The 285,769-nt window shown below is 45.0% G+C and overlaps 8 protein-coding genes across 15 annotated transcripts; all 8 read left to right on the top strand.

Moving 5' to 3' along the window:
- Nucleotides 1-28,817: 28,817 nt before the first annotated feature.
- LOC144253505 (glutathione S-transferase theta-2B-like) lies at nt 28,818-32,034 on the top strand. Its single transcript, XM_077795591.1, has 5 exons — nt 28,818-28,978; nt 29,583-29,670; nt 30,940-31,090; nt 31,176-31,349; nt 31,666-32,034. The coding sequence occupies exons 1-5, from the start codon at nt 28,867-28,869 to the stop codon at nt 31,873-31,875; spliced, it is 735 nt and encodes a 244-aa protein (XP_077651717.1). The 5' UTR covers nt 28,818-28,866; the 3' UTR covers nt 31,876-32,034.
- A 7,811-nt stretch (nt 32,035-39,845) lies between these two features.
- LOC113199540 (glutathione S-transferase theta-4) lies at nt 39,846-46,307 on the top strand. The gene is made up of 5 exons (XM_026412547.2): nt 39,846-39,957; nt 41,227-41,314; nt 43,158-43,308; nt 44,396-44,572; nt 46,113-46,307. Exons 1-5 carry the CDS (start codon nt 39,846-39,848, stop codon nt 46,305-46,307), a joined length of 723 nt encoding a protein of 240 aa, XP_026268332.2.
- A 15,285-nt stretch (nt 46,308-61,592) lies between these two features.
- On the top strand, nt 61,593-76,641 carry LOC113199533 (glutathione S-transferase theta-1). 2 transcript variants are annotated; one of them, XM_026412536.2, is made up of 5 exons: nt 61,593-61,788; nt 63,654-63,741; nt 65,602-65,752; nt 76,073-76,249; nt 76,427-76,641. In XM_026412536.2, the coding sequence occupies exons 1-5, from the start codon at nt 61,677-61,679 to the stop codon at nt 76,619-76,621; spliced, it is 723 nt and encodes a 240-aa protein (XP_026268321.1). In that variant the 5' UTR covers nt 61,593-61,676; the 3' UTR covers nt 76,622-76,641. The 2 variants fall into 2 exon arrangements, with proteins under 2 accessions (XP_026268321.1, XP_026268322.1); XM_026412537.2 differs by having other exon boundaries at nt 76,073-76,262; nt 76,432-76,575.
- A 1,980-nt stretch (nt 76,642-78,621) lies between these two features.
- On the top strand, nt 78,622-84,439 carry LOC113199532 (glutathione S-transferase theta-3). Its single transcript, XM_026412534.1, has 5 exons — nt 78,622-78,821; nt 80,422-80,509; nt 82,713-82,863; nt 83,441-83,617; nt 83,922-84,439. Exons 1-5 carry the CDS (start codon nt 78,710-78,712, stop codon nt 84,114-84,116), a joined length of 723 nt encoding a protein of 240 aa, XP_026268319.1. The 5' UTR covers nt 78,622-78,709; the 3' UTR covers nt 84,117-84,439.
- Nucleotides 84,440-86,710: 2,271 nt separating this feature from the next.
- Nucleotides 86,711-88,713, top strand: LOC113199531 (D-dopachrome decarboxylase). The gene is made up of 3 exons (XM_026412533.2): nt 86,711-86,883; nt 87,223-87,398; nt 88,465-88,713. The coding sequence occupies exons 1-3, from the start codon at nt 86,776-86,778 to the stop codon at nt 88,535-88,537; spliced, it is 357 nt and encodes a 118-aa protein (XP_026268318.1). The 5' UTR covers nt 86,711-86,775; the 3' UTR covers nt 88,538-88,713.
- A 6,764-nt stretch (nt 88,714-95,477) lies between these two features.
- Nucleotides 95,478-98,316, top strand: LOC113199544 (D-dopachrome decarboxylase-like). The gene is made up of 3 exons (XM_026412553.2): nt 95,478-95,585; nt 95,916-96,091; nt 98,244-98,316. Exons 1-3 carry the CDS (start codon nt 95,478-95,480, stop codon nt 98,314-98,316), a joined length of 357 nt encoding a protein of 118 aa, XP_026268338.1.
- Nucleotides 98,317-100,745: 2,429 nt separating this feature from the next.
- Nucleotides 100,746-239,535, top strand: Cabin1 (calcineurin binding protein 1). 7 transcript variants are annotated; one of them, XM_026412506.2, is made up of 38 exons: nt 100,746-100,788; nt 100,921-101,154; nt 110,323-110,397; nt 110,871-110,963; nt 113,038-113,151; nt 116,631-116,765; nt 117,763-117,943; nt 124,039-124,168; nt 125,695-125,844; nt 126,849-127,135; nt 128,952-129,120; nt 131,659-131,795; nt 132,567-132,784; nt 134,308-134,386; nt 135,109-135,296; nt 136,095-136,247; nt 137,467-137,661; nt 142,159-142,401; nt 143,586-143,742; nt 149,215-149,330; nt 154,637-154,798; nt 155,617-155,823; nt 156,047-156,192; nt 159,447-159,708; nt 161,056-161,316; nt 164,444-164,595; nt 166,313-166,491; nt 180,435-180,617; nt 186,514-186,845; nt 195,995-196,108; nt 224,066-224,229; nt 225,191-225,287; nt 225,846-226,526; nt 228,233-228,307; nt 232,500-232,782; nt 237,096-237,260; nt 238,516-238,742; nt 238,960-239,535. In XM_026412506.2, the coding sequence occupies exons 3-38, from the start codon at nt 110,395-110,397 to the stop codon at nt 239,101-239,103; spliced, it is 6,582 nt and encodes a 2,193-aa protein (XP_026268291.2). In that variant the 5' UTR covers nt 100,746-100,788; nt 100,921-101,154; nt 110,323-110,394; the 3' UTR covers nt 239,104-239,535. The 7 variants fall into 7 exon arrangements, with proteins under 7 accessions (XP_026268291.2, XP_077652272.1, XP_026268290.2 ...); XM_077796146.1 differs by having other exon boundaries at nt 143,586-143,757; nt 166,313-166,404; XM_026412505.2 differs by having other exon boundaries at nt 143,586-143,757.
- A 3,303-nt stretch (nt 239,536-242,838) lies between these two features.
- Nucleotides 242,839-250,862, top strand: Susd2 (sushi domain containing 2). Its single transcript, XM_026412538.2, has 15 exons — nt 242,839-243,000; nt 244,594-244,801; nt 244,981-245,132; nt 245,630-245,797; nt 246,325-246,499; nt 246,597-246,798; nt 246,978-247,063; nt 247,138-247,406; nt 247,492-247,635; nt 247,859-248,017; nt 249,369-249,617; nt 249,781-250,053; nt 250,186-250,362; nt 250,448-250,547; nt 250,674-250,862. The coding sequence occupies exons 1-15, from the start codon at nt 242,925-242,927 to the stop codon at nt 250,681-250,683; spliced, it is 2,448 nt and encodes an 815-aa protein (XP_026268323.2). The 5' UTR covers nt 242,839-242,924; the 3' UTR covers nt 250,684-250,862.
- Nucleotides 250,863-285,769: the final 34,907 nt, after the last annotated feature.

Below are 285,769 nucleotides of genomic sequence, written 5' to 3'. Positions count from 1 at the left end.
GGGTCTATTGAACTTCCTCACTGGCAACATTCATTCATTTTTCTCACTACTTGCTTTACGTAGTATTAAACATATCCTGCAGGACTCCACTGAGAGAAGTCTCTAGAAGATTGTGCCTGATTCTCGCTGCACCTTATGTGCTCCTGTGCCTTTTCTCTTTGATGATTTTGCTTTCTGTCCTTTCACTATTATATTTTGTAGGGCACATCACATCAGAGAAATAGAAACCTATGATGGAGAAAGGGAAACCTAACTTGCAGACTGATGCTCACTTCCTGGTCTTGGGGCTGCACATGGCTAAGATGGCGCCTGGCGATCAGCCAGAAGGTGTTACCATGGGTTGTGATGAAAAACCCTAACATCTGGCACCCCAACAGGGACACGAAGAAGTCGGTTCACCAAAAGTGAAAATATCAGCGATACTTTTTTTCCCCCTGAAAATGGGGCAATCTCACACTAAGCATGATGCTCCAGCTCTTAAGGTGATGAGATTCATGCTCAAAAGCCGAGGTTTAGAGACCTTGGATGCCCAGGCCAAAAAGGTCTGGGAAACCTTGACACGCCCTGCGCCCTGGTTGGTGGCTGCCAATCCTTTTGATTGGGCCACCTGGGACGGCACAGAACAATTGGTGAGGAAGAGGGAGATTAACCTGGGAGAGGAGCCCCCTCTGAGGGTCTACCCAACCCTATTTGCCCTCAAAGCCTGTTTCTCCCCTGGCCCCTCAGAAGGAACATCTAGGGGCGGTAAAGACCCTTTTAAGACACCTACTCCTCCTTCAAAGGGCGACCCGGCTTGGGAAACCCTTGAGGAGGAGCGACTTGTGTCACAGCGAGTCAGTCCTCTTGCTGCTCAGGAGGAGAAAGGCTTAAATCCTCACTCTGACAATGGCCTCCTAAGACCTTTTTTGATCCTTGGCCTGGTCCTCTGAGTTCTGCAGCAAGTGTTCCTGTCCCGGAACACATGGTAGACAGTTGGGATGAGGAGCAGCCTCTGCCATATTGTCACCCCCCCCCCCCACCGTGGAAATTCTCCGTCATCTTGTGCAAACCTGGAAAAGCTGGTTAAGCCACCATCTTGTAAGACCAGCGATGACTTATCTCCATCCTGTATGGCTTTCCCGGTAAATGCTAACCTTGGGAGCAATAGACTAGCCTTACAGTATCCCTGGGAGGCCCAAGATTTCAAAGAACTCAAAAAGGCTGTCTCCGAGGATGGACCTAATTCGCCCTGGGACGAAACCATCCTCCAGGGTCTGGTCCACAAACAGTGTACCATCCAAGAATGGAAAAACTTAACCAAGGCTGTGCTTCCTGGTCCCCTGTACCTGAAATGGTGTGCCTTTTTTAATGAGAAGTGCCATGCTCAGGCTGAGAGGAATCAGGCTGTTAATCCCCTGGTTCCTGTAATTTATGGGATGCTGTCAGGGTCCAGTGATCAATTTTCCACAGGCCTTCAGCAGGCTGCTATCCCTGGCCCCTACCAGGAGCAGGTACTAGCTTTAGGGCTGGCGGCTTGGAAAAAGTTGGAAGAAGGCTCCTTAGAGCCCCCGGTAGCAGGAATTACTCAGAGAGCTACCAAGGATCTTGCCACCTTCATCCAGAGGGTGGAAAAGAGCCTCCAAAGGAAATTCCCCCCAGGGCCCCTTCAGGACCAGTTTGTCAAGATGCTGGTCTGGGAGGGGATGACCACAGGCCATAAACTAGCCTGTGCGGGGATGAAGGACAGATCTATGGAGAGGCGGATAGTGGCCATTAAAGATGTCGGTACTGGGGCTGGGGATGTGGCTCAAGCGGTAGCGCGCTCGCCTGGCATGCGTGTGGCCCGGGTTCAATCCTCAGCACCACATACCAACAAAGATGTTGTGTCTGCCGAGAACTAAAAAATAAATATTAAAAATTCTCTCTCAAAAAAAAAAAAAAAAAAAAAAAAAGATGTCGGTACTAAGGCCCATCAATCACAGTTGTTGGTCACGGCCTTGTAGGCCCAAACGGCTTCGCTTGTTGAGGCCCTTACTACCGCCCTCGCCTCTTCCAGTGGCACCGGGAAAGGGGTTTGTTATGGGTGTGGTCAACAGGGCCACTTTAAGAGAGAGTGCCCTACAGGCTGAATAAGACCCAGGCCCAGCTAAGGGGCAAACTCTGCCTAAGACGCCTTGCCCCTGGTGTAGAAAGGGATTCCATTGGCGGAGGGATTATAAATCCAAATTTGATATTGAGGGGAAGCCTTTACACTAATAACAGGGCACCCTCCAGCCCCATCACCCAAAGGAGGCACTCCGCCTAGTGGCCTGCCCCACTGGACAGTCCCAATAATCCCGGGAATTAGGCAAAAAATGGATATCTTCATAGTGAAAGAGTAAAAGAAACTGAAGTTAAAATGTAAAGGACCACGTATTGTAAAGTTTCTAAGCTGCAAAGCCTGAGTTAAAATGTAAAGGACCAGGTATTGTTAAGTTTCTAAGCTACACTCAAAGCCTGAAATTCCTGTAGCTGTTAAGACAATTCCCGGGACTGCCCATTAGATATGTGTAGGAATCCCCCCTGACCACTTAGTTGCTTAACAACTTGGATCCAGTGCAGCTCAGCACATAGGCACCTCAGGGCCTAAACCAATCAGTTTGAATGTATACCCCGCTTTAGGACTGACCTATCACCCCGTCCAACCTGTTCCCGCCAAAGAATGTACTAATCATGTTTGAGAGTCGTTGTTCGATTTTCCCACGCCTCATGATGATTTGCTCTAATGTATGCAAAGCCCCCACCCTCCCCCAAAAGAGTACTTAAGCACTGCTTAACCCCTGCTCGGGGCTCTGGGCTGCTCTCCCTTCTTGAGTGAGCATGGAGCCCCAGTGCACTGGATCTTCAATAAACCCCTTTTGCTGTTGCATGAGACGGTCTCTTGGTGGTCTCTTCCTCCGTCGTTCGCCGGTCTCTTACAATAGCAGGGAAAAAGTTCCGCTGCTTGATTGACACTGGAGCGGATTGGACAGTATTAAGGAAAGAGGAGGTTCCCCCACAATGGAAGCTGATTCCTGGACCTCAGATATTGGGGGTGGGGGGTGATACAAGGTCTGAAGAAACCAAGGGTTGGCTTACTTGGAAGGATGTAGATGGTAGTCAGGGAGAAGTACACCCCCTGGTGGCGTCTGGCCTGACAGCTAATCTGCTGGGACAGGATATTTTGGAGGAAGCTGAGGTGTTCATCACCACAGATCACAAAGGGATATATGATGATATCCTAGAGGAAGAGGAGTACCAGCAACAGTTTGGCCTATCAAGTTCCCTTAGCAAATACTGGGGGGATCCACTTTTTGAGACATCAAGACGGAACACTCCTGTACCCCGTGTGAGACCTCACCCCCAATCCTAGAGGCCACTGTTCCTACCGTCCCCACCATTCCATGGCTCCCGGGCCCTCCAGTATGGGTGGAACAGTGGCTGCTTCCCCTAGATAAACTACAAAAGTTAAAAGAGATAATATCAGAACAATTGACCCTAGGGCATACTAGGCCCTCCCTGAGCCCTTGGAATAGTCCTGTATTTGTCATACAAAAGGCCACAGGGAAATGGAGAATGTTACAGGACCTAGGAAAGATTAATGAGTGGATGATTCCCATTGGTACCCCCTTGTGAGGGCTACCCTGGATCCCCTCCATCCTTCGGGATTTGACTCTCATTGTGATTGATATCAAGGATTGCTTCTTTTCTATTCCCCTTGATCCCCAGGATGCAAAAAATTTGGCTTCTCTGCTCCCTCAGATAACTTCCAGGGGCCAGACCAAAGATATGAGTGGGTGGTATTATCCCAGGGCATGGCTAACAGTCCAGCTTTTTGTCAACATTATGTTTCACAAGTCCTGCAACCCCTTTGGAGGCGATCGGACATAATTCTATATGTTTACATGAATGATATCATTATTGGGGCAGCAGAAGCCAAAGCATTGGGCTCCACCTATAAGGAACTCCAGACTCTCTTATAGAAGGTGTAAAGGTAAAATTTCTAAGCTGATTCTAAGCCATAAAGCCTGAATTAAAGTGTAAAAGACCAGGCATTGTAAAGTTTCTAAATTACGGGGCCTGAGTTAAAAAGTAAAAGACTAGGTATGGTTAAAATTCCTCTGCTACCCCCAGAACCTGTAATCCCTGTAGCTGTTAGGACAATACTGGAACTGCCCAGTAAATATTTCCATTGATTCCCTGGTTGTTTAATAGCTAAGGGCTCTGAGTAGCTCGGCACGTAGGCATCCAGGCACCAAAACCAATCAGTTTAAATGTGTACCCCGCTTAGAAGTGACCAATCACCCCTGCCCAGCCTGTTCCCGCCAATGAATGTACTAATCGTGTCTCAGAGTTGTTGTTCAATTTTCCCGCGCCTCATGATGATTTGTTCTGATGTATGCAAAGCCCCCGCCCTCTGCAAAAAGTGTACTTAAGCTCTGCTTGACCTCTGCTCTGGGCTCTGGGCTGCTCTCCTTTCTTGAGTGGGTACGGAGCCCCAGCATGCTGGTTCAATAAAACTCCCCCCTGCTTATTGCATGAAGCTGGTCTCTTGTGGTCTCTTTCTCCGACGCTTCACCGGACCCTTACAAGGGGAGGATTACATATATCTAATGACAAGGTCCAGACCTTACACCCTTTTAAAATTCTAGGGGCCAAACTTAGGTTGGACTCTGTCTGTCCCCTTAAGCCTCAATTACTTTTCCAGTCGTCCTATACCTTGGTGAAATTACAAAGTGTTGGGCGAACTCAATTGGTTAAGGCTTTGGCTTCACCTGCCTACAGAAGTCCTGCTTCCGCTTTTTGACTCTTTAAGAGATAAAGTCTCCACAGATGTCATCACAATGACTCCATCGCATCAATTGCTATTCCAAAAGATTCAGTCAGCTTTAAATGCGGCACAATTGGCTCTCTATAGACCTCAATGCCCCCTCTGTCTTTGGATCCTCCCCAGCTCGGAGCTTTCTTCTGCCGCCTTTACCCAGTTAGGTGAGCCACTTCAATGGATATATGGGTCTGTGGGAGGGGCCCCAGGGTCTATTCCTGTAAGACGCCGCACAGCGCTATGAATGGAGGACACCACACGACACAAATCACCGGAGAGGTTCCACTTTATTACAAAAGGCTGTGGGCTTATATAGATCTAAGGAGAGGTGGCAGGGCTTAGGTAAATGACGGGTCACCCGTTTATTGGTAAGTTCTTCCAGAAGTCAGTTCCAAAGCCCAAGAAGTTAGTTCTTATTGGGACTAAGGTTTCCCGCCTGTAGGATTTGAATATTGGCGTTGGAGAGAAAGGGAGAGGCAGGAAGAGAAGCCCCTCAGGGGCCATGTTGGGGTTTTTGGGGTGTGGCTGCCATTATATGTTTTCCCAACAATTTCCAACTTGACCAGTTGGCTGACCTGATAGTTAAGGGTAGGGATATTTCCCTGAGACATTATGGGCAGGATCCTGATGTGTTAGTAATCCCCTACTGGTTGTCTGACTTTGAGTGGGTCAGAAGAAACCATAGTCAGGTATCCAATGCCTTGGAGGATTTCATAGGAAAGGTGGATTGTCATTATGGTACTTCCAGATGGGTGACATCATTTTCGAGGTTACAATGGACCCCCCCCCCATACTTTTTTCCACCAGACCCCTTATTGTAAGGACAAACGAGGCAAGGCACCAAAGACAGCAGGAAACAGTTTTATTTGGCTGCAGCCAGGTTCAGAGGGTACAGCCTTTGCTGTAATCAATCAATCCCCTGAATCCCGAGTTCAGGGAGTTTCAGAGTTTTATACCCAGCATGTAAGGGGAGGGGCTCAGAAGTTCACAGTCTGCAGAAGTTCACATAAAAGCAGCTTTTTATTTCACTGTTCTGGGCACGTTAACTCTTCAAGGACAACACCTGAGAATGGAGGAGCTTATTTTTATCCTCCCTCTGCCAGCTGTTACCATGGAGCCCATTTATAACTTATCTTAAAAATGTAGACATCTCTGTGAAGCCCCAGCTCAAGGCCAGAGGCCTTGTTTGCACATTTCTTAGAAGTACTATACTGGATACGTTTGTGAAAAACTAGTAAGGGGGTGTCCAGCACCTGGAGTGCTGGTATCTTCTTGGTCAGTGGCCAAGTAAACAGGGTGACACGAAAATAGGAAGTTTATCTACAATGGACTCTTTTGCTGACAGTCCTAAAATTAGCCATGGTGAAGAGGGCTTTTCTGTGGAAAAAGGGGGTGCCACTTCACCCTCACTAAAGCGGTAAATGTCTTTACTGATGGGGGGAAAGCGGGATCTGCCACAGTGGTGTACTTCACCTCTTCCCCTGCCAATAAAGGGGAAAGTACCCACTACTGTGAGCCAGTTATGGGATCTGCACAATTTAAGAAACTATATTCAGTTGCCCTGGCCTTAACCCATGTCCATGGACAGATAAACTTGTTTTCTGACAGCTTATATGTAGTCAACTTGTTACCAACTCTAGTGTTGTTACCGCTGTTGGCCCGTGACGAGTTCTTGCTCCCCCGATGTTGAAGAATAACACCAAAGAAGCACGCCGAGGCAAGGTCAGAGTAGAGATTAGAAATTTATTAAAGGACAGAAGAAAAGACTTCTCCCAGAGGAAGAAGGGGACCCAGAAGGTGGAATCCAGTTAGCGGGCAAATGTGTTCCCCTTTTTATAGGTTTGGTGATGAAATGTAGGTTGGAGGGCCAGAGGGGTGGGACACAGGTGGGACAAAAGGGCAGAAAGACTTTTGGGATGGGCTTATCACTTCTCTGGGATGTGACATCTCCAAATCTGTTGAGGGCTGTTCATTAACACTTCTTTGAGGTGGACTTTGGAATAGGGCCTTTTTGGGACTTCACTGACGTTCCATGAATTGTCCTCTGTGTTTTCCCTGAGTCATTCCCAGCATGGCCTCCATTTTAGATTTCACTCGATATTAGACCCGATTTACCTAACTACACTGACTACCTAACTTTAAATCTGGCTTCAGTGTCAGCATATATTAAGTTGGACAAAAACCCAATTACTCCTCTAATGATTCAAATCTGATCCTTGTTGAAAGAGCAGGCTGAGCCCATTTTTCTGCAGCATCTTAGGGGACACCAGAAGTTACTCAGAATCTTGACATGAGGGAACCAAATGGCTGATCGATTGGCTACCAATGGGACTATTATAGCTATTGCTCAGTCTCAACAGAACCTTCAAATGGCTCAAGGACTTCATGAACTTACTCACTTAAACTGGAGAGGGTTACATCAGAGATTCCCCCTGATTCACATAAAAGATTTTAAAAAGATCATAAGGACATGTAAATCATGTATGCCGTTTTTTTACAGGTCCCGCCTCTTCAATCCCCCAGGATCAACCCTAGGGGCCTCAGACCTAATGTTATCTGGCAAACTGATGTGACACACTATGCACCTTTTGGAAAATTAAAATATATATTTATATCTATAGATACCTATTCACATGCCTATTAGGCAACTACTCATTCGGGTGAAAAAGCTCGACATGCTGAAAGCCATTTCCCACAATGTTTTGCCATTTTGGGATTACCCCTACAGGTTAAGACAGAAAATGGGCCCTGCTTTGTGAACAAATCATTACAAGAATTCTTCCAAACCTAGAATATTAAACACACCACTGGAATACCATACAATCCAAAAGGTCAAGCTATAATTGAGAGGCATAATAAGACCTCAAAGGACCAATAATAAAATAAAAAGGGGGAAGCAACCCCCTGACCAATTAAGGACAGCCATGCTTACATTAAATATTTTAAATTTTTCCAAAGACCAACCTCTAACTGCTTTCCAGAGACATTGGTGTAATCAGACACCTTATTTGAAGGTAGAGGTCTGATGGAGGGACCCCCTTACTGGATCATGACACAGTCCTGATCCCCTCATTAGTGTAGGGAGGGGATTTGGGTGTGTATTCCCAATTGGGGATCCAAGTCCAACTTGGGTACCTGCTAGAGATCTAAAATACTGTTCACCAGACAAAAATGATTACCCAAGAGCACCCCCTCTTGAGGTATGATTCATTATTTTCTCATTTGTAATTCTGGAGGCTTTGCCTGGTGGAGACCGGACTCCTCATTGTCTCCATCGTGGAATTCATATTTGTTGGGGGAGACGCGCTTTGGGGAGGCACGCTTTGATGCCATACTTCATATCCTTGGCTTCCCCTGCAGGCAGTGTGTCACTAAGGCCCTTCTCAATAGTCGATGCTATGGCACCAAAGATGATTGTGGTAATAGCTTCAGGGGGGCATATGTAATCTGCAATCTTGAAGTATTTGAAGCTGGTTCAGGTCGCCTCGCTAAACCAGTGGTTCTTCCTTCTAAGCCCAAGGCTCCCTACATGCCCATGCATGACATTAGAGTCAGGCGTGGTCCACACTGCGTTATAAATCAGCATTTAAATGTACTTACAAGGGTGTAACTTACTGGATGGGCCACTCTGAGGGATCCCATTCTGGGTATCAGTGTCCTGGAAGTGGTTGTAAGCCAATTTGTTGGTCCTTAGGGGTCTCTGATGGGGGGCAGGAGCTCAAGATCTGGCCAGGCAGGCTGCAATTAACAAGGTTGTACAAAAACTTACTGAGCTCAACTTGGGCCCCCCTACCCAAGCAATGGGGCCCCTCCGTTTAGACCCTGAGACTCAAAATATTCTTCAAAGTGCATTTGATCTTTTAAATGTGACCAGCCCTAAGCTTGCTCAAGACTGCTGACTGTGCTTAAAAAATAGATCATTAAAGGCTACACCATTCCTGTTTGGTGGAATATAACTTCACCTTTTCCTAGTAGATGCCCTATACTCCCATCCCACTCAGAAGTCTTTTTGCCTTTGGTGACCATGCCTCACTAGAAATGGCACTCAAGATGTGGGGACGTTGAATCCCTTGTGGTGTGGAGGCAATAGGTTTTTTGAAGGATCAATAGGTGGTATGCTCTGTCCTCCTAATGGTACTGCCTTCTTCTGTGGGGATATGGTGTACAGTGTCTTACTGGGTAATTGGAGTGGGATCTGCATTGTAGTCCTCCTCCTTCCTGACATTGGGGTCCTCCCTAATAACCAGTCCCTGCCCATATCTGCTGTTGATTGTTTCCTTTCCAGGCCCCAAAGATCCATTCATGCTGTTCCTTTGCTGTTGGGTCTGGGAGTGGCCATGGGGAAGGGAACTGGACTTGCTGGCCTTGGTACTTCTTTATAGATGTACAATAAGCTTTCTCAGCAGATGATAGATGATGTGCACCATGTTGCCAGCACTATCTTGGACCTGCAATCTCAACTCGATTCCTTGGCTGCAGTAGTCCTCCAAAACCATCCTGGCCTGGATCTGCTTACTGCCAGAGAGAGAGGATTATGCCTGTTCCAACAGGAGGAGTGTTGCTTCTATGCCAATCCCTCTGGTATTGTTTAAGATAAGATTAAAAGGTAATAGGAGGATTTTGAAAACTGTCTGAATGAGCTGCAATCACGTTTCTATGGACTGGGCTAAATGGGTGGCTCCCTTACCTTCTCCCCTTTGTAGGCCCCTTGGTTACTATATTGCTTGTATTTACATTTGGACCTTGTGTAATCAACAGGCTCCTCCAGTTTCTCAAGGATGGAGCCAAAGATGTTCAATTGATGGTGCTCTGGCAGTGATAGGCTGTCTTACAAGATACTGACTGGGAACCCTATGAGGTTGGCCATGGCCCCTACCAGGATGTGCAGGTGTATGTCAGAGTCAAGAGGGTTTTTCTTCATAGGCCTGAGTCATCTCCCTTTCTTGAGGTTTCCCATTGGGTCTGCTGACCCTGCGGTGAACTGCCTGAAGAGCCAGAGTGGTAGTCAATAACGGGTAAGACCCCAGAGGAGAGACAACCTAAGACAGGCACACTCTCGAGTAAGGCAGACACCTGCCAATAAAACAAACAAGGGGAGATGTAGGGAACATCATATCAGAGAAATAGAAACCTATGATGGAGAAAGGGAAACCTAACTTGCAGACTGATGCTCACTTCCTGGTCTTGGGGCCACACATGGCTAAGATGGTGCCTAGCAATCAGCCAGAAGGGGATACCATGGGATGTGATGAAAAATTGGACCACCTCTAGGATAGGCTCAGAACCCTTCTGCCCTCGTGGACAGCTCGTGTCACCTATTACTACCTGTAGAATGGGTGTACACATGAACTCTCCTCACCCTGCTGACCTTTATCCTGTTTGGCTCATATGCCTTGTATTAGCTGTGTGTGCTTCCTCAATAAAGGAGTTCCATCCTTGTCTGGTCTCCCTGACACCTGATTGTCCTCCAGCAAGGGAGGGCTGGGTGTGGGCTGTCAGTCGACCCTCTCCTTTCTTGGCTTATCCTGGCTGGGGCGTGTTCTCCCTAACTCTCCTGCAGATTGGGAGGGAACGAAGACTAAAAACCCCAACATATTTCATAACATAGCTGCAAATGTGACTACTTGCTGAGTCCCATGCATCATCCGCATGAATCACTAAACCTGGAGGTTGCTCAAGGGACTTACAACACATTTGGTGTCAGAAATGAGATTTCCTTAAACATAATCCTATTTCATATAAATATAGTGAAACCACCATATTTTGCTGCATAATCACCACCACCACATATTCACAAATATTCTGGGCATATTAATCTTGCACAAAAGACAGTTTAGTAATAAATGATTTTTCAGTAATATAGGCACAATTTTAAAAATCTTCACATAATGGTTGCACCCCACTTATTTGCAAAAAAAAATTGGCATACAATATGTGATGATTATGCTGAGAAATATGGAACTTCTTGGAGAAGGAAGCATTGGGGATGATAAACTTCTGTTGTCTAAATAGCTATAGAATCATTCACGGGGTGAAGCAGCAGCTGAGTTGTGAGAGATTACCTGAGATTACCTGAGAGATCTGTTGTGAGAGATTACCTGTGGAATTTGAAATGATTGATCCATGTATGGGAGAGTGGGTTTGTTGGATGCACTGGCTGATTTTGGCCACACTGGCCAAAGAAATGGGAAAAATGTACAGCTCAGATGATGCCTTTGGTTTTTATTTTTATTTTTATTTTTTTTTAAAGAGAGAGTGAGAGAGGAGAGAGAGAGAGAGAGAATTTTTAATATTTATTTTTCAGTTCTCGGCAGATACAACATCTTTGTTTTTTTTTGTATGTGGTGCTGAGGATCGAACCTGGGCTGCACGCATGCCAGGCGAGCGCGCTACCGCTTGAGCCACATCCCCAGCCCAACGCCTTTGGTTTTTGTTCTGTCCTTGAGGGTGGGAGGAGAATGGGCCCCTAAAATTTTCAAAAGTCAGCTTTGAATGGGCCCAAAATGTTAAAAGTTTGTGTTATTTGTTCCTCCAGGTGGGAGACACAGAGAATGCTACAGTTGTTTTTCAACCTAGCTGCAGCCATTTCTGAGTAGCTTCTCCAATACTACTTCCAGGTTCCTCTTACCCTCTCAAATTCCAACTTGGACCTTCCCTAGGACTTGTGAAATTAACCCAGTAAATACTGGATTTACTGCTAGGGGTTTGACCAAATTTGCAATGAGGGGGATTAAAAAGAAGGAATTTTTAAATTAAGTATTTGCATTTTGTGGCTGTTTTATCTGGATCCATGATAGAACTGATGTGAAATGTTATATGCTTTAATTTCACAGCTAATAGACGAATTGCCTCAATCAATGACAACTGCAAAAAAAAAAAGTGTTGGTGAACCAAAGCTTGCTATCTTTTTGTGGAAAGACATGCTAAAATTTAGATTCTTTGAGTATTGAAAACAAAACAGGCCTGGAAAAAGAAAGATGATGTGAAAAACAAAGGCAATCTCTAAAGAGATACCCTTTGGGAGTATGAGAAAGGTCTTTGGTTTGCTAAAGAGCTCTTGTGCAACCAGATGTTAGGTCCTTTGAAACTGGAGATTCCCCAGCCCAGTGTGGATATTTTTGAGGGAGTCAAATTAGCCTCCAAGGTGGACAAGATAAAAAACCTTGTATGCCACTTGCCCATCATTTCTTTTTTTCTTTCTATACATGAGGATTGAACCCAGGAACACTTTAACCACTGAGTTACATCCCCCACCTGATTTCATTTTATTTGGGACAGGCTCTTGTTAAGTTGCTGAGACTAGCCTCAAACTTGTGATCCTCTTGCTGACTCAAGCTCCCAAGTCTCCAGGATTACAGGTGTTTGCCACTGCATCCTGGCTGTGATCTTATCTGGGTTTATTTTGGAACTGTTTGTTTTTTGCAGTGTGAACATTGAACCAGGGCCTTGTGTATGCTAAGCAAGCATTTAAGTGCTGAGCCACATCCCCTCAGTTCCCTGTAATATCTTAAAGAAAAACTGCTGGCCTTTTGTTAAAAAATTCTGAATTCACAATCCAATGCTGATCACCTGGACCTGAACTTTATGTTATTTTGTAGTGCAGGGAATTGAACCCCAGGTGCAATGTTAAATAAGCGCTCTGCGACTGAGCTACACTCCCAGCCCTTGACCTGAACTTTCTGTGTGTGATGAACCCCAGGGGCATTCTATCACTGAGCTGCATCCCCATCCTATTTATTTCTTTCTTTATTACTTTGTATGTTCCTGAGGGCATGAACCCAAGGCCTCAATCATGTTGGGCAAGCACTCCACCACCAAGCCACATCCCCAGACCTAATTTTTCTATTTTGAGACAGGGTCCCACTAAATTGCCTAGGCTTACTTTAAATTTCCTATCCTCCCGCCTCTGCCTCCAGGGTTGCAGGGATTATAGGCCAGTATGCCCTGTTTACTTTGACCTGAACTTTAAAATGAAACCTAGTACTGTCTGCTGATTAAAAGCTAATCAATGGATGCCAAATTACAAGCTAGTGTGAAATTGCTCCATACAACGAACAGGCCATGGTGTTGTGTGACCAGAGAGGGAATATTCCAGGAAGTATATTCCTTCTGCTCAGATTAACTCCTGTCCCCTCTCTATTATGCTATTGATTTAGGACTTTCATGATTCCTTGAGTATGTAGCAAGGGTTTTAAACCCCATCTTTCCCCTAGGGCACACACCTGAGAATGGTAGTATGATTATGAAATGCAGCTGTTCTCAGACAAAGATTGGCCTTTCCTAGTCTGCTCACTGGATAAATGATCAGGACAAAGGCAAATCCATCTGAAAGCTGTCAGAAAGGTCAGAATTTCATCCTGACCAGTTCCTAAACATGACATGCCTTTCTGGTTAAGTTGTATAAAAATATTTTTCTTTGAAAATACTTTTATCCCTCCATGTATATAAACCTTCTAGAAAAAGATATGATTGAGAAAATAGGGGATGTAAAGCCTAAATGGGGCATACCAGTTTCATGAGAGGTTACAAAATAAAACACAGGCACTGTGTGGAGTGGGAGGGGATAGAGGAGATACTACAAGAATGGAGGGAAGGAAGGCATTAATGGTTTTTGCTTTTCACAACTATGCTCAGGGGTACTTTACCACTGAGCTACATCCCCAGCCCAATTTATTTATTTATTTGATTTTGAGATACTGTTTAACCAAATTGCTTAGGGCCTTGCTAAATTGCTGAGGCTGCTTTGAACTTCCTTGCTATAGCCTCTCAAATGGCTGGGATTACAAATATGCACCAAAACACCCATCCTTTCCTCTTTTCTTGAAGAAAGACTTTCCAAGCTGCTGTGAGTGCTTTAATTTCAAACTGCTGAGCCTCTGCTAACACCTGACCTGCTGATTACGACACCAGGTTACAGTATAAGTGTGTCCCAAAAGGTGTCATGTTTTGGAGTGAAATCCCCAGTATGAAGTATTAAGAGGGTGAAAAGTTAATTCAACCATGGTGTTAGGAGGTGAAATCTTTGTGAGGGGATTAGGATTTTTATGTAAGATCATGAAGGTAAAGTTGCCATAATTGAATGTTGGCTTTATAAGAGAAACCAAACAATACATGAACACATATGCCCTACTTATCTCTTGTGATATCCCATGCTGTCTTTGGACTCTGATAGTAAGAAGGCCATCACTAGATGCAAACCCTAGACCTTGGACCAGAACCATTGAAGTGGCACCCCCTTTCTGCACTGAAAAGTCTTAACTGGACCTCTCCAGAAATCTTCACCCCGATTGATTTTAGGACTGTCAGCAAAAGAGTCCCTGAAAAAGAGTTCAATATAGATAAACTTCCTCTTTTCATGTCACCCTATTTACTTGGAAACTGGCCAAGAAGATACCAGCACTCCAGGTGTTGGATACCCCTTACTAGTTTTTCACAAACATATTCGGTATAGTACTTTGAAGAAATGTGCAAACAAGGCCTCTGGCCTTGAGTTGGGGCTTCACAGAGATATCTACAATTTTAAGATAAGTTACAAATGGGCTCCATGGTAACAGCTGGCAGGGGGAGGAAAGAAAGGGAAGAAGATGCTCTCCTCTTCTCAGGTGTTGTCCTTGAAGTGGTAACTTGCCCAAAACAGTGAAAGAAAAAGCTGCTTTTATGTGAACTTCAGCAGACTGTGAACTTCTGAGTCCCTCCCCTTACATGCTAGGTATAAACTCTGAAACTACCTGAACTTGGGGTTCAGGGGATTGATTGATTATAGCAAAAACTGTGCCCTCTGAACCTGGCTGCAGCCAAATAAAGCTGTTGCCTGCTATGTTTGGTGCCTTGCCTCGTTTGTCCCTACAACATTTTGTCAACCCAGATGGGACTGAGGAGGTAGGGAAGGCTATTCTGCCTGTCTTGTTTCCGGGGACTGGCTTCCCTGGGGCGATGGGGGATAGTGGTCCCCTTGACCTGCCCAGGCCATTCTTGGCCTGAAGGAGGATTGACTCACCCAGGGCCCTGGGGCTGCCACCCTGGAGCACAATGGAACCCACAGGCAGCAGGAACCAGAATTAGGGTTTTGGTGCACCACCCAGCTGAGCAGGCAGGACTCGGGTCCTTTTGGTTTTGCAGCCCACCTGACTTCCCCTTCGAGGCCTAAGCAGGTGGAAGAGAGGCTTGATCAACCTCTGTTGGGTCCCAAGTACCCTCCAAAGTGGTTGGAGCTGAAACGGACCTGGGGAGTCGCTGGAGTAGTCTCTGTTTGGGGTCAGCGAGCAGAGGGGAAACTGTGACTCCCTTTTTGTTTGGTTTGGAATTGTTGGAATTTGGGCAGTATAGAAATTTTTTTCTGGCCATGTCTGTGTGAAAGTGTGAGAAAGTGTGTGAATGAGCTGCACAAAGGGAAGGTCCTACCCAACCCGAGGGCCGAAGGGATTGCAGAGTCCTGATCTGCGGTTCTGTGGCACCTTATACACTCTGTGGTGGAATTTTACCAACCAACGTCTAGGTTAAAGCTCTGAGTTGGGGGTTGATGCTGACCCGAAAGGCTAAGAGGGCCCTAAGTCCCTGCGAGGAGAGCGGCCAGAGATGGACCAAGCGAGTCTTGCCCTAAGTGTGTTTTGTTCTAAGTGTGGGACACCAATACAGGGTGGGACATGGGAGGCATACTAAGGAAACTGGGCCTTCTGAAATGTGTTAGAAACCTTTAAGAATGTTTTCCTGGTAACTGTGGGGTGAAGCTCACTTCACAAAGGTGGCATACTCTGTGAATTAGAATGGCTCACTCAAGATGTGGGCTGGCCGCCAGAAGGATCTTTAGATGAGAGAGTCATTGCTGATGTCCTTTTGATTGTTGTTGGAACCCCTGAACCATTTATGATTGCTGGCAAGAGATAGTACAGAAACAGTGCCCTTGGTTGAGAGCCTATCTAGATGGACAGTCCAAGTTGATGTTAGCCAGGAGCATAGTGGTCTCTAAGACCCAGTGGAAAGCAGCTAACCAGAAAACTGATGGAGGAAAGACAGGAAGGGAAACAGTTTTCCCCATGAGCCAGAAGAGGACCCACCACCTTATGTGCCACTCTACCCAACTTTGACAAGACCACTGGGACAACAGACTGTCCCCTCAGCCCCCTTGTCCTCAAAAGCAACAAATGATGGCCCCCAATACTGGCTATTCCTTCCTCTGTGGTGTTCTCTGAGCCAATGGCTTCCTAGAACCAAAGACCCTTTCACCTCCCAAGATTAAGGTGGGATATTTGTCCCAAGACCAGAGCCACAACTCAGATGAGAACTTTCCAGATGCCCCTACAAGGGACTAAAGGACCAGCCCATAATGATCAGAGGGAAACATCTGAGGGAGACAAGGCAGTTTTGTGTGCCAGCCTTTCACCACCATTGCACTCATCATCTGGAAAAATCATACTCCCTCCTACATGGAGAAACCCTGGACCATGACTGATCTGATGCAGCCCATTATCCAGACCTAGGATGGGGCCCCAACAAAGAAGTAGAGCTAAAGATAAAGAGATATCAAGAAGTCCTCATAGGAAGTCGAAAAGGAAAGAAAAAAGAGAACAAAACACACTATCTATGCCCAAGAGTTAGAAGGAATCAGAGGAGGCCCTGAGCCCTAACCTAAGGCTGAGATAAGCCTCCTGCTGCTCCAGCATCTCCCTCTCACACCCTTGAAAGCCCTGAACATTTCTCTGGGCCCCACATCTGCCTAAGGCCCCTCTGCCCTATGATACTGGCAGCAATGATCAAAAGAGATGTGTCCAACTGACTTAGAGCTACATGTCCAGGCCACCGCTGCTGCCGCTCCTCTCCCTGCCCAGAGGTGCCCAGGGGAGGAGGGGCATCATACAAATATGGCTGCTGCAGTGCAAGTTTGTCAGTGAAGAAATACACAGGTGCAAGCAATAGGTGATTAATGCAGCCTTTGAGGTACAGGCTCAGAGAGCCATTTGCCAAAAATTACAATTCTAGAGGGCTTTACTGAGAAGTGTGCCAGTGACCTGATTAAGGTGGCCACCACAGTTTTTGTCAATCGAGATCCAGAGGCTCAAAGACAGGCAGACCAATAAAGATAAAAAAGGAGGATGGATCTCCTTACAGCTGCCCTCACCACAAATCCAGAGTTCACTCAAAGGAGGTCTCGCTAGAACAAAGCCAATGGTTCAAATATTTATAAGAAAAAAAAAAAAAAAAGCATGACCAGCCTCCAATGGCCCCAGCAGACAAGTACCCACTGCCATGCTCAAAAGCTAAGACTTGAACAGAAAAGGAGCGAATGTTTTCCCTCTAGATTTTGGCCCCAGCCCCACCTTTCAGTTGATTTCCACTTCCTCGGAAGTTGATGATTGACAAATATGGCAAGGGTCCCCTAGACACACACAACTGCATCTGATACATGGGACCCAGCACCTCAGGAGGGATCAGCTGCTGCCAGCCCCCAAATGAACCAGGAATATGTTCATGTTAACAGCCAATAGTGGGCCATAGGATGCTCACTCCAAAAGGACATGCCATCCTGGCTCCAAGCCACAGGCTGTGAGCCACCAACAGGAAGGGCCACAGAGCCCCATGTACAGAGGCATAGCGAACAAATACACAAGCGGGGCAGCTACTATATACAATTAGAGTAGGCTCCCACGTGACAAGAGGAGAAAGCCACACAAAGAGCAACACCTAAGTGGAGCACAATGTGGCTGCCACTCTGGGACCTGCACAGGACCACACAACTGCCCTCCAATGTTGGCACACGGCCCATGGCGAGATTTACATAGGTGCCTTTTACACGAGTGATGTCCCAGGTCATCAATCTCTGCTAAGATTTACATTAGATTTAAGAGTTGGAGAATCCCAGCAGCTGAGATCCTGCACTGGGAGATAACAAAAAATTCCCGTATCTTAAAGAGCCAGGCGCTCTATGTATGCCTCCCTTCCCTAAATGACAGTTCCTCCCAGGGCCTTAAGTACACCATCCTTGGGACAGCACTGGACTCTGACTTAAAAGCCCATATCTGTCCAGAAAACGGTCAAATACTTTGGTTACCATCCGACTCAGCAACAGATCAGAACAACCACTGGGCCTCAAAAGAAACAGGAGCTCTGCTCAATTCCAGTCCCTTCAACCTGCCATCAGACTAGAGAATTCTCGGGGGCTACTGGGTTCAGCCATATATGGATCCCTAACTTTTCAGTTATGACAAAACCCCTCTATGAAGCCACAAAGGAAGGAAAATGGGATCCTCTAATGTGGGGGTCAACTAAGCAAAAGGCCTTTGAGGACATTAAACGAGCCCTCCCAGTACATTTGGACTAGGGCTCCCTGACTTCACAGAAGCTTTTCTTTCTGTATGTCCATGAACAGTCTGGAGTGGTGTAGGAGTTTTGACTCAAGTCCTGGGGACATGGACATCTATTCAAATAGCTGGACTTTCTAGCCCAAGATTGGCCACCTTGTTTCTGGGCCCTTGCAGTCATAGATCTTCTGGTGTTGAAAGCTGACAAACTGGCTATGGGATAAAAATTGGTTTTCAGGGTTCCTCATTCAATTTTGACATAAGAGTACAAAGGACAATATTGGTTGACTAATGACAGTTTGGTCAATACCAGGACATGTTATGTGAAAACCCATGATTCCATGTTGAAGTCATCTGGACTCTAAACCCAGCAACCTTGCTGCCCATTGGACCTAGACAGCCTGATCACAACTGTATTGAAGTCATGGATGAAATGTTCTCCAGCAGACCACAGCTGGCAGACCAGCCCTCAGGGACCCTGATGTGGAGTACTTCACAGATGGAAGCAGTTTTATAAAAGATGGGGTATGTTTTGCTGGATATGCAGTAGTCAATCTGGACTCCACTGTCAGCAGAACCTGTGCCTCAGGGAACTTCAGCACAAAAAGTAAAATTTATTGCTTTGACATGAGCACCTCAGTTGACAGCAAGTGTCTGTGTGGATATTTACAGAGACTCAAAATGTGTGTTCACTACCCTTCATGTTCATAGGGCCTTATATAAGGAAAAGGGGCTAATTAACTCAGGAGAAAAAAATGGGGGGGCATGATGGATGGACAAGAAATTCTTAAACTTTTGGATGCACAGTGGGCTCCCAGGAAGGTTGTGATTATATATTGCCAAGGTCATTGAAAGGGAAACACTGTGGTTTCTCAGGGCAACTGGAGAGCTGACAGACAGGCCAGGTTAGCTGTCTGCAAGAAATGGGAAGAAAATCCAGTCCCAGGTTTAAATATTGCACTTCTGCCTGGCAGACTATTTAACAGAATGGGAGCCAACATACTCCCAACATAAAAGTAAATGATTTAAGACTAAAAAAAGAAATTTTTTCAGGTGGATTGTGGAGATTTTCTGATGGCTGGCATAGCCATCCCAGAGACTATAGCCCCAGCCTTTATCAGACAGTTCTGCAGGAAAACATGTTGGACATACAGCACTTGAGACAGTTCTGAGTCAACATTTCTATGTCCCTTGGCTCACAAGCAACACCTGGATGATCTGCAAACAATGTGAGGTTTGTGCTCACAACAATTCTTGTTAGGGGCCAAAGCTCCCACCAGGGATCCAAACTATAGGAGGAGCACCTTTTGAAGACTTGGAAGTAAACTTCACTGAACCACCTTGTGCATGGGGCTATAAATAACTTTGGTTTTTGTGTGTTACTACTCTGACTGGGTGGAAGCCTTTCCTACCTGCACTAAAAAGGCTAGGGAGATAACCAGGATGCTTCTCTGGGAAATGATTCTCAGATTTGGTATCCCCATAACTATTGGTTCAGACAATGGGCCAGCTTTTGGGAAGAAGTGATATGATTACTGACCAAGAGTTTAAATATCAGATGAAAGTTACATAATGCCTATAGGCTGCAGAGTTCTGGTAAAGTTAAAGGGATGAACAGGACTTTAAGGCTCAATTGAGTAAGCTGTGTCAGGAGACTAAATTACATTGTGATGAACTTCTCCCTATTACACTGCTAAAGATTAGATCCAGTCCCACTAAGAGGACTGGATTCTTTTCTTCTGAGATAATGTACATGAGGCCCCACTCTTCTTAGGGGACTACAGGAAGACTTAAGAGAGATAGGAGAATTAACCCCAGATGACAGCTTCAGGCCTTAGGAAAAACTTTACAGGTTCTCAACCAATGTGTTAGAAAAAGATTTCCAGTAAGTTTGACCACAGATGCACACTCTTTCAAGCCTGGAGATTGAGTCTGGGTCAAAAAATGGAATATTTAACTCTTAAACTTCTTTAGGAGGGCCCTTTCCATGTTATTTCATCCAGCCCAACTGCAGTCAAGTTTGCACAGATAGGTCCCTGGATTCACTACACCAGACTCATGCCTGCAGCTGCGGACTGGGAGTGCTCTCCAGATGCTGCTACACCCTTGAAGCTGACCATCCCAAAGGAAAAGGAGCACCAGAGAAGCTTGAGGATCAGAAGGGCAACAGCCTTGCTCCAGTCACTCCAGACTGGTCAAATAAAACTGTTTCCTGCTATCTTCCGTGCCTTACCTCATTTGTCCTTACAACACCATGAGCCAAATAAACTTCTTTCCTTAATAAGGTTACCCAGCCTTGGGTATTTAATTTTAGTGCAATGAAAAATGGATATGTATACCCCAACTCTTGCATTTTTCTCATGAAGAACAGCTCCAGATGTCACCCACACTCATGAGAAGGTGAACTGATGCCATGAACAATCAAAACAATTTGGAACTGATCATATCAACTAGTCCGTAAGAAATCAGGAACTAAACTGAATCATTTGGAGGGAACAGAGAACTCTCAGTCAGAAGTCCCCAGCATGGAAGGCTAAGAGCCCCACTGCTTGCCCAGTGCATTAACTTTGTACACTGTGTTTCCAGGGGGCCTCATGTACCCTTGGGGATTGTACCATGGTGTGTGGGTCCTGACTATCACGACAGCTCTGGAAGGCATTAAGTCAGCTTCACCATAGTTTTGTGCCCAAATCAATGCCTTTGGCCAGGTAAAAAGGCTTATGTGGAAAAGTAAGGAGGAAGACATTGAGCCTTGTAAAATGAATCTTATGGTTAATGGGATTTATTTTCAGAGAACTGCTAAATGTCATAAGTGAGATCAGTATTATAGGCTGGTTTTGTTGTAGGGACAGACTAGGCAAGGCACCAAATATAGCAGGAAACTGTTTTATTTGGCTGCAGCCATTAGAGGGCACAGCTTTTGCTGTAATCAATCAATCCCCTGAACCTCGAGTTCAAGTAGTTTCAGAATTTTATAACCAGCATGTAAGGGGAGAGGCTCAGATTCAGTCTGTAGAAGTTTACATAAAAGCAGCTTTTTCTCTCACTGTTTTGGGCAAGGTAACCCTTCAAGGATAACACCTGAGAAGGAGAGAGCTTCTTCTCCCCCTTTCTTTTCTCACCTTGCCAGCTGTTACCATGGAATCCAATTAATATCTTATCTTATCTTATAAATGTAGACATCTTTGTGAAGCCCAGCTCAAGGCCAGAGGCCTTGTTTGCCCATTTCTACAAACTACTATACTGGATACATTTGTGAAAAACTAGTAAGGGGGTGTCCAGCACCTGGAGTGCTGGTATCTTCCTGGCCACTGGCCAAGTAAAACAGGGCAACATGAAAAATAGGAAGTTTATCTATATTGAATTCTTTTGCAGACACTTTTTTTGACAGTCCCCAAATCAGCCATGATGGAGATTTCTGGAGAAGCCCAGGTAAGACTTTTCTGTGGAGAAAGGGGGTGCCACTACAGTCTCACCTAGCTGAATGAAGTCCTACTGATAGTAATTCCTTGGCCAAGGGCTAAGAGAGTGAATTGTACAGAAAAAGAGTTAACTTCGCAGGCCTAACTACAGTTTCTTGGAATTCCCACTTAGAAAGTTGGCTGTTGGCTAGTGATTAGGAGCTTAGATTTTCACAATTAACATATAGGAGTGTCTCATTAAGCCTAAATTATTTGTGCTATCCCCTTTAGGGATTCTAGAGTTTCAGTATGTGTCAGGCAGAGGGGTCTACATGACTGGCCCCCCTAGCCAAATCTCTGGGCAAGAAGGCTCTAAAGAAATTCCCAAGTTGGCATCATTTCGAATGTGTTATCACTACTTGTGGCTGGGGAAATTATGCATGTCCTGTGTAACTCCAATGGGAGAGGACTTTGAAAGTTTGTGCTTGGTGCTCTCTGTACTTTGCTCTAGGTGCTATTTTGCTTTTAGGCTGATTTTGCTTGTAGTTGTTTGCTATGGTAAATATACTCATAAGTATGACTATGTGAGTACAAACCACTGTGAGAACAAGTCAGCAGTGTGAAATCATTGAACCCAGAGGTGATCTTGGAGACCCTCAGGCAGAAAATGGCCTATTTCCAGACACATCCCATCTACAGCTTAGAAGCGTCCTTTGCTCATTACCACGTTGCCCTGTTAAACCAGGAACATAGAGTGAATCTTACCAGAGCAATGAGGAAAAGTGACACTGGGGTCTCATGTTAGGCAAATAATGTGTGTCACATACAAAGGACAGAGGATAAATCTGTGCCTATTCAGGAAATCAAATATAATGATAAATTAAATATTAATAAACCAAGGTCATATATCACCTTGGTAGAACACTGGGCAGCTACTTAAATTACAAATAAATAGACTATTCAGCAATATGGAAAATGGGAACACAAAATATTGATCAGAATAAGGTATGAAGAAGCTGACATCAAATCAGGCAATGTGTTTGGTTATTTTTACAGATATTTTGAAAATTATGCCTCATGACACATCTGAGAGAGTAGGAATTATCATTTCATTTGACAGCAAGAGATACCAGAATTTAGAGAAGTTAATGATATATTGAAGGTAACACAGATAATGAACAACAGAGTCAAGATTTTAAACACAGCCCAGAGGGGCTGAGTTCCTGTGGATCAAAGTCCTCAGTGAACCCCAGGATAGAGTTTACTTTCCAAATAGTGAATTTCCTAATTTTTGCAATCTGGACAGGCTGATAATTTCCCAAACTGGGCTGGGGTTGTGGCTCAGCAGTAGAGCATTTGCCTAGCATGGGGCAAATCCCTGGATTCGATCCCCAACACCACATAAAAATAAATAAAGAAAGATATTGTGTCCAACTATAACTAAAAAATAAATACTAAAAAAAAATTTCCCAAACCATCAAATACTGATTCTGATTCTTCCTCCCCTCATCCTCCTCCTTCTCCTTTTTCTTCTTCTTCTGCTTAATAGATTTTCCTTCAGTTAATCTTTTTTTTAATCTTGATTTTCCCTATAAACAAGAAGAAATGAGGCTGCATCTTCAACATTTCACTTGGAACTCTCCTCAGCCAAAAATCCAAGTTCTGCCTCCCATTCAACTAGAGGACACAATTCAACTAAGATTTTTGCTTGTATGTAGGTTCCCTTTCTAAGGAATGATTCCCTTTACTCCAGCTTCCAAAAGCATGTTCCTCATTTGTTCTGAGCCCTTATATTTTTTGTTTGTTTGTTTTGTTTTTGAAAACAAGGCCAGAGGGCTGGGGTTGTGGCTCAGTGGTAGAGCACTCGCCTAGCATGTGCAAGGCCCTGGGTTCAGTCCTCAGCACCACATAAAAAATAAATAAATTAAATAAAGGTATTGTGTCCAACTACAATTAAAAAATAAATATTAAAAAAAAAGAAAAGGAAAACAAGGCCAGGGATCCACCCAGGACCTCATGCATGCTAGGCAAACACTTTTCCTCTGAAATAAACCCCCAGCCCTCAGCTGTGTTTTTAGTGTTGATGTTTCTATCAATAGTCTGCTTATGGTGACTTATTTATGCCCTAGGCAATACAGGCTTTCTCTACTGCTTCTCACTCCTCTTGAAGCCTCCCAGGCAGAGTCTGTAACATTCATATTTCTACTAATATGTACAAGGTAATTTAGGCTTTTTCTATTAAGGGCCTCAAATCTTTTCCAGCCTTTCCCCATCACCCAATTCCATACTTACATACAAGGATTTGTTGATTTGTTTTTACAGCAGCAGCCCATTTTCTGTTGATAAAATATGTGTTACTTCTCTGTAGCTGGCACGATAAATTACCACACAGTTGGTGGCCTAAAATAACATAAGTTTATAATCCTAACAATTTTAGAGACCAGAAGTCTAATTTACTTCACTGGTGCCAGCAGGGTCACTTGCTTTCCAGAGGCAATAGGGAAGCATTGGTTTTCTGACTTTTTCCAGTTTTTTGAGTTGCATTCCTTGGTTATAGCACCTTTCTCCATTTTCAAAACCAGCAATGTAGCATCTTCAAAACTCTCTCTGCTTCCATCTTCTCCTGTCTTATGTGTCAAATTTCCCTCTGATTACTTTTTTATAAGGACACTTACAGCCTGGCATGGTGGAGCATACATAATCCCAGTGATTCCAGAGGCTAAGGCAGGAGGATAGCAAGTTTGAGGCCAGCCTCAGCAGCTAAGGAAATTTAATGAGACCCTCAAAATTAAAAATTAATAAATAAATAAGTCTGAGGATGTAGTTCAGTGGTAGAGCACCCCAGGATTCAATCCTCAATACTGGAAAGAAAAAAAAACACTTGTGATTGAATTTAGGGCTCAATTAGATAATTTAGGATTTCATCTTTATCTCAATATCCTTAACTAAATCACTTCCGTAAAGTCTCTCTAAGTGTAAAGGCAATATTCACAGGTTCCAGAGTGTTATGCTTTGGATATGAGGTATCCCCCCAAAGCTCCTATGTTAGTGTAGGAATGTTTGGAGATGAAATGATTGGATTGTGAGAACTGCAACCTAATCAGCCTACCTGGGTGTGAATGGTCTGAGCAGTAATTGTAGGCAGGTGGGGAGTGACTGGAGAAGGTGGGTCACTGAGCTGAGCAGCTACTCCCTGTTCACCAGGCCCTTCAGCCATGGTCTGCCTTGCCCCTGGCCTGAAGCAATGGAACTGGCCCAGATGGACTAAACATCTGAAACCATGAGCCCAAATAAAGTTTTCCTCCTCTAAAATTGTTACTGTCAGGTATTTTGATCATATCAACACAAAGCTGACAAACACAGGGGATTAGGACCTGGATATACAGGGAGGACATGTCCTTCCCTCTGATGTGTTTTGAATTTGTCCCACACAAAGAACGAAAAAACGTGTTTAAAAACTTAATCCATGATGGAAGAACACTGATAGGTTGGGCCTGATGGGAGGTATTTGGGTCATGAAGACACAACCCTTAAGAATGAATTAATACTAATATTAGAAGAACTTGAAGCTATGACTTCAACTTCTTGCGCTTGCACACACTCTCTTGTTCTCTCTCTCTCTCTCTCTCTCTCTCTCTCTCTCTCTCTCTCTCTCTCTCCTCTCTCTCTTTCTTTGACCTTCCACTTTTGTCATAGGATGATACAGCAAGAAGGCCCTTGACAGATGCCTATCCCTAGATCTTCTCAGTCACTGAAACTGTGAACCAATAAATTATTATAAGTTACACAGTTGGTAGCATTTTGTTATAGCTGCACAAGACAGACTAAGACATCTTGCTTACATTAATTGGGTGCTGTGCCAGCTTCTTCTAGAATCCATGTCTTTCCCTGCTTCACTCTTCAACAGTTGTTCATAGCAAAGACGTGTAATTGTCACATCACCTTCCCCTGCCACACACCACTGCCTTTGAATTTAAGGTCTAGATTTTAGCAGTCCCTCCCCTTCACCCTTCTCTTCTCTTTCTGGCTTAGCCAAGGCTTTTCCTTCGCCCCAGTCTCTCCAGAGGAGAGGGAACAGCCAGCAGTTGGCCACAAGAGACCACCTCAGGCTGCTGGCTTCAGAGATTTCTGGAGTTTGGGGCCTCAGAACCAAGTTTTAGGGGGCAAGGGCAGGTGAGTGATGCATAGATGTTGATAACCTTGCAATGAAGCCATCTGACACCTGATAAACAGGAGAAAAATGTGTATAAGAAGGAAGAGAAGGAGAAGGCAAGAGGATTTTTAGGTCAAGACTCAAGATTTGTAGTGGGGAAAGAAGGTGAAAGGTTAATAATCTTGAGAACTGTTTGCTAATCTTGTTCCCAGAATGTGCTGTCCCCAACTGCAAACTGTTTGCTAATCTTGTTCCCAGAATGTGCTGTCCTCAGCTACCAAACTGCAGAATGTAACTTCCCTCCCTGCCCTCTCCAAGGAAAGTATATAAGCTCTGCTTAACCTGTTCTCAGGGCTCTTTGCTGTATTCAAGTGATCTCTGAGCCCCAGCATGCTGGACCCCCAATAAACCCTTTGCTGTTGCATGAGACAGTCTCTTGGTGGTCTCTTCCTCTGAGGCTCGCCTGACTTATACAAAGGCAATAGAGGGGAGAGGTTGAAGGTAGAGGAATGTTAATGGTTTGAATCTGGAATGTTCCCCAAAATCTCATTTGTTCAGAATAATTGAGTCATGAGGACTCTAATTTTTTCAGTGGATTAATCAATCCATTCATGGCTAAATGGACTATTGAGAGGTAGGACCTAGTAGAAAGAAATAGCCTATTGGGGGCATGTTCTGGAAGGGTTTCTTTCTGACCCCTACTTCTCTTTCCCTCTTCCTCCTAGGTCTCACAAGCCAAGGAGATTTCCTCCACTACACACTCCCACCATGATGTTCTACTTCACCTCAGGCCCACAACAATGGAATTAACCAACCATGGACTGAAATGTCTGAAACTATGAGCCAACATAAACTTTTCCTCCTCTAAGTTGCTTTTGTTAGGTATTTTGGTCACAGCAACAAAAAGTTGACTATCCTAATGTTATAGTTGAAGCTTTGTCCCAGGGTTTCATACTGACTTCCAGGCCACTCATGTATAATCAAATCAAGCCTTTATTGAAGGACACCGGTGCCGACTGTCCAGAACATAAAGCTGTTCCCATGATCAGCCTTGAACAATTGCAAGGGCACTCCTTATAAGCCTGAAAACTGCAAAAGGGATGCTCGGGGGGTCTAGCCAATGCAAGCAAGCCAGGTTACAGAAGCAGGAGAGTGCAGTCAAGCCGCAGGAAGCCTAACTAAACACAGTTAGTCCAATCACTCCAGTTACAGAAACAGAGCCCCATGACCCTAGTTACAGAAACAATGCCCATTAGGTAGTTCCATGTTCTTAAAGGTTTCTGTACCAAATGGAAAAGAACATCTTGCCCCAGTTATGACCCTTCTACTTGGCATGGTTGTTTTACAGAATGGAGTCACAAAACAAAATGGAGTCACATTTGTTTTTACTGTTACACTAAGAAGAGACAAGCTAAGTTCCAAGTGAAGTCCTTGCCAGGGGTAGATGGCCAAGGGTAAAGCATAATTAGGCACCTGAGCCTGAAGGTGGGAGGCCCTATCACTGTGGACAGAGGCCAGAGGAATGCAGAGGCCCATCAGCTTATGAGCCAGGTCTGATTATGAGAAGTGACCATCCCAAAGAGAGCCTGCCTATGGGAATCTGCAGTGGACTATGCAGGAAACTCTCAAAATCTTCTGGGACCAAATCAGGTCCATTAGTAGATATAAACTTCTATTTGGCACATTTACTCTTCCAACTTCCCTCCACACAAGATGAATCCTTAGCCCATTAGAGCTTCTGAAGCTTCACCTGGAAGTTTTTTTGTGTTTGTCAGAATTCTTTTCTGTGGAAATTCAATGCCAACTGGTTTAGACTCAAAATAAAAGAGCCCCCCCCCCCAAAAAAAAGAAAAACATTGGATTTCCTGCAAACATTCAATCCTAGGAGAGGAGAGGTATACAGGACACCGGAAGAACTGCAGTCAGAACCTTCTCCTCACTCCCAAGTTTCTTTTTCTGTGTGTTAGCTTCTCCCTCTGGGACCAGCCTGCTCAGTGAATTCTGGAAATGTCATTGGAGGCCACCCCAGCCCACAGTTATCTCTCCAAAGGGACTGCCTTTCTCCTGAGTTCCAATTTCAAAATTCCTGGGTAAATCAGGCAATATAGTGTTCACCTGCAGTCCCAGCTATTTGGAAGGCTGAAACAGAGTCCAGTCTGACAGCATAGGGAGAACAGGATCTCAAATAGGAAAAAACAAAGAAACAAAACAAACAAACAAAAAAAAAAAAAAAACTCAACTCCCAGGGAAGTGTTCTGATCCCCGACTTGGGTCACTGACCAGAGGGGAAAAGATACTCAGAAAGAATCAGCTAAAATCAGTGCCCAGCCGGGTACTATCACTGTGGCCCCTGGGAAGATGGGAGGGTGGGGTGAGGAGAGTCAGAGGAAGGAGGAGGTTCCTGTGCAGTCATTCCAGCGTGTCCCCTGCTTCTTGGTCTTCCTGACCCCATCCTGTCCGTGCTCCAGCTTTCTGAGCACAGCTGCTCTGCTGGGGAGCCATGGAAAGTAGAAAGTTCTTCCTTAAGGCAAGGTTCCCACCAGGCTGGGACACACCTGCACAGGTGACTCCCGACTGAATAAGCTTTAGATCCCTTCCAGCGACACCTGACAGCTGGGAGTGAAAGAACGCATTTCCCCGCCCCTTGCCTCCATTCTTCCGTTAGTTGCGGAATCCAGAAACAAAATTCTGAAAGTAACCTCTAAAGTCTGAGCCCTGGAGATTTTCCAGGAGGACAGAGCCCGCCCATTTCCATTTCCAGGGTAGGGTGAGGTTAGCAACTGGGGGTGGGTCCCTGGTACTCGGGGAGGCGGGGGCGCGGGGAATAAAGCCGCTACTCTCTATCCAAAGCCTTGCTGTCCCCCAGCGCACGCCCACCACGTCACTGCACAGCATCCCCAAGGCGAAACTCCCTCCGACGTGGGCCTTCCCTTCCTCGCCCAGAGCCCAGAATGGGTCCTCTTCAGGAATCTGGTGGCGGAGCGGGGTCAAGCGGGCGGGGAAATGACAGACCTGACACAGAAAAGGGGCGGGCGTAGACACCTGCCTGGGTGGAGAGGGATGAGCCCCCACTGACAAAAGGGGCGGGGTCTGGGCCCTTATATGTCGGGGGCCACCCGGAGTCTCCCTGTCCTGCTGCTCCAGAACACTGTCTCCGCTCTCCTTCCTGTCATCGCTGTCCGCGCCAACCCCGCCATGGGCCTGGAGCTCTACCTGGACCTGCTGTCCCAGCCCTGCCGCGCTGTCTTCATCTTCGCAAATAAGAACGGCATCCCCTTCCAGCTGCGCACGGTGCAGATTTTCAAAGGTGGCCCTGGAGGGACTGTCAGCGTGTTTGCAGACCCAGTGCATCCACAGGCCCAGTGCCAGGCTCCTCCCTGAGCGCCCCCCACCCTCCCAGTCTGTACAGCAGCCACTTCTCCTGCAGTGCCGCCTTCTATTGAGTGGCCTTGGACAGGTCCCAAGCCTCTCTGAACTTTAGCTTGCCATGCTGCAAAGGAGGAGGAGGAGGATACTTTCTCCTGTGTGGAGTAGGGAGAAAAATCACAGGAGTTTTCAGATTTCCTATGTTGAAGGCACTCATTTAATCCTTGAGGCCTTGGAAGAGCTGAGCCACCCACTGTGCTGCCCCTCCTGTTTACCCATCACCTCCCCATCCCTGCTAAATAACTTTTCTGGACACACCCACAGCACCTGGCTGTCCCTGGAAGGCAGGGAAGGGAGGCCATCCTCATTCCCAGGGCACCAGGCTCAGCCTAGGAGGCCCAGAAAGGCTGGTGGGACTGATGGGCCCTGTGGCTAAAACCCAGCCCCAGTAGGACCTTGGTTGGAGAGAAAGAGGGAGGGTAAGGGGTCCAATTCCTGCCCCAGCCCCAACAGGTTTTTTTTTTTTTTTTAAACTTCTTCCTCAGGGCAGAACTGCAGCAAGGAGTTCTTGCAGATTAACAGCCTGCAGAAGGTGCCTGTGCTCAAAGATGGTGACTTCATCCTGACTGAAAGGTATCCTCCTTCCCTCTCTCCTAATTCCTGAGCCTTCCAGCCTCTCCCACCCCTCCTCTTGTGGGCTCCTGCAGACCCTGTGGGGCAGTGAGGGAAAAGGTTGGGGGAGAGCAGGATCTGTTACTAGGGACTGACCCACCCTGTCCCTGCTTCTGTCTATAGCCTCCTCTGCTGGTCCCTAGTGCTTCTCCACTCCCAGACTGAGGGGTATTGGAGAAGAGGTCAAGGAGACATTTGTCCACTGTTGGACAGAGAGTAGGTTCAACAAATGGAAGCTGGAAAGGATCTCTCCAGACTTTTCAGATATTCCCTGCCCCAGACTGCCCAAGCTGGCTCTGGAGACCAGTGCCAGGGTTTGAAGGCATAGCTCCTGGTGGGTTCTCCCATCATGCAGGAAGAGGACAAGAGGTCAGGGGACTATGAAAATAATGGCTGCTGAGCATGGTGGCACATACCTGCAATCCCAGTGACTTGGGAGGTTGAGATCATGAGTTCAAAGCAAACCTCAGCAACTTAGTGAGGCCCTAAGCAACTCAGTGAGACCCTGTCTCAAAATAAGAAATAAAAAGCGCTGGGGATGTTGTTCAGTGGTTAAACACCCCTGGGTTCAATCCCTAGTACTTCCCCCACACACACACACAAAAAAGCAATGGCTAAGGAACCTGTCCAAGGCAACCTGAGAATATGCTTTCCCTTCTGATTGCTGACCCATGCATGTGTGGATATTCAAAAGCCTCCATGGAAGCCCACTGTGTGCCTGCTCCTTGCAGGATTCTAGGGGCCAAGGGAGTCAGTTTTCTGAGCTGTGAAGCCTTGGGACAATTTCATTTAACTGTCTGGAGCATTGGTTTCCTCTTATACAACAGGGAGAACAAGAGCCTCTACCTTATAGGGCAGATGCTGAGATAAGCAGGAAGCAGCCCAGACTTGTCCCAGAGACAAGTCTTTGAAAGGACAAACAAGTCTGGCTGAGAGATGGAGGAAAGCACTAGTTGTGTAGCTCTGTGGTAAAGCATTTGCCTAGGCACAAGGCCCTGGGTTCAATCCCCAGCACTTAAAAAAAAAAAAAAAAGAGGAAGGAAGGGATTTTGAGGGCAGGGGTCAGGAAGAAAAGGAGAAATCAGAGAGGTGGGAATAGGGAAGAGTGAGGACAGAAGTATCCATCAAATGCAGAGAAGCCCCAAGGACCCACTGGGGGATGGAAGCAGCTGGGAGGTAAAGGTTCAGAGGCAGGGTCCTTACAGCCCCTCTTCCTATCCCTGTTTCCAGCTCGGCCATCCTGATTTACCTGAGCTCTAAGTACCAGGTAGCAGACCACTGGTACCCATCTGACCTGCAGACCCGTTCTCGGATCCATGAGTACCTGGGCTGGCATGCAGACAACATCCGAAGCATCTTTGGGGTGCCCCTGTGGATCCGGGTGAGGAGAGCCATCTGGGGATAGTCTCCTTCAGGGAACTGGGAGGGGGAAATGTCACGATTGAGCCCAACCTCTTCCACATCAGGTGCTTGCACCACTTATTGGGATCCAGGTGCCTGAGGAGAAGGTGAAACGCAACAGGACCTTTATGGACCATGCTCTACAGCAACTGGAGTCCAAGTTCCTGCGGGACAAGCCCTTCCTTGTGGGACAGCAGGTGTCACTGGCTGATCTCATGTTGCTGGAGGAGCTGATTCAGGTAGGAGATAGGCCAGTGGCTATGGGCAAAACTCTTTCTATTGCCACTCCCACAAGTCAGAAATAATATGGTCTGGGGAAAGCCAGGATTTGCCCAGAATCACAGAGAGGGTCTCTGGCTAAACTGGGACCAGAACTTGACCTTCTGCTTCCTGCTTGGTGGTGTTACTCTGGCTGTTGTCAGGCCCTGGGGTTCACTTCACTGACCTGGGCCTCATGTAGAGGTTGGGGAAGGGATCATGTCCCTTAAGTCTGTGCTGTGTTCCCAGCTCTGGGTCCTCAGTATCTTCACAACTTTCCCATCCTTGTCCCTGCAGCCTGTGGCTCTTGGCTATGATGTGTTTGTGGGACGGCCACAACTTGCAGCATGGCGTGGACGTATTGAAGCGTTCCTGGATACTGAGCTGTGGCAGGAGGCCCATGGCCCCATCTTCAACATTCTGGAACAGATGGCCAAAAAAACATTTCCTGTGCCCCCACCAGAGACCCAAAAATATATGCTGTTTCGTATTTCTAAGATTCCTTGAGTGAATCGTATTTCTAAGATTCCTGCTTTTATGCTCTTCATTACCTGTGTTGTGGCCTTGGTGTCCCCTGTGCTTATTCTATGACAATTTTGTGTCATTCCCAGCCTGGAGTGTTCCAATCTGACTAGAATAAAGACTCATTCTGTTTTTTGCCCCTTTTTAGCTTTTTCATTTTGTTCTAGTCCCTTGTCTCTGGCTCCAGGAGGAGCTCTGCACAGGCAGAACATCAGGTGTGTTTGACAGTAATTCTCAGGTGCAGCATATATAACCAATAAGAGACTAAATCCACAATATATAAAGAGCTCCTAAAATCAATTACATGAAGGAAAACAAACCAAAAAAATTGGCAAACACTATCTGTGTTTGAAAAATAGTAAAGATTCTGGTGGGCATGATTGTGCCTGTAATCTCAGCTACTCTGGAGACTGAGATACAACATAGCCATATTCTATCTCAAAATAAAATTTTTTAAAAGGGAGGCTGAGAATATAGCATCCTAGCATGCAGTACTGGGGATTAAACTGAGGCCCTCGGTTTAATCCTCAGTAATAAAAAAAAGACTGTGAATAAGAAACAAAGAATAATTGCTTTCATTACATTGTTCTATTATATGTATGGGATAAAATTTTGTCCCATTGACCCATATGATTAACTAAAGAAATCTCACAAATATCAAACACCATATAAAACTATTACCAAGGCAATAAAAATATTAAGTAGCCAATTAGAATTGCAGACTATTAAAGGATGAAGATGATGTTTCACAGGACATACTAGTTGTTTTTGAAGTCTAGGAAACTTGAAAGATTTCTTTTGACAAGCACTAGTCTTCCAGGACAGCTTCACAGTAACAGCAAACAGTAGGATTTATACATGGTTACACAAACCTCCATGTGTATCACACCAGTTATTTTAACAGAGAGAATTCAATATAAATAATTAGTATCCAGGGCTGGGACTTAGTAGCTCAGTGGTAAAGTGCTTGCCTTGCATGTGTGAGGCACTGGATTCGTTCCTCAGCAACATATATAAATAAGATTCTGTGTTTTCATCTACAACTAAAAAACATTTCTTAAAAAGAATTAGTGTCCAGGTATTAGTGAACCCCAAATACAGACAAACCAGATTATCACAGAGAGTATCACTGCAAGAAGCTCCGCCCTTGGTCCCCATTCCTAGGGCTAGGAACCAAGGAAGGACGTTGGAATCATGAAAACCTAGGTGCTAGAGGAGGGGCTCCTGAGAACTCAGACTTCCAAGAATGGTAGTACTTAGACCCATGGTATCATATCCTAAGGGTGCTCCAGCTTCTCAAGAGCTCTTCACAGGAAGCCATGTAGCTGATAGTGGATACATTCTGGTAGGTGATGGTAGAGGTCACTGACAACCTACAAATGGACTTCCTAACAACCTGCTTTTATGCTCTTCATTACCTGTCTTGTGACCTTGGTGTTCCCTGTGCTTATTCTATGACAATCTTGTGTCATTCCCAACCTGGAGTGCTCCAAGCAGCAACCAAACTGTGGCTGTACTGCCCTGGGGGTGGCTGGTGTGTGGCTGCCCTTTTAGACACAATTCTGGCTGCCTCTTCCTTTCAGAGATTCCTTGTACTTTTAGGGGCACATTAACTTGCTCTTCTAGGCTTTTTCCTGCATCCCCCTGGGGTTGAGGATGAGTGGTGGCAGCCTGAACCTTTTTGATCCACCCTTTGCTTTTCAGTTGTTTACAATTGGATGATTTTACTTTTAACAGACACTCCAATAAAGAATAAAAAGTAATCAAGACTCCTAATGCAACTTCCTTAACAAGACTCCCAAAGCACAAGAAATAAAATCAAGAATTAATAAATGGGATGGACTCAAACTAAAAAGCTTCTTCTCAGCAAAAGAAACAATCAATGAGGTGATTTTGGAAGCAAATTTTTGCCACACACAAAAGTCAGAAAGAGCACTAATCTCCAGAATATATAAAGAACTCAAAAAACTTAATGCCCCTAAAACAAACAAACCAATGAATAAATGGGCTAGGATCTGAACAGACACTTCTCAAAAGAAGATATATGTTCAATTAACAAATATATGAAAAAGTATTCAGCATTTCAATAGTAATTAGAGAAATGCAAATCAAAACTACTCTAAGATTTCCTTTCATAGATATTAAGAATACAGACAGCAATAAATGTTGGCAAGATGTAGTGGGGGGAAGGCACAACATTGCTGGTGGGACTGCAAATTGGTGCAACCAATCTGGAAACAGTATGGAGATTCCTTAGAATCTTGGAAAGGAACCATCATTTGACCTAGCTATCCCACTCCTCAGCCCATACCCAAAGGACTTAATATCAGCATACTATAGTAATACAGCCACATCAGTGTTCATAGCAGCTCAATTCACAATAGCTAAATTGTGGAATCAACCTAGATGCCCTGCAATAGATGAATGGATAAAGAAACTGTGGTATATATACCCAATGGAATATTACACAGCATTAAAAGAGAATAAAATTGTGGCACTTGCAAGTAAATGGATGGAGTTGGAGAATATCATGCTAAGTGAAGCATGTCATTTCCAAAAAAGCCACAGTTCGAATGTTCTCTCTGATAACTGGATGCTGATCCATAACTGGGAGCAGAGAGGCATGGGAAAAATTCATGCTTCTGCAGGAATTCTTGGAGTGGCAGTTCAGTGTCCATCCACTCCCCTGCCTGGGGTGCTTTCTGGCCTCCTGCCTGCCTCTGGCAGAGTTGATAGAATCCCTCTTTGGCTTTTTTTCAGATTCTGCAGCTGTCACCCTTCTCAGGTGCAGGTCAGGGTGATGTCCCTGCATCTTGTGCTATTGTCTCTGGAGACCTTATCACTGGTGCATCCATGTCCAACAGCCTATGACCCTTAGCTGTGATGAGAGGCATGACCGGTAGAATGACATGGGCAAGTGGAGGCTTTTTTAGGTGTAGAACAAACCCAGGAGGCCCATAACCCTATCCTGAGTCTCTGGGGCAGGCAGAGTCTCTGCAAAAGTTACATTAGGAGGGGCTGGGGATGTGACTCAAGCAGTAGCGCGCTCGCCTGGCATGCGTGCGGCCTGGGTTCGATCCTCAGCACCACATACAAAGATGTTGTGTCCGCCGAAAACTAAAAAATAAACATTAAAAAAATTCTCTCTCTCTATCTCTCCCTTTCACTCTCTCTTTAAAAAAAAAAGTTACATTAGGAGTCCTCTTGAAGGAATAACAGACACAATAAAGACTTCTCTCTTGTCATCTGTCCTTGTCCATCCCCTCCATTGATTATTTTCTCTGATTTCACTCTCCACTGAATGAATGAGTGAACAAAGGAATGGATGTTTCTCTGCTCTTTTCTTATCCCTATTTCCCCTTATTGCTTTCCTTTTTCTCTGGCTATTCTTTTCATCTCCCATTTCAGTGTGTGGCCCCAGATCCCTGATGGCAAATCTGGATGAGGAGCTGCCTGCATAGAGTAGATATGTTGGGCCCCAGGGCATCAGGCCAAGGGTTTCTGGCACTCCTGGGCATGCCCTAGAACTGGGTCCAGCTTCCCATCACAAGTCTTGCTGGGAAACAGATGATTCTGCTGGACCTACTTAGTTCCAATTCCTGCCTGTCTGGGCTCCACATCAGCCAGTTCATGAAGGATGCTGGTTCCTAGGGGGCTGCCTGGCCCTGGGAAAGGGCCCATGTTTGTTGTGCTCCCAGTGACTCCTAGAGAGCACTGATGGCCTGGCCAGGGGTGCAAGACTTGCATGTATGTCTTGGTCTCTCACTTCCAAGAGCACCAACCATAGTCCCAGAACTTCTCACAGTGACCCTATAGACACTTTAAGAATGGCCAAGGGTTGCGTGGTGTCCACCCACCAAGCTAAGCCATGTGCTGTTCCTGAAACCAGACATAGTATCAGCCCCATGCAAGCCACAAAACCTGTGAATATGTGTTGGGGGCATGCCCTCCAAAGTTCTGTCCGCTGGAAAGTTTCAGTTCCTGTGAAAAGAGTAGGGAAAGCATTGTAGTCCGCTTGTGTGGGCCAGGAAGGTGTGGCCAGAGAGTGGCTCCTGTTTCCTCAGGTTCCAAAGTGGGCCCCTACTTCCATTCCAAAGGCCAGGGAGGGGTAGTGGCTCAGTGGGCACTGGGCCACCAGCCCACTGGGTCTGGAGGAAGTAGGTTTCAGGGAGGAGCACAGAATACTGGACCAATTTTGGGAGAAGGGTACGGTCCAGAAAGTTGAGCAGCCAGGTCATGTGTGAGTCTCCCCTCCTCTCTGCCCACAAAAACAACACCTCTACCCTATATTCCTAAAGGTGAACCCCCTGGGGAAGGTGATCCCCCTCAGGGATGATGACTTTCTGCTGACTGGGAGCTAATGGTGAGCTGGTACCCACTCTTGGGTGTGTGGGAGACTCCCCACTGAAGTTAAGTTTCTGTCTCTGGAGAACATCACAGAATCCCTTACCCCTCCCACTCCTCTCTGAAGGGCGCCAAATTCAAAATTTTTCTCCACCAATCCCTTGGGACACAGTGTCCATTCCCCCATTCCTGAGTCACCCTGCCAATCCTCACCTGCCACGTCACCTATGCAACCCTTCTTTAGCCGAAGCTTGCTAGCTCACACTCTCTGCCCTCTTTCTCTTCTTTCTCTCCTCTCTCTGCTCTTTCTCTTTCTCTCTGTTCTCTTCCCTCTTCCTCTCTGCTCTCTGCTCTTTGCTCTCTGCTCTATGCCCTCCTCCTCTCCTCTCTCTGGTCTCTGCCTCTCCTTCCTTCCCCTTCGGGCAGCCCCCCAATAAAATATCTTGGTTGAATCTGTCTCGGATGAGTCACTCGCCTTTCACACTCATGAGCCAGCATCAGGCTCTGTCTCAGTTCTAGGGCTCAGGATGTTGGGAACAGGTAAAGGGTATATAGAAGAGAGCTGATCACCCCTGGCCTGCAGATCTTTCCAAATTACTGGCAGCCTGCCCAGCTCAGAGACAAGGGCTAGACCCAGGGGCCACTTAAAGGTAAGAGCCGGGAGGCTGGAGCCTGGCTAGAGCCTGAGGTGGCTAGAGCTGCAGGCTGGAGGGGGGCATAGGTCAACTAGCCAGATCTGGATAACTTGGAGCCAGTGGGCAAGTTGTGGGATGAAGGTTAGTGCTTCCCTGAATGTCCTCAGTATATCCTTTCAGAATCATAAAAGCTAGGCACTCCCCAGGTCAGATTGCACTTTGAATCCCAGCTCCCCACTTTCTGTTCTCTGTGTCCTTGGGCAGGTCAAAGAACTTTGTGCCCCAGGTTTCTCCTTTGTAACATGGGAAAAGAAATGTCACCACCTAAGAGAGAGAGAGAGAGAAGAAGAAGAAGGAGGAGGAGGAGGAGAAGAAAGAAGAAGGAGAAGAAAGAAGGAGGAGGAGGAGGAGGAAACAAACAGAAATATCTCCACCTCCCGGGTATTGCCTGAGGATGGAAAATGGATCCCAATGTTAGAAATCCAATGTTAGAAATCAAGAAAGTAGATTCTCTGAGCCCCTCCCTCAGGCCTGAGACTCTAGGAAGGGAACTTGGAGACTCTCTGGACATGGCCCACGTGGCAGAACTGCCTTCCACATACTGAATAGGAAACTTGATACCAGGTAGCAAGGCTTGGACCCAGAGGCCAGGTCTGGGCCACAACTAGGAGGGCAGGCTGGACTATGAGCCTAGAGAGGAATTAAGTTAGATAGAGAGGAATGGAGTGGTCTGGGGAAGATGCTGCCTGGAGAAGCATGGAATTGTGGGGAGGTTCTCCCCTGGAGATGGAGTTGGGGAGAAACCTGGTCAAATCACCCCGAGTACAAGCAAAAAAGCTTTCTTCACCCTGATAGGGCATTCAGAAGAGCCCTGACATCCCTGCCTCCATTCTGGCATCCTTTTATACCTGAGCCACAAATATGAGCCAGCAGCATACAGAGAGTCACTGCTCAGAACTGCAGGCCTGCACCTGTGTCAGCAGGTACCTGGTATGTCAGCATCCATACAGATGTCGGAGACCAGTGTCTACCTGTGCAAGGTGAGCCTCCTTGGCTCTATTATGCAGCTGGGGTAGGAGCCAGGACCCTAGAGCAGTAGATACCTGTTGTCATACATACTGCCTCATTTCCACTGTCCTGGGCAGATAATCACCAATCCATCAAAATACTTTCCCCACTGAGTGAATGAATGAAGCCTCAGAATCCTGAATACTCAGCTCAGGGGGCATCACTAATCAACGGTGGCAAGGAAAAAAATAGAGAGGAAATCAGAGAAGGTTGGAAGGGCTTAAGATAAGCTGTTCTCTCTCCTTCTAAACCAGTCTCTCCTGTCCCTCTTCTTGGGCAGCCTGTGGGTGCTGCACAGCTAGAGTGGCTGTTGGATAGGCTGACATCAGTCCTACAGCACCTGAATGAGATGGTCTTGATGACCAGGCAAGTCTCCTGGGTAGACTTGATGGCACGGATAGAGCTGTTGCAGGTGAGGCTTTCCTACATCCCTGCCTTCTGCGGGGACACAAGGCATGAAGCTGAGGACTCAGCCAACTGCCCTCTCTCCCCAGCCCACTTCCATTGGCTATAACTTCTTCCAAAACTGACCCAACTGGCAGTGTGGTGGGTCCTTGGGGAGGTAGATCACTCTCCGCGCTGATCTCTTTAAAGAGGCCTACAAGCTCATACTCTAGTCTTGGGACCCCCTCGAGGCCCAGCTGGACCCCCAGCAGGCCCAGAAGCTGGTGCAGCTTCTGCAGAAGCCAGCTCTGTTGATGGGTACAGCCTGATCACTCCCCTGAATTTAGCTGTTTGTAATAAACACACTCTGTACTCTCTGCCTATGCCTCACCCTGTCCCCAGGAAGTGATGCCTATCTCATTTCTGAGCTGAGGCCTAGAAAGACAGGAAATCTTTCAAAATCACACAGCACAGAGCAGCACTCAGGCCTCACCACAGGTCTCCAGTTCATTTCTTCAGTCTCCCTGGCAGTCTACTCACTGCAGTCCTAATCCAGGCCAGGAAGTTTCTGGGCTTCATTACATGGCCTGATGGGGCTGACCACACCCTCAGATCCCTGTTGGTATTGTCCCTGATGTCCCCTGGGCTCCCACAGTGTGCTATAGTCAACTTTCCATCACTATAAGGAAACTATCTGAGATAATTAATTTATAATGAGAAAAAGGTTATTTTGGGTCAGAGTTTCAGAGTTTCCAGGGCATGACTAAGTGGACCAGTCTCCAGTCTGGCGGGGGTGTTCAAGAAAATGCAAGAAATGTATAACAGAGCAAACTGCTTACTTCACAGCCAGAAAGCAAAGGAGAAAAAAAGAGGAAGAGATTGGTATCTCACAATTCCCTTCAAGGGCATGCCCCCAGCCACCTAACTTCCTTCCATTAGGTCTCACTGTCTAAGGGCTCCACCACTCCTAATAGCACCACTCTGGGGACGAAGGCTTTAGCATATGGGCCTTTGGAAGACATTCAAGATCCCAACTATAGCACCTAGCTTCTGTGTCTTATTCTCCCAATTCAGACTAAATTTCCTTGCGGATAGCCCCAGTCCCTACTTTTGACCCTGAAAGTTTAGTTCTCATTGCTTCCTCCTCAGTCTGGACCTTGCAAAGTCCTTTACAAAAAGACTACACTGAAGGCCTGGCGCTGGGAATTCTCATGCATGACCCCTTCTCAGACAGGCTATCTTTAAGGTAGAACCAAGGGGCAACAGGCATAAACCAGCACCTGCTTCCCCTCCACCAACCCTTTGCCAAGAACCTCTCCCCACTCTTAGTTCTCTTCAGAATCCCTGCTATTGTGAGAGTTCTAGGTTTCCTTGTCTTATGACAACACCAAGGGAAACAAGAAGTTCCAGAATGTGGGGTCCTGGGCTTAGGTCAGAGAGGGCACAGGGTCAGGGGCTCAGGCTGAACACAGACTCAGGACTGTGCTTGGTCTGCTGGGGCTTTGGGGCCCAGGAAGTGTCAGCATGGTCCTGGAGCTCTACATGGATCTTCTGTCAGCATCCTGCCGCGCTGTCTACATCTTTGCCAAGAAGAATGGCATAGCCTTTGACTTCCAGTTTGTAGATCTGCTGAAAGGTCAGTCCCTACAGCTACCCAGGCAGGTCTCATCCTGAGGTGCAGCTAGAACACCCAGGAGGGTGTGTTTTGAGAAGCAGAGACAGAAACAGGCCACTCTCCACAAAAGTCTGCAAGGGAATAAAAGGTGCCCAAAGTGTCAAGGTACACAGTCTGCATCTCTGTCTAACCCAGCTTAGTCAGAGTCCCCACTAATGATGGTGATATGAACAGACTCTCTGAGAGAAAAGGGGAAGGAAGGACTTCTAGAGAATCCCTGAGCTCCCAGTTTGCACCCTCACCATCTCCTTGTGGGGGTCTTGCATCTTGTTATCTGTAGTACCTGCCAATCAGTCTAGTAAAGTTCACAGAAAGGTAGTCATTCCCCACATGAGAGTGCAGCTGTTGTTCAATCCATCTCCATTTTTCCAGGTGTTCAAGCTTGTTTAGATGACTGGGGATGTAGCTCAGTGGTAGAGCTCTTGCCTAGCATGTGAAAGACCCTGGATGCCATCCCAAGTACCCGTCCCTCCAAAAAGTATATGAAGAGCAAACCTGCTCAGGGTTACACCAACCTCACAAGAATGTCATGGGAATCAAACACCAGCCCCACCCCAAGAATAGAGGAGGTTCTAAAAGCTCAGCTTATGCAGACAGAAGCCTCTAGACTGTAGAGAAGGAGACAATGTAGCTATGGAATGAATGAGGTATAATTGGAGCCCTAAGAAATGTTTCCACTTAGAAGCATCTGGTTAAGGAGTTAAGTCCTGCTTCCTGCTCCCAGTGGAGTTCTGCTTTCAGATCTGATGACCCTGATTGCCTATGAGGGATTCCTTTTTGGACACTCAGCTGTGTTCAGGCAGCTGTGGCTGCCCTGTTCCACTTAAAGAGGGGATAGAGGAAGGAGTGTCAGGAATAGCGGGCAGGTCCTTAGGGCTCCTGTTCATTCAGAAGCTGTGGCTTCAGGTAGTGGTGGAATAGGAGCTGGAGACCTTCAGTCTGGGGATCCAAAAGACTGTCTTGGTTCCAGGGCACAAGGGTCACCAAGTCTAGGGTATGGGCAGGGTAGAAGGTAGAAGTCCTGATCCTGGCTCCTATTCTGTTGCTGACTTGCCCCAGGATCATATGGGCCTTTGGAAGACATTCAAGATCCAAACTATAGCACCCAGCTTCTGTGTCTTATTCCTTAAGGCCTCAGTTTCCCCTTCTGGATGAAATAGGGAGAAATTTCTGTTTCTAGGAAGCAGAGATAGGATCCCAACAGCCTCAGACCCTCCCTGCTCCTCTCAGGTCATCACCATAGCAAGGAATACATTGAGATCAACCCCCTGAGGAAGCTGCCCAGCCTCAAAGATGGAAAATTTATCTTATCTGAAAGGTAAGTGACCTTCCAGTACTCTGGGGATGGAATCCAGGGCCTTGTAGATGTTAGGGCAAGTGCTCTACCCAGGAAATTCAGTGGGAACCGCCCCCCCTTGTAGCATTTACTTACTTTTTTTGTTTTTAATATTTTTTAGTTATAGATGGACCCAATATCTTTATTTTATTTATTTATTTTTATGTGGTGCTGAGGATGGAACCCAATGCCTCACATGTGCGAGGCCAGCAGTCTGCCACTGAACCACAACCCCACCCCTATTTACTTATTTTGTTTTTACCACGGAAAATTTCACACATGCACTAAAGGTAAACGCATACTAACTAATATGCATATATGAGTATAACAAACCAACATACCCATCTCCCAGGTCCAGCATTTATCAATTAGGGTTTATTTTGCATTATTCATACCACATCCGGTTCCTCTTCCAGACACCCATAAATATTCAGTTCACAACCATTCCACTTATAAATGTTTAGGAATATGTCTCTAAGAGATAAAGACTCTTCAAAAACGCACCACCCCAATACTAATATGGCAATAAAATTAACAATAATTCTTGGACTTCAGAAAATATCCATCTCCTAGTCAAAAGTCTCTAATTATCTCATAAATATTTTTTGGCAGTTTGTTTGAATCAGGGTCCAAAAACGTTCTGAGTATTACAGTTGTTTGGTCTCTCTCTTATGCCTCTCTACCTATAGCCCCCTGTCTTACTCCATCTTGGGTAGCTATCACTGAATAGTCCCGACTGGTAAATTTATAGCAAATAAAGGTTGAATTTATCCCATGGTTCAGGATGTCAAAAAATCTAAGAGCATGGAGCTGTCATCTGCTTTGCATTGGCTGAGGGCTCTCCCTCTGGATCATAGCATGCCACAAAGAATTACATGGTGAGACAGAGCAAGCAAGCCAGAGAGAGCTTGCTTTTATATTAAAGCCACTCCTATGGCAAACCATTAATCCAGTAACTCTTTTAACTGCAAATGGATTAATTCATTTATGGGGCCTCTTCATTCTTAATGGTCCAATCTCTTAATACCTTACAGCAGGGATTAAATCTCAACCCGAGTTTTGATACAGACATTTAAACTGTAGCATCCTCTCCATTCCCTGACCTCTCTGTCTTAGCATATTTATTATTAATTATGATGAAGAAATTGGGTCCTTTGTCCTATGGAGGCAATGCCTAGGACCCATCCATCACCAGAATGTCTCCAATATGTACTGCATTCCCAGGCCTCTGTTTCTAATTCCATCCCACAAATACCAGAAACCCTTGCTTGGGTATTACTGGATGCTGGAGCTATCATCTTGCCCTTTCTGTTATTAATTCTGACCCTTCCATCCAGCACTAGAGAAATGGATTCTCTCTCATCCCTTATAATCTTAAGAATTAAGTCCAAACTTCCCTGCATTTCCAAGGGCCTCCATACTTGGGCTCAACAGCACCTGACTGTCTCTCTTCACTCCCTGACCGCCCCTGTCCACTTTATGGTTTACTTGCCTGCCCTCCATTTCCCAAAATTTACCTCATGCCCTCTTACCCTGGTGTATTGACATACGTTGTTTCTCCTGGCTAAACTGCCCTTTCTTATGCCATCCAATGACTCCTGCTCACCCTGCAGGTCTCCTTCCCTGCCCTTGCTGATTATTAGACTGACAGCTTGGGGGAGACCTTTCCCTGGGTCCTTTGGACTCCTTCTCCTGGAAGAATGTCAGCATCTAGAGCCTGATTGTGGCTGGAGGCTCCAGCAATTGCGCCCTGGCCACGCTGGGGTGGTCAGTGTTGGAGCCTTCAGAAGATAAGAGCAGTTGTTCTGACCTGCCCTTTCTGCAGTGTGGCCATCCTTTTTTACCTGTGCCGAAGGTACAGCACACCCTCCCACTGGTACCCACCAGACCTGCACTCACGGGCCCGCGTGGATGAGTTCATGGCCTGGCAGCACACGGCCATTCAGCTGCCCATGAGCAAGATACTCTGGATCAAGGTAAATGGGGCCATGTCTGGGGATTGGGGACAAGGGGAAAAGGAGTTAGGAAGCCTAGAGTCTAGTCCCAGCCCTGCTGACCACTAATGAGCTCAAGAAAATCTTCCTCCCTCTTTGAGCTTTATTTCACCTGCTCCCCCTCCTGCGGAATGAACCATTGAGTATGACAGAGTCTTGTTAAGACAAGGAAAAAAACACCCAAGAAGGGCTGATATGACTCAAGCCAGAACAGGATTCAAAAAAATTCATTCTGAACTAGAGAATGTAAAGGGCCCATTGAGATTAGAAAACTTGAAGATGATAAATAACATGTGTGCCCTTACTTCTAATTCTAAGCCTATGTCTTAGTCCATCTTTCATTGCTATAACAGAACATCTGAAGTTGGGTAGCTTATTTTAAAAAAGAGAGAGGGAGGGAGGGAGGGAGGGAGGGAGGGAGAGAGAGAGAGAGAGAGAGAGAGAGAGAGAGAGAGAGAGAGAGAGAGGTTTATTTTGCTCACAGTTTTGGAGGCTGAAAGTCCAAACAAATGGCACCAGATCTGGCAAAAGCCTCATGGCAGATGTCTTCACAGTGGGAACGTATAAGAAGGATCACATTGTAAGACGGGAAGCCAGAAAATGGGCAGGGGGCCAGTCTTGCTCTTTGGAAAAACTTGCTCTTTTAAGAACTAACTCGGTGTCCCATGAGAATTACCTTAATTCCTTCTAAGGGCAGTGACCCCAGTGATATACTACTAATCTTCACACCTTTTAAAGGTTTTACTACCTTTCACATTGCTCTACTTGAGACCAAATTTCCAACATATGAATCCTTGGGGGGTACACTCAAACCAAATATAAACCATAGCAACCTATGCAAACATTAGTAACCAATCATAGGATTCACTCTTGATAAGGTCTCAAAATCCTTCTGATTACATGGCACCAGGCAAAATCTACCAATCAGATCTGCTAAAATAGATGAAACTACTTTACAGCCCTTGGTACTGTCCACTATGTATCTAGCAGACAAGGATATAGAGACCTGGAGGAACAGGTGGAACAGAATTGTAGCTTCCATTTCCTTCCTCTCCCCCCACCTGGTCAGTTGCTGATCCCAATGATCACAGGTGAGGAAGTTTCAGCTGATAAGACAGAACAGGTGCTGGAAGAGGTGAAGCAAAACATGCAGTACTTCGAGGAGAAGTTTCTACAGGACAAGCTGTTCATCACTGGGGACCACATCTCACTGGCTGACTTGGTAGCTCTAATGGAGATGATGCAGGTGTGGGGTGGGGTAATGGGGGGTGGTCAGAGGATGGGCAGAAACAGGAAACTTCTGTGGTCAGTGTACCCACAACTTGAGAATAGACTGTCAAAGCAAGAGAAGCAGGCATGCCCATCCTGAGGATTGTGGGAACCAGATCTGGGTGCCTGGATTACATTTGGGAAGCACAGAAGGTTTTGAATCAGGGAAGATCATGATCATCTATCTTGGCAAGGCTTCCACAGCATGTGGAGGAACTAGAGGATGAACCTAGAATACAGAGAATACCACATTTCTCAGTCCATGTCTCCTCCTCCTCCTCTTCCTGGGATTTTCTTTTCTTCTTCTTCTTCTTCTTCTTCTTCTTCTTCTTCTTCTTCTTCTTCTTCTTCTTCTTCTTCTTCTTCTTCTTTCTTCTTTCTTCTTTCTTCTTTCTTCTTTCTTCTTCTTCTTTCTTCTTCTTCTTCTTCTTCTTCTTCTTCTTCTTTTCTTTTCTTTTCTTTTTCTTTTTTGGAACTGGGGGTGGAACCCAGGGCTTTTCGAATGCAAGGCAGATGCTTTGCCACTGAGCTACATTCTGGCCCCACTATAGGATTTTCCAGGAAATGTTAAGAGGTCTTGCCTCTTTTCCAGAGCTCTATACAGAGAGTCGTATGGGTAAAGCTCTCTTGATTCTGGGTCTGAGGGGTATCCAGTATGCATTTGGAGGCATGCAGGGGTGTTGGGGCATTTATGTGGCCTTTATATGCAGGGTAGAGTAGCTAGTTTGAAGCTAGCTGGTACATGCAGGATGGATAATTTAACCCTGGCCAGTGTCTTGAGAGCTGGTATGGTCTCTGGCTGGTATGAAAAGTAGCCACTTTGGTCCCTGGTCAATGTGCAGTACAGACCAGCACCAGGAAAAACTATTCAAGTATGTCTTAAGTATACAGCCCAATGCTTCACTTCCATTCTTTACCTTTCACCCACATCAACCTCTCATGAGCCTCCTGAAAACCTTGGTTAATTATTTTTCTTTTCTTTTTTTAGGTACATATTTCTTTTTTAGTTGTAGATGGCCAGGCAAGCACTCTACCAGTGGGCCACAACCCCAGCCCCTAGGTTATATATTTCTTAAACAAGCAAGACAAATCTGTAGGCAGGTTGCCTTCTGGGTCTCCTCTTTCATCCCCTGTGCTTGATCACAGAGAAGAGTTCAATGTGGGAGAACAGAACTAAGTTCCTCCACCAATTCCCTTGGGAACAAGGAATCTACCTAGAAATGGGTAGGAACCATGGGGGGTGGGTTCAAGCCAGAGAAGTGGGAACTACCTGGATCAGGGATCACCTAGAGAGGGGTTCAGGAGCCTTGGAGCAAGACCAGTGACCAAGAACCCTGGGGGATTCTGAAATACCTATTCCTACCCCACATCTAATTACATAGTTTGTGACCCCTTGTCTGGGTCTTGGGGGCCGGAGGATGACTAACCCTTTGTAAAGGCAGACAGGGAGGGCCTTTGAGGCTATAGGGGAAGACACAAGTGGCACTGACCACATCTTCCTCTTTGTCTATCTACAGCCCATGGGGACCAATTATAACGTTTTCCTCAGCTCCAAGCTGGCTGAGTGGCGCATGAGAGTAGAGCTGGCAATTGGCTCTGGCCTCTTCTGGGATGCCCATGACCGGCTGTCGAAGTTGGCGGAATGGGACTGTTCAACACTGGATCCGCTTGTCAAAGACAGAATTTCTGACTTTGTGAAGAAGTCCAAGTGACCCCAGAGGCAGCTGATCCGGTAGGACTTGACTGGCTCAGTCCTCTCAGCCTCCTTCCTTAAAGGAGATACTAAAAAACAACTGTGTTCTTTTGCCCAATAAAGAATTGGAACATCCATCATGACTACTGAGTCCAGAACAGCTGGTATAAGTATAGAGCCTGATGTGGGAGCAGGTGGTGGTCATGAGTCTTCCCAGTTTCCAAAAAGAATATAAATCCTTTTTGGAAAATTAAAGGTTAAACATGATTATATTGTCAATAATAATAGTTGATTATTTCAATACCCATTTAATAACAGAATAAGATAACTAAGGAGCAATACTATAAACCATTTGGGCCCAGAAACAGTCCCGCAACAATACCAGAGTAAACATTTCCCTCAAAGGAACAGGGGATGTTCTCCAGCATAGACTAAATGTTTGGCCATAAAATAGGTCTCAAATTTAAGAATACTATGTAAATTATGTCTTCTGAACACAATGAAATAGCACTAGAAATCACTAACAGAAGAAAAACTAGAAAATTCACAAGTATGTAGAAATCAAACAACGTACTCACAACCAATGGGTTAAAGAAGACATCACAGGAAAATTAGAAAGTGCCTTGAATAAATGAAAATGAAAACAGAACATACCAAAATGTATGGAACACAGTATAAGTAGTTCCAAGAAGAAAATTTATGGCTGTAAACATATAATTTAAAAAGAATGATCTTTGCTGGGCAGAGTGGTGCATGCTTGTAATCCCAGCTACTCAGGAGGCACAGGCAGGAAGATCACAAGTTTGAGGTCCACCTGGGCAATTTAGTGAGACCCTGTCTCAAAAACAAAGGCTGGTGATATAGGTCAGTGTTGGAGTACCCCTGGGGTTCAATCTTCAGACCGGGGGGGGGGGAAGATCTCAAATCAAAAACCTAACTTTACATCTTAAGGAACTAGAAAAATAAGAGCAAACTGAACCCAACACCATTAGAAGAAAGGAAACTGGGCTGAGGATGTAGCTCAGTGGCTGGTATGCACAAGGCCTTGGATTCAATTCTCAGCACTGCAAAAATAACAAAACAAAACAAAACAGAAACAATAAAGATTAGAATGAGGTGAATAGAAAAACAATAGAGGAAAAATAATGATCTTTGAAAAGATCAACAACACAATTTTATCTAGAATAATCAAAAAATAATAAAAAATTACTCAGACCAGGAAAGGAAACACGGACATCACTACTGATCTTATAAAAGTACAAAGAATTATAAAGAAATATGTATTTTAGATATCCTAAATGGGAAATTTTCTAGAAAAACACAATCGTGGGGCTGGGGATGTGGTTCAAGCAGTAGCGCGCTCGCCTGGCATGCGTGCGGCCCGGGTTCGATCTTCAGCACCATAAATATATTTTTTTAAATTCTTTTAAAAAAAAAAGAAAAACACAATCGTCCAAAACTTATTTAAGAAGAAATAGAAAATTTGAATAGACCTATATAATAAATAGATCAAAAAATATTAATTTTAAAAAGCTTTCTACAGTTGGGCCCAGTGGCGCACGCTGGTAATCCTAGCGGATTGGGAGGCTGAGACAGGAGAATTGAGAGTTCAAAGCCAGACTCAGCAACTGCGAGGCACTAAGCAACTCAGTGAGACCCTTTCTCTAAATAAAATATAAATAGGGCTGGGGATGTAGCTCAGGTTGAGTGCCCCTGAGTTCAATCCCTAGTACAAAAAAAAAAAAAAAAAAAAAAAGGCTTTCTATAAAGAAAACCCAAAGACTAGATGATTTCATGATGACTTCTGCTAGATACTTTTTTCCATCCCCCAAATCCAGTCTTTTTCAAAATTATAATTATTTGATCATATTAATTATACAAATTAATTGAGTTTCACTATGGCATTTCCATACATGCACATATCATGTTTTGATGGTACCTACCACTGCAGCATCAACAAAGGATTCTCCAGTAGGAGCGACTAGAGATGGAGAAAAACACAAAGAAGACACAGAGATATTTTCATGAAAATCTGGGGCCAGATGGGACTGCACTCTGATAGAGGAACAGTGACTTAGAACTAGCTTCACAAGTTTATGATATAGGGTCTCATAATCAGGAAGTTAAGGGGCATTGTAAATTATTCAAGGTTTTTTAAGTGGTCAGAGGCTTCTTTGTGCATTAAACAGTTACAGAGCTAGAAACATTTTGCAGCAGCTATACTACTGCTGTGGTACTAAGAACATTCTGCCATTCTTCTGCTAAACCCAGGACACCCACTGTCCTGGGACCTCTGATGACTGTTACCATCAGAGCCGAGAGTCAGAGCTGAGAACATCTTTGCCTTTGGCAAGGAATTTTTCCCAGGCTTGGCTTTGCTAACACCGCAGGATCAGCTGATGACTAGGGGTTCATCTGCTTTCCACATCTACCCTCCCTAGTACCCCTCCCCCTTTTTTGGCAACAGGGATTGAACTCAGGGCACTTAACGATGAGCCACATGCCCCAGCCCTTTTTATTCTTTATTTAGAAACAGGGTCTCACTAAGTTGTTTAGGGCCTTGCTAAATTGCTGAGGCTGGCTTTAAGCTTGCAATCCTCCAGCCTCAGCCTCCCTAGTCTCTGAAATTACAGGCATGTGATGCCGTTCCTGGCCCTACTATCTTCTCTTATCCTCCCCTGGATCCTCCTCCCCTTACCTAATAGTCTGTGGGGTTTTTTTCCAGATCATTTCAGTTCTAATTTTTTTTATTTTTTAAATTTCTACATATGAGAGAAAACGTGTTGTACTCATCTTTCTGTATCTGGCTAATGTGATAACCTTTAGTTCCATTCCTTTTCCTGAAAATGACATGACTTTATTCTTCTTTATGGTTAAATTGAACTCCATTATGTATAGACACCATAAATTTTAAAAATCCAATCACCTGTTGACAGGCACCTAGGCTCATTCCATATCTTGGCTATTGTGAATAGTGCTGGAGTTTGTGAATACTTTGCAGGTTCTCTCTTTTATATGTTTTCCACAATGGCTGTATATTACATTCCCACCAACAAAATATAAGGGTTTATTTTACTCTGCATCCTCACCAGAATTGCACATTGTTTGTTTGTTTTTGCAGTACTAGGGATTGTACCCAGACTCTTCCACATACTAGGCAAGCACTCTACCACTAAGTTATATCCTAAGCCCTTTTTAAAATTTTCATTTTAAGACAGAGTCTCACTTAGTAGCCCAGTCTGACCTCAAACATGCAATACTCCTTCTTCAGCTTCCTGAGTAGCTGGGATTATAGGTGTGTGCCACTGTACCCAGATACTGTTTTTTGATAATAACCATTTTGACTAGAGTAGAATGGAATCTCAATGAAGTTTTGATTTGAATTTTCCTTGTGAGTAAAGATGTTGAACATTTTTTCATAAATGCATTGGCCATTTGTACCTCTGAGAAGTGTTCAGTTCATTTCTTGATTTTATTACTTGTTCTTTGATGTTAACTTTTTTGAGTTCTTTTGTATATTCTGGATATTAATCTTCTGTCAGATGAATATCTGGAAAAGATTTTCTCCCATTCTGTAGGTTGTCTCTTCCTTCTGTTGATTGTTTCCTTATCTGTGCAGAAGCTTTTTAATTTGATGTAATCTCATTTGTCAATTCTTGCTGCTATTTCCCAAACTAGTAGAGGCGTATTTAGGAAATTGTTGCTTGTGCCACATCTTGAAGTGTTTCCTCTATGTTTTCCTTTAGTAGTTTCAATGTTTCATCTCCTTTACTAAGTTCCTTGATCCATTTCAAGATGACTTCTGAACAGGGTAAGAAATAGCAATCTACTTTCAATCTTCCTTATGTGGTTATATAGTTTTCCCATCATCATTTGTTGAAGGGGCTATCTTGTCTGCAATATATTTTTGGTTTCTTTGTTACGAAACAAACGGCAGTAGGTGCATAGATTTAATTCAGGGTCCTCTATTCTGTTCCATTTGGCTCATGTCTGTTTTTATGCCACGTTATTTATGTAACTATGGCTCTGTAGTATATTTTGAAATCAGATATTAAAATGCTTCCAGCATTGCTCTTTTTGCTGAAGATTACTTTGGATATTGGGGGTCTTTTGTTCTTCCATATGAATTTTAGAATTGTTCTTTCTAGTTCTGTGGCAGAAGTCCCAGTATTCTCATAGGGATTATATTGAATCTGTAGTTGTTTTTGGTAGTATGACCATTTAAACAATATTAATTCTCCCAATCCATGACTTCGGGAGATCTTTCTCAGTTTCTTCTTCAATTTCTTGTTTCAATGTTTTATAATGATTTTTCACTGTGGAAACTTTCACTCCCTTAGATTTGTTCCTAAGCATTTTATTTTATTTTTAGAGATTATTTTGAATGGGATTGCTTTCCTGATTTCTTTCTCAGGAAGATGATGATGATGATGATGATGATGATGATGATGATGATTTTGTAGTTGTAGATGGACAGAATGCCTTTATTTTATTTGTATATGGTGCTAAGGATCGAACCCAGTGCCTCACACATGCTAGGCAAGCGCTCTGCCACTGAGCTACAGCCCCAGCCCAGGAGGTTCATTATTGATGTATAGAAAAGCTACTGATTATTGTATTTTGCAGTCCTCCTGCCTCATCCTCCTGAGCCATTGGGATTAGAGGTGTGCACTACCACTGCCAATTCTGTCCCCTTCTGTGTCCCTGATTGGTTTCCTACTCTGTAGAGTTTCCAGTGAGTTTGTTTCAGTAGCTCTCCCCTGTGCCAAACTAAGTCTCAAAAGAGATGCCCACTAGGACAGTGTAGTAATGTTTGCTGTGGGTTCCTGAGCACAGGAAAATGCAGGGTCTTTGTTTTTCAAAAGCAGCAAGCTCAGACATGATCCTTTCAAGAGGACTTCCTGTTACATCCCCATGAGCACACAATGGAAAGTGCAGAGAATTTCTCCATTGCCAACCTGCTGTGCAGATCCCCATCAGTTGAGTTCAGATTTCTTTTCTGCATGGTGGCAATTTCTATCCTAGTTGCATTCACTGGGTCCCTTTTCCTCTATTACCCCTTTCTTAGTTACACTGCCACGCATCTCACTTCTATGTGCTCAGTGCTGCACACACTTTCTCACTCAGTTTTACTCTCTAGAGTCCCTGGGCTTTTCCAAATCTCTGTTCACTCTTGAACCTTAGAGTCTTCCTACAGTCACTCACCTCAATGAGAAACTGCTCTCTAGTTGTTCCGATTCCAACTTAAGAGAAATGGGTGAGTGCTGGCTGCCTCTGACCCACCATTTTGTCTCCCAAAATCTTTAAAAAGATGAGAAGATGGGCAAATTTGGAGACATATTCATTTTATTTGCTCTTGGAAATAGAAAACTCTTAAATTATATTTTCAGGGACATAAGAGTCCAACCCAAGAGCTGAGAGTAGTGACTAGATAGCCACACAGTCTGGAATTTCTCTCTACCAAATATTTGAAGAAGAAATAACTTATGTTCTATTCAATAGCTTTTCATAATACAATCACTCAACAGATGGAGACAAGAAGATAAACAGCTTCTATGAAAAACCTATATCTAAAATATATCTATCGACTGGTCAGACCACCGAGGAAGCCAGCGGCCACCATTTTGGAGAGCTGACGTCACCATCACCTGTTTTCGACTGATCACAGCTCATTCAGCGATAGAACAGGTAATTTCAGGCTGTCGTTCGCCTGCGTCTCTCAGACAAACTGCTCAGGCTCAGTGCTAAAGAACCCGCGGAAACTGCTTCTTGGTCCGGGTCCTGCTGAATACTGTAGAGGTAAATACCAACAGAGCCTTCATAGGCAGTGGCAACAGGATTGAGACCGGGCTTGAGAGGGCCAGTCAGGACCCACCCGTTGCTTTGGTCACCCGGCAAAGGGAACGAAATGCTGCCATTCGCATGGGATACCAACATGGCAGAGAACTGACGTCATCAGAAAGCGGCGGAGGAGATAACTTCATTGATACCGGTGGCGACGGATGTGTAATCCCCTAGCCCCCACACACACACAGCGGGGAAACCTCAAGGGCCCCTCCCAGCTCTCCCGTGAGCTCGATAGTCAGACTGAGGGATTCAGGAGTGGCGTGGGACCCGCGGCGTGGGACCCCAGGGCTACCACTCCCACCAGCGCAGACAACTGAGGTCTCTTGCACCAGCTCCTGGGGGCATGGCTACCGGAGGGCAAGCCCCAATCTCCACAACCTTAGGGGCTGAGGGACTGGCAAGCAGGGATAGGGTGCCCAGTTGTTCAAGAAGATAGGGCTCCCGTGAGCAGCAGACTGTGGGGTCGGGCTCCAAATTTCCTAATAGGACACCCATAGCACAAGAGTTAATAACAAGAACCAACAAATGAGACTTACTTAAACTAAAAAGTTTTTTCTCAGCAAGAGAAACAATAAGAGAGGTAAACAGGGAGCCTACATCCTGGGAACAAATTTTTACTCCTCACACTTCAGATAGAGCCCTAATATCCAGAGTATACAAAGAACTCAAAAAATTAGACAATAAGATAACAAATAACCCAATCAACAAATGGGCCAAGGACCTGAACAGACACTTCTCAGAGGAGGACATACAAGCAATCAACAAGTACATGAAAAAATGCTCACCATCTCTAGCAGTCAGAGAATTGCAAATCAAAACCACCCTAAGATACCATCTCACTCCAGTAAGATTGGCAGCCATTAGGAAGTCAAACAACAACAAGTGCTGGCGAGGATGTAGGGAAAAGGGTACACTTGTACATTGCTGGTGGGACTGCAAATTGGTGCAGCCAATTTGGAAAGCAGTATGGAGATTCCTTAGAAAGCTGGGAATGGAACCACCATTGGACCCAGCTATCCCCCTTCTTGGACTATTCCCTAAAGACCTTAAAAGATCGTGCTATAGGGACACAGCTACAACAATGTTCATAGCAGCACAATTCACAATAGCTAGACTGTGGAACCAACCTAGATGCCCTTCAATAGATGAATGGATAAAAAAAGTGGCATTTATACACAATGGAGTATTACTCTGCACTAAAAAATGACAAAATCATAGAATTTGCAGGGAAATGGATGGCACTAGAGCAGATTATGCTAAGTAAAGCTAGCCAATCCCTAAAAAATAAATGCCAAATGTCTTCTTTGATGTAAGGAGAGCAACTAAGAACAGAATAGAGAGGAAGAGCATGATAAGATCACCACTAAACAGGGATGAGAGGGGGGAGGGAAAGAGAGAAGGGAAATTGCATGGTAAAGGAAGGAGACCCTCATTGTTACACAAAATTACATATAAGAGGAAGTGAGGGGAAAGGGGGAAAAAACAAGAGAGAGAAATGAATTACAGTAGATGGGGTAGGGAGAGAAGACGGGAAGGGAGGGGATGGGAGGGGAGGGAAGGGGAGGGGAGGGGGAAAGTAGAGGTTAGGAAAGGCAGCAGAATACAACATACACTAGTATGGCAGTAGGTAAAAAAGTAGATATGTAACCGATGTGAATCTGCATTATGTATATAGGGTAAAAATGGGAGTTCATAATCCGCTTGAATCAAATGTATGAAATATGATATGTCAAGAACTTTGTAATGTTTTGAACAACTAATTTAAAAAATGAAAAATAAAAAATAAATATTAAAATAAATAAAAAATAAATAAATAAAATAAAATATATCTATCATAGGTTTAACAGAATGAGTCCCATTCTTTTAAAAAATATTTTTAGTTGTGATGGACAAAATATCTCTGTTTCATTTATTTTTATGTGGTGCTGGGGATTGAACCCAGTGCCTCACGAGTGCCAGGCAAGGGCCCTACCACTGAGCCCCAGCTCCAGCCCATGAGTCCCATTCTTTAGTAAACACCCATTTTGTTTTCAAGTTGTGTCTGTGAGGCAAGTTTGGCAATGTAGACACATAATTGAAACTGAAATGCAAAAAAAAAAAAAAAAAGATCAAAGGAGTCTGAATCAATCATTTGAAACATTCAATCATCCATAGAAGAACATTTATAAATAGAACCTCAGGATCAGATGAAGCTAGAATATCTTTCCTCTAGATATTTCTTTGGGTAAAGTGGCTTGATGTTGGTATCTTACTTATTAAAAGCATTAACAAGGGCTGGGGTTGTGGCTCAGTGGCAGAATGTTTGCCTAGCATGTGTGAGGCACTGGGTTCGATCTTCAGCACCACATAAAAACAAATAAATAAAATAAATGTTTATCAACAACATAAAAAAGTTTTTAAAAGCATTAACAAGCGTTGAAGGTTGGGTTGTGTATATGAGTGGTATTGTTCTAGTTCTTTCATTTTATGTGTTTTAATTTTTTTTTTTTTTGATACTGGGAACGGAAACCAGGAGTGTTTTACCATTTATCTACATCCCCAGTCCTTTTTTTTTTTTTGATAAAAGTCTAAGTTGGTGAGGTTGACCTTGAACTTGCAATCCTCCTGTCTCAGCCTCCTGAGTCACTAGGATTACAGGCATGCACCACTGTGCTCAGTTAAATATTTTTATAATAAAAAAAGTTGGGAGGGGAGAAATTAAAGAAGATCTAAACAAATGGAAAGACATTCTTAATGGATTAGAAGGCCTAATATTGTCAAAATGGCAATCCAATCCTACTAATGAACAAATTCAACACAACACCACCAAAATTCCATTTGGTTTCTCTACCACGCGGACTGCGCAGTGGTTTCATTAATGAGGTTCTAGGCATAAAGTTAGTTAGACGAGATCGAAATAAAAACACAAGACTCAGTTACCTTAATTCTATTGCTAGGTCCGAGACAGCTCCCCTCTCTGGTTCGCTCCTCTAGCCGCCCAGCAGGGCAGCAAGGATTACTCAGGGCTAGCAGGAGAGAGAGAGCGAGCACGCCGGGGAGTAGCCTTTTATTAGGGAACCAGAGATTCAGGGGAGAATTCCATCCAATGAAGGTTGAGGGGGGGCTGCACTCCAAGGTCAGGGTCAGCGATTGGGTCCCCGGGGTCAGTGGTCAGGCACACCCCCACACGGATGGGCTCTCTCATCAGGAGACGGCCGGGAAAAACTTCGACTTATGCCAAAGTGCCTCAGACCCTCAACGGGAGGCACCCGATCACGTGTGAGAATGGCTCCCAACAGGTTTCTTTGTAGAAATTGACAAATTTATTCCGAAATTCACATGAAAATTCAAAGAACTCAGAATAGCCAAAATTTTTGGGAAAAAAAAAGCTGAAGGACTCATATTTCTAGACTTCAAAACTAAATACAAGGTAACTGTTATCAAGATGTTGCAAATAAAAACACAATGAAATACCACTTCACACACATTGTCTATAGTGGAAAAGACAGATAATAACAAATGTTGGAGAAGATGTGAAGGAATTGAACTGCTGCTGATGGAAATATAAAATGCAGCAGCCACTTTGGAAAACAGTTTGGCAGTTTCTAAAAAGCGTAACACAAAGTTATTGTATTAGACATCTCAATTAATTATGCAATATAATTGAAAACAAATATGCAGACAAAAATTTGTACATGAATGTTCATCACAGTAATATTCATAACAGCCAGATAGTGTAGGAATCTCCCGCCAAACTTATCAACTGATGAACAGACAAATGAAAGATAGTATATCCACAAAATGGAATATTATTCAGTCATACAAAGGGACAAAATACTGTTATATGCTACAGCATGAATCAATCTTAAAAACATGCTAAATGACAGAAACCAGTCACAAAAGACCATATGATTCCATTTAAGTGAAATGCCCAAATGTGTTAGTGTCTTGTTACTACATCTGAGATAGGTTACTGAGGAAGAAAGGTTTATTTTGCTTACAGTTTTGAAGACTGAAAGTCCAAAATCAGGTGGCCTCATTGGTTTGGCCTCTAAGTGAAGGCCTAGAGGTAAGTGATATCATGGTCAAATATGTAAAGGAAAGATGTGGCAAATCAGGAAGCCAGAGAGACTGGATGGGGCCGAGCCCAGGCTTTTATAACAACCCTCTGGCAAAAATTAATCAGGGGTGTCATGAGAACTACCTTAATCTAATCTGAGAGTAGCACTCTCAATAACCTCCCACTAAAACCCACCTCTTAAGGATCCTACTACCCCTCACATGGACACACTGAAGATCAAACCTGCATGGACATGAATCCTTGGGACATAAAACCACACAGGCAAATACGTTCTGTCCATAGACCCAGAAAGTCGACTAGGAATTATCAGGGGCTGGAAAAGGGGAAATGAAAGGCAACTGCTTAATGGATACACAGTTCCTTTGGTGGTTTCATGAAGATATTCTGAAATTAGGTCATTGTGCTGGTGACATAACTTTGTGACTATACTAAAATATGTTGAATTGTGTGTTTTGAAAGGGTGAGTATTGTGATATGTGAATTACATCACAATAATAAAATAAGATTTCATTGTTCATATTTATTCCATGAAGAACATATTTATTCCAAAAGAACATGGAAGTAGCCTCTGAAAATGCAAAACATGAATGATGGCTCTTTTTATTCTATAATGTAGAATTTGACCATCTTCTCTCAAGAATAAAATTAAAAACAAAAGTCTTTCCATTTGGCTGTCTTTGTGGTAAGACCTAACACAGCCTTGTGCCCTGTGCTGAGCCTATTTTTTGCTCTAAAGCTGATAAATCTAGGGACTATGAGGTGGTGCTAGACTGTTAGGTAGTTATGAGTGAGTATAATTGGGAGGAGGAAGAAAAACTCTCTATGTCACAGATGATATGGTCTATAAAAGCATATCTTGGTGACTGGAGGACAAGTATGGGTCCAGGGAACAGAACATGATCTACTTGTTTCCAACACCTTCTTAGGAACTGCTTAGCCCAAATCTAGAGTTAAGGTAGCTGCCATGTTTTATATCATGTGACTTCTTTCCACCAGAGCAGAATCGTCATGCAGGAGCAGCTCAGATGGAGAATGGTGCAGATTCTCTCAGACTCTAACTCAGAAATACTAGGGGAATCAGCTATTTGGAAACGGAAACCCCCTTGAAATATTGTAGGCACCTCCAGAGCACAGAGAAGAGGAAATCCTGAGGGAAAAGGGAAGAGAGCAAAGAAAAAAAATGCCTTACAGTTTCTGGAAGAGTTGGCTGTCTGTGACCTCAGGTTCTTAAACTCAGGTGTATTTGAATCACCTTAGCATGATTCTTGGCAGGCTCAGCAGGTCTGGAGTTCAGGGCCTCAGATTAATTTCTTTCTTTATTTATTTTTTGAATATATATATATATTTTTAGTTGCCAATGGACCTTTGTTTTATTTACTTAGATGCGGTGCTGTGAATCAAACCCAGTGCCTCACACATGCTATGCAAGCCTCTATCACTGAGCTACAACCTCAGCCCCCAGATTCATTTCTAATAAGCTCATTGGCAAGGCAGCTGCAGCTCTCAGAGTACCCCCAATCTGAGTAGCAAGTTCTAAGCCACTTATTTTTTCAGTGGTGGAAAAATGCCCCCTCCTTTGAGGAAATTGGGGGCACCCATATTTCTTGCTAAAACCAGTAACTGGGTAGGGTGAGGCAGGAGCCTGTCACATCACCACCCAGAGCAAATCATGCTTGTCCACCCTCATGAGCTCTCTGAACTCCTTGGCCAGGACTGAATACAAATGAAAACATGGAGCTACTTATCCAAAAATTATCAAGAATTTCAAGATGGTAACAGCATTCACCCAAGTGTAGGGCTTTCTGAGCTACAGGCCTATGAAAACCTTGTCTGTTTTCATTTGAGATTATTGAGATTACCCTGTTGTATTAGACTCCATCTTCCTAGTTTATTAGCTCTGGAGTTTCCATTGCTGGTTTTGAAGACGTGATCATGTTAGGAAGTCCATATGGCAAGTTGCTAAGGCTAGCCTCCAGCCAACAGACAGTAGGCAACTTCAGTACTGCAAAGAAATAAAATATGTCAACGATCGGAGAGGGTTTAGGGATGGATCTTTTTGCCGTTGAGCCTTGGATGGTGCGAGGGGATAGGCAGCTCTTTTCAATCTCATGAATTTGGGGGATCTGGCCCCTTTATTGCAGCCTTGCAGAAGAACCAGTTAAATTGTACCCAGAACTCTGACCCACAGAAAGTGTGAAATAATAAATGTATGTTGTTGTTGTTGTTGTTGTTGTTATTATGGTACCAGGGATTGAACCCAGGGGCACTTAACCACTAAGTGACTTCCCCAGCTCTTAGTTTTTATTTTGAAACATAATATCCCCAAGATGCTTAAGGCCTTGCTAAGTTGCTGAGGCTGACTTTGAACTTATGATCCTCCTACCTCAGCCTCCTGAGCTGCTGGGATTAGCCAGGCATACACCACTTCACCTGGCTAAATGTATGTATCTTAAGCCACTAAGTTTGTGATAATTTTTTATGTTGCAATAGATAAGAACTACAGAAGGTCTTTTTAAGTGTCCCAAAGGTGGTTTGTGGGTCATCTGATTGCCTTTACTCTCATTCTACCAACCCCGAGTCCTCCAGTTTTCTAGGAGACTGCACTGCTGAGAGGGTGCTACTTAGTTTGGGTTATACTGAGCAATTGTTAAGAGTATCCTGTCTAAATGGCTTTTTCCCCCTATTAATTAGTAAATCTGTGTCTTATGAGTTGATTTCAGTCTAGTCCTAAGATCATGATCAATCCTGGAAGTTGGACTAAATTAGGTTTTGGACTGGAAGACTGGTTCTACTCTAGACAAGGATTCAAATAGCTCTTTCCTGGAGCACTGACTAGAGACACTGAGAGGTGAAGATAAGGAAAATATTGTTTTCTCTGAGTATCTAGCTCTTTTAAAAACCTTAACATGGAAAACAAAATTTCTCATTTTAAACTTTTTTTTTTCACTTAAAAATTGTTATTACTGCTGGGTGCAATGGTGCACATTTTTATCCCAGCTTCTCAGGATATCAAGGCCAGAAGAATCACAAGATGAAGGTCCACCTGAGCAACTTAGGGAGACCCTGTCTCAAAACAAACAACACTGGGGATATAGCTCTGTTGTTGAGTACTTTTGGGTTCAATCCCCAGTACCACGCCCTCACATTATTACCAACATTCATTTTCTTTATAGAAATCTTCCTAACTATGTAGAAAATGTCATGCTCCTCCTGATGTGTTTTTAGTTGGACGTTTTTAAGAAGATAACATCTATAACACTGATGTCATTTGGCTACCTGGGTAGCAGGCCCCAAGGGTACTTGGGTGGCAATGGGTAGGACTGAGGTTGGGACTCGACAATTAAGTCCAGTGTCCTGAACTTGCAAAGGTACTGGAGGGCTTTAGCCTCCCCATCACTCTACAGTTGGAGAAGCTGAGGCTGGGAGAGGGGAAAAAAGAAATCCAGGGTTATGGTTTGAATACTGTTGTCTCCTCCAAATTAATGTGGAGACCTAAGGTATTGGGGGGCTTCTGGGAAGTGATTAAGTCAAGGCCCCCCTTTCATGAGTGGAATTTGTGCCTTTATAAAAGAGGTTAAAGGGAGCTGCTTTGCTCCTCCCCCCATATGAGGACACAAAAATGAGGTACCATTTTTGAAGCAGAGATCCGAGCATTCATCAGACAGTGAATCTGCTGGAACTTTGATTTTGGACTTATTAGAGCTCAAAACTTTGAGCAGCAAATTTCTATTATTTACAAGTTACCCAGTCTAGAGTATTTTGTTATGGCAGTGAAGGCAGAATTAAAGACAGGCAGTTGGTGTAGGTAGGTATCTCGGGTCAGATTGAGAGAATGAAGGCCAATTTGGGTCCAGGAAGTTGGGGACCACCCTGGGAGATTGAAATGTTAATGTCCTCAGCACCTTGCCTGTATTGCCCCTCCCCAAGAGTTATTAATGAAGCAAATTCTGAGCAGTTAATTAATGCACCCTGGGCCCCTTTCCTGCCCTGATCATTCCACTTTGGCCCCTTTAGCTCATCTGCTTCTCACTTTTTGGCCATCCCACTGGGCCATCTCCTGGACCTAGTCAGGTATGCAGGAAGGAGAGCGATAAGGAGGAGGAAGGCAGGAGAACAAAGAAAGTCTAGAATAATATTGAATATGAAAATAAAAATCACAAGATAGGGAGGCCTGGAAGAAGGAACTAGAAAAGAAAGCCATCAAAGTATGGCTTTCTTCTCTCCCAAGATAACTCCTTCCCAGATGCTAACCACAGGTGGGGAGAAAGTGTCTCATTTAACCTAGAAGTGATAGTCTCTAGGAAATATTAATCTCTTCCAAGATAATTCCTCTCAGGGTGTTGGCCACTGACCTCCAGCCCAAGAACTGAATTCCTGAATGCTCAGACTGACACCCTCACTAAATCACCCACAACCTATAAAGCCCAGTTCCTCCTTTGTCCAAATGGCTCATTTTCCACCAGGAAAGTAGGTCCATTCCTGTAGGTGTAATCCCATTCCTGAATAAAGGCTGAAATGATCTTTGACGATTGCATCCAGGCCAGTCTCTTTGTTCTAACAATATATAAAAGAGGCAGAACACCCTCACTTCTTAGGATACCAGTATACCAGCGATGGCCCTCCTTCCCACTCTTGGGAGAAGCTGTGTTACTCCTTTTTTTTTTTTAATAACTTTATTTTATTTATTTATTTATTTATTTATTTATTTTATGTGATGCTGAGGATAGAACCCAGGGCTTTGCACGGGCTAGGCGTGCGCTCTACTGCTGAGCAATAACCCCAGCCCCTGTGTATTTTTAAATAAACCATGCTTTATATGTTTGCCTCCTCGTGCTTCTCTAGTGTTATGCTTCAACATGTGAAGAAACAGAACTCTGACAACCAGCGGTATCAGCAGCTTAAACGGGACTAGGACACTCAGGAACGTGATTGAGGGAACTGCTTTAGCACAGGAGCACACTATCAAATTTCAAGACGTGCAATTCAAGTGAGGCAAGTGACCACAAAATGCTGAATACAAACCTGAAGCTTTGCCACTTCCTGGCACCAGGATTGCTAGTGTTGTTCTAAGAGAATGGAGTCTGGAGACTGACTTTCTGGATCTATCATCACGCAATGCCTCGGTTTTCCCATCTGGGACACGGGGATGATAGGGAATTCTGAAACACACTACAACAGGATGCACTTTGAAGACACTGTGCTAAGTCAAATAAACCGGTCACAAAAGAACTGAAACTGGGACCTCCTCGCGCCTCCCTCGCCTGCTCCAGCGCATCTATCTGGTCTGAGGTCCTGGAGCACCAACCTCTAGGACACACCTCCCCTCAACCACGCCCACACCCTGTCGCTCCACTCACCCCTGCCAGGCTCAGCTGCTAAGGCAAAGTGTCCCAGCGCTGGAGCCGCCCAACACGGACAGGTCAAATATCTATCGTCAACGTTTTTGCTGTGTTCTGGGACTTGCAAGTCGCCGCCGCCGCCATGGGCCTGGAGCTCTACCTGGACCTGCTGTCCCAGCCCTGCCGCGCTGTGTACATCTTCGCGAAGAAGAACGGCATCCCCTTCCAGCTGCGCACCGTGGAGCTGCTCAAGGGTGGGCTGGGTCTGGGGTTTGGGGAACTGAGAGATCGGGAAGGGTCACTCTGGGAGGCACAAAAGCTTAGGGCCACTTCCCGTGCCACCCACTTCCTGGGGACATCGCTGGTCTGGCTTTGGAAATCTTGTGAGAAAGGAGAACCAGCAAGGAGATCCAAGATTTGGGACTCCCCTAAACTCTGCTGTCCCATGGAATAGACAACAGGGGCTCCGCTGAAGCCAAATGATAGGGTGAGGAGTTGAAAGGCCTGGTGCCCATGAAATAGGTGTGACCTGGGCCTTAAGATAGACGACCTCCAGAAAACAGATGGTTGAGAGAGGAGAGGGGTTAGGGAACCGAATGTAGTTAGGTCCCTCCCTTGTGGTCCCCAGTCCTGAGACTGCAACAACACAAAGAGGAGGCATTGCTTTGGGAACTTGTCTTTCCAGCTCTGTCCTTTACACTGTCCTACAGTGTATTGGGGTCCCTTTTGTCCCTTCCTTCTTCTGCTCCTCCTGTTTTGCCTTACTTATCTTGTCCTCTGCCTTCCTTTCCTGCTGCCAAGGGAGACTGCCCCCATGGGGTGTTCTGGGAGAAGGACCTCCCCCTTGGTGAAACCTGTTGTTACATATTTGAGCAGGAGTGATTGTTTCTCTTACAGACCTGTAGGGATCCTCAAGGATAGCTGACAGACTCAGGCTCAAATCTGGCAGAGGTGGGGTGCTAAGAGGAGGTGGCTGCAGCAGAATATAGGTGGTGTTGGGTGATCAAGCAGGGTGACTCTATTTGGCTCAGCTTTCTGGCTGAGTTCTCCCAACACCAGGTGCCCCACTCTTGGCCTTTGTGCCTTTTTACAGCCTGAAACTTCACCTCCACCCAACCTCCTCTGGGGATTACCCACTTGCCTTATTCAGGGACTGCTTTTACAGAGTATAGGGCAAAGGAAAGGGCATGGTGGACAAGGAGATGTCAAGCTGGCTGTCAATTATAGAGGTGCAGAGGGAGAGGTGCCTTTTCCACCAGAAAAGGAGGGGAGGATGCCGTTAGTGGAGGAACAGTCTGAAGGAAAGAGGGTAGCCTCAAGGGTGGAGGGAAAAGGTGATCCAATGTAGCTTTGAGGAGATTCCACTTGAATCCAGGGTTAATGGTGAACCACTGAGGGCCATGGGGCAGAGCAGCAATAGACTTAAGTGATCTTAGAAGCTTTTCTGAGAGTGTCTGAAGGAGCAGAAACCATTAAAACAAGCTCAATACAGAGACCAGGTTCTCAAGGGACACTGGGTCATTCCTTGCAGGAGTTGTGAGTAGGGCAGGAAATGAGATTGTCCCAGCTTCACCAGAACCTGAAAGCAGGGCCAGCTCTGTAGTCCTAGAGCCTAGGTCAAGGGGAGCAAGGGAACACAGATGGGCAATAAAGATTGATAACAAGTAAATAGATAGCAGAGAAAAGCCAATTTATTTAAGTGTTTCGTCAGACTATGGGGTACAGGTGCTGTTGGAAGTTAGAGATCCACTTAGGTGACCTGCCCTTGCAGCTTGGGGACACTCCAAGCATGCGTTTATGAAGCTGGCAATGGTGAAAAGAGGAGGCCTAAACATCATTCCCTGCATACTGAGCTCTGTTGTCGGGGTGGAGAGGGGTTGGACAGAGGTAGTGCCCGTGAGGACTTGTCAAAGGGTGTCAAGGTATATTTTGTACCAGCTGCCAGAACAACCACCCCCTCCTTCCACTGAAGCCCTCCACCAGTTTGTCCCATTCAGGAAAGCAGACCAGTGGGGAGAAGAACCATGAAATTGGGCCTGAGCATCATAGGGAGTGGGCCCAGTCTACATGGAAGGCTCAGCCTTCTCTTCCCACCCCTGTCATAATGGGCTCTCCACAGGCCAGCACCTCAGTGATGCCTTTGTCCAGGTGAACCCCCTGAAGAAGGTACCAACCTTGAAGGATGGGGACTTCATCTTGACTGAGAGGTAATTGGGAACCTGGGGCTTCTGCCAGGCCTTAGCAGAACATCCTGTCCTAACCCATAGATAGTTAGAGACAAGGAAACTAAAGACCTTAGAGATGAAGTGTTCCTCTACCCCATATCCCACAGAGAGTTGGGATTGGAAGCCAGACCCCTCCCTAACTGTCATCTTTTCTAGTTCACCAGGATGGTTGGAAAAGCAGGTACCTACTTTACCTCTGTACCTGTCTCTTGTTTGTTGACACAAGTATCCCTGGGACAGAGATTTGGGGCAGGAGTGGATGGCATTTCCCCCACCATAGGGGCGGCCCTCTGGCAATCTTAGGTCAGGATGGCCTGGTGGTATCTGGATTACCCAGTGTCTCCATCTCTGGAGCCACTGTAGCTTCCCTATAGGGCTCCCTTCTGGGAGACCCTCTATACATGTGGATGTTTTATATCACAGCAAATCCCAAGAAGTTGAAATCTCCCTCTTTAGGAAAGGCCAAACCTTTTCCCAGTTTTGTCACATGAGTCACTTATTCCAAAGCAAGGAGAACCTAGAATTTTGAGATTTCAGAATCTTTGAAATTTTGAGATGCATGCACCCCAGTGAATTCCTCTGGCTTTCTCCCAGCACCATTCTTTCCTTTCTGCTGCCCCCAATGTCCTGAGCCCTTGTGTCAGCTCAGGGTTGAGCACCCTTGTGTACCAGCCAGGAGCAGTGAGCAACTTCTCCATTTCTCTTCTTTCATCCTGGAGAGGTCCATACTCATAGGGACCCACAGCCCTCCTCACAGGTGCCTTGAACAATTATCTGGAAGCAGAAGAAGCACCAGAGAAGCTTGCTCAGAAAAACCGAGGCAGTAAGCTTGGGTGTGGATGCAGGAATCTTAATAGGGAACATGAGCCAGTGGCAGATACAGAGATTTTCTTACTTTTGGGTTGTGATATCTAATCATTGGGTTACGCCAAGTTCCTGAAAACTTTCCTATAGTCCCAGTGAATACATCCTCAGTGTCCTTTAAGGGTCATCCCCATCCCCATGCCATGACAGCCCTCATAATCCAGGTTTGGAGAAAAAAACTAGGGCCATGCCTGTTCTGTTGTTCTAGGATTCTGAACACCCCAGTGTTTCCTGAGTAAGGTTTTTTTTGTTTGTTTGTTTGTTTGTTTTTTGTACCAGGGATTGAACCCAGGGGCACTTAACCATTGAGCCACATCTCCAACCCTTTTTTATTTTTTGAGCCAGGTCTTGCTAAGTTGCTTAGGGCCTTGCTTAGTTACTGAGCTGTCTTTGAACTTATGATCCTCCTGCCTCAGCCTCCTGAGCCACTATGATTATAGGCATGCGCCATCATGCCCATCCTGAGTAAGGTTTTAAGGGGCTGAGCCATAGTGGTTGGTTTAGATAGAAGCTGATTCTTAACAGAAAGAATGACATAGAGAATAGAGGGATGATGATGTTCTTTTTGAACAATCAGGTAATCTGAGGCTGGTCTGAATGACAAAGAATGAGAGTATACACAAACCAGAAAGGACTGAGTTTCCTCAAGGCTCATTTAGATGCCACCCCCTCTAGGAAACTCTCTCTGATCCTCTGATCAGAAACTGTCTCTGAACACTTAATGGGATACTCTGTTGTGAGATTTTCCCTGGTGGTAGGAAAAAGTTGGGTATTAGCCCCAGAAAGACTCCCAGCTTTGCCAATAAGAGCTGTATGCCCTGAGGCAAGTCTCTTCACCTTTCTAAGCCTGCTTTCCTTCTCTGGAAAATAAGGCTTATATCTTAATAGATTGTCAGGAAGATCAAAGAAGGTACTGGGTATTAAGTCCCTAACATAGTGCACTTCCCCCACCCATTTATGTACCCCCTATACCCACAGTGTGGCAATCCTGCTCTATCTGACACACAAGTACAAGGTCCCCGAGCACTGGTACCCTCAGGACCTGCAGACCCGCGCCCGTGTGGATGAGTATCTGGCATGGCAGCACACAACTCTGCGGAGAAATTGCCTACGGGCCCTGTGGCATAAGGTGAGGCTGGAAGGTTGGGGGATGGAGATAGGTAGGACCTTATCCCAAAGGGATTTGGGCAACATCCAATTTACTTCAGTTAGGGTATTTCCTACAGTGCTGTAGGAAATTAGTCCTTCACTAATTATTTCTTCTATCTTACTCAGATAGTTGTTAAGCCCATATGTTATACTTTATTTAGGATATGTAGATTCATTTCTAGAAATTTTATTTGGCTGTTTTTTTAGTTTCCATTTTTCTGCTAAATTTACCATCTGTTCACCCGGCCTTCATTAATCTTTTTTTCTTTTTTAATATATTATCATTGTGACTTAAAAGTCTTTGCCAGGTACTGTGGTGCATACCTGTAATACTAGGTGCTCAGGAGGCTAAGGCAGGGGGATCATGAGTTCAAAGCCAGCCTCAGCAATTTAGTGAGACCCTAAGCCACTTAACAAGAACCTGTCTCAAAATAAAATATATATATAAAAAGGCTGGGTATGTGACTCAGTGGTTAAGTGCCCCTGGGTTCAATCCCTGATACAAAAAAAAGAAAGAAGAAAGAAAGAAAGAAGAAAGAAAGAAAGAAAGAAAGAAAGAAAGAAAGAAAGAAAGAAAGAAAGAGAAAGAAAGAAAGAAAGAAAGAAAGAAAGAAAGAAAGAAAGAGAAAGAAAGAAAGAAAGAAAGAAAGAAGGAAGGAAGGAAGGAAAGAAAGTCGGTTAATTTCAACACCTCAGTCCGCTGATTTTTCCCCCTTTTGATTATGGATCACATTTTCCTACTTCTTTATATGTTTCATAAGATACTATTCAATGTCAAATATTATATATAAAATAAGAATAGAGATTGAAGTATATAATAAACACTCCCAGGAAGGGATTGTACTTTTGTCAGGCATCCAGGGTACAAGGCTTATCTTCCAGCTAATAAGGAGGTAGGTTGGGTTGTGGCTTCAGGTAGTTTCAATTTGTCTCTTGTTTCAAATACAGATAATCCCCAACTTACAGTGGTTCATTGTATAATTTTTCAACTTTAGGATGGTCCATTCAGTAAAGACCGTACTTTGAATTTTTATCTTTTTTTCTGGCTACTGATATGCCATATGATATGCTCCCTGATGTTAGGCAGCAGAAGCAAGCCATAGCTCTGGTGTACTTAGTAACAGTGTTAACAGTGTTACTAAGCTGTAATGTTTAGTGTTAGGTTGGTGGTGGCGATTTGGTGGCGACTTAGTGGCAACTTAGAACAAAGCAGCCCACCGAAAAAGAACATCAATCAGATGCCGGCAGAAACGCCTGTCAATCAGCCAGATCTCCTGACTAACGCCTGTCAATCAACAGGACCCCCTGACCAATCCTGGAGTTCAGCCAACTCCCCTGACCAACTCCAAGGGGGCAAGGGACTCTAAGAACACCTTTTCCTGTCCCAAGCCCTTCCCTTCCTGCTGTAAGCCCCATAAAAGTCCAGTCCGGTGGATCTTCCACGCGGTTTCTCCTCAGACCCTTCTCCTGTCCCCTCTGTGGGTCTGATCGAGTTCCGCCCAGGAGTGATATCTCAATAAAGTCTGTTCAGCGATCCTTTTAAATCTGCCTCCTTTGGCCATTGCCTGCCCTGACTGATCTGACATTTAGTACATTAGCTATGTTAAATGCTTTTTGGACTTATGATGTTTTCAAGTTAATGATGGGTTTATTGGGACCTATCCCTATCATAAATGAAGAAACACTATATTTTGAAGGTGGGACTGTGTCACTGGTTCACTTCAGCAGGGCTCTGGAATCTAAGCACAGAAGATAGAGTGATAGGTGATTTCCAGGGGCTTGGGGAAGGGGTGCATGAGTAGTTAGGATTAATAGGTATAGAGTTGAATTTTTGCAAGATAAAAAGAGTTCTAGAGGGGCTTGGGGAAGGGGTGAATGAGGAGTTATGATTAATAGGTACAGAGTTGAAATTTTGCAAGATAAAAAGAGTTCTGGAGGGGCTGGGATTGTGACTCAGAAGTAGAGTGCTCGTCTAGCACACGTGAGGCACTGGGTTCAATCCTCAGTACCATATATAAGTAAAATAAGGTATTGTGTCCACTTACAACTAAACAATAAATATTTTAAAAAGAGTTCTGGAGATGGCTCCACAACAATGTAGATCTACTTAAACTATGTACACTAAACTATATACTTTGAAATACACCCTGTGAAAGTTGCTGATACCAAAATGGAGTCACTTATGTCAAACTCCAATAAATGGAGATGAGGAAGGTCATGTAAAAAGAGCTTTCATGAATACATGCTTATAACTGGATGTAACACAAGACATTCTTTTTAAAAAATTATAGTTATGGATAGAGACGGACTGCCTTTATTATATTTGTTTATTTTTTTAAAGTGGTGCTAAGGATGGAACCCAGTGCCTCACGTGTGCCACTCTGCCACTGAGCCACAGCCCCAGCTCCAACATTTTTCTCCCCTACACACTTTCCACATTTTTGTTGATGCATTATAGTTGTACATAATGATAGAATCTGTTGTTACATATTTGTGTGTGCACACAATATTACATTATAATTTGGCCAATATCATTCCCCAGCCCTTTCCCATCCCCTCTGATCCCTGATTCCTTTCGCTACTGATCTCCCTTTGATTTTCATGAGATCCATTCACCACCTTTCTTTTCCTTTTTCTTCTCTAGCTTCCATATGAGAGAAAATATGACCCTTGACCTCTGAGATTGGTTTATTTTTTTAAAATGTTTATTTTTTAGTTGTAGTTGGACACAACACCTTTATTTCACTTATTTGGTTTTGTTTTGTTTTGTTTTGTTTTTAATGTGGTGCTGAAGATCAAACCCAGGGTCTCACACATGCAAGGCGAGCGCTCTACCACTGAGCCACAACCCCAGCACCCCCCCCCCGCCCCCCAGATTGTTTTATTTTGCTTAACATAATGAATGGTCTAGTTTCATAGATTTTCCTGCAAATGACACAATTTCATTTTTCTACTGAATAAAACTCCATTGTGTATGAATACCACATTTTCTTTATGCATTCATCCACTGATGGATATCTAGGCTGGTTCCATAGTTTGGCTATTGTTAATTGTGCTCGGTATGTATGTATCACTGTAGTATGATGACTTTAATTTTTTAGGATAAATACTAACGAGTGGTATAGCTGGGTTGTATGATGATTCCATAACTAGTCTTTTGAAGAATCTCCATACTGATTTCCATAGTGGTTGTATTAATTTACAATGTCACCAACAGTGTAAAAGTGTTCACTTTCTCCACATCCTCAACAGAATTTATTATTATTTGTATTCTTTTTTGTTTTGGGCACCTTTGTCTAGTATCAGATACCTGTATTTATGTGGGTTTGTCTCTGTGTCTGTTTTGGTGCCAGTACCATGCTGGGTTTTGTTACTATAGCTCTGTAGTATAATTTGAGTCCCAGTGTTGTGATGCCTTCAGGATTGCTCTTTTTGCTCAGAATTTCAGAATTCCTTTGGCTATTCTAGGCCTCTTATTTTTCCAAATGAATTTTAGATCGGCTTTTTCTAGTTCTGTAGAGAATGTCATTGGTATTTTGGTAGGGATTACATTGAATCTGTAAAACAGATTTTGATAGCATGGCCATTTGTACAATATTAAGTCTACCTATCCAAGAACATGGGAGGTTTTCCTATCTTCTATGGTCTTCTTCAGTTTCTTTCTTTGGTGTTCTATAGTTTTTATTGTAGAGGTCCTTCACCTCTTTGTTAGATTAATTCCCAAGTAATTTTTTTGAGGTTATTGTGAATGGAATAGTTTTTCTAATTTCTTTTTTAGCAGATTCATTTTTAAAAATATCTTTATTTTTTTTATGTGGTGCTGAGGATTAAACCCAGTGCTGGGAGATATTGATTTTTATGGCAAACCATTACTTTGCTAAATTTGTTTATTGGGTCTAGAAGTCCTCTGGTAGAGAATTTTTGGTCTTCTCAATATAGGATCATGTGGAAATAAATAGAAATAATTTTAAAAAGAAATAATTTGAGCTTTTTTTTAAAAAAAGTGTTTTTTAGTTGTAGTTGGACAGAATACCTTTATTTTGTTTATATGTGGTGCTGAGGATTGAGCACTCTACCACTGAGCCACAACCCTAGCTCTGAGATTTTCTTTTCCTATTTATATTCCTTTAATTTCTTTTTTTTTTTTTTTGCCTGATTATTTTGGATAGAGTTTCAAGGACTATGCTGAAAAGGAATGGTGAGAGTGGGCATCTTTGTCTTGTTACAGTTTTTAGAAATGCTTTCTTTCATTGATTTTCAATTTTTAGGAAATGCTTTCTGTTTTTCTCAGTTCACTATTATGTTGGCCTTGGGTTTGTCACATATATCCTTTACAGTATTGAGGTAAGTTCCTTTTGTTCCTATTTCCTCTAGTGCTTTAAACATGAATGGGTGCTGTACTTTGTCAACTGCTTTTTCTGTGTCCATTGAGATAATCATGTGATTCTTATTATGAACTCTATGGGTAAACTAAATTTATTGATTTTTATATGTTGAACAAATCTTGCATCCCTGGGATGCAACTGGGACTTGATCATGATGCACTATCTTTTAAATGTGTTTTTGTTTATGGTTTGCTAATATTTTATGAATTTTTGCATCTATTTTTATCAAGGATGTTGCCCTAAAGTTCTCTTTCCTTGATGTGTCTTTATTCTGGTGTTGATATCAAGCTGATATTGGCTTTGTTGAATGAATTGGAAGTGTTCCCTCCATTTATATTTCATGGAATGATTTGGGTAAGATTGATATTAGTATATTATATTCTTTGATGGACTGGGAACACTTGGCTGAGAATCCGTGTGATCCTAGATTTTACTTTGTTGGAAGATTTTTGGTAGTTGCTTCCATTTCATTACTTGATATTGATCTGTTTAAGTTTTCTATATCCTCATGGTTCATTTTGGGTAGCTCATATTTTTTTGTCTAGGAATTTCTCAATATCTTCAAGATTTTCTAGCTTTTTTGAGTGTAAATTTTCAAAATAGTGATTTTTTTTCACCTCTAATTTTGTTCATTTCAGTCTTCTTTCTCTTTCTTTTGGTTAATTTGGCTAAGGGTGTATCAATTTTGTTTATCCTTTCAAAAAACTAACTCTTCATTAATCCTTTATTTTTTTATTCTTAATTTCATTAATTGTGGTTCTGATTTTAATTATTTTCTGTCTTCTACTGATTTTGGTGTTGAAATTAAGTATTTCTTAATTTCTCCCCGATTTCTTCTGCTACCCATTAATCATTCAAAAATATATTATTTAATCTGCAGATGTTAGAGTGGTTTCTGTTTTTTATCTTGTCACTGACTTCTAATTTCATTCCATTATGATCTGATAGGATGCAAGGAATCTCTGTTTTTTTGTATTTGCCAAGATTTGCTTTGTGACCTAAAATATGATCTATTTTAAAAAATGTTCCATGCGCTGCTGAGAAGAAAGTAAATTGAGTCATTGTTGGATGAAATATTCTATAGGTGTCTGTGAGGTTCCATTTGATTGATAGTATTTTTTAGTTCTGAAGAATATTTATTTAGTTTATGTCTGGATGATCTATTTAATGGTAAGAGAGGTGTGTTGAAGTCACCCAGTATTCTCATATGGTTATATGATATCATTATATTATCATATAATCATATTTGATTATTACTATTTAGAAGCATTTGTTTTTAGTATGTAGATGCACCATTGTTTTGGTGCATACATATTCATAATCATTATGTCTTGTTTTTTTAAAAAACATATTTTTTAGTTGTAGATGGACACACAGTATCTTTGTTTATTTTTATGTGATGCTGAGGATCAAACCCAGTACCTCACACATGCAAGGCAAACGCTTTACCACTGAGCTTCAGCTACAGCCCATGTCTTGGTTTTTGATGATTCCCTTAACCAGTATGAAGTCACCTTCTTTATCTCTTCTGATTAATTTTGGCTTGAAGTCCACTTTGTCTGATATGAGAATAACTACCCCTTTTCTTTACAAGTACCATTTGCATGGTATAGCTTTTCCCATCCTTTCACCTTCAATTTGAAGATGTCTTTGTCTCTAAGTTGTGTTTCTTGAAAACAATATTTTCTTGGTTCTTGTTTTATCTATGTATGTATGTATGTATGTTTATATGTACGCATTTATTTATTTATTTATTGAGACTGAGGTACTTAACCATTGAGCCACAACCCTAGTCTCTCCACACAAACCACCCGCCTTGTTTTTTTGGAGACAGGATCTCATTAAGTTGCTTAGGACCTCAGTAAATTGCTGAGGCTAGCCTCAAACTTTCAATCCTCCTGAGTCAGCCTCTCTAGTCACCGAGCTTGTAGGTGTGCACCACTGTGCCTGGCTGGGTCTTTTTTTTTTTTTTTTAACCCAATCTGCCAATCTATGTCTTTTAATTGAAAAGTTTTGGTCAGGTACATTCAATGTTATTATAGAGAGGTGATTTTTATCTCCTGCCATTTTGATTTATTTCTAATTTTTTTTGTTTTCTTTTAAATATTTTTTAGTTGTAGTTGGACACAATATCTTTATTTTATTTATTTTTATGTGGTGCTGAGGATGGAACCCAGGGCCTCACACGTGCCAGGTAAGTACCGTACTGCTGAGCCACAACCCCAGCCTCTATTTTTAATGTTTAATTCAGACTTGATTCTACTTTTTTTTTTTTTGGTATTTTAGATTAAACTCAGGGGCGCTCAACTACTGAGCCACATCCCTAGCTCTTTTTTTTTTTATTGTTGGTCTTTCAAAACATTACATAGTTCTTAATACATCATATTTCCTAGCTCTTTTTATATTTTTATTTAGAGACAGGGTCTCACTGAGTTGTTTAGGACCTAAATTGCTGAGGCTGGCTTTGAACTTGAGATCTTCCTGCCTCAGCCTCCCGAGTCCCTGGGATTACAGGTGTGCACCACCATGTGCAGCTTGATTCTACTTTAAAAAAAATTTCCACTGGTTTATTTTTCCAAATGAGCAAAAGGCTATTTACAAATAAGCAGATCTTCAATCACGTATATTAAAATGGCAAGCCTACTAAATGTTTGAAATATAAATGAAAAAAAATGACTAAGGCACATTTGATCTATGAGTTAAAAACAAACATTCTGGTTTAATGATGAAGTCATTTCACTTTTGTCCCTAAAACACATGAGCACTAAAATTGTCCAAGAACACTTAATATTTAGTACAATAGGAATGTAAAAATTAAGGAGGGAAAAAAGTGTCTTCAAAAGGAAATCTTTGGAGATTGGATTACTGCAAATAAAACATATCAACTACACTCCTGGTACACATAAATATTGATATTAACAGGCAGTGATGAAATGGCAGAGCTCTAAACAATTGATATTAAATAAATTCAAGGTATTCAGATGCCTTGATTCTCCTTTAATTGAGTATTATTCCAGTTAATTCATCCCTATATTGGTTTTCATTTTTATTTTTCATGAAATATTGAGTTTGTTTTGTTGGTCAGCCTTTGTGGTTATGAATTCTTTTAGTTTCTATTTATCCTGGAAGGTTTTTATTTCATATTTAATTCTAAAGGATAATTTTGCCAGGCATAGTAATCTTGGCTGGCACCCATTTTCTTTCAAAGCTTGATATATTCCAAGCCCTCCTGGCTTCTAGGGTCTGGGTTGAGAAATCAGTTGAAATTCAAACTGGTTTACTTGTACATATGACCAGTCATTTTTCTCTTGCAGCTTTTAAAATTCTGTCTTTATTCTGTATATTAGGAATTTTTATTATAATGTTTCTTAAAGTAGATCTATTATGATATGTCTTTTTGGAGTTTTATATGTCTTGAATTTCCATCTCATTACTAAGATTTGGAAAATGTTCTAATATTTTATCATTGAAAATATTGTGCATATCTTTCGTTTGTATTTCAGAGCCTCTTGTACCCTAATGATTCTTAAATTTGGTCTCTTGATGTTATCCCAGATTTTTTTTTTAATATTCTGGTCATGATCTTTTTTTGTGGTCAGCTTTATTTTCAAGATTATGTGCTTTCTCTTCGAGGCCTGAAAAATCTATCTTCAAAGTGGTCTAATCTTTCTGTTGAATTTTTAGTTTGGTTTATTGAGTCTTTCATTTTTGGGATTTCTGTTTGATTATTTTTTAGGATTTCTATCTCTTCATTGGAATGATTCACTTCCTATATTTTCTATTCTTACCTCTTCTTTTAGCCACAGATTATTTTGTGAACTTCTCTCTCTTAGAAACCCTGGTTTGGGTGACTATCCAAGTATTGATACTTTAACTCAATGTGTGGCCTCTGCTGATCTCAGTACCAGCACCACTTTGAGAGAAGTCACTGAACCCTACTTACCTCAATCACTTTAGAGCCAAAGCACACATTATATAACCTATGAAAAAAAAAACTTGTTGATAGTGTTCTCCACAGTTCCTCTAATCCAGGTATAAACTTGAGGAAAGTTCTGGAACAAGTTGAAAAATTAGTTATGTCTAGTTGTTAAGTATAATAAAATTTGTATAACATTATATGAAGGCTGAAAGGGGGAAGAAGAAAGATTAGGCAAGAAAGAAAAAAGAGGGGAGGAAAGAAAAGATAGAAAATCACAATAAAAACAAAGATTAAAATAAATATTAAAAACAAAGGAGAAAGAGGTGGGTGGGGGTATTTCAGGTAGCAACAGATGGTAAGAAGAGGGAGAATAGTGAGCAAGAGAAGGAAGTATAAATTTGAACTAGGAAAATAAAGAAATAGAGAATGATTCCAATTAATGTTTTAAACCATAAGGAGAAATACATTGAAATGGGTTGAAGGTACAATGTTGGCTATTAGGGTAACAATTATCAATCAAGATAAAGAGTGATATATATGCTCAAATTTGGCATTGGAGTTATTTACAGTAAACCATGTCAAGGCAAAGAAAATTCTTGTTGAACCTTGGTGTGAATTTCATTAGGATTTCAGACATTTAGAAGATGTCCATCATTCTTTGACTTAGGATCCCTCCAATGGTTCTGGGGCACAGGAGCCACTCCCCTAGTTGCTATGGACATCCCACCAGTGTGTTCTGGTTTATCAGGGACTTGCTGCTGATTGCTCAGAGGGTACAGAGGATATGATGCTATGTCTGTTGGTTGTTTCTATTGTGTGCAGGAGTTTGGGAGTCAGGACTCCAGGCTGTCCCTCTGATTGCTGTGGGTCACTGTGTATCCACACCCCTTTACAGGATCTTTTTCATGGTAAGGTAGAGCCTAGTGGCTCTCTGCAAGCACAGGCCCTAGGGTTGTGGATTTTCTGCAGGTGATCTGTGGTGCAGAAATATTCCCCCTGGCTAACACAGCTCACTGATGATGGATTCTTCTGTCTCAGCCACCTGTGCACTACAGCCTCTGAAGAGGTGACCTCCAACAAGACTGAAAAGCTCCAGCTAGGTCTGTCTTGTGCTTTTGACGCAGCCAAGAGATGCAGTAAACTTGAGATGGTTGAGGCTGCTACCTGTGAAACATGGCATGCTGCTTTACAGCAAACTTCTTCTAAGTAGAAGGAGTATACGCTAAAATAATGTTAAAAAATAGAGTATGGAAAATAGACAAACCAATAACATGGTTGTTTATTATCATATCAAGTATTATGTACAGCACATAATTGCATGGGCTATACTTTAGCATGACTGGGAATGCAGTAGGTGTGTTTATACCAACAGCATCACAATACATAATACTTTATATGATAATGGATGACTAAGTTACCAGTTTATGTATTTACTGTACTATACTTTTTATCATTGTTTTAGAATATATTCCTTCTACTTATAAAAAAATGACTGTAAAATAGTTCGTTGTGTTATACCAGCAGTAGCTCATCCATTTCTTGTTTACCATGTCTCTTGATTTCTTCAACAGGCCATTTTGAGTGATTGACCTATGCCAATCAGGTTTAAGTACACTCTGTGATGTTTATACAATGATGAAATCTCCTAATGACGCATTTCTCAAACCATATCCCCACCATTAATCGATGCATGATCTTAGGCTAGTTCCCTCCCCACAAAGTATTAAAACCATTGTTCAGGTCCCCATTTGAGTGGTTCTCAAAGAGGTTTGAGTAATTTTGTCTGATACCCCAATGGCTCAGCCAGTCAGAGATCAGGGAAGCAAGAATATACCTGGGAAAAGAAATCCCTTGGAAATTTCCTTGTAGGCCTAGCTAGGTCATGGAAAAAAAGATGCATAGAACCAAAAATCAACTCCAAAGTTGGGGGTCTTGTATTCCTACAACCATGGCTAGGCTGTTCCCTAACCCCCCACTTTGCCTGCCCCCTCACCAGGTGATGCTCCCTAATTTCCTGGGTGAGCAAGTATCTCCCAAGACACTGGAAGACACAGTGGCTGAATTGGATGTGACCCTGCAGTTGCTCCAGGACAAATTCCTCCAGAACAAGGACTTTATTGTCGGACCCCACATCTCCCTGGCTGATCTGGTAGCCATCACTGAACTCATGCATGTGAGTGCCGTGGGTAGTGTGGGCCCACTAGATGGAGGTGCTGAAGTCCTATTTATGCTGTCCTGGCTGCGAAATTATGCTTGTGCATGGAAACCCCTGCTGGAGTACTGGGGTCCACAGACCAGACAATGAGGTAGGTCCTCAGCTTTACCTCACTCTATTGTCTTCTTCTTACAGCCCGTGGGTGCTGGCTGCCAGGTCTTCCAAAGCCGACCTAAGCTGGCTGCATGGCGCCAGCGAATAGAGGCTGCAGTGGGAAAGGACCTCTTCCAGGAAGCTCATGAGGTCATCCTGAAGGTCAAGAACACTCCCCCTGCAGACCCCACTATAAAGCAGAAGCTGATGCCTGGAGTGCTAGCCATGATCCAGTGAGCTTGGAGCCCCCCCCCCCCCCGGGCCCCGGCACTGTGAACACGATCACAAAGCACCTTCATTTCCAGTGTGCTGTGGAAAGCAAGCCCAGAGAGCAAGAGTTACTTGCCCTGATCCCACTGCCAAGGTTCCATCACAGTCATGATAAGGACACAAACCCAGACCTTTAATCACTGCATTTTATTTTTGAAGTTTAGAGAATAAACCTAGGTTCAGACTTATTTTGTTTCTAGCTCTGTATAATTTATTCCCTTCCTCTGTCCTTGATCCTGGTCTTGGTCTCTATCTGAAAGACAACCCCCTTTCCCAGTGAGGGTTGGCTTCCTCCTGCCGGTTGCTAAAAATTAAGTCACAAATGCCCCGTAGCCTTCTAGTTCCTGGGGAATGATTTGTCATACAGCCTAGGGGTCTGTAGGCATCTCATGTGTTATTGACAGGCATGTTTACTGATCTATCAATTGGACTGGCCAGTCTCCCAGGACATGGCCCTTTGGCATGTAGTATTGTTAATCACCAGTCCTGCATCTGTCCTGAGGAATTGGTCAGGAGGAGAAAATTCATGAGTTCAGGCCTACAGGGGCTTAAATGCAATGCTTAGGCACTTAGATACAAACTGTAAACAGGAACAAAAGTCTCAGATTGCATTTTAGAATAATATTCTGGTTGCCAGTGGGATTTGGATTGGAGGACAGCCAAGGAGGAAGCAGGGAGATTGGATAATTAGGGCCAAAGGTGATTTGTGAAGAATTGGCAAGCAGTGAGAGGCAGAGAAGAGTGGAGAACTGGCTCCTTTCAGTTTGGAGAGGGCTGCAGCACTAATATCTTAAGAAGACTTTCCTGGTTCCTGGGGGGGGGGGGGGTATTGAGATAAGGGAGAAATAAATGTTTCTTAAATGGGGACTATTTGGAACCAGGAAGACAAAGATCTTCTTAAGCTTCCCAATAACTTATCCTCTTGCCAAGAGACATTCTCCTAATCTTGGATTTGGGATCGAGGTCTTCACATCTTGGAAGGCTCTCAAGGGAAATGGTAGTGCCATAATCATAGGACTTAGGAGCTCCAGAACTGCAGTTGGAACCGAGCATGGTAGTGCACACCTGTAACTTCAGCTACCTAGGAGGCTGAGGCCGTTTGGTCTCAAGTTTAAATCAGACTGAGCAGCACAGAGCCTGTCTCAAAATTTTAAAATAAGAAAAAAGGGCTGGGGATGTAGCTCAGCGGAGGGAACCATGGTTTAGCATGGGTGAGGACTCAGATTCAATTCCCAGTACCAAGTCCAAAACCAAGACAAAACAAAAACATGCAATTGGAGGAACTTGGCCTTGCAAAAGGGATGGGGAAGTTCTGTACAATCCCAGGCACACCTGCTGACCTCTGGTTAGGCTTCACAGGGCTCTAGCTTCTTGGGGAGAGATTAGCGAAGTGTAATGAATAACACATTCCTTCACGAAGTGTAGGGCTGGCCTCAGTAGAGAGCAAACAGCGCCCCCCCCCCATTCTCCCCAGTCTCCATCCTGAGAGCTAGGTCCAGGCATGGGAGGGGAGGCTGTTGCACATCCGTTCTTTCTCTTTTTGGACCCCAAGCCACTCCTCTCTCAGGAGGGTGGAGGGAGGAGGCTTGGGCTGACAGCAGACAGCACAATCTTTCCATCCTAAATTCACTGAGGGTCTGTGTTGGAAGTGTCCAAGGTAAGTCTATGATCACCTCTCTCTCTGCTCCGTCTGACAAAGATGGATTTTGAGTCCAGGGGTGGTATCTGACCTGGCAGCGAGACCCGAGGTGGTCAGTACCTGGACCCGCCTGTCTGAGCCCTCTCCAACTGGGAAGAAATCCTTCAGCCCAAATTCTCTGAGGGGGCGTGGAGGAGCAAGACAGTGGGGACGCCACTGATTGGCCCTAAGTTTCTTGAGCCATCCAATGAGCGGGGAGGGCGTGGTCGGGCCAGGTTCCCAGTTGGTTGAGCTCTATGGAGTAGGTGTTCAGCCATTCCTGCCCAAAGTTCCGGTTGCAGCTCCTGTCTTGGCCTCCTGGCCAGACCCGTAGATCTACACGCCGCTTCCCCAGCCGACCCACTGCAGACCTCGCCATGGTCCTGGAACTCTATCTGGACCTGATGTCCCAGCCCTGCCGCGCTGTCTACATCTTCGCCAAGAAGAACGGCATCCCCTTCCAGCTGCGCACCGTGGAGCTGCTCAAAGGTGGGCTGGGTAGGCAGGCTGGGGAGTATGGGCGGGGTGTGCAGGCGGTCCTCTCCCTGTAGGCGTCGCTTCGTGGTCCAGTGTACAAACTAGAGGGAAGCCCATCCTCTCCAGTGTGGAAGCCTTTGCATCAGTTGTCAGTTGTGTATTTTTAAGAACCCTAATCTTTGCTTCGTGAATACAAGACATTCTTCAAAACATAGAATAAAAGGGAGAAGGCAGTCCTTGGATAGAAGAGGCAAGTGGAGAAAGGGCCAGACTATCCTCACCTCTAGGATTGGAGAAAAAGATCGAAATACCTCTTCATTTCCAAGATGAAGTTGTCCCCAACTGTTGCGTTTCTGCATCCTCCGGCAGGAGATGGCCCCCACTTGGAGGTCTTCTCTTCACTCCTATCTACTCCATCTAGTTTTCTTCTACTTTCATGTCTTCCTTGCCATTCTTCGGCTTTTTTTTTTTTTCCTTGCTAATGACTTGCTCCTGTCCCTGGTGGTTTCCACCCACTGGCAGGGCTCTTAGGGCTCTGAAGAGCCCTGTGGCAGGGCAGTAGGGAAGACCAGCACTCTTACCTTAGAAGCAGTGTTGCTAGTCTGACTGACCTGGAAAAACAGCTGCAGCAGAATCTAGTAAAGGAGGCAAGAGGTAACCAGCCCAGATGAAGGTCCCTGCTCAGCTGAGCCCTCCCATTGGCCCAGCGTGAGCCAACTGCTTTGGGACATAGTGTGGGTACAGGTAGTTTCTGGAGGTAGAGTGGGCAGGGAAATGGTGTCCATTCAGTGTAAGGAAAAAGACGCCCATAGGTAAGTCTATGATCAGCTGAAGGCTGGCTTGGTGGAGGCCCCCTGACTCCATACATACTAATTGGGCACTTAGTGTACCCTCCAGCATTAGGCTGGGCTTGGATATAGGGTCTGTGGAAGTGATTCAGACTTGGGAGCCCATTTTTTAAAATATTTTTTTATTGTAGATGGACACAATACCTTTATTTAGCTTATTTATTTTTATATGGTTCTGAGGATCGAACCCAGGCATATATATGAGGCAAGCATTCTACCACTGAGCTACAACCCCAGCTTGGGAACCCATCTTGAGAAGGGAGTTTTGAGGGTTTGGCACAGGAAAGAAAGAAGTGCTGAGCTGTTAAAGGCTAAGTGGCTGAATGGGGTCTGTGTTCCTGGATGGACAGATGGGAATAAGAGTGGCTGAAGCTCTGGGATTGTGAACAGGTCACCCAGCCTGGTTTGAAGGGCTTGATCCCCCTCCTTTCCCCCAGGGTAGGAAGAGAAATCAGAAGGGAAAAAGTAGAGCTCAGAGAGGGGACTAGAGTGCCTGACATGGATGGAGCTGGCTGAGGTGTCAGATGGATTATGCTTCTAGAGTATCACCCTCTCCTCGGGCCCAAGTTGAAATTCTGCTTCGCACAGGCTCCATTTGTGTGGGCACAGGGAAGGTGAAGTGATATATGATCCAGAGACAAGCACAGTGTTCACCTCTTCCTGTATGCTCCCAAAAGCTGGTACCTGAATTTAGAGGTGGGGGCAGCCAGAGACTTCAGAAGACTTGGAGTTCTCCACATTTACCTCACTGATCTCTCCTGAAGGTCAGCACTACACTGATTCCTTTGGTCAGGTGAACCCCCTGAGGAAGGTGCCAGCCCTAAAGGATGGGGACTTCACATTGGCTGAAAGGTAATGGATCCCTGGCCTGTGGCCAAGCCTGTGGGGCCACTCAGCCAAGCCTGTCTATGTTCACTGTTAATGGCTGGGACCACAGCTTGTGTGTCCCAAATTCCCGTGGAGCTGCAGGGTATAGTGTGGGCAGAAGCAGACAGAGGTGTCCAGGGCTAGGAGGGGCTGTTGAACTTACGGAACACCTGTTTGCCCCTGTATGGTACAGATAAGAAAACAGGATGGGAGAGGGCAGGGATTTCCACAAGGTTGTAGGCCAAGACTGCTTTCAGGCCTCTTCCCTGCTAATCCATGCCTTAGAAAGAAGGAGAATGCTAAATGTGGAATAGTGGCAGCACTGGGTATCTCAAAGCAATCACTGCTTCCTTATATCCTCGGGTGAGTGATATTTCCCTGGGAGATTAAGGAAACACCCAGTGAGCTCAGTGGCTATTTACCAAGCACCCAACCGCATCGGGAACCATCCAGGCCCTGTCCTTGAACAGAGGACATGTCTAAGCCCTGTGGTGCTCACATTCTAGAGGAAACTGACAATCATGACATAAACAAGTGGGGGTTCTGTGGAGGAAATAAGTGAAGGTGCAGTTTTGAGTGGGTGGTCAAGGGAAGAACTGCTGAGGGGGTGGCATTTGAGCAGGAACTTGTAGCCTCAGATGCAAGGTATGTAGAGAGAGTGTTCTGGTTGGAGGGAAGAACAAGGGAGAAAGTCATTAGGTGGGACCTTGTTTGGGGTGCAGGCTAAACAGCAGGGATTCGATATGGCTGTGGTGAGAAGGCAGAGCAGGAAAGGGGAGGGCAGGGGAGGGAAAACTTGGGCTTTTCCCGTAGGTGAGTGGGACCATTGGAGGGTTTGAGCAGGGGTGTGCCACGACCTGCTCTATTAATTTAGAAACTGGTGAGGGACTTTGGTTGAGGGATTAAGAAAAACACACAACATTTAGACAGAAAAGCGGGGTCAGGTGGAAAACTGAACTCTGAACTCTGACTGAGAACAGTGACCTAGAGCTGGCCTCACATTTTTTTTTTTTTTTTTTTTTGGTACTGGGGATTGAACTCAGGGGCATTTGACCACTGAGCCACATCCCCAGCCCTATTTCATATTTTATTTAGAGACAAGGTCTCACTGAGTTGCTTAGTATCTCGCTTTTGCTGAGGCTGGATTTGAACTTGCCTCCTCCTGCCTAAGCCTCCTGAGCCACTGGGCTTACAGGTGGTAACTCTGTACTTTTGTACAGAGGAATGTTAACCCTGTACAGGGGAATCCCAGTGCAAGTGCACCACAACCATGAGGTAATCTGACACCTTAATTCACATCACCGCTCCCTACAGAGGAGAACTATGTTTCCTCTTATATGTGAAATGATCTCCCTGCCTGCGGTGAAGAAGTCTACCAAGGAAATACAGGAATAAGGTGCTAGGCCCCAGCTCAACATGGTGGTGGTACACCATGGAGAATGATTGACTCTTAAGTTCTCTTCAGAGTCAAATAACTGCATGATCTCTAGAAAGGCTGGACATGAGTGGGAAAGATGGGGAGCCAAGGTCAGCCCAAAGGGTTGGTGACTGAATGGTGGTGGTATCCTTTACCAAGGTCACAAAGTATCTTCTTGTTGGAGCCAGATTCATGCTCACAGCCACTTGGCTGTAGAGCCTGGGGCTCAGGCATAGTCCAACACCCAGGGAGGCACAATGAGCTCTGGGGGTCAGGTTGCACACACCAGACACAGTAGGGAAACCGATGAGAGGAGGTGAGGAAAAGTTTCCTGGATGAAGGGGCTAAAAACTTTGAGCAGGTCGGGAGAAGGTGAGACCGGGTGGCAAGTAATGTCCTCATGTCACCTAGGAGAATTCTCCCAGTCTCAAGAGAATCAGGAGGGGCAGTACCCTTGCTGGCTCTGCCCATCCTTTGGATATGGTGGGGAATAGTATTCAAGTTGCTCTAATCCCTCAAGACTCACTGGGTACCCTTTCCTCCTGGAAGTCTTCTCTGAGTCCCTGGCTCCTTCCGAAATCCATGGCATTTTATTTCTCATTTGGCATCCTTTGTTCAGATGATGAGATGGCCCAGTGTAGAGCTGTGTGACCTTGGGCAGTCACTTGACCTCTCTAAACCTCTTGTTCCTGCTCTGTATAATGTGGATAGTGAAAATGCCCCCACCAAATGGCTGAAGGCATGTCCTCCACCCCTGCCATATTCCCATAGTGTGGCCATCCTCTTGTATCTGAGTCGCAAATACAAGGCCCCTGATCACTGGTACCCCCAAGACCTGCAGGCCAGAGCCCGGGTGGATGAGTACCTGTCCTGGCAACACACCACCCTGCGGAGTTGCTGCACCAGGGCCATGTGGCAGAAGGTGAGTCATGGGAGACAAGGACACCTCTCTGAATGTTTAAGTGATGGTGCTATTTAGAATCTCCACTCACAATTGAAGAGAGATCAGCAGAGTAAATGAAAAGGATCAGGGAGCAAGAAGAAGAGGGAAAGGGGAAATAATGGGGAAAGATATTGGACAAATTATTATATCTTGTGTATGAATGAACATGTAACAATGAATTCCTCAATTATGTGTATTTATAATGCATCAATAAAAATGTGAAAACTTTCATTCACATACAAGACCTTAGAACACCAACTTTTGGAATACCAGAGACTTCCAGTCACAGTGTTGATGAACATGGACTAACTACGTCCCAGGGTGTTCCTATATACTACTTGAGAATTCTGGAGTTAGAGGTGGGGGGGGGGATTTGGCCAGATGACTGTTGCACTGGGGAGGGCTCTGTGTTGAGGAGCCATGTAAAGCTTTATGGAGGAACATCTTGGGGAGGAAAAAAATAAACTGTGGGACTGGTATTGAATGGGATAAGGGCAGGAAAAAGGATGGGCATTAAGTGAAGCCTGACCTCCTCTCTACCTGCGGGCCCACCCAGATGTTGTTCCCTGTGTTCCTGGGCCAGCCAGTGCCTCCTGAGACACTGGCAGCCACTTTGGCTGAGCTGGATAGATGCCTGCAGCTGCTTGAGGACAAGTTCCTGCGAAACCAGGCCTTCCTTACTGGATCCCAAATCTCTGTGGCTGACTTGGTGGCCATCACAGAGCTGATGCATGTGAGTTCCATGGGGTAGGGTGAATAGTGAGAATTCCTGTGGGGAGCTAACGTCTCCACTTACATTTCCGATCCTGGAGGAATCACTTCACCCTCTAAGCATCAATCTCCTCATCTGTAAAATGAATCTTCATAAGCCCTCACTGCAGGGATGTTGGGGGACTTCCAGTGTGCCCTGGGAGGGGGACCCCCAATTTCTCACACACGGTGAAGGAGGGAAAATTCAATCTGAGAGCCCTAAAGCAGGTCATGCTGCCTTGTGCTTGGTTATACACAGCCCCCTCCCCACTTTCTCCTCTCCATAGCCTGTCAGTGCTGGCTGCCAAGTCTTTGAATGCCGACCCAAGTTGGCTGCATGGCGCCAGCGTGTGGAGTCTGCAGTAGGAGAGGACCTCTTCCAGGAAGCCCATGCAGTTATCCTGAAGGCCAAGGACATTCCTCCAGCAGACCCCGCCTTGAAGGAGAAACTGAGGCAGGCATTGCAGGGTTTGTTGCAGTGAGTGAGTGGCCCTGGCCAGTAAAATTACCAAGGGAAATGCTGGGTTGTCAGAATAAAGAGATGAAGCTGCTTGTTTCCTTTGCTGTAAGCAGGACATGTCCACACAATCTGTTCACAGTTCTATCCAAGTATCAGGTTTGCATTCCTTTTGTGTCCCCATGACACTTTTATTAGGCTTCTACCTGACCTTTGGAGAGAGCTTTAGTAAACACATAAATGGCCTTATCCCTCTTCTTTGGAAACTTTCCATGTATCCCCACTTCCTTGAAGTTAAAGTATAAGTCATTGCACGTGGCATTAAAGATCTTGCTCCTACCCCTACAAGCCTCCCTGCCTCCTGACTGCATTCATTTCAGACCCCTGTCCTATTCCTACCTTGGCCTCCAATCTTTGGCTCATGCTGTTCCCTCTTCACCTTCTCTGCCAGATACTACTCCTGTTCTTTGGCATTTGGCACCATGTTGCTTCTCCAGGGAGACATCCCTCACCTCCCCATCCCCAGGCAAGAACAGCTGACTTTATGGGATCCTCAGCTCCAATGTTTCCCTCCTTCAGTCCTGGCAGGGAGCAAGCTCCATGGCCCCTGGGCTGAGCACATGTCATAGATGTTGGGTGACCCTGTGCAGAAGTCTGATCTGGAATGACCTTGGTCTACTAAGTCTCTCTCCCTCTGTAGGAGACAGGCAGGGTACAAGGCTGTTTCATGAACCTCTTTGCAGAGAGAGCAGTCCCTGGTTAGGAAAGCCCTGTTTCTGGCCCCAATAGCCTTGTTCCCCCATACCTATTCCTGATCCCAATCACTGTCTTCTTTATGCCCAACTCTAGGTCCCAAACTTACCAAGGTTTAAGTCTGTGTCATAGCCTGCTTGTTCTTATAACACAGACCCTCTGATATCTTGAGTCATTGTATAAATAAACTGCTAACAGAATTAGCAAGGTAATGACAATCTCTTAGCCCACATGTCTTCCTACGAAGACCACTTTGATATGCACTCTTAGAATTTCTTATGTGTGATTGAACAGATTGTCTTGTTTTAAACAACTTTTGCCACCACTCTCACAAGAGGGAACAAAGGAGGAGATGCCCTTGCCCAAGGGTCTTTCACACTCTCAAATGCACCTACACTTGCCACTACAGGGTCTTGATTTAACATCTGAGCAGCCATCTTAAATATTAACCACTATCTTAAGAGATAAGTTTCGCTTTCCTGTATTTCCTCTTACCCGAACTCCCCCCACCCCATTATTGACCTACCACGTGATACTCTAAGCCAATCCCAGAAGGACACCATCCCTTGACTCTGGAACTACTCTTGGTGCCATTGACCTAAGCCATGCTATTCCCCACCCACCTAGCTCTGATGCAGGCACCCGAGTCTATCCCTTAGGGCCATAACTACAACTCCAAACCCCTACCCCACAAAAGCTGAACACCCAACCTCTCCACTCTATAGAGGGATGGCCTTTATTTGTCAGCTTTGACAAATAAACCTTTGTGTGGATTTCTACCTCGTCTCTGTCCTTCATTTCCCGCTCTCCTGCCTCTTGCTTGCTCACTTTCCTTTCAGTCACCAGGATTCCAAACTGAGAGAAGGGCAAATTCCCATATTGAAGGTGAATTCTTTGACTATGGAATGGTGGCAAATGGTTTAAAAACAAAAACAAAAGTTAAACCTGTGTGGCAATGGTTATTAGGGTCGAATGAATCTATAAAGGCCCCTACAGACCTGTTAGTATTGGGAGTATTCAGACCTGCACATTAGTGAAGCCAGAATTAGACATGCAGTCAGCATAGACAGGTAAATCAAGTCACGTCAGATCAAGGAGGCCAATTTTCAGTGAGTCCAGGAAGTTGGAGACAGTCCCCTGAAGGATTGAAGTGTTAATTCCTTCAGAGACCTTCCTCTGCCCTTATCAAGAACTTGCCCCTGCCTCCAGCCTGTTGCCAGTGTAACCTGTTCCAGGAATTGCCCCTCCCTATAGGGAGCCACAGGTTATTAATTGTCCTTGGCTGCTTCATCCTGCCCTTCTCCCTTGAGCCCAACTGTTTCCCACTTTTTGGCCATCCCACCCAGCATTCCTGGGCCTAGTCACCTACGCAGGAAGGAGAAGGGGAAGAGGGCAGGAGAACAGAGGAAGCCTAAGACATAAAAAGGGCAGAACACCTCACCTATTAGGATACCAGCTATGGCCCCACTTCTCCCTCCTGGAAAAAGTCTATGTTACCCCTTCTTAAAATAAACCCTGCTTTATATGCTTCTGTGAGGATGCAGAATTTGTCACTGATAACCAGCAGTATCATCATAAGCATGGATTAGGAATAGTTTAGCGCAACAACTCAAAGTCAGGAAAGGGAAAATCACGACAGGCCGCCGCGCCCCGCCCCCCAGGAGTGGGCAGGCCGAGAGTGGCCAACCTCCAGTCCGAGGTGGGATTACACCTAATTTACTGGAAGGTAGAAGTACCGGAAATTTGGTGCCCAGCTAACGTGACTGAAGGGATGGGGTGGAACTCTGGAAGCCAATCGGAGAGCACTGGCTCTGCCCAGCCAATGAGGAGCTTGGTTACTGCGGCGCTCCGCCCCCTCTCCGTATTCAGCTACTGGAAACGGGACCTGGACTCTGCGTTCTTCGCTGTAGTCCCTCTCGCTGTCCACCGATATGCCGTTCATTGAGCTGGACACCAACTTGCCTGCCAACCGCGTGCCTGCTGGGCTGGAGAAGAGGCTCTGCGCGGCCACCGCCGCTATCCTGGGCAAACCCGAGGACGTGAGCAAGGGTCTGGTTTCCCTGGGAGCTTGGGAGCCAGGGGTCGGGCCCAGTCCATTCTCTGCCTCTCCACAGGGACCACCCCCACCCCCCACCCCTCCGCATACACCAATCTTCTCCCCAGGGACTTTCATAGGCCGGCCAACCTTTGACCTTTCGTGCCCCTGTCGAACCCGCAGCCCTCTTTTCCCGGCCTGCCCTTGTCGCATGTTCCCTGCCTGACCTCCGAGGGCCCATCCCGGTGTCTTGACCCTTTGCGTCCTGGCTCTCACGCGGTCCCATGCCTAACGCCAGACCCACCGGCTCTATACTCAGGTGAAACTTTTGTATTTCTCGCAGCGTGTGAGCGTTACTGTGCGACCGGGTCTGACCATGGCAATGGGCGGAACCACAGAGCCCTGTGTCCAGCTGGTGGTCTCTTCTATTGGCGTCGTGGGGACTGCAGAGGATAACCGTGGCCACAGCGCCAAGTTCTTTGAGTTCCTCACTAAGGAGCTGGCCTTGGACCAGGACCGGTGCGTAGCAGTAGTGAGGATCCCTTTGGTACTGATGTGCAACCAGAAATATTTCAGGATCCTGTCTGAGATTGAGGGAAAGAACATTGGCCTAGATGTCTAGGCCCAGTTCTGGGTCCCTCACAGGTGGGGGACCCAAAAGAAAACTAGAAATGAACCATCTCTGCTTTCTAGCCTCCTCTTCTGTGAGCAGAGAGAGGAAGGTTAAATGACCTCTCTAACCCCAAACCTGGAACACTGTGATAAGGTTAAAATTTCCTGCTGAGTGAAAAATATTCCCTAGCCAAGCCTATGTCTGTGAGGAACTAAGGACATGAGAAACTTGAAAGGACCTTCCAAATGAAGCCCTTGTTGACTCAGGGAGGCTGGTGAGGAACAGTTGCTCCTGGTGGGTGTTCAGATTCTTAGACTGAGGAGAGAGAGTAACTCTAACAATAAATTATGCATTAATGCCTACTGTGTGCCAGGAACTCAACACACATGATCCCATTTCATCTGTACAAGCCCTGACCCCTTAGTGAAGACCTGCCATCCCATGAGATAGATGACTGCATTTTGCTGACTTGGCAGATGGGGAAACTGAGGCTGTCACCTGCTGCCAACCACCCATCCCCTGCCAACCTGTCTCCATCCCTGATGCTGTTCACCAAGAATTTCCTGTTATCTCTGAAAAGGGCACATTCATGGACTTTATGGTCACCCTGTGCCTGACCCTGAGTCAGACTTTGAGAAAAAAGAAGTGCCTGATGCCTTGAGCATACCCCATGCAGCCTGCATTTAGGAGGGAAGACTGTCCCTCTGAGCCCACAGACTGGCAGACTCAAATGAGCACATAGCATACCCACTAAGGCCATGGTATTGTGTCTCTCTTGGGTGGGCCATGCTGATGTGCAGCCATCATCTTGTACTTGATAGTCCCATTATCCTGTTTGAGACCAGGAGAAGATCATTAACTTGGATGAGCAGGCTGGTAAATACTTCATGGGCTGATGAGGGAGCACCTGGTAGGTGTCTTGCAAAGTGAATTTTTTTGAAGGAGCTGACATCCTTTCTCTGTTTCCCAAAGGATAATTATCCGCTTTTGCCCCTTGGAACCCTGGCAGATTGGAAAGAAAGGGACCGTCATGACATTTTTATGATTGGCACAAAGGATCCAGGGCATCTGTGAGTTGGCTGCCCCTTCCAGAGTATACTCTTGGCAGAGTCAAGGCCTGGTGGATGTCACCTTTGGGAACCCTTGTGCAGATTTGTCTATGATCTCATAGTTTTTTTTCTCCCATATCCTCTTGCCAAATAAACAAGGAGCTCTTCAGCATTCAAACATGAGTTCTTTACTTCCCTACTCCACTCCCCAGCATCCTGGTCCACTATGGACAGAGGGTAGGTTTATAAAGAGGGGACCCTAGGAAACATGGATGTGGGATGTTTCCTATTTTTAGGGCTGCTGTTTGATATATTTACAGTGCTAAAATATGTGGGTGGGTCACCCAGCCTGGAGGTTCTGCTCTGTACACCCATGTGCAGAGGGTGGGAACATGGGAGAAGCTGTTCTAGCCTGGAACTTTCTGTACTCTGCTGATATCCTGAGAATCCTAACCTCAGTCTGGGTTGACCTGGACCCTTAGTTGTCTTTAGTTTGCTGTGCTAGCCAAAAGAACAGGGTTAGCTTCATTTCAGGGAACTTCCTTGGACCTCAATTTGCACCTTGATTCTTGCTGAGAATTCTCTGGAGTGGTTCACTTCATATAACCTATGCCAAACATGGGACATACAACATCCACCAGCATGCCAGCTGTATAAATGCAATGTCTGCAAGTATAAACTGGATGAATATCATCCCTGCTCCCCATCTAAATACCAGATCATGACTTTATGTTTCAAAGTGTATACAGGTTGAGTGAGAGGAGTACAAAGGAAGTCTCCATCTCTAGCTTTCCAGTGTTCCATGCAGAGTTTATAGTTCATGACCCTTAGATACTAGTTAGCACAGTTGGAGGTCCGATGATTTATTTTTAGTGCATCAATGAAATAACAAATTCAAATTTTCATTTTCTGGGGCTGGGGGATGTGGCTCAAGCGGTATTTTGCGCTCGCCTGGCATGCATGCGGCCCAGGTTCCATCCTCAGCACCACATACAAAGATGTGTCCGCTGAAAACTGAAAAATAAATATTGAAATTCTCTCTCTCTCTTAAAAAAATTTCATTTTCTGTGCAGTCTACATAGTTAATAAAATGAGTTTCCAATGCATATGCCTCTTCCTGCTGTGTTTGTACTTGACCACTTCTGAGGCTTCTTATTAAAAGCTAGACCTTGCAGGCTGGGGTTGTGGCTCAGTGATAGAGCATTTGCCTAGCATGTGTGAGGCCCTGGGTTCAATTCTCAGTCCCACGTATCAATAAATTAAAAAAAAAAAAAAAAGATCCATTGACAACTTTAAAAAAAATTAAAAAAAAAAAAGCTAGACCTTGGAGTTCCTTTGCTTGGCTTATATCAAGTATTTTTGTAAACCTTCCTTATGCCCAGTAGTTTCACAGGTTGGATCTCTGAGTTGCAGATATTTCCCTCAGCCTTATCAAAAAAGATCTCTCAACGTGGGCTGCAAAGATAAATCAGAACAGCAAGAGTAGCACTCAGGGAGAAAACTGGAGTACCATCCAGAAGACTGGATGGAGCTGACTTGGATGATAGGTAGATTAAAACTCCAGGGAATCACCTCTCCCCAGGTCCAAGTTGAAATTCTGCTAGGCCCAGGCTCCAAGAGAATAGGCACAAGGCAGATGGGGTCAGTGTCTATGAGCCAGGCACCAGCACAGTACCCTCCTCTTCCCTGATCCTTCCCTCCACCCCAGAAAGATGGTACTTGAATTTAGGGATGGGGACAGAGAACTTAAAAGGCTCAGAGTTCTCCTCCCCACCACCTTACTGGTCTCTCCTGCTGGTTAGCACTACACTGATTCCTTTGCCCAGATGAAGCCTTGAAGGATGGAATTTCACACTGGCCATGAGATAATGGAACCCTGGCCTGCAGCCAAACCTTGTGAGGATAATCACCCATCTTTTTTGCTCTTGACAGTTTGAATCATGGCTTATGTGTCCCAAGTACCTGTGCCAGCATCAGGGTGGAAAATTGACTGAAGAGGCAAAGATGTCAGAGTTGGGAGAGGCTATTTAAGTTATGGCATCTCCTATACCATCCTCAATTGTGCTTATGAGGAAAGTGAAGCAGGCAGAAGGGAGGAACTTGGACAAGGTTTAGGACCCACCTTGCTTGCAGGCCCCTTTCCTACCAACCCAGGCCTCAGAAGGAAGTAGAATGCTAAGTGTGAAGCAGCACAACTGCATCAGACATCTACAAGTGACCACTTGTCCCACAAATCCCGGGAGGAAGGGCTGGTTCCCTGGGGAGAACCCAGTGAGCTTGGTGGCTATGCTGAGCACTCACTAAGGCCAAGCCATGTGGCAGGTGAGTCATGAGGGATGAGGACACCTCATAAGATGTTTAAGTGATGGTGCTTTCTATTTAAAAACTTCAAGACTGGGTGTGGTGGTATACACCTGTAATCCCGGTGACTTAGGAGGCAGGCAGGAGGATTACATATTTAGGGCCAGCCTCAGCAACTTAGTGAGGGTCTAAGCAACTTAGTGAGACCCTGTCTCAAAATAAGAAATAAAAAGGACTGGAGATTTGGTTCAATATCCAGTATAAAAAATTTAAAATAAAACAAAACTTCCATTCAGATATGAGACCTTAAAAACACCATATTCAGGAATGCCAAAGACTGCCAAATCTAACCCAACTTGTGGCCCAGAGGGAAACCAAGGCACAGAGCAAATCAAATAGAGATTCCTGCAATGTGCCTTAATTCCTGAGCTACCAATAGATAGTCCTATTCCCTTTCACATACTTCCTGGAAATATTGCCTTTTGAGGTTAGGAAAAAAATACAAGCTACACACATAATTCCCTAATGAGGAAATACTAAATAAAAAGAATCAAACTAGGAGGACATAAGGAGACATTCGATTAATGTTTGTTAGATTTTTAGGGTATGGAAGGACTTTCTAAGTCTAGGCACAATTTAAGAACAAATAAAATTCTGATAGACTTTATAGTCAATGAAATTGTATGTAAGGAAAAAAAGGTTAAATGGAAAACACTACTACTAATGTTATTAAAGTTAGGTTAGAAATAAGTAATCTTTAACATGCTCTTAGAAACTCATCACAAAAAATATGAAATTTGGAAAAATAAGGGACTCAGAATAGTCAAAGCAATCTTTAGCAAGAAGAGTGAAGCAGGAGTCATTACAATACCAGATTTTAAACTGTGCTACAGAGCCATAGTAACAAAAATGGCATTGTTTTGGCATCAAAATAGACATGAAGACCAATGGTACAGAATAGAAGACACAGAGACAAACCCACATAAAACCAGTTATGTTAGACAAAAATAGTCAAAAATACACATTGGAGAAAAGAGCCTACTCAACAAATGGTGCTGGTAAAACTGGAAATCCATATTAGCAAAATGAAATTAAACCTCTATCTCTTACCCTGCATAAAAATCAACTCAAAGTGTATCAAAGACTTAGGCACTAGAACAGAGACCCTGTGCCTAATTGAAGAAAGAGTAGGCCCAAATCTTCACCATGTCAACTTAGGACCTGACTTCCTTAACAAGACTTTTAAAGCACAAGAAGTAAAATGAAGAATTAATAAATTCAAACTAAAAAGCTTCTTTACAGCAAAGGAAACAAGAGTGTAACATTAAAGCATTACATATGTGTGCTGCTGCTGAATTTTCCAGGTAAACCAAACCCATCCAGAAGATAGTCTTCTCTAGATATTCCATGAAGGGTGTGCAAAGGTCATGGCAGGCACACATAGGGAAGATCTTTAATATTATTTGTTTGAGCCCTTTAAAGAGCGTGAAGAGAGAGCCTACAGAATGGGAGAAAATCTTTGCCACCTGCTCCTCAGATAGAGCATTAATATCCAGGATATACAAAGAACTCAAAAAACTTAACACCAAACCAAACAAACAACAATGGGCAAAGGAACTAAACACTTTTTCAAAAGAAGAACTATGAAAGGTCAACAAGTATATGAAAAAATGTTCAATATCTCTAGCAACTAGATAAATGCAAATTAAAATTACAATGATATTTCATCTAACACTAGTTAGAATAGCAATTATCAAGAATATAAGTAGCAATAAATGTTGGTGAGGATGTGGGGAAAAGGGCACATTCATCCATTGTTGGTGGGACTGAAAATTGGTGCAGCCACTCTGGAAAGCAGTATGGAGACTTGGAGACTAGAGATGCCTCAAAAATCTCAGAGTGGAACCACCATTTCACCCAGTTATCCCATTTCTCAATATATATCCAAATGATTTTAAATCAGCATGCTGCAGGGACACAAACATATCAATGTTTACAGCAGCACAATTCACAAGAGCTAAGCTATGGAGCCAACCTTGGTGACTTTCGACAGATGAACGGATAAAGAAAATGTGGTATATATATCACAATTAGGTTGACCATAAAGAATAACTTTATGACATTTGGTGGTAAATGGGTGGTTCAGGAGACTATCATGCTAAGTGAAAGAAGCCAATCCCCCCAAACCAAAAGTCAAACATTTTCTCTGACATGTGGAAGCTGACCCACAATAAGTTGGGAGGGGACGGAGAATAGAAGTTCAGTGGAGTAGACATGTGGAGTGAATGGAACAGAAGGGAATGTGTAAAGGAAAGACAGTGGAGTGCATCTGACATAACTTTCCTATGTACATATATGAATATACCACAGTGACTCTCACCATCGTGTACATTCACAAGAAATTAATTTAAAAAAAATAATTATGGGTAAATAATAGAAAAATCAATGAGGGAAAGGGAGTAGGGGTAGAGGAGGGAAGGGAAAGGAAAGGTACTAGGGACTGACTGAATTAGAATAAAATATATTCCATGTTTTTATAATTATGTCAAAATCAACTCTATCATTGTATAACTAAAGAAAATACATGCATTAAAATTTAAAAAGGGACAACAAAAAATTGGAGAAACATAGGCCAAGGAATACAGTAAGGGTTTGCTTGAAGAGGAAATTGGCCATAAATAGATGCAAACAGGTTTACCCTCAGTCACCAGCAAGTAAGTACCCATGAGTCCAAGATGCACATACCACTTTTACCATGTGCATATATTTTTGAAATCCGTATTTTTAGCATTTCCTTAGTTCATGGCACATTGTGGGCCCTGTGTGTATGAGGGAACATGACACGAGCATGCTTATACCCTATTGCAGATAGGATACCACCTTTCTGGAGGACCATTTGACATTAAGTAGATTTCCTCACTGCCCCTAAAATATAAGTCATTGCACTTAGCACTGAAAATCTTCCCCTATTCCTAAAAGCCTCCCTGACTCATAACTGCATTCATTTCAGAGGCCTGTCTCATGCTGTTTCCTCCCCACCTTCTCTGTCAGATATCATCCTGTTCTTTTGGCATTTGGCACCATGTTGCTTCTCCAGAGAGACATCCCTCACCTCCCTATCCCCAGGCAAGGACAGCTAACTCTCTGAGGTCTTCAGCTCCAATGTTTCCCTCCTTCAGTCCTGGCAGGGAGCAAGCTTCTTGCCCCCTAGGCTATAGCACGTGCCACAAGTATTGGTTGACCCTGCATAGAGATGTCTGATCAGGGATGGCCTTGATCTCTTAGGTCTCTGGCTTTCTGAGGAGTCATTATCTGTTTTCCATAGGCAGGTTGCAAGGCTGTTTCATGAACTTCCTTGCAGGGAGGGAAGTCCCTGGTTTTGGAAGTCCTGTTCATGGCCCTGAAGGTACTGCTAAGCAGACTTGCTTTCTCTTGCCTACTCCTAATCCTGACCATTGTCTTCTCTGTTTTCAACTCTGGATCCAAGACTTGTCACCTGTTCTTGCCATTTCCTCCAGATTGTCATATACCTAACTGACTTATATCCCAGACCCTCTGATAATCTGGTGTCTAATAAACTGTTGAAGGGACAGGAAAGGTCAAGACAGAGGCCCACCCCATCCCCGGACTTTCCATGGAGAGTACTTTATTATGCACACTTATATAGTAATTTATATGCATAATTGAAATTGCAACTATACACCCACATAATTTTAATTGTATTTGAAATTTCCTATTAAAATTACTTTCCAACACTGATAATCATTTTGAACCAACCCACTGATTTGAGTTATAATATCTATCCTTTGCTACCCCCTAGTGGAATGTGGCTCAGCATTAGGAGTAAGAGTCTATAAAAGGCAGATGTCTATGGGGACCAGGCAGGGATGGTATAACCTAGTTTCTTTCCCAGCCCCATCGCACCTGCTTGTGTCACCTTGTCTCAGATTTCCATACTGAATGTGAAGATATGTGACTTTGAAAAGGTAACAACTCGTTTTAAAAAAATGTCAAACCTCCGTGACACTGGAGATTATGGTCAACTTATGATAGATCTCTACAGGTAGGGGTGTGTGTGTGTGTGTGTGTGTGTGTGTGTGTGTGTGTGTTTTAGTTTTTTAGTTGTAGTTGAACACAATATCTATTTATTTTTATGTGGTGCTGGGGATCGAACCCAGGGCCTCGCACGTGCTAGGGGAGCACTCTACCGCTGAGCCACAACCCCGCGGTCTGTGTGTGTGTGTGTGTGTGTGTGTGTGTGTGTTTTGAGACCCCTCTCTAAGTACAGGGTTAGGAACCGTGATCCTATGCACCTGAACCGGAAAGTCCCAGGAAAGAGAAAACCACCATCAGCCTGTGGCAGCAGGTGGGCGTGTCCTTGACGTAGCTGGAGTTCTTGCAGCGTGCTGGGCTACCTGACTTACAGGAATCAACCTGCTCACCTGTATGTGTCGGCTGAGACAGGAATTTAAGTAGAATGGGCAGCCAATCCGGGATCGATGAATCTCTGGCCAGCCAACGATGAGCCTAGTTGCTGTGACGCCTCGTCCCTGCTCTCTATTTTATTTACCCTGGAGAAGTTCGAACTCCACTCAGCGCATCTTTCCGCCTCTTGATCTCCTTCTCCTGAGGAACATGCCCACGATTGAGCTGGACACCAACTTGCCGTTCAATCGCGTGCCCGTGGGTCTGGAGAAGCGGCTCTGCGCGACCGCTGCCACCATTCTGGGCAAACCTGAGAACGTGAGCGAGGGTTGGAGCAGGTTCGAGGGAAGGTTGGCAGACTAGGGGTCAGGGTCTGTCCACTCTTCGCCTCCTCACAGTGATTACGACTCTTCTCCTCAGGGACCCTTCATTGCCTGCCAACCTCTGACCTACCATGCCCATGAACCCGTGGGTCCCTCTTCTCATTGTCGCTTTTTTCCTTCTTTGTTCCTTACCCCGACAAGAATCCAGGCCCTTGCCTAGAGTACTAACCCCAAACACTCTCCGCATCTCGGCTTTCGAACGCCCAGGTCCCCAGCTCTAGTCCAGTTGCCTCAGATTCAGGTGAAACTTCCGTGTCCCCTGTAGCGTGTGAACGTGACGGTGCGAGCCGGTCTTACCATGGCGCTGTGTGGATCTACAGAGCCCTGTGCCCAGCTGATTGTCTCCTCCATTGGCGTGGTGGGCACTGCAGAGGAGAACCGCGGCCACAGCGCCAGTTTCTTCGAGTTCCTTACCAAGGAGCTGGCCCTAGGCCAGGACAGGTGTGTTGTGGTAATGAAAGAACCCATTTAGAACTGCTTGCAACCTGAGGCAGTGATAGGGGCCCTGCATAAAGAGGGGGGAAATTACATTCCTTGCCTTGCCCAGGAGTCCTGAGCCTCTTCACCCCTCCTTCCTGTTGGTGGGTCTGTGTTCACCGTGATGGTAAGATGGGATGAATTTCTGGGTATGCAGTGGTTCTTGCTGTTGATCAATCAAATTCAGAAATTGTTAAAAAAAAAATGTTATTTGTAATCCTAAGAATTGAAACTGGGAAGACAGCTTTGAACCAGTTTTCTGAGGCAGGCAGGGAAAGTTGAATTTTATATGGGCAAGCTATGTTCCATGTTTACAGAGCAGTAAAAATTCCTTTGTAGGAATCTTCTTTGAGAGAGAACAGGTATGTCTGAATAGTTAGAAGATAAAGAAAGAAAATGCATATTTAGTAAAAAATATCCATAAAATGAATCCAATAATCTCTTTTTTTAAAATTTATTTTTCAGTTGTAGTGGGACACAATACCTTTATTTATTTATTTTTATGTGGTGCTGAGGATCGAACCCAGGGCCTCGATGAGCTATAACCCCAGCCCCCCCAATAATCTCTTAATATGCATTTTAAATCTCTGGACACAGTGGAATTTTCCTGTGGTTCAGGGTTCAGATCATTTCAGATATCCACAATCAAAGGGTGGAGGCAACCTAACTTCCAATTTTTGATAATGACTTCAAAAGTACACAAGTCCTGCTTCCTTTAATGAACTACTGAAACCATTTTGGAAAGCTCTTGTTGTTCATTACATTGTGCTTTATTTTCACACTGTGAGACCTCAGAAGGCATGGATGCTAGGACCACAGTGTTTCCATCTGTCCACTTGGAAGTCTTTTAACTACTCCTTAGGAGGCACTGCAACGGTCATTGAGATGGCCTATACCCTGCACCTGCCTTGGCACCAGGCAAAGTAGGAGGACATTATTACCTTGAAGAAGTCAGGGAGTCTGATTCTCTTAGAAAAAAAGTATTTTCTAGGCTGATCAGAAGAAAATCTGGGTATGTCCTAAGACTATGGAACATCAGCCCCACCAGGTCCCAAGTAAAATTGGGGGAGGTGTGATAGAGTAGTGAAAAGAGCACTGATCTAGATGTCTAGACACCCTGTTTTGGGTCCCTCAAAGGTGAGGGATCCAAGACAAAACTGGAAATGAACCATCTCCACTTTCTAGCCTCCTCTTCTGTGAGCAGAAAGGGGAAGGTTAAATGACCTTTCTTCCCCACAAGAAGGCCCTACCACCCAAACCTGGAACACTGTGATAAGGTTAAGATTTCCTGCTGAGTGAAAAATATTCCCAAGCCAAGTCTATGTCTGTGAGGAACTAAGGGCATGAGAAACTTGAAAGGACCTTCCAAAATGAAGCCCTTGTTGACTCAGGGAGGCTGGTGAGGAACAGCTGCTCCTGGTGGGTGTTTAAATTCTCAAACTGGGGAGAGAGAATAACTCTAACAATAAATTATGCATTAATGCCTACCGTGTGCCAGGAACTCAACACATATGATCCCATTTCATCTGTACAAGCCCTGACCCCTTAGTGAAGACCTGCCATCCCATGAGATAGATGACTGCATTTTGCTGACTTGGCAGATGGGGAAACTGAGGCTGTCACCTGCTGCCAACCACCCATCCCCTGTCAACCTGTCTCCATCCCTGATGCTGTTCACCAAGAATTTCCTGTCATCTCTGTGAAAGGGGCACATTCAGTTATTCCACAGACTTTATGGTCACCCTGTGCCTGACCCTGAGTCAGACTTTGAGAAAAGAGAAGTGCCTGATGCCTTGAGCATACCCCATGCAGCCTGCATTTAGGAGGGAAGACTGTCCCTCTGAGCCCACAGACTGGCAGACTCAAATGAGCACATAGCATACCCACTAAGGCCATGGTATTGTGTCTCTCTTGGGTGGGCCATGCTGATGTGCAGCCATCGTCTTGTACTTGATAGTCCCATTATCCTGTTTGAGACCAGGAGAAGATCATTAACTTGGATGAGCAGGCTGGTAAATACTTCATGGACTGATGAGGGAGCACCTGGTAGGTGTCTTGCAAAGTGAATTTTTTTTTTTTGCCAAGAAGCTGACATCCTTTTCTCTGTTTCCCAAAGGATAATTATCCGCTTTTACCCCTTGGAGCCCTGGCAAATTGGCAAGGATGGGACAGTTGTGACATTTTTATGATTGGTACTAAGGATCTAGAGCACCTGCAAGCTTGCTGTCCCTTCCATGAAATCATCCTGGCAGCCAAGGCCTAGTGGATACCAGCTTTGGAAACCCTTCATACAAAAATGCTGCTGACCTCACAATCCTTCTCTTCTCCATGTCATGCCAAATAAATGAAGAGGTCATTCAAACATGAGTTCTTTACCTCCCTACTTCCCTCCCTGGCAACCCTTGGCTTCCCTAGGCAGGTGATTTGTTTTATAAGGAGGGGTACTTAGGGAACATGGAGGTAGGATGTTTCCTGTCTTCAGGGCTGCTGTTTAAAATATTTACAGTGCTGAAATCTGTGGGTGGGTGTCTCAGCCTCCAGGTTCTCTTCTCTATACCCATGTGCAAATAAGTGGAGACATGGATGCAGCTAATTTGTCCTGAAACTTCCAGTATACTCTGCCGATATCCTGAGGTTCTTGTTCTCTGCTTGGGGTAGCCTGGGCTGTTCCCTGTCCACCAAAGCCCTGTTCAGTTGGGGGACAGGGCTGGCTGGACTTCTGAAAGCTTCTCTAGTCATTCTAAAAAGGTGACACTCTCTATTAAGGTCTGGCTAAGAATTAGCTGAAGGAATGCACTTTGTGAATCATGTCCCAACATGCCAACTGGAAATTCAATATCTGCCACTGGAAACTGAATGAATGTCCCTTTCCCCCATCAACATACCATGTTATGCCTTTGCATTTCAGAGTGTGTACAGGCAAGTAGAGAAACCCAAAGGAAGTCTCCATCTAAGTAGCTTTCCAGATGTTCCATGCACTGGTGGATGCTATTTCCCTGAACAGTTAAATGTTTGGTGATCCTTTTGTGAAATATCAAATTGAAACTTATTCTGTGCAGTCTACATGTTAGTAAGGGGGGAATATGACTGCCCTTGCTGTATTTGTACCTAAACACTGCTGAAGCCTCTCATTTAAAACTACATCTTGCAGTTCCTTCCCCTGGCTTGTCCCAGTTGTTTCTGCATACCTTTCTTCTGCCAAGGTGTTTCATGGGTGTACCTTTTCCCAGAGTGGCTCAAGGATTTTTTTGTGGGCTGAATGTGAATGAATAGTTGCAGTGCCTGAAGATGGAATTGGGGTCTAACTCTCAGCAGGATCATAACATGGCCATATCAGTCTCCAATATTAAACATTAACACCACTATGTAAGAGTGATATCATCTGCTGGCTTTTGTGGACTGGTCCTGCCCCACATTGGCCCTGACCTTTGCCTCCTGGTAACACTGTGCTGCCCTGTAGTGTTTTTTTATCTTTGGACCCTGGTCATGCAGCTCCCTGCTGCTGTAACTGCCCTTCCCACCCTTTATCTAAGGGTGGGAATGCATCTTTCAAAATACAACTTTCGGTTGAGAGGTGGATCAAAGATGCATATTACCCATACAACTTTGAAACCACCCGTTTCAGCTCTGCCCACTCACCTCACACCTCCACCCGCTGCATGGCAGGCTACACTTAAAGTCAAAGATTGATGACTCAATAATTTTCGTTCCTCCCAGAATATCAGTCGAGCTTTTTTATATTGAACTGACTCTGAGTTATTCAGCACGGTTTTATTGTCCTTGGTTTTAAAAGTTATATATTATTTTTTGTCTTTAAATAAGGTCAAAAAGAAGCCCACAACATTCATTCTTATTTAAATCATCCTTGCCAGACCCTATGAATTTGACCACAGTGTGAAGCACTTCCCTAAAACGCTTTATTATTAATATCCAAGAGTGTAACGTCTCCTAATCTGAGGCCCCTGTTAGAAACTCTTCAACTCTGGACCGTTTTATCAGCTCCAATTCGGACACTGTCCTTTCCTGTTCGCTCCCACCCCCAACCCCGTTCATTTCACGGGTCTTGTTATTCCCTCCCCAACTCCGCCCCATGTTTCAATAATTTGTGCCTTTGGAGCGTCTTTTTTTTTTTTTTTTAATTTTCGGAAAAAATGGGAATGCTTTGCCACCCTTATTTCGGTCTAAGTGTTCCCTAAGTTTCCACTGCCTTAAGAGCGCCTATCCAGGCTCAAAACAAGAATACGCAGTCCCTTATTTAGCCACTGCTCAGTACTACAAGTGAATACTAAAATACTATTAAAAGTAGAGTTATAATATTTACAACACATAATCACACACTCTTACAAGTGCTACAAGTACTACGATTACTACAAGTGAAGGAGTCCGACCGCGAGCTGGCGCTCTGACCTCCTGAAGTTCAAGGACTAAGAGATACGCTCCAAAACCAACCAGCTCCTCTTTCGGGTCTTAGACGCTGAACCCGCGGATTGGAGCGGCGCCTTCTACTGGGCCTCAGTGAGCTGGGCCGGCGAGCGGCGCGTGCGCCAACGTTGATTGGTTGGCAGGGCCGGCAACCGAGCCAATGGGAGTTCGTCTTGTTGTCAGGCGCGCTGCCGGCCGGCACGGGGGTCGGCGGAGGAGCTGTTGCCTGGAGACATCTGGTGAGTTTCTGGGCAGCAGGTTGGGGGGGCGGTCCTGGTGTAGAGGTGCCGCTCTCGTGAGCCAGAGGCCTGGCCACAGAGGCTGCTGGCGCGAGGTGGAGTCACTTGAAGACTCTTTTCTTCCATTCCCAGAGCCACAGTTGGGGAAACCGAGGCCGGGAAGCTGAAAGAAAGAGACAGGGTTCACTGTCTGCCCCGCGGGCCTCCTCACAGCCCTCGCCAGTTCTCTGAGGTGATGGCTTCTGGCGTCGGGAGTCACAGTGACAACAGTAGGAGCCACCATTGATTCTGCGTCTGCTGGGTGCAAAGCCTGGAGCTAACCCTTTCCTCTCGTCCTTTCACTCACCTTCACAATAGCTCTGCGAGGTGAGTGCTCTTGTTAGTGCTATTTACAAGGGTGGACATTGAGGCCGAGGGAAGGTGAAATGATGTGCTTAAAGTCACCTAATTGGTCAGCATGTCTCCAACTGAGAATTTTGACCATCCCGCTGCACTGCCCCTCGGAGGAGTCGGATCCGGATTAGACAGACCTCACCCAACAGTCCCAGATGTCTGCACAGTTGACTTCTGGGGCCACCATCATTCTTCAGTACCTGGGTTATTACAGTTCATAAGTGGGATATTCGGATTTCGTGCGGCTAAGATTCCTTCTGTGTGATTCATTACTGTGATTAGAAGTGGAATGGCCTTAGAACTGTCTTATCCAGAGGTTAGCAAACATTTTATAAATAAGATTGTATTATTATATGTTGTAAATATCATAACTCTACTTTTAATAGTATTTTAGGCTTTGGGGGCCATACTGCAACTCTGTTGTAGTTTGGATACAGTCAAAGACAATACATAAGAGTGGCTGTGTTTTACAGAAATTTTATTTATGAATACTGGATTTGAATTTTGTAGACTTTTTATGTAATTTTCATGTGCAAAGAAAGCAGCTGACTGAATAGCTTGCAGAATCCTTATCTAATCCACAGTAGAGGAGACAAAGTAGAGGAAACACAGTAGAGGAGACTTAGGGGCATCTATGCCAAGCCAGTCACACAGGTAGGTCTTGCCACAACTGAGCTTAAGACTTCAGCTTCTAGACATCTGGGCCAGAACAGACCAGGAAATGCTACTGCTTATGGCTCTGGATCAGGATGCTGAGTTGCTCAAAGTGCTGTTTGTTATTAAGTGTTATTAGGCCATGGAATCTATTCCCTAAAATATACTCATGGAAACTATAAAGAGTTTGAATACTTGTGAGCTTAAAATGCTGTTCTGGGAAAAATGCAACTGCTGGGCTGAGAATCTGAGAAATTACTACAGGTTGAACACCACTAATCTTAAAAATCTGAAATACTCCAAAATCTGAAACCCAGTGCAGTCATGACTCCACAAGTGGAAAATTCCACACCATAGAACTTTGTTTCATGTATCTAATTATTAAACATATTGTATAAAATTATCTTCAGGCTATGTGTATGAGATGTATATGAAAAAAATGAATTTTGTGTTTAGACTTACATCTTTAGATATCTTGTTTAGATATACAAGATATCTCATGTATATGCAAATATTCCAAAATCAAAGGAAATCTGAAATCCAAAACAGTTCTGGTAACTTGTATTTTCTTCCTCATCTTCTATTATAGCTGGGTTTTGTTTATTTGGTTTTGGTCCTAGATATTGAGTCAGGGGTGCTTTACCACTGACCTACACCCTCAGCCCTTTTTATTTTTTATTCTGAGAAGGTCTCACTAAATGTCCAAGGCTGGCCTCAAACTTGCAAACTTGCAATCCTCTTGGTCTCCTGAGTACTGGGATTACAGGTATGCACTACTGCAACTGGATTTTTTTTTTTTTAAAGCTCCTTTGGGGGTTCATGGCGAATAAAAATACATCATCATCCTCAGGATGATAAATGTGTAATATCAAATGGTTATTTCTTTTAAGTTTTTGTATTTTAAATGAATTTTAAATTTAGAGCAATAATCAGAACACCCTTATGTCTCGCATCCCGATTTCCCCTGATGCTTATGTTTTTTTTTAATTTTTTTTTTTGTTGTTAATGAACTTATATTTTATTCATTTATTTATATGTGGTGCTGAGAATTGAACCCAGTGCCTCATATAAAGCCCTCTACCACTGAACCACAACCTCAGTTCCTGATGTTTATGTTTATAGTACAATTATCAAGAACAAGAAACCAACTTTGATATAATGTTAACTAGACTACAGATACGATTCAAGTTTCACCAGTTTTTCTGCCAGGCTTTGTTTTCATTCAAGATTCTGACCAAGATCCTGTGTTGCATTTAGTTATTTCTCCTAAGTATCCTATAGTCCATAACATTTCCTCTGTCCTTTCTTGGCCTTGATACATTTGTTTGTTTTTTGCTGGGACTGAACCCAGGACCTCATGTCATGTTAGGCAAGCACTCTACCACTGAGCCATATCCTTGGTCCCTTGGCCTTGATATTTTTAAAGAATACTGATCAGATATTTACTTTGAGGCGTGCTGGGGATTGAACTGATTCAGTTATTTTGTCTAATGTCCCTCAATTTAGGTTTGTTCTGTGTTTTTCAGAATTGAAGTCAGGATATGCATTTTTGGCTAAAATATCAGAAACATTTGTTTTTGTGTCTTATGTGAATCTCAATAAAGGAGTCCAAGATATTGATATATCTTATTATATGTGATATTTACCTTGATCACTTGGTTTAGTTGGTGTCTGCCATGTTTCTATGCTAAAGTTATTACCTTTTCTAGTTAATAATTCTCTTGAGAGAGATAATTTGAGAAGATACAAATTTTGATTTTCCTCAAATTCGTGCCCACTGACTTTAGCATTCATTTGTGAATCTTTTGGTGTTTGTCTAAATGTGATTAATTAGCTATTCTTTTTTTCCTGCTACATTTATGAATTGAAAAATCTATAATGAAAGAGCTATCTATTCTCTTTTAAAAATTTATTTGATTACTTTTATCATAATGTACCATAGATATTAATTTTATTCTCTGAGTTATGATCCATTATTATTATTTTATTGCTTACTGCTTCTGCCTTGGCTATTTAAGATCTGAAGGAGATCTTAAAACTTCTATCTCCTATCAATGGGCCTTCATTATTTTTTTTTTTTTTGGGGGGGGGGTACTGGGTATTGAACCCAGGGGCACTCAACTACTGAGCCACATCCCGGGCCCTATTTTGTATTTTATTAAGAGTCAGAATCTCACTGAGTGGCTTTGAACTCTACTTTTTTAATATTTATCTTTTAATTGTAGTTGGACACAATATCTTTATTTTATTTATTTTTATGTGGTCCTGAGGATCGAACCCAGGGCCTCGAACATGCTAGGAGAATGCTCTACTGCTGAGCCACAGACCCAGTCCCCGGCTGGGACTCTTGATCCTCCTGCCTCAGCCTCCCAAGCCACTGGGATTACAGGTGTGCACCACCACTCCTAGTTTGTTGTTGTTTTTTTGAGCTCTCATTTTATAAAGTCACCAAAAGGTGTTCTAGCCTCATTTTGTTTTGTTTTGTTCCTCAGCCATAACCATGAAATCTTTTTGTCTTTAGTCTAACAGTATCCAGTCAAGATACTGTTTTCCAGTTACTTAGATTAGTTATTTTCTTTCTTACTCTCTTCTGTTTTGTTAAGTTAATTAGAGTACAGTTAGGTTCATTGTTAATGTTTATATTCCTTATTAGGTTTCCCCTACATCATAGTTGATTTTAATTACTTATTTTTGGGGTCTGAACCATGAATGGTTCTGAAAGTTTGAGCTATGCACAAAAGTGTCTTTCTCCTCATCTTACCACACTGTGCTCACTGTCCTCTTTTTCTTCTTCTCTTTTTTCCAACCTCTTTTCTACCTACCTATATAGCACACTTTAGTATATAAATTATTCTTGAGTTTCAATTTGCACATATAGTTGTGTATTTTCTTATATCTTCTTTCTTCTATGAAGGGCAGCATGCTATACAATTTTGGTTTTTTCCCACTTAACAGTGTGTTTTGAAAATCATCCTATATTTATTCATGGAAGCCTTCCTCAGTGCTATTTTTTCTTTTTCTTTTTGGCAGTGCTGAGGATTGATCTTGGAGCTTCATGCATGCTAGGCATGTGCTGTATGACTGAACTCCAGCTCTTCCTTAGTAATTTTTAAAAACAGCTTTATTGCCCCCACTTGCTGTCAACCACCATTCTACTTTGTTTCTATGATTTTGACTGTACTCTGACTACTTCATACAGGTGGAATTATATAGTTTTTGTCTTTCTGGAATGTCTCCAAAGTTCCCCCATGTTATAACGTATGTCAGAATTACTTTCATTTTTGGGGATGAATAATATTTCATTTTGTGTATATACCACATTTCTTTTAGCTGTTAGTCTGCTGATAGACACTGGTTCTTTTGGCTATTGCAAATAATACTATGTCCCTCAATTTTTTTAATATTTATTTTTTATTTATAGGTGGATACAATCTTTATTTTATTATTATTGTTTTTAATGTGGTGCTGAGGATCGAACCCAGTGCCTCATGCATGCTAGGCAAGTGCTCTGCCTCTGAGTCACAACCCCAGCTTATGTCCCTCAATTTTTAAGAACCATTTATAATGTTATGGATATTAGTCCCTTGTCTACAGTAAATGTAATAAGTATTTTCTCCCAGTTTATCAATTGTCTTTTTCCTGATTTTTGTTACATACAAATTTAAAAATTGTTTATGTAGCTAAACTTTCTTTTTGGTACTGGGGATTGAACCCAGTGACACTTTCACACTGAGCTACATCCCCTGCCCTTTTTATTTTGAGACAGGGTCTCACTAAGTTGCTTAGGGCCTCGCTGAGTAGCTGAGGCTGGCCTCAAACTTGCCATCCTCCTGTTTCCTCTTCTAGAGTCACTGGGATTATAGGTGTGTGTCACAGCACCTGGTTTATACAATCTAATTGATTAATATTTTACTATCTTTGAATTTCAAATCATACTGAGAAAGGCTTTTCGTATACTAATATTAAAGAGAAGTTTGCCCATGTATCCTTTGGTGTTAGTATGGTTTCAATCCCCCCGCACCATTAGATCCCTAATTCATTTGTAACTTATTCTTACGTACAGTAGAAAGACTCATATATGGGTCTTGCTTTTTTTTTTTTTTTTTTTTTTAATAACCTGCTTTCTCAGAAACTAACCAGTGTCTTACAAGAATTACATTAACCTCTTCTGAGGATATACCTACCACAAGGTTCTACCGTCTCTCAGTGTTGCTGTACTGAGAACCTTTTGGAGACACACTTGAACCAAATCCAAGTCATAACAAATGAGTGCTTGAGTCTTAATTCTTAACCTAGTCTCTGTCTATGCATACAGCAGTACGATGGGTCAAATTATTAAGGTTTTATATGTTTTAATATCTGGGAGGTTTAATCCCCTCTTAGAGTTTTTTACTTTCCACTGTTTTCCTAGGTAGTCTCAAATTTTTGTTTTTTTCCCTATGAATTTCATTATCAACTTGCCTGTTATCTTACTGGTATTTTTTGGGGGGTTATATTGAGTTTATACATTAACTTGGGGAGAGCTGATGTCTTTATATTGTTGAGTCCTACCCAAGCACAAGGAGTATATTGTTATTGAGCAACACATAGCCTCCTACCTAATAGTTGCTCTCACTTTCAAACCACTCTCAAAAGGTACATCTGACCTTTTGAGAGTGGTTTGAGAGGCCTGTGACTAGGTGTGAATGTCATTTGTTGACAGGGGAACAGAGACAGGCTGGTTGACTAGTTTCATTTGGCTAAAAGTTGAGAGTTTCCAAGAACATGGCATGACACAGTGAATCCCAGGTGAGCTCCTTACCAGTGTAGTCAGGCCATTGTCCCCATTTTATGCACAAGACGTGCACACAAAGACTGGTGAAGGATCAGGGTCTCAAACATCTTGAGATAGAACCTAGTTATGCTTTAAAATCTTCCCATTCCAAATCCAGTGCCCTTTCAAATTTTCTTCTTAAAATTTTAGGTATAGGCAGGACAGTCAATTTTTATAATAAGGTAGTGGTGGAAAAAAATTAACCAATGGATAGTTATTGAGTACCTGTTTGAAAGTGAGAGCAACTGTTAGGTAGGAGGCTGTGTGTTGCTCAATAACAACAAAGGTTTTCTGGGATTCAGTACACAGAGCCCAATGGATGAGTGTGAGAGAACAGCCATGTGGGATCCAGCAGTGCCTGGACTCTGCCTGCTGGGAGTCATCAAGGAGGCTTGTGCGGCTGGTCTGCACCTTGGGCTGTGCCCCTCTTTGAGGATGTTCAGAATCTAGTAGATACTTTATGGGGAGTAGTGTCTTTGAAATATGTTCACATTTCATCCTAATTGGAAATTTTCTATTCCATAATTGCTAATTCAGGCTTTTTCCCCCCAATTGTGGTAAAAAAATATAACAAAATTTACCATTTTTAACCATTTTTCACATGTACAGTTCAGTGGCATTAAATATATTCACATTGTGTGCAATTATTACCACCATCTATTTCCAGAACTCTTTTCATTTTGCAAAACTGAAATTCTGTCCACATTAAATACTAACTCTATTGCCATTCCCCTAGGGTTGGCAAACACCATTCTTCTTTCTGTCTCTGTGAATTTGTCTATTCTAGAATCAGACACTATTTTTTCTTTTATGTCTGATATTGATTGTGATGTTGGGACTTGAAAACCTAGGGCCTTGTGCATGCTAGGCAAGTGCTGTACCACTGAGCCACATCTCTAAACCTGTGACTAGCTTATTTTACTTTTTTTTTTTTTTATATTTTTAGCTGTAGATGGACACAATATCTTTATTTTATTTATTTATTTTTATGTGGTGCTGAGGGTCGGTGTGAGAGCCTCACACGTGCTAGGTGAGCACTCTACCACTGAGCCACAATCCCAGCCCATAGCGTATTTTACTTAACATAATATTTTCAAGGTTCATTCTTCTTGTAGTAGGTGTCAGAATTCAATTCCTTTTTAAGAATAAATAATATTCCATTGTTAGTATATATCATATTTTGTTTAGCCATTCATATGTTGATGGACACTTGGTTTACTTCCACATTTTGGCTATGGTACTATGCAAATAACTCAAGTCCCTGCTTTCAGTTCTTTTGGGTATATACCAAAAAGTGGGATTGCTGCATTACATGTTAATTCTATGTTTAATTTTTTGAGGAGTTACCATACTCTTTTCCATATCACATACACCAGCAGTGCACCTGGGCTCCAATTTCTCTGTATTTTTTCAAATACTTGTTATTTTCTGGTTTTGTTTTGATAATAGTCTGGATATAGCCTTGTAATGCTGTGTTTTCTACTTTTATCTTTTTTTTTCCCCATGGTAGTCACGATGATCATCATGGCATAGCTTATGGTAAAGCAGCAGTTTTAATCAGCAGCATTCTTAATTCTTAATGTAGAACTAACCTAGCTATTAGCCTTTGAAAGGTTAGTGTCCTTTGTCTGCAAAAAAGACATACTTCCTTCCTTGCAGGAACCCCTGGAGAAGTCATAGCTGTGGCGCAAGCCAGTACTAGAAGTTATTGCTATAAGCACTGTTGATGGTGGTGGTTTTCTTTTATAAAAGTGGAGGGCTGGAGTTGTGGCTTAGCGGTAGAGTGCTCCCCTAGCACATGTGAGGCCCTGAGTTCGATCCTCAGCACCACATAAATAAAATAAAATAAAGGTATTGTGTCCATCTACAACTAAAAAATAAATATTTAAATTTAAAAAAGTGGAGTACATTAAGAGCTTTTTTCAAGGTGGAATTCACCAATTATGCGGTTCTTCTATTTAAAGTTATCCAATTCAATGTGCTTTTTTAAAAAATAGTTTTTTAGATGTTGATGGACTTTTATTTTATTCAGTTATTTATATGTGGTGCTGAAAATCGAACCCAGTGCTCCACACATTAGGCAAGTGCTCTACCACTGAGCTACAACCCCAGCTTTTCAATGTGCTTTTTAGTGTATTAACAGAATTGTAATCATCACCATAAATCAATTTTAGAATATTTTCATCACTCCAGAAAAATAATCCTGAACCCATTAGTAGGCAGTTCATCTTGGTCTGAAACTGGGTAATTAATAAAGAGTTTTATTTTGGCTACAGTTCTGGAGACTGAGAAGTCTAAGATTGGGCAGCTACGTATGGTGAGGGCCTTATCCTGCATCAACACATGTTGGAGAGTGAAAGGGCAAGCACTTGTGTCAAAGAGACAAAACAAAGAGGGCAGCCACACTTTCTAACACCTCAAACCAGAAGCAGAAAAGGGAACTCACTCCCTACTCCTGCTAGAAAGGTGTTAATTTTTCTTAAGGACTTAATCACCTCTTAAAGGCCCTATCTCCTCTTAAACTGTTAAATTAGGGACCAAATTTCAATATGAATTATGGAGGGAATAAATAATATTCAAACTATAGCACTCCCCAGTTGTCCTATCCCTTAGCCAACTAATCTACTTTACCAGTTCTGGGCATTTCATGTTGTGACATATATCAGAATTTTATTCTTATGACTGAATAATAGTCAGCTTTGTGTTTTGTGACCAAAGTAACTGTCAAGAACAACTTAGAAGAGGAAAGGTTTATTTGGCTCATGGTTAGGAGGTTCAGTTTTTGGTCATCTAACTCCATTGCTCTGGGCCTGAGGTGAGGCAGAACATCGTGGTGGAAGGACATAGTAACCTGGAAGCCGAGAGAGTCAAGGGACAAAATTCAAATCCCAAAGACATGCCCCTTTCCTCCAGCCACACCCTAACTGCCTACATTACCATTTAGTTAGTCCATTCAAATTATTAATTCATCAAATGGATGAAATCATAATTAGGTTATGGTTCTCATGATCTGATCATTTTACTTCTTGTATCAACAGAGAAACTTTTGGGGGACACCTGATATCCCTATCATAACAACTCCCTTGTGTGGAAATGACATTTTATTTGTTCACTCATCAGTTGGTGGACATTGGGTTATTAACCTTTTAGCTGTTATGAATAATACTTCTATGAACATTCACGAGCAAGTTTTGATGTGAACCTGTTTTTATTTCTCTTGAGTAGATACATAGGAGTGGCATTTATAGATTGTATGCTAACTCTGTTTAACATTTTGAGAACTGCCAGTGTCTTTTCTACAGAATATGCACTACTTTATTTTTCTTCTTTTCAAATATTTTAAAAAATATTTATCCTTTAGTTTTAAGTGGACACAACATCTTTATTTTACATTTATATGGTGCTGAGGATCATACCCAGTGCCCCAAGCATGCTAGGCGAGCACTCTACCACTGAGCCACAACCCCAGCCCCAGGAGATGCATTATTTTACATGCCCAGCAACAATGTGTGTGGTTCTAATTTCTCCACATCCTTGCCAATCAGGTTTCATACTGGTTTGCCTACTTCTAATTATCCCCCTCCTATGTTTCTAAAACCTAGATGAACCCCTAGAACTATAACATTTTTGGCTCTTCCTGGGCCCTCTCACAGTTTGTTGTGTTTTCTCTCTAGATTTGTGGATAGTCATAGCCTCTGCCAGTGATGGGAAGTTATACCTTGTGTTGGTTCTGAATCTCCCTGAATATGGTAAGGAATAAGGCCTGTGTTGCTGGCACCAGTTTTTAATAACTCTTGGGGGTGAGATCCATTTTCCTGATAGACTCTGAAGGCTCAGACTGCGGGGCAGACTCCTCCTAGGAGGGCCTTGGTGCATTTGAGGGTGTGGATGCTTGACTGGTTATTGAAGTTGCTTACAGAGTCACTGTTGTTGGAAAATCACAGTGAATATGTTTTGTTGGAATTGTTATTCTGATACCTGGGTCTTCCACTATGTTGAGCTGATGCTGGGGTGTCCTATCCTCTGTTCCTTTTGCAATACACAGTACCCAGGCAGGGCTTCCCATGTAGACTGGCATGTTCCAATCCTTATTTTCTTCCTAGATGGTCCGTTGTTTATAACTTATTACCTCTGTAGTTTTTCAAGGTAGAATATATTATATGCTGGTGCAGAATGTATTCATCTGAAAGCAACACTTCTCTTCCTCTAAACTTGTTTCTAGATTCGAATTGCAGCCTTAAATGCTAGCTCCACAGTTGAGGATGATCATGAAGGAAATTTTAAAAGTCACAAAACCCAGACGAAGGAGGCTCAGGTATGTAATCCAAGATCATCTTCCTCTGCTTCTTGTTTCTATAAATGGAACCTCATTTTAAATGCATTCAGACATCTCCTTAATGAGATTTTAGGAGGAAATTCCATTTTTGAACATGGCTAGCTCTCCATCTCTTGTTAAATCTGTTTTACTTGGGTATTCTGTGAGTGTATATGAAATCCCATTCAGCACCAGGGCCACTTATCTATCCACCTGTGCTCTACCCTAATTTAACAAGGTTTGGTTTTGTCTTTGTTTTCCTTGGGACATATGTCCCCTGCCTTCTTTTATGGGAAAAACCAGGACAGTTCCAGAGCCCTCTCAGAAATCTACTAGTCAGCTGTCTCTGGTTGGCAAGGGATGTCAGTGGGTAGACTGGGAGTGTTGGAGGAGACTCTCACTTTTTTAGGCATCGATCAGGCTAGTACAGATTGTTTGGTAGAAAGCAGTGGAGGGCTAGGGGTGTGGCTTAGTGGTAGAATATATGCTAGTATGTGTGAGGCCCTGGGTTCAATCCCCAACACACACACACATACACACACACAAAAAAAAAGTGCAGTTAAGCAGTGAAGGAAACTATTTATGCCAAATTATTTTTTCTCACAACAATTATCTGACCTCAGATGTCTGGACTGGACTGTTTTTTGTCTATATCATCCAATTCTCCGGATACCAACCAGGTATCCCGCAATATAGTCAATTCTAATGCTAACTACTCTGAATTAGGGTGAGACTTCACAAGTTTAATGGCTCAGTCCTGCTAGACTTCCCTCACATCAGATGCCAGTTGCAAGTACCAGTATAGGTTGGCTATAAAGTCAAAAATTCTTATCCCCTGCCTGTTTTAGGTTCAGTAATTTGCTAGTGTGGCTTACAGAACTCAGGAAAGCACTTTAATTACATTTATCAGTTTATTAGAAATTATGTAATTCAGGAAGAGCCAGATGGAAGAGATGAGCATAGACATAGGGGGTGGTGGGTACACAGAGCTTCCACACCCTCTCTGGGTGTGCCACCCTTCTAGCACCAACTCAGAAATTCTCCAAGCCCCATCCATTACATAAGTGTGATAGGTTAAAACTCTGGTGATCAACTGAATCTCAAGATTCTCTTAGAGGTGGGCTGGGGAAACTGAAAGTTTCAACTTTCTAATCATGATTGGTTCCACTGGCCACCAGCCTAGTCCTGCAGCTATCTAGTGAACCCCAACAACCTATAACCTCATGAACATAAACTCAAATATGGTTGAAAGGGTCTTGTTATGAATAATAAAAGGTATTCATATTATCCCTGTCACCCAGGAAATACCAAGGGTTTTGTTTATTTGGTTTTTTTAAATATTTTTTTTAACTGTCAATGAACCTTTATTTTATTTATATATATATGCATTGCTAAGGATCAAACCCAGTGCCTCACACATACTAGGCAAGCACTCTGTCACTGAGCCACAACCCCAGTCCTATTTATTTGTTTTTATTTTTATTTATTTATTTATTTTTGGTGATGGTTCAGAGAAGACTTTATTTATGGATTTATTTTATAGTGCTAGGGAATGAACCCAAGGACTCTTGCCATACTAGGCAAGCACACACTCTTGCACTTACAAGGATTTCAGAAGTTTCAGTTCAGAAATCAGGGACAAAGACTAAATATGTCTTTCTTTTAGTGTGATACATAGTCTCTTTAATTCTCTGGGTTACTCAGGGCCCTGTGTCCACTTTTCCAGTTTTACCCAGAAAGGGCCACTGGGCCTATATCTTGGCATGTCTGATTCTGTGTCCCAGCTTTCTGTGTTGTCTTTGCCATTGCTTAGATTCGGTAATGTTTCCATTACTCATGTCTCCTTGTTGGGAAGGGGTGCTCATAAGGAGTTTTTCTCCATTGATTAGTGCCTGGGAGATTGTAGTTCTACTGTTTTTGTTGTTGTTGCTGTTTGTTTGTTTGTTTTAACACTAGAGAGTGCAGCTGCTGACAATGAACATGGACATAATTATAACTTCCTTTATACACATTTTTGGTTTAAGAAAGACAAACCTTTGTGTTTTATGACAACATCTCCTGTCTTGGTTTTTAGGAAGCAGAGGCTTTTGCCTTATATCACAAAGCTCTGGATCTGCAGAAACATGACCGATTTGAGGAGTCTGCCAAAGCCTACCATGAGCTTCTGGAGGCACGCCTGCTGCGGGAGGTAAGGAACTTGCAGGCTAGGCAGTGAGCTATGGTGGGTAGCACCTGGACTGTGAAGCTGGATGTTACCTTTGTGTTCTCATTTCTTGTCCTTGAAAACAGTATTACACCTATGAGCCCCCCATTTTCTCCACCTGTAGAGTACCTGCTTCTTTGGATTGTTGTGAGGGTTGAGTGATTCCAGTTCAAGTACCCATTATTATTTCACAGCCACTCTCTCTCTGCCCAGTAGGTGGGGGTATTATTCCCATTTACAAATGTGAAAACTTGTGGCTTAGTGAGGTTTCAATGGCTCAGAGCCACTCATGTAAATGAAGTATTAGGGTAGGATTCGATCCCAGCTTTTCTGATACATAATGATCCTTTGGGCAGCATATATTGGCAGATGCCATTTGGATGATAGACCATGAGTCTGTGTGAGAACATTATGGACTTTTTTTTGAGATGGAGTTTCACTATGTTGTTCAGGCAAGACTCCTGGGCTCAAGTTATCCTCTTTGCCCCTGCCTTCTGGAATGCCAGAAAAGGGTAGGTAGGAAGAACTGGTGCTAGTGCAGGGACCATGCTGTCAGTTACACCTCAAGTTTACTGAGTCATGAAGATGTCACATGAGGTTTGGAAATTGGTTTCAACCTGAAATTGACTTAAGAGAGGTTTATATTTCATTAGGAAAAAAAGTTTTTGCTTTCAGGTGCCTAAACTGACTCAAGAGCCCATAGTGTGTTGAGGGGCTGGGGCTGTAGCTCCATAACTTGCATTCAGGAAGCAAACAGACTCTACAGGCATATTCAAGACCACACATTTTTTTTTTTTTTCCAGTTAAGCAGAGTCCCTTACACCTCCAGGAAGGCAGATGCTTATGTCTTAAAACCCTACCCCTTTATGATTTTCACTGCCTGTGAGGTGGAATGCATCTAAATTTTCAGCAGAATATATCTATCACTTCTCTCAAAGTATTTCTCATATTTCTAACTATTTAGCTTGTCAGGATTCTTTGGTTGTTTGTTATGTTGTTTTAGAATTAAAGGTATGGGAAATGTAGCCTGCCCTTCTCTCGTTAGTAGGAAGTAAGAGAGGGCCCAGGGAGGGAAAATAATTTAATCCATATTTCTAAACTTTAGTATAGGTCAGACACTGGGCTCATTTCAAGAGTGGGTCTTCCTTCTCAGCCCTTGGTTGAGTAGATCTCAGAAATGGAAACAGGTAAGACTGAGCAGGCATTCTAAGTACAGAGCTAATGCCAGATAGGTACAAGGTAGGAAGCCTTTAACTTAAGGGCACTGGCTCTGTGTTAAAATGATATACATGTGTATATCATTTTAGCACCTTTCCCCTTTGCTTATAAAAGTAAAACATGATCACTGTAAACAATTGAAAAGTATAAAAGATAGACAAAAAAGTTTTTTTACAGTTATATGCATTGGTATACTTAATATTAAACTAAATTGGGTAATTATAATTCACAAATCATTGACATGATTATGCCCTGGACCACAGCTGATTCCTAAGAAGTATGTAGTCTAGCTGGTGGCATCACAGAGAGGCTTCTTAGGGTGAACCTTTTAAGGAATATAGAGAGTGGTGCTAGATGTAGGTGGTCATTAGGTGGAGGTCAGTTAAGAGTGCATCTGCTGTTGCTATTTAGTCTGTGAAGTAGACTCACACTATTTTTTGATCATACTAATTTTTTTGAAGAGTTCTATATTTTGAGGAGTAAAGATACTTGAGGCCTAGCCCTGGTCAGCTTGTTCTTGGGGACCTTCTTACAGTCTAAGCCAGACAACGGTAGAATATGAATGTATGGGTTTTGCTTTGAGTTTTCAGTCTTGATGGAATTCCTTAAGAACTCCAGGTTAGGTTTCTTGGATTAGTCAAGGGTTGCTTCCTGAGGATGGTATGTCCTCAGGTCTTGCTTATTCTAAACATGAAGAGTAGTGTGTTGGGCTGGGGATGTGGCTCAAGCGGCAGCGCGCTCGCCTGGCATGCGTGTGGCCTGGGTTTGATCCTCAGCACCACATACAAACAAAAGATGTTGTGTCCGCTGAAAACTAAAAAATAAATATTAAAAAAAAATTCTCTCTCTCTTTAAAAAAAAAAAAGAGTAGTGTGTTGAGAGGCTGGGGCTGTAGCTCAGTGGCAGCGCGCTTGCCTAGCATGTGTGAGGCATATCTAAACTTAGCACCATATAAAAATAAAAATAAACAAAGACATTAAAAAAAAAGAATTGCGTGTGGAAGCCACTGGTTTCAGGACAAAACTGTAATATGGATTAGTTCCTGGAAATTGCTTCTTTGTGCCAGTGAGTTTTCTGTTAGAAAATGTTTTTGTCTTTGTCCTATGGGTAGAGTAATAGTTTTCTAATCAGTAATTTCTTAGAAGATATGTTTTCTAAGATTTTTCATAAAGATGTTTACAATATTTATTTTTAAGCTCATGTTTACCTTTGTTATTCAGGCTAGGAATGATTGTCCTTTTGTTACAGAGGTTATAAGACACTATTTAGTTAAAGTAACTTGTGTATGGTCTCATGACAATTTACAGGGTTGGGAGCTCTGTTTCCTAACTCTTAATCCAGGGTTCCTTGGGTTGAAGTTCTAGGTCCTTCCTGCTGCCCCAGAAAGTCTCCTTATACTTTGTCCTCCGTCTTCAGTCCTATAGTGGGTAGGACTGGGCTGGCTTACAAATGCTGGTAAATGTTATCATTCAGACTTTGAGCCCTCAGGTATAGTGATACTGGTTGGGAGGGTTTCCTCTGTCTCTGTTGGTGCCCATACTTTTACAAACTGCCTTATGGTGGTCTTTCTCTCAGTGAAGTTGGAGTTGCTGGGATCTTCTAGGAACACCTATTCTAGCACCTTTATTTTCTAGTGGAGGCTGACACTGAACTGACTCAAGAGCCCGTAGAAGAGGCTAGACTGGAAGCCAGGCATCCTGCAAACTATTTGCTGAAACTTTGTTTTAGTCAACTTTTTATCACTGTGACCAAAAGATCTGAGAAGAAAAATGTAGAGGAGGAAAAGTTTATTTGGGACTCACAGTTTCAGAGGTCTTAGTCCATAGATGGCCAACCCTGTTGCTCTGGGCCCAAGGTAAGGCAGAACATTGTGGTGGAAGGGTGTTTAGGAGGAAGGCAGCTTAGGACATGGCAACAGGGAACTAGAGGAAAAGGTGGGAGAGAGGGAGGGAGGGGAAGAAAGAAAGAGAAATATTGCTTAACTGCTTACCAGGGACAAAATATGTTTTCTAAAAGCACACCCCCCAGTGACATACCTTCTCCAGCCACATCCAACCTGCCTAAGGTTACTATCCATATCAGTGAATTTAATTCGCCACTTAGGTTACACCTCATGATCTCAGTTCACTTCTGAAAATGGTTGCTTTGTCTCACACATGAGCTTTTGGGGAGAATCTCATATCTAAACTATAACAAGATTCAAGGCCTAGGCGTCATTTCTTTGGCCCTGTTTCTTTTGTTCACAGGCAGTTTCATCTGGTGATGAGAAAGAGGGATTGAAACACCCTGGGCTGATACTGAAATATTCCACATATAAGAACCTGGCTCAGTTGGCAGCCCAGCGAGAGGATCTGGAGACAGCCATGGAGTTCTACTTGGAGGTGCAGTTTGTTTGTTTGTTTGTTTTTTAATATCTTTATTTTATTTTTATGTGGTGCTAAGGATTGAACCCAGGACTTCACACATGCTAGCCTAGCGCTCTACTGCTGAGCCACAACCCTAGCCCTGGAGGTGCAGTTTTGACAGCTCTTAGTTTTCTCTGTTTTAAAAGCTCTTGCTGAAGGGATGTGGTTGTGGTCTTGTTGGCCAAAAAGAATTTGTAGCAGTGCATCACCAAGCCGTTGTATGTAGTTACTATTAACACCCATTGACTAGAAGGCCCTAGTCAATGGGTGTTAATAGTAACTACATACAGGCCTGGAGAGCAGTGGTGGGGCAAGGGCATGCTTGGGTGCAAAAACCTGCATGTGAATTCTTCCTCTGCTACCCAGTACACACGAGACTGTGAGTGAATTATTTGACCCTCTTGGTCTATACCTGTGTAGTAGAAATAATGAAAAAAGAGGACAGTTGTGAAGATCAAACTTGTTGATATGCATACAAGTTTGAAGAACAATATTACCATTGCTCTATCTGGGTGCATCTGTAATGTGATAATTGGACACCATTCTAATTGCTTTCTAATTATTGTCTTGCAAGAAGGTGTCTTTATCCTCATTTCAGTGATAAGGAAACAGGCTCAGGATCATTCTGTTAATCAGTAATGGAGCAGGGATGTGAACTAAGGTCTCTCCAAAGCATGTAATCATTCTAGAGTCCCAGAAGACTGCCATATTTTCTTTTCATTCTACTCCTTCCCCTTCTTTTACCTATTAAATTAACAAAATAGATTTAAAAATGTCCTGAGTTAAATAAATTGGTCCTTATAACTTATTATGTGTCATTTCTCTGGATCTTAAAATGTGTGACTCTGGGGACTGGCTTTGCTAATCAATTATAAGGCAATCATGCCACTTTTGCCATTTAAGAGGGTAGTACAATGGCAAGGCTAGTACTTCTTGGGATCTCAGCAACCAAATGTGCATATGCTTCTTCCAGGCAGTAATGTTGGACTCAACAGATGTCAACCTCTGGTATAAAATTGGACATGTGGCCCTGAGACTCATCCGGCTCCCCCTGGCCCGTCATGCTTTTGAGGAAGGGCTGCGGTGCAATCCTGACCACTGGCCTTGCTTGGACAACCTCATCACTGTCCTGTACACCCTCAGTGATTACACAAGTGAGTCAGGCTTTGGTGTTTTCTCCATTTGCTTATATTTTTTGCATCAGAGGAGGGAGGGTGGCTTGGGTATAAGCTGGTAGCCAAAGTTAACACTGACAGACTTTCTGCCAGACTGTCAAAGAGAATGAAATGTTATTATCTTATACCCCTAACTTATTATTTTGTCTTTTTAAAAAAATATTTATTTATTTATTTTAGTTGTAGTTGGACACAATACCTTTATCCATTCATTTATTTTTATGTGGTGTAGGGGATCGAACCCAGGTCCCCGAACATGCTAGGCGAGTGCTCTACCGCTGAGCCACAATCCCAGCCCCCCCCCTGCTTTTTTTTTTTTTTTTTTAATGGTACTGGGGATTGAATCCAGGGATGCTCTACCACTGAGCTGTCCTTTTTATGTTTTATTTTTAGACAGGATCTTGCTAAGTTGCTCAGGCTGGCCTCAAACTTGGGATCCTTCTGCTTCAGCCCTCCAAGTTACTGGGATCATAGTAATGCCATAGCCTTCTTGTCTTTCTTGATTTATCAGATGCTTTATAAAAATAAGTCATATTTTCTCTGAGTGATTTTTTTTTCCCTTTGGCTATCTTATTTCATCTGTGCATTGTCCCATCTTTTGTGTCTTAATCAGTTTGGGTTGCTGTAAAAATAAATACTCTAGATGAAGTGGCTTGAAAAACAGAGATTTATCTCTCACAGTTCTGGAGTCTGGAAAGTTTTAAGATCAGTGTGCCAGCAAACTTGGTATCTGATCTTAGCTTTTTCCTTGGTTTGCAGAAGGCCATCTTCTTGGTATATCCCCGCATGGCAAAAAGAGAGAGCTTGAGAGAACTCCAGACTCTTTCTCTTTCTACGAACATCACTGGGTATGGTGGCATATGCCTGTAATCCCAGTGGCTTGGGAGGCTGGGGCAGGAGGATCTGGAGTTCAAAGCCAGCCTCATGAACTTAGTGAGGCTCTAAGCAACTCAGTGAGACTCTCTCTTAAATAAAATACAAAAAAAGGCTGTGCCTCAGTGATTAAGTGCCCCTTGGTTCAATCCCCAGTACCAAAGAACACCATTCCACTCCCATCATGGGGGATCCACATGCATAACCTCATCTAAACCTATATTACAAAGGCCTCATCTCCAAATACCATCACATGGGGATTAGAGCTTCAACAAATGAATTTTGGAGAGACACAAACGTTCAGTCTACAGTATTTTTCCCTGGACCCCCAAAATTCATGTCCTTCTTACATGCAAGAAATACATATTTTATTCCAGCAACCCTCAAACTTGTCTTAGCATCAATTCCAGAAATTCTCATCTAAATCATATATAGGTGAGATGGAATATAGTTCATCCTGGAGCAGACGTCTTCTCCATTTGTGAACCTGTTAAGCAAGATTAAGTCATGTACTTCCAAAATATAATGATAGGACAGACATAAACTAGACATTTCCTTCCAAAAGGGAGAAATAGGAAAGAAAGAAGGGTGGTGATGGGCCCAAAACATATCAAGGCAAATTTCATTAGGTCAAAAGGCTCAGGAATAATTCTCTTTGGTCTTATGCTCTGCCCTTTAGGCCCATTGGGGAGAGTGTCACTCCCACAACTCAGTGGTTTGACCCTATGTTTCTTACTTTGTAGGGCCTTATCCCTGAGACTGATCTGGGATATCCTGGCTCATCCAACTGGATAGATAGCCCACCGTTTAAGAAACAAGCCCTGCCTCCTATGGTAGGAGTGGAGGAGTGGCAGCCTAATGACCTGAAATTATATTTGGGATCCCTCTTCCACTTATTTATATATTTTTGTATTCATTCATTCATTCATTCATCTATCCATATTTTTGCAGTGCCACATACATGCCAAGCCAGTGCTCTACTACTGGGTCATGTCCCCAGCCCCTCTCATTTCCTTTCCTTTTTTTTTTTTTTTTTTAAAGGATAGCACACATTCATAGCCTTTCTTTATTCCCTCCTGTTTTTTTTCTATTCCCTTTATTCCCAACTTGTGGTGTTTCTGCTAGTATAATTCCATTTCTGTTCCTAGCTTCTGCTGAGATAACTGATTAAGTTTGTCGTTCATACATAAATCTTGTTATCAAATGGTTGATTGCCACATACAAGTATTTTCTTCAGAACAAGCTTTTGCAATTTTTGCAATATATATAGGCTGAGAATATTCCATATCTTTAAGTCCTCATTTCTTTTTGCTAAGTAATTCCCCTTTTAATTCATTGTATTAGGTTGGATTCATTTCTCTCTTCTTGTATTTTACTATACAGTTGTCCTTTGGTGTCTGTGGGTGATTGGTTCTAGTACCTCCCTGGGTAGTAAAATCTGTGGATGCTCAAATCCCTTATACAAAATAGCATAGTATTGTATATAACCTATGCACATCCTCCTGTATACTTTAAATCATCTCTAGATTGCTTCTAATACATAATACAATGTAAATGAATAGTGTTATATGGTATTGTTTAGGGAATAATGACAAAAGTCAGACACAATTTTTTTTTCAAATATTTTTGGTCTGTAGTTGGTTGAATCTGCCAGTGCAGAACCTGTGGATATGGAGGGTTAATTAAGCTGTCAAGAAGAACTGTGCTATTCTTTAACACTTTGCTTAGGAATCTACTTAGGTAAATATTTAATTTCATTGCTCACTAATTCTCCCTTTCATAAAACACCAGAACAATTCAGCTAAGTGCTTTGCATCTTTATAACATGAATCACTTTTTCTTTGTTGTCCAATAACATGTTCTTCATTTCTGCCTGAGACCTCAGCAGAATTGTCCTTAATATCCATATTTCTACTGACATTCTGGATGTAATTATGCACTTTCTCAACAGCTTCTGGCCTTTTTTTTCTTTGAGCCCTTACCAGAGTCACCTTTAACAATCCCTTCATGGTAATATGTCTTTTACTGGCATGCACCTCAGAACTCTTCAGTTTTCTACCCATTACCTAGTTTAAAGCTGCCTATACATTTGTAGGCATTTGTTATAATAGCAACTCATTCCTCAATGCCCACTTCTGTCTTAGTTCAAACTATTATAACAAAATGATAGATTGGGTGGCTTAGACAATAAACATTTATTTCTTGCAGTTCTGGAAGCTGGGAAGTCTTTTCTCCCCTTTCGTTTTAAGAGCCAAATGGCAACAGAATGGAGTATGTTGAGAAGTGCAAGGCCTTGCTCACTCTTCTACCTCTAGTTCTTGTTCTCCAGAACCATTTTAAAAAATATTTTTAATTGAGGCAAAACAAACACACACACAAACACACACACACAAATAAATAAATATATAAATAAAATAAAAATAAAGTGCACAATGAGGCCCATCAATTTGTGTATGTGAAAATACTTCAATATATGAAACATTTGCTACGACCCAGAAGGCAGGCTACTTAGGCCCTTTCCACTCATTACCACCCCATAAAGCAACTTTGTTCTCTCCCTTTTATAAGAGATTAACTTTGCCAATAGTTGAACTTCTTTGCAGTAGAGTCAGAAGTCTTCTCATCCTGGCTTTCTCTGCTTGTCATCCTGTCTGTGAGTACACCCATGTAGGACATAGCCGCCACTAGGTCTTTTTCATTGCTGTGTAGTCTGTACTATTTAACAATTCTATTTGTGGACATTTGGGTTTTTTTTTTTTCCACCTCTGGGCTCTTACACATAATGCTGTTATAAACATTTCTTATATATGTATCCTTCAGTAGACATATGCACTTGTTCTGAAGTTTCCTCCAATTTTTATCACCAACAGAATATGACAGTTCTATAGTATGACATTTTAACTAGCGGTTTTGTCTTTCAGAGGCTTTTAGTTTCTTTTTGTAGTTCCTCCTACAGTTTGGGCACCATCTTCGATTTTCAGCCTTCCTCTCTCAAGCCAACAAGTTTAGTTTTTGTACCTCTCTTTTATGGTAGAAATTATGCTTGGTAAGGTCCTTGTGGGAAATACATAATTGGGGGCCTGTACACAGGTTCTCCAGAAATAGAGCCAATTAGATATGCATATACATATATAGAAAAAGATTTATTATAAGGAATTGGCACATGTAATCATGGAAGTTGACAAGTTCCAAGATCTATAGGATGAGGTGGTGAGCTGGAGACCCAGGTGAGCAAGTCCAATGGCCTTCAACCCCAGAGAATTGATGGTGTAGTTGCAGTCTGTAGGCTGGCAGGCCCAGGAAGAGCTGATGTTTTGATCCATTGAGAAGACAAGAAAAAATCAGTGTTCAAGTTTAAAGTCAGGCAGGCAGGAAAAATTCTCTTTTATTTGGAAAGGTCAGCCTTTTTGTTCTACTAAGGCCTTTACTTGATTAGATGAGGCCCACTCACATTTGGGAGTGTAACCTATTTTATTCCATCCACTGATTTAAAATTTAATTTCATCACAGAAATACACAAAATATTGTTTGACCGAAGTCTGGACATCTTGTGGTTCAGTCAAATTGCAACATAAAGTTAATTATCACAGGGATTGAACTGATTCATATTAGAGCCCCATAAATTTTCCATTCATTTAATACAAAAAGTAAAAGCAGCATGTTGAATTCATGTTTAATGAGATAAGAAGGCAGGGTGTTGGGTTAAGGCCTATTAACCTCCTCTTGTTTCCTTGAGATTTCTCAGGTCTTCCCTCTGTAGAATGGTAAGCATAATACAGATAGCAAGCTTTCCTTACTGCAGCTGATATGCCTGCTAAGAACAAGCACCATCCAGATTCCCAGTTCCTCCCTGGTTTTCTCTCTGGAAGTTTCTGATGGCTACCCTCAGGTCCCACTGTGCTCCCAGAAGAACCATGTTCCTTGTTTACCTGAGGTAGGCATCTTTGGACCAGTTTAGTATGCAGCATGCTGGGTGCAGACCCTTTGTATGCCTTCAAAGGCATGGCCCCTGACTAGTGTCATAAGTAGGCTCTTCTGTCTCTTGAATTGGTACATCAGAAACATATTATTTCCTCCTCTCCCAAGACCTCCATGCTCAGATCACTTCTGCTCTGGCTTTCCTCCTTTTGCTCCAGGTCCTTCTTTTTCTGGTTATTCTTGATAGGAGTGAACTGCAGCCTAACCACATTCAAATTGAGAAGCATAGCAGGGCATGATGGTAGTCCCAGTGCCCAGGCAGAGTGGAGTTGGTACTTTACTGCATCCTTGAGTGCTCACTGGTGAGACCTGGCAACACAGAGTAGCTGGGAACTCAGTGGTACTGTTTGCCAGGGGCTAGTCCCACTTATAAGGGATAAAGGCTTTTATAACTCACATTGTAGTTCTGCTTCATGAATCTGTCATCCTGTTTGTCTCTAAGCATTAGTTCATCTATTACTGTCTCCAGTCCTGGAGGAGCCAGAATTGGCATAGGCTTTCCAGATCAATGACTTGAGAAAGGTACTTGATTACATGAAGGAAGTACACATCTTAAATTGTAGACAATAACTTTAAGAATAATTTTTAAAAGGAAAAGAAGAAATGTTGGAAAATAGAGGTAAATAAAATTTAAAAGAAAAAAATAGTTTTATATGTACCAATGGAATCCCACTGTGTGTTTTGTTTTTTCCTTTCTCTTTTCGCAATGCTATATTATGGCCTTCTTTCTGGTCATTTCAGCACATTCTTTGAGCATTTGTACAATGGCTGCTTGGCAACCTAGTGTGTAGATCAGCTGAACTTCACTTAACCAGGTCCCTATGGTGGGGCAGAGTAGTTACCAGATTTTTTGAAGGAGGTTTTCCACTTGGCCAATATCTCATCACTGTGAGCCCCATGTGTTTTTTTTTTTTCTGTAGCAATTCCTAGAAGTGGGATTGCAGCGTCAAGGTCCTTTACAAAGTTCATATAGTTTATCCTCTGCTGGCAGTGTTTGGGTCTGTTCATGTTGGAGTGCCCCATCTATATTATAATATTATAATATACTATTATATGATATTATAATCTTAGAAATCTTTCTTAATGGAATTGGATAAAGTGCTGTCTTGCAATTATTACCAAACATTTCTTTGATTCCAGAGTGGGAACATTTTCCTTCTATTAACTGGCAAGTCCAGGGTTTCCAAGTGTAGTCTCAAAAGTCCTATTTCTTTCCCTGCCAGCGTGTCTATACTTTATTTGCAAAGCACTGGAGAAGGATTGCAGGTACAGCAAAGGGCTGGTTCTCAAGGAGAAGATCTTCGAGGAACAGCCTTGTCTCCGGAAGGACTCTCTCAGAATGTTCCTCAAATGGTAAGTCTGTGTCATCCCATATGGTTGCATCCTTCCCTGTACAGCTGATAAATAGCAGGAGTGCACCTCATTCTCTCAGGTCCTGAACTCCTAGTAGGTGGAGCCCTGAATTCCAGGGCTTCATCTCCTATAGTGGCCCCTTAACTAATGAGCTTACTCAACCTGCCTTATTTATCTCTCAGCTGTACCTGAGCTTGGCTCTGCCTTCTCAGGCTGAGGTAAACATAGTTGCTGCTCTCCTTTCCTACTGCCCTGAAAGTTTTCAGTGTTTTTTAGTTGTCTTCTGGATGCTTATGACAGCCTGCTTCCCACCTTATCTCCTTTCTCCTTATCAAGGTTCTGTCTCCAGTACTGCTCAAGTTCAGTGTTCCAAGCATACCTCTGATCTTGTGCTGTTTCTGCCTTGCCTCCAGGATAGAACCCAGCTGCATCATCCAGGAGGTTCTAGCCTGGTCCTCTGGTTTTCACACTCACCTCCTGTTTTTCCTCTCAAGCTTCTTTTGTTAGAGTTGCTTCAGGTACCTGGTAGACTCCAGGCTTGGCCCTGTTGTGTACCATTCTGTCTCCTCTCTCTGGTTCCCACTGTGTACTAACCTGGTTCTCAAGGAGAAGATCTTCGAGAAATAGCCTTGTCATCTTCCCACCCCTCTGCTTGTCCTGCGGTTGCTCCTCCTTCACATTTCAATTCCCAGTGGTGTTTCTGCCACTTTCTATGTGCTAGGTGAACCTCCCCCAAACCTCCAGATGAGCCAGCTCCTCTTGCCCTTTTGTATTAGAACTCAACTATTTAGGGATACTGGGGTGTTTTGTTTTAATCTGTCCTCCATGAGCTTATGCCTGTGTTCACATCTGTTATGAGGGAACCAAGTCCCTGAGTGGCTGTGTTGGGTAGCCCTGTTGGGATCAGGACAGTCTGTACAGGAGGGCAGTTTTTGTTGGGTCACTTCAAGCAGAGTGTGACTTTGGAAGGGCATCTGAGGCCTCAGCGCCATACCCTTATTGTATTTGGGGGATACCATTGACTTTGGTGAGTTGGTTTGTCTAATGGTTTTTTGTTGGGTTGTGCAGTATAGGATAGTTAAATGCTTTTAAATTTTTCTATAAATAATCAAGAGCATGATTTTATTTGCTGTGGCTTTTCAAGGCATTATGATAATATTAATACATACAAAAACCCTTTCTCTGGCTGAGGTTGTGGCTCAGCAGTAGAGCCTAGCATGTGCAAGGCACTGGGTTCGATCCTCAGCACCACATAAAAATAAATAAAATAAAGTTTAAAAAAATCCCTTTCTCTTCTCAGTTGTGGGTTTTAGAAGGAACAAAGGTTGTTAGTCATTTCTAGTTATGGGGATATTAAGAATGCTAGTTACTGCCCATTTGAGGCCAAATTCAAGTGGTTATTTTATATGTGAGAAGAATGGATACAGGCTAAAGGATGTTAACTTAAACACATCCCTCTCTATAAAATTTTAGCCTTGGCTCTAGATTGTAACATTGTAATTTCTCCCTGTTTTACATGTTTTTAGTGACATGTCAATTCATGATGTGTCAGTGAGTGCTGCTGAGACAAAGGCCATCGTAGATGAGGCCCTGGGACTTCGGAAAAAGAGGCAAGCATTGATTGTGCGGGAGAAGGAGCCAGACCTGAAACTGGTGCAGCCAATCCCCTTCTTCACGTATGTTATTTTGTGTCTCTAGGAACGCTGGGTTGGCTAGTGGACCCTCTGTGGGACACCACGTTGCACAGGAGAGAGAAGCCCCAAGCTTGACCTTGAGCTGATGTCATGGGTAGAGGCTGGGAGCACCAATGCCAGAAGGCTGGAGACATGTACCTATTCTTTGACTACTAAGTAGCAGCTCAGTTCTTTTTCAAGTATGCCCAGTCTTAGTTCCTCTTGGCTCTCACCATTGTTGACCCCAGCCATCTGCCATGTTTCTGTAAGGCCCTATCCAGAGATGAAAAGAAAACTAAAGCACTTGCCAGAAGGAAACTGGAAAATCTTGAGTTGATCCCAGGTTTGGAGTTCCCTGGCTGTCAAGTTTGTGCTTTCCTTCCTGCAAGATGGAACTCTGAAGGTCACCCTTGTGAGCCCTATGATATGTGAGAGGCCCTCCCCCATCAAGAAGGGCACGCTTGTATTAGGGTAGTTTAGCCCATTTGTGAACTCTGGCATTCAATTTCTGTTTTAAAAAATTCTGACATTGAATCTTAAACCTTTAAATTTAGTATGCCTTGGCATCAGTGTTCTATCCCCTGCACCTCCCTCCCCGACATATATACACCTTCCTCAGAGACATTGTCTAGGAGTTCCTTTCCTGGATCAGACACACCGGGATCCGGTTCTGGCACTCCTGCTGTTATTAGCTGGTGACCATTGGGACACTAACTGCTATTCCTTAAAAATCAGGAAAGCAGCATCCCTTTAGTAAAAGAACATTAGGAGCTTCTCCTGGGTGAAGAGCAGGAAAGTGTCAGTCCCTGCTTCTATTGTCTTGGGCTACTCCACCTTCAGATGTATTATGCTCAAGATTTTGTCACTTACAACAATGACAAAATGTTAACTATCTCCCTTCACTCCCATGGAAGTTATAGTTCCAAAAGCATCTCTGTTGTCTTTCTATAGGCCAGTTGACTCTTGTAACAAGGTGCTGACCAGGTGTGGTGGCTCTTTCTTTGCAGGTGGAAGTGCCTTGGAGAGAGCTTGCTGGCTATGTACAACCACCTCACCACCTGTGAGCCCCCACGACCCAGCCTTGGCAAGAGAATTGACCTGTCTGACTACCAGGACCCCAGCCTGCTGCTAGCATCCTCCATGGTGGTGACGCCTGTCAGTGTGATCCAGCCGAGCCCTGTCAACACCAACCCAGCCATAGCTGTGGCTGAGCCTGTGCTCTCCTATACCTCTGTGGCAACAGCTAGCTTCCCACTGCACAGTCCCAGCTTGCTGGATACAAGCACTGCTGTGGGTGAGCAGGCCTCTTGGAGTCCGCTTCTGGAGAGACCCTATTTGCTGACCTCAGCAGGAATGAGAGCATTGGTGTTCCCTGGCCTCTCCAGGGAGATGAGACATGCTGATCCTCATGGCATAAGTGGAAGTGAGAGCCCATCGCCCTGTAGACGAGCCTATCTGCCTGTCCCCAGGGCCAGCACTTCAGTACTAAAGCCCCTGCAGGGAGGTTGTGGGGCCCTGGGATAGAGTTCCTTGCTCATTGACAGCAACCGGTCTCCCCACCCCAGTTGCTGAGTCACACTTTGTGAAATGGACACTGCCAGATCCCCTCTAGCTTGCTACATGCATTCTGAGTACTTTGACCTTAGAAAATCAAGTCAGTAAAATCACCACCAAGTGGTAGTATATTTTTGTGATTTTTTTTTTTTCAAAAAAAATTTTTAAAAATTTTTTTGCCGAGCGTACTACAGGGATATTGCCACATTGATGTTCATAGCAGCACAATTCACAATAGCTAGACTGTGGAACCAACCCCGATGCCCCTCAATAGATGAATGGATAAAAAAAATGTGGCATTTATACACAATGGAGCACTAAGAAATGACAAAATCATGGAATTTGCAGGGAAATGGATGGCATTAGAGCAGATTATGCTAAGTGAAGCTAGCCAATCCCTAAAAAACAAATGCCAAATGTCTTCTTTGATATAATGAGAGCAACTAAGAACAGAGCAGGGAGGAAGAACAGGAGGAAAAGATTAACATTAAACAGAGTCATGAGGTGGGAGGGAAAGGGAAAGAAAAGGGAAATTGCATGGAAATGGAAGGAGACCCTCATTGTTATACAAAATTACATATAAGAGGTTGTGAGGGGAATGGGAAAAAATAAGGAGAGAAATGAATTACAGTAGATGGGGTAGAGAGAGAAGATGGGAGGGGAGGGGAGGGGGGATAGTAGAGGATAGGAAAGGTAGTAGAATACAACAGTTACTATTATGGCATTATGTAAAAATGTGGATGTGTAACCGATGTGATTCTGCAATCTTTGTAATGTTTTGAATAACCAATAAAAAAGTAAATTAATTTTTTTGCCATACTCGGCATTGAACCCAGGTATATTCTACCAACTGAGCTACATCCCCAACCCTTTTTAGTATTTTTATTTTGTTTTTCTTTTTGAAACAGGATCTCAGCTAAGTTGCTGAGGCTGGTTTGAACTTGTGATCCTTCTGCCTCAGCCTCTGAGTAGCTGGGATTATAGACATGCACCACGGTGCCTCACTTATTTTAGTGGTTTTTATTATCTCTGGAGTTATAAAAAATTTTTTTGACAAAGCTCCCACAATTTTCCTTAATTTCTCTGTCACTGCAAAAAAGAATGATAGAAATTTTTGAATGAATACATGCCTAGTTGTTTCTAACTTTCTTTCTTAATTATACATGGATTTCCTCTGTTCTCTGGGTAATTCACACAGTTTTTTTGGTATTTTCATATCATCCTTTGTTCAGAGGGTCCTGGATAGGGTCAATACCACTCACTTCATCTACTCCCAGCGAGGGAATAGTAAAGCCTTATTCTCATAAGGCCCCAGAGGGATAAAGATGCTCTGAGACCTGGCTTGTGGGTCTTGTCAACTCAAGAAAGGTGTGAGAGTTAAGGGGTTTAAAATTTATTTTACTGAAGACTCTGTTGTTGAAAAAGAAAGATTTCTTGAATGTCAAAGAAAAATTCAGTGCTGATAGTTGTAAAACAGGGAAACTAATCACATCTGTGGAGTACATTTTTTTCACCTCTGCTACCTTATAAGGTTTTAATTTGTGTTCTTTGTGAAGGAGATGTTTCTGGGGGAGATAAATCCAAGAAAGGGGTAAAGCGGAAGAAGATTTCAGAAGAGAGTGGAGAGACTGCAAAGCGGAGATCTGCCCGTGTCCGAAACACCAAGTGTAAAAAAGAAGAGAAAGTGGACTTCCAGGAGCTTCTGGTGAAATTCTTGCCATCCAGGTATTGTGCACAATTTTTCTGTTTGACAAAACAGTATATGCACAAACTGCCACCCTATACCCTCAGTAATATTTCTTATTGAATCACCATCCTTTCTTCTGGGTACCTCCTTTGTTTTCCTTTAACATCTGTGCAAATATCCATAGTATACATCATACTGGACCAAGATCTTGGATTTTCTTGCCTCTTCCTGCCTCTGAACTTCCTAAGGTAGAAGGTGTGACTTGTTAATCTTTTGAGGACTGGGTACTTCTAGGGAGCTAAAGACAACACATAATTTTGTTAATCAGCTTTCTGACACTATGACAGAGTGCCTAAGATTAAGGGGTTGGGATTATAGCTCAGTGGTAGAGCGCTTGCCTAGCACATGTGAGGCACTGGGTTCAATCCTCAGCACCACATTAAAATAAATACCTACATCTATAACTAAAAAAATGTTTTTAAAAAATCAGCTTAAAAGGTTTATTATTGGCTCATGATTTCAGAGGTTTTAGTCTTTGGTTGCTTGGACCTTTTATCTTTGGGCCTGTGGTGAGGCATGTCATGTTGGAAGCAACTGGTCCCTATCCCTAAAGTGTTCACCAACTCCCAATAGCTCCAATCAGCCATAGAGGGAGCCTTCAATACACAAGTTTTGGGGGGACATTTAAGGTCCAAACCATAACACATGTCCTGTGCGCCCACAGATATCTGCTTATTGCTGAGAGCCTGGGGCCACAGTGCCTTACTTAGATGTAAATGCTTGTCAAACCCCATTTGAAAGGACTTCTTTCAGGGAGCAAACCCTATTTGAAAGGAGCTTCTTTCAGGGAGTGGGTGCTTACTTGATTTTCTCCAGATTCAGCAATATTCCCTTGTTTTCTGAGAAGGTAGAAGAGGAGCTTGTAAGGTGTTCCTTGGTTTCACTGGTTCTTAGTGTTCCTCAGAGAAACCTAGGGGAGGAGAAAGTGCCAAGTTCTCTAGAGCTGGGAGGGACCTGGGCTCCACTGCTCCCTATATAATAGATATCTCACCAGTCCTACTTTTTTTTTTTTTGTTCTTACTCGATCACCTTCAGAGGCTTCAAGGCCCTGTATTTCTGAGCCTTCCCAGGGTTTATTGTGCCAGTAAGCAGGCTTCTTGATAACTCCTTTCCTCTACCTTTAGCTGAGTGGAGAAAGCATTTAGTCACTTTAGTCTATCTTTCTGCCTTCTAACATCTGTTTGGCACATCTTTTTTCTGTAGGGCTTCCTTTCATATCTCCTGTATCTTTTTGTGTTCATAACCTTTCTTATTCCTTCATGGTTACTGGAATGGAGTTTGGGAGGTAACTATGTATAGTATGCCATCTGACCAGGAGTTTTCAGCTGTCATTTTGTCTTGCGACAGTTTCAGTGGCAATTTCATCAAAGTCCAGAAGGAATAGCCAGAAGCTTTAGGAGAATTATAAATCTGTTTTACAGCAGGATTCCTAATTTTACTAACTTGTTGCCTTTCTGTGGTGAAAGTGAAATGCTTCAAATAAAGGTTAATCTCAGCATGCAGTTAATGTGGACCAAGGTGAGGATATAGTTTGTTCTGATAAATTTCTTCTGAGGTATGATACCAAAAGATTTCTCCTTGGAAGAGCTGCAGGATTTAAACTTTGGTAGAGTGACCGCCAACTTCCCCTTAACCATGCTGTTCTACCTTGAGAACTTGCTACCCAGCCCCCTTTATGTGGAATGGTTTCTACTTTATTTCAGTTGTTGGTCTTCTGTAAGGTTTTAGTGTTCACTTCCTTGAATTTTCAGGCAACAATATGGAAGCTTGCTCAATAGATTCTCTCTGGGAGTGTGCAATAAGTGAGCGAACACATTTACAAGTGTACTGAGTATTTATGCTGTAAAAATGCTGGCTTGAGATAAAGCCACAAAGATAGCCAAGGCATGATACCTGAGAGCAGTTTGAAAGAATGATTTCTCCTGGGAGAGGTCTCTCTAATCCCAAGATTGGGCCAGGCCCAGAGGCCCAGAACCAAGCTCAGAAGGGCCTGATGTACCCGCCACGTTCTCACCCACACACTTTTTTCTTGTTTGCCAGACATCTTCCTCCCTGCAGGGTGTAGAACATATCTAATTTCATCCAGCCTGTGGCTTTGTGCCTGCTTTTTTGCTAGCCCTTCTCTGTTGTCAGCCTGAATGATCTTGTTCTCTGTTTCAAGCACTCTGTTGTGGTTGGTCCCTATCTAGGTTGATTATATTTGTGTTTTTTGTCTGTTTCTCCTATTAGAAGATAAACTTCCTGCAGGCAGGCTGTATTCTGGCACCTAGTACCATGCTGGGCACATGGCTGATACAGAGCAATCATCTGTTGATGGATAAATGAATGAGTGAGACCAGACACCAGCTCACAAAATCCTGGAGAGAGGCAGAACTACCTGGAGGCTTGGACCTTGCCACTCACTTATTTTAGTCTACTTCACCCTGTCTCTGATTTAGTTTTTCTTAATAGGAAAAATTCAGATGCTTATATCAGAATGAGTGATGACTTTAGTAATTTTGACACATTCCATGCAGGTTAAGAAAGCTGGACCCTGAGGAGGAAGATGATCCCTTTAATAACTATGAAGTCCAATCAGAAGCCAAACTGGAAAACTTCTCAAGCATGGGGCCTCATCGACTGTCCTTTGACTCGGCCACATTCATGGAATCTGGTAAGAATTAGCAATATGGTTAATCACTGCTGGAAATTCTTCCTCAAATTATCCTATAACCTGCCTATGTTTTATTCTGGGAAGATGGTTTGGGGAGGTTTTTTAAGCTTTGATCGAAGAGCTACCTGGATTTGCTTGGGCCTGAGCCCTGTGGCTAACTGGTAGGTCTATTGAAATGTTCAGGCTTATACTTGCTGTGCTCCTTGAAAGCTGTGTGCTCCCTGAAGGCTGAATTCAGAGACTTGGCTTTGCAACTTGAATCTATATGACCACAGCTGTTGAATGCGTATTATGTGCCAGACACTGTGCAATACTGTATGTGCATTATCTCATTAAGCATACAAAGCAGCATTTGGAAGTCCTTTTGATGCCCACCTTAGACATGGTGACTATTATTATTTTTTTTAAGAGAGAGAGAGAGAGAATTTTTTAATATTTATTTTTTAGTTTTCAGCGGACACAACATCTTTGTTTGTATGTGGTGCTGAGGATCGAACCCCAGGCCGCACGCATGCCAGGCGAGCGCGCTACCGCTTGAGCCACATCCCCAGCCCTAGACATGGTGATTATGAGAGGCTTGCTCACAACTGATGAGGGCTGGAGCCAGGCACTGAACCCCAATAGCCTGACCTCAGCACTGCAACTTGATACCATGTTTACCTGCATTGAGTGGTGGAGGAGGGCACAGGTTCTCCTCTTTTAAAGAGAATAGGAGACTAGACATAGGAGGTCCCCTTCATCCAGGTCAGGTTGTTCTCTTTCTCTGGGCAGAGAAGCAGGATGTACATGAGTTCCTACTGGAGAACCTGACCAATGGGGGCATTCTGGAGTTGATGATGCGCTACCTGAAGGGCATGGGCCACAAGTTCCTGCTGAGGTGGCCACCGGGCCTGGCAGAGGTTGTGCTCAGCGTCTACCACAGCTGGAGGAGGCACAGCACCAGCCTGCCCAACCCACTGCTAAGAGACTGCAGCAACAAGCACATCAAGGTCAGGGGCCTCTCTATGGCCAGCATCATAGTGGCACCAGGGGACAGAGACAGGGATCTTCTGTGGGTATATGGCTGATATGTTTAGTCCACTTATTGCATCTACTTATGTGCCTGAAACCTAGACCCCTAAGGAGTTTAAAGTAGGAAATCAAAGGACTAACCTGGCTTGTGTCCAGAAAGACCTCTAGTGACTGAGTAGAGGATAAACTGGGATAAAAGTGGGTTCAGGGAGCCAGCAGGAGATTGCTGCCAGCTGAGCAATGTTGGTGGCTGATATCAGTAGTGACAGTGGAATCAGGATTCTTTTTTTATTTTTTGTACCGGGATTAAACTCAGGGGCACTCAACCACTGAGTTGCATTCCCGGCCCTTCTTTGTATTTTATTAGAGACAGGGTCTCACTGAGTTGCTTAGTGCCTCACTGTTGGTGAGGCTGCCTTTGAACTCCAGATCCTCCTACCTCAGCCTTCTGAGCCGCTAGGATCACAGGCGTTTGTCACCATACCTGGCAGAATCAGGATTCTGAAGACAGAACTGACAGGATAAATTGAGTATGGATGTGAGAGAATGTGAGTCATAGCAAGGGCTTCTAGTGTCATTTACTGAGATAAGCAAGTTAGCTGGGTAAAGCTTGAGGACCTTGAACACACAAGCATTTGAATGTTCAAGGTGTGAGGGACTCACTAATTTTTTTTAACTTGTAGGAAAACAGAAGTACAGAGGCTAAGTCAGTAGCTTAGGGAAGTGGTGGAGCCTCCAGCAGTTGTACGGAGTCTTGTTCAGCCTTGTCTACTGACTGCACTCTGTACCCCAGGCTCCTCCATTAGTTGCCTCCCAGAGCTCAAGGGAGCACAGGATACTCAGGCCTCCTCCCATTGGAGGTGTTATGCAAGTATCAAGGTGGGAGCATGGGGAGCTATTAGGGCCTGCCCATGTGATCTTTCTGGCTGAGGGTCAAGTTGGAGGAACATGTGGGTCATCACTCCCTTGCTGGGCAAACCCCACTGCAATACCTCAGGGACTCCCTCCTGGCAGCTTTTGTGCATCAGGCTTTCTGCTAGGAATGGTGTGGAGCAGCAAGAGCCAAGGCTTTGATCTCCAGGCAAACCAAGTTAATTTCTAACAGTGCGTACTGGCAGGTACCTCCTTGTCACTGAGTTCCAGCTTCCCTGAGTGCTCTGGAAATGTTGCATTGACCTCCCAAGGAACTTTAAAGGCTTCAGTGGATACAGTGTCTGGCCTGGCATGTGGCAGGTGAATGACATCCTCTTCTTCAGGATGGTCCCTCAGGACTCTGATGGCAGGTCTTTTGTCCTTCCCAAGATTTATCTCAGTGTAGATCCATGTGCCTTTTTTATGTCCTAGCAAGTAGCCACTGATTAACATTTTAGGAAATGGAAAGTAGGTAGAAGAATTATTTTTTTACCCCAGAAGTAAATTTTAGTTTAGTTTCCTCCCTACTCCCCATACTTAGGTGAATCTTTGAGACTTTGTTCCTGCCTTTCCTGTACCTTTCCTGCAGGATATGATGCTTATGTCTCTTTCCTGCATGGAGCTCCAATTGGACCAGTGGCTGTTGACCAAAGGCAGAAGCTCTGCAGGTAGGAGACATCTATGTTCTGTGGTGGGGTGATTTTCTGAACTCAGCAGGCTGGAGGAAGCTGAAATGGAGAGGCTGAGTCATGGAATTCATACTTATATTCATGTGGGCACATTTTCTGGGTTGGCTCATTAAGGTCACAGACCAGTTCCAAAATCCCAGAGAAATCTCCCTGACTTCAAGGAGTAGTTAGCAGCAGCTCAGCCTTCAGAGGGAGCCATCTGCCTCCCTTAGGTATTCCTCGGGATTAAAGGGAGCAGGATCTCAGTTTTGGAGTACTGCTCAATGCTCTATGTTTCCCCAGTGAATTTCCCAGGTGATAATATATGATTATTCTGACTTTTAAACTACCACTTAAACTGGGCACAATGGAGCATGCATACAATTCCAGCTACTTTACAGAATGAGGCAGGAGGCTTACAAGTTTGAGGCCAGCCTGGAAAACTTAGCAAGATTCTTTCTCAAAATTAAAAAATTAAAAGGGATGGAGATATAGCTCAGTAGTAGAACACTTGATCAGAATGTGTGAGGCCCAGGGTTCAGTCTCCAGTACCATAGTAATACATAAATAAATAACAAATTTCCATCTGTAGAATGCAGAGGGGGTTAGAGTACCCAAAAAGACTAAGAGCAGATGTGGTAAAGGCTGAGGGTGACCTCTGGGAGCCGAAGGGCATTTGGATCCTGCATATGAATGTGACTTTCTGGCCTGATGGTTTTCAGTGTCTCCTCGTAACTGCCCTGCTGGTATGGTGAATGGCAGATTTGGGCCTGACTTCCCAGGAACCCACTGCCTGGGTGACCTCCTGCAGTTGTCATTTGCCTCATCCCAGCGTGACCTGTTTGAGGATGGCTGGCTAGAGTTTGTGGTCCGTGTTTATTGGCTGAAGGCTCGTTTCTTGGCACTGCAGGTTGGTTCTCTAGTCAGTTGCTATGTGAGTGCATGCATGTATGCATAGTACCTATCTAGGCACTGGGTTTGACATGAAGAAATGGGAATGGTTGGGAATTTTAAGCTTGTCAAAAATCCAAGCATGGCCACCAGTTTGTAAAATACCTCAGCATATCCACAGAACTCTACAAGGGATCTACTGTGCCTCATTTTTATTATTATTATTTTTTCCTGTGGTTGATCTTTATGTTTTCCTGACAAAGCTTTAGCAAGTACATGAATAGAAGCAGTATTTTCTAGAAGGGAACTCTCCACCTATTTTGTAAGAGTTCTGGGAAGGCCAGGGTGGATTGGCGCTGTTACCTAGTACCCAGTGCTGGGTGGTACATGGTGCACTGTGGTAGAACAAGCCATAGATTACTAAGGTTGCAGCAGCAGCAGTTCAGTTTGAGGGAAGTATCATTGTTTAATATGAAGAATGTCACTTCTAGAATTAGGGCAGGCCTAGGTTCTAATCCTGGTTCTGCCATGTACCTAGCTTTGCCTAAGTATTATTCACTTATAATGAAGGGTTAATGATACTTCTCCTCTTAGAATTGTGGTATGGATCATTCTTTTTTTCAAGCATTTAGTAAATATTTGTTGAGCCCCAGCTGTGTGCCAGACCCTTTTAGGGGAGTAGAGCTGTAATTGGATTAAAACTCTGCTCTGAGAGCACCCATTGTCCATTGAGATCAGGAATGTGAAGAACCTGGCACATCATGACAGTTCCCTGACTTTTGCCCCTGTTTCTTGATTTGGTTTTCCTTTTAACTAGGGAGACATGGAGCAGGCTCTGGAGAACTATGACATCTGCACAGAAATGCTCCAGAGTTCCATTGCCATCCAAGCAGAGGCAGGGGCTGAGCAAAGGGACATTGTTATCCGGCTGCCCAACCTCCACAATGACTCCATCGTTTCCCTGGAGGAGGTGAGTAGGAGTTTTTAATAGTGTTTTCTTAGTCAAAAGATTTATTCTGAGTTGACCGAGTTAGACCAGACCTGACCTGTCCCTGAAGAAGAAGAGAACCTCCTGCATGCTAAGCAGGGCTCTTGAAGAGAGGGCAGGAGAGGCCTAGGAGAGGTAGTTCTGGCTTGCCCAGTGGCAGATATGGAATTTTCTGCTAGCATAATTTTGTTAAATTATGTTCAGTTCCCCTGACTGTGTGTGGTGGCAATTCTAGCAGAGCTAGAGGGAAGTGTCAGCTGATGAAGATAATTGTTGATATGCCCATGAGGGTGGAATAGTGGTGCCTAGCACACATGCTAGATAGACTCCACTTAAATGGCACTCTTTTTTTTGTGTGTGCAACCTTAGTCCTGTTGCAGTTCCACATCTATAATGTCCACCTTGTCTGAAAGTAGCCTGTAGACTCTTCAAGGTTGTTTTCAGGGCAAGTCCAGTTCCCTGACTTTTGCCCCTGTTTCTTGATTTGGTTTTCCTTCTAACTAGGGAGACATGGAACAGGCTCTGGAGAACTATGACAGTGCCCTCCTTCCTGTGTACTGAAACTGCATCAGGCCATATAAAGAAATGGTTCTATGGGTTAGTTATGAGTGCCTAATCTTCCTAGGTCTGGCAGCCTGACACTGTAGTTCTGAAAATCTGGTTTGCTGAACTGTGACCACAAGGTTGTCTTTTTTTTTTTTTTTTTTTTTTGTATTGAGGATTGAACCCAAGGACATTTAACCACTGAGCCACATTCCCAGACCCTTTTTAATAATTTATTTAGAGACAGGATCTTGCTGAATTGCTTAGGGCCTCACTAAGTTGCTGAGGCTTTGAAGTCATGATCCTCCTGTCTCAGCCTCCCAAGCTGCTGGAATTACAGGCATTTACCATTGTGCCTGCCCACAAGGCTATCTTGACTATTATGGTAGATGTTGTTCTGGAACCCCTCTGCTTCTGTGGTGGTTTTGGGGTTTGGGTATATTTTTTTATTAAAGAACTAAATGACTTGACCTTAATATAAATACTTTAAAAAGCACATATATTTATGTGAACACTCATATTATTTTTTGGCTTGAGTTGAGGGTAGGGGACAACATCTAATTTATCCTCATCTGGATGTGATAAATGGAAACACTGACTAGATTCTGGGAGGGTGTGAAGGGTTTACCATCAGACAACATCTTTGGACCTTTTTCAGATTGATAAGAACCTGAAGTCACTAGAACGGTGCCAGTCCCTGGAGGAGATTCAGCGGCTTTATGAGGCAGGTGACTACAAAGCTGTTGTGCATCTGCTCCGCCCCACTTTGTGCACCAGTGGGTTTGACCGGGCCAAACATCTAGAATTTATGACTTCTATTCCTGAGAGGCCAGCCCAGTTGCTTCTGCTACAGGTTTGTGCTCCCTGTCTATATTTCTCACCTTTGCTTGTGCATGTGTGTGTTCTCTGGAGGCTCTGAAGTAGCCCTTGAGAACACATACTTAGAAAAGTGGGAGTCCAAACTATTAAACCTGGCTCTATGAAAATGTTCGTCAGAAGATGTTCAAAACTGGGGGAATATTAGAATCTAGGAATGCAGGTTCTAGAGTTCTTTGTGGCGCACAAAGTTTTGTTTTTAATTTAACTTTTTTATTTGTTTTAATTAGTTATACATAGCCGTTTAATGCATTTATTTACTTTGATATATCATACAAATATTCCATTGAATATATATATATATATATATACATACACACACACACATACACACACATATGCATATATATATATGTATGTGTGTGTGTGTGTGTGTATATATATATATATATATATATATATATATATATGCATATCACATTTTCTTTATCCATTCATCTGTTGAAGGACATCTAGGTTGGTTCCATAGTTTAGCTATTGTAAATTGAGCTTCAATAGCTATTGTAAATTGAGCTTCTATAAATATTGATGTGATTTCATTACTTCAGTATGCTGATTTTAAGTCCTTTGGGTATAAACCGAGGAGGGGGATAGTTGTGTCAAATGGTGGTTCCATTACCAGTTTTCTGAGGAATCTCATACTGCTTTCCACAGTGGTTGTACCAATTTGCAATGTATGAGTTTACCTTTCTCCTCATATCCTCATCAATATTTATTGTTGCCTATATTCTTGATGATTGCCATTTAGAGACTCTGAACTTTTGTATGGCAGAGGAAGAAAGAAATGTCAGAATGGTATCCATCCATCCACCTATTTATTCATCCATCTTTGCTTTTGTGCTCTTTAACTGTTGAATAGATATAAAATTGATAAAATACCTGTACAGTGTAAAGAATCAAGATAAAATAAAGATCTGTGTACAACTGCATAGTTGAAGAAAAAGAATTGCAACATCTTGTCTGCACATGCCCTCTGGTAGCTCCCTTCATACCTCTGTTCTTTAGGAAGAAAATCATTTTGGAACCCACCAGGGAGCCAGCAGTTGCCTTAGAGAGTTAACTACTCAACTCTCTGAGCCTCAGTTCCTCATTACTAGGATTGGGGTGGCAAGTTTTCTTACCTCAGGCCTGCCATGAGGATTATGCAAGCTAATGTGTGTTAGAACAGGGCCTGGCACATAGCAGGTACCATGGAGGTGCCTCTGTCATTAGTGCCACCAAACTCTATGCCTAATTGGACAGAGGGACAAACATGGACAATAGTAATGTATTTGGTGGCATTGACTGGTCTGGAATCCTGGTCCTTTATGGTTTGTACCACTAATCACATTGTGTATATTATATTATTGGATTCTTACCTCTTAATTTGGAAAGAGACAACAGTCTTATCCCAGCTTTTTGTTCAGATTACATGTGGCATTTCAGTCATTAACTTTCTTGAACTAGGAAGGAATTAAGAGGTGCAACTATGGGCAAAAATCAGGCAGCAAAGCCCTGGTGAAAAGGGAGGAAAGAGTTGGCTTAGGGAGGGAAAACAGGGAATGGGGAGGCAGACTGTAGATCCTGGCTAAGGAGGTCAGGCAGAACCAAGCTGAGATTAGGAAATGAGATGTATCTGACCTAAGTTATCATAGCAGGCTATTGGGTGGCCCAGCATGGTAGTGTGTGGGAGGGACAGAGGAGTGTTACCCCAGGATGGCTGTGGGGGGAAGAGGCCAGCTCTGTCTGTGTCCCTGTCGGATGTTCCCATTGTTTCTATGTCTTACTCTTGTGGTCATTGTAATCACCTACTGAATGTGGTAGGAAGCTCCACATTCTTTAGGAAGAATTGATGTGGATGGGTGAGTCACTGTTTGAATAGACACTGAATAGTGTTAAGGACTATACCTTAGGACTGTGCCACATGCAGTAGAAGCTCCTGAATTTTGTGAATAAATGATTGCTGATCGTTGCTATTTCATGTTGAGAGAGTGTTTTTTTGTTTGGTTAGTTTTTTTGTTTTGTTTTGTTTTTTAGTTTCAGTTATTCAGAAGACAAAGACTATTATCAACTAACTTTTACAAATAATTGAAGAATGTTGTCTAAGCAATTTCAATGTAGAGGGAATCTTTTGAAGAAAATATGGAATGAAAAATATATGGATTGCATATCTGTCCTCTAAGTTGGATGCTAACAGTAGTTAGGAATGAGGCCCTATAGAATAAGATAAGTACATAAAGTAGGTAGGAATTACAAAAACAAAACAAATCACGTGAACAGTACATAAACTAGCTCAACAGGCGTTTTGTTTGTTTTTTTGCAGTATTAGGATTAAACCCACATGCTATGCAAGGGCTCTATCACTGAGCTACACTCCAACCCTAGAGTGCTTATCTACCTAATCTGATATTAATTTTTTTTCTATCATATCTTTCAAATATTTTTGCTAGTATGTTGTTTGCTTGTAAATTGTGATTTTTATTGTTTTTTGTTTGTTTCTACATATAAAAGTTTTGGATTTTTATGTGGTCAGATCTTTCAATGTTCTCAAATGTTTGTGATTTTGTTAATTGTGTTTTTTGTTCGTTTTGCTTAAACAGGCTTTTCCAGACTGGGAAAAAAAAAAATACTTATCTACTTTTTTAACACACATGGCTTGATTTCCTACCTACAGGGTGCCTGATACTGGACAAGAGGCAGGCAGTTTTGAGGGAGCCCATGTTCTAGAGGGGAGGCAGGCAAAGGATATACCACCAGAGATAAAAAATTTATTTGTCCTTGTTTTCTTCTAGCAATGTTCATCTTTTGTTTTGTAAGTTTACTTACTTCCTTTGATTTCTCTGGAGTTGGGAGTTGAATTTAGAACCCTTGGCCATTAGGGTGGGAGGGTTGTCTCCCAATTTAGGCAAGCTGCTTTTACATCCCTCAGTATAATTTTTTTCTTGATGAGTTGATCTCTAGATCTTAGTATTTTGGGTTGCTATTTTGAGAAGTATCTTTTTGTTGGGTATTATACTTCCTAACTGTACATTGCTGGTTTATAGGAACCCTACTAACTTTTGCCTGTTTTTTGAATCCAACTGATTACTGAATTACCATTATTTCTGATTGTTTTTTTACTCATTTTATTTATATAGACAGTTGTTTTGCTCACAGTCAATAATAGTTTGTGTTCCACATTTGTTGACACTTAAATTCTTTCTTGCCTTGAGCCCTGGGGATTGTATCATATTAAGGCACTCCTAATGGATTTTTGTCTTGTCCCTAACTTTTACCACAATCTGACTACAGTTTAAGGCCAGAGTCTTTATCTGCCCTTTTATGCTCAGTGATTTGACCAGGAGGAGTCAACTCTGGTTTTAGACCCCATAGCTACTTCATAGGTGCTTCTTGCCTCAGTGGCCTTTGGCTCAGCCAGTTTTCTCTAAAGAAATACAGACTCCATTTTCCTAGCAGTTAGGGCTAAGTTTGGGAGGTTTTGATGTTTGTTCAAACATTGCAGCACATTTCAAATGCAGTTTGGGTATTTCTGCTCCTGTCAATGTCACTTCAGAGAGTTGTGGCTACCCATGTCAAGGCAGGAAGGAGCTACTGCTGGGCCTGGGCTGTGGGGATGTCAGATCCCAATGGGGCATCAGGTACAAGCACTTCCTGCTGGTCTAACAAGTAGTCCGCCAGATCTGTGAATTCACAGACAGACTATATTTCCCCGTGTACCAGCCAGTGATAAAAGAACCTAAAATTCCCAGGAGTTTAAATAGGTTGTATTCTAGGGCCCTGGGCAGAGGGGAGCTTTGCAAAAAGTGATAGCTCCCAGAGAGATTTTTAAAATAGAAATAACATTTCTGTGTGGTGTCCTGAGAGCTCTTTCATGGGCACATAAACGCATTCACTGAATACTCATGGTACCTCCAAGGGGGTGATGCAGGGCTGAGGCTGAGAAGGACTCAGCACCTTGGCCCTGCCTGGCATTGGGGACGAGGGGCCTCATAGAACAATAACTTCAGCACTGTCTGACCAGTTGTCTCTGCTGTGGCTTTAGCTCAGGTCCTCCTCTACTGAAACAGTTCTTCTCCAGCAGCCCGCCCCTCTTCTGCTGAGTCCCCTCCAGAGCTCTGGCACCAAAGGGACATGATAATGATGCCTTAGGGAAGAGCTGATGGAGCTGTTTCCCTCAGTTTCATGTTGACCAGTTGCCAACTGTGTGGTCTCATTTCTAGGATCCCTCTTTTATAAATGGGGAAAATGAGTCAGAGAGGCAAAGTGCCTTTTTGAAAGTCCCCTGGCTTGTGACAATTATATTGGCATTGCACATAGGTCACTGTCTTCCTTCTTAGATGCCTGAAGGCTGTGTAGACCTGTGTAGGCACTGGGGACCTCTTTCTCTTTTGTACTGTCCCTCATCTTTTTATCTCGGCTCTTCCCGTCTCAGGTTTGAGACCAAGGTGTGCTGAGCTTACAGTGCACCTTTCATCTCCCTTTTCCCTATGCTCAGGACTCCTTGCTCCGGCTGAAGGATCACCAGCAGTGTTTTGAATGCTCTGATGTGGCTCTGAACGAAGCTGTCCAACAGATGGTGAATTCAAGTGAGGCTGCAGCCAAGGAGGAGTGGGTAGCCACAGTGACCCAGCTGCTACTGGGCATTGAGCAGGCACTCTCTGCCGACAGCAGTGGCAACATCCTGAAGGAATCATCCTCCACCACTGGCCTTGTCCGGCTCACCAATAACCTCATTCAGGTAACCCCTATTTCCTTCATTCTCTTCCCTGGCTCAGCAAGTGTGTCAATTTGATGCCTCCTTCACTGTGAACTAGGGACCTCAAAGAGGATGAATTGCCCTCACTGGCAGACAATTTGGGGATCTGAGATTGTGTGCAAATCTCCCTGGGTCTGGGAATTAGAGTCAATGTAGTATTTGGCAGGATGGAATTCTCCCAGACCACCAGTCCTGGAGAGAGAAAACAGGCTCAGAACAGGGCCTAGTCTGTTTGCAGTGAGCCAGAGGCAGAATGGAGATAAAAGTCTAAGCCTCTTGACTTCCTGTCAGGACTCTCTACCACCCATGTTGCTGTGGCGCTTCTACCTAAAAGATAACCACAGCACCCCATATCATCCAGGCAGAGAACCTTCCTCTGAAACATCCTCAGCTCTCTCCTTAACTTCCACTCAAGCCATCTGCAAGTCCTGCCAACCCCACATTCTTTGCATCTCTTTCTTTTGTTTCTCCCTTCATCTTCCTTGTTCTGTCATAGCCTAGGCACTGTCACTTCTTACATGAACTATGACAGCACCCTATGGTGGTGCTTATCTTTCTACCCTTCCAGCCCAACTACCATCCTACCACAGAGGCCTTTTTCCAAAACTGAAATATGAATGTTTTTCTCCCCTTGCTTAAAACCCTTCACATTTCCCTCTGGGTGGTGTGCTGCTCAGGATGCATTGATACTGTCTCTCTCTCCCCTCTTCTATTTCCTTGGCAGCAGCCATTCTGGCCACCCCTAGGGCCCCATCTATATGTCTGCCCTCTAGGTATTGGGCATAGCCATTCACCTGGAAACTTCCTTTAAAGGGCTCACCTCTGCCTGCCCTACCCCTCCTTTGCAACTCCCTGTTGCTGCATTTGCTCTCATTAGCATTCAGGTAGCTTATCCATAGGTTTCTTCCCCCAGGCCATTAGCTCATCATGCCACATTCAGTAATTGCACATGGCATGAGGAAGAATGCTGTGACTTGATCACTGGGTACTCTGAGACTTTGATGCGTTACTGGGGTGCTACTAGGTCAGTGTTCTCACACCAGAGTTGTGAGGGTGGGCAGGCCTCATGCCCTAGATCTCCTAGTGGGTACTGCAATGGAGACTTATTTCAGGTGGGTGGGGAATAGAACTGGCCACACTCTGATACCCCTGGTGCCCCCTGCCAGGTCATCGACTGCAGCATGGCTGTGCAGGAAGAGCCCAAGGAGCCCCATGTCTCCTCAGTGCTACCCTGGATCATCCTGCACAGGATTATCTGGCAGGAAGAGGATACCTTCCGTTCCCTGTGCCACCAGCAGCAGCTTCAGAATCCAGTAGAGGAAGGTGCACTGGCAACAGGTTTGATGGGGCTGGGCCTTGACCCATGGTGTCCTTGCCCCGACCTCTATCTTAGGGTCTCAAGGCCCTACCCAGGTACTCCGAGTTGGCTTGGGTTTCAGTGTGACAGGATTTCTCACGGCACTCGGAGACAGAAACTTCCCTGTTTCTTCCCTCAGAAAGCTCACTGTGCAGTAAATATGGGAAGCATGAATGTATGATGTGTTGCATGTCTGGTGCATGTGGCAGCATGGAGGGAATGACAGCAAGGCCAGTGCTTTAAGGAGTGCCTTGAAGTGTCTCATACTGCTAGCTCCTTTAATCCCATAGTAGCCCCAGAATGGGAAGCCAAAAGGGCAAGCAAAGGTTCCACATTCTAGCTGTCATTTCTTGGCTGTGCGATGTGACCTTTGGCAGTTCATATAACCTCAGCTTCTATTTTCCCTTATTTATACTGGGAATAATGGCAGCTACCTCAGAGGTTTGTTCCAGGAACAGACTGAAATAAAACCATGAAGCACCATAGCAAATTAGTACCTAGAGTGTCATAGGTGCTGAGTAGTGAGTAGTCATGAATTGAGAACCTGAAGAAGACAAGCTAGGACCGGTGATGGAGATGGCACTTGAACTATGGTCAATATGGGTAGAAAATGTGCTGAATTAAAGGAACTATATCACAACACCTAGTTGACACCTAAAGCAATCATTGCTGTAATCCTGCTTTTTTTTTTTTATTTTTTTATTCAGTTTGCTGTCCAGCCTATGCTTATATACATCTATTTGTTAGTATATATAATATACATATTTATATATTTATTTAACTAACAAAATTAAGTTTACTGAGAAGTTTTTCCTCAGTCATTTATAAAATAAGAAATGTGGAGAGGAAAGAAACGCATCCCTTTTTCACCTGAACAGAGAAAACTAGAATTAACATGTCTCCTTAATTAATTTATCTCCTTTTACTCCTTGTCTCTATAATTTTGTGTACTCCTCAGATATTTCTCAGCTGCTTATTATATGTTAGGCCTCTGAATTAGACTCCACTGCCCTTGACAGGTTTGTGATAAGGGGAGAGAGGTGAGCTTTCTGACTGTGTATTAGGCCAGTGAGATTAGTGAGGTGCCTGAGGCTGCCTGAGGTGGGCTGGGAGGTGAAGCTGAAAACTGATAGAAAATCCAGAGCAGAAGATGCTAGGGAGGTGGAGCCATAGTGGGCAGTGTGACTCAGGAGGCCTGGAGTTTGTGGGTTGTATGTGAGGGAGAGCAGACTACAAAGGGCTTTCAGACTTTGTTTTGTAAAGCTATTCCCATTTTTAAAAAATCTTTGTTTTATTTATTTGTTTTTTTTTTTTTAATATGGTGTTGAGGATCAAACCCAATGTCTCATGCATGTGAGGTGAGAGCTCAACCACACTGAGTTACAACCCAGCCACCATTTTATTGTCTTGTTTTCATAATACTGATTCCAAGTGCATGCTCTCCTGAGCTCTTCCCCCTGCTGAGTAAGGAAGACTGCAATATTTCTATTTATAGGTCATACTGTGGGGAACACTTCATGTATACCCTTTTTCTTTCTCTCATTTTACTTTTTTAGCATAAATTTCTGGGAATGAACATCTTTTGAGCTCTTGACTAAACAATACCTTTTTACTTTCCAAATAAAATCTTAGTAGTGAAAAAGTAAAAGATTCATAACTATAAATGTTTATTATTTTTCTAAAGATAATACAGGAAGGGCTGGGGATGTGGCTCAAGTGGTAATGCACTTGCCTGGCATGTGCAGGGCACTGGGTTCGATCCTCAGCACCACATAAAAATAAAATAAAGATGTTGTGTCCACCAAAAACTGAAAAATAAATATAAAAAAAAATTCTCTCTCTCTCTCTCTCTTCTCTTCTCTTAAAAAAAAGATAATACAAGAAAACTTCTATATTGAGATTTTCCCTTTCCCTCAAAATTAATTATGCAAACAAAAACAGTCTTAAAAAAAAAAAAACCTTCTAGGAAGTAGACAAGGAAAGAGGAAGAGTTATATGCCTCCAATGTTGGAAAGTATGCCAAAGAAAGAGACAAAAATTCTGGGTGGACTGACAGCACACGTGGCTCTGTTCCCTCTGCCCCAATTTAGGTAAACTGAGGAAAGATGGTAAATTGACCAAATTCTGGGAAATATTAATTTTCTCTAATTTGTATAGAATGGACTGATAGAGAAGCCCCTCCACATTGCCCTCTCTTTAGCAGGCTAAGTTGAAGGAAAGAGCTCAGGGATAAAACACTTCTGAATGTGTGGTGAGGCCATTGTCACACACTAAACTCTTAGCAGGGGTGAGATGGTCTGAGATGCAGAGGTGGCCCACACACATAATGAGCGTTCTGGAAGCAGATACTGTAATAAGATTTATTAGGGATCAATATGTGCAAAAAGTAGGACAGGAAGAAGCAGAAGTGGGTGGAGGAAGAAGTCAAATTGTGATGCAGGCCTGACAGAGCCTTGGCCAACCTGGCAGGGAGTTCTGGATGACAGTTGCCCATCAGACCTGTCCTGCCTGAGCTGAGGTAGCCTGGCCTTTATACTCTCATCTCACTTAGTCATTGAATGTGACTACACATTCAGTGAGAAGTGTGTAACTTCAGGTGAGGTGAGTCTCTAGCTCTAGCAGAACCTAAAGATGAACAGTGTCTGTCTCTGCAGACATAGAAGGAGAATTAAAATTGTAGCTTTAAAGAGAAGTTAGCTAATTCGTCCATGATATATTAGAACTCTGAGTCTAGAGGAATTGCCTAGGCTGACCTTGAGCAGGACAGAAAGAAATGACATGGTAAGTGTACTAACATATTGTAACCACCCCCATAAAGGACTGGGGGAACAAAAAGAAAAGGCTACAGTCACTCTTTTTTTTTTTTATGTTTTTCTTTTTTTTTAATTTTCTTTTTATTATTGGTAATGTTTTGAACTACCAACAATAAAAAAAAATTTAAAAAAAAAAGAGCCTGCCTCCTGCACTCTTATTCCTTCTCTGCATGATACATCTGCCCAGCCTTGCCTGTATCTTCACCCTCTTTCTTTCTACCTAAACCTTCTTGTCAACATTTAAACATGTCCCTTGATCTTTAAAAAAAAAAAAAAAAGAACAACAACAACTAAAAAAAAAAATCCTCCCTGGATTTTTACTTTGATCTCTCAGCTGCTATTTCCCCTGTTCTTTATTGCCAACCTTCTCCAGAGTTGTTTATGCTTCTCTCTGCCTCTCCCACTTGTTAACTCATACTCATTATCTATCCTAAGCATCCCTACTTGACCTGGCTGAGAACTGCTCAGCTCTAACAGCAGCCATGGGGCAGCCTTCCCAGGCTCAGGCCAGGTCAGGGCCGGTATGAAATCCTCCCACTGATCTAGCACATCTCTCCATCAAAGTCATTTTAACAAATGTATCATTGGCTATACCAGATGTTCCACCAGGGTGTGTTCTTCCCTAGCACTGGCAAGGCACAGGGTAGGTGCTCAATATATGTTTGCTAAATTACTGAAGGTTGAAGACTAGGCCTGTGATGGGCTATGGAAAATTTAAAAAAAAAGAAAAAAAAAAAAAAGAGTGACTGTAGCCTACCAAAATACTGATGTATTCATCCTGGCAGAGAATGTATCTCTAAGGAAGAGAGACAGAATCTCTGTATGTGGTTGGTCCAAGAAAATAATTAGAAATTTTGATCTGATAAACAATGAGGTAAAAAGGAAATTGAAGAACTAAAAGAAAACTCTGCAAACTAAATCTCACTATTATAAATTCAAAAACCCAAATGGCAAGGAGCAGAATGAATTTGACCAAAATGAACAAAGTGAATGCAGTGAAGAACTCAAAAGCATTGAAAGATGATAGAGGTGGAGAACAGGGATTGGGATTTGGTGTAAGGACAAGTAGTGCCCCCAGTGAAAAGACTTAGGCAATGGAACAGGAGGAGCAATCCTCCTAATGTCCAATATAAGATAGTATCTGTAAATGTAGTAAAAATTGAATCTTCAGATTCCAAGTGTACAGTAGATACCAAGAGAAATTAATATATTGCAAGCCATATCAAATACATCCTGGTTAATCATCTACTGAAAGGATAAAGATTATTTTGGTTTCTAAGCTGAATAAGTAATTATTGTCTTCATGGGATAAAAAATTAGGCTCATTTTAGATTTCTTTATAACTTCAGTCAATGCAGTTGGGATAATGTATATGTCTGTCCAGTTCCTCAGGAAAAAAATATGTGGCCTAAGATATCTAGCCAAGTTGTTTGTAATTACAGAGATAATAAATTATAAACAGATTTATAAAATAGATTATAAACAGGAGCTCCAGCTCGCATGAGTACTTCTTAAAATCTTTTCTAAAGAATCAACTTGGTACCTAGTCAGAATGGCTAATTCATAAGAAGGGATTTGTGAGGAGCACCGAGTCCATTTAAAATTGGTGTTGAGAGAAAACAACTGGGCTAAGTGTGGTTGTAGAAAAGAATGGAAATGTTATAAACCTGGAATGGTTATAGAAAATGTATGAAACAAAACTGAAAGGTAGGGAGAGGAGGAAATATTATAAAGTGAATCACTGATCTTATGTAACAATCATTTGATGTCTGTAAATGGAAACTGTAAGACCCTCAGAGGATTGGAGTGACTAGCAGAGCACAGTGATACCTGTCACCCCAGCAACTTAGAGGCTGAGGCAGAAGGCTCAAAAGTCGGAGGACAGCCTTGGCAATTAAGCAAGACCCTGTCTCAAAAAAAAAAAAAAAAAAAAGACTTGCTTGAACTTAATGATGACCTGACCTTTTTTTCAAACCAGTGCTTTACTTTTTTGACTGGTGCTAACCAATAATAAAAAGTACCAGGCAAATTTCAGGAAAGAAAGTTATTTCTCCTGAGTAATACCTTCTGATATTTTCTGTTCTGATATGTTCTGTCTTAATCCCCTCTAAAAGTGCAAATCATAAGACACTAATAGATTATGGCCTAGAGTTTCAAAAATAATGAAATTCTTTAAGAAGCTAATAATAATTCTATTGGTAACCAAATATTTAACTGAAATTCAGGGTTTTTTTCCCCCTTCTGTTTTCTTTTTTTTTTTTCCTGTAATATTCAGGCATGTGTAAAAGATAAGAAATTTTAGGAAATGGTACTATGAGTTCCATTATTATAAATTATTTGTCCCAAATGTCAACATTGGTTCATTCTTAGAGGTTGGTATTTTGGTAAATGAAGCATTCCTTCTTTATACTTTCCTGTATGATTTGAATTGCTTTTTGATATGCATGTTTTAGTAAAGCAAATCAAATCATTCTTATTTAAAAACAAGAAAATAAAAGAAAGTAAGAAATTCTGTGGCACTTTTGTAAAGACAAAAAAGCCCCCAAAGTAGAGAGAGCCTTGCAACCTGTTTGCAGTTCCCCCTGTTCCTGCTAACTCTGTTTCTCTTGGTCTGTTCTTCTCTAGGAATGTCAGAGACACCCATGCTCCCCTCCTCCCTCATGCTGCTCAATACAGCCCATGAATACTTGGGAAGAAGGTCCTGGTGCTGCAATTCAGATGGGGCTCTGCTACGATTCTATGTGCGTGGTTTCCCCAGGCCATGGGCTATTAGTACAGGGTTGGGATGGGGCTGAAGAGTACCAAGAGGAACAGAGCTGTGTTGGCTCCCTTGAGCTTGCTTGGCCTTTCCATGCAGGAGGGCCCACTGTGCCTCTTTGACTACTCTCTATATGTGTATGATTATTGAGACTTGCCAGAAAACCTGGACTTGGTTCCTATGTTAGTCAGTTTTCCATTATTGTGAGCTAATCAACTTATAAGGAGGAAAGATTTATTTTGGCTCACGGTTTCAGAGGTTTCAGTCCAGAGTCACATGGTCCCATTGATTTTGGTCCTGTGGCAAGGCGGTAGGTACATCATGGCAAGAGCATGTAGTAGAGGAAACCTGTTCATGGCAGCTGAAAAGCAACGAGAAAGATAGGAAAAAGCTGGGGTCCTGAAATCCTCATTAAGAGCATGCCCCTGGTAGCATTTACTTCCACTAGGCCCTGCCTTCTAAAGGTTCTACCACCTTCCAATAGTGCCAATACATGGGCCTTTAGGTGACAATCAAGGTTTAAGCTATAGGACTTGGAATGTGGCTTAGGGGTAGAGTGCTTGCCTCGCAAGGCAAGGGTTTAATCGAGGCCCTGGGTTTAATCCCCAGCACCATAAAAAAAATTTAAAAAAATTCTTTTAAAATCCAAACTATAGCAGTTCCCTTGTGCAACTGAGGCTCAGGGAACTATAGACCTGGTTTTAAATAGCAGGTGAATTTAGTTCCACTAGTTATTGCTGATTCTGTTACTAGTTGGACACAAAAGTAGGCCATAATAATTTTTTTAAAGTAGTCACTGCATTCACCATTACCACCAAAGTCCTTTAAGTCCTATTTGCCAATATCACTTGTTATGCCAGGTTATAATTGCTCAGTCAATAACTATTAATTTTTTCAGTCAATAATTCTTTAGTGAGCCTCCATAAGCAGACTTCCTTGAACTTGCCATCTGTGATTTATTGGTAGTAGCTCTCTGGGGTTACTGAGGATAAGCAGTATTAACCCCGTCCCCAAAGCTCTCTGTTGAGTGGGAGGCCTAGCAATATCAGACAAGTTACAGAGCATCAGGTATTCTGGATTTGCCAAGGGAGAGGCATCCAACCCAGTCTCTGATGTCTCTTTAAAGTTTTTTTGGGACATAGCCACATCCACTCATTTACAAATTAACTATGGCTGTGTTTGCAGTACAGTAGCAGAGTCTAGTATATATTACAAACTTTATAGCCCACAAAGCCTGAAATATTTACTGTATGGTCCTTTAAGAATTTTGCCATTGGGGCTGGGGATGTGGCTCAAGCGGTAGCGCGCTCGCCTGGCATGCATGCGGCCCGGGTTCGATCCTCAGCACCACATACCAACAAAGATGTTGTGTCCGCCGAGAACTAAAAAATAAATATTTAAAAAAAAAAAAAAAAGAATTTTGCCATCCCCTGTTCTTTACCTTCTCTTCAGCAAGCATACCCTCTTTTCAGCTGTAGCCTCCCTTCATAGTATCTTCCTCCTCTGCTCTATACTCTCCCCATAGTTCATCACCTGGTATTATGCTATACAATTTGCTTCTTTATTATATTTGTTGTGAGTCTTCTCCACTGAAATGTAGCTTGTGAAAAAATAGGGAATTTTGTTGTTTCATGACTGGATCCAAGTACCTAGTACTGTGCCTGGCACAAATTAGCTTATTTTTTTTTTTTTGGCGAGGGGATACCAGTGATTGAACTCAGGGGCACTTGGCCGCTGAGCCATATCCCCAGCCCTATTTTGTATTTTATTTAGAGACAGGATCTCACTGATTTGCTTAGCACCTTGCCAGCCTCCTGAGTGGTTGGGATTACATACGTGCACCACTGCTTCTGGCAATACAGAGTAGGTTCTTATTTAATAAATACGTTGAAGGAGATTAAGCATATGTACAGAGCTCATGTATGTGTAGGGCCTTTCAGTTGGCAAAAGCATCATGCTGAGGATGTGGAGACTTGGTGAGGAAACCCTCTGGCCCAGGTTCCAGCCCCAACTCCAGATGGCTGAGTGTCTACCCTACCCTGTGAGCTCCAAGGGCCTGTGTGCTCACTCTGGGATGTCTTTATGCTCCAGGATCATTTGGGGAAGATTTATGCCAGGTGGAATCTGTTTTGATACCCAGGAATTGGCCCCCTTCTTTCTTTCCTCTGTCAGTTGCCTAGTACAGGGACATTGCTTCCACAAAGTCACCTTATTCAAATTGGAAGAGTGAGTTACTTTACTACCTTTGTAGGCTGGCCTTAGGTAGGAGTGGTGCTGATAGAGAAGAGAAGGCTAAAGGGGCCAGCATGTGGTCCTATTGACAGTTTACTCAATCTCTGTCTTTTTTTGGAAGAATGTGAATTGTAGCTGCCAGTATCTGCCAGTTGAATTTAAGAGAGTAGAAGTGATATGAGTACACTTGTGTTTTGTTTATACTTCCTAATTTTTGTGCCCAGGGTCCAACTTGAGATTCCTCTCTGACTCCCCACTCTCAACCCCATGCCTTCTGCCTGCCACTCTCTCGTGGGTCACATATGACTGGCTGGTCCTTTCCTTCTTTTGAAGCAGCCTTCCCCAGTTCCTCCATTCTCTGTTGCCCCTACAGCTGGATACCTTGCTATTTTTTTGTGTTGCATGCCCCTCCCCAACTAGATTGCATCCCTGAGTCCAGGACCTTTTCTGTCTTGCTGTCTGAAGTATCCCTAGGGGTTGAGCAGTGCCTGACGTAGATTTCTGTCCCAGTGATATTTCTTCAGTGAGTGAATAAAATAGACACTTATTCATTTATCCAGAAGTGCTGCCTGAGCATTCATCATAGGTGCTGTGGAGTTTATCTCAGATTCATGGTCTGTAGGTCAAAGACTGTGTTTTGGGACCAACATCAGAGAGACCCTTTGTGTGGATTATTTTCTATTAGAGTAGAAATAGTCTGAAATTCTCTTGTATCCCATCTTTTCTGGAGTTAGCTCTCCTCCAACCCCCACCCCCGTACTTTGAATTGAATCCATGGGTGCTCTACCACTGAACTACATTTCCAGCCCTTTTTATTTTTTATTTTAAGACAGGTCCTTGGAAAAGTTGCTTAGGCTGGCCTTGAACTTGTTATCTTCCTCTCTCAGCCTCCCAAATCTCTGGGATTATAGGTGTGTACCACCATGCCTAGCTAGAGTTAGAATTTCTTATTCTATGTTCTGTTTGGGTTGAGGAATTCTTATCTATTCATCCACATCCAGCTCAGATAGCCCCTCTCCTGTGGAGCCTTTACTACTTTCTGGGGTGTTCCCTTTTATACTGTGTTCCACATACCACTACCCAGATTGTATGCATATTAATAATCTGTATTTGCTGCAAACTTGTCTTCTAATGAAAATAGAAAGTTATAGGAAAGGTAACATATTCATTTCCCTCTCTTGCTTACTTTATTAAAGTTGGTGTGTATCTTTGTAGTCCAGGTTTTTATGCTTAATTATTACGTATTTGCACATTACTAAACAACATATAGTTGCATGATTTTTAAAATTTTAAGTACAAAATATATGGTTCATAATCTCTTGCAGCTTGCTTTTATTAAGTTCAACGCATAGATATCTCCACATTGATATAGATCAATGGTTTATTCATTTTAATAAGTAATGTTGGGTTATTCATTACAGTTGCTTTATAAGATCATATATTGTGTGAGCATCTGAATTATTTTTAACTTTTTAGTATGGAAATTTCCAAACAATAAAATAGAAGTAATAGTATAGTACACTCCAAGAGGCTGAGCACTGAAAAGTAATTATTTATTTATAATACATTGCCATTCCCCCACCTATTCCCATCCCGCATTGTTTTGAAGCAAATCCTAGACATTGTATCATTTTGTCTATAAATAGATTATCATTCTCTTAATGATGATATTATGGCATTATGGATTGTGATGGCATTATATTTATCCATTTTGGAGGTTAACATCTACCAAGTTGTTTATGTGTATTTGTGAGAATTTCTCTAGTGTGGATTCCTATAAAAAGAACTACTAAGCTGGGCATGGTACCACATGGGTGTAATCCCAGCTGCTGAGGCAGGAGGATTTCGAGTTCAAAGCTAGCCTCAGCAACTCAGTGAGGCCCTAAGCAACTCAATGAGATAAGATGTAGTCTCTAAATAAAGCCTTCAACACAGATCTAAACTAAAACTCGATTTCTTTAGTGAATATAGATCCGTTTAGATTTTTTCTCAAATCAATTATATTTTCAGAATAGGGTCTACTTATTAATATAAAACTGTTCATGATGTTTGCCTATGATTTTTAAAACAAGTCTTTTCCTGAGGTCTATATTAATGTTTTCAAACTATAACCTATTCGTTCCTGGATCTATTTTTTTCTTTACTTTCTAGTTCACTAATTACCACTTTAATATTATCTATTTATATTATTATCTTTTAATTTTCTTTGGGATACTCTGTTGTTTCTTTATTGAGAACAATGCTATTTTAATACTAATTTCCTAATATATGTATTGAAGTATAATATATGTATATAAGTTTTCCCTCAATACATTTTTAGGTACATCCCAGAAATTTTTATATTTAGTGGTTGCTATTTTTATATGATTGATTTCTAAGTTTATTGAATTACATTTAGAGGATATGGTCTGTATTATCTTTTGGTATTTTATGAGTCTTGTTTTTTATCTAGTTTTGATAAAATTTCATAGATACTTGGAAAGAATGCCTGTTTACTAATAGTTCAATAGCCATAGGATCTCATATCTATAGGGACAACTTGTTTAACATATTATTCACATTCTATCTGATCCTCACAAATATTTTGTCTGAGGGAGATTCCCTCAACCCTAATGGGAATTATGTTCTTATACTTGCTTGTTTTCAATATTTAACTCCATTATCTCCATTGGAACCTTAACTTCTTAAAAACAGGACTGTGTTTCACTGCCTAGGAAAAAAAGGTGCTAAGTAAATAATTCATTTAGGAAATGTACAGCTAAATAAATGGAGTATAATATTTTCTTCTAGTAGTTGGTGGAAACTGGGTATTTGGAAAGAAGGCAGCTCAGCAAACCCAATGGGAGGAGGCTGCTGCCAGAACTGGTCCAGATAACCCCATTAGGATAACAGGTCTTTTCTAGAAAGCATGTCTTTTGGAATCAGGTCATGTAGGGACCCAACAAACATTGCCTCCTTAGGTTGAAAGAGTTTAGATCTCCCCAGGGAGATCCTTTTATGACAGGGAGGCTCTCGCAGCAGGCCACTTTTCCAGGCATCTCTTTCTACTCACCATAGGTGCAAGTTCTCCAAAAGGAACTTGCTGCCTCCACTTCTGAAGACACACACCCCTATAAGGAGGAGCTGGAGACAGCCTTGGAGCAGTGCTTCTACTGCCTGTACAGCTTCCCTAGCAAGAAGAGCAAGGCCAGGTACTTAGAGGAGCACTCAGCCCAGCAGGTAAGTCTGCCACCACAGGCCTGGGAAGGAGGCAGCTCTGATGAAGAATGAGGCTCCAGGGAAGCAGAAGCTCTTTTGAAACAAGTCAGATTTGTTATACTCAGCTCCACAGTCCCAGTACAAGTTGCAAGAAGAGTACAAGAGGACCTTATGGTGTCCTTTGATTAAAGGATAAAGAGTTTCCAAAAAATGGTCTCCTCATAAATGTTGACAAATGATTCAAAAATGTAGTGTAGCAATTCTCTAGATTTATTTGCAACTTGGATATGAATAATTCTTTAGAGGTTTTCTTTCTCTCCTTTTTTTTTTTTTTTAAAGCATCTTGTGTTATTAGCTCATGGTTCCTCAATACTGTCAGTTTCTCTCTAATCTTAGGAATTTTGTCCTCTAAAATATGAGTTCCTTAGGCTAGGATCTCCACTCTGGTTCCTGCCTTTAAAACTATCCAGGCTCAGAGTCAGCACTCAGTTTTCGTCAACCAAATGACTGAGGGAGCAGCTGTGGTACAGAGAGGGTCAGTGGCTGGCCCCAGGCCCCCACTTATGATAGAACCCACCCTCTGGCTGAGCCATGTGATCTCACAGAGCATAATCCTCAGTTAAAATATTTGTATTTATAAAAACTAGGCTTATACTTTTCAAACACTTGAATTTAAGGATTACACTGGGTGTGCAGATTTTAAGAAGTGTAACGGGGACTTGTTATAGACCCTTTAATATATTGTGACCTTATTTACATTGGTCATAATGCATATCTATGGAGAAACTTTTTTCTTTACTCTGAGTATAATATGAATCTGCCTTCTGTCTTTTTTCAAGGTGGATCTTATATGGGAGGATGCCCTGTTTATGTTTGAGTATTTTAAGCCCAAGACCCTTCCTGAATTTGACAGCTACAAGACCAGCACTGTATCTGCTGATTTGGCCAATCTCCTGAAAAGAATTGCTACCATTGTGCCCCGTACAGAGAGGCCAGCACTGAGCCTAGACAAAGTCTCTGCTTACATTGAGGGGATATCATCTGAGGTGGGCCTCAGTAGATACAAGGAGGTGGGGGTTATGGGGCCAGATCACATTCCTCCCCTCCAACATTGCTACCTGTATGCCCTGGTTTCTTTCCTGCTCTGCATAAGATGCCAGGGTTAGGAGAAGCCAGGGATCTGTCATGTGTTGATAGGACCAAGCAGTCCTGGGCTTATAGGGCACAGCTGAGGCCACCTCCTCTTATACTTACTCTCTTACCTGGTAGGTGCCCTGCCTCCCAGAAGGGGCTGACCCCTCTCCTCCAGTAGTAAATGAACTCTACTACCTCCTGGCTGATTATCATTTCAAAAACAAGGAGCAGTCCAAGGCCATCAAATTCTACATGCATGACATCTGCATCTGCCCTAACAGGTGGGTGATTTGGGCTAGGGCCAGGCTGGCTACCCAGAGGGTTGGGGTGACTTGTTCAGCCAGATCTTCAGGAGGCCAGTTTGGAGTTTCCCTGCTCACAACAAGGGGGCCAGGGAAAAGACATAAGAAGGTAGTTTAGTGCACTACAGTTATTAGAAAAGTAGGTTCTCCATAAAAAGCATAGGACAGAAGGCTTCTTTCCCTGAAAGGGACAGGGGGGTCAGAGAAGATCCAAAGTATAATTTGGGCCTTGGTGTGTGAGACAAGGAGGTGCTGTTTTGTGCTGTTTCCTTTCTGGTTTCAGGCCCCAGGAAGTTGGGTTATATGTACCTTTAAGTGTTTCTGTTGCAGGTTCTTTAATTATGGTTGTTTTCTTGGGGTAGAGAGGGTAATAGGAAAAACTCAAACTGAAGTTCTCTTTCCTTGATGAGACTCAGGGCATCATTGGCAGTAGTGGTTGTCACCTGATACATGTTGGAGAGCTCTGTATGTGTGAGACTTGTGCTTTCTTCCCAAGAAGCCTTGCTTAACTTTCTCTTAAAATGTGATTGGCCTGAACATCCTTAAAGGCCCTGCTCTACTCATGAAGTCAAGTGCACTTGATACCTTCTCATGGCTGGCACACCTAGGAGGTAAGCCTTGTGTCACAGTTAAAATAAGACCACCCTCTGTGGCTGATCAGCCTCTGAAGGTATTATGTCTGTAGACAGGCTTCCTGGTGGTACTCAGAGGCTAGCCCACAGTAGCTGTCCTTAACTATAAGCACAAAACTGTTCTCACTTGGGAAACCTGAGAATTTCAATGGGTTCCACCTGACCAAGGGGGAGAAAGGGTTGGGATCTGAGCAGTGAAGCCAATTTGTAAGACTTCCATAGCTTATGGGAATAGTCCTTATTGGGCCCCTTTTGTTCAGTCTGTGGTTCCTTCCAGGCAAGGGACTGTGTACTTAGAGCCCTGGATATCCTCTCTGGGGGCTGTATACCATTGTAGTGGCACAGACTTCCATTAAGACTGGCTGAATGCTCACTGTGTGATACATTGTGTTACTTGGGATCATCTCCTCTGTACTGCTGCTGCCACATCTGTAAAGTATGGTAAAACCTACCAACCTTGGGGCAGCAGGCACTTTGTGTAGCTTCTCTCATGTGATAAGCCCTTAATCACTGAAATGAGAGTTGCAAAGTCTCAACCATACTTCCCTCCAATTTGCATACCACCTTATCGGAGGGTATCAACCCACTAAGACCAGTCTACCTGCTACAGAGGAGGGGTCTCTGAAAGCTGGCCCCAGAGCCAAGAAGGAACCTATCTTGGTCCCGAGCCTCAGCCCTTTGTCTTCTTCATTCTGGCCCTAACAGACAGGTGCCAGGGGAGACTTGTGGCTTCTGGTCTAACTAATGTGGAAGTTTGGGTACAGTTGGGTTTTTTTTTTTTTTTCCCTTATTAAAGTCTTCTGAGTTTGTTGGGTAGGGGTGAAGCCCATAACAGTCAGCTGGGTGGATAATAGGGTCGTGATTATAGTATTGGAGGTTCTTAACCGGAAACAGAGTCTATGAGAACAAATACTGGTAACAGTTTTTTCCTTCCTTTGTGTTGACCTTTCTTTTTGCTTTTGCTAAACTGGAGGTAGCCCAAATTGGTCAGAGCACCATTTGGGGAGGGGGAAAACAACTTATCAACTTATCTCCATTGCCAAGGAGATAACTCTGTATCCTGTGCTGGCATTAGGTCTGCCCTGCACAAGTCAGAGCTGACATTCTGCCCCCACCCCCAAGTTCACATCATTGGCCCTCAGGCCCCTCGGTGTCCCTGTAAATCAGTATTTCTAGAGTATGGGCATGTACTGCACTGCCAGGGTCAGATACTCACATCAGAAGTTGGCTCTAGGTAGAACACTTAAACATTTTCAGTTGTCATGATGATATGCTTCTGCTTTTGATTACTTTGTGATAAGAGATACTGGTTTTTATGTTGGTTCTATGTAACCACATAGGTAGTATTGTGATGTGTGGGCTCTTTTTTCAAGGTGAGGACAAATGGAATACAGAAAGCATGCTGGAAATTGAAAGAAACTGGTCCTAGTGAAGGGGAGTTTGACACCTAGCCCCACCCTCTTCCAGGGTGATATAAGCAGAGGAAGGGAAGACATGGTAGCCTTGGGTCCCCAGGTCCCTGAAGAGGAAGAGCTACTCTCAGGAGCCCCTCAAATGGAATGAGGGATGAAGCCTTTGTCTTTGCTGTCCTCCTTACCCCAGTGAGCCTTCTGTCTTTTTCTGTTTCCTTCATTAATATAGTTTCCTCCTTGGGTACTGAAGTGCAGTGAAAGTACATCTGAACTCACAAGGTTCCTTGACAACATCTTGGAGCTATGGTAAACTATTAAATAGTTCAGGAAGACAGTTAACCCTTTTTAAAGTCATAGTAGCTAACTTTAGCTGTGGTGGGCAAGAATTGTTGGAGAGTAACTTCTAACTTTCATCCTTCTAGCTCCTTTTTCTGTTGTCTATCTAGCATTCAGAAAATTACGAACTCTGTTAAGAGCCCATAAATTATCTTGGTCTTGTTGTCTTTGTAGCTGATTATCCTCGCAGAGAGGTTTCTACATTCTCACCCTTAGTTTCTTTCAGGTAGGTGATCTCAGAATAATAGGGGCTCAGCCATCACATATTCCCCCTCATTCTTTGTTTTACTGCTGGGAACTGAGCTGGAAAGGTCAGAGTCTGCTCAGGGTCCCAGAGGGAAAACAGGGAGAGGAGTGGCTGGTGACTGTGCTCCTGTTTGGTAAGTATGTTGATGCAGGCTCTGCCTGTGTAGGAGGAGGGACTATGACACCTGCTGAAAGTTTCCCCATCACTTTGACTGGGCCCTATTTTGATGCTTTGCAGAGCGCCCCTGTTTCTTTCCATGAGAGCTATTCCTCCTCAGTTCAGGGAAACAGAGGCAGCAAAGTCCAAGAGCCCATCCAGTAAAGCAGTCATTGAGTGCCTGTGAATTGTAGAAGGACTTATACATTTTATCTTTCAACAACCCGCAGCTTTTCTCCTGAGGTAGATCTTCTTAGATATATGTCATGATATAGGAACTGAGACTTTGAGACGTGCCTGGTCCAAATCATGATCTTGGGCTTTGAGCTCTAGTGTTACGGTAGTACAGTGTCCATGGTGCCTATCTGCCTACCCTCAGAGCCATCATAACTGCCCTACTATCAGGGCAATGGTGGTCTTAGCTTGTGCTTTTTTTGTCACCCACTCCAGGTTTGATTCCTGGGCAGGCATGGCTCTGGCCCGGGCCAGTCGCATTCAGGATAAGTTGAACTCCAATGAGCTGAAGAGTGATGGACCAATCTGGAAACATGCCACACCTGTCCTGAACTGCTTCAGGCGGGCCCTGGAGATCGACAGCTCTAACCTGTCCCTGTGGATTGAGTATGGCACCATGTCCTATGCCTTGCACTCATTCGCTTCACGCCAGTTGAAGCAATGGAAAGCGGAGCTGCCTCCTGAGCTTGTGCAGCAGGTGAGGACCAGCTAAGCAAAGGGGCCTTGTCATCCTTCTGTCTGACCAGAGTACCTTCAGGACTACAAAATTCTTTTCCAGACATTCTTTGTGCCTGTCTTCACATTCAAGCCAGGAGTTCAGGGGTGATTATTCCCAGGAGGCTCAAGCCATACCATACATAATGATAACTTGTCCCCTTGGTTTTTAGACACCCAATCCAGTGCAGGCAAGTTCAGGGACGGACTATTGTGACCTGACTTGTCAGTCATCAGTTTGAGAGTAGTTAATTGGTAGGGCGAGAGGTGGTAGCCACCAGAAGGAAAGTGTCTCTTCCCTTTTTCCTCAAAGGAATTTGTTGGGTCCTTATAAAATTCTTGACCATGTGTTGGGATTTTTTAAGTCTCTTTTGGTAAGGGGCACCCTTAGTGGGAGATGCTGGGTCTAGCCTGAGGTCTGTGTTCAGCAGGGAACCCTGGCCTCCTTGAAAAGGAAGCAAAGGAACCATACTGACTTTTGGTTTTGGTTTGGTGTTTTGGTGATGCTGGGTATCAAACTCGGGGCCTTACACATGGTAAGCAGTACTCTACCACTGAACTGTATCCCCAGCCCTCAAACTGACATGTTTAGACTAGTACAGAAGTAAGGTACCCTGGCCCAAAAAGGTCTCCCAGGAAAGCAGTGTGCTGAAAGGGAACTGCTGGTTGGATAGATGGCGCTAAGCCTTAAGTTCTGCAGTGTTCATCTTTAATCAAAACTCAAAAAAAGATGATGGCATTGTCAACACTATCATGGGATTGTTGGAGGACTGAATGAGACTCTCAGCCCACAGTTGTGCCACTGAGATCCTCTGAAAGCCCCTCTGCCCTGGAGGATGAGCTTTTGTCATTGTGCCCGACATTCTGAGACTGTAAGTGACATGCCACAATTGCCGTTGGCCTGGTTCTTCCCTCTGGCGATAGCAGCCCCAGCCCTCTACTCTTTCCCCTTTGCAGGTACAAATCCTTACTGCAGCCACATAGATCATAGATAGGAACCTTAGAGGGGGTCAGTGGGTACTTCACAAATTCATAAACTGTTAAGAGCTGCAGGGGGAGGGCATAAGAAAGGACCTTACACTGATGAGAGGCACCCTTAATTTAAGTCCAGTTCTGCACCTTACTTTATGTGTACTTGTGCGGAATCCTCAGGGCTCTTCATGTCTCATTATCATCAGCTGGGAAATGCTGACAACAGTCTGATCTCAGGGTTGTTGAGAGGAATATAAATTTTGTCAACAAATCAACTGAATTAATATTGGAAAAAGCATGATTCCTGGGTAGGTTCAATCCTTGTGCCTAAGGCCTATGCTCTTGGGACTTGTTACAGATGGAGGGCCGGAGAGACAGCATGCTGGAGACAGCCAGGCACTGTTTCACATCGGCAGCTCACTGTGAGGGCGATGGTGATGAAGAGGAATGGCTCATCCATTATATGCTAGGCAAGGTGGCTGAGAAGCAGCAGCAACCACCAGCCGTCTATCTGCTGCACTATAGGCAGGCTAGCCACTATCTGCATGAGGAAGCTGCCCGCTATCCCAAGAAGATCCACTACCACAACCCACCTGAGCTGGCCATGGAGGCCCTGGAGGTGACACCATGTTGGCCCAGGGTTGGGAGTCAGGGCAGGCATGGGCTGGTCTCTCTGTCTCCTTGGGGATGGGGCTCACAATCTCAGTGACTCTCCTGCAAACCCACTGGAAACTTCTCTGTGTTCAGCAGTTTTATGTGCAATTAAATTAAAGCAGCCTTTCTTCTCTTTTTCTAAGGGTGCTTACCATCCTTTCTGGAAGAACGTGCGATTGTTCTCATCTCTCAGGAAAAAAAAAAAATCCTTTCTCATTAGCACCCACAGGTTTGAAGAGTTTGACCTTGGTGATGACAGTCAGTAAAGTTCAATGTCTTCTGGTGCCAAGGGGGAGTATAGCCCGGCAGGGGGAGTACAGACACTCTGTCTTCCAGGTGCATATGAGACATCCAAGGCCCAGTGAGGTCCCAGCCTATGTCTGGGATACCCAGCTTGGCAAGGTTGAGCCAGGGTGAACAGCCTGCTCTTTACCCCAGATTTGTTTTTTTCTCACTACTTCTCAAGAGAAAATCAGTTTTTGTTTTTGAACTGCTGGGATTTTCTTTTTTGATTTCCAGTGTACCTCTGATGAATGCTCTTACTGTTTCTCGTGGTAGTCCTAAGGGGCAGGCCAGGCAGCTGTGACCAGTGCATTTTGTAGGGGAGGAAACCAAAGATGTGGGTGGAGATCCAGACATGCTTGGCTTAACCCAGGATTCAAACTTCCCCTGAACATGTTAGCTTTGCCCTTCCTGAGACTGCTAACATGCCCAGCAAGTTTTTTAGAATTAAGGTAGAATTTACTGCTTACTAATCCTTTTTCTACCTTCATGTGTTTTTCCCCCATGATAAAATTAACATGTAGTCATACTTTTATTTTCTTTTTAAAGGGAATCAGACAATTCACAAGTATATAAAACATGAAAGTCCCCAGTGATATTAACACCTGCCCCATTTTAATAATCCCTATTAACAGTTTGGACATGTCCCTGTATGTCCTATTTTTTTTTTTTAATCAATATGTAGGTAGATACTTAGTAACATTTTCTGAGTTCCTTGGACAAGATGTAGTTGAAGGTATGGTGAGATTCCCTGCCTGTTTTAGTGCCCCATGGTTGGGCTGGGCATTTGTTTATCTATTCAGTGCCTTCTTAATGGGTTTGGCTTCCCTTCCACTTCTTAGGACATGTTCCTGTACTTGTATTAGAGAGCACTTAATGAATATTTTCAAGGGCTAAAGTTCAAAGGTGGAATTGCTGGGTCTTTTAACATTTTGAGCAACAGTGTCCAGTTATCCTGACAGGTTATACTGATTGATGAACTTGTTTTTCTCCCCAGTCATGCTAGAACTTGCTTTTTACACAATTGCTAATCCTGTGAGCAGACAAAAAAGTCCTAATTTTTAAAAGTTGCTGTGAAGTGTTTATATAGTGGCTATTAGGAGGCCAGATATTCTTAAGTAAAGCTTCCTATTGAATGCTTTTTCAGCAGTGGCCAACTTCTTCCCTCTTCACTGTACTTTTATACGATCTACTAGGCACTGAGTGCTTTGGAGGAACTGTAACTTTGCAGATGAGAAGGCTGAGGTCCAGGGAAGAAATATGACTCACCCTAAATTACCAGCAGGAGAGAAAGGGAGCTGGGCCAGATCCCACCAGGCCTATAACTGATATGTGACACCTCTGGGCAGAACTGACCCTGGCTAGAGTGGAGGTGGAGGGTGGGGGAAAGTGACCTGGATTTCACAAAGATAATATCAACTCTCCATGGTTTTCCTCCATGGTATTTTCTTTTGAGTTTTGGACTCTGCTCCTGTCTAGTAGAGCCAGTGACCAAGCAGGATGATGGCCTCAGGGTGCCCAGGGACTTCTAAATGAGGAATTAAGGCCTCAGTTATATGGACCACCCTTCTCCAGTACACTGTGCTGGCTTGAAGGATTGCAGGTGCAGAGTTCATTCCAGGGGCATTCCAGTGTATCTGTAACTTTGAATCCGTTGATGCATGTGTATATCTTGTTTTATAAATGACATTTCTGTGAAGAACTTAACCCTGCTCTGTTGAAAATGAAATGCCTTGGTTCCTCTGATGTGGAACCTTGATTCAAAAACTTTACTTGCCTCTTAAACACTTTGCTCTCCTCCAAGTTTGGCCACCTAGATATTTATGGATGGTTTCCTACAATTAAAAATGGAGTTGCTGAGCCAATTTCTCTAGAATCCATAGGCTAGAAGTGGATCACTCTGGGTGTGAGCCCTCTCTGTCTGGTATGCCCCCTTGAGAATGCTACCTGGGCCTGGACCAGCAGACGCTTGTCACCTAAGTGAAAACCATCTTTGGTATATGCAAAAGCCTGCTAGTCAGGGTCTGAGGTGCCAGCAGTTCTCAGGCCCTGGGATATCCATGCTACAGATATGCTGTCTGTAGCGTGTACTACAGGCAGGAGCCACATTATACCCACATTATCAAGCTGTCTGTGGAGGTGTGTCTGCTTGTGGTGTATCATTTATGTAGGAGCAGCAGAGGGCAGAAGACAGGACAGACCTGGGTTTTACCTGGCTGTGAGCTTTCCTAGCTGTGGGACTTTAGGCAACTGATTTCACCTATTTGTAAATTGAGGAATGTAGTAGAAAGCACAGAACCTTATCTGATTCATTGTTCTGCCTGCTTACCTGTCTGAATCCTACAGGCGAAGGTTCTTGAGAACTATGAAGACCTTGCTCTTCCCTGGGGCTGGATTACAGATAGGAAATCCTACCTAGTCTTTGCCTTAGGGCATGCATAGTTCAGTGTAAAGACAGATATATAGTCTCAGTTTCTGTGGGACCAGGAAAGGGGCACAAAGGATCAGTGGCATCACAGTAGGAGGCAGTGCCCAGTGAATGGAGCCAAGGTCCTTACTCTTATCTCACCGCCACAAGGCTGGATTACTAGGTAAACATTTAAGCTGAAATGCTGACAGTATTCATTTTAATTTTTTAATTCATTTAATTTTTAATTTTGAATTAGTTATGGATTTGGCTGGCTTAAAGGTAACCAAAACAGGGGAGTGTGTGGTGGCCTGTCATCACAGGCAGGGACCCACTTCCAGTGTGGCTGCTAGCTATAGTTATAGCACTGGGAAGGCTGCTTACACCAGAAGTGTTGTTCTAGGTGTACTTCCGGCTCCATGCTTCCATCCTGAAGCTCCTGGGAAAACCCGAATCTGGGGTTGGTGCAGAGGTCCTGGTCAACTTTATGAAGGAAGCAGCGGAAGGACCCTTTGCCAGGGGTGAGGAGAAGAATACACCCAAAGCTTCAGAGAAGTGAGTAGCATGCTTGTGGTAATCCCACATGCCTCATTTACTACAGTATAGTGTTCAGAATGTGGCTACTGGGTAAACTGGAACTCAGAGTCTCTGGAACCTGCCTGGAAACTCTAATTGCTGGGCCAAAATCATCCTGTTGAATGTGAGAGAGAAGGTTAGTGTGTGGTCCTCAGCTCCTCCTCCTGTGGCCATGACACCTGGTGTCACCCCACCCTTGGGTGCATGTCCTAAAGTGAAGCTGGCACCTTCCCTTCCACTCCACTGAAGTACAGCTCTGTTTTATGCAGAGCATTGTAGAAGGCCAGTTTTCACTTTGTAGATGCTTACCCCACCCCCTATCCTTTTCTGGGGTCCTCCCAAGGATGGGTTACCTTTGAGGCCTGGTGTACTGCCTGTTCTCAGAAACAGTGAGGGCCATGAGAGGCATGGGTCCTTCCTGCAGTGTCAGAGAGCTCAAGGAAGCTGGTGCCCTGGCATGGTCCAGTGTCCCACCCTGGTACTTCTCTTAACTCACTTCATCTCTGGGGCCCCTGCCTGAGCCCTGCTCCCAGGTCCAGTCCCTGAGGGCCTTATGTTCATGGCCACAGGTAGACACATGACAGAGAGAATTTGCTACAAATAGTCCACAGAGGCAGTATCCCTCAGCTTATTGAAAAGATAAGCACCCAGGTGGTGTGTTACTTGGGTAGGTTCAGTGTTCTCAGAAATTACATAAATATAAAGAGCCCCCAGGGTATAATGAAGTTGTCTTTCATTGACCATAATTCTGTTATAATAGTTTTTAATTATACAAATAATATGTGACTGACCATATTCTAGTTATAAGAAATTTAGGTACATATAAATAGAGTTAGACACTATTGACAGTTTAATTTCCCAGATCATTTTCTTTAATTTGTATATGCTTATGTTCACACATAGAATTAAGGGTTTTCTTTATCTCTTCAAAATAAATTATTGAAGGTGTTGCTCCAGAGTTTGCTTTTTCCCTCAATGATGGGCCTTGGCCACAGTCTGTAAAGATGATAATCTTTTCACACATTCTTTCTTATATATATATATATATATATATATATATATATATATATATATATATATAGTTGTACTTGGACATAATACCTTTATTTCACTTATTTATTTTTATGTGGTACTGAGGATCAAACCCAGGGTCTCGCACATGTGAGGCGAGTGCGCTACCAATGAGCCACAACCCCAGCCCCTCACCACATTTTTTCTATTCCATATTTATTATTGCATAGTACAGATATTCCTGGTTTTATGTAACCATTCCATGGTTACATGGAGGGTGTGTCTACTTTTTTTTTATCCATGTTGCAGTAGATGTACTTGTATGAGTGTGAGCCTATAGTAAAATGATGTATTTCTGTCTACCCACTTGTCAGGGATTAGATCTGTTGGGTTATCACATAGAAGTGCACTGACTTGGTATGAAGGGATGTTGGGTGCTTCTGAGGAGAGGCTTGTCAGCTTCCCTAAAGAGACTACTGGGCTCTGAGATCCAGAGATGCCTCAGAGTCTGGGCCAAAAAGTTTGAGTTGCCATCCATTTAGGGGCTGGAGCTATCCGGGTGCTGTCAAAATAGCTTTACATGAGAGCAGCATACTCTGGGAAGGATATTGACCCACAGTGGCACATGTCCATTTCACTGTGATATGGAGGCTCTAACCTGTGCCCCAACCCTCTGTCCCCACAGGGAGAAGGCCTGCCTGGTGGATGAGGACTCCCACTCTTCAGCTGGGACACTGCCGGGCCCCGGAGCCTCCCTCCCCTCCTCCTCTGGCCCAGGTCTGACATCCCCACCTTACACAGCCACTCCGATTGACCACGATTACGTCAAATGTAAAAAACCCCACCAGCAGGCGACGCCGGACGGTATAGTCCCTGTTCTCCCTACTGCCAGCCCAGGGCGGCACGCCAATCATGGGGAGGGTGCTCAAGCGACTTTATTTTGTCGCTTTGTTTTGGTGAGGGGGGGGTGTTGGGTCTGGGGTGACACGGGCAATGTTGCGGCTGTTCATTAACTTCATGGACTCACGGTGATTCTTGTGCTTCCAAGACATGCTCAGGGTCGCCACCTGCTAGCTTGCCCACCTGGGAGCCAGTGTAAGGGTCAGGCTGGACTTAAGTGCCTCACTTGTTTGAGCCTGCATTTTCTCACTTGCAAAATGAGTGTGCTGACATCTCCTTTGTGGGGCATTTGGAAGACATGTCTTTGGTGAGGCCTGCACCATTCAGTTGCATGTTATATCTCTGTCCTGACCATCACAGGAAGGTGGTGACTAATTAAATCTTTCACCCTGGGGTATTCAGACAGGATGTTGATGGAGGTCATCTGGGATCATGTGCAAGGCCATCCCATGTGGAATGGGGCAGGTGGCGACTATTCAATCACATTTCTTACTAACATTAGGAGGCTTGCATGCTTGCATGTAGCTTTATTTCTTCATGTTCTCCTCACCTTTACAGTGACAAGATGGGATAAACCAAACTGGTGAATTTAGAGAACCATTAAAGTGACCCCCTGAGAAGATAGTGACAATGCTGAAAGATACCTAGGCCCTCACTCCATTGTGGCTCATCTTATCCAGGCTGTGGGGAAACAGGCCTTGCTCTACTTTCCCCAAGGTGATGGGAAACCCCTAGGTGGGTAGGATTGGGCTTTGCCTCCTGCCAGGTAGCCTTTGTAGAGCAATTTCTCAGAGGAAGGATGGGCCTTCTGGGCACCACGATAGCCGTAAAGTTGAGGTCCAGTTCAGGTCTGGGTAGAGGGGAGCCAGGAAGGCATACTGCCTTGGCTCCAGTGCTCTGCTGGGGCCCTGTCCAGTGTGTACAGGTTCCTGGAGAACATGGGCATATGCCCCAGCTTGCTGAGCCAAAAGATCATCAAAAGCACTGGTGAGAGATGACAAGATGGCCAAGGCTTAGCTTCTCCAAGGGTGGGATTTAGTTATCTCCTGAGAGGACAGAAGACTTACAGCGTCCCTTCCTGGATTTGGCTCTGTAGCATGTGTGTTGAGAGAGAAGCAGTGTATCTGTGTGTGTGCTGCATGTCTCTGACTTCTCTTAATGGGATTGTGTCCTTACCCTGTCCTAGCATTGGCACCTCCTTGCCCTCCCTGGAGTGTTGAGCTTGCTGCCTGTTACTCCAGTCTTCAGTTCTGTGGAAATTCCTTAAGTAAGATCCTCTCCTTCTTAATTAACTCATGTTAGCCCAGGAAACCACCCTGTTCCAATCTTTTGCTCTTGAGAGTATTGAGAAACTGCATTAGCAATAAATCCTTGCTCTGGGAGTTAGTGTCTGCCAGGTACTTCCTGTGAGGATTTAGCACCATGCCAAGTTTTCAGGAAAGAGAACATGCCATGTGGCTCCACTCCTGTGTTCCTGGGTAGAAAGCTCCCGCACCAGCTGTGCATCTTCCCACCCAGCTCAGGCCATAGGCATCATAGGGCTTGGCTGCTTGGCTGTCAGTGCATCTCAGAAGAGGAACCATGTCACCACCTGGCACCAACTACCTAGCTGCCCATGCAGGTACATAAGTGTGCATAGAGTTGGGAAGGCAAGTAGGCACTGGGCATGACACATTCAGGTTGGCAACATAACTATAGAACCAATTCTATAAGCTTGCAGATGGAGCCATATAAATAAATTAAAATATGCTTTCAGTGGTTTCAAAGTGATTCCTATCAGCAGTGTGGAACCATTGGTATTTCATGGCCCATTTTTGTCCAGTCCCACCCCAGTATGTGGAGCAGCACAGTGCTTTTCTCCCTCACCTCTAAGAGAAAACAATGTAACAGAAAAATATTCAGAGCCCTAAAATAGCTGTGATTTTCAAATGCCACAGTGGCCATTCACCAGCTTCACTAGTTCTTAGGGAAAGGCCCAGACTTTAGGCAGAAACAGCAAACTGCTGTGTCAGGGGATTTCGCAACCTCAAGAGACCACAGTGCCCATTCCTGCTTCCTGCTTCCTGACCTGGCTGGCTCTGGGAGGAAAATATATGGCTCATGCTTTCCACTTAGCTCCTCAGTCTGAGCACAGCCTCAGGTTCTCCCTGAAAGAACAAGGGCATTAGCACTCATTGCAATTCATAGCCAAGCCCAAGCCCTCCCCCTGCAAGGAGAGTGATGGGTGCTTCTACTCCTGATACTACTGGGTTCAGAGAACTGCTTGAGTTCAGACAGGAAGGCAAGGACAGAGCAGATGTCTGACCTGGAGTCAGACATCTGGCTTCCAATCCTAGTTCCATTGCTTACATGCTTAGCAACCTTGGACAAGGGCCTGCATTTCTCTGAGCTAGTTTTTCCTTATAAAATGGAGTATATTTGCCTCATGGGTATTAAACAAAAGTACTTGTTTACTCTTGTCCAGGTTCTTAGTGATGTTGGGATGAGAACTGGGTAGAATCACATAGAGGGAAGAGCCTGGGCTCTAGAACTCTTCACCCTACATCTCCAGCCAGTGGTATGACTTCAAAAAAGGTTAGGCACTGTCATCTGAAACAGCAGTTCTGCATGGGCCTGGGCATTGGGCTTCCTGAGTTCCAGTCTCCTGCCTCCTGGAGGCTTCTTAGGCTAATTAATTTCCCACCAGCGGGAAAAGGGAGCCAAGCATCAGGACTGGCTTTGAGGGTAGTTAGGAGACACCATTAAGGTTGCCTCCCCACTTTGGTACTCTTTTGATTCAAAAGCAGAAATCAGCTGGATTCAACTGATTTGATGTAAGGTATAGTAAAGATTTAGAAAAATGGTTCCAGGTATATATAGGTAACTTGACATTTGGTAATAGCTGCTTCATAGGATCCAGGTTCTCTGCTAGGGTTGGAAGCTTCCTGCAGCCCCTCCACAGCTTGGTGAAAGCCTTTAGAATTGACCCCTTAGGTCATCTTGAGACCACCACAGCCAACTTTCATTGCCAGCCCTTCTCATGACAGTCAGGAGGGGCCCTCTGGCCAAGCTGAGAGAAGAGACAAGCCAGAGAAGGTTGTCCTTCCCACCTAATTAACTTCTGCCTTTCATCAGTCTCTTGGGATTGATCCACAGTGCTGAAATACTTCATGTTGAAACCTCTAGTCAGGACTAGGAAGCTAACTAGAAGAAAAAAGTGACATGAGGAGAGTAGTGTGACCTTTAAGGGACTCCCAGTGATTGTTATTTACATATGTCAAACAGAGGGTAAGGAGATGTTTAAAAGAAACCTTTGTCCCTCTCCTACATGCGGTGTTGGTGTGCAAGTGTATGTGTATGTGCATGTATGTATGTAAGTAATTAGGCCCCTCCACAAGCACTGTGCTTACCCTGTGCCAGATTTCAAGCAGGTGCCTGCAGGATTGTAGCATATCTCCATCTTGACATCCACACTGCAGGCTTGGTTGTGTCTTTGTATCTCTGAGAGGAAATCAACTGAGGGCAGACACACATTTAAGACTCAACACTAGTTGGGGCAAAGCTGAAAAGAGTGCAAGCTCTGAGTCTCATACCGAGGCCAGACATGAAGCTAATACAAGGAAGTCCCTGTGCCAGGCTGACCTGAGTGATTCCATCTGAATGTGTTTTCTTACTTGGAGGTACCTTAGAGGAGGGCCTAGGTTAGCAGGGTTGTTCCAGGATGGTTTGGTCCTTCACTTTGTCTGGCTTAGCTAGCCGTTGGGATATGTAGCAGCTCTGTTGAACTGAGACCCTCTGCCTGTCTTACTCTATGTCACTTCAGAATGCCACTTCAAGGAAGTACCTCAGAGGTCAGAGGCCTTGCCCTTCTCTGTGGTTCTTTGGCCAGAATATGGTCACATCCATCCAGGTATTCTATCAGCACTATGCCAGGTACACAGGATACAGGTCACATTAGTCAATTAAACAGCCAAGGGTTGGGATACAACCAAAGTTAGCCACAAAGAGGTAAGTTTGCCTGTCCCAGAGAGGCCTGGCCTGGTCAGGGGTACAAGGCCTTCTTGAGGAGTCAAAGGAGCCAATATCTGAGGGGTGCATTGGTTTACTGTGAAGGGCCTGGGGAGAAAGGACAAGAGTGGGAGACTTGGTCTGATATTCATGGTGTAGATGATGCACCCCACCCAGCCCCACTGACAACATGAACACAACTGCCAAAGACCCTCTGAAGTTGTCCTGTGCCCCCCAGGTTGTAGGGTGTGGGCCTTCTGAAGAGTCCTGGGTACCATAGCCAAACTCCCTTCACGGCCATTCATCCTCACCCACCATGTTGTTACCGTCTGTTGTGTGCCATCTGTGCTCATCTTCACCTGTTCACCCCATACTGCCTTCACCAATATTGCCCGTGCTGCCCCTAACCCTGACCACACTCTGTACTCCAGGCTTTGTCTTTCTGCTTGCACCTGTCACGGCTCGCTTCAGGGAACAGCGCAGACCGCATGCTCAGCCCTTAGTCCGGCTCCCTGCTTCCCGTATGACCAGAAGCACCTTCATATTCACTGGTCCTGTGATTTGGAGAGTGTGCATTTGATGTGCTTGGCTTCTGTTGATGGCCCGTCTTCCCAGTTCTGGCTGGATGCAGAGGCAATTGTGGCCTCTACCTGACTCCTCACCTATCCACCTGCTGAGCAGGTGGCTTAGTCCTATATTTCCATTGCTTTGTTCTTTCTTGTTTTATAAAAAAAAAATTATAATAACAACAAAGGCAACAGACTCTAAAATACCAAATTCAAAACACTCTGTGCCTATAGTTCATGGAGACCAGGCTGCAGAGACCAGGAGCTGCAAAATGCTCTCAGTCCTGAAAGGGTAGGCCTGTCCTGGTCTCTGCCCAGCAACCTCCCTTCCTAGGGTCAAGGGTAGGTCAGTTTCTGGTAAGAACACTGCCCTCCTTCTCAAAGTGGGAGATAATCCCAGGGAAACTCAGGCTGTCCTGCTTATTCCCCACACTGTGAAGACTGGGAAAGCTGTCAGAGAACAGAGCCAATTGCCCTTTGGTCTCCTCTTATTCTTACCTTTCTGAAAATACCTTTCTGAAAACCCCTTCAGGCCATAGCAGGTTATGGCATTTGTTAAGCAGCTGCTGTATGCCAGGCATAGAAGAGGGCACTGTGGAGAAAGCCAAGGTGAGGGCACCCTTATCTATCCTGCCAGGTTGGATCTTCAAGTCTCTACATTTTTCTTGGGGCACTGGTTGTACCAGCAGATGGCAGGAGTAAGTTCTGGGGTTCACAGGTTGAGAGGACTTCCTGGAGGAAAGGTCTATATGTAGAAGTCTATAGGCAGTGGGAACAAAAACATGGAAGTTGAGAGTCTTTCAGTGTCTGGACACTATGATAACTAGAATGGGTGAAAAAGAGACTGTGAGGAGAGAGTTTGAGAAAGCAGCTGAGCTCTGAGGGATGGAACTTCTTCCTGAGGGTGGTAGAAGAATGATGCAATCACAGGGCCTTTCTTTGTCTCAACAACAAGCAGACTCTGCAAACATTCATCAGAAGAGCATTCCTGGGAAGCTCACCAGATGACTGAGGCACTGGCTCACCTGATATAGCTATTCCTCTGCTCCTCTGCCATTTGTGACCAGAGCAGGCTGCCCATCTTCCTTGGTTAGGAAAACCTGTAAAGCCTGCCAAGGCCTCCCTGGTCAAAGTCTCCCCTGGCTTGAGGTACAGGTTGAAAGAGACAGTGGGGCTGTCTTCTGACCATGCCCCCAACATCAGGCTCCAAGCAGGCCAACACCACTGTCTGAATGTGTCCAGGTACCTGGGCTACTCTGTCAGCCCACAAGCACTGGCGCAGAGAGGTTGGAGTGCAGCCTGGCCTCCACAATAATGCCTTCCTGCCCACCTGCTGCCTGCCATGTGTCTGCCTCTGTCTCAGGGCTCCTGGGTTTTTGATGTCTGTTCTCTTTGGCATCTGTTCAGTCTCCTCAGCTTGCCATGGGTACTTCCATTCCACATAGCCAGCCCTGCTCCTGGTAGCTGTCCCCTTTCCTGCTGGCTGGCTGGCTGGCTGGCAGGGACCTACTGCAATAGGTTTTATTCAGTTGAAAATTTCTTAAAATATTGATTCCACCTGAGTTTATGGTTTTTAAAAACCCATTGTTTTCTAGTTGGCAGGACATCTGTGATCTTTTTAGTGTTCACTAGTCAGAGTCACTGCAGTCTCTGATGGTACAACTACACATTTTTTTCAGACTCTAATTGACCTGAGGTTATAGAATCAAAGGCTATGGCCAGGGACAGTGGTGCATGCCTAGAATCCCAGCAACCCGGAGGCTGAGGCAGGAGGATCACAAGTTCAAAGCCAGCCTCTGAAACTTAGTGAGGACTTAAACAACTTAGCAAGACCCTGTCTCAAAATAAAAAAGTTCTGGGGATGGGGCTCAATGAAGCACCCCTGGGTTCAGTCCCCGATACCAAAAAAAATAATCAATGGCTATGAGCTGTTGCCAATCATACTTGGAGCAAATGGCACAAACACATTTAAGGAGATACTGTAGAGACTCACATCTTATAACTGAAGAGCTCTTATAGGCTAACCTGAGAGTCCTGGGAATGTGCAAGGAATTTGAGCTGAATCAAACCTGGATGAAGGAAGACTCAGAACATAGTCTGCTCTCACAGTGAGTGGGATAGGCTGCCTTTCTGTCACCAAGCCAGGTTCTTCTGTCTTCATAGCTAGCTGTCATTCCTTTGGATCCCACCCTGGAAGTGCAGAGTGCCAGAGTTTAGAAGTAGGCCATTTAATCAGAGGTGGCTGGCACCTACACCTACCCCTAAGGATTCAGAGAAGAAAGGCTGAAATGGCCCATGTGTTTCAATGTGAAATGTTTTGGTTGATTAACAGTAAGAGAATCAAATATTTATAATCTTGTCCCAAATATTAACTACTATGAGCAGTTATGTAGGCAGGTTTTTAAAAGAATGTTCTGAAAAGAACAGCGCCAACCTGCAGCTTGCTTGCTGGTGCCAGTTGTCTTTCCTCTTGGCTTCCAGGCAGCTCCATAAATAAATCCTCCCTCAAATGGTAAGACTAAAGTCGAGGCTGTGATGTAGGTGATCCCTGGGGGGGTCTCCTTAAATGAACCCATCTCCCTGGTAGGCACTACCCACCCACCCCATGAGAAGTTTGGGCTGCATCTATCTCGCCTATGTCAAAAAGGCTTTCCGTTGGTCTCCTGCTTTGTCTCAGGACCAGGGAGCCAAAAAATCCCCACTCTGACCCCTCCACATACCCTCTAGGTGGGACTGAGGCAAGATAACAGTACTACCTGTCTCTGTCTCCTTACTTATGGCTTTGCTATGCCTCTGCTGGGCCAGGTAAGACAATTGAGAGCCTTAGCCACCAGGCTTGCATCGTTTTCTTGCAAAGCATCGGCTGACTCACTTGGTCTTCTGAGTGCTCAGCTCAGGCCATAACACACATAGTTGTTTGCCAATCCCAATTGGAACCTTAGCTGCCAGAATCCTAGATAAGGTCTGTCATACTTGGACAGCTTCACAGAAGAGGTGGGACTAGAATCAGGCCTGGAAACTCAGCTCACAGTGACGTGGAAGCTGTCTGTGTATACTCCAAGCCAGAATTCCCCCTCTGCACTCACCTGTATACTCCCCACATTCTTTTACCAGTGCACATGGACAATAAGAGCTTGCCTAGTTGGGACCAAGCTGAATTCAACTGTTCAGAAATTATCCAGTGAATCAAGAGAGTGAATTCTTGCTCAAGGGCACAAGGCTGATGGGTGGGGACCCACTCCAGAGGAGTCTTTACTCCTGCCCTCCTAAAATATCCCCCCATTTCTAGCTTTCCCTGAGTACACTGGCCCTTCTGTGGTTTGTGCCTGATGACCTAAGAGATTACCCCACAGAAGAACCTACTGGGAGTGGGGAAAGGATAGCAGCATCTTCTCCTGCCCCTCTGTGGAGCCTCCCAGGGTAGGGGCTTCCCACATCAGGAAGTGAAGGCTGCCTTGGGCTTTATGTCTCAGTTCAAATAGCCCTCCTTGCTGCCTGCCCAGCCAGCTCATTTATCTCTGAGGATGTAAGTTTGTTCTGTTTGCCAAGAGCCTCTTCCCAGCACTATGACTCCATTGTCCTCCCTACCTCATCTTACCCCAGTCCTTAAGCTATACCATCTGTAGCAGTCCAGCTGATGGCAGGAAGAAGGACCTTTTCACATGCTTGCAATGTTTCTGGCAAACTTCCCCCACCATCTGTCTGTCTGTCTGACCTGCCTGAGGTCCTCAATCAGCTGTGTCAGAGAAGGTCTGATTTCCCTGGAGAGGTAGAGGTAAATAGATAGAACCATTTGATTCATCTTTTTTACCCTATTGGTGTTTTTAAAAAAAAGAAAAGAAACTTGGTTTTTCTTTGAGTGGCTGACTTCTTGGTGTCACACCTTGGGTTGCTTCTTGGTATTTAAAAATAAGGATCATTTTAAGTTAGCTTGTGCCCACCCTGTCAGACCAATAAAGACCTTAAAGGAGCAGAGAGAAACTGAACCTTGAGCCTTGAGTCCAAATGGTGGTTCTCATTTGAAGAAATGCATTTGTTCTCTATTTCTGAAGCATTACAAGTCCCCAGTGTGTCTCATGGTGCCTCTACCCCAAGGGTTGGTAGGAACTTTGGCTAGCACCTCCCCTATCCTCTTGCTCCCCAAGCCTGCCTGGTGCCCTTAGCATGCACAGCCCCTGCCTCATCAACTCTGCTCTAGCACTGTGACCTGCAAGTGGCACCTCAGAACTATGGTGGCTCTAACCCATTAGTAGTGCCTTCTTCAGGGCCACTTAGGTACTGTGATCACCCTGGGAGGAAGGCTCATTTAGAATCACCACAATGCCAATGTCAGCCTCTGCTTCAGGGGCTGTTAGAGAATTAGATGTTCTGGGTTCTTGCACATGTCTAGAGGCTCAGGAAGGGCCTGGGAAAGTGCCATTTACAGTCCCGTCACTGCTGGGTCTCTCACCTTTCATGTAACCTGCTTCTCTGCTGTGGGTGTTATTTTATTTGTGTTTAAATTATTTTATTTTATTTTATTTTATTCTACCAGGGTACTTTACCATTGAGCCACATCCCGACCACATCCCATTTTGAGACAGGGTCTTACTAAGTTACTTAGGATCTTGCTAAATTGCCGAGGCCGCCCTTGAATTTGTGAGCCTCCTGCTTCAGCCTCCTGAGCTGCTGTAATAACAGGCATGCACCACCATGCCCAGCTATGGTTGTTATTTTAAAAGAGGCTGAGGCCAGGTATGGTGGTGCACACCTATAATATCAGTGACTTAGGAGACTGAGGCAGAGGATCATAGGTTCAAGGCTAACCTCAGCATCTTAACAAGACCCTGTCTCAAAAATAAAAAGGATTAGGTATATAACTCGTGGCAAAGCACCCCTAAATTCAATCCCCAGCAGCCCCTCCCCCACAAAAAAAGGAGGTTCAGGAGAATACTCACCCAATTGGCTATTGCTCCTCAGGGAGTAAAAGCCCCCAGAGTGCATTATTATTATTAGAACATTGGAACTAAATACCTGTTTGCTTAAGCCGTTCTTGGTTTTCAAAATGATGACAGCTGGGGTTCCACCAAACTGACTATTCCTTTAGGCCCAGAGCCCAACAGCTTGTGACCAGTGAGCTCGTGGGGCAGCATGCCAGTAGGTGAGATCATCTTGGCCATGCTTGCTTCCTGGAGCTTGCTGCAGGGTGTACTGATCAGCCTGCAGTGACTTCAGCTTGTCTTGTGCTATCTGAGGAGAGCTGGCCCTGGTCTGATGTTCAGAGAGACATCAACTGCAAGAGCATGACCTCTCCCATCTTTTGGAAACTGAGGCCTCTCAAGAGTTGTCCAAGTCATCAGTATTCTCACTGTCAGGACCAGAGAGAATGCTACAGGACAGGATGGGTCATTGAGCCATCATTCAAGTGTGCTAGGCACCAGGCCATACCCCTGTTGTAATCCCATGTGTGTCTGGCAGAGGTTGGGAGACCATGAAAATCATGTTAAAAAGGATGACGTAGGCCGGGCGAGGTGGCACATGCCTATAATCCCAGTGGCTTGGGAGGCTGAGGCAGCTGAGGCAGCTGAGGCTGATTGAAAGTTCAAGCCAGCCTTAGCAACTGTGAGGCACTCAGTAGCTCAGTAAAACCTTGTCTCTAAATAAAATACAAAAAAGGGCTGGGGATGTGGCTTGAGTGCCCCTGAGTTCAATCCCCAGTACCAAAAAAAAAAAAAAAAAAAAAAAAAAAAAAAAAAAAAAAAAAATCATGAAGTAGGGACTTTAAAGCAGCAAAATCATTCAGCCAGGTTTAGCCAGCCTATGTCTGAGTGTGGGACTGAGACCCCAAGTTTGGAGCTCCTGCAATTATCATATATGGCTTCTGGAATAAAGGGTCTCTATTGTCAGGTCTTCCTTTTTATAGGGACAGAAAACAGCTTCCCCACCTCTCCTGAGGGAGAAGGGAAGGGATCCCCTTAAAAGGTTTGAAATTTTTCAGGACAAACCTGCTCCTAACTCCCATTCAGTGTTTATGGAGTCTTAGGGTCACAGGTGCCTTCACAAGTAAGCATAGAACACCTTGTTGAGTGTAAGTCAGAGAGGGTCTATCTAGTTGGATCCCTGCTCCCCAGCTTGGGTCTCACATACCCTATTCATGTTTTTCTAGCAGCCCAACTGATACTTATGACACATCAGTTACTAAGCAGTGAATATTTCAAAGGCAGCTATGAAAGACTGCAACTATATTGTGCTGCCTACAACGTCTGTCCCCAGCTCTTGGATATACGATGAGACATGGGCCAAGAGGGCAGAGCAGATGTATGTGCTAAAACATCAATATCAAGTTTTTAAAGTAACTAAGCATAGAACTGGAGGGTCTTGGGACTCTACCTTTCTTCCTGTGTCCTCAGAAGCCTATGGCATGGACCTCTCAGAAATACGTGACTACAGTTTATAGATGAGGCCGGGCCAAGGTCGCACAACTTGTGAGTAACACAAGAGGAATTTTTGATTCCTAGTTCATTGAGCATCACCTTCAGATAAAAGTTCAAGGCAAAGCACTTTAATTTTTTAATGGTTCTATTTTATCTCTATTATTCATTTGTTAATAATATCTGTTTTTTTTAAATGTATCTTTTGCCTTACAGTGAACAAAATACATCTCTAACAATAGTCTACCTTCGAAAGATACTGTACTACTTCATGAGCAATGTTCTTACATTCCTCCCATCTTTTAGACTGTTTTCATTCATTTTGCTTTTACTTATGCTACTGGCCTACACATTGCTACTGTTTTGGTTTAGAAAGTGGTATGGTATTTTAGTAAAATTAGAAATAAGAGGAAAGGTCTTTTATATATTTACTGTCACTTTAACTATTTATGGTTAACTTTGTTTCTCTGTGTAGATCCAAGTTTCTGTCTGGTTTCATATTTTTTTCTATCTCAGGAACTGCCTTGAACATTTTTTGTAACTCAGATCTACCATTAAGAAATCCTCTGTTTTTGTTCATCTGAAGAAAAGCCTTTGTTTCTCCTGCATTTGGGGGGTGGTATTTTTACATCTTCATGTAGAATTTTGAGTTTTTATTTATTTATTTGCACTTTGAAGATAATGTCTAGGGCTAGAGGTGTGGCTTAGTAATAGAGCATTTGTCTGGCATGCATGAGGTCCTGGAAGTCATTGAGAGTTTTTATCTTTGACTTTCAGCAGTTTGAGTAAGCACAGATATGATTTTTTTTTTCTTAATATTTGTGCAGGAGGTCTTTTCCCTGTTTGGTGTTCTTTGAGCTTCTTGGTAATTTGATGTCTTTCATTATGTTTTTTAATTGTAGTTGTAGATAGACAGAATGCCTTTATTTTGTTTATTTTTATGTGGTGCTCAGGATCGAACCCAGTTCCTTACACATGCTAGGCAAGCGCTCTGCTGCTGAGCTACAGCCGAAGCCCCATCTTTCATTATTTTTGATGGTGTTTTGGGGGGTGGGGGTGGGGCTGGGGATCAAACCCAGGGCCTTGCACATGCTAGCCAAGCACTATAGTCATGTCTTCAAATATTTCTTTAGTCCTGTTTTTCTCTCATCTCTTATGGTGAGCCCAATTAATGGGTTAGATCATTTGGATGCTCTTGGATATGCTCTTCTGAAACAACCATTCTGCCACTTTTTCTCTTGGAGTGGATTATTTCTGGTGACTTAGTTTCAAGTTTTGCTTTTTCCTTCCACAGTTGCATCAAGTCTGCTAAGAAGTCTGGTAAAGGTATTCTTCTCTGTTAACATTTTTTCTTGTTGTTATTTTCCCTAGCATCCTTATTTGACTCTTGCTTATAATTTCCATCTCACTCCTAAAATTCTCCCTCAATTCATGGGGTAATGTTTAGGTTTCCACTATAGCCTTTAACATACTAATCATATTTATGAATCATATTACTCTGAGTTAATTCTAACATCTGGATCATCTCTGAGTTTGGTTCTATTGATTGTTTTATCTCCTAGCAACACTTTTTTTTTCATTCTTTGTCTTTCTTTTTCTTGGTATAGGTATCTTATAATTTTTATATTTAATACCAGATATGGTGAAGGAACAATAAACTGAAATAAATGACATTTATGCTCGAAATGGTCTTCCTTCTTCTATTTCTAGGCTATCAGGGGAAGTTGAGTTAGGTTAATAAGAAGTTGAGCTGGCTTGGAAGTTGTTTTGCTTTGGTTATCTTAATTGCACCACTGGCTTTGTATTCCCTTATGTTACCTTGTACTTAAAGTGGGGTCTAGTTTGCCCAAATTTTTTTTAGATGTTCCAGTTCTACCTTCCACATTAGGACTTCATGTGCACCTCAGGGAGAATCTCCCTGCCTGCTCTTGCCTACTCTTACCCGCTCTCTGCAGTAGGCTGCTCTCTTGCTACTCAGTGCTTGCTACTATGGGATAGGGGCAAGGAAGGGTAGCTCTCTGTTGTCTTGGTCCAGCCTCAAGACTTAAGCAGCCTCTCTGTCCCTCCATCTTGGGGGGTGGGGCTTTCTCAGTGATTTGCCCCTCCCCTATTAGTAGGTTTCCTGCCCTTCTTCAGGGCAGAGGGTTTTCTTTGCCTTTCCCCTATATCATGAAGTAACAAAGTTTGCTGCCATTCCTCCAAGGCCAGAGGCTTTTGACCTTTAGAGAAGAAGAGTCCAAGTCAGACTCAGATCTTTCCCACAGCAGCTCCTGCTCCTCCCTCCAAGTCTGCACTCCCAGAAGGGGGTACTCGTACCCATATACATTCTGCCATACCCCTAGTCTTCCTCCCACACCAGTCCCTAGAGAAACCCTAGGAGAACAGCCAGGAAATAAGTACAAGCTCCCTTTGTGTCTGTGACTCCGAGAGATCTAGACTCTGGTTCTAGACCCTACCTGGCCTTTAACAGTAGGTTAAAAACATTTGCCTAATTCTTTCCTATATGTTATTTCTATTATCTCTATATGATAGAAATACTATATAATGATGCCTACTATGCATCTCTTCCCACCTCCATGTTCACCAATAGCACACTGATAGCTTACAGTTGGTCATGGTGGGAATATTTATACCAAACAAATCAGTAAATGCTACAAATCAGAGTCTTTTACTTCTCAGAACCACTTGTTGACAACATTTACTAAATACCACTGTTTGGGGAAACCTCAGGAAGGTTGACTGTGGAGATTGGTGCCTTTGGCAGTGGCTCAGGGGCCTCTGGGATATTTTGGATTCAGCAGGGTCAGAGTGGCTGTGCTCAGGCCATCTCCTTTGCAGGGTAGTTTCCAGAGCGGCAGGGAGATTTCACCATGGGGAGGCCTCTCCATGTTAGAAGTGGTGTGGACTCATGCTCCCGCCCTCTCTCCCTCCTTCTCCCCACCAGACCGAAGCCAGGACAGCACAGCCGTGGCGCTCTCAGACTCCAGCTCAACGCAGGACTTCTTTAACGAGCCCACCAGCTCACTGGAAGGCTCCCGGAAACCCTATGCAGAGAAGAGGTTGCCCATGCTCAGTGCCCAAACAGGACCAACTGGTAAAGACCTTCAGGGGGCCACAGATGAAAGAGGTATGAAGACCTAAGTCAGTAAATTAGAACTGTTTTGGTGTCCTGTGGCAGTCTCGGCAGAGCTGAAGACCATGGGTCCAGCCTGGCTTCTGTCTTTATGCCTCTAGCTACTGCCCTAGGACCTTGATTGGTCAAATTACTCACTTCTCTGGGCCTCCACTGTTCTCCCTGTAAGATGGTAGTGATCTCAGTGCCCACTTCCAGGGTTCTCATTAAACAAGGCAGCTCCTGAAGGTGCTGGCACAGAGCCTGGTGCACCATGTGTGCTCAGTGACATTTGTTGTTGTTACTATGACCCCCACAGCCTAGCCTGGGAAAGCCATGTCCACAATGTCAGTATGCCCTATTTTTTTCTCCCTTGGTAAATGGTTATTTTAAAAAAAGTCCTTAGATTCTAAATGTCAAAAATGTGTTTTCTTTTTAGTCTAAATCACATCAAGGCTCTAGGAAAAAATCTCCTTTTCTAGGCAGAAGGCCCTGATTTAAGTCCAGGATATACCCAGCACTCTTAGGATCCCCAGACCCCTTTTGTAGAAATCAGGGGGCAGAACCCCACCTCTGGGCTTGCTGGGAGACCACAGGCAGGTCAGGGAATTTCTTGTGCTACTCTAAGGTTTTAGCTGATCAGCCATGGATTTTTGAAAACTTTCCCAGTCTGGCGAGAGCCAGGCATACAGGTGCTTACCAAACAATAGCAACAACAACTCTATTCTTGGTTGTCCTGGGCCAGGCACTGCTTTAACTCATTTGGTCCTCTTAATCACCCTAGGAAGAAAGCAGTATGACTGTTTCCATTTTACAGGTGAAGAATCTAAAATTTGGGGGACTAGGGTTGTGGCTCAGTGGTAGTGTGCTTACCTAGCATGTGTGAGGCATTGGGTTCAATTCTCAGCACCACATATAAACAAATAAAGGTTCATCAATAACTAATAAAATTTAAAAAAAAAAAAAAAAGGACCTAAAATTTTTTCATTTGCCTGAGGTCAGGCTTAGCCACTATCCTGTGCTGCCTTCTCCAGGTGAACTGGATGGGAGCAAGGGGATGATAGCCTAGTCACTGTGTTGATCCTAGATGGGAAGATTAAGATTTGGGAGCTCACCTGCAGGGGCGGCAATGGAAACAGAGCAGGAGGTGAGGCCTTATCCAGCTCTCTACTCCATGCTAGCCTTTGAAGGGGTGAGGCCACACCTGCTATAGGTGGAAAAAGTGACCCGATTAGCATCAGGTAAGAGATATGGAACCAGGGGACTTGCCAGATGGATTTACCTGTACCTTCCCCTTCGGAATTGAAGCCACTGCCCTGCCTTCTCACTAAGTAGATTTTTGCTATCACCAGGTAATATCAACACTCTGTAAACTGACAGAAAACATTGTAGGAAATTTAGAATGGGAAGGAACAAGTAATTTATCATCTCTACACTATTATACAGCATTACTGATCCTAAAAATCAGATTATTTTTACTCTTGGACAAGCAAGACCGATCATCTCTGTCTTGTGCCCCAGGCAGCAGCTAACTGATATAGATGCAAGACCGATCATCTCTGTCTTGTGCCCCAGGCAGCAGTTAACTGATATAGATGCTGTTGTCATTGTGAACTTCTCTCTACCATATGTGGGGTGAGGGACCCGGTGGGGTGAAGTGGGGATTGAGGCAAGAATTTTGGCTTTGATTCACTCTAGCTTGTCCAGACCTTTCTAGATTTATAAGAAGCATCCTGCTTCTTCCATTCCAGTGGTTCAAGCCACAGTGTTTGGGGCTGGTAAAGAAAGGGTAGAAGCGAGTTATGACCTTGAAATGGTAGGCTTGAAATGAAGTATCTTGCTTCCACAGACATGTTCTTCTCCTCTAAGCCTAGCTTTTCCTGGGAACTGCAGTGGTAAAATTGATCAACTTCTTCTTTTAGAATAGTTGATGTACCAAGGAATGCATTGAGTCTGTACCCAGCAGACTGGCAGACAGTACCTAGTGCTGAGTACTCCTCTAGGCTTGGCCTTGACCAGTGGTAGCCTCTGGCACACTCTCTCCTGCATTCCTAGTGGGCTATAGTCCTGGCCACCATGATCTCTAGGCTTGAGTCCCTCTGTTTCTAGAGTTAAGGCAAACCAAGAACCTCACACATGCTAGGCAAGTTCTCTATCACTGAGCTGCATCCTCAACCTTTGAGCAGCTTTTGGCCTCCCTGAAAAAGCCAGAGCTTGGGTCAGTGCTGCATGTGCCCTAAGTGTCCTACATACCCCTCACCTTCCAGGCATGCCCTCATAGGCAACCTGCTGCTTCCTTCATGGCCCAAGTAGTGGGGCACAGGCCCTTGCTTACATATTTTGTGTCCATTATTGAGTAACAGGATGTAACAAGTACAGGTCTGTACCAGGCACTCAGTGCTGAGGGAAGCAGGAAAGAGCTGCCAAACATACCTTGCCTGGCTCTGAGCTGTACTTCTTCCTACTGTGTCCTGTGGGTATGAGCTGTCCTCCACACTGGTCTGTACCAGAATGCTTGAGGAAGGAGTCGAAGGAGTCTTTGCAAAGATGACTGCTGCAGCTAGCTGAAGCTCACCTTTGCAAAGATCAGAGTTTGTATTTTTTTTTATGATGATATTCTACATAGAAATAAGAAAAGCAGTTATAGAATTTATTTGGGAAAAAAAGCCTAGAATAGCCAAAGCAATCCTCAGTGAGAAAAGTGAAGCAGAAGGCATATCAATTGCTGACATTAAATTATACTACGGAATTATAATAACAAAAATTTCATGGTATTTACATAAAACCAAACACAAAGACCAATGTAACAGAATAGAAGATTCAGGGACAAACACACATAAATACAGTTATCTCATACTAGACAATGGCACCTAGAAGATACATTGGAGAAAAGATAGCTTCCTCAAAAAATGCTTCTGTGAAAACTGGAAATCCATATGCAATCAAATAAAAAAAATTATTTCTATCTCTAATCCTGCAAAAAAACTCAACTCAAAGTGGAGCAAGGACCTAGGCATTAGACAAGAGACCCTGTGCCTACTGAAAGGAAATGTAGTCCCAACTCTACATCATGTCAGCTTAGGAACTGATTTCCTCAACAAGACTCCCAAAGCACAAGAAGTTAAACATGGTGCATTCAGCACTAGGTACTGTCTGCCAGTCTGCTGGGTACAGACTCAATGCATTCCTTGGTACATCAACTATTCTAAAAGAAGAAGTTGATCAATTTTACCACTGCAGTTCCCAGGAAAAGCTAGGCTTAGAGGAGAAGAACATGTCTGTGGAAGCAAGATACTTCATTTCAAGCCTACCATTTCAAGGTCATAACTTGCTTCTACCCTTTCTTTACCAGTCCAGAATGTGAACATAGGAACAGTAAAGATTTATATTTTAATAGAGGAAAACATTGCCCACAATTTCACATTTAAACATGTGTGGCCCATGCAGTGTACATCACAACCTGCCATACTATAGCCACATATTCCCCCTTCCTGATCAAATGGAGGCCTAAGTCACGGGCAGGGCAGGGTGAGGAGTGCTGAAGGTGGGAGAAGGCTGCTCACCTTTTGTGGGGGAACACCCCTACTGGGCTTTTATCTCAGACTAGTGGAATTTGGATAAGAAGATCTTATCAGTCAGGAGAAAGAAACTTGAGGTCTTTCTGTCAGGACAGATTTTGGCTTGGGCTTCTCTGCTGTTGGTATCTCTGCAAGACATGTAGCCACCTCCGGTCAAGCTTTTCCATAATGAGGACCCTGAATTCAGGGGGCTGTTTATGCACATCCGCCCACAAGCTTTACTAGAGATCCTTTCCAGCCTTCCCAGGTAGCCCACCGTATACAGCCACTACTTCACTCTGGTGGGGTCCTGTGTTCTGGTGGTCTTGGCACCTATATAATGTTGTTGACTGTTCTTGTCAGCAACAGATCCCACCCAAGACTAGGTGACCAAAGGATGCATTTCTCTTGCTTTCTATTGAGAGGAAGAAATCTTCCCAGCTTCTTGCAGCTAGGGTTAGCACTAAACCTCCTGATTAGGAAGCATTTTGTGGCTTTGTTGACTTTTCTGACCCTCTTCCTTTCATCAAATAAATGGAGAATTCTGTTGACCTGTGAGGCTCATTCAGCAGTGGGAAGAGAGGCTGTGGATTTCTCCTCAAATTTTATCTCCCTTTGAGATTGCTGTTTTCTTTGTTTCTCGTGTGTCTTCAGATATGTGTTCTGCATTCTGTTTGGTTTAATTCTTGCCCTCTGCCTACTTTTTTTTTCTTTTTCTTTTTTAATAAAAACTGTATTCTTGTGTCTTTGTGTTTGAGAACTTAGTGCCTTTTTTTGTGCCCCTGGATGCTCTGCATCACCATCCAATTTTTCTATTTCCTTGGGGCCTCAGGGCTAGGCCCAGAGCCATTACTCTTACAGTGTATGTTGAGCCACATTTCAAACATACTGGAAACCTGGCACACTTTTATGTAAAATGCCGGTATCCCCTGCAAGATGATGCCAGCCTTAAGCTATGGGACCTAAGTAGCGTCCTGAGCCCACATGAGAGATTATAGCATCTAGACCAAATAGGACTTCCTGGTATTCAGTCATTCAGTCTGCTTCATATGGTGAAAGAGAGTAGGTCTCAGTTAGGCTCTGGGCCACTGGGGAGGGGAGATGTTTTTATGCCGTCACTCTGCAAACTCTATCCTGAGGTGGGGAAGCCTAAGAGAGGCCACACCAAGTAGGGTACTGAGTGATACAAGTAAATGGGTGAGGAAGGGTAGAGAAGAAGGCAGGGTTCCAGGAAAAAGAATGACAGGGCAAATGCAGGGATACTGAAGGAGGTATTCTGAGTAGCTGGTCTCAGGGGAGCTGGAATGGCTGGTAGCTGAGAGGAGCACAGTCTCAATAAGAAGTGCAGTGATTGTCAAGCTTGCCACATACCTGATGTTCACCTGCTTGTGTTTAACTTGGTCCTTAGGACCTTAGTCTTTGCCCATACAAGAGACTCCAAGTGCCGCACCTATAGTAGATAGAGCACTGTCAGGGGCGTCAATCAGAAGGCATACTGCCTTCAGACTGGATGGTGTTAGCTGACTCCCTGGCCCCTTCCAGGCAAGTTGTACAAGATGTGCCAAATTCCCAGTGCTAAAGGAACTACCGGCCAAAGACCCTTTGGCCTTTGGCCTTTGTCCCCACCCCACTTCCTTCCATCATTTTCTCCTGAGCCAGATAGCCTCCTCAATCTGTAGCTAAGGAACCTGCACCTCAGGGACTATTAGCTTGAGGCCACCCAGCCTCTCTTGTCATCCTGGTACCCAACTTGGGTTTCTTCGGCTGCCTGACTCTGAGATGCCTAATGGAGGAGGGCTGGATGGTCACATTCCAGGCTTGCATCAAGTTGGGGCCTGTGTATAAGCACTCAATTCACATTGGAGCCCTGGAGAGTGATATTGAATAGATTTGTGGGCTGAGATACTGAGCAGAGGAACCGATATGACACTTGATGAGACTTTTCCTGGCTCTTTTATTTGATGGTGGTGGTGATAGCATCTGCCCTCTTTGGGCCACATTCCTATTGCACCAACACCATCCCTGAAGGTGGGACAGCCTATTCTGCCAAATATTCAGCGGGGAGAAATCAGATCCCAGTTTATAACTCCTGCTCTCTATAGCCTCTGGGCCCCTCTACTGCATGCCAGCTGGGATCTCCTGTTTCACAGGACAAGAGACCATGTGGCCACAGAGGCCTAAACCAATGGTGGCAAAGCCAGCACTCAGCCCTTCACCTCCCACTGCTGGGTCCAACATGGGCACTGAACCAACTCTTCCAGTTACCTCACTGAGTTGCCTCCACCACTGTTAATAGATTGCTGCATGAGCAGGTCCTAAAACCAGGGTGACTTTCTTTTGCTTCTCAACTGTAGGAAAGACTGAGGAGTCCTCAGAGAGCACAGAAGGCTTCCGGGCTGCAGAACACGGAGTCCAGAAACCTGCTGTAGACCCCCTGGCCTCTGGTTGTATTCCTGTCAAGGCCCCAGTGTCCACACCTGCTTTGTGGGATGGGAAGAAGAGGGGTGAACCCCCAGGGGAGCCAATGGCCTTCCCCCAGGGGCTCCCAGCTGATGCCGAAGAACAGCGCCAGTTCCTCACAGAGCAGTGCATCGCCTCTTTCCGCCTATGCCTGAGCCGCTTCCCCCAGCACTACAAGAGTCTCTATCGACTGGCCTTCCTCTATACCTACAGTAAGACCCACCGGGTGAGTGGACTTGGATCTTTTTCCAGGACAGACAGATCCTTGAAGGCTGATAGGTAGAACCTTAAGGAGTTTTGTGATAGGGCTCTGGTGACTCTCAGGGGAGGGATGGGAGAGGAGGGAATGGCCCTGCAGAGACAGGACCAACTTGTCCCAGGCCCCAGCCCTCCAACTATCAGCCTTCCCTGGGGTTCACCTCCCCGGCACAGCTGCCACAACAATCTTCAGGCTATTTCATGGGGGCTAGGTGTTGACAGCCTTCTCTGGCTCCTTTTAGAAAGCAACAGCTGTGCCTCAAGCTTAAGTGCCCCCAAGGGCTTCCCAGCCAGACCTCTTCTATTGGCATTTAGCATTTGTGGAGAGACTGAGGTGACTTCTTTTTTTCCTTCACTCACTCCACACTTACCCAGGAGGTAATGGAGAGACATTGCACCTGGTCATGGCACCTGCCCCATGTAGCTACGTTCTAAGAGATTTAGAACATTCAAATGTGCAAGCAAAGCATTTTGACCAATATTACAGAGAAAATTACAGGACACAGGCATGGGGGTAGTATAGTAGATCTGTGAAGGCAACTGTGCTGAGACCTGTGATGTAAGTAGCGGTTGGCAGCAGGCTAATTGAAAAAGAGAATGTCTATCTAGGATCAGCAGCCCCCAAAAGTAGATATGTGGTTGACAGCTAGAATGGGCAGGCAAGCAGAGAAGCCTGTGGGGGTCTCCTTGGGAGATTTGGCTCTCTGAACTCAGGCTTTTCTCCTAGAGGTCTCCTACTGTTGCCCCCACTCCCCAAGCCTTCCACTTTCTCTGTAGGATGTTTAAAGAACCAGGAAAGGCATTTGGCCAGAGAGATAGACCCTGACTTAGCACTGGTTACTTTAAAGAATTCTGTTTGGTAGACTAGCTCAAAGATCCAAAAGGGTACATGTCTTATCCCCTCAGTATCTGATCACTCATAGGGCTTGACCAGTTTCCCTTAAAGTTGGCCTCAGCAGGCCTGAGGAGGGAAGAGATCTTGTCCTCAGGGCCTTGGCCTCTGTGAAGTGTGTGCTGGCAAACAATAGCATGTTATGGCTTTCTCCATTACCCGCTGCCTGTTGCTGCTGCTCATGCCACATAGGAGCCTGGCCCACTCACTGCCTGACAGTGGACCACTGCCTCACATGGCAGTGGACCTTACCTCTCCACGCCAGGCCTTCTGTATCAAGAGTGGCCTGGGTTTTAATAAACTCCAACCATCTTGGATCTTCACTGATGAAGCAGTTTGCAGACCAGAGGGACAAGGACTGAGACATCATCCCCACCCCAATGTGATCATTGCCTTAGGAACTTTCTACCTAGTTCCTTTTGGGAATAGCAGAGCCCACTGCAAGAGCCCTCTTGGGTCTCAGTGAGAGGAACATTAGCAATCATCATTGGGTGTTCCCCTACTTTCCCAATGTAGCTGGTGTCAGCTCTGAACAAGACACAACCACTTCCTGGTGCTGAAGCTCAGACCCTTCCCCTGTGCTGTTGCAGGGCACCTTCCCCAAAGGAGATGATAAAATGGAATTTGGAGAACAAGATGGTTTGTAAGGATGAGTACCTGTGGAAGTGAGGGGGAGAATGCAGGATTTGTTGGGAGGAGAGGTGAGCTGCGATGCAGGCCTCATGATGTCCAGCCACCCAACCTCTGCTTCCTGCTAAAGGACTTTATTTGGAGCCTGAGGGAGCTGATATACATTAAGTGCTCAGCACAGTGCCAGGCAGAGGCTGTGGTGATTATATCCTGTCCTCCTCATTTGATGAGTTTTTTCAAAGTAGAAAATGGTATTTATGTCAAATTAAAGTAAAATAGAAGGGGGATAACCACACTTCTACTACTCTAAAACAAAAGCTATTTCATGTGTAATATTCCTTCTGGCTCTTGTGCACATGTACTTTTGATTGTGTGCTTTTAAGGCACTATTCGTTTTAGGGCCTATATGGCAGGGATCATATCCCCTTTACTTTACATCTGGAAACCCAGGCTCAATGTTATATGGGGCTGGGTTTCAAAGCCAGATATTGTTCCAGGTGGCCTCACTCAGGGCCCAGCAGCTCCATTACCCCCACTCTGTTAAGTGTGTCTACCTTAAGTGTGTCTTCCCATTTTTCTCTTCATATATGTCCCGAGGTCATTTTGGTCACTCTGTGATGGTCCGTGAACCATCCATGGGTCCATGGACCCAGTAGATCCAGCCATTCCCATTAGTAGGGAGAGAGGCTGCCTAGAACTATCTGCCCCACTGATGCCTGTGGCCCTGGGCAACTCCCACAATTGTCACAGTTGTTTCTTCCAACTCTTCTGTTAGTTATGTTCCTAAGTTGGTTTCCTTGGTTTTTGGAAGTGAAATGCTGGCCTTGGTTCTGAGATAAACCCCTTTTGTGGCAGATTCTCCCTTTCTATAGCTACACTGCCAACTCAGAACCTCAGGCATAGCCAGATGTGCTTCTGGTAGTCTCCAGGCCATCAAGTGCACGCCCTGGAACCTGATTGCTTGCCTGGGCCAGCTCCCATTGGCTTCTTTATCAGCTTTATCCAGGGACCTTTGCCACCAGTTGACACCACCAACTTGAATGGCAGGTTATTAGCATCTAGATCCACTGAAAACCTAAGTTAAAACCATCCTGTTACTCAGGATATGCCTGAGTCCTGGGGACAGGGCCTGAGTGTCAGCTCTGCTGGTAGCAGCTTGTCCACAAATCTGGGGACACAGCTCTTTCTGTTGCTGACTAATTCCAAACCATTAACTGGTAGCAATGACCACTTTCAAACATAGTTATTTGGTAACAAACACTTCACACTGTGTATATTTGAAGACAGCACATTTCTTCATAAAACCATGCCTGAGGGCTTGACAGTGACATTTTCTGGTTGCTGTCTTGTGGCTCAGTGGCCAACTGGGGTGCCAGAAGTCTGAGTCTTCAGAGGGACCCAGCAGATAGAGCCTGCTCAGGCCTGATGGTTGACTCCTGGCCCCTTAGATCTTTCACAGTGCCTTAGAAAGGGCATGGTTTGTTTCATAAGGATTTTGAGGAGAGAGAAAGAATGTGGGTTCTGAGGCTGCACTTTTTTGGGTTCAGATCCTGGCTTCATAGTGGGAACTTTTGGAGGCTCAGTGAAATTCTGTTCCAGGAGAATGCTGGTGATATGCATATAGAATTATTGTGATAACAAGGTGAAGGGTAGGGTTCCCTGGTAAAGCAGTCGACAGCTTTTCTTCCCTTCTAATTAGGGTGGGGTCTCAGCATCTCCATGGCTGCTTGCTCTTCTGCCAGGCCTTCTGAGAACTCTCTGCCTGGGGCAGGGTTACCAAAGGCCAGTATGCACCTGGAGGACAGCAGAGAGGAAAAACATGCCTACTGGCAGCTAGTGATGAGTCTAGGAAGAAAAATAAAGTGGATAAGGAGATGGAGGAGGAAGTTTGGCTATTGAGTCAGGGAGGTCAAAGAAGACCTATCTAAGCAAAGACCTGAATTACCTGATGGAGACCTGACAGCCATGGGGCATCAGGGCAGAGGCTGCCAGGTGGATGGCATAGCCAGCATGCCTGCCTTGATATAGAAACGGGTCTGGTGGGAAGTAATAGGCAAGAAGGAGGGGGAAGAGGGTGTGGTCAGAGGCCTGCTGGGGCCTAGTTAGGCAGGATGAATTGTGGAGACATCATTCCAAGTGAACTTCAAGCTATTGCAACAGAGGTGTCATGTAGCTTATATATATATAGTGAAAGATATTTGAGCTGCTGTAAAGACAGTGAAGGGTCAATTTAGAGAGCCTTGCCAATCAATGTATTCCAATTTCTTACGTTTAGCTTTTTCCAAACATGTAAAGTCTAATCACATTTTTTTTTCAATGATTAAAAGGATCAAACCACCAGGTCTGGGACTGGGATATATGTATCCTTCTGTTCTTACCCTCATGTAGTTACTGATGAACATGGAGGTGTCCTGCATTTTGCTGGGTGAATCCATGTGAGGATGTATCCTCAGCTTTGTGAATGTCCCCAGCTCCATCAGAGTTCCCCAGAGTCTCTTGGCTCATGCAGCTCTGCACTCTGTAAGCTCCAACCAAGTCCCCTCAACCTGGGGAAACCAGGGCAGTGGTGGCTCCACAGGCTAAAGCCAGGACTTCTACCCATTCCTGATTCCTCTAATTGTTTTGGAACCCCTGAACCCCATCCCTTTCTTCAGACCAACTCCTGAGATATAACCAGGTAAAGAGCTGAGCCTGCCATCACACATGGTAGGCAGAAGGCCACTCTGCAGAGTCCCATCTTTCTCACAGAGAAGCTGGTCCTCCTCCCAGATGCATGCCAGGTAGTTCCCACACTTGGTATCATCATGTAGGGGTCATGGAACCTGGCCCTTATGAGCCCCACTCTGTCTTTCATAGATTTGTGAGAGAAGAGGTCATTAAGCAGTGAGTGAACCACTGTGATTGGTTGTAGCAGAGGGAGAGCTCCTGGGAGCAGAAACACAGGCAGAGCACATTTATCAGAACCACCTACATGGTAGGACTATAGGTGACCCCCTGTTAGAGATAACAGGGTATTGCAAGGAATCAAACATCTGCTCAGAAATAGCTTAACAAGGCGAATTTTACTTCTGCCCACTTGGGTGGGCAGTCCACCTGTTTTTATCCCCAAGGAAGCACTGTCCCTTGCTCTGAAAGGAGGAGCTTGGGGTTACAATCTATACAATTGGCTAATTTTAAAATTGGGGTGGGCTAAGGGAAGGGCTATAAGTTACAGTGGCTGTAGTTGGATCTCAAAATGGCTATGATTGGCTCTTACATCCCAATTAAGGCTAAAATACTATATTCTGAAAATAGACCACCAAACTTTCTATTTCTCACACCCCAAGGACAGTAGCCCAGTTCTCCTGTTTCCTGCCATTAGCAATCATTGCTGAATCACTACTTCATGTAGAACTCTTGGTATAGTTAAAGACATAGGCTACCCTTCTCCAAGCCTTGATGTCCTGTATGAAAGGATATCCTTAGGGGCTCCCAAGAACTCTGGCAGTTAGCCCAATGGGTAATGTATTGAGACAATTAATGATAGGGTGGTACATGTTAGTAAGCAGACAGTTCAAGTAAAGCCTGCAGTCATGGACTGTCTCACTAGGGGAAGCCCAATGCCGAGCACCCTGGCTTTGAGTGGAGCCTAGGCTGCCCTACTCATGCCCTCTGGCCCCCTGTTGCCTCACTTGACACGTTTCTTCCTTGTTTCAGAAACTTAGTTTATGGAAGGTTTCCAGCCTCTTTCTAGGCACATAATATGTAGTCCTCTCCTTCCCTGATCTACTGCTGGCCCTTTCCTGCCTTTGAGCCTCAGATTGTTCCCTCGGGCTGATGTCTTCTTCTTTCCCATTTTATTTATTTATTTGTTTGTTTGTTTGTTTGTTTGTTTTTAACTTATTTATTTATTACTGGGAATGGCACCCAGGCATGCTTTACCCCTGAACTACATAGCCATCCCTTTTTATTTATGAGACAAGATCTCACTATACTGCCCAAGCTGACCTTGATTTATGATCTTCTTGCCTCAGCCTTCCAAGTCTGTGGGATTACAGCCATATACCACTGCATCCAGATTTCTTTTCCGTTTTCTGAAAGCATGAAACCTGCTCATCTTCATTTCATGCTCCCCACAAATATCTATTGCATCCCTCTGTGGGCTCTAAACTGATAGCTAACCCTTTGAGGAGCCACTAGTGAACAAGTCAGTCCATGGCCCTCTCCTGATGGGGTTGACAGCAAACCTGTCAGTGCCACTGCACAAGGTGGCAGTGACGCTGTGGGGACAGTATTGTGGGAGACTAGGTGGGGATCAGGCAAGATGGCACCAGGCTGTAGGGACTCAAGTGGGAGCAGAGGCAAGTGGGACTAGAGGACCATCTAATAGGGGAATAGGGAGAAGATGAACTGGCGTGTAGGCAAGGAAACTGAGGCATGGAGCTGGCCCTTGTTTTAAGGGAAATACAGCCTGAAGATTTTCAAGCAAGAGAGTTAGAAGGTCCTCTGCCTTCTGCTGGGGAGCTAGGATGGTACAAATGATGTATGGAGGAAGTCATTGAGGTGCCCATATACTTTCAGGATTCTTCTCTCTGCCTCTCATCAGCCACCCCTCAGCCTGTCCTCTGTTACAGTGGGGTCTATGCACAGGCTTCAGGGCTCACAAAACCCAGGAAGATATGTGTGCTTTCATCTGGTGAGTGGCTTCAAGGAGTTCTTCCCATTCCCAAAGGTATGGGCCAGTGCTTTGTAACAGGTTGCATGAGGCTTGAAAGAAGACTGTGGCCAGTTCAGCACATGCCCAGACAGGTTTGTAATGTGACTTGCTCACCTTTGGATGGGCAAGGAAAGAGCCCAGTCCTTAGAGTCTTTCTGGCATGGACCAAAGTGTGAAGCTATCTCTGTCATTTCCTGGCTCTGGGAGCTCAGGCAAGCCCTTGAATCTTCAGCCTGGGTTTCCTCATTGGTAAACTGTCACTTACCTGTGATGAGAAGTTATGGTGTTGTTTTCAGCCTGGGCAGCATTATGGTCACCTTGCCTCACCTTGAGATACTATGAAGCTGCAGGGTAAACTGTATGTCAGAGGACCACTGCCTCTCACAGAAGTCCAGTAAGGGCCTAACACAGACTCTTTCCCTTCCTCACTCCACCAGTCTGGCACCTGCCAGATCCCTCAACAGGTTTCCTGGACCCTGTCAGCTCCCATCCAAGGTGTCAGATGCGAATTAGCTGAAGCTCCCATGAGCTGTCTGGATACTCTGTGCCTTCACTATTAATTGGCTCTTTCTCTGGTGGGCCTTGGAGACAACTGGAGAAATGCACTCTTCACCAGTGCATAGTGGCCAAGTCTATCAGAGACTAATTGATAATCCAGGTTGGATTTGACAGGCCAATGCTTTTAGTACTTTTTGCAAGTGTCCTGAAACCTCTCACTGCCTTCCTCCTGATTCCTCCCTCCTCCCTAATCCATCCCAAGGGGAAAGGCCACTTGGTGTAGTTGTCACTACAGAAGCTGCAGAGTGGTGGAAAACAGTGTGGGTTCCCATTCTGTGACTATGGGACCTGTAGTGAAGTGCCCAGATCAGGAAGCAGTCTTCTCCTGTCTACCCTGGCCCCAGGGCTACTTTCTCTAGTGTCCCTAGCCAGAAGGAAATCTTTGTTGGGACCTTCTTTTCTTGGTTTTCATAGGAAAAGATGGCTACTATGGAGATGCTTCTTTAAGCCATGTTATTACATCTCCTGCCTCAAACTGCTGCTACTTAACAGGTCTTCTGGACATTTCTCACAAGTCCTGTGCTCCTGATCCAGGGGCCTGACTCAGGTGTCTTAAGAACTTGCTACTAAGATAACCCTCCTCCTCTTCTTGCTTCTGGGCCTCAAATGGGGCTACTGCCTACTGGAGAACCCCATCAATTCACCATGAAGGGATGCAGTCATCAGGCCTTGAAGCCCTGGAAAGGCCTTGAGGGTAAGAGAGGAAAAGTATCTTAGTAGGCCATGGCTACAGCTGGGAAGCTCTGATAGCAGCTGAGCTCAGTAAGAGTGATTCCAATGTGATCCTTGATAGAATTTTCTACTTGAGGCTCCCCTCACTATTCAGTTGGAATTGACTCTGCACATGATCTCAGTATGTCAGACTAGTGTCTGAGCAGGCACCAAGCCTTCCACATGCAAGGCCATGCTGACAGAGTGTCCTCTGTCTTGTCTGACAGGAACTATCCTTGCCCTCCTCCTGGCATTCTGGACTGTCCACAGCTCTCTAATCCTGCCTGCATGTTAAATTAGACCAGACAGAGCCTCAGTACTGCTTAGTCAGGGCAGCCTTGACTTTAAGAGAGCCTGGTCCTTCACCCACTCTGAAAGTCAGGCCTTGTCCCCACAGAAATTGACCTTGGAATTAATACTTGGACTTAACCATTCAGTCTTCCCTTGGGAGGTGGCTCTCTCCCTCAGACTTCCTTGGAAGAGCCAATTTTTTTTTTTTCTGCCATGAATATGTCATCCAGGAGATGCATACTTGGGACCTTACCTTGACCATACCAAGGGGCCCTTCATTCTTGTGTGGCCCACCTCCATACAGCTGCAGGTCCTACCTGATGTTAGGGAACAGCCTGCTGGGCATGGCCCTCTGTGTCAGAAGCTCAGAGGCTAGCAAGCATGGGCCTCACAACCAGCAAGCCAAGAGTCTGGATTTGTAATTTTCTTAACCTGATGATAGAGATAACAGTAAGTTCAGCCTGGCCAGCACAGGCTTGTAGGCCAAGAAATGAAGAGGGTGTTGGGAGCAGATGGAATATGAGGTGATGAAAGTGTAGACCCAGTGCTAAGAAAGATAAGCAAGGGGCCAACAGGGAGGAGAGGACTGATTGGCCTGAGAGAGTGGGTATGATAGAAAGGATAGGGGGTCCAGGCCTAGCTGTGCTCCCTGCAGTACCTCCCCTGTAGGATAGGTAGCACTGCCCTATGGTGGGCTATATGGCCAGGGTTCTAGTTCTCACTATTTAAGCACACTGTGGTACAGAACATAGAGGGTAGGAAGCTGGTGAGAAAGGATTCCTCTCTAGGCTAGTAAAAAGACCCCAGAGAAAGTTTGAGGAAGCCAGATCCATGCCCATCCTCTCTCCCTGCCCCCACCTTCACCAGAGGCACCATTGCCCAGGGATCATGGGCCTGAGCACTATTGCCAGCCCTTTGAGTCTAAGGCAGCTTTATCTCTGGCTGTGAGTAGGGGTTTCAGTAAGAAAAACAAGTAAGAGCTGCTTTTTGGGGTAGTAGGAGGGTCCCCCCAGTAGCAAATGGGTACTGGGTCCACGTGGCAGGTTTTCAGGGTTGGTTAAAGGGAGGAGTCCCTCTGTGCCCATTTTGAGCAATCTGAGGCCACACTTCTCCTCTCAGTCAGCTCTACTAGATAAGAAATCAGTTCTGGAAATACATTCCATAGCTCAGTGGTCAAAGCCCATGGCCAGAACTGCCTGGAGCTGTGGGATCGATGTCTGCAAACTGCTGCTCATCTCAGTTTGCTAGTGCAGCCAGGAAGGAGCGGACTGCCTGCCTTCCCCATGGGCGCCCTGAACAGCCCACACACTCCTTTCCAACCTACTTCTTGTTTCCCCAGAACCTCCAGTGGGCCCGAGATGTGTTGCTAGGCAGCAGTATCCCATGGCAACAACTGCAGCACATGCCGGCACAGGGGCTCTTCTGTGAGAGGAACAAGACCAATTTCTTCAATGTGAGTACTTTGCCTTGTTGATTTCTGAGGCTTCTTGCTGACACTGCTTTTTATTGAAGGCACATGAATCAACCTCCTGGGCGGGCATTCCCAGGGCTACAGATTTGCAGCACCTTCAGAGGACAAGCAGGGTGGCGCAGGTGAGAGTGCACCAGACTCAGGCATGAGGCTGATTGCTGAGCGACTTCTGGCAAATCACTGTCCCTTCTGTGCCCTGGTTTGCTGTCTGCAGTGAGAGCAGAATGGATGACCCTGGTGTGTTCTCTGGAGTCCCAGGTATTCTGGAATAAGGCGGGCAGTGGTGAGAAGGGCTTTAGGTCACAGCCCTGATCCCTCTGGAGCAGTTCCACCTCCCACTTTGTGGTCTTGGGCACCAAGAGATTCTGACTACAGGTGACTCTACTGCTTAGAAAATAAGTTTGCCCAATGCTGGGCCTTCAGTACCCTTTTAGCCTTGCCATTCCATGTGGAGTGGAAACCCACTCCTTAGGCAAGAATGGCCCACTGCCCAGGCCTGTCTGCCTCCCATCCCAAAAGCCCACATCTGTCTTCCTTGATACCCTGCCAAGCCAAACCCTTCCTCTTTGTTCTGCCTTTCACAGACAACTGGCCCCTCACTCCTCTACCTCCAACTCCACATTCATCCTCCACCACCCTTCCTAGCATGGCCAGATCCCAGCTGAGTGGCTTTGATAAGTCACACAGTCCCTCTCACCTTTGTTTCTTATGTATTTTTCCCTGGTTTTCCAATATTCATAGAGAAACTGAAAAATGGAGTCAGCCTGAATTGGAGCTAAGAAGGCAGTTCTCAGAGGATATGACAGAAGTTGGTTCTCAGGTCCCATCTGGCTAGGTCTCAGACTGTGACCTTCTGAGTCTGGTTGGTACTCCAGAACCTGGGAGTCCTATATCTGGGCACCTCTTTCTTTTGGTATTATATACAAATAGTAGCTGTCTTTAGTAATCAAGCAACATGGTACAAAGGAATTTGCCATGAAAAAGAAGCATGGTCTCACCCACATGCCCAGGCCATAGCCATATCCCACAGGAGCTACTATTCTTTGTCCCATGTGTGTCCTGCCTTTTGTTAGCTAGTTTGCATTTTAAAGAAGTAAAAGTACATATTTGTGCCCTCCTTCTGTTTTTTCATTGAAGAGCATCTCTTGGAGAGTGTTTAGCACTTGCTCATTCTATTCATTGATTGAGATGCTGAGAATCAAACTCAGGGCCTAAGCAAATTCTTTTCCACTGAGCTATATGCCTAGCCTGCTCAGTCTTTTTAATAACTGCACAGGACTCCTAAAATATGAATGCCCTATAGTTTATCTGCCTATTCCCTATTGATGGGCATTTACATTATTTTCAATCTTTTGTTTCTATAATGTTTTAATATATACCTAATTTTACATTTGTGGGAGCCCATTTATAGGATAAATACTGAAATCAAATTCCTAGGACAAAGAGTATGATACCTTTCAAGTAGATAACCACTCTCCAAAGAACTGGCCCACTTTCCCTTTAGACTCACGTTTTCAGACCTCATCAATTCTGTATTACTGACTTGGAAATATTTGCTCTTAAGTAGATGGAAATGCTATCTATCGTGTTTCATGTATTATGAGTGAGATTGACGATGATGATATCATGTTAAGTTTTAACTTCTGTTTAGTTCTACTCATGTTCATTTGTCTGTTGGATTATTGGTTCTTTTTTAATTGAAAGTGTGCCCATTTGGTAACATTTTTCTGCAGTTGATAGACCAAGCAAGTTTTTTAATTACCATGAGCTCTTGGGTTTACTTACCTTTTAAAGTGGGTTTCCATTACCTTGCCTCTCCTTGAAGAGTAATTGTAGGAACCAAGTTAAATGATGGGGTGGTATTCCTAATCCAGAATCTGGCACATGGTAGGTACTCAAGAAAATGGTTTCCTTTCCTCCTCTACTATTGGTGCTTTGCCCTTAAAGACAGTGCAGAAATATTGGAAGGAGAGGCCCAGTCTTCATGCCTGCCTCATGGGTGAGGCACTCAGCCTTTCTAATGCTGAAGTTAAGGAAACTGGTACCTCAGGTACTGGGTCAAATGGAGCACATCTGAGCTGGGGCCCAGTGCTCCAGGCCCCATTCCCACTAGGCTTACTCCTGGCAAGTTCCCTCATAGTTTCTGAGAACTTCTAGAAAATGAGTCCTACAGAAACACATTCAGAGATTGTATCAGCCAGAAGCCTCTGTAGAAAGCTGGACTGGTGTTTTGAGTGTTTTTTCCCTCTTCTGGGTCAGCTGCTTGTTCTTCCCGCAACCTGCTGTTTTTACTCCCTCAGCATCCCTCCCAGCCCCATCTGCTTTTTTAGCCTGGTGCCCAGCATGGCAGGAAGTGCTGGGCAGACCTTGAGCAGTCAGCACACAATTCTGTACAATGTCTTTTACTGGGTGTGAGGAAACTGTTTACTAACATGTTGATGGAGGAATATATAGGACAGCCCTCAGACACTACTGGGACAAAAACATGTCTCTTGAAAGATAGAGCTCTGGAATCCCATCTCACAGTGGTCCTTTATTTCCTGTGTCTGAGGACATCCTTCAAGGCTCAGTAATTGTCTTTGGACCCACTAAGATTTCCCCAGTCCACTTCTAAAAGCTCAAGGCCAGCTGTAGGTCAGGGTGAGCTAGCTAGCCCACCTTCCCTCCAGTGTGCAATGGGGTTTACTGCTTTGTTCTAGGGAAGGCAAAAGTGAGGTAGTGGGGACCAGCTCTTTTAAGGAGATTTCCTCCTTAAAAGGAGGTAGGTAGAGGTTGAGGGGCAGGGTTACCACATGCCCTGGCCTGCCATTGTTCCAGGCCCACTGACCTGGACCATTCGTGCTTCCCAGCCTCAGTGCCATTCACCCAACTATTTAGGCAGCCCCCGCATCTATCCCAACAGAAGGTGGGAAACCTTCCCATTATATTTTTAGTGACAATTTTTGAAAATTGTGTTGAGTCATATAGGACCATGTTGTCACTACAGACAGATACATAGAGGAGCTACATCCCCTTGTTTGCCCACCTCAGGCACTGTGCCCTTCTTAGAGGTGCTTCAGTGAGAGCACAACTGTTCTGTTTCTGAAAACATGTATGTGTGCATATGTGAATATGTCATAATGTGTGTTCTTTGGCAGCTTGCTCTTTTCACTGACGTGAAATCTTGGGTTTCCATGTGAGAAGTTCAGGCCATTTTGTTCTTAGCAATTGCTGCCCTCTCCTTGGGTGGGCACATGGATAGGCCCTGTATTTGCTCTCACAGCATCCTAGGGCATATATTCTTGTGTTGCTGCTATGTTGTGTGAGTCTCCTGGTCTGGTCGAGCCTGACCCAGAGAAGGTGCTTATGGAGAATTTCTGGATAGATTTCAACTCGTTTCCCTTGATAGATGGCTTCCAAGCACATTGTCTGGTCTATTTAGTGCTGAATACAGTAGATGACAGGGAGATCTTTGGCCCCTGCCACAAGACACAGAAGGCTTATGATAGAGCCCCTCAGGGCCTTTCTGCAGGGCCTCTGTTGGATGTTATAGGCCATGTGGGAGGTCAGGGTGCTGCTTAGCTAGGAAGTAGGCAGGAGAGAAGGGTCAGGATTATTTGTACTTTTGGTGTTTAGCTTTTTGAGGTCTTTTTATATACCCTAGAGATTAGTGCTCTATCTGATATGTGAGGGATAAAAATTTGCTCCAAGATGTAGGCTTTCTATTCAACTCACAGATCGTTTCTTTTGCTGAGAAGAAAATTTTAGTTTGAATCCATCCCATTTATTGATTGTTGATTTTAATTCTTGCACTGTAGGAGTCTTATTAAGGAAGTTGGGGCCTAATCCCACATGATGAAGATTAGGCACTACTTTTTCATTTTTAGACTCAAGGTTTCTGGTTTAATTCCTAGGTTCTTGATCCACTTTGAGTTGAGTTTTGTGCATGGTGAGAGATAGGGGTTTAATTTCATTTTGTTGCATATGGATTTCCAGAAGGGCCAAGCTCCTCAGGCTGGACCCTCCCTTAGGTAAGTGACTGAGCCTTCTTGGGAAAGAATGGATGCTAAGGGACATGGGTGAATGGGACCTTAGGTTCTAACATTCCAGACAAGAAACGTTCCACCCCCAGCCCTTGCACGTGGGACCTGCCCTACTGTTGTCTGGTCCCCTGCAGTGGCAGACATGGTGTGCATTAAGCCCAGTGGTGTGGGTTGGACCTGTGGATGAGTGAGGGAGGAATAAACTTTGTGCATATTCATTCCCACTGTTTTGTACACTGACTGAACCAGCATCCTTAGAGAAAGAACAGCTCCCCACCTAGCCTTTTCCTGCCACCTGATCTCTGCTGTGGAAAATCCTGCTTGTGGGTATTCAAGCTAAGGCAGGAGCATGCCAAAGCTCCTGGGCTGAGGCTCCTACACCACAATAAGCTGACATCCCCAGCAAAGGCCCCCTTTTCACCAGTCCTCTCTTACCAGCAGAATAGTCTAGTCTGTGCCAAAACAGAGCCAGAGTTATTGGATATTGTTGGTTAGGGCCAACCAGGACACTATTGCCCAATCTTTCAAAGCCTCAGGAAGGGCTGGCAAAAAGCACTGGCCATGTGATTCAAAGATCTTAAGCCAGTTGTACAGAAAAGGAAGTCCAGGAAAGACACAGAGGCCTGGGGTGGGAGGCAATGAGACTGAAATTGCACCTGTAGGCATAGGATAGTCCCTCTCCTTTATCAGTCAAGTCCAAAGGGGCTACAGAGAATGGAACCAGGGGTTTATCCTTCCCTGGGCAGAAGAGGCCAGAAAAGCACATGCCAAGTTGGATGGCACGTGTTTCTGGGTGACTGTCCATTCCAATGAAGTTAAAATCTTGTTTCTGGGTCCCTAGAAACTTCTTGGGCTTCCTGTGCAAGCAGTGCACCCTGGGAAGGCAAGCCTGTGGGGGCTGGGGCCAAGCTCCTTTGTCCAGAGTGAACCCCTTTCCCTATCTTGTAGTTGATTCAGAAATAATCTCCCATAGTAACCAAGCCAGAGATGGCTCTCCCTTCTTCCCCAAAATGTTTGTTCATTTTAGCAGGCAGGGCTTTTTCTTATTTCAGTTCAGTTTCCATTCTCTGTGAAAGAAGCAAAGGGAGCTGCAGGCCAGATTGGCACTGCTTCCTACTTCTGAGACTGTGTGGGGTAGGCAGTACCCATGTCCTGAACTTAAGAGAGCAGAGGGAAGATGCTGGCTTCTGTGACCACCCTGTATGTGGTGCTTCCTCCATAGCCACCAGCAGTCTCTGGGACCTAGAGTCACCAAAAAGCGCACACAAACAGATTTTGGTCACATATACACTCAGCTCTGGGATACCGCATCTCTTCCTTGGCCTTACACAATTCATTTCTAGGACTGGAGGTCATCTCACATGGAGCCTCAGGGATTTTCCATGAATCCCAGTGGACTTCCCCTGATCCCAGAGTCTAGTGCTGATGCTGGAAGGTGTGGGATTGAAGCAAGGGCTGGTAGAGACTCTGATTTATGTATGGTTAGGACATCCTGAGGCTCAAGGCCTACCCTGGTTTTAGTGGAGCTGCACAAGATGCAGACATAGCTGTTTTGCCATCACATAGGCCCTTTTCTGCTTGGCCAGGCCTTCAATTGGTGCCTATAGATACAGGTCATGTTCCCTCTTTCTTGGCCACGGTTGCATAGCACTCCACTGTTTGACCATCCCACAGATTGTTTACCTGCCCTCTTTTGAATACATAGGTATTTCTCTACTGGTACAAACACACCGTTTCCTTACATCTTCTTCCTCCCCTATTCTAGCATCTCTGTGAACAAATGCCTGGAAGTACAGACCAGGACATAGACCCTCTATTTCCAGTGCTTCCACAAATCACCAGATGGTTCTACAGTATTGGGTTAGTTTCCCTCTTTCCAGCATTCCCTCTTCCACCCCCAGCCCTCAATCACCAATGACTTTCATTTTGGCCCATATGTGGGGTATGGTGAGGAACTTGGGTGATTTCAGTCTGTGCTTCCCAGGTGACTTGGCCTGAGGCCAGTCCCCTTTCTTTGACTAGGCTCTGAAGTTTTCTCTCCTGGCAGCTCCCACACAGGCTCAGCTGGTTCTATTTGTCCTGAGTCTATGCCACTTAAATTGATGGGAAATATGGTTATCATGAGCTATCTTTGTATCTATTTTTTTTTTAACAAAAGTTTATTCTTAAATTTAAAACAGACTCCAAGACAGCATTTCATTCTAGCTATAGGTGGCAAGATGTTATAGCAGGGACCCTGATATTTAAATAGCAATGGAATCAATGGTCACCATCATCTTAGTATCAAAGAACGACCTTACTTTTTGCCAGATGTCTTAATTCCACTCATGGCCAGGGTCCTTTCCTGTGGCTTTTAATTTTAGCTCCTCAAATTTATTCTGTTCCTCTTTATGTTCCTGCTTGAAAGCACATCTTCCTTATCCATGTCCTTGTCCTGCTTCTTGGCCTATTTCAGGGGCTGCTTCTTGCCATCTTCATGGCCCTACTTGGCGTCTGCCACCCCTATCCCATCTTTGATTCTTTTAAGTGTGTGTGCTCTGTGTAGTCCCTAGCCCTGTATCATAAGTATACACTAAGGGCTTTGATGCAGTCTTGGGAAGGAAGGGCCACCCCCCCACCACTGGTGGAGCAGCCACCTGGGGGGTTGACCACTTGCCAGAGCTAGAGGGAAGGAGAAAAGGTCTTCATGGCCCCCAGGACTCCATTCTTTTCAACAAGAATCACTCACATCCATTCTATTTTAACTGCTACCAGTTGGCTCTTGTGGCCTTGGGAGAATCCCTACTTCTTCCCACCTGGCGAGTAGATGCCAGGTACAGTAGGCCCACTTTTCATGCCAGGCTTCAGCTAGTGCCATTCCCCTTCAGAAAGAGCCAGCAGTCCAGATGGAGACCAGTAGAGCCAGGCAGAACACAGCCTATGGACCCCACCCGACCTGGGGACTTCATCTAAAACAGCATTGCTATTGTCTTCACAATGCCTCCTCCAGCTCACCCCCAAGAGAATTACCTGGGGTGAATAACTGGAAAGTAGCAGCCTTAGAACAAAGGGATAACAGGCATATCAGTGTATCCTAGTTCATGTACCCAGGAATTCAGCTGTGGCCTGTATCCAGGGCCTTCACCTCCTATTGAAGGGCCAGATCCCTCATTGCCTCCCCCATCACCTTAGGCCAGACTTGCTTCTTCTCTGCCTCTATCCCTCCTACTTTTAAGAGGTACCATGCCTAGTGGGCCTATGGACCACTCTGTCCCCAGACACCAGCCCCAAGTTCAGAGCTTGTTGTGGGTAGATATCAGTAAAGGCCAAGTCGCAAACTAGGGATAAGAGGTATTAGTCTCTATCTAATCCCTAAGACCTACCATCACCCCAGGTAGCCAGCAGGGGTAAACAAGCCCCAAAAGCTTCAGTATGAGGACTTTCTGCCCACCCTCTCGATCAGGACTAAGAAACATCAGGATAGGAAGAGCCTGAGTTATAATAGCCCCATGCCTTCCCTCATTCAGGCCTATATCACCTTCTCCCCACTCAGGACCAGCTGTGACTGGTTCTACTTATATCACTACTTGTCCCTGTGCCCATGCTTCAAGAAGTGCATTAACCCACTGAACACCTGCTATGGATCAGGTCCTGGGCCCACTATATTATCACCAAGGCTCAGATCTGCAGGCCAACCCTCAAGATTGGAAGGTCCTATCACCAGTCTGTGCTGGAGGATGGGCATCAACCTCAGTGTCTAGCACTGAAGCCCATGCATGGAGACCAGCAGCCCCCCCCAAAGGAGAAAAGCAGGAGTCTGCTGGTACCTTCATGTCATTGGCCCAGCTACCCTAGGCAGGAGTGTTACCCATTGGCTGAATGGGGAGGATGGGGTGGCAGTGAACAGAAGGACATGGGCATTTAGCCTTTCCCTAGGAGATGAGGTTGGGATTCCAAGCCAGTGAAGGGGGATGTAATATGTAGACTAAGGTGTTTAATAGATCTGCTTTTGGGAGTGGAACAGCACTATAGGCTAACTTGGGCACCAGGTCTATTTGGGGTTGTGCCACCTCTCTATGGTAGCCACCTCACCCAGGCCCGTTTCAGGGCTGGGGCTCCTGAGGCCAGGAGCAGAAACAGTAGAGGCCCCATTTGCTACTGCACCAGAACATCTTTGCCTGATCCAGCCTGGTCTTATTAGGGGACTATCAGGGAAGGGCAGCTATTGTAGGACCAATCTCATTGGAGGGTTTATTTGGGGGTGCATCCTTTGGTCTCCCATAACATATCTGGGAGGTTTAGGTACTATTATTGTCCCCACAGTAGAGACATAGAAATTTTTACCAGTAGTCTCCAAAGGCTGTGATAAAAGCCCTTTTCTATCCTCTGCCCATTTTGAGGCCCTGTTGCAGTTCATTCCAAAGCTTGCATATCTTCTTAGTGTTGTCAGAAGGGTGTTGCTGAGTATGTTTCTGCAGCAGCAATTGCTAGTGGTCATGGCACAATGACCCAGGGCCCTTCAGAGTACTAGTGCTATTGTACCCCCTTGAAAGTATAGAAGCTGAGGAAATGCCACAAGATCACACAGCTAGCAAATGGCCATTCTGGGATTCTAGTCTGTTTGACTTCAAGTCCTACACCCTTCTTAGCTGCTGTGTCATTGGGAATTCAGAGGCATCCTCCCAGCTCTCTTTTCTGTTTGTGTTGCCTGCTGTGGGTATGTGATAGGGAGGGACAGCAAGAATGGCAAATTGTGTCTTTGTCCCACTTTCCCCCTCCTCCTTTCAATAATAGTCTCTTGTCCCTCCCTTGCTTTGAACAGGGCTGATGGGGCTACGCTGCCCCCAGTTTGTAGATACCATAAGTCTTCTCCACACTCCAGCCTCTCTTGCATGGCATCCTGTTGACCATCCTGACCACAGGCCTTTGGCCTCCCTCAGTGCCTTCCTCAGGCCTGTTCAGACCTGCTTGTGGAAGCCATTCTTCAATTTATGTTCCCCACATGATCTCTGCACCTAGCTTCCTCAAGTTCACCCCCAGTCTTGCCCCAGGTTGGCAGCCTCCTTGCCCAAGAATAGCTTCTTCTCATGTCAGGCCCTGCCTGAGCCCCCAACAGGAATCACATTTTACATATGCTTTTTGAGGCCCCCAGGACTTCCCCCCGCCCCTTTTTGGTATCTGGGATTGAAATCAAAGGCACTCAGCCACTGAGCCACATCCCCAGCCCTGTTTTGTATTTTATTTAGAGACAGGGTCTCACTTTTGCTGAGGCTGGCTTTGAACTTGTGATCAAGTTCAGGTGTGTGCCACTGTGCCTGGCTAGGCCGCCAGACTTGACTAAGCACTCAGTCCTCCTGGAATTCAGATGCCTTCACCTAAAGATGAGCAGACAGTGTGAAAAAGACATGAAGTCAGTGTTAGGGATGTGCCTGTGGAGGATAGAACAAGGCCCAGCTTCCGAACAAAGGAACGGTGTGCACGATAACGTGAGGCACAGGTGGGTACACACCAGTAAGGGTCTTGAAGAGTTACAGGGTGTACACATGGATGGTTGGGTAGATGCTGCCATGAGTGTAGATTGCCAGGAGCACTGTTGACACACCCATCCTCAGGTCTTGTACTCACCATAGCTCATTAAATCTTCACAGCCTTCCTGCCTTACAGATGAAAGAATCTGAGGTTAGTGCCTGAGGTTCAGATATTCTGAACCAAATCAGTGGCAGTAGGAATGGTGGCCAGTGAACAGCTCCAGAGATGGGCAAGAAGGACCTTGAACACCCATGAACTGACAGGATAAGGGACAGGGCAGTAATGACAGGGAGTATAAAAAGAAGTGGGCCCAGGAGCCTAGTAGGCCCTGGGTCTGAGTGCAAGGATGTTCCTGTCCTCCAGTGGACAGCATACCAGGATGCACACACCAGGATGCCACTAAGAGGTAAGCAATGTCCTCAATGCCGCATGAGACTGTTGGGAGGATGCTGCTTATTGTCCCAGAGTACCCTCATTTCCTAAAGTTCGAGCATCATTTGTTTCTCAAAATAATGATCTGGGATTGGTTATGGCTTTTTCTCTTCGTCCACAGTCACCAATGGCTGTGGAAATACCATCCTTGGCTGGTCAGGAATCCTGTGGGGCTTTTGCTCCTAGGGCCCACCCTTGGTGGCTGTGACTCTGAAAGGTCACCTAGATTCACTGAGCTGACTCTTCATCATGAAGATGACCCAAGGTATACAGCAGAGCCATTACTGCTGTGGGGTCAAAGGAAGCCCAATCACATCACAGTGGTAATCAGAGGACAAAAAAAAAAAAAAAGCAGGGGAAAAGTTTAAATTGAGGAAATGCGAGCTTCTTGGCTGTAATAGGAATTGCTGCAATAGCACTATTTTTAGCATTGCTGAGATGATCCATGGGCCAATTGTACAAGCAGAGTAAACAAAAGAAACACTTCAAGTTCTCCAGGGGAAAAAAGGTCCCATTTTTAGGAATCTTAGAGTTAGCACACTGAGCTTATCCCCTACCCTTCCTTTCTTCCTATGTCCTTAACTCTGTAGACTGAGTAAAACTTAACGGCTTTGGGCTTTCTCAGCCCCAGGTCCAGCCTGGAGCAGGTGTTAAAGGCCTCCTTGTTATCCCTGCCTTTGTATCCGGGGAGGGGGCAAGCCCCAGAGGCATCAGATGGAGGAGTGCTTCCCCTGAGAAATTTCCATGACTCTTTGCCTGAGGGCCAGCAAAAGGAAACACAGTAGGGTTGCAGGGACAAGGAGCGGGCAAAGCCATGGACACAGGATGCCCAGGCCCCTGCCTTAATAGGATACAGCACCAGTTAGAAGTCTTGCCAAGCCAGACTGCCTGTGTTCATGGCTATGATTTATGAAAGAAAAAGAGAGAGAGAGAAAGAAAGGAAGAAAGAAAGAAACCAAATGTTAGACTGTCATCCCCTGGTGTACATTCTTTTCTGGAAACACTTTTCACCTCTAGATGTAGATTCAGAATTGTGGTGAGTTCAAGATGTTTGGTCAGAGGGAATCCATCTCTTTCATGGTCTCATCAACAAGTCCTTAGGATAGCCCTGAAAAGGGAGTTCAGGATCCCCTACAGATGAGGCAGCCATGACTTGCTAAGGTCACACAGCCTGTGAGTGGCAGAGCCTGGACTAGAGCCCAGGATTGGAGACCCATATCCTGTGGTCTAGCTTCCATGCCAGAGTTTTTGCGCAGCCTCTCTGGAGCACTGTTATTTTCCCCCCAGAAGAACTGCAATGTTTGTGTATACATCCAGTTCTGACCTCAGCTCTGGTCCCCTCCGCCCCCAGCTGCTTCACTCTGTATGTTCACTCAAGAGCTCACTGTTTAACATTCCTGAAGAGAAGAATATTTTTCAGTATAGACTTTTTTTTTTTTTACCACTGTAAGTTATTTTTTAGAGGTTTACTCTTCCTGCCATGTCTTTCTGAGGCATGGATGATGGGCTGAGCTTGGGAAAAGCCTTACATCCTACATGCTTTGTTCTCCCAAGAAACTGCTCTAGGCCTAGGCCTACTGCCTAACAGGGCAGCACCTAGCTGCAGATGGCAGCAGGGAAGATAACTTCTGGGCTAAGTTATAGTGCCCTCAGCAAGGCTGGAAAATGGAGCAAGATAGGCAGCGCTCTCAGGCTCAGGGTGGCGTGGGAAAAGGCAGAGAGGTTGGGGGAGATCTATGGCCACTAAGGAGTCAGAGACAGAAAGCTCTTATCTCTAAGCTAGGAAGAAGAGGGGGTTACTGCAAGAATGTGTCCTTTTAGCCGGGCATGGTGACACATGCCTGTAATCCCAGTGACTTGAGAGACTCAGGAGGATCACAAGTTTGAGGCTAGCACTGGCAATTTATTGAGACCCTGTCTTAAAATAGAAATTAAAAAGGGCTGGGGGTATAGCTCAGTGATAGAGCACCCCTTGTGTGATTTAAATTCCCAGTATCAAAAAGGGAAAAAAAACAACAACAACACTTTGTTGAGAGGGGACAAGAAAGAGATAGCAGTGCCAGCCTTTGCTTTGTTCATTTAGTCCCCAGGTCAACATTGGCTTGCCTAGCATGTGTGAGGCACTGGGTTCAATCCTCAGCACCACAGAAAATAAATAAATAAATAAATAAATAAATAAATTTATTTATTGTGTCCTTATGATAGATTCTTATGGCAGCAAAGTCTAGTATGGCTCATATCTTTCTAGGGACTCTGGCTAGCCCTCAAGCCCCAGGGTTAAAGAGTACATTCTGGCCTGAGGGCTCCTATCCTTTACTATGCATGTCACTGAGGTTGCCCTGAGTGGGGTTCTTGAGCCAAGAGCCTCTGTGAGTGTGGCCAGGGCTTGTGGAAGGCAGGAAGGACCCAGAAGAACAGAACATCTGGGCCAAGTCCAACATAATCCTCAGATCTTCACAGTGTACACACTCTTGGGGAAGAATGCCACTCTGCCCTTGGTTTATTCTGTTGTTGACTTTCTGGTCCTGGCCCCTTTGACCTCAGTTTCTCCATCTCCAAAGGTGGACCAGTTGAATGAGGTCAGTGGTTTTCCAGCCCTTTTTCCAAAAGAAACCTTTCTCACAAACCCAATGGAAAACAGATGAGAGGGTAACTGCTCCAGCAGAGACAGGAAGAGCCAGACCCCACCCTCTCAGGCCACATTCCCACTGGCCCAGGCTCCTGATCAGGAAAGATGTAAGCCAGAGCTGTGGGCTTCCTCTCTTCCTTGCCTCCAGAGTCCCAGCCAGCACCTACTCTTCCTGCTGTCCTTAGCTCAGTAGCCATGTCTCCTTTGTAGAAAGGCTTCAGTCTAAAAAGTTAATCTCTATCACCCTTTCTTCTCCCCCCACCCCCACCCCGCTTTTCCTATTTGGAAAGTTTGACCATGTTGCTTGTTGCTTCTGAGAAACTTGAGTTTGAAATACTGAAGCCCTTTCCTGGTTACCATGGTAATGGGCTGGGCCCACAAGTGCCTGGGGGCCAGGCACTGCCCAGGAGCAAGCCAAGGAGTCCCTTACACATGGGGCCTCTGTGCTTCTGTAGTGTGTATCCTGTCCTGTCTCTGATCTTGGGTGGAACACCTCCAGGCTCTTCTCCACATCTGGTTCCACCCCATACCACTGGGTGGCTTTGAGAAAGCTAATCAGTGTTTATAAGGCTCAACTCCTTCCTGGAAAGGATCACATGAAAATGCTCAGCAAAAATACATTACTGCTGTGGACCATAGCACCTGCTTGGGACACCGTACACAGCAACAGTGACCATTGTGTTTAGGGGACATGGGGTAGGGAAAGGACTAGGTGGTTAAAGGAATACAGGTGATAGGGCTTACTGGAGTCAGTGAAGAAGGTAAGATGGTTTGGGGCCAATTGGAGAGGCTCCCTGAAAGCATTGCAGAAATTCACTTGATTAAAAAACAGTTTTGGATGGATGTGGTGGTGCACTCCTGTAATCCCAGCAATTCTGGAGGCTGAGACAAAAAGTTCACAAATTCAAGGCCAGCCTCAGCAACTTAACAAGACTAAGCAACTTAGTGAAACCCTGTCTCAAAATTGTTTTAAAAACAATTTTGGTGGTGCCACTGGGGATGTAGCTCAGTGGTAAAATACCCCTAGGTTCAATCCCCGGTATCAAAAAATAAAAAGTTTTGAAATGCTGATTGTTAATATATGTATAATTTAGGTCAGAGAAGGTAGCCTTATGGAAGTTCCCCATGGAATATTCCTTCGGATTCAGCTTGTTACTGGCTGGACACTGATTCTGTAGTCTCCCAAATACCACCCTCTCAATTCACAGAAACACGTTCAACAAGCCCAAGCAAATGAGGGTCCCGTCTGGACTGCTGGGGAGACAACCCAGCATCTGGGTCAATAGGAGCATCCATCAGTAATGGGCTACCATCAGCTTAGCTCCAAGCTTTATTTCCAGGGAGGGATCTACTTAGCCATACTCAGAGTAGGAATGGAGAGCCTGGACTGCAGGCTACACCTGAGCTCAGGGCCAGGGCCAGGGCCTGGTGGAGAGTGAACCTGGCCCTGCCTCAGGGGAATGGGGTACCCTATGAGGTAATGTGCCTTTGACAGAAAGGTTGGCCTCCAGTGGCTATAGTAGATGAGAAGTCCATCTCCTGGGAGACAGGAGATACCCATGCTCAGGCATAGCCATAGAGGGAGTACTCCAATTGGCTGGGATCCCACTTCACTCAGCTTCATTCCCTGAGGTCAATGTGAGCACCACTCCCAACTCTCAGCCTAGGCACCTGGGTATACTATTCTGTGGATCTCATAGTATTATGGGCCTAGGAGAGGGGTTTTCTGCCAATCCACAGCAAGAGTGGTTCAGAACACTCCTGAAAGCTTATACTAACTTTGCAATTGACCAGATTGTCAGACAGACAGGGGAGAAGGCATTCTCAAGGATCCAACACCACCTGTAACTGTCATAGTACTCTCACACGAAGCCCCAGGAGGCTCTAACATGGACTTGGGCACTTCCCCCTGTGGAGAGACAAGGAGGGTGACCCTCATCTTGTGAGGAACCTCCCTGCCCTTGGCCTAAGTATTCTTACCTGTCATCTAGAGATGATATGCCTGCGTTGGGGCTCTGGAGAAGGCTGTAAACCAGAGCTCAGAGTGCAGGACACTATGTGGTAGAGTACTACATCCAAAGAGGCCAGAGTCTACAAAGCATTCTCCCAAAGATGTCTCCTCAGAGGCTTTGCTTAATGGGAGCCTAGCATAGAATCCCTGAGCTCCCCTCAATCACTGTAGGCCTCCCTCTTGCTGTGACAGCCAGATACTGGAACCTTGGGCTGCCCAAATCCCTACCCCTGGGTGTATTTATCAGTAAATCTCAGTGTATTCATCTGTACTGGCAGATGTGGGGGTGCTGTCAGGCTCCTTCACCACTGTGCATGTGAGAATGTGACTATGGACCTACTCCCAGACTGTATGGAGAGCACACATGCTCTGGAGAGCTGAGTGCTACTGGTGGTGGGCCTGAAAGTGCAAGGACTGAACACTTGACACTGATAACAGCTTCTCTCTGGCCTGGGGATGATGAGCACATGTTCTCAGCTTCCTTCAGTCTGACTTGATCTTACAGGAAGTAGATAAGGTATGAAGTGAGGTCATGAGCTTGCAAGGTGCAAGCATTACTTTGGCACCTGGTTTTCATGCCTGTTCCAGTAACTGGGGACAACTGAGAGGAATGACCCAACTGGAGCTGTCCAGACCTGAGTAATGGATCTCAACCATCCTAGACACTTCTTGCTATGTAACTGCATGAAGCACTCAGACTCTCTGAACCTGTTCACATGTGTGTTGTGTCTATCAATGTGGATGGTGAGAGGCTTTAGTGGTGTGACTGACATGTGGATTCAGAACTCTTTAATATCCAACTGGGATATTAAAGAAGCCCCTTGTCGTCCTCTATAGCCTAGGAGTGGCTTGTGCCAGGTATGTCTCCCTGCAAATAAGTGACTTCTAGGAGCCCAGGCATGCATCTTTCATGTCCCCAGTAGCAAGCACATTGCCTGACAAAGAAATTATCCTCCATTGGCAAAAAGTACTACATTTTTCAGGCTGAAGGGACAGGTTGGACCCAGGCTGATTTGGACAGGAGGCACCTGGAAAGGACTCGTGGTAAGCTTAGAAATGCTGGTGGGCAGGAACCAGGCTAAGAGTAGGAGACTGGCCAGCTCAAAGAGGGGATATCACTGGGCCAGGTGGATTCAAGGCCCTTGGTGATCTAGGGAGGGAAGTGGGAGCTCCTTGCACTCAAGTGGTAAGAGAAGCTTGTGGAGGGTACAGCATCTCTCCAATTAGACCATCAATGATGGTCCATTCCCACCTTTCCTTGTTCTTTCTTCAGTGAGGATAGAAGCAGCAGCCAGCAATTGGTGGACAATTCCAGTGCAGCCTACCTCACTGGAAAGAAAGCAGGGAGGAAGACTCTTTGAGGCTATAGATAACAGGGGTTTGGCCATGTACTCTGGAGTAAGGCCTTTTCCTTCTGAGTCCTTTCCTCCTCTGTAGATGGTCACAGTCAGTACTCTCCCTGAAGTCTGCAAAGCTAGTCATGTGCTAGGGAGAAGGGTACTGGTATTCTTGGAATGTAGTGGCTCACAGGTCCTGAGGCCTACCTGGCCCAGTCTTTTCTCTAACCCAGCTGGAAAATGAACCCAGGCCACTTCTAGCAGTAAAGCCCACTGGTGGACTCATCATAACATCTCTGTTCTGCTCCTACCCCTTGAGGATGTTGCTTCAAAAGTCTTCACTCAAGTTCTTGAGTGTCCCACACACCTACAGGTGTCCCATACACCTACACTTCTGCCTACCACAGAGCACTGTGTGGCACAACTCCAGGGGGCGCCATTCACATAGGTACTACAAGAGGGTAGAGGACAACCCAGGCATTCAGTTGGCCGCTGCCATCCCTGCCGCCCCTACTCTGCCTAGTCTGGGGCCGCCCAGCCCCACAGCTTCCCGTGCTGAGAGTTGCACCCACATCACCCTGTGTCGGATCAGCAGCAGTTTACCACCAACGCACCCGCGGCGGGCCAGGGACCCCTCCAGGATTGGCCAGCCAAAGTCAGTTGCACTGCTGGGCCAGCTTCCAGGAGAGCGCCGGCGCCCTGTCCGGTTCTGCCCGCCCCACCCCGGCCCGCGGAGAGCAAGCAAGCGAGCCTCCGCGGCCATGGCCCGGCGCCTGCTTTAGCTCTCCTGCACAGATGCCACGGCGGAGCCGGCGGGTAGGAACTTGCCCTCGGCTGAGGGCGGGGGCTGGGACCAGGGCCACAGGACTACCTCGCTTTTTCTGCCTGCTTCGCTCTCCGCTTTTCCGTGTTTCTTTTACTCAGTCCTCCCTGGGTGGGCCCCCGCGTCCGCCCCCAGCCTTCCCGCCCCTGTCGCAGCAGGAAGCCCGGGCGCTGTGGTTTCCCTGACACCCCGCGGAGGAAGTGGGCCGGCAGTGGGGTGCGGTACCCCCACGCCTAAGCTGAGCTGGCGCTCTGCTCAGCGTCAGGTGGGCTGCCACGCCGGCCTAGGCGGTGGCACGCGGGGGTGGCAAGCGCCACTGGAGCCAGCACACGCGCCCACGCAGGGAGCCCCTTGCAAGCCCAACCGGACCAAGCCCAGGGCAGTGAGCCGACGCGCGCGGGGGTGTGTGCTGCGCTACACCGCGCGAAAGCGAAAGCCACTAGCTGGAGCAACTTGGCGGCAGAGACACCGATGAGAAGCACCGCGCGAGAAGCTGCGCGGTGCTGCTCCCGGGGATGGTGAGCTGGCCGCCCGGCTGGGTGGGCAGCAACACCCAGCCGCGGTGCCTCCCTAGTTAAAAATAGCTGCTGTGAGGGGGCGGGAAGATGGTGCCAGCGGTTTTTCAAAAGTGAGAGCCAGCGGGCTCAAAGCTCTAGGCTAAACCAGGTCCTTGACCCTCAGCACTCACATTGGTGGGAAGAGTAGGGTTGGAGGTAGGGATCGCGTGAGCCTGGGTTGGGCCTGGGCGTGGGATGAAGGTACCCATGTGGAAGGCAAGGCTGGCCACCGAGAGTTGGCCCCTGGGCTCTCCCCTACACACTCGCACTTGGTTGTTTGTCGTTTCTGCTTTTCCCGGGAGGGGGAGGGGAGGAAAAACCTAGTGCGCGTTGTCTCCTTTGGCAGAGGAGGCTGGAAACGGTGGATGCCAGCTGCGGGCGAATTGCAGCCTTCCCCAGGCCCTGCCTGTGTGGGTTCTGGTCTTATTACCTGTAATGACACTGGGAATTCCTTGCCCTCTGTAGCCCAAACTTGACAATGAAGACCGAAGACCGGTTTGGGGGTGGGAGGGAGCGGGCCTGGTGGCTTCTGCACAGCCCTGCAGCTAGAGAGGCTCCCAGATGACTGGGGTAAAAGCTATAGGAACTTCTTGCACCCAGTGGTGTTCAACCTGGCCTTCAGGAGCCCTCTTTCCACCCCCTTAAGCCTGGAGCAAAATTGCTACAGGAGGGGGAGGGCCCCTAACTCCTCAGGGCATCAAAGGCTGGAGAGTTGCCAGCCTAGAAACAGTCCTGGCCCAAAATGCCTGGTCTCCTGAGAATGAGGGTTGCAGAGGAACAGGCAGGGGGATATAGGATCCTGGCCTGACTCTGTTCTTGATGCTGTCCTTACTTGGGGGCAAGTGGGGTGGAGTATAAGAACCTAGTGGGCTGAGTGCTGTTCTGGTCTCAGCTCCCTGCTGGCTGCCTGCCTGCCCTGGAACTATAGTCTCCTCTCCCACAGTGGGGGTGTAAGTGAAATCATGTGTTGAAGAAACTGGGAAGGCACCCTGTGAATTGTTGACCCCAGAAGATGAAATCAACTCCTGGGGCTCACTGGCACTGAAATATCCTTCCATACCCTACCTGCCCCTCTCTCTCCAGGTAGTCTTATTTGGGTGGTTTGTATGAGTCTTTGAGTGACAGGTGTGTCTCTAAAACTTTAGAGGATTTTCAGGTATTTTCCTTACAAGTGCTTCTGACCTAAGGGCCTACAGTCCAGATTCTTTCACATTCCTGGCTCAGCTAGGTGTCAGGCTATAACTCTGAGGCTGTCCTGGAGCCCACAGAAAGTTTTGTGCTTCTCTGGGGGATAGGGGAAGGCCCTTGATCTCCTGTCCCAGAACCCCACCCTGCTGGTAGGCTCCATCACTCTCTTTAGCACCAGCCACCACTAGGCATCTCGTCCTTAGCTAGAAGCAGCCTTTCCTTATCCCTGTGCCTGCTGCTCCTTGGAATAGGATGCCAGTAAGCTCCCCCTCCTTCTCCTGTTCTTAGCATTGAGTCACCACTGTATCCATATGGGTGGGGGGTGCTGTAGGAATCCCTCAGTCAGGAGAACAGGCTCTCCCCTGGTTACTCACAGTGGTGTTTTCTGTGAACATAGCTGTTGGAAAAGTGCTGCTCTGGGAAGCCTTGATTACTGGTCTTCCTTTGTAAATTCCCCCACTGTGTGACTTCAGCCACTCAAGCATCACCTCCAAGAGTCCAGCCTGCTGCTTGGTGCCTTCTCTCTTGGTCCCTGAGGGCAAGCCGTCCCATGTAGAGGGAGGAGAGCTTCATAGATAAGAATGTTCAGCCCAGCATTCTTCATAATAATTCTGGACACTCTGACCCAGTTAACCATCAATAACCCACTTCTTTTTGAGTTTAGTGTTGTGTGGTTATTTTATTATTTTTATGGTACTGGGGATTGAACCCAAGGGTGTTCCATAAAAATAATAATAATGTGAGCTACACCCACAGCCCTTTTTAATTTATTTTGAAACAGGGTCTCACTAAATTACCCAGGCTGACCTCAAACTTGCCATCCTCCCATCTCAGCCTCCTGAGTCACTGGCTCTGTGATTATTTTATTTTACTTTTTAGTACTGCAGATTTAACTTAGGAGCACTTAACCACTGAGCTATATCCCCAGCCCTTTTTATTTTGAGACAGGGTCTCAGTATGTTGCTTAGGCCTCACTAAATTGCTTAGGCCCCACTAAGTTGCTTAGGGCCTTGCTATGTTGCTAAAGCTGGCCTTGAACTTTCAATCCTCCTACCTCAACTTCCTCAGTCACTGGGATTATAAGTGTGCACCACCACACCCACTTGTGGTCATTTTGGGGGGGCAAGTAAGGACCAGGGATTGGACTCAGGGGCACTCAACCACTGAACTACATCCCCAGCCCTATTTTGTATTTTATTTAGAGACAGGGTCTCACTGAGTTGCTTAACATTTAGCCGTTTCTGAGGCTGGCTTTGAACTCGGGATCCTCCTGCCTCAGCCTCCCAAGCCACTTGGATTACAGGTGTGTGCCACCACACCCAACACTGTGGTCATTTTAAACGAGATATTTTTGACAATGTGGGAAAATATATATGCTCTATTTACTGAGTTAAAGAATATAGATAAACATTACATGCTCCCTGTGATTAGGATATGCTGGGTGGTGGGGCTGACTAAAAAGAGTCATCATTGTATGCTCAGCTGCCCATTTTCTAACTGTTCTGTGGAGGCTCTTTCTCTAGCTCCTGCTCCTGCTTTGTCTGGTTTTCCCTGATAAGCCCTCAGAGTCTTTGCTTTCTTGGCCCACTACTCCTTCTGTCAGCCTCTCTCCTTTCCCTGCATCTTGGCTGTCTGGGGAGTTGGACCTCCTCCACACCCTGAAAGGGGTTTGTCTGTTGCATTAATTCCCAGAGCCTGCCTAGGGCTAGCCCAGATATGACTCTGGGGGACAAGATGTTCTCCCTGCCCTCTTGGGACTCACTGAAAGCCACCTGAGGTTTGCACCAAAGTTGAAAGGATTTGGAGTCTAGGCTTTATGACTTTTACCTAAAACTTTCCTTCTCGGGGCTGGGGATGTGGCTCAAGCGGTAGCACGCTCGCCTGGCATGCGTGTGGCCCAGGTTCCATCCTCAGCACCACATACAAACAAAGATGTTGTGTCCGCCGAAAAACTAAAATATATATATATATTAAAAATTCTCTCTCTCTCTCTCTCTAAAAAAAAAAAAAAAAACAAAACTTTCCTTTTCAAGACAGTCTACAGGCAGGCCCATTAGATAGCTGTCCTGATTTTCCTTTCCTCACTCATACAGGTAGACTTAAGGAGTTCCCTGAGAATTCATCTCACCTCACAGGTTATGAGCTCCCCAGGAGAGCAGGTCTGTTCGGAGGGCTATTGTAAGCAAGAGTGATGCCATGATGCCATCTTATTGCCTGCCTACCAGCCCTCCCACCCTTGAGCAGTCCAGCATTCAGAGAGCAACCTAGAGTTCAGTTTCAAGAATAGGGATGCTATTCTGTCCAGGGCACAGGCCTTTGAAATTAGCTGCTGATGTCAAGAGCTAGGGACAGCGACGTATGCTGGCACATGCCTGTAATCCCAGCAACTAGGGAGGCTGAGGCAGGAGGATCACAAGTTCAAGGACAGTCTCCACAGCTTAGCAAGACACTGTGTGAAAATAAAAAGGGCTAGCGATGTAGTTCAATGGCAGAGCATCCCTGGGTTGATTCCCAGAACAAAAGAAAAGGAAAAAAAAGAGCGAGAGACAGTTCCTGTAGACAGCCTGAACAGGGCCAGCCCAAGAAGGCCCCAAACAAACTCAGGCTGCTTGAGATGGCGAGCTTGAGTGAGCTAGAGAAGGGAAGATGAAGGGGATATTCACTCCCACTCACCCAGCTTCCCACTTGCTGTCTTGTTAGGTAGTACCCTGGGACTCCCCAAAGTGATGCTGGCACTTCATTGCTTTTCCCTCCTAAATACCTCTGTGTGGCACCCATGTGGTTTCTTTATAACCTTTCTCAGCATTCCTAGGTGTGGATATTTTCTCTTTTGCCTGAAACTTGCCTGGCATCCCATGTGGGCATGGCCCTGGGACTGGCAGATCAGGGGAAGAGGTCAATCTGAGTCCTGTGGGTGTGACAACAAGAGGGAGCTGGAAGAGGCCAACTGAGCTCTGGGAGGACCAAGGCTGGAAGCCATTTCCCACAACAGAGCCTAAAGGGACTTAAATATGACCCTCAGAGGTACCTGTGGTGCTAGTGGAGGACACTGAACTCATTTTCCCTCTCTGGAATACAAGGGCTGGGTTGATTACACACTCAGACTGTCCCTGCTAGTATAAGTGTAGGATGAATCTCTTGAGTCCCCTCCTAATCCCATCTCCAAACTTCATCTGCTCTGCAACAAACCTTGGACCTAATGAATTTCTGAATGGGCACACCCTTGCCTGCTGTTCTTTCCTGCTCTGACTTCCAAGGGCACTTGTGTTCCTGGGGAGGCTTTTCCCTGTATCCTTAGAGGAGGATATAGCAGGATCTGTAACTGAAAGGCAGGGCCTGCTAAGATAACAGAGGTAGGAACCCTTGGCCTAGGAGGCCCAGTATAGCCTTGGGCTATACTGTCAAAAGTAGCCTAAGCAGTGGCCCATTAGAGGGCCATGGGGTTTACTGAGAGAACCAGATCTGTATTTGAATCTGTGGCTTTCAGGTGCTAGGTTCAGAGGTGGCTCTAGGTTGAGTAAATGGCTGTGTTCAGTGGCCTCACTGGTATGCAGACCCTAGGACCCAGGAGTGTGCATGGGTGAGCTCTTCCAAGGCCTTTAGGGAAGTGTGGGCTGGCCAGCTTCTGGAATCCAGGGAAAGAGGAACCTGGCCAGGCACTGTGGTACACACCTGTGATACGAAAAACACAGGAAGCTGAGGCAGGAGTATCTTAAGTTTGAGGCTAACCTCCACAACTTAGCAGGATTCTGTCTCAAAACAAAAAAGTCTGGAGATATAGCACAGTGGTAGAGCATCTATACCCTTCCAGGAATAAATTCTTTTGGATACCAGTGTGCAGGAGACATCATGAGCCACAAACTCAGGCACAGTCTTGGCTAGATGGTCCAGAAACAGTTTTCCATACCTGCAGGAGCCACTTCTGTCTTTCATCTCCCTACTGTGTCAGTCAATAAGATTGCCATGAGCAGAAATCAAACTGCTCTCCTGGCTCCGCCCCCCTGCCCAATTCCCCAATACATAAACTTTTCAGCCCCTTTGTGAGTGGACAGAACATTCATGGGCACCAGCACAGGCTGGAAGGTAGCTAGGCAGAGGACTTAGGGAGAACTGGCAGGGGAGCTTCTGACTCCTTCCTGCCTGTGGCTCTCTCAAATCTGTGATTCTGTTCTGGCCTGTCCTTCAGATTCTAGGGGGTGTCAGCACCCCATTGCTGGTCTCTATCTGCTCTCAGCCGGGCCTCCTTTCTGGCACTGCTGTCCACAGCCCTTCTCATCAGGCCCCAACTTAGCTCTTCCTCCACTCACCTGCTGGCATGTCCCCCACACACCTTTCAGCAGGGACCTCCACCTAGCCTCCCACCACCTCATATGGGGCAGTGGTGAGGAAAACAGGGCAAAGTAGGTGCCATCTCCTACTGGACTCCTGTCTTCAAACTGGGAGGACCTCTATAACACTGTGGCTCTCTCTGAGGTTCTTCATAGCCCTTCACAGGCAGGGTATGAGAAGGGCAGTATAAGGAGAGGTCTACTTTGGCTCCTCCTGTCCCCATGGAGTAAGGCTTTGTCCAGGCCACCCTGGAGCTACAAACACAGAAGCTCATCTCTTCTTGGCTCATCCAGGAAGCAGAGTTGTTGGCTTGCTCTTTTCCCTGTTATCTCTGCCTGGTGGCTCTATTTCTTCAGTCCAAGTGACCCTGAAGTCCATTCTCATGACTATAGGAAACCGTCTCTGAGCTGAGGTGGGGTTTACTTCCATCTGCACACAGCCCCATGCTAAGGAAAGGAGGGGATGTTCTCCCTGGGGCTCCTGCTGGAAAGGGAGGCCTGACTGGGATCTTGGACTCACTTGCTTGTTATTTCACTATAGCTGCTGAGGTGGGCAGAGCAGCAAAAAGGTCCAGCCCTGGGAGTGGGAAGGAACAAATCCCTAGGAGAGGATGGTACTCATTGCCTGGTAAACAGATTGAGGAGTCCCACGCTGTGCCATGTGCATGAATAAAAGGTGAATGAATGAACAAGGGCTCTTGAGCCAGCCAGACTCGGCATAGGAAGTATGTTCTTCAGCACCAATGTTATCAGGAAAGAATAAGCAAGAAACCGAAATGAAACAAGTGTGTGCAAGTGCAAAATGTTGTGTTTCAAGTCTCTAAGGACTGGTTTGGGGACATTCAGTGGCAACAGACAGACAGGAACCTCCATAGTTCCCTTCTGTTTTTTCATGGATTCACTACCTGATTCGTTTCATCTTCTGTTCTTTCCATGATGGGCGGTGTTATGTCATGGAAGGAAACAGAAGGAAGATAGGGATCTAAATCTTGTTCTGGAATGTGCAGTGCAAACTAGACCTGTCCACACAGGAGTGTTTGTCAATGTTTGGGTACCCCAGGAGGTGGTTATACACTGCTGCTCAAAGACTCAGAGAGGGCTTTCTGCCCACATGGGTTTCTACTCCTGACAGACCCAGCCTATGTAGGTTTCTCTTTCCCATTACATTGAATGTGCTTCTGTTGCCATCACCTGCCATCTATCTACTATGCCACCTTTCTGTGGCCATCAGAGGGGTCGAGTCCTTCCCTGCCCTACCCTTATTGCCCTACCCTTTCCTTTCACTCTACCCCAAACCAGTAGGTCCTGAGAGAAAAGCTGCCTCATTCATCCCTCAGCCCCCTAGCAGAGTGAGTACCTGGGCCAGAGAGGTCAGTTGCTAAGGATGGAAGCCCAGCATCAGCTGGCAAGGGACAGGGGAGGCAAGAGGTTGGGTGTGCTGCTTGGCCAACACTGCCCAGGTCCCTCTGAAATAGAACCTGTGGACATTCCAGATGTTCCAGATGAGGCTTTGGATGAACCTGGGGCTCAAACTTGTCTCCTGGGACATTGTCTCACTTCAATAAACAGAAGACAGCTCTTGTTCCCAAAAGTTATGAGGGTATACCAACAGCCAGTCTCCATGCAGTTTTAGATGCACTCACAGTACCAGGTAGCCCACTTTAGGTGACCTCATGGGCACTCCAGGAGGTTTTTTTTCTTACATCCTCATTGGCTCATTTTAGAAGACACCCCCCCCCCCGACACACACACATACACACAGATAAATACCCTGTGTCTTCGATCCTTGAACTTGGGAACGAGAGTTTGAAATCCCTCTCTGAACTTCTATGTGCTTCTCTGTCTTCAGAGGGCCAGGTGTGGTTATCTTCTTGGCCCCTTTTCTCCTGTGGGGGAGAGGTGAGCTGTTTGTCACCTGGCTTAATCAACTGTTGCTACCTTGCAGTGATTGCCTTTTGGTGATGGGGCACCATTCATCTTCCCTGCAGCCCCATCCCTGTCCCCAGCATGGGGCACCTCTGCATACTCAAGAGTTCTGAAGAGCATTCTCTTTTCCATGAGAATTATCTCCCACCTTTCCTAAACAGTTGAACATGAACATTTACAGGGTAAGGGACAAAGAAGGAGATTAGGGAACTATGATTCTCCAGATGGAGGCTTCAACAGAGTCCATGTCTACTCTCTAGGAGGCAGAAAGCCTTCTCAAACTGGCTGCCTTACCTGGTCTGCCAGGTTTGTCAGGGCCCTGGGGACCCAGAACCAAAGCAGACCCACTCTTGGTCAAGATATACTACCAGCCTAAAACAACCCTCAGCTATCTGAGGGGCTGACCTTAAGTTGTCTCTGTGAGAGTCAGAGGAGGGCAGCATGCCAGAAGGGCTTTGGAGAGAAGGTGACATCACAGCTGGACCTGGGAAGACACAAAAATTGATTAGGCAAAGGAGGTAAAAGGATGTAAGCAGAAGCTCCCAGGCATAAAATTCCTGGCTTGTGTCAGGCCAGAGGGGCTGAGGGCTTGGTAAGGGAGCTAAGAAAGGAGGTTTTAAAAAGCCAATGGGCATAATTTCAACCCTTAGAGCATGATTCTGGGGTTCTTGCACCATAGGAAAAAGACCTTTCCTGCTAATTAAGATGAAATGGGCTACTTTGAGAGGTGGTTAGCCTTTCAGATGTGCATCTGACGGGCATCAAACTTATAGTATGGAGGGTAGAAAGGCAGTAGGGCTGAAGCACCCTCAGTCTTTCTAGGCCTAAGTGCCTGGGAGCCTTTGAGGCCCTCACAACTCCTGTCTTTTTTCCTCTGTCAGCCTGCCTGTGCCCTGGCACCAGAGCTACTAGTGTGGAGACTCAGGGTGTTGGGGAAGTTAGTCTCCCTCATTACATCCCCACTCCCCAGAACACAATTGAGGAAAACACATGCCGTTCTTTTATTCATCCTCACCTGATATGAGGGCTGGACCTTCTCCTATCCACAGCTGCTCTGCCAGGTTTGTCAGGGCCCTGGAGTCTGAAAGGGTCTGACTTTAGTTCTGGGTAAGAGTAAGCTAAGCTCAGCACAGAAAGTGCTAGAGGGATTTCTCCAGAATCATTCTGAACCCTCTCATTTGTGCAGGGCATATCACTCACTTTCCCCTCCAAGTCATACCCTGTTCTCCAATGCAATTTGTAGCCCTGGGTTTCTTCCCTCTCCCAACCAGTGCAGTTGAGGCTGGTACAGGTGGTCCAAGATTCCCTCCGTAGGCCCAAAGGAATCCTTTCCTTAGAGCCATGGATGTGGTGAGGGGCCAAACCTGAGCTGCTCTTGGAAAGTTACTCCACATCTCCAAGCTCCAGCATCCACAGTGTAGCTGTGTAAAACTATGGTAAAGTGCTTCCCAGGGAGCTGGGTCCTTCCCTGGCCCCTCCTGCTAGGCCTGGGAGGTAACAGGGAGAGCACTTTCATGACCACTGCAGTCTCATTTAGATCTTACACAGCTCTGGGAACAGATGGTTGCCAGGGCCTGGGGTCCTCACCTCCCCAAACCAGCAGCTACAGCTGCTTAAAAAGCATCCAACATACCTCCCTTGTGGTAGCTTTTCAGCTGCTACAGAAACACTTCTGAGGAAGACACACCATTGGTGTTTGTCATACTGGATGTAGATGGCCTCAGCCCTCTGGTTTCATCCTAGTTGGGCACTGCTGTGGATAGAATGTGGCCTCCAAATAGCCTCCTAGCCTATCTGGTGGGCCCTTTTTGTCACAGGCTATGAGCCAGGCTGCTCATTTCTCTGCCTAGTGGTGTAGTGTGGAGGTGCAAGTGCTGAGGGATGTGGATTTTAAGCTCTACTGGAACCCAAAGAGCTCAAAGCTGGAGGTGCCCTGTCTTCCCTCCAGGACTGCTGGAACAGAGTAGGCCCAAGCTCTGCATGGGCATACAAATAGGCAGCGAGCACCCACAGGAATAGGGCCCTGAGAGGGGTACCACCTGGGCACACCACTGTAGTCCACATGGATGATAAGTGAGGTCCCAAGAACCCCATACTGCAGCCTGACATAGATCAGGCCCCATGCCCAGGAGGAGCAAGAGGAGGCAGTGTCTTTTGCAGCCTTAGTCCATTCAGGCAGGAATATCTCCATTATTTAGCTACAGGGACCCATGTGGGAGCCTGCCAGCTCCTTCCAGGCCTCTGAGGTCCTCTGCTAGTGACCAGTCTCCTTAACGTTCTTTTACTCATCATTCCCTTTCTCTGTCACTCATGCCTTCCCTACACCTTGACTGAACCCCAAGTGGTTGTTAGATGTCATGTTGGTTACCAGGAACCTGCAAGGGACTAGATTCTGGAACTGGCAGTAGGTAGTGAGAGGGGAGTGGGTTAGGGAGAGGGGAGGAGGGTCCCTGGCAGAGCAAACTGCTCAGAGTGAGGTGACAGGGGCCTGGGTATCATGGGAGCTGTGAAGATTCTCTGGGTACTGTAGGGAAGGAGGTGTGCAAGATAGGGCTATGTTGGAGTCATCTGGGGGCAGCAGGTACCAGAGCTTCACCATGGTCCCCCTTTTGTTGCTGCTGTTGTTTTGTTTTGGTTCTGGGAATTGAACCCAGTAGTACTTTACCACTGAAGTACATTCCTAGTCTTTTTTATTTTGAGACAGGGTCTTACAAAGTTGCTGAAGCCCTCACTAAGCTACTAAGGCTGGCCTCAAACTTGAAATCCTTCTTCAGCCTCTAGAGGTGCTAGGATTACAGGCGTGTGCCACCATACCCAGCATCATGTCCCCATTTAACCTAGTAGTTTCACCTCTAGGTATTGGTTGTACATCTAAGTCAACACCTGTACTGAGAGGTGTGCATGTGACCTGAGTGCCACCATAGAAGAGAAACCCAGTAAACCATGCAACATAGTCATACAAAAGAGGTAGCAGAACTGCATGCATGTCATTTGCCACCATTGAGGAGGAGGCAATAAATGGAAATGGCCACAATTCTGTCTTCTGGATTGAGAAGGGGCCAAGGAGTCCCTAATGGGGTAGTGTGACTTTGGCACCATGGCAGGTTCCAGGCAGGAGTGTCTCTGAGGCTTCAGCCATGGCAGTCCTCCTCACAGCCTACCTCTGCCCATCCCACAGGGCATCTGGCGGATCCCTGTGGATGAGATTGACCGGCCGGGCAGCTTCGCCTGGCACATGAACCGCTCCATTGTGCTGTTGCTTAAGGTGCTGGCCCAGCTCCGGGACCATAGCACCCTGCTGAAGGTGTCCTCCATGCTGCAACGGACCCCAGACCAGGGCAAGTGAGTGAGCCACACACATACCCATCCTGGCCCGTGACCATGCTACCCTGAGTCAGTCATCTACCCAGGGCTTTTGTGCCCTGCTCAACTTGGCCCTGAAGCCTACTTGTTGGGGAGTCCCAGCCAGCCTTTTCTCCTCAAGAACTCTCTGTCCCAGTGTCTAGAACCTAAGGGATATCTCTCCCACCCTCAAGCATTCCAGGGCCAAAACAGGGTCTCTCCACTGACCTTGGTTTCCCTTCCCTCTATTTCCCCTTAGCCTGGGACTCTCAGAGGTGGTGTCAAGTCCTGGGGAAAACAGACATTCATACCATAGCCGTAGTACTCCAGGTAAAGGCCAGGAATAATGTGCAGCAGGAGAGCCATGTCTTCAATGGGGACCAGGGATCCCTCAACCAGAAGGGTGGAACAGCCAGAACAGAGGGGCACCTGACATAGCTGGTGCATGTAGGGGTTGTGTGGGGTCCTAAGAAATAGAGCTCACAGGTGGACTGGCCTGGTCATAAAGCCTTAAGCTAGGCCAACCATCCTCCATTAGCTGCCCTCCTCACCTTCTCATGGTCTTATTCACCTATAAGGTCCCAGGTAACATGCCACAAGTTCAAAGGGGCCTCCAGCTGGGGCTTGGAGCACCCTTGAGACAAACTTTAGGGAGAAGAACTAAAGCTCATCCCTTCACCCCCACCCTTCCTAAGCCTGTACACAGGACTGGCCCATCATAGCCCTGCCTTCAGGGTTCACGGCCAGTCGAGAAGGTCAGGGCAACCAGCTGGGGCTAAGTCAGAAACCTGTTGAGTGTGGAGGGTGGGACTCAGGTGAAACTTGGGGGAGCAGACCTCAGTAAGTGGGACACAGAAACAAACATTCTTGGGGCAGGAACTAGACACTGGGCTACTACCTAGCAGCACTGTGTGGTATCTGACATGCTCCCATCCTTTCTAATCACCCTGTGTCACCATAGGAAGTATCTACGAGATGCAGACCGCCAGGTTCTGGCACAGCGGGCCTTCATTCTCACTGTGAAGGTGCTGGAGGATACACTGAGTGAGCTCGCAGAGGTATGTTACCTATCACCCTTCTCCTCCACCACCAGTGAACTATGTGTGTACGCCCTCTCTTTTCACCCTCCAAGCAGGTAGAGTACTGCTCCCATTTTGCAGATGAGTGAACCAAGGTCCAGGAGTTTAAGTGACCCACTTAACAGGTGAGGCTGCTGGAAACTGAGCCAGGACTGCCTCTTCAGAACCAATGCCTAGTAAAGCTAGACTGGGCTTGATGGTATCTGGGTCTGAAAGTGTCCTTGCCACCAGAAACCCTGGCCTCATGTACCAGTGGTTAAAGAGACTTGGCTGTGCAACAAGCACATTTGGTGACCCTAGGCAGGTCCCTTCCTATAAAACACCCTGTGTCTTCCATCACAAAGGGACAAGAAGACTAGGCAGTGCCATCCCAGCTAGAGCCAGGCTTGTTACTCAGGAGTAGCAAATAAATAGTTCCATTGATCTGGCTACCTGGGAGCGTCATGGGGCAGTCTAAGGTTGACAGGAGTGACTTTGGGTGGGAGAGGTTGTCAAAAGGTACAAGTTACCAATGTTTTATTTTTGGTTTCCTTGTAGGAGTCAGAACGCCCAGGGCCCAAGGCCTGTAGCCTCCCTGGAGCCAGGATGACCACCGATGTCTCACACAAGGCCAGTCCTGAAGATGGCCAGGAGAGCCTCCCCCACTCCAAGAAGCCCCTTTTGGCCGAGGGCTCAGGACCAGGTCCCGAGCCAGGGTGTAAAGTTGGCCCACTCAACCACCGGTCCATGGCCATGGATGCAGGAGACAGTGCAGAGCAGGGCAAGGAACAGAAGGACAAGGAGAGTCCCAGAGGAGGGCCTACTGAGCCTATGGACACGGGTGAGGCTGTTATTCATCGCCCAGACTTGGAGCGGACACCAGCTGTGCTGCCGGGTCGTCCCCCAAGGGACCGGGGCCCTGAGAGCAGGCCCACTGAGCTGTCCCTGGAGGAACTGAGCATCAGTGCCCGCCAGCAGCCCTCTCCATTCACACCAGCCCCACCAGTCTCCACTACCAACTCTTCCCCAACCACTGCCACAGGAGCCAGGGGGGTCAGCCATCCTGAGGAGCCACCCCCACGGCCCAGCCGCAAGAGGAAACTTCTGGAGGATACTGAGTCTGGCAAGACACTCTTGCTGGATGCCTACCGTGTGTGGCAGCAGGGCCAGAAGGGTGTGGCCTATGACTTGGGCCGCATTGAAAGGATCATGTCAGAGACCTACATGCTCATCAAGCAGGTGGGTGGGCCTATCCACACACCCCAACCTGCCCTTGTCCTTCTGTCCTCCAGGAGGCTTATTCCTGGGGGTCCAGATGTACCAGGTCCTTCCTGCCTCTGGGGTGGGTATTAGGTATCTTGTTCACCCCATCCAACTGTGTGCTTTTTTTTTCTTTAGTATGATTTATTTGGTTTTATTTTGTTTTTGAGACTTTCTACAATGATAAGGCAATACATTTAGAGTCAGAAAAATAATGAGCTTTAAAATGTCTGAATTCGGTCTTAAAGTAAAATGAAACCACATTGCAAATCCAACACTCAGATCAGACACCTGGTCCCATCACTATGAGGCAGTTCCTTTGAGACTTCTATGGGTACCATCTAAGGGTGGCTGAAGTACCCTGAATGTGACCAGAGAAAGTGTCATCTCTTTTGCCTTTTTTTTTTTTCCTTATCTTTTTTTTTCCTCATGCTTCATTAGTACATTGTAGTTGTACACAATGATGGGATTTGTTGTGTTATATATTTGTACATGCACACAGTATAACAATATAATTTGGCCAGTATCACTCCCCAATATCCTCCCTTTTCCTTCCTTCCTCCCTCTCTCAATTCCTTTCCTCTATTCTACTGATCTACCTTCATTTCTTATGAGATTCCCCCAACATCTCTTTTCCTTTGTCCTCTCTAGCTTCCACATGTGAGAGAAAACATATGACCCTTGATCTTCTGAGTTTGACTTATTTCTCTTAATGTTTTCAAGTTCCATCCATTTTCCTGCAAATAACATGATTTCATTTTTAAGCACATATTTTTTTCAAATTGAAATTATTCCCATAGAAAGAATACCCAGAACTTCAGTGACAAGTTCAAATGGGTTGACCAAATCCCTGATTAACAATTTTTTTCCCAAATTCTATCAATTTCCAGGACATTCTTTAAGATGGCCTGCCTTCACCTCACCAGCCACCAATGTTAACTTCCATTTGTTTTTGTTACTAATTACTCAGAAGACAGTAAAAGTACTGCTGCTTTCCTTGCTAGGGATCCTGGTCCCTTGCCCAGGCTTGCTCACTCTCCTGCCCTTGCTTGGCAATGTATAGACATCTCCTGCAAGCAAGCTCAGCCTGCTGATTGTCCAGAGTGACCCCCACATCTCCCTAGTCCCATACTAACCTCCTCATTGCTTGGTTTCTTGGTCTCCAGACATGCTTGGCACAGCCCAGGACCATTACCATCATCTGCCCACCATCCACACCTGGGTTTTCACAAGGCCCCTCCCAGTTGAGTCACAGTCCTCTATCCTGCCTCCTCAAGAGGCAGACTTTAGCCCAGAAGCCTACCCTTCTCAGAAGCCATCTAGAAGTAAATGGCCTCAGCCAAATTTGAAGGTTTGGTTGGGATCTGAATCCTTCTGCCAGCCTTAGCCTTTGAGAATGAATATAATTCACCACAGAAATTAACTTTGTGTAGCCAGAATAGTGGATGGGTCCAGCACTGGCATCAGTACCTAGGACCATTGGAACCTTGACCTGCCCTTCCACCTGGAAGACAAGAGCACCTGCCCACAGTCATCACTGAGGGAATCTGGGTGTGGTCAGCAGTGAAGTTCCCCCCCACCAAAAAAAAAAAAAAAAAAAGGCTGGTCTGTGCTACCTAAAGGTCAAGGCTGGGAGGAATTCAAGCACCACTAAGCCCTCTGACCTTGGGCATCTCCTTGCTTAGGTAGATGAGGAGGCTGCACTGGAGCAAGCTGTGAAGTTCTGTCAAGTCCACCTTGGGGCTGCTGCCCAGAGACAGGTAAGCCCAGCCTCATCATGTAACAGAGCCTGCCCCACACCAAGGCCCAGGGCTGTAAGTCAAGAAGTAGGTAGGCCCTGAGGATGGTTCTTATGGTCATAGTGGGCTGTGGGAAAATAAGCAGGAAGTAAATGAATCTCCAGCTGGTAGAGTGTTACCCCAAAGTGGGTGCTTTGATAGGGCCCAGATCCCTGGCATATGTGAATACATGACCTGATGGGTCCCTCCCCTTGCCCTGGTTGCTTTTCCAGAAACAGAGAGGATGACTTCAAGCCATTTGACCTCACCCGGAGTGGTCCTTCCATTTGTAGAGGACCAAGTAGCATTAGAAGCAGGCCAATTAGGAGCAAAGTGGCTGGGGCCTAGGGACCCACCAAATGAGGGTATGTGGTAGAAACAAGAAAGTGGAGACAAGTTCTCAGAGAATGGGTAGGAATACTGGTGTTTATCAGGCAGGGGAGTGATTGATGGATGGAGAGGGATAGAGCTGGTGCAGAGGCCAGATGAGGATGGGTGGGTCCAAGAGATGGTAGAAGCTTAACTGGTAAGGTAGAAATGGCAGGGGTGGAAGTGGAGTTAAAGCCCCTCCTGGGAAGTGCCTGGGAGAGCCCCAGCCAGAGTGGAGACTAGGGTTTTATTGAATCTGAAATTCTTTGAAGGGAAAGGCCATGAAGGCATAAAGTCAAGAGTGCCCTCACCCTGCCCCTGCTTAGAGGAACAATCCAGGCAAGAACACTATATGTGAGGAACCCTGGTATTGGTGAGTCTGTAATCATCAGTATGGACCAGAGGGTACAGGCAGGGCCAAGCACCTTGACAGGACCACAAGCACAGGGAGGAGTCATGGGACAAGAAAGAGTGGTATCCAAGAAAGATAGTGTTCTAGGAGCCAAATAGCAAGAATGGGGACCTACCAGATATGGGGACCCAGGGACTAGAGCCATTTTTGAGGAGCAGGTTCGAACGTTCAAGGTCAGTTTTAGAAATTTAGCAAGGCCCTAAGCAATTTAGGGAGATCCTGTCTCAAAGTTTAAAATTAAGAGGGCTGGGCTGGGGATGTGGCTCAAGCGGTAGCGTGCTTGCCTGGCATGCGTGCGGCCTGGGTTCGATCCTCAGCACCACATACAAAGATGTTGTGTCCGCCGAGAACTAAAAAATAAATATTAAAAAAAATTCTCTCTCTCTCTCTTTAAAAAAAAAAAAAAATTAAGAGGGCTGGGATATGGCTCAGTGGTTAAGTGCCCCTGAGTCAATCTTCAGCACCACCAGAAAAGACCACAGGGGCTCATCATTTGAATAGGTATAGCCTTTGTTTACTCAGGTGGCCCCTAAGCCATCTAGTCCCAACAGCCCCAGCAACTGACTGGTGGCCACCCTGGGGATCCAGATGGGCTTCCTCCCTGTGGAAAATGGAGCATCTGGCCATAACTCCTGCCAAAGTTCTAGGTTTTAGAAAGCCCTGGTCAGTTCCCTTATACCAAGCAGGCTGTGGACCAGGCAGGGGACTCTCTGGGGGTCGTAGGTGAGCCCTGTCTCCTGAGAGCCAGAGTCCTTAGCAAGATATGCCCCCAACCTGCCTGTAATCCTTACCACTTTATTATTGCCAAAGGGCACAGCACAGTTGGCCATGGCCTCTTAACCCCCACCATAGCCTCATTTCTCCATGGGGCAGAAATAACTGCTGAGGCCCTTGTGCAGGGCTCAGGCCTAAGCCCTCCTAGAAACCCCTCTTGTTGCTTCTACTGACCCAAGTGGGGCAAATGAACATGCAGACAGTGACCACAAACAAAAGAGGAAGACTGTTTTGTTTTTTCAGTATTGGGAATTGAACCCAGGGCCTTGTGCATGCTAGGTAAGCTCTCTACCACTGAACTACACCCTCAACCTTTTTTAAACGTTACTTTATCTTGTGATGGGGTTTTGCTAAATTGGGCAGACTGACCTTGAACTTGTGATTCTCCTGCCTCAACCTCCTGAGTAGCTGGGATTACACATCCAGCTTAAAGGATAGACTCACACAGGACATATTCATACACTTTTCTCTTCACTGGTACCTAGCTAGCAAGATCCAAGGGCAGCTACCATGTTCAACAGTCAGGATTCAATCCCTGGTACTGGGGGGGTGGGGGGGACAAGGGCAGGGCAGATTCTCATATATTAGAGGACCAGTAGCTACTTGGGCATGCTCATATCGGGGCCCCTGAGAGATGTGGACAGAGGTTTCCTTATTTCAGGGACCTCAAAAAATTTCTGGGAGTGGCCAGAACTAGGGCACTGGGATCCTTAACTTTTAGATTGCCTGCTTCTGGGCAATGTCAGTTCAGGCCCTAGTGTAACCCAGAGTAGAGGAGAGCCAACTTAGTGGTCTTGAGGTCCTCCCCATCAATGTTCCATCTGTCACCCATTTCCTAGACCCCAGTGGAATGGGATGCCCCTGGTATTACCCGAAGCCCTCTCACCACAAGTCTAGCCTACAACTCTTGCCTCAGGCCTGGAGCATCACTGCTGAGGGCTGTTCTGCTCTGGTCTTCATCTCCCTCCGGAGGCCATTTCCTGCCTCCCATCTCTCACTCTTCTGGAACCTTTGTGTTTTGCCCCCTTCTCCTAGAAGAAGCCACCTAGAACACTCCCCTTAAGCCCTCTGGTTAGGTTCCCTTGTCTTCTCCTATTGCCTCATGTTCGTCTCAGCCAAGTCGTCCTCTCCGGGTGTTATAGAAGGCAGGGTTTTATCTCAGGGTCTTCTTCAAAGCCACCCAACCTTTACCTCCTTTCCCACAGGATCTGGCAGTACCCTCCACCAACCCCATACTTCAGAGCCATCAGTTAGGATGATCACAGCCATCCTGGGCCCACTTCTGACCAGAACCAAAGAGAAGAAAGCCATGGCCCTCAGAGTCAATGCTTCTGCCCCTTAACATGTCCCAATTGCTGTGGCAGCTCTATGCACACCTGGAAGGTGCTCTGGACATTGTAAAAAGCTAGATGCAGTTGCCTGTGGCTGAGACCTACTCCTGAGTGAGAATAGGGACATAGCACTTACCCTCCCCCTCACGTCTGCTCACACTGCAACTTGGGGTGCTCCTAACTGTACTACTCTGGGTACCCTGAGAGCCAGGGCTGTCCTGCCCCATCCTCCCACCAAACTTGCTGCCCTTAACACCAGCCTGGGGCTTATCCCAGGCACCCACTACATGGCAGAATTTCCAGGGCCTGTCCCCCACTATATGGATCTCAGAATGATGGAACAATTCAAGCAAAACATCAGAAGAGGCAGGATTATCAGTAGAAGCCAGCTTCCCAATGAGATGCCCACCTTTTGGCTTTTGACTCTCCCAATTTGCAGGGCGGAGGGTCCTACTGCCCCAGTGTGGGCAGCTCATACAGTACAGTGGGCCTGGTGCTGGGGTAGGGGGTGGGGTCCAGGTGCTTTGCTGTGAGAGGCTACCACCTTGAGTTACCCTACCTAATCTCACTTTGAAGCACACTGTCAGGCACCATGGACTTCACATTTATGCAGCCCAGGAGGGGGATCGATCGTGGTTGGGAGAGTGGGTATGCCCTGTGTAGCTCCAAAAAGGGTCTCATGACAGAGGGAGCTGTGTGAAGGAAGACTCTTGGAGGCCCCTAAGGGAACCAAAGACCTGTGGCAGATACATTGCAAGACCAGGCTGTAGGCAAAGGGCCTATTTGGTCAAATTGCAGGGACAGCATCAGGCTGGGGCTTGCAGCCAGTTGCAATCCCAAGCTCAGGGTGTAGATTCTTGTAGTATTCTCTTGGAACCACTAGTGTCCCTAGGAGTCCTTGTCCAAGACTGACCGTGAATTCCTAAAGTTCCCAGATTAGGCCTATACCCTATGCCTTGGGTCACAGCTAGATATGATTTTCCAGACTGGCACCCTGGAGTGTAGGGGGAGGTCAGCTGGAGATCCTCACCGAGTCCCCAGCAGCAGGGCTTAGACATCTCCAAGAGGGGTGCACAGTTCCCAGCTGTATGCTGACATTAGCATTTTTTGGAAGGGTGCCTATGGATCTTGTTGGCAGCAGGATGGGGCTTAGATGCCAAAGGGTCATGTTGGCATTCCAGATCCAGACAAACTGTCCTATGGGACTGCACTGGGTTGATGTGAGGTAGGACAGTGTGGGCCCAGGGCTGACCAGATGGCCTGCCTTACCTCTCCTCTGTCCTCACAGACCTCAGGGGACATGCCTACCACCCCCAAGCACCCTAAGGACAGCCGAGAGAACTTCTTTCCTACAGTGGTAAGCACCACAACACCTGACCCTGTGCCAGCTGATGTGCTCCAGCGACCCAACGACATCCACACCAAACCTCGCCCTGCACTGGCTGCTGCCACAGCTGTCATCAGCTGCCCTGCCTCAGTATCAGCCTCTACTCCAGATTCATCCAAGGATCCTGGGCCCCCCCAACCACACAGGCCCGAAGCCACCCCCAATGTGGCCTCTCTGGGCCCAGGTGAGTCCCATCCTGGTAAACTGGTGTATGAGGCCCCTACCATTAGTCAACAGCAGCTTCTGCTCCCTGAATAGAAAGCATGGGCAAAGGGGGAAGGCAAGGGTATCCTCCAGCCTGTGTGATCCCACAGGAGAGCAGGGATTGCTGGTCTGCTCATCAGTCTCTGGCAGCATCAGTGGTGCCAATCGGTACATCCTGCACATACCAATCTCAACCTAACCCTACATGCCTCGGTCTTCCCATCTGTAAAGGGGTGGTGATGAGAGTAGGGGCAAGCACCATCATTTGATGTTTGCTGCCATCATGGTTTTCTCTCCACTCCCCCCAATAAAGCCTTTCAATAAATAAAGATGGCTTGATCAGGTAGGAAGGGGAAGAACACAGACCAGGCCTCCCATGGGTATCAGGAGGGCTCCTGACTCTGACATACTGCAGGGCCACCAGTACTTGGCCTCCATTGTTCCCGCACTAGATCTGCTCAGGTGCCATCACACCCCCATGGACAAGGCAGATGGAAGCCATCCAGGATAAGAAATCCACTGGAAAGGCAGCCTATCTTTCAGGGCCACCTAACAGACTAGACAAGTCTGGGCCAGGAGCTTTTCTGGGAGAAAGGGTCATTGAGGCAGCACCACACAGGCCATAAGGAGGAAGGGACTAAGCAAAGCACTATCTCTTTCACTGGTGCAGGCATGCTTCTGGCTTAATGGCTATGATTCTACCTGAACAGCCCCAGCCAGGCTCTGAAGACCCATAACAGGACAGGGATATTCCCTGACCAGTTAACCTCCCCAGCTGGTGGGTCCCTAGCCAAGACCAGTCTGGTGAGTTGCCTGTGTCCCCAGAGCACATTCAGGGATGGATGTGTCTCCTTGGCCCTGTATTTCAAACTCCACCCCCATGCTTCTCCCGGCCTGTGCTCTTGCCCGAGACCCTGCACTGGTCTACAGCCAAGCTCCCACCTACCCACATCTGGAGCCATCCCTGAGGGCTTACCTGTCCATCCAGTAACAATCCAGCCATCTTCTCCCTGAGTATGAGGGACAGCCAGTGGGGAGACAGGGATGAGTGCCTCAGGGACTGCAACTGTCAAGTCTCCTCTGTGACCACTATCTTGGTTCTCTTGCATGAAACCTGGGACGGTGTCCTGGGTTAATGTGTTTTCAAGTTTGCTCCCCCGGGGCTCAGCACTCATTTAGCTTGGACTCCCAATCTTATGCCATCACCCTGGCTTTGGCTTTAGTCCTGCACATTCTGTAGTCACTAGGAGCTTTTACAGGTAGCCCCCCCACCAACCCATTACAGCCATATTGCCACATAACCCTGTTATGTCTGGAAATTTAGACCCTGCTGGGAGCCAGCTCCTTCCTTCTGAGAACTTTCTCTGCTCTAGAGATGTGGACTTGATGGTATTTACCTGTCCCAGCCTGGCCCTAACACCAACCCAGAAAGCTAGGGAGCAAGCTGGATACCTGGGCCATTAGAAGGCCCCTCTGCCAGGCCTACGTGGGCACATATTCAAGATTTTCATTTTGACAAAAAGTCATTTAATCTAGTTTTGGGGAAGGAAGTAGAAAAGGATTGACTCTCCAGACTGAAGAATGTACACTTGGAACAGTCTTCCCTAGATACAACAGTTAGAGAATAGGGTGTGAATTGCAGGTTTTCACCTACTTGAGAGTGGGGCAGGCAATGCCAAGAAGGAATGAAGGCAGCCGCTCTAGGGCTTCCTGGTTCCCTTCCCAAGGAACTCTTCCCTCACTGTACCAGGTTTGGTGTGTGGCCATCTGGCTTTTTCACAAACTATTGGATCATTGGTTCATCATGACATGGGGAATACTAGCTATCTATTGAAAGGCCCACAGGGGAGGAACTAAAATTTCCAGCCAGTATCCACTGAGGTCATCAAATGGCCAACCAACCCTGAGAGAACCCCAGTTTGTCTTGCCTGCTGTAGCTGTACACAACATCCCCAGGCCCCAGTAAGCTCACCCACCTGCCAGGCCAGACTGCCCAAACTGGCTCCATGCAGCAGATGTACCCCTCAAGTTTGGTCAGGGCTCAAGGTCCCTGTGTCTCCTAAGGGAGTCCCAGGCACTGCCTATCACTGTGCAGCTTCTTCCAGTGTGTGTCTATCTCCTTATTTGCTGGGTGTCCACCTACCCTAGACCAGGTCCTAGTTTTGTGTAAAACTGACTCCCCAGAGGGTCCTTTTCTCTAAAGCCATTGTGTCTTCTAGGGTGGGAAGAGTAAAGCAGAGTGGAAATGCAAGTAGTATTGAGGGTAGTGAGAGTGCTGGCCTCATGTAGGCCCTGAGAGGCCAAGGAAAGTCTGAGCCAGGCCCATGGTCTCCCAGAATATGAGCCTTGGAGACAGCTAGACCTGGTGCCAGTCTGTGTATCTGTCCTGGTAAACGGGAGAAATGTCCTGATTGCATAGAATCTCTGCCTGAACACCTGCTCCCCAGACAAGAACCCAAGGCTGGGGAAGCTCCAGACAGCTCTTCTCTGCAGGCTGTTCCCTTAGTAGGTCCCACCCCTGGGTTGCCCAGATGGCTCTGGTAAGGGGAGGAGACCACCTGATCTAGGGAACACCTCACTGTGTGTCCAAGTCTCTGCTGAACTCCACACAGGGGTATACCTTCTCTTCTTGGTGGCATCCTGAGAAGGCAGGCCTGAGAAAGATGGATAATCAATGAGGCTGCTACTAGGGCTAAGAAGCAAAGCCATCTTGGGAGCAGCCTCCACCCATTTTATGGGCCCCAGGCCTGTTCAGAGTGTGCTTGACCCACCTCATTGCAGCCAGGTCTATAGATTTATATTACCAAGAAAGCCAGGCTTGCTGGGCATAGTGGTATATGCCTATAATCCCAGCCACTCAAGAGGGCTGGGCAGGAGAATCTAGTCCTGAGGCAGGAGACTCTAAGGCTAGCCTCAGCAATTTAGCAAAGCCCTAAGAAATTTAAGGAAGAGACTCGTCTCAAAATTAAAAATAAAAAGGGCTAGGGATATGGCTCAGTGGTAAAGCACCTCTGAGTTCAATTCCCAACACCAAGAAAGAAGAAGAAGAAAGGTTTCTGGCCTCCACAACCTGAACAGCTCCCTACATACACACTACTGAGGGAACAACTACAGAAGGGAAAAATCCGGCCAGAGCAAGGGCAGGCAATTAACCCTACAAAAGGGCATGACCTTAGAGCCCAGGGCCAAGGGAAAATCAGCTTAGTTTAGTGGTGTGTGTCCTATCTCCAATAGTTGGGGGTGATGACTAGGAATTACTAGAGGGGCCTTCTGTGTTGGGCTATCTATGAGTATAGATTGCCAGGTAGTGAGACCAAGAAAAGGAGTGGCTCCCCAGAGCCAGGCTTAAGATAAAGCCTCCTCACAGACCCTGCCCTTAAGCAGCTCAGTGGAGACCAGGGAAGCTTAATGGCCCTTAGGCCTCTGCCTGCAGCCTGGTCTATCTTTGTCTCAGGAGCTGTCACACATGCCTGGCCAAGGAGGGGAGCCTGCTTCTGATGGAAAAGGTGGCCGACATTCCTAGTAAAAAGAGCCTAAGGGGCAGGCAGTGGGACAATATCAGCAAGCTGGGAGATTCTAGCTCTGAGGAAGCAGGAAGAAGAGAATGACTTAGAAGACAGAGAGGAGGCTAGAAACAGGGTCTGGGGAGGCCTGGGCATCTGCAGCACTGATGCTGAGTAATGGCCTGGCTGTCGGCCACAGGCACTGCAATAGCCCCTTGGGCCCATCTGGTCCTTGGCACAACTGAGGCCAATTCTTCGTCCCTGCATTGTGCCAGGGAAGGAGTGGTCTGGCTCAGCATGAGGGCATAGTGCCAGTGTGTTCTCTGTCCTCTTTGGTCTTAGTTGGGTAGTTGTGATTCTAATCCTGACTTTAGTTTTCAGCGTCATTCCTGTGAGCCAGAGGAGAGAGAAGACCCCCATTCCATGGATTAACCATAGTGGTGTTTTACCCAGGTCCAGAGGCTATACAGCCTTCATTTTGGCCCCTAGTGTGTCTGATATACTTCCAGTCCAAGTAGGAAACAACTCCTTATGTCCACTTGGGGGTTGAGAGGTTTCCTGAAAGTACCAACCTAGATTGTCCCAGAAGAGTTCCTGAGGGTCCCCAGTCTGTTCCTGTGGAGATAAAGAGCTGCTTTAGCCCAGGCTCCCCACTCTGGACACATTTCTCTTCTAGGTGTCTGAGAGCACAGCCCAGGCTCACAGGGCCTGGCACAAATGCCCACAAAAGAGGCCCTGCCCTGGGAGGTATTATGAGTATGTCACCTGCATCTGGCCTATGTCCCCACAGAGGGAGAAGAGCTGGCAGGAGTGGCAGAGAGCACTGGCTTCCCACCTCAGGAGCCACGACGCAATCAACAGGTGAAGACGGCCCCCACAGGTCCCCCAGTAGAGCCACACTGCTGGCCAACAGAGGCTACCCCCCAGATAGGTGCCGAGACCACCTGCAGCCAAGGTAAGGCCAGCTGGGAACAGCTGGGCACTGGTTCCCACAAGGCTGCTTCACAACTGGCGGCCAGGGAAGGCTTCCCTACAGAGGCATCAAGCCTGAGGGCAGGCCTGGGGAAGGGCAGTTGAGATGAGGTGGGAAGGAAAGGCAGGAGAGGGGAGGGGAACAAAGGAGGAGCCCAAGCTGGAATCTGATATGGACCATTGTCAGGGCCCTAGAGCCTCTTTCATTCTGCCCCTGGCTTCACAGAGGAGTTCCAACAAGGACAGACATTTTGATTGGGCCTCTTAGCCATTAGCCCACTGCAAAGCCCAGATAGGACAAGAGAAGAATAGAAATGTATAGGGAAGAACTTGGCTTGATCACTGAGGCATCCCCATGGTCCACTGAGACAGCCTAACCCCAGCCTCTGTCCTGCATGTTCCCACCAGCCACCCTACCCATTCAGGCCCCTCGGGAACTCCCCCTGGCTGAGCCTCCCACAGACCACTCAGGACAGTAAGACCTGGCGCCAGCCTGCAGTGACCAGGCTTAGGCTCTGAGTAAGCCCCACTCCTTTTAAAGCCATGGGACTGCAGAGGAATGTGGAGCTCTGCCAGGCCTGCTGTGCTTCTCCCAGCTCACGCAACTCCCTGGAGGCTGCCAGGCTCTAGAGCTGCAGCCTGCAACTGCTGTGGCTTCTTCTGGTATCCAGGAAAATACAACCCCTCACTCTCCCTGGAGTGTAAGGGAAAGTGGATGTACTAGGGCTGACTCAGTGACCACACCTGGCTGATTGACTGTCTCTGGGCCTCAGTGTCTTCCCTGAAGTATGGACATCAATAGGACTTGTGGCCTGGAATGGTTTGGGGGATGTAACAGTTCATGTAAGCTGTGATGTCTGAGAGGGCCATGGAATCCCTGGGAAGGCTTAGGCATGTTCCCATGTCCCAGGCCCTGAGCTCTCAGAGTTCATGGTGCTCCCAGGTCAGGGTCACAGTCCCAGCACCCCATGGTCCAGAGCCAGAGTTGAGTCCCTATGGGTGAGAAATAGTTGACCAGGGTGGAGGCCTGGGGGCCTGACAGCCAGTACAAGCATATTGGCATGCAAGCCCAGGACCAGTGGGCTGAGAGAAGGCACCCACTTTCTAATGCAACAAGGAAGAGAGATGCTCAGGGTATCTCTGTCTTCTAGAGGGGAAACCAAATCCTGAGCAGGGAAGGGACAGGCAGGCTCAGGAGGCTACGAGCAAAGTTCAGCCCCTGAGGTCTCGCCCCACAGCTGCCAGCTCCAAGGTCCCCAGCAGTGGGAGTACTCAGCCACCTGAGGGCCATCCAGGCAAGGCCGAGCCCAGCCGGGCCAAGTCCCGCCTCCTGCCCAACATGCCAAAGCTGGTGATCCCCTCGGCCACCACCAAGTTCCCTCCCGAGATCACCGTCACACCGCCCACCCCGACCCTGCTCTCCCCTAAAGGCAGCATCTCGGAGGAGACCAAGCAGAAGCTAAAGGTGACCACAAGTACTGGGCAGAAGGCACAGGGAGCCTGGGGTGGGGGCTTGGGTTCTTGGGGGTCTTAGGGCAGGGGATTGGGCAAATGGGAGCCTGGGGCAAGGGCTCGGGTTACTGGGGGGGGAGGGAGGAGCTGTGAAGAAGAGGGGCTTGGATAAAGTCAAGAAGCCTATAGTAGGCCAGGCATCCTTGACCAGTGTCCTGCCCTGTCTGCAGTCGGCCATCCTGTCTGCCCAGTCAGCTGCCAACGTGAGGAAGGAGAACCTGTGTCAGCCAGCTCTGGAGGTTCTGGAGACATCCAGCCAGGAGTCTTCACTAGAGAGTGAGACAGATGAGGATGATGACTACATGGACATCTGAGGAAGGCCTGCCGGAGCCCCACAGCCACACCCAAGGGGACAGGGTGGGCCTGGAATCCCCTTTGGCCCAGACCCTGAGCAAGCCCAGAAACCTAAGTGGGTATTATTTCTCATGCAGCCTCCACCGCCCACCAGCCCTGTCTTCCCAGCATCCTGCTGTTCACAGATTGGGCTGTCCACACCCACAGTGTGGGGGCCCAGAGGAAGAGGAGGAGGCCCAATTTAGCCCTGTGAGGATGGATTGGTGTATCTGCACAACAGGGCCAGCATCATTTTCTATGAAATGTTTGTAAACATGCTCATACCTAGCCCAGCAGGCTGTATCTACAACCTGACCCCAGGACAAAGTGGGTTCTGCCTAGATCCCAGTGCAGGCATCACCTGGGCCAGGCTTGCCTCACACCTTTTTTTTTGGGGCGGGTGTTCTTTTTTAATAAAGATGGAACAATGGTCTTCACTGCTTTGTTCTCCCAGTGGGGCTGGAGGTGGGGAGGCCCCAGACTTCGGGAGGTTGATGTCCCTAGTTTCTGACCTCTTCCTTCTCTTAGGCTCAGCTCTTGGGCACCACAAGAGTCTGGAGAATGTAGAGTGTCATAGAATGCTGCAGACTCCTCTAGGCAAGGCTGGCACTGGGCCTAAAGGGGCATTTGGGAAGTCCCCAGAGTTCACTGGATGCCAGAGGGACTGGCAGTGAAACACCATGCAGAAGGAGGTATCATACTTCCCACCCCAACAGGACCTGCCGCATAAGTTGTGGAGCCCAGCACAAGATAGATATGTGAACCTCTTGTACAAAAATTACTAAGAATCTTAATGTGACAACAGCCTTAAACAAGCCCCTAATGCTGACCCTGCCCTGCCCTCACAGGCTCCAAGCCTGTCTATTTTGAGGATGCACGGTTTCCAAATGCTCACACTTGCCCTTTACAACTGTCATTCCCTCTCTGCTCTTCAGAGACCCATCTGTCCCTAAACTTTGGGCCAGGTTGGAGATGGGGCACCTCCTTACTGCTAGCTAGGTGCCCCTGCCCAGGAGAAAAGGCACCAGGAACTGGGCACTATCCTGGATCCCCAGCCTAGGCCATTTGGAACTAGAGATATGCCAGCCCAGGGGGATCCTGGCTGGACCTGCCATCTTGAGACATGAGAACTGGTCCAGCAGTTCCTCAGGCCAGCCCTTGCCCATGTGAATGAAAGCACCCGCGGCCCTGGCCCAGGCTGGAGTATAAGCTGCTTCCTGGCCCAGGACATCAGTGTCCAAATGCAGGGCACCCCTCAGGGAAGTACCCTTAGTGTTCAGCAACCCTGTGCATTAAGGGACTTTCTCCCTTCTGGGAGGTAAGGGTCTTACAGACTTCTTATTAAATGTCTCTGTGCTGCACAAATATTATAGAATGGGGGCAGGGGTTCCCCAGGAGCAACTCTGCCCTTTTCCAACTCCCCCAACCATAAGCTTCCTCTGACAGTTTCAGTAGTGTTGCTGAAAGCTCAGTCCTTGTCCTCAGTGCCAATCCAATAACGAAGACACAGAAAAAGAAAAAAGGTTTATTGCTTTGCTAGCAAAGGAGAAACATAGGGGAACTCTGTCCCAGAGGCTGTGATTCTGCCTATCAGCAGGAATAGGGGGATTCTAAGAGGTGATTCAAAGGCTACATTCCACGTGTACACTGTTGAAGTTGTAATTCACTTGTTCATTTGGACATAGTCATTTCTGAGAGCTGGTACTATCTCCAAAGTCTGGATTACTTTGTTCTTATGGTGAGTGTGTGCTCAAGAACAGATACATCTGCCTAAAATGTGAAAGAAAGGTAATCCTGTTTCCCCTGAGATTAGGGAGGAGCCTAAAAAAGAAAAGAAACTTCCATTTAAAAGATAAGTTGCAGGGCTGGGGATGTGGCTCAAGCGGTAGCGCGCTCGCCTGGCATGCATGCGGCCTGGGTTCGATCCTCAGCACCACATACAAACAAAGATGTTGTGTCCGCCGAGAACTAAAAAATAAATATTAAAAATTCTCTCTCTCTCTCTCCTCTCTCACTCTCTCTTTAAAAAAAAAATATATATAAAAGATAAGTTGCAGGCTCAGAGGTAGAATGCTTGCCTAGCCTGTGTGAGGCACTGGGTTCAATCCTCAGCACCACATTAAAAAAAAAAAAAAAAAAAGATATTGTGTCCAGCTGAAAAATATTTTTTTAAGAGAGGGAAAGAATTTTTCAGTTTTCGGTGGACACAACATCTTTTATTTTTATGTGGTGCTGAGGATTGAACCCAGCGCCCCGTGCATGCCAGGCAAGTGTGTTACCACTTGAGCCACATCCCCAGCCCTGAAAAATATTTTTAAATAAGTAGCAGTGGCAGAGCAGCAAGGGCTATATTCAAAGTATAAAATGGACCACTGTTATAATAGGAGCCAGTCTCTGTCTTTGGATCTGGACCCAAGAGAGGAGCAGGTGGGTGACCACTAACATTGAGTAGTTTGGGGCAGACCTAGGTGAGAAATGGGAGAATAATGAACTGATGGGGCCTCAGGCAGGTCACATACCAGATGGCCCCAGCTTGGTGCTGTGCAAGACTAGCTGCAAAGTTAATAAACACCCTCTTAGGACACCTTGAGAAGCTGCAGCTAGGGTAGGGGAGGACCACCTACCTGTCCTAACATTCAGCCCAGGTGGCAAACCCTGAGTGAGAAGTCCCAGGCCTGGAACTTAGCTCTCCCTGATTGCATGGGCTCCCAAAAGCTACCTGGGGCCTGATTTGTTCCCTGCCGTCGCTTCCTCATCTGCCCAAAGATTAAAGAGATATGCAAACCGATGAATGGCAGCTGGGGGGGGGGTAGTTGGGCAGGCTGTGCATCTGTGGGCTCCCTTGTCCAGGTTGGAGGATCACTTTTTTGTGAATGGGCCTGTCTCAGTCTCAGGGAACTCCCCTCCTTTCTCCTTTCTCCAACAGGAATCCTCCCAGAGCTGTCTAGCCAAGGATCAACCTGAGACTGACCTGACAGCTCCTTCCCACACACCAAACACTTGCCCACCAGGGGCGAGCCCTGGCTAGAATCTGCTTGCTTGTTCACCCCACCAAACTTTGAGGAGGAATTAGCAACACCTCCGTGCAGGAAACTAAGAATTGAGGATGTGAAATCTGACCAGAAGGCACAGGGGCTGGAATCCTGCCAATCTCAAGCACAGACCAGATTCACCCATCCTGCAGCAGGCTGTGCATCTGTGAGCTCCCCTGCCCAGGTTGGAGGATCACTTGAGCTTGTGAATGGGCCTGTCTCAATCTCAGGGAACTCCCCTCCCCTCCCCTTCTTCCCTCCAACAGGAATCCTCCCAGAGCTGCCTCTGGCCAAGGATCAACCTGGGACTGACCTGACAGCTCCTGCCCGCACACCAAACACCCATTCAGGAACCCCACCCTTCAGCCCCTCTATGTAGGACTGGGCTGGGACCCAGGATCCAAGCTGCAGCCTCTGAACATCCGGCTCATCACGTGCCAAAGATTCTGCAGCTGGAGGCTCCAGCCCCATATCCCTCCCACAACGTCCCAGGGCTGGGTTTCTTCCCTCTCCCATGTCCTTTGCTTGGGCCAGGAATGTGCTAACGGGGCAGGTTGGGCTCTGCTGTTCTACTCAGGCACCTGTGGACTTTGAGAGGGGAGTAAGTGGGGTGGGAAGGGAAACGGGTGGGGTGGGGAAGGGAGGGGCGGTGCCTCAGAGCTCGGGGCAGGCAGGCGGGGCCAGGCCAGCAAGGAGTAAGAGCCTCCTGCCGCCTCTGAGCCACTGCACTGCTGCTGCTGCTGCTGCTGACTACAGACCCAGACCTCACCATGAAGCTTGCCCTCCTGCCCTGGGTCCTGCTGCTGCTGACGACAGTCCCCGGCTCCGGGCCCAGGCCCATAGCAGGTATGTTCCCACCCGCTTCTGTCCCCCTGTCTATCAGTCCATCTGCCTAATCAGCCAGGCTTGGGGTAGATTATGCAATCTCTCCACTGGATTATCTGTGCTAAAGTTGACCCCAGCCCCATGGAACTTATGGCTTTCCATTTTGTCCACATGCTGACCAGGGAGAGCAGTTCCAAGCCCCACTGGGCTTGGCCTCTGTCCATCTGTCAGGGCCTCTATGACTGTGCTGGGAGTAGTGGGAAGAAATTCTGAAGCTCCGGGGTTGAGGGATGGGAAGGAAGTCTGGACTGAGCCTGCCTTATGCTTCTGGGAGACGGGAAGCCATGGCTGCCTAGAAGAGAGGTAGGGGAGAGCAGCGGAGCCTTTGGCCTGCACCCCAAATCCCAGTGAAGAGTGTGATTGCATATGGAGAGCCCCCAATTTCCCTCCCAGCTCTAGGCAGGCTTGTTAGTCCTCATCAGGGTTAGACTGAACCCAAGAAAGTCTAGCAGAAGGCCTGAACTCCAGAGTTGGGACCCTGGCCTCAGGCTCAGAGAGGCATCACCCACCCACAGTCCTCCACCCCACCCTGTCTTCCATCTTGCAGGGAAGTATCACAACCCTTCTGCCACTTTTATCGTACTTATTGGCATATAGAAGCCTCTTCCCCACACCACTTGAGACAATAAATATTTATTGCCACTCTTGAATGCCAAGCACTGCACTTAAGTAGGGACATTCTGGTGGCTCAAACCCAGGCCCAGCCCTTGACTGGCCTCATTTGGTTGTGGGGGATGGTGTAGGGCCAAGTGAGATATGTGATTCTAACTTGAGTACTTCCTCCCCACCCCAGTCTTTGCCCTACCTCAGATCCCCATTATCCACAGGAGAAGTCTTAGGCGTGACCTCCATAGCTCCCCATGGCACACCCCTGACTACCTTCTCCCTATTCCTTGGCTCCCTATAGAAATGTCCCTCCTCTTCCCCAAGAGGAAGGAAACACCCCTGACCTTCTTCCCTGAAGTTGGGGCTCTCTTTGGAGTTCTATTGTTGCCCCCTGGGAAAGTAAAATGGGTCAAGCTCGGCCCAGGCACCAGTCCCTCCTAGATCTTTAACGTGGCTATGTGACCAGACCCCAGCCTTGGTAAGCAAGAAGTGTCCTTCTCCAGACTATGGAGTCCCAAGATAGCACACTGTCCACAGACCCATCTGAGAGCCAAAAGAGGTCCCCAGGCCCAGGTCAAGGATGCAGGCAACTGTGGCCTTCCCAGAATGCCTGCCCTGTGAGCTATAAGGCCTTAGTGTCTGAAAGCTAGTAGATCCCTGAGAGTTATTTCTGACCCTATAAGGTTGAATGTCTGAGGCATTTTTCTTCATCTTACTATTTTCTAGTCACTCCAGTGGATTATCTGTGCTAAGGTTGACCCCAGCCCCATGGAACTCATGGCTTTCCATTTTGTCCACATGCTGACCAGAGAGGGCAGTTCCAACCAGCATTCCTCCCTGGAAATGCTTCCCTTAATTGACTCTGGGGAAAATTAGAGGCAGGCCCTGTGCTTAGAGCAGCAAGCCTAGCATGTACCTTAGCCAGATGCTCAGGATTTTCTTTTCCAGGTGCCCAGGATAGCTGTTCCTTGCGCTGTGGGGACCAGAATGGGCCCTGCTCCTGCCACCCAACCTGCTCAGGCCTTGGCACCTGCTGCTTGGACTTCCAGAATTTCTGCCTGGAGGTTTCACCATCCTCAGGCTCCATGATGGGTGGCAAGGACTTTGTGGTACAGCATCTCAAGTGGTTCAGCTCCACAGATGGTGTGATCTGCAGGTGGGAGGCCCCATACCCCCAGTCCCACTGGCTGGCTGGGTGGAGCCCTGGGACCAAGAACAGGCAGGAGGGCACAGAGACAGCTGGCTACACTGTTTCCTGAGGAGGTGGGGGACTTGGGCCTTTGAGTTGGTCAGATCACACTGGCCCAGCTGTTCCTACTAGCTCTGTTTCCACAGGTTTAAGGAGAGCATCCAGACCCTTGGTCATGTGGACTCCTTGGGGCAAGTCCACTGTATATCACCCTTGCTCTATGAGAGTGGTCGCATCCCCTTCAACATCTCCATGGACAATGGTCGCTCCTTCCCTTATGCAGGCACCTGGCTGGCTGGTGAGCCCTCACTCCACCAAGTCAGTCCAGGCTGTGCGCCCCAGATGGCATGCACCCTCTGTGGGTCCTGGTTCCCACCCCCATACATCCTTAGCCCATAGGGACTTTCCCCAGTGCTAATCTATGCACACCGAGACTTAGTCCACCCACCTGCCACTCTGGCTGAACCAGTCCCTTGGACAAGTGTTCTCCCATCTCATTACCCCACCCCCTGGTATCCAGATGGGTGTATCAGCCCATAAGGAGTGGAGCTGCAGTGGGTCCCTGAACAAGGTAGGCCAGTGCCTGCCACACAGCTCAGCCAGGCCAGACCAGGCTAGGCCGTCATTTCTCCCAGCCTTGCTATCCTTTTCTTCTATGAGGGACTGGACAAGTCAGCCAGCTGCTTAAGTGTTTTATTTTTGAGAGCTCCCCCTAGACTTTATAGCCTCAGGGCATCCTCCCTTGCACCACCTAGGCCCCAGGCCTTCACTTACCCCTCACTTGCCTCTGCACAGTGCACCCCTACAAAGTGTCAGAGACAGAGAAGAGCCAGCTGGTGAATGAGACCCGCTGGCAATACTACGGCACCCCAGGCACCACAGGTAACCTCAGTCTCACTTGGAACACCTCAAGACTGCCCACGCAGGCTGTCACCATTGAGCTGTGGGGCTACGAAGAGACAGGTGAGGCTGGTTCAAGGCTGGTGGAGGCATCTGGAGCTTTGGGCTCCCAGAAATGGGTGTCCTAGATGTGGGAGTGGGGTCATGTAAGTGGAAGAGAAAGGAAGGGAATTCCAGGCAGGTTTGGAGGATCAGGAGCAAGAAACATCAATCTAGGGAAGAAGAATAGACTGAATGAGGGGGAAGGCGTGGTGAAAGGATGACTGGTTGTTTGGGCCCCAGGCCTAGTAGAAGGTTTGATTGCCCTGGCCTTCGGATAGGAGGCTTATGCTGGAAAAAGAGAAACTGGATCTGATCCTTCCTCTCTGAGCTTGGCATGATACAGGGACAGTGACCCTGAAGTGGAGAAGGTGGAGCACCAAAGCAAGGGATTCCTGACACTCCAGCAAGCCCTCCCATGAGGGCTTATCCATTGCCCTTTCATCCATCTGTCAAGCTGTTCAGAGCTAGAGACTGGGTCCAGATTCCTCTCTTGCCCCAGGGGTCTTCAGAGGAGTTCTAGGGCTGACCAAGAATCTCTCTCCCCTCAGGGAAGCCATACTCAGAGAATTGGACAGCAGAGTGGTCATATCTGTATACCCTGGCCACAAACATTCCCAACTCTGGCTTCTTCACTTTCACTCCAAAACCTGCATCTCCTGACTATCAGAGATGGAAAGTGGGTGCTCTGCGGATCGTTGACAGCAAAAACTATCCAGGAAAAAAGTAAGGGCCTCAGTACAGAGAATGGGCTGGGGGCATCCAACTGTATGTAGACTATCGTGCTTGCCTGCCCTTAGCTCATGAATCATCACCATCATAGGGATGTGTTGGCACTCTGGACCAATGATCATGCTCTGGCCTGGCACCTGGGTGACGACTTCCGAGAGGATTCTGTGGCTTGGGCTCGTGCACAGTGTCTGGCCTGGGAGGCACTGGAGGACCAGCTGCCCAACTTCCTGAAGGAGTTGCCCGACTGCCCCTGCACCCTGGCCCAAGCCCGAGCTGACTCTGGCCGCTATTTTGTGAGCCCCTGAACCCATTAGGGCTTGGGAGAGGATGTTGGGGGATGGGTGGGGCCAGCCTCCCCACTGAGACAGATACCCTCAGGGGGTGAGGTTGGGTTCAGAGGGTCCCCTTGGGTTTGGCTCCCAAGGAGGGAGAGGATGCAAAACCCAGGTGACAGCCACTGGTTACTCTGCAGACAGACTACGGCTGTGACATTGAGCACGGCAGCGTTTGTACCTACCACCCTGGGGCCGTGCACTGTGTACGCTCTGTACAAGCCAGGTGAGCCACTAGACCAGAGATGAGGGACAGGGCAGGGATTGGGGGTAGGCTCCTGACTTGCCTTCCCCTACCAGTCCCCAGTATGCCTCAGGTCAGCAGTGCTGCTACACAGCAGCTGGCACACAGCTCCTAACAGCGGACTCCACCAGTGGCAGTACCCCGGACCGTGGCCACGACTGGGGCTCACCCCCATACCGCACACCACCCCGCGTGCCCAGCATGTCTCACTGGCTCTATGATGTCATCAGCTTCTATTATTGCTGCCTCTGGGCTCCTGAGTGCTCCCGCTACATGCGGCGGCGGCCCTCCAGCGACTGCCGCAATTACCGGCCCCCACACCTGGGTAGGTGCCAGCTTGAGCACTAGCCCCAGGGAGGGCTGGGCAGGGCCAGGTGCTGGGGGACCTGTCTAATCTGCTTTTGCCCTAGCCTCCGTCTTCGGGGATCCTCACTTTGTCACCTTTGATGGCACCAACCTCACGTTCAATGGGCGTGGCGAGTATGTGCTGTTAGAGGCGGTGCTGACAGACCTGAGGGTACAAGCACGGGCTCAGCCAGGGATGATGACCAATGGTAAGACCAGGGCCCCACAGCCTCTGGGTGGTGGTGGGTCATCTAGGGTGGAAAATAGGAACCAAGACAACCCCATTCTGCACCTCTTTTTTTTAAATATCTTTATTTTATTTATTTTTTTTAATGTGGTGTTGGGGATCAAACCCAAGGCCTCACACATGCTAGGTGAGTGCTCTACTGCTGAGCTACAGCCCCAGCTCCCATTCTGCACCTCTTACCCTAGGCTCACAGGCCCGAGGCACAGGGCTGACTGCAGTGGCTGTCCAGGAGGGCAACTCAGATGTGGTAGAGGTGCGGCTGGCCAAAAGGTCTGGGGTCCTAGAGGTGCTGCTGAATCAGGAGGTGCTCAGTTTTGCTGAACAGAGCTGGATGGACCTGAAGGGTGAGTGGCATGGCTAGATAAGTTCAGTGATCTGCCCAGGGGTTGAAGGTAGCCTTAGGGACTTTGTGCCTCTCCCCAGCCCTAGCTAAGGACTAGGGTGGTGTCTAGGGCTCAGAAACAAAGATGGAGGCTTCTTGGGGACTGGAGATAGGTCCAGCAAAACATAGCCGGGTGGGTGAATCTGTGCCCTTAACCATTGCTGTCTTAGGCTAGAGGTAGCAGGGGTCCAGCCTGAGGTCTGATCTCACATCTTGATACCTATAAAGTTACCCATGTCATACCCCTGAGAGGCCAGAATTGAAGGATGGGGCCTCCTTATGGCCCAAAGGAGTCTAGGGGCCGGCATGCCAGGACTCACTGCTGGTCCACATGGCTCTACTGCTTTGTCGTGGTCACTCATTCCATCATGAAAAGCCATGCAAGTTGGATGTAATAGAACCAGTGTTCATAAGACTGAGGCAGAAAGATTGTAAGTTCCAGGCCAGCCTCAGCCTTAGAAGTCCTTCAGAAACTTAATGAGACCCTATCTCAAAATTAAAAGGGCTGAGGGATTAGCTCAGTGGTAGAACACCCCTGGGTTCAATCCAAAAAGAGGAAAAGAGGAAGAAAAGGGGAAGGAAAGAAAGAAAGAAAGAGGCAGGCAGGCCATTGCAAGGAAGCCATGCCTGCAGAGTTCAGAACACAGCTAAGAGTGGCACACAAGAGTAGCAGCCTCAGCCAGGCACAGTGGTGCATCCCTGTAATCCCAGCAGCTCAGGAGGCTGAGGCAGGAGGATCACGAGTTCAAAGTCAGCCTCAGCAAAAGTGAGGCCCTAAGCAACTCAATGAAACCCTGTCTCTAAATAAATTACAAAATAGGGCTGGGGATGTGGCACAGTGGTCAAGTGTTCTGAGTTTGATCCCTGGTAACCCCCCCCCAAAAAAAATGAGTAATAGCCTCAGTGTCCCATTCCCTTGCCACCACCATTCCCATACTTCAGGGGGCCTCCAAACAAAATAGTACCCAATGGAGATAGAGGGGATGTATATACAAAGACCCTCAGAAAGGGCAGAGACAGGTGAAACTGCTGTAAGACCAATGAATGTGTTGGGGGAAGGGGCTGTGCCCTGTCCCCACATGCCCCCACATGCAGCCTCAGCATGGGGAGATTTTCTGCAGGAACTAGGCACTTTGGGTGCATCTGGGTTCCTGGTGCAAGTGTATGCTGGAGATGGTAGAATATCATAGTCAACAGGTCAGCCCTCCTCTTCCTCTTAGGTGCCTCCAACCCCATTCTGGGGTTGTGGTAAGGATGAGGACAAGGCACAAGGACCACAGGGAGTGACTAAGTCCATTTTCACCTGTGCCCAGGCTTGTTCCTGTCAGTGGCTGCTGAGGACAAGGTATCCATCATGTTGTCATCAGGGGCCGGCCTGGAGGTCAGCATACAGGGCCCTTTCCTGAGTGTGGCCATCCTGCTACCTGATAAGTTTCTGAACCACACCCATGGCCTTCTTGGGACACTTAATAATGACCCCACCGATGACTTCACCCTACGCAGTGGACGGGTCCTGCCCCTGAATGCCAGTGCTCAGGAGCTGTTCCAGTTTGGGGCTGACTGTAAGTGGCCCTGTGGAATACACTAGGCAGAATGAGCAGAGCTGGGAGTGAGGTAGGGTGGATTGGAGCATGGCACAGGTAGGATCTGTGGACCAAGGGGACATCAGACCCTTGGCCACTACTCGGAGCTGTGTCCACCCAGGCATGCAACCTGTCTCCACAGGGGCAGTACACAACACCTCTTCTCTGTTCACGTATGACTCCTGGTTTTTGATTAACAACTTCATGTACCAACCTAAGCATGACCCCACTTTTGAGCCCCTCTTCCCAGACAAGTCCACTCTCAGCCCAAGCCAGGCAGAAGAGGCAGCCAAACTGTGTGGAAATGACCATTTCTGCAAATTCGATGTGGCAGCCACCGGGAGCCTGAGTGTGGGAAATGCCACACTGGTTGCCCACCAACTGCACCAGCAGCGAATGCAGAGCCTACAGCCTGGTAAGGGTGGGAGAGAAGAGACCTGGGCAAGTGAGAAGCCACCTTGCACTAGGATATGGCCTCTAGGACTGGCCAGCTGCATGCTGTGGCCAGCAACTTAGACCTGTTGTCTATGTTCTGCCCCTACTCCAGTGATGTCCTGTGGCTGGCTGGCTCCCCCTGCCAATGGGCACAAGAAGGGACTCAGGTACTTGGTGGGCTCCACTGTGCACTTCCATTGCAACAGCGGCTTCAGCTTGGCTGGGGCAGAGACCAGCACCTGCCAGGCTGACGGCACCTGGTCCACACCCACTCCAGAGTGCCAGTTAGGTGAGGATATCTCTCTTGTGCACCCTCCCACCCCTGCATGCCCACATTCCCTAGATTACACTCACTACTCTGGCCCACTCACCAGGACGGAGCTACACGGTACTGCTGAGCATCATCTTCGGAGGGCTGGCTGTGGTGCTACTGGTCTCTATCATCTATGTGCTGCTACGAAGGAAGGGCAACATGTGAGACCCCACCCAGGTTGAGAGCCCCACCCACAGACCCCTACCTATCCCCCTCTTCAACTTTCTTGGGACCCTGGGGCAGCCAGTGGGACAATTGTGACTGGTCCAACCTCATTTCCATTGCAGGAACATGTGAAGCTTGCACCCCTGAGACTGGAGCATGGTTGGCCAGCAGCACAGGGTCACCTCAGGGCCAAGACCCAGCCTCCCAGGTGAAGGCCCTGGACTCCCAATAACATAACCATCAGCCCTATGATTCTTAAATCCTTAGGTGTGGATACATGATAACTGGGCCTTTAACACCTGTGGACTCAAGACCATATACCTAGTCTGTCATCTCAGATGGAGGCAGAATACCTAATGTTAGGAATTCCAAATCCCTGACATCAACCTCTTGTTCTGTTTCCCTACTACTCACAGTTTTAATTCCTAAGACCTGAGACCTCATTTCCTGTGTCCCAAGCTAGTGCTAGTGCTTGTGTCCCAAGCCCTAATATTTCTGCATCAGAAACTCAGATTTTAATACCTCACTCTGCATACTCTGACGCCGGTGGCATGACCCCTGGTAGACTGAGATCTCCTGCCCCTCCCCCATGGGGCCTCAGTGCCAAGCGGTCTTGGTGCCTAGACCATGGACCCAGCCTGAAACCTCAGGTGGACTCAATCCCAAGGCGGCGAGAGACCTCAGGGCCCCCTAGGTAGAGAGGAAGTCCCCCAGTAGGAAAGAGACCTCCCTCTGCACTCAGACTTATATCTCTACCTATTCTGGAATGTTGCTTGGGAATACCCCCTGCCCCCCCTACCTGTACAAGGAGAAAACAAACCTTCTTTATTCCTTTCCTGCTGTCCTGGTGCTTATGTTGTAGCTTGATTTTGGAGAGTTCCATGGTCACCCTGTGAAATCACTACCTACAGTATCAAGGTCTAAGTCCTGTCTGCTTCATTGACTCCCAGGGAGACTCAATTTCCTTAAAACTTCTACTCTTGGGCTGGGGATGTGGCTCAAGCGGTAGCACACTCGCCTGGCGTGCTTGCAGCCCGAGTTCAATCCTCAGCACCACATACAAACAAAGGTGTTGTTTGTGTAATATGGGATCCAGAATAGTGACCACCCCTTGTGGGGTAGGAAATGAAGGGCCATGTCACATTGGTTACTCAGGAGATGGGAAGGGGCAGATCCAGCCTGGCCATGCCCACGCTCTCCCAGCCCAGGTTCCTGTCCCTTCACTCTCACTTAGTGTTCTCTGAGAAGAAATGTATACCCTGCAGCAAGCTGGTCCCTAATCATGACCCTGGCACTGCCCTGCAAGAGGCTGCTTCTTGGCTGGGCAGTAATTAGTAGGGCCATGCCTAAGTCCTCGAGTGAGTGAGATTCATTTTCCTTCACCCAGGAATGTCCAGAAGCTAGACACAGACATGACACTGCTGCCCACCTGAGCAGCTCCTTACCTGCCCTCTGAGACTATGAGTGGCGGAACACCATGGAAGCACAAACTAGGAGCCAGCTGGAGGAAAAGTAGAGCCCAAAGTCTCTTTTGTGGACAGGTTTCTGAATAAAGGTTAGGCATCTTGATCTTAGGTGGAGAAAGTATGGGGGAGGATGGGGCTGAGGATGCCCACAGGTGACCTACTGTGGGTGGTAAGAGTGGAGGCTTCAGTATAGCCTGCAGTTCTAGGAGTGGCCACATGGAGGCAGCAGAGGGTAGGACCAATGAATGTTTTGGGGGAAGGAACTGTGCCCTGTCCCAGATGGCTGGGGATGGCAATCTCCTCCACAACCTGCTGCAAGCAGGTTTGGTGACAGAGTTCAGGACTCCCACTCACTGAGCACTTAGTAAAGGGTCCAGGACAGAAATAGAAGAGCTGAGAGGTAGGGACAGTTCCCAAATCTGGAGGGCTTCCTGGAAGACAAGCATGATGGAGCTTATATAAGGAAACAGCTGACAGGAATTGGAAGGATGAAGGGTCATCCAAGAAATTAGAGGAATAATGAGGTCAGTGTCCTTTCTTCCCAGATCCCTCCTCGCCTTGTCCTTAGACTCCTCTGAACTTGTAACTCGGGGCAGGGTGGTGCTGCCTGCTGTTTGGCCATTGAGCTGGTACTTTCCTCTCTGCAGATGAGGTAAAGTCTCATTTCCCATTGCCTGAGTCCCCAGTGCATCCCTGTGCCAAACCAGGCCAGGTTAGCCACCTCAGTCAATAAAAGATTGGTTTCCTGGTCAAGGCCTGAACTTGTAGGTACAGGCACCCAAGGAGCCCAGGAGGGCTAGGGCAACTTCATGGCTCAGTAAGTCTAGCAGAGGGTGTCCCATTCAGGGTAAAAGACAGGTTATATTCCATCCATGGTGATACACACCTGTAGTCCTAGCTACTCAGGAGACTGAGGCAGGAGAATTACTTGAATCCAGGAGTTTGGGGCCAGACTGGCAACATGGTCAGGCCTTCTCTTTTTTTTAAAAAAAAAAAAAAAAAAAAAAAAAAGCAGATTGTATTCTCAGAGCTCTCATTTATCAGAGAGGGTATCTCAGGCTCAAAGAGAGAGATTGGTAGTTGTGTCTAAGGAGCAGTGGGTGGGTTAGGGGGCCAACCAAGATGGCTATGCTGCTACACCATGGCATTTAAGTAAAGCATGGACAACTTCAGTATCCCCTGACCAACCTATCTCCCTCTAGGACATGACCTATATCCCCTCCCCAGTAGGAGAAAAGGGCACCCTGGCTGCGGCCTTAGTCCCAGATATTTCCATTGCCAGGGGCAGGCCAGGATGGGAAGTCCCGCCACCTGACAGGGGCTTTCCCAGGGTCCCAAAGGAGATAGAGGTACTACTAGTCCCTTACAAAGGTACCAGAAGGTACCAGAACAAAGCACAGATGCTCTACAGACATCAAAGTTAGGGGACCTCCACCTCAGAGAGGTGGTCTCTCAAACAGCAGCCACAGAGCTTGCTGAATGGTCAACAGTGGGAGATTTGAAAATGGTCCCCCACAGGTTGGACTGACAGATCATCCAAATCAGAGCCCTGTGGCATGCTATCCCCCTCGAATAAGTCAGGATAGGAGAGATGGTAATCCAAGGAGAGCCAGGGGATCAGATAATTGCCAGTGAAGCACCCACAGGATTCTGGCGACACCCCAGGCAGAGGGATTAAAGTGAGTGATGTGCTCCTGGAACCAGGCCCATATCCACACAGAAGCAGGAACTATGCAGGCCTGTTGGCTCACCCTGACCAGAGTCACAAGGGCATCAGTCCTGCTGCAGACTCCCCCATCAACTGACGCAGAAAGAAGCATCTACTTCTCTCCTACAGCCTCCCCCTAGGGCTTCTAATTGACTGGGCACAATTGAAAACAGTAGACACAGGAGAGGGTGAGGAGTATTTCCACTAAGTATAGGAACTGTCCCCTCCAAATCTGCCAGGTCAGACAGTTTCTTTCCAAAGCCCTAGGGTAGACTAGGCATGTAGCTCAGTGGAAGAGTGCTTGCCTAGTGTGGGTAAGGTCCTGGGTTCCAACCCCAGCACTATGAAGAAAAAAATCCCTATGGTGTCTGAGTTTCTGGGGTGGACCAGACCCCTGCTAGTCTCTCTGGGGGACCTATCTTCAGGTCCAAAGCTGCCTGAAAAGGAGGGGATGGTCATGTAGGATGTTGTGGGAGTAGGGAGTCATGGGGCTTCTTGGAGGAGTCTGTCTCCAGCCAAGTGTCTAAGGTTGAAAACCAATTAGGGAAGTGAAGTTGAACAGGTAACTGCTAGTAGCTCAGACCCATCTTCCAGTTGCACACTAGATATATTTCCCAACCTCCTTTGCAGCTGGGGGTGATCATGTAATTGAGTCTAGCCAGGGCCATGTGAGCTGAGGATTGGAGAGATTTCCAACCCAGGCCCATAAGAAACCTCCCAACCTCCCACCGACACCTGCCTCCAGGTTCTTTCCTTTGCATGGATGACTTTGGAAACCATGTCAATGTGGGTCTCTGCTGGGTCCCCAGCATGGAGGATGACCTACATACACACTCACATACACATACATACTCACATGGTCATCCTATACTGCTCTGGAAATAAGAAATAAACTTCTGATTAAGCAGGATATGTTGGTTGAATGTGGGGCATGGGGGTTAGTTTGTTGCACCAGTGGGTCCCTCTAACAATTCACCAGAAACAGAGGTATGAAAAACTACCCTTCCAATTTTTATTAGTATTAAAATAAATACTGTGTGTATAAAGCTAAAACAATCTAAACTAAGAATCAATTTTTAGGGCTGTGATTGTGGCTCAGTGATAGAGCATTTGGCAAGCACATGTGAGGCACTGGGTTCAATTCTCAGCAACATAGCACCACATAAAATAAATAAGAAAAATAGGGCTGGGGATGTGGCTCAAGCGGTAGTGCACTCACCTGGCATGTGTGCGGCCCGGGTTCGATCCTCAGCACCACATACCAACAAAGATGTGTCTGCCGAGAACTAAAAAATAAATATTAAAAATTCTCTCTCTCTCTCTCCTCTCTCTTTAAGAAAAGAAAAAGAAAAAATAAAGGCATTGTGTCCATCTGTACCTAAAAATATTAAGAAATAGTCCTAGTTGGGCTTTTTTTTTTTTTTTAACCAGGGATTGAATTCAGGGGCACTTGACCACTGAGCCACATCCCCAGCCCTTTTTTGTATTTTATTTAGAGACAGGGTCTCGCTGAGTTGCTTTACACCTTGCTTTTGCTGAGGCTGGCTTTGAACTTGTGTTACTCCTACCTCAGTCTCCTGAGCTGCTGGGATTACAGAAATGTGCCACTGCATGTGGCCCTAGTTGGGCTTTTTTTTTTTTTTAGAGAGAGAGAGAGTTTTAATATTTATTTATTAGTTTTCAGTGGACACAACATCTTTGTCTGTATGTGGTGCTAAGGATCAAACCCAGGCCGCATGCATGCCAGGTGAGCACGCTACTGCTTGAGCCACATCTCCAGCCCCCTAGTTGGGCTTTTTTGATGTGATTGATTGATTATGGTAGTGGGAATTGAACCCAAGGCCTCTACCACTTTGACACAATTATTTTTTAAAATTTCTTTATAACTTCATTTTATTTATTTATTTATTTATTTCTATGTGGTGCTGAGGATCGAACCCAGAGCCTTGCACGTGCAAGGCGAGCCCTTGATTTGTTATTTTGAGACAAGGTCTCGCTAAGTTTTTCATACCTGTGTTTCTGCTCTTGCTAAGGTTGACCTCAAACTTATGATCCTTTTGCCTCAGCCTCCTCAGTGGCTGGGATTATAGGCATGCACCACCACACCCCACAACCCAGTTGGGCATTTCAGTTGTGCTCATTTTTTCACTTCTTCAAACACTGTTGTACTTTGTGAATAAGTTCAGTTTTGCCCAGAGGAGAAATCCTTATAGCAGATTGGCTGGTTAATCAATACACACATTTTTATCCTTGAGTTGGACCCCCACACTGATATCCACTACAACCTACCAGAGAGCGTAGATCCGCACCCCACCCACCCCCATTATTGGTGTGTGGAGCTCCTACTTTTTTTTTTTTTTTCTCCTCTTTGCTACACAGATGAAAAATGTAAGGCTTGTGTCAACTTGGCTAGTCTGCACACCATTTCCAAGATTTTCCTTCTCTGAATGTTTCTGGTTAGGACCAGTCACAGAGAGCTTCCTGTGCAAGATTTGACAGGCAGAAGTGAAGCAGTAGTCATTTTTGGAGCTCACTCTCATTGCGGCTGATCTTCTAATCAGCAGAGGCCATGCCTGCAACTACCCTGCCTCGCCCTGTATTGGCCTTCAGCAGTGCTGTCCCCTGGGCTAGGTGTGCAATGAAAGGTCCCAGCTACTGCAGGAAACCTTCATCACCCATGGAACAAGAAGGGTTATGGACTTCAGTCCATCCTTGTGGGTGCCAGCCAGTCTTGTGGTTCCAGCTAGCTCTGGAGTCCCCACCCCACTTTATATGCATCCTTCCTTCCTGACTCCCTGCTGAGTGGATCTCAAACTCCAGCATTAGATCAAAGAGGACAGACTTAGATCTGTCCTCTTAGAAGCTCGGTAATTCCACAGTTGCAGGACCTGGCTTCTCTGATGAAACCCTAACTGATATAAATATGATATATTTTACTTTTCTTTCTTTCTTTCTTTCTTTTTTTTTTTTTGAGGGGGGGCGGGGTGCCTGCTAGGAATGGAACCAATGACCTTACACATGCTTAGCCCACTCTATCACTGAAGTTATATACCCTAGTCTCTTTTTTTGTCTGATTTTTAAAATTGTTTCATTTATTCTTATTAGTTATACATAACAATAGAATGTATTTTGATATATTATACATATATGGAATATAACTTCCCATTGTGGTGGTACATGATGTAGAATTATATTGGTCATGTAATCATATATGCATATAGAGATGTAATGTCCAATTCATTCTACTATCTTTCCTATTACCATTCCCCGTCCCTTCATTCCTCTTTGTCTAATCCAAAGTACTTCTATTCTTCCCTACCTTCTCCCTTCTTGTGAGTTAGCATCTGTATATCAGAACATTCAGCCTTTGGTTTTGGGGATTGGCTTATTATTCTCCAATTCCTTCCATTTACCAGCAAATGCCATAATTTCCTTCTTCTTTATGGCTGAGTAATATTCTGTTGTGTATATGTACCATATTTTCTTTATCCATTCATCTGTTGAAGGGTACCTAGGCTGGTTCCATAGTTTAGCTATTGTGAATTGAGCTGCTATAAACATTGATGTGGGTATAAACCGTGGAGTGGGATAACTGGGAACCAAAATAAACTTTCCTCTTTATAAGTTGCTTACTCAGGTATTTTGTTACAGTAACAAAAAGCTAATAACACTACAATGTGTTTATCCATTCTTCTGCTGAGGCATATTGAGGTGGTTTCCAGTGTTGGGCTATATTATGGTTTAGACACTAGGTGTCCCCCAAAAGCTCATGTGTGAAACAATGCAAGGATTTTCAAGGGTGAAATGATTAGATTATGAAAGGTATAACTTTAGGCAAGTAGGGTATGACTGGTGGAAGTAGAGCACTGAGGGTGTGACTTTGGGGTTTATATATTGTCCTTGATGAGCAGAGAGAGGGCTCTCCCTTTCCCTCTCTCTCTCCCTCTCCCTTCCCCTCTCCCTCTCCCTCTCCCCTTCCTGGATACCATGTCCCAAGCTGCCTTCCTTTGCCATGCCCTTCCGCTAGGATGTTCTACCTTCCCTCAGGCCCAGAGCCTTGGAATCAACCTACCATGGACTGAACCTCTGAAACTATGAGCCCCACATAAACGTTTTGTCCTTTAGTCATTCTTGTAAGATTTTTGGTCACAGCAGTGTGATGCTGATTAAAATATGCTACAATGGCTAGTGTCTCTGTGAACATCCTTGTCTTTTTTCTTTTCTTTGGGGGGGGGGGAGGGTACCAGGGATTGAACCCAAAGGAACTTAACCACTAAGTCATATCCCCAGCTCTTTTTGTATTTTTTTAAATATTTTTTTAGTTATAGATGGGCACAATACCTTTATTTTGTTTATTTATTTTTATGAGGTGCATAGGATCAAGCCCAGTGCCTGACACATGCTAAGCAAGTGCTCTACCACTGAACCACACCCAGACCCCTTTTTGTATTTTATTTAGAGACAGGGTCTCACTGAGTTGCTTAGGGTCTCACTAAATTGCTGAGAACAGCTTTTAACTTGCTATCCTCCTGGCTCAGGCTCCTAAACCACTGGGATTACAGGTATGTGCCACCATACCTAGCTTGTATAATACATAAATGTGTGCATTTATTTTGGATAAATTCTTAGTAGTAGTATTGCTAGGCATGTGTGTGAGTCTTAGTAGAAAATACCAGTTTCCCAAAGTGGCTTTATCAATTGACATTTTCCAGCATATTCAAATTCTGTTGTGTCATCCTTATCAACACTTGATATTGTCAGTCTCTTATTTTAGCCATTCTGATGGGTGTATTGGTAGCACATTGTGGGCTTATTTGCATTTTCTGAAAACTAGTGAAGTTGTACACCTTTTCATATGTTCCTTGACTATCTGGATCCCTTTTTTTGTGAAATGCATATTCAATTGTTTTGCTCATTTTCTATTGTCTGGATCTTTCTAATTGATTTGTAGGAGTTCTTTATATATTCTGGATGAGAGTTTGTTTTCAGGTATAGGAACTGCAAATATCCTTCCATTTTGGAAATTGCCTTTTCAGTGTCCCAAAAATACATTTTGTTGAACAGAATTTCCTAATTTTAATAGTCCAATTTATAGTTAGTATTTTTTGTTCTATTTTAGAAACATTTACCTACTCCAAATTCACAAAGATGTTCTATGTTTTCCTTGTAAACACTTTATTACTTAATATTTCATAATTAGGTCTGTAAACCATGTGAAATAGATTTTTGTGAATATTGTGAGATGGGAGTCAAGGTATACTTTTTTCATGTGGATATTCAAATGATTCAGCAACAGTTATTGAAATATTGTCACTTTCCTACTACACTGCTGTGTCCTCTCTGTCAGGGGTCAGGTGACTCTTTGTTGAATACAAAATCATCTTAATTACCATATATTATTCTTTTTAAAAATACATTTATTTTATTTATTTATTTTTATGTGGTGCTGTGGATTGAATCCAGAACCTCACACATGCTAGGCAAGCTCTCTACCACTGAGCTACCACCCCAGCCCCTGTAGCTTATTCTTGATATCTGGTATAGTAGATACCCCATCTGTGATTTTCATTTTTATTTTATTAATTCATTTATTAATTTGCAGACTTGGGGATTGAACCCAGGGGCAGTATACCACTGAGCTATATCCCTAGCCCTTTTATTTTATTCTGAGATAGTCTTCCTAAATTGACCAGGCTGGCCTCAAACTTGTGTTCCTCCTGACTCAGGCTCTGGGATTACAGGCATGCACCACCACTCCCTGCTATTTTAATTTTTTTGTCAAACCCAGGACTTTGGACATCCTAAGCAAGCACTCTACCACGAAGCTACATCCACAACCCTGCAATGTCCTACTTTCTAATACATATTATACCTTTTTTTTTTTTCTCATGTTATTGCTCTGACTAGGACTTCCCTTATACTATTGAAAGGAAATGATGAAAATGAGTGATTCTTATCTTGATTCTGATCTCAAAAGAGAAGGTTTTTTTTATGTTTGTTAATTAAATACATTTACTGTAGTTTTTTTTTTTCAGGGGGGAGGGGTGCGGGAGTGAGAATTAATTCATAATCTTTATTTAAAATGTTTAACATTACATTTTATCAATTTTTCCATATTGTAATTTTGTTGTAGCCACAATTTATAAGATTAAGGAAGTTCCCTTCCATTCTTCATATCTGAGAGTTTTTATCACATGTGTATATTGGCAAATTTTATCAGTTTTCTGCATCTGTTGATATGGTCATGGTTTTCCTTCTTTGTTCTGTTAGTGTGGTGAATTGTAATGCTTGCTTTTCTAACATTTGACCAATCTTGCATTCCTAGAACAAACCAAAATTGGTGGTGACAAATGTTCTTTTTCTATATCTATGAATTTGGTTGGCCTATATTACAAGCTTGTTCAACCTACAATTGGAACGATGTATAGGAGTCTTCCATCTCTGTTCATGAATGAAATTACCCTCAACTTTCCTTCTTGAAATTTCTTTGTCAGATTTTGTTCTTAAGGTTAAGCGGCCTTGTTAAAGAGGTTGAGCAATGTTTCCTCTTTTTCTTTCTCTGGAAGAGTTTGTGTAAGACTGCTATTATTTTCTTCCTTCAATGTTTGCAAGAATTTACTGAAGAAGCCCTCTGGGTCTAGAGTTATTTCCTTTGTCCCGCTGGGATCTCATTGTTATTTTAATTGGCAATGCTTATTTATGAGTGAGGTTGAGTAATTTCTTACAAGTTTAAAAGGGCCACTTGAAGTTCTCCTTCTATGGACAAATGAGTCATGCCCCCCCTTCCCCCTGCCCCCCACCCCCCAATATTTCTAATGGACAGCCAAATGAGTCATACCCCTGTGAATATTTCTAATGGACTCTTGCTCTTTGTTGGTAAATATTTAAGTATTTAAATGTTAAAGATATTAGCCCACATCATACTATACATTGAAATTTTCACCCAAGTTTTTTGTTGCACCTTTAAGAAATTTTTTTCTACATCAAAGAATTTAAAATTTTACATAAAATTTTTCATTGTTACACGTTCAAATGTGTTAGTTCTTTATTCTTTTATAGATACACAAGTATTTATTAGAATTGTAATAAATGCTATGGCCAACTTTGTTGCTAATTTTCTTTAATCAACAGTTTATATAGTGCTTATCATGTTCTGTAAGCTATGCTAGAAGCTATATGACTATTAGCACACCTAATCCTGAAACAGACTGATATGATAAGGAAGGTTCCAGGGATTCAGGAGGAATGAAAACCTGTGACACTCCTTTGGGCCATAATGGCTTCTAAGTGAAGTCTGTTCCAAACCTGTGAAATTCTGTGGTTTGTCCTAATGCATCCTTTTCCTCTTTAAAAAGCTTCCCTCTGCCCAGAAATTTTTGGAAATGGCACTTTTTGAAACAATTAGATTTCTTCCATCTTCATTTGAATAAAACCTCTTTTCCTACCAATCAGACTATGAATGTTTCTGAAGCAGAGAATGTTATGGTCAAGACTTGCCCAGTAACAATTGTGGCAAGCCATTCCAGGAGCAAAATCCTGCCCTGGAAATCTTAGGCCAGTACCTATCTCTAAGGAGAAGGCTGAGGACTGAGATGCGTTAGCAACTAACCAAACCTACAGTTGGAACAATGGGAATAACTATCCTGAGATATTTAAATCCTTGGACATTTGTCCTTTTCCTTCCTGTTTTAACTTTGGCTACCTAAAAAATGCCTAATTTGTGAGGAAAATGAAGTAATTGAAAATGACAGATGATTTGTCACAGGGCTGGGACCTTCTGTGAAACCGAGGCAGTGCAGAGGCCACCACTTCCCCCCAGATTCTTGGGATCAGGTCAAAAAATTTCAGACAGATTGCTCAGAGTTACAGGAATTAGTTTGTTTGTTTGTTTGTTTGTTTGTTTGTTTGTTTTATTGGTACTGAGGATTGGATCCAGGTGCACTTAACCTCTGAGCCACATCCCAGCCCTTTCAATTTTTTTATTTTGAGTGATGAACCCATCCTAATTCCATCTCAAGATTGGGAGCTATCTCATCACAAAATCATGAAAAGTTAATTTCTGTTTTACTACAAATTACTGTGATTTCTAAACTTGTTTGGAATTTCTGCCAGTGCTCTCTGAACTCACCCATGCCTGGCTCCCCCTGACCAGATAACAGCCCTCTCTAAAACCTTAGGGGCAAAACATAAATCCTGGCTCCCCATGACCAGATAATAACCCTCTCTGAAACCTCAGTGGCGCCTCATAAATTCTGATGTTGGGATCTGAATTTACTTTCTACCTTGAAATATCATTCCATGTGGATCACTAACCTACTATCTGTCTTTGTATTATGCTTGTCAAAATCCTGTTATCCGTAAATTCTCAAGACACCCCCCTTTACAACTTTTTGTGCTAAAAAAATCTCATTCTTATAGAGCTGGGGGTGCTGGTCTCTAGCCTGTGTTAGGGGAGACAATCGCTGATCAGCTTTCTTTATGTACACAAATACAAGCTTGCTTTAATTTGATTTAAAATTGGAGTTGGCATCATTATCCAAAGTACAGGTATGAAGACACAAATTGGTGTCAACATACTTTATATACAACCAGAGATATGAAAAATTGTGCTGTATGTATAATAAGAATTGTAATGCATTCTGCTGTCATTTTTTTAAATCAATTAAAATAATTGGAGTTGGTGGTTCTTTGCATCGGGGTTCAACATGAGACAGAGCCTTGATAAATTGCTGAGGCTGACTTTGAACTGGCAATCCTCCTGCCTCTCTAGTCACGGAGATTATATTCATGTGCCACCAAGCCCAACCCAGGAATGAGTTTATTAGCAGGAATGAAAAAGAGGAAAGGAGGGCACTCTCAAGGAAGAGCTGGACCTATCATGACCCTTTTGCCTTCCAGTGTTTTGGAGGGAGTCCCAGGAAGTTTCCAGAGTTCCATCCAAGTCCACCTCTTGACTTTTGACTGACAGCATAGGAACTGCAGGAACCACCTTTAAGAGAGGACGGTGAAGATATGAAAAATAACATTCCCTCTGACAGCCCCCAGGAAGAAAGGAGGACAGTGGGATGGGCATGGTGGCACATGCCTGTAATCCTAGCTGCTTAGGAGGCTGAAATGGGAGGATCATGAGTTCAAAGCCAGCCTCAGCAATTGCAAGGCACTAAGCAACTCTGTGAGACTCTGTCTCTAAATAAAATACAAAATAGGGCTGGGGATGTGACTCAGTGGTCGAGTGCCCTTGAGTTCAATCCCTGGTAGCCCTCCCCAACCCCCACCCCCCCAAAAAAAAGAACAATGTGGCCCAGGAGGAGGGAAGAGGGAAGAAGGCAAACATTTAATGGTTCCCAGTGAAATGGGTCCTGAAGGGAGGAGGCAAATACTGAGCACTTTCACCATTTCCTATTGCCAATGAATCCTGCAAGGAGAAAAGCAAATAGTGAAGTTCTGGGTAACAATGGATCCCGGAGGTAGGAGCATAAGGATAATGAGCTCTAAGCTCTGGGCTTTCATCCTTTCCCAGTAACACTGAGTGCTGGAGGGAAAGACAGAAAAAAATGGGCTCTGGGCTCTGAATTTTTACCCCAGTAACATGAGTTTCCAGCTTCTACAGCTGTTTCCCTGAGTTAGATTTTTAACCTGAACAACTAGTTTCCTGACTGCACAAGTCTCTAATGATTAAGACACACTAAACATTATGCTATGATTTACTCTCATTAAGACCGATAAAAAGGGCTGGGATTGTGGCTCAGCGGCAGAGTGCTAGCCTTGCATGGGCAGGACCCAGGTTCGATCCTCAGCACCACATTTTAAAAAAAATAATAATAAAGGCATTGTGTTGTGTCCATCTACACCTAAAAAATAAATATTTTTTTAAAAAAAAAAGACCGATAAAAAGCAGACCACTCTTGAACCAGTGCCCATTTTTTACCTGAAAATGTGTCATGTTCCATTCTGCCAAATGCTTAATAAAGACAGCTTGCTGATTCATTTGAGATCTGCTCCCATCTCAATTATTTGTGCTTACAGACAGTGTGGTGCTCATGGAGTAGGAGTTGTTTTGTTTTGTTTTGAGAGAGAAAGAGAGAGAGAATTTTTTAATATTTATTTTTTAGTTTTTGTCGGACACAACATCTTTATTTGTATGTGGTGCTGAGGATCCAACCCAGGCTGCATGCATGCCAGGCGAGCACATGCAGGCGAGCACACTATCACTTGAGCCACATCCCCAACCCAAGAGTAGGAGTTTTTAAGGAAATTGTTTTGTTTCAATTTTCTTTCCCCTTGATGGGTTTGTTCCAAGTTTCCTTATTTTTTGCCTCAATTGCCCACTCTTTAAAACAGTATATTACCTTTCGAATATCCCCATCAAGCTTTCTTTGATGTTTGGCTATTAAAGTGATGGAGGTTATGACATAGTTTGGGAAATTGAGTCCAGACCACATGATATGGTGTGACATAATCTTGACATAATAGTTTTTCTTAAATGGCTGTAACTAGGGCTGGAGGAGGTTTTAACCCACCAATCTCCCGCCCCCCTTCCAGTACTTATCTGTTAGATAAAGCTCCCTTTGGTTTTCAGTTGCCTTTCATTATCCTTCCCTGCTCATCCATTCATGGCTGACTAGCTACCTAACAGGGTCATGTTGGAAGTCCCATCAGTGTGCACATTGAGGATTTTATCTCCATTGATTGAGGTTTGGAACCATGAGTGGGTCATATTTCTGTGCCAGCTTTCTACTCTCCAGTCTTGAGTAGTTGTTTTGGGTTTGAGTGAACCATAAAACTCAAAAGAGGACTGGGGATATAGCTCAGTTGGTAGAGTGCTTGCCTCACATGCAGAAGCTCCTGGGTTCGATCCCCAGCACCAGGAAAAAAAAAAGTAAAAGGAACATAAGTGGAATTTAAGCTGCTTGAAGTTCCAGTGAACCATTCTAAGCCATTTTGATTCTTGAATACTGATCAGTAAGGTAAAATTCAAAGAATGTAAAACTTTTCAACAATTATATTGGTTGGGTGAGTGTCCAGTTTTGTTTGGGGATAAGATTACATCATGGCCTATAGATCTAAAAGTGCAGGCTGATTTAGTACAACTGTTTAGATGTTTGTTAACTTGAAAGGCTGCAAGTGTAGCACAGTGATAGAACACTTGCTTAACATACACAAAAGGCTGGGTTCAATTCCTAGTACTGTGAAAAAGATGTTTTGTTAATTTGATAAATGGTTGCAACAGGGCTATCAAGCTGTTCTGATGGCTGCAACAACATATTTAGCTACTAGCATAGGAAATTTTATTTCAGAACATAACCCATTCCTGGGTTGAAAAGAACTTCAGGATACTTAAACTCATCTGGAAAATACATAGTCAACATTTACCTTGAGCAATTCCATTCACCCCTTGGCATGTGAATATCTTCCCATCGTTAAGTAATAGTAGTGACCAGTAAAACCTGAACCTGTAAGAGGGGTACGGCGGAGCGTCGGAGGGAGAGACCACACAAGAGACTTACTCCATGCAATTGGCAAAAGGGGATTTATTGGGGATCCATTCCAGCGCGCTGGGACTCTGTGCCCACTCAAGAAGGGAGCGCAGCTCAGAGCCCCGAGCAGAGGTTCAAACAGAGCTTAAGTACACTTTTTGGGGAGGGCGGTGGGCTTTGCATACATCAGAACAAATCATCATGAGGCGCAGGGAAATTGAACAACAACTCTGAGATGTGATTGGCACAATCATTGGCGGGAACCGGCCGGGTGGCGGTGATTGGTCATTTGTAAGCGGGTTACACATTCAAACTGATTGGTTCGGGCCCTGTGAGGAACTGCACAGGGCCCTAGGCTAAACGGCCAGTAGGGCGTTGTTTTAACTATCTCAGGAATCTGGGTGTAACAGAGGAATTTAATAATACCTAATCTTTTACATTCAAGCTTTCCAGCTTAGAAACTTTACCCTTTCAAACCAATATCATAGCAGGATTGTAACAGTGGCCCTCTTTATGCTTTTTTTTTTTTTTTTTTTTTTTTTGATACCAGGGATTGAACACAGGGGCACTCCACTGAGCCACATCCCCAGCCCTATTTTGTATTTTACTTAGAGACAGGGTCTCACTGAGTTGCTTTCTGCTGAGGCTAGATTTGAACTCCTGCCTCGGCCACCTGAGCCACTGGGATTACAGGCGTGCACCACTACTTCCAGCCACTTTGATTATAGCCCTGCCGCTCTGCCACTGAGGTTTGTTTTTAAAACAGATGTGTTTCTTTCTCTTCTTCTCTCCCTGCTCTTCCCTAATCTCTCCCCTTCCTAATCTCAGGAGAAATAAGATTGCCTTTCTTCCCCATCCTAGGCAGTTATCTGTCCTTGAGCACACACCTACCACAGGAAGGAAGAAATTCAGACTTTGGGGATAGTACCAGAAGATCTCAGAAGTGACTATCTCCCAAATTAACAAGTGAATTACAACCTTGACAGAAAACAGTGGAATGTATCCTTTAATTCACCTCTGTAAAAATGCCTCAATCCCCCTGATAGGCAGAATCACAGCCTCTGGGACAGGAGTCTCCTATATTTCTCCTTTGCTCACAAAGCAATAAAACTTCTTTTTCCTTTTTCTCAAAACTTTGTTCTCATTATCAAATTGGCATCTAGGACAAGGACCCAGATTTTGGTAACAAACTTGGCAACTCAGATAGGACCCAAGAGCAGCTCCTGATCCAGCTTTCCTGGGCAGGCCTGGTACTCCAAGCAACCCCACTTCTCTGCTGAGGATGCCAAGGTGGCTGGTGAACTTGTTCAGGGTCAACTGCTGGAGAGTTAGGAGACAAATGAGTTTGCCTCAGGTTGAACTAAAGGAGCTGTTCTGTGAGTAAAGGGAGGGACTAAGGGACTGTCCCAGCTGCTGCTGAAGGTCCTTTTGCTTCTGGGAACTCTCCCTGAATGGTACAGGTTACTCCATCTTGGACCACTTTGAGAAAAAAGAAACTGAACTCAAATAAGGTTGTGACAACCTTGGTCATTTGTAATCCCCCCCTGGTGTGTGTGCCTAGACCCTTGATTTCACACATCTGGCCCTTCTTTGTGACAACATCTGAGTTCCACTGGTATAGGAGTCATGGTTAAGTGGGACATTTACTTCCTTCTGGTCTGTTCTAAATTTTCATCTGTTTGTTGACCTTGGGTTTGGAAATTATTCCCTCTGTTTGTCTGTCTGTGTTTTCTTTGTATTTGTTACTGCCCCTTTTAAGATGTGGGCAATGCTTCATTGGCCCTATAAGTAGTCTCTTGGGAAAGATCTTGGCTGGTTTGTTTTTAAGGTTTCTGTCTTTCAGCCATGGTTTGGGGATCATTTCTTGTTGTTGTCGTCTCTGTCTTTCTTTCTTTTTCTTTTTTTTTTTTTTTTTTGGGGGGGGGTGTATAATCTTGCAGTTGAAGTTGGCCCGTCAGAGGTAAAGTCAGTGGAAGAAATTCTATATGTGCAGATCTGTCTATTTTAAAGGTTCCCATCTGTCAACCATCATTTTGGAGATAATCTCTGATTGTCTGTCTCTGTGTTTCATTTTTGGTTTTTGCATCTGTTACTGACCCTTTAAAACATGAGCCATGCTGCATTGACCTTACCAGTAGTCTCTTGAGAAAAGATATCTTAGCTCAATGGGTGACCTATAATTATAAGCCTATCTAAGAGAAAGATGTTTTATGTTTTACACAATCTAGCCTTTGAATCGTTTTCTGGGTTATTATACAATATTGCATTTGGAGTTGGTCTGTCAAAGGTGAAGTATATGGAAAAAGATTCTGTATTACAGTCATTTATGCAGTTGCATGATAAGAAGTCTAAACAGTCAGAAACAAGGTTGAAGATGCCAAAAGGTATTGCCTCTGGTGTGAGTGGACAGGATATGAAAAGAAAAAGGTGGTTTGTTTTGTTTTTTGTCATTGTTGTTTTACAATGCTGGGGATTGAACCCAAGGCCTTATCCATGGGAAGCAAGCACTCTACCTACTGAGCTATATCCCCACCCAAGAAAGGGCTTTTGAAAAAGGTTTAAATCTTTTCAATCCAGTGCTGACACTCCCAGCATTGTTTCTCTGCCTGGCCCTGGAAGCTGCAGATCATCTCACTGTGGATCAGGGACACCAGCCCAGTACTGGGGGAAAAAATTCCAGAAAAGCTAACTGAGCTGTAGAAAAATGGGCATACAGAAACTGGCCTCTGCCCTGCCTTCCAGCCTCTTTTCTTATGGGAAGTGGAGACAAAAGATGTGGCAGTAGGTTCTAGCACTGTTAGTTTATGATATGGAGACAGGAAGGACATCCCATTTGGCTCGGGGATATCACTGAAACAACTGGACCCAGAAAAGAAAAAGAAGAAGAAGAAGAAGAAGAAAAAGAAGGAGGAGGAGGAAACAGAAACTAAAGCCAATCTCCAATTTGTGTTTTGTTGATAGCCTTTGCAAAGTGATCTTTATGGAAGCCTAAATAATAGGATGGAAATGGCCTCTTCCATTGAACATCAATATGCCTGTGTAAGAAAAAGGCCCCAAAGGAGACTCTGTCTGGATACAATTGACAGTGGGGAATTCTCTTAAAGTTGATGAGATTATAATAATGATAAGAGATACAAGTCAGGCTCAAGAATATCCTGTGCTCCAACCACTTAAAGGCAACATAGGAGAAAAAAAAAAAAGATTAAGGCACAGTTTTTGTATAAGCCAGATTGTCCAATCATTTCCTGGGATGAAATTTTTTATGTAAATTAAATGCACAGATAACATTCATAAGGATTATTTAATTTAATTAATTTATTTATTTATATTGGATTTTAATATTTTTTTTTTTTTAGTTTTCAGTGGACACAATATCTTTGTTTTGTATGTGGTGCTGAGGATCGAACCCGGGCTGCACGCATGCCAGGCGAGCGCGCTACCCCTTGAGCCACATCCCCAGCCCTCATAAGGATTATTTTAGAAAACAAATTTAAGAAAGGGTCTGAGGGCTGGGGATGTGGCTCAGGCGCACTCGCCTGGCATGTGTGCGGCCTGGGTTCGATCCTCAGCACCACATACCAACAAAGATGTTGTTTCCGCCGAGAACTAAAAAATAAATATTAAAAATTCTCTCTCTCTCTCCTCTCTCACTCTCAAAAAAAAAAAAAAAAGAAAGGGTCTGAAACTAGAAAAAAATATATAAAAATATTATATGTGTGGAATTTTTTTCATTTTTTATATGTTTTAATAAGTTATACATGACAATAGAATGCATTTATGCACTTTGACATATAGATGGGATGTAATTTCTCATTTTTCTGAGTGTACATTATGCAGAATCATATTGATCATGTAGTCATATATACATACAGTAATAATGTCTGTTTCATTCTTCTATATTGCCTATCCCCACATCCCCTCCCCTCCCCTCCCATCACTTCCCTCTACCTAATCTAAGGTAATGCTATTCTTCCCTAGTGCCCCCCACCCCCGCCTTATTGTGAATTAGCATCCACATATTAGAGAAAACATTTGGCCTTTGGTTTTGTGGGATTGGCTTATTTCACTTAGCATGATATTCTCCAACTTCAAACATTTACTAGCAAATGCCATAATTTCACTCTTCTTTAAAGCTAAATAATATTCCATTGAGTAATACCCCATTTTCTTTACCCATTCATCTATTGAGGGACACTTAGGTTGGTTCCATAGTCTAGCTATTGTGAATTAAGCTTCTATAAACTTTGACGTGGCTGCATTACTGTAATATGCTGATTTTAAGTCCTTTGGGTATAAACCAAGGAGTGGGATAGCTGGATCAAATGGTGGTTCCATTCCCAGTTTTCTGAGGAATCTCCATACTGACTTCTATAGTGATTGCACCAATTTGCAGTCCTACCAGCAATGTATGAGTGTACCTTTTTCCCCACATCCTCATCAATATTTATTGTTGCTTGTATTCTTGATGATTGCCATTCTGACAGGAGTGAGATGAAATCTTAGAGTATTTTTGATTTGCACTTCTCTAATTGCTAGAGATATTGAACACTTTTTCATATATTTGTTGATCAATTGTATTTCTTCTGTGAAGTGTCTGTTCAGTTCCTTAGACCATTTATTGATTGGGTTATTTGGTGGGTTTTGTTTTGTTTTGTTTTTGTTTTTTGGTGTTAACCCTAGAGATTAATGCTTTATTGGGGGCTCATGTGGTAAAGATTTTCTTCCAATCTGTAGGCTCTCTTCTCACATTATTGATTCTTTCCTTTGCTGAGAATAAGCTTTTTAATTTGAATCCATCCCGTATATTGATTCTTGATTTTACTTCTTGCACTTTTTATGAATCCTGAATTTGACTGTAAAAGTTAAACCTAGTTAATATGAGGACATCTGTGTAATTGTAATGCTAACCCTCACTGGCTTCATTGTGTATTAGATGTATTCATGTTCTTCTAGTATACAAGTCTTTTAAGATATAAAGTTCAAGAGAGCACTTTACCAAGTTGGTGTTCTCCAAATTAAACTTGTCTATAGTGATAATCTCTTTTAGACTTACATAAAAATAGCAAATTTAATTGGGGATTTATTTATGACACTTAATGTTCTGTAACTGGATGAAGATAACCTTTTATCAATATGATACATATTGAATTTTGTTACTTTTTACACTGGAATGGATTTTGTGTGTGTGTGTGTGGGGGGGGTTGTACCAGGGATTGAACTCAGGGGCTCTTGACCACTGAGCTACATCCCAGCCCTATTTTTTTGTATTTTATTTAAAGACAGAGTCTACAATGAGTTGTTTAGCTCCTTGCTTTTTGCTAAGGCTGGCTTTGAACTTGCAATCCTCTTGTCTCAGCTTCCCAAGCAACCGGGTTTACAGGAATGCACCACCGAGCCCATCTGGAAATGTATTTTTAAAAGATAATAAGAACAGCCTGATCTCTTTAAAGGTTGATGTAAAACATGAAAGCATTTTGTCACTTTTCCACAAAAAGTTAAAGCTCTATTAGCCTTTGTTTTTTTCATGTTTCAGATGTAATGTTGAATTGTATTTTGTCAAGAGCTCCTCCTTATCTAAGATAAGGCTCTGCCTCTCACCTTGTTAGAATGGCTCCAAAATAGGCTAGACTCATTTAAAATAGGCTAACTCATGTAAAGCTGTGTTCAGAAGAGGCTGACTTCCAGTACTAATACTGATTCCAACTAAATGAAAGGGATATCTGTAATATAATAGACATGGAAGTTAAAACCCACCTCAAGGCTGGTGAAACTAGTCTGCTGGATGTTTAAAAGCAAAAACTTGGAGACTAAGGCCAAGGAAGTAAAAGGGCCAAGGAAAAAGCAGCCAATATTTTGGCCTTTGCTGTTTAGAGTCATCCAGGATTCACGATCCAGGGAACAACAGGAACCCTCTAAAAGGATCCTAGAAAACAGGAAGCCAACTAGTACACATTTTGCAAAGAGGAGGGTCATTGGAGTAGGAAATATCCCTGACACTTCCAAGAAAGGACATGTATGGTCAGCAAGACTCTGACCTGTCCCAACAGATGGCATCACTGGTAGAGGAGGACACAAAGAACAAAGAGGGTTCTCACTTGTTCCCAAGAGTGACACTGGATAATCTCGGCTTACTGTTAGTAAGCAGTGGATAGGAACAAGGTCAATTTTGATTGACTTGGTCTGAAACACCTGGCAGGAGAGTATAACCAAAGCATAGTTGAAGGGAAAGTGAGGAAGAGATGGGTAAGCAAGAAATGAAAGAGACCAGGCAGAGACACACACAAGAGTTTGTCAGAGCTGACAAATAAACACCATCTCTCTATAGGAGAGAAAGGCAAAACAGGCTTGAGTTCTGGGATTTTTATGGGGGAGGCTCAGAAATCAGAGCCCAGAGGGTCCTAATGCAGGCATTAAGGGTTGGGTTGGTATGAGGGAGTGGTGAGCCTTTCTCAAAAATGCCTGGAAAATGAAACTTTTTACCTAAAATGACAGCTGTCACTTAAGATGGCCATCCATACGCTAAGCAAGGACCTTATCACAGTCCTACATGGACATTTAGAAGAGACAATGGCTTTTGCAGTATAACTTGAAATGTACACTTTGTGTCAGTGTTATGCTCAAATTCGGGACCCCCAAAAGACCACCAGAGACCAAGATCGATGTAAGCAGCAAAGAGGTGTTTATTGTGAGCCAGCTCAGTCCTCCGCGCACACACAGCAACTGGTGACGCTGAGAGGCCCTGAGCCCAGGGTTTGCAGCAGTTTTATACATTCTTTGGAGAAGGCAGGGACCCCCACATACATCATAACATCTTTTTTTTTTGAGAGAGAATTTTTTTAATATTTATTTTTAGTTCTCGGCGGACACAACATCATTGTTTGTATGTGGTGCTGAGGATCAAACCTGGGCCACACGCATGCCAGGCGAGCACACTACCACTTGAGCCATATCCCCAGCCCCCATCATAGCATCTCTTAGCAAATCATCACACACCGCGGGAAAATCAAATAACAACTCTAAGACATGATTAGCACATTCACTGGCGGGAACAAGTTGGGTAGGGGTGATTGGTTACTACAAGAGGGGGATTTATTTGAACTGATTGGTTTAAGCCAAGAGGGGTGTACGTGCTGAACTACATGGTTTCCCAACTTGTTATCAACTACCATAAACTACTGGGAGGGTCATCTGGCATCCCAGGTATTTCCCTGTCTCATGCTGATTGGTGGCTGCTAGGGGGTTGCTATGGATCACCACCTAGCCTGACTGAGTCAGGGACACCTGGTGCAGCAGATCTCTCCTGTTATTTGTAGATAAACAACTTAGCAGGGTGGGAATGTGCCTAGGAGTGCTCTGTGGGTCTTTCCAAGGACAAAGGTCATGTTCCTTCCTTGGACAGGCTTTGCTCTGGGGTAGAGGCTGGCTTTTCAATATCCCACTTTACTTACAAGTTTGCATTCTTTAAATTTAATTTCAGGCTGACATATAGGCCACAAACTTGTAATTGTTAAAAATAAAATGTATGGGCTGGGGATGTGGCTCAAGTGGTAGCGTGCTCGCCTGGCATGCGTGCGGCCCGGGTTCGATCTTCAGCAACACATACAAACAAAGATGTTGTGTCTGCCGAGAACTAAAAAATAAATATTGAAAAAAATTCTCTCTCTCTCCTCTCTCACTCTCAAAAATAAAATAAAATAAAATAAAATGTATGCTGGGTGCAGTGGCACACGTCTGTATGATAGACCCAACCTGGTCTTTTCTTAAAATTGGGAGCAATCTCACCACAAAGCCATGGAAAGATAATTTCACCTTTACTATAAATTACTGCAAATTCTGAACCTGCTTGGAATGGCTGCCCATGCCTTGAACTCACCCATGCCTGGCTCTCTGACCAGATAGCAGCCCTCTCTGAAACTTAGTGACACCTCATAAATATTGGCCTTCCCTGGCCAGACAACAACCCTCTCTGAGGCTCTAATGGTCCTCATAAATTCTGATGTTGGGGCCAGCAAAAAATGTAAACTACCATTAGTGTGATGCTTGTCAGAGTTCTGTTATCTGTAACCCTGCTTTGTGTAACTTTCTGGGCTATAAAGCTGGGCTGCAGGAAAGCTGCTGCTGCTTTCTTGTTCCCGCCGTTTTGGGAGGGAAAGGCAGCCTGGCCAGTCGAAATAATAAGCTTGCTTTAATTTGATTTTAATTGGAGTCAGTGGTCTTTTCTTGCATCTTGGTCTAACATGTTGTTACCGCTGTTGACCGGTGACGAGTCCTTGCTTCCCCGATGTTGAAGAATAACACCAAAGAAGCACGCCGAGGCAAGGTCAGAGTAGAAATTAGAAGTTTATTAAAGGACAGCAGAAAAGACTTCTCCCGGAGGAAGAAGGGGACCCAAGAGGTGGAATCCGTGGAAGTGCGGTTGTTTCCCCTTTTTATAGTTTTGGTGATGGAATGTAGGTTGGAAGGCCCGAGGGGTGGGACACAGGTGGGCCAAAGAAGTAATCTGGTCAGGAAGGACTTCTGAGTCAGCACCTTCAAGTTTGCTGGGGGCTGTTCATTAACACTTCTTTGAGGTGGACTTTGGCCTAGGGCCTTTTCGGACTTCATTAACATTCCATGAGTTGTCCTGCTTTTCCCGGAATCATTCTCAGCATGGCCTCCATTTTAGATTTCACTCGGTATTAGACCCGATTTATCTAACTACACTGACTACCTAACTTTAAATCTGGCTTCATTGTAATTCCAGAGACTCAGGAGGATCACAAGTTCAAAGCTTGTTTCAGCACTTAAAAAGCAGGGTGGTGGTGTTGGTGGCTAGCTATGTGGCTCTGTTAGACCAGGACGCAAGAAAAGACCACTGACTCCAATTAAAATCAAATTAAAGCAAGCTTATTATTTCGACCGGCCGGGCTGCCTTTCCCTCCCAAAACAGCGGGAACAAGACAGCCCCGAGGCTTCTTTGTGGCCCAGTTTTATAGCCCAAAAAGTTACACAAAGGGGGGGTTACAGATAACAACACTCTGAGGAGCATAACACAAGTTTACATTTTTGCTGGCCCCGGCATCAGAATTTATGGAGATCTTAGAGACTCAGAGAGGGTCATTGTCCGGCCAGGGAAGGCCAGAATTTATGAGGCGTCACTAAGGTTTAGGAAAGGGTTGTTATCTGGTCAGGGAAAACCGGACCTGGGTGAGTTCAGGGCATGGGCAGGCATTCCAAGTAGGTTCAGAATTTGCATTAATTTATAGTAAAGCCGAAATTATCTTTTCATGGTTTTATGGCGAGATGCCCAATTTTAAGAAAGGTTGGGTCTATCAGCTCAGTGCTTAAGTGCCCTTGGGTTCAATCCCCAGTACCAAAAGTTAAAAAAGAAAAACCTCCTCTTTCCCCTGATGGGCAGAATCACAGTCTCTGGGACAGGAGTCCCCTGTGTTTCTCCTTTGCTAGCAAAGCAATACATATTCTTTTTCCTTTTAATCAAAACCATGTCCTCATTATTAGATTACACCAGAGACAAGGACCAAGCTTTTGGTAACACGTTTGCTAACTTGGGGTTTAAAATAAATTTATATAGTGTTGTTTATAGAAAAATTCAAGTGATATTCATTTATGGTTTTATATTTTCTGTATAAACTTCCTGTGTTTTATTATTTTAATGAGAAAGATGCTTCACTGCCTTCATGAAATGTTAAATGAATTTTATGCTGTCTGATGTTGTAAATTTAGTAATGTTTAATTCTTGAGGAACTTAAAATACATTTATAAGTAGGATCTAACTGAAGGCACATGAAAGGGAATACAAAAAGAAAAAGGAAATGGAGGCCAACCTCAACAGACCAGCGATGCTTTATTAAGCAATGGAGAGGCACATTTTCAAGAGGGAAAATGGTGGCAGGCTCCAGCAAGGGTTTGGGCTTCATAGGAAGGATATGAGAGGGCCAGGTCATGGGAGGAGTTTTGGCCATGGGCCCTTTTAGGGTGGGGTGGGTAGGGGAACAGTAAGAGAGGTTCCCTGGGATCTATCGTCCATATCCTTCACTAACAGTTTGGCAATGGCTAACCCCCTTCATAAAGTTTACAAAGAGCTGGCTTAAAGAACAAAGATTTTGTTTTAGCAAGATAATTTCTTATCAGTTTTCTGCTGATACTGGTTAAGTTTTTAATTGCTTAAAGAAAAATTAAGTCCTTAAGGATTAAGATTTATTCTGTAAGGGTCTGGCGAAAAGTCAGAGGAAGAGACCACCAAGAGAATGACTCATGCAATTGCAGAAGGGGATTTTTGAGGATCCAATTCAGTGCACTGAGGCTCCAGGCTCACTCAAGAAGGGAGAGCATCCCAGAGCCCCGGGGAGGGGTCGAGCAGTGCTTAAGTACACTTTTTGGGGAGGGCGGAGGCTTTGCATACATCAGGACAAATCAGCATGAGGCACGGGAAAATTGAACAACAACTCTCATACATGATTAGCACATTCATTGGCGGGAACAGGTCGGGCTGGGGTGATTGGTCACTCCTAAGCAGTATGTGGGGGTCCCTGCCTTCTCCAAAGAATGTATAAAACTGCTGCAAACCCTGGGCTCGGGGCCTCTCAGCGTCACCAGTTGCTGTGTGTGCGCGTGGAGGACTGAGCCTGCTCGAAATAAACACCTCTTTGCTGCTTGCAATGATCTTGGATCTATGGTGGTCTTTTGGGGGTCCCGAATTTGAGCATAACAAGATCTAAATTGCTGAGTCTGGCCTGGAACTTGAAATCTTCTTGCCTCAGCCTCTCCTCACTGGGATTACACGATGCACTGTTATGCTCGAATTCGGGACCCCCAAAAGACCACCAGAGACGAAGATCAATGTAAGCAGCAAAGAGGTGTTTATTTCGAGCAGGCTCAGTCCTCCGCATGCACACAGCAACTGGTGACGCTGAGAGGCCAAGAGCCCAGGGTTTGTAGCAGTTTTATACACTCTTTGGGGAAGGCAAGGACTTCACATACATCATAGCATCTCTTAGCAAATCATCACACACCGCGGGAAAAATCATAAAACAACTCTAAAACATGATTAGCACATTCACTGGCGGTAACAAGTTGGGTAACCCTCTGTGGGTTTTTCCGAGGACAAGGGTCACACCCCCTTCCATGGACAGGCTTTGCTCTGAGATAGAGGCTGGTTTCTCAGCACCACTGGATCCAACAAGACTGGCTATTTTTAAAAGTGTTTTTCTCAATTAAACTGTTTGCATGGTGTTGTGACTTAGTTCACAAAGTACACTTTGTGTACATGCAGGATCTTACTTGATGGAATGGCATTAATTGTAAGCACATGGTGCACAAATGATGGAGGAGGGGGACAGGAAGCAAACCTCGGAACAGCAAGCTCTCTTTTATTCTCCAGCAAAGTCAATCTGGCACGGGAGGGCTCGGTTTCTGAGTATGGAAATGGCCCCCAGGTTATAGAAGGAGTCTGAGTTTTATAGTTTAAAATGAGGGTGAATCAATCATTGGAGACTGTGGATATGCTGTTCAGACAGTCAGGGACCTAGTAATGCAGTTTAAATTTTTAACTCAGCAAGGCAGTTGTAAAAGGTTTGAAACTCAGATTTCACTACTTATCTTCCTTCCTCTGGGACCTAGAGCTTTTTGATTTGCTTTTCTCCTTACAGGACTCATCTACAATGGGAAAGGGTAAAAGTCCAGGGCCCAGCCTTTCAGTATCTGTCTCCTCCCTTCAGGACCCATTGTGGTTGGGAAGGGATGACTGTTTTCTTTTGGTGGAGATCCTGGGGATGAACCTGGGAAGTGATGAAAGTTTGCATTTCCCTCAGGGCCCATTGTTACTGGGAAAGGATATACTGGGGGAGATTTAATGTTTGGCTAATTTCCCTCCCTCCTCCCTCTATTTTTCCCTTCCCAGGGACTGTCTTGTAGGAATATTATTTTCCTTAACCCTTCATTAATTCTTTTTTTTTTAAGAGAGAGAGAGGAGAGAGAGAGAGAGAGAGAGAGAGAGAGAGAGAATTTTCAATATTTATTTATTTATTTATTTATTTTTAGTTCTCGGCGGACACAACATCTTTGTTGGTATGTGGTGCTGAGGATCGAACCCGGGCCGCACGCATGCCAGGCGAGCGCGCTACCGCTTGAGCCACATCCCCAGCCCCCTTCATTAATTCTTGTCACATTTTTATTTTTATTTTAAGACAGAGTCTCACTATGTTGCTTAGGGCCTCACCTAATTTGCTGAGACTGGCCTCAAACTTGGGATCCTCCTGCCTCAGACTTCTAAACTGCTGGGATTACAGGTGTGCACCACCAGGACTGGAACTGCAGTTTATTTGAAAACTTACAGTTTGTTGTTGTTTGTTTGTTTTTCCTTTCTCTTCTCTCTTTCCCTCTCCCCAACCTGGGGGGAAACAAGATAACTCTTCTTCCCATCAGAAGCTGAGTTATCTGTCCTTGAGTGCACACACCACAAGAATTGAAGTAATTCCGACTTCCTGGATGGTGCCACTATCTCCCAAATCAACATGTGCCTGGACTGGGCACACCTGGAAGGTAACCTTTGAATTGCCCTTGCCTAGCGCACGTGACGGCCAGGGCCTGAGTTCGATCCTCAGCACCACATAAAAACAAGTAAGTAAAAACAAAGTATTGTGTCCAACTACAATTAAAAAAAACAAAAAACAAAAACAAAAAACAGCGCCTTCTGTTCCCCCTGATGGTCAGAATCCCAGCCTGTGGGACAGGAGTCCCCTGTGTTTCTCCTTTGCTAGCAAAGCAATCAAACTTCTTTCCCTTTTTCTCAAAACCGTGTCCTTGTTATTGGATTGACATCAGAGACAAGGATCAAGCTTTCAGTAACAGTGTTTTTCTGGCCAAAGAGCTAATCTTTCAAAAAAACTGTTGCTTTAATTGGTTTAAAAGAGGTATTGGGATGGTGATTCAAAGTCAAGAATTAATTAATTAGATTAATTAGAATTAGTTAGACTAATCCAGTCTGTGTAATAGATTTGAACTAATAATTCCCCTCCCACAGGAATGACTCTTATGATAAGAACTGGACAAAGTTCCTGCAATGTGAAGCCTAGGTGCTTGGCAAATGATCAACAACAGAACTTCAGAGAAAATCATTCAGAAGCAGAGCAGGAAATCTTATGGAGTCACTTGTCAAACCTCACTGTTAGAAATACTGGGCACCACAAGGAATTAGACAAATTCTTGGAAGTAGCTCTGCAAGGCAAACTTTACTTTTGCAGAAGGTGTTATCCAAAAAAAAAAAAAATCCAGCAAGCAAGCACCCGTGTGAGTGGGCAGGCCACCTGTTTTTATCCCTAATGCAGCACTACCCCTGTTTTGCTAGAATTCAGGACCCCCAAAAGACCACCAGAGACCCAAGATCGATGTAAACAGCAAAGAGGTGTTTATTGTGAGCTAGCTTGGTCTTCTGTGCATACACAGCAACTGGTGACACTGAGGGGCCCTGAGCCCAGGGTTTGCAGCAGTTTTATACATTCTTTGGAGAAGGCAGGGACCCCCACATACATCATAGCATCTCTTAGCAAATCATCACACACCGCGGGAAAATCAAATAACAACTCTAAGACATGATTAGCACATTCACTGGCGGGAACAAGTTGGGTAGGGGTGATTGGTCAGTACAAAAGGAGTATTCATTTGAACTGATTGGCTTGAGCCAAGAGGGGTGTTCATGCTGAACTACATGGTTTCCCAACATGTTATCATCCACCATAAACTACTGGGAGGGTCATCTGGCATCCCAGGTATTTCCCTGTCTCATGCTGGTTGGTGGCTGCTAGGGGGTTGCTATGGATCCCCACCTAGCCTGACTGAGTCAGGGACACCTGGAGAAGCAGATCTCTCCTGATATTTGTAGATAAACCACTTAGCAGGGTGGGAATGTGCCTAGGAGTGCTCTGTGGGTCTTTCCAAGGACAAAGGTCATGTTCCTTCCTTGGACAGGCTTTGCTCTGAGATAGAGGCTGGTTTTTCATTCCCCCCTTTTTCTGGAAACTTGGGAAACAATCATGGTTCCCTTAGTTGGGGACCTATTTGGCCAGGCTCTACATCTTGATAAACAGTAATCTCAGGAGACCGTCTTCAACTTCCCAGACTCACTCAAAATGGGCCTCCTATATCCATCCAACCTGACTCGATTTACCTATCTACACTGTCTATCCATTTCTGGCTTCATTCCCCCTAATTTTAGAAAGTCTTTATTGTTGTAAGGAGAAGGGGCGATGGCTCGTTCTGGCTGCTTCAGAGCTGAAAAGGGGTGTCAAACATGAGGGGGCTTGAAGACATGGGGGGCAACGTGGGTGACGTGAGTTCCCTTTTAGAAGTCAGTTCCATTTGGGGTCTGGTTGGGTAAAAACAGGTTGTCATCTGGGGATGGGTGCTTCTATGAGAGAAACAAAAACCATGAGTACTGAATAAATGTTGCAGCAGCTGGAACATGTCACTGTATAGAAGTTCCCTCACCAGGCTTTAACATCCCCAGTTATTATAACTGTAAACATAACATTTAACTTTTAGGGTTACAGATGTCCTTCTTCTTAAGATACAGTTTAATAACTTTAATGTCATCTGATCTTGCAAAATCCTTTTACTAGTATGACCTCTGTGTCTAATAGAGAAACCTTTAATTCTGTTACTTAGGGCTGGATAATCATACTAGCAAACACCAAGCCTACCTGTGTAGGTTGTAGGCCTTAAATTAAAAACTACTCTGGCAGTTCCTTTTGATAGTTATCAGGCATTCCTGCCTAAGAATCTCTTTTGTAGCCTACAGTTTACTTATTCTTGGAAGTTACATTTAACTATTATTATTTAAAATGCCCAGGAATAGCTGTGTTTTGGGCTTTAACTGTCTTTGGTAGGTGTTTAAGATGAAGCAGTCATAACTTTTGTTTCTATCTATTGTTAACAGCCAGCTGAGTTTCCCTGGGACTCCTTTTTTTCCCCCTTCAAAGAGAGAGAGAGAGAGAGAGAGAGAGAGAGAGAGAGAGAGAGAGAGAGATTTTTTTAATATTTGTTTTTTAGTTCTTGGTGGACACAACATCTTTGTTTGTATGTGGTGCTGAGGATCAAACCCGGGCCAAACGCATGCCAGGCAAGCGCACTACCACTTGAGCCACATCCCCAGCCCTCCCTGGGAGTCTTGGGGAAACTACAGCAGTTTCTCAGTTCCGCTAGTGCCATTTGCGCTAGGATGGATCCAGACCTTGCTTGACCATGTGGCTTCCCTTGGAAGCATCAGGGATGTCTCCCTTCTCTGATGACCCTTCTCTTCATAGCAAACGCACTGATTGGCTTTCTCTTCTCCAGTGGTCTCATTAATCTCCCTGATAGGGAGGTTATGTGGCCCAGAGTTGCAAAGCTCTTTAGAGATGTCCTCTGTTCCCTGGATTCAGACTGACTCAGAGGGCAAGAGCCGAACATTGGTTTTCTTGGCCCTTTTAATTTAACTTCAATTTTAAAACTTAATCTTAAACATCCAGCAAATAAATTTTAACAGCCTTATATTAAGAGTACTGGGCTTTAATGTCTATCTCTCTATCCTGAGGGTGATAACTCATTACCTTAAATTAACCCAGGTTGTGTGTTCTTAAAGCAAAACATTAACAGGCAATCTTTAGACCATTTATAAGAAAACTACAACATAAAATTAACAAGAGTAAAAACATATTTAGTTCCTGTAATAGCTACCTTGAATTTTGGTAGAGTTATACATTATAATCCCCTGTTTGAGATCCTAGTAATCGTGACAAAAAACAACTTTTGGACACAACTTTAAATGTACTGAAATCTGGCCTACTTCTTTCATAGTCATTTTTACATGTAGTGAGATGGGACACAGAGCCTTATCTCAGGTAAGGCAGGGCTCTTCATAAATCTTAAGTACTGTAGTTCTGAAACTGATCTTTGTTTTTTTAAACATCATTTTACAAAGCCTACATAAATTGTTGCTCAAGTTCACATGAATATTAGCTAACATAATATAATATCACATCTAAAACATGAATTAAAGAAAGGCTTAAAGCTTTTAATCTTTTGTAGAAAAGTAGCAAAGTACTTTTGTGTTTTGCAATAAAACCTTCACACAGATTAGGCTCTCATTAACTTAAAAATACATTTAAATTGTATCTCAGTGTAAAAAGTAACATAGAACTTTACATAACTTATTGATAACAAATCCAGTTATAGAACACAAATGATATAAATAAATCTCCAACATGTTTTTCTTTTAAGCCTAAAATTACCATACAACTTTAGAACACCAGCTTGATATAATGCTCTTTTAAAGCTTCTACCTTACAGACTTGTATACCTGGAAGATATGAACACATTAATAGCACCACAATTACATTGATGATTTTATATTAACCAAGTTTAGCTTTTAAAGAAATAACATATTACAATATTGGAAAATAACAGTTGTTGTTTAACCATAGTTGTATAATTTTTAATTTCTTTAAGATTACTTGCTCAAAAAACTTACATATATAACCAACTTACACAGACCTTCTTTATCACTTACTTAAACCCTCTTAATTACTTAATCACATAGACTCTCTTATCCAGAAACACATTTTCCCTCTATTATATCCATACCTAGAACCTTCTTTTTTTAAATTTTTTTTTAATATTTATTTTTTAGTTTTTCAGCAGACACAACATCTTTGTTTGTATGTGGTGCTGAGGATCGAACCCTGATCGAACCCCGGTTGAACCTGGGCCTGAGGATCTAACCTGGGCTGCATGCATGCCAGGCGAGCACGCTACCGCTTGAGCCACATCCCCAGCCCCATACCTAGAACCTTCTAATTTCTCTTTTCCATCTGTTAATCTCCTTTTCTGTTCACATTTTGAAACAATACTTGTAAGTTTCTGAATTTAGGCAGATTATTTCATAGACATCAACATTTTATTAGTTTTTTTATCACCTAGGAAAAACTTATAAGCTTAATTTTAAAGACATCTTTACTTTCATCTATTTACCCAATTTAAATTGAACCATTTGAATCACATGAATCAAAGATATTTGGTTCCACTTTTTTTTTTTAATTTCTTGAGGCTCCTCATATATCTGCCAATTGTCACATAATTGCATGATATATGGACATACACATACAGACATACAACACATAACACAAGTGTGCACACATACACAATAGTAAAGGCCTTGTAGCTTTTCTCAGGTGAAATCTCCATTGCAATGTTTAAAAAAACTTCACAGTTGATCAAAAATAGAACTGGTCAGAAAAACATTAACCTAGGTCTGTAGGATCAAAATCATGAGCTCAAAAAAAAAAAAAATACAGAATCTAAAAAAAAACAAGAGTACTAGAAAAAATGACTGGCCAGTAATTAGTAAATACCATACAATTTACTTTTTGGTTTAATCTAGTTTGAGTTCAGGTAAAAATTCACTTTTACTTTTTTTTTTTCTTGGGCCTCAGGTCAGTCTCCTACTGAGCTCACAAGCTTCTTCTATTTGCATTTCAAGTCCTGGCTGAGATCTGGAAGGAACAGGAAAAACTGGAATTCTGAGCAGAAACATCATGCCTAAGGCATTTTAACCATAAGTCACAATTTTCAGGTTTGGATGTTGAAAATTATGATACAAGTTTAAGATACAATTCACAAAATTTCATATCTTTATATCTTCCTAAACTAGAAAAACTTGTTCACACAAAACTGAAAATAGGATCTTACTTGATAATATAAAAGAAGAAATTCCTTCAGGATCATTAAGCAACTTCTTTTGTTCTGAAGTTCCTAAAGTAGTATTAAGTTACATTAAATCACCTGAAAAAATTTTCAAAAGAGAACCACACACTACCATGTATATCCAAAATTAAGCTTTGAAAATTCCCAAGACTGTTGCTATTCAATGTCATTTCAATAAGCCAGACCAATATCCGAATCCAACACTTTCCTTTCCTAAATCCTACACACTGAGGGGAACAGATATCATATCATAATTTACTATCCTTGCCCAAATTAATGCACTGGTACACCTAGTGAAATCTTCTCAGGCTACCCAGTTCAAAAATTGAAAAAAATAAAACTAAATGATTGGGAGTTACTTGCCAACTTGGAAGTAGAGTTCTTTAATTTTTCTATCCTAAGTGTTTAAGTTCTCAGGCATGAATTATCTGAAATCATAAACTAAACAAATTACCTAAACCCAACTTTTAACTGCAAGATTGTGCAATGCTTCAAAAACCCATTCAGATACCAGATTGTTACAATAAAAAAAAAATCATCTTTTAGATACACATTCAGCCAAGATCATCCCCAAGAAGCAATAGACTAAATAAGAGAAAAATCTCCCCAGGTTTCTAACTCCCATTATGATGTAAGAGGGGTCCGGCGGAGCGTCGGAGGGAGAGACCACACAAGAGACTTACTCCATGCAATTGGCAAAAGGGGATTTATTGGGGATCCATTCCAGCGCGCTGGGACTCTGTGCTCACTCAAGAAGGGAGAGTAGCCCAGAGCCCAGAGCAAAGGTCAAGCAGAGCTTAAGTACACTTTTTGGAGAGGGCGGTGGGCTTTGCATACATCAGAACAAATCATCATGAGGCGAGGGGAAATTGAACAACAACTCTGAGATGTGATTGGCACAATCATTGGCGGGAACCGGCCGGGTGGCGGTGATTGGTCATTCGTAAGCGGGTTACACATTCAAACTGATTGGTTCGGGCCCTGTGAGGAACTGCACAGGGCCCTAGGCTAAAAGGCCAGTAGGGCGTTGTTTTAACTATCTCAGGAATCTGGGTGTAACAGAGGAACTTAATAATACCTAATCTTTTACATTCAAGCTTTCCAGCTTAGAAACTTTACCCTTTCAATGACTCCTACATTAGTGGCACCATAGATTTCCCCACGAGTGTACAAGATGTTCTCACATAGGGGCAAACAGAAGTGTAAAATCAAGGGTCTTGGTGTGGTGACTTTACTGCATTCAGTGTCCCCTTCTTTTTTAAGTAGACAGAGATAGAGCAATCCTTACAGTGCAGGGAAGAAATGAGGGAGGTTCCCCAAAGCAAAAGGGGCTTCGGCAGCTGCTGGGAGTCCCTCAGTCCCTCCTTTTACTTACAGAATAAGCTCCTTTGGTTAGGTCTGATCCCAGGCAAGCTGGCATATCTCTTAACTTTCCAATAGTCAGCTCTCAAAAAGTTAATCCTCTGCTTGCAGTTGTTTCCAGTGCTAAGCTTCCCCAAGAAGGCAGAGTGGGGACTCCTCTACAGTCCCCTCTGGGGTGCCAAAATTTGTGACTGAAAGTTTGGTTCCTGTCCTCAAAGCCAATTAATGCCAATTTAATAATGAAGACAGGGTTTTGAGAAAAAGAAAAAGTGAAATATCAAAGTTCTTAGATCCCCAGCAGGCATTTCCCTCTGCAGTGGGTGCACTCAAGCCAACTACAGGAAGAAAAGAAAACATTGCTTCCCTAATCTCGCTTAACAAAAGGGAGTCAAGTTTATCAAAGTTCTTTAAAACACAGCTAAGAGGGGTGTAAAAGGTGAGAACAGAAAAGCTGGCAGTTCTATTGACTTTTGGTCCCTTACAGGAGAAGCATACTAGGGACATTCTTAGGCTAAAATTTAGCTAAAGTTACCTCCACACATCTAAGGCAGATTGGAACTTGGGACTCTGCATCTGTCCAAAGTAAAACAATGCCATCACACTTAACACAGAAAGAGACAAAAAGACACAGAAAGACATAGATTCCCTTTTCAGATTGTCAAAAAAACGAAAGTGGGTGCTGGCCCCAAGCCAACTGGGGCCTTCCCTTCAGACAAACGGATTGGGGGAGCATCCCCCTCAGATTGGGTCTGACAACCCCAGATTGGGAGATTAGTTCTCTTGCCAGGGTGTTGGGGTGAAGACAGACAGGACAATAGAAACAAACACACATAACACAAAATTCAAAGCGCGGCCACAGAATTCGCACCGAGGGAAAATCAAATAACAACTCTAAGACATGATTAGCACATTCACTGGCGGGAACAAGTTGGGTAGGGGTGATTGGTGTGTACAAAAGGAGTATTCATTTGAACTGATTGGCTTAAACCAAGAGGAGTGTTCATGCTGAATTACATGGTTTCCCAACATGTTATCAACCACCAGAAACTACTGGGAGGGTCATCTGGCATCCCAGGTATTTCCCTGTCTCATGCTGATTGGTGGCTGCGAGGGGATTGCTATGGGTCCCCACCTAGCCAGACTGAGTCAGGGACACCTGGAGCAGCAGATCTCTCCTGTTATTTGTAGATAAACCACTTAGCAGGGTGGGAATATGCCTAGGAGTGCTCTGTGGGCCTTTCCAAGGACAAAGGTCATGTCCCTTCCTTGGACAGGCTTTGCTCTGAGATAGAGGCTGGTTTTTCACCCCTTGCTCTAATAGGAGGATCTTGGGTTACAATCCTATTCAATTGGCTAATTTTAAAATTGGGGCGGGATATAGTTAAAATAGCTAGGATTGGATCTTACATCCCAATTAAAGCTAACTATTATCTATTATTAATAATATCTATAAATATTAAATAAAATGG

Source organism: Urocitellus parryii, chromosome 3 (genome assembly GCF_045843805.1).
Source record: "Urocitellus parryii isolate mUroPar1 chromosome 3, mUroPar1.hap1, whole genome shotgun sequence".
In the NCBI taxonomy this organism is placed as follows: Eukaryota; Metazoa; Chordata; class Mammalia; order Rodentia; family Sciuridae; genus Urocitellus; species Urocitellus parryii.
This window is presented reverse-complemented; position numbering and strand designations above follow the sequence as displayed.

Excerpts from the sequence above, each read along its gene's own strand:
- Cabin1 (XM_026412505.2), top strand. Across the intron at positions 186,846-195,994 it reads CCTACAGTAAGACCCACCGG|AACCTCCAGTGGGCCCGAGA; the intron begins GTGAGTGGACTT and ends TTGTTTCCCCAG. Across the intron at positions 226,527-228,232 it reads CCTACATGCTCATCAAGCAG|GTAGATGAGGAGGCTGCACT; the intron begins GTGGGTGGGCCT and ends CTCCTTGCTTAG.
- LOC113199533 (XM_026412536.2), top strand. The coding sequence starts at position 61,677 with ATGGGCCTGGAGCTCTACCTGGACCTGCTGTCCCAGCCCTGCCGCGCT. Across the intron at positions 61,789-63,653 it reads CACCGTGGAGCTGCTCAAGG|GCCAGCACCTCAGTGATGCC; the intron begins GTGGGCTGGGTC and ends GGCTCTCCACAG. Across the intron at positions 76,250-76,426 it reads CCATCACTGAACTCATGCAT|CCCGTGGGTGCTGGCTGCCA; the intron begins GTGAGTGCCGTG and ends TTCTTCTTACAG.
- Susd2 (XM_026412538.2), top strand. The coding sequence starts at position 242,925 with ATGAAGCTTGCCCTCCTGCCCTGGGTCCTGCTGCTGCTGACGACAGTC. Across the intron at positions 247,636-247,858 it reads GCCAGGGATGATGACCAATG|GCTCACAGGCCCGAGGCACA; the intron begins GTAAGACCAGGG and ends CTCTTACCCTAG. Across the intron at positions 250,363-250,447 it reads CACTCCAGAGTGCCAGTTAG|GACGGAGCTACACGGTACTG; the intron begins GTGAGGATATCT and ends CCCACTCACCAG.
- LOC113199532 (XM_026412534.1), top strand. The coding sequence starts at position 78,710 with ATGGTCCTGGAACTCTATCTGGACCTGATGTCCCAGCCCTGCCGCGCT. Across the intron at positions 78,822-80,421 it reads CACCGTGGAGCTGCTCAAAG|GTCAGCACTACACTGATTCC; the intron begins GTGGGCTGGGTA and ends TCTCTCCTGAAG. Across the intron at positions 83,618-83,921 it reads CCATCACAGAGCTGATGCAT|CCTGTCAGTGCTGGCTGCCA; the intron begins GTGAGTTCCATG and ends TCCTCTCCATAG.
- LOC113199531 (XM_026412533.2), top strand. The coding sequence starts at position 86,776 with ATGCCGTTCATTGAGCTGGACACCAACTTGCCTGCCAACCGCGTGCCT. Across the intron at positions 86,884-87,222 it reads TCCTGGGCAAACCCGAGGAC|CGTGTGAGCGTTACTGTGCG; the intron begins GTGAGCAAGGGT and ends TATTTCTCGCAG. Across the intron at positions 87,399-88,464 it reads CTGGCCTTGGACCAGGACCG|GATAATTATCCGCTTTTGCC; the intron begins GTGCGTAGCAGT and ends TGTTTCCCAAAG.
- LOC113199544 (XM_026412553.2), top strand. The coding sequence starts at position 95,478 with ATGCCCACGATTGAGCTGGACACCAACTTGCCGTTCAATCGCGTGCCC. Across the intron at positions 95,586-95,915 it reads TTCTGGGCAAACCTGAGAAC|CGTGTGAACGTGACGGTGCG; the intron begins GTGAGCGAGGGT and ends TGTCCCCTGTAG. Across the intron at positions 96,092-98,243 it reads CTGGCCCTAGGCCAGGACAG|GATAATTATCCGCTTTTACC; the intron begins GTGTGTTGTGGT and ends TGTTTCCCAAAG.
- LOC144253505 (XM_077795591.1), top strand. The coding sequence starts at position 28,867 with ATGGGCCTGGAGCTCTACCTGGACCTGCTGTCCCAGCCCTGCCGCGCT. Across the intron at positions 28,979-29,582 it reads CACGGTGCAGATTTTCAAAG|GGCAGAACTGCAGCAAGGAG; the intron begins GTGGCCCTGGAG and ends CTTCTTCCTCAG. Across the intron at positions 31,350-31,665 it reads TGCTGGAGGAGCTGATTCAG|CCTGTGGCTCTTGGCTATGA; the intron begins GTAGGAGATAGG and ends TTGTCCCTGCAG.
- LOC113199540 (XM_026412547.2), top strand. The coding sequence starts at position 39,846 with ATGGTCCTGGAGCTCTACATGGATCTTCTGTCAGCATCCTGCCGCGCT. Across the intron at positions 39,958-41,226 it reads GTTTGTAGATCTGCTGAAAG|GTCATCACCATAGCAAGGAA; the intron begins GTCAGTCCCTAC and ends TGCTCCTCTCAG. Across the intron at positions 43,309-44,395 it reads GCAAGATACTCTGGATCAAG|TTGCTGATCCCAATGATCAC; the intron begins GTAAATGGGGCC and ends CCACCTGGTCAG.